This window comes from Nymphaea colorata, chromosome 8 (genome assembly GCF_008831285.2).
Source record: "Nymphaea colorata isolate Beijing-Zhang1983 chromosome 8, ASM883128v2, whole genome shotgun sequence".
NCBI classification, from domain to species: Eukaryota; Viridiplantae; Streptophyta; class Magnoliopsida; order Nymphaeales; family Nymphaeaceae; genus Nymphaea; species Nymphaea colorata.
This window is the reverse complement of record NC_045145.1, coordinates 20,222,086-20,498,113: the sequence shown is the minus strand read 5'-3', so window position 1 is coordinate 20,498,113 and position 276,028 is coordinate 20,222,086. Positions and strand designations below refer to the sequence as shown.

General features: G+C 39.8%; 35 protein-coding genes across 58 annotated transcripts in view; 14 read left to right on the top strand and 21 right to left on the bottom strand.

Moving 5' to 3' along the window:
• Positions 1–3,055, bottom strand: part of LOC116259659 (transmembrane ascorbate ferrireductase 2) — a 4,871-nt gene extending 1,816 nt beyond the window's left edge. The window contains exons 1-2 of the mRNA XM_031637520.2: positions 2,659–3,055; positions 490–538 (exon numbers count right to left, since the gene is read on the bottom strand). Coding sequence (XP_031493380.1) covers positions 490–538; positions 2,659–2,805 — 196 coding nt within the window. The 5' untranslated portion in view covers positions 2,806–3,055. The remainder of the gene's footprint in view (positions 1–489; positions 539–2,658) is intronic.
• A 2,088-nt stretch (positions 3,056–5,143) lies between these two features.
• On the bottom strand, positions 5,144–9,550 carry LOC116258649 (uncharacterized). The gene is made up of 7 exons (XM_031635924.2): positions 9,315–9,550; positions 9,149–9,232; positions 8,939–9,036; positions 8,545–8,843; positions 6,730–6,958; positions 5,529–5,736; positions 5,144–5,357 (listed from the first exon to the last, which is right to left on the bottom strand). Exons 1-7 carry the CDS (start codon positions 9,405–9,407, stop codon positions 5,232–5,234), a joined length of 1,137 nt encoding a protein of 378 aa, XP_031491784.1. The 5' UTR covers positions 9,408–9,550; the 3' UTR covers positions 5,144–5,231.
• A 91-nt stretch (positions 9,551–9,641) lies between these two features.
• On the top strand, positions 9,642–15,131 carry LOC116259600 (uncharacterized). Its single transcript, XM_031637456.2, has 3 exons — positions 9,642–9,839; positions 13,846–13,916; positions 14,685–15,131. The coding sequence occupies exons 1-3, from the start codon at positions 9,653–9,655 to the stop codon at positions 14,976–14,978; spliced, it is 552 nt and encodes a 183-aa protein (XP_031493316.1). The 5' UTR covers positions 9,642–9,652; the 3' UTR covers positions 14,979–15,131.
• Positions 15,132–20,694: 5,563 nt separating this feature from the next.
• Positions 20,695–21,921, top strand: LOC116259599 (luminal-binding protein 8-like). Its single transcript, XM_050079364.1, is given in 8 exon segments — positions 20,695–20,854; positions 20,914–21,041; positions 21,043–21,096; positions 21,181–21,246; positions 21,324–21,456; positions 21,459–21,650; positions 21,653–21,721; positions 21,724–21,921. Coding segments are annotated over 8 exon segments (909 nt in total). The 3' UTR covers positions 21,831–21,921.
• Positions 21,922–22,026: 105 nt separating this feature from the next.
• Positions 22,027–25,529, bottom strand: LOC116258648 (formin-like protein 11). Of its 3 annotated transcripts, none has more exons than XM_031635922.2 (5): positions 25,106–25,529; positions 23,659–25,011; positions 23,364–23,554; positions 23,016–23,251; positions 22,027–22,931 (listed from the first exon to the last, which is right to left on the bottom strand). In XM_031635922.2, the coding sequence occupies exons 2-5, from the start codon at positions 24,873–24,875 to the stop codon at positions 22,182–22,184; spliced, it is 2,394 nt and encodes a 797-aa protein (XP_031491782.1). In that variant the 5' UTR covers positions 24,876–25,011; positions 25,106–25,529; the 3' UTR covers positions 22,027–22,181. The 3 variants fall into 3 exon arrangements, with proteins under 3 accessions (XP_031491782.1, XP_031491781.1, XP_031491779.1); XM_031635921.2 differs by having other exon boundaries at positions 25,193–25,529; XM_031635919.2 differs by having other exon boundaries at positions 22,052–22,931; positions 23,659–25,186.
• Positions 25,530–34,603: 9,074 nt separating this feature from the next.
• Positions 34,604–35,639, bottom strand: LOC116259468 (uncharacterized). The gene is made up of 2 exons (XM_031637300.2): positions 35,034–35,639; positions 34,604–34,777 (listed from the first exon to the last, which is right to left on the bottom strand). The coding sequence occupies exons 1-2, from the start codon at positions 35,208–35,210 to the stop codon at positions 34,649–34,651; spliced, it is 306 nt and encodes a 101-aa protein (XP_031493160.1). The 5' UTR covers positions 35,211–35,639; the 3' UTR covers positions 34,604–34,648.
• Positions 35,640–37,111: 1,472 nt separating this feature from the next.
• Positions 37,112–39,217, bottom strand: LOC116259297 (heavy metal-associated isoprenylated plant protein 29). 5 transcript variants are annotated; one of them, XR_007574045.1, is made up of 4 exons: positions 38,179–39,217; positions 37,842–37,923; positions 37,388–37,691; positions 37,112–37,126 (listed from the first exon to the last, which is right to left on the bottom strand). XR_007574045.1 is itself a non-coding variant. In XM_031637036.2 (4 exons), the coding sequence occupies exons 2-4, from the start codon at positions 38,188–38,190 to the stop codon at positions 37,531–37,533; spliced, it is 255 nt and encodes an 84-aa protein (XP_031492896.1). In that variant the 5' UTR covers positions 38,191–38,309; positions 38,397–39,217; the 3' UTR covers positions 37,297–37,530. The 5 variants fall into 5 exon arrangements, 4 of the variants coding, with proteins under 4 accessions (XP_031492896.1, XP_031492898.1, XP_049934948.1 ...); XM_031637036.2 differs by lacking the exon at positions 37,112–37,126 and having other exon boundaries at positions 37,297–37,691; positions 38,179–38,309; positions 38,397–39,217; XM_031637038.2 differs by lacking the exon at positions 37,112–37,126 and having other exon boundaries at positions 37,297–37,691; positions 38,211–38,309; positions 38,397–38,886.
• An 810-nt stretch (positions 39,218–40,027) lies between these two features.
• LOC116259192 (uncharacterized) lies at positions 40,028–41,242 on the bottom strand. The gene is made up of 3 exons (XM_031636878.2): positions 40,821–41,242; positions 40,434–40,515; positions 40,028–40,280 (listed from the first exon to the last, which is right to left on the bottom strand). The coding sequence occupies exons 1-3, from the start codon at positions 40,938–40,940 to the stop codon at positions 40,138–40,140; spliced, it is 345 nt and encodes a 114-aa protein (XP_031492738.1). The 5' UTR covers positions 40,941–41,242; the 3' UTR covers positions 40,028–40,137.
• Positions 41,243–45,237: 3,995 nt separating this feature from the next.
• Positions 45,238–51,121, bottom strand: LOC116258923 (uncharacterized). Of its 2 annotated transcripts, none has more exons than XM_031636403.2 (6): positions 49,894–51,121; positions 47,720–47,802; positions 47,491–47,613; positions 46,528–47,355; positions 46,186–46,399; positions 45,238–46,095 (listed from the first exon to the last, which is right to left on the bottom strand). In XM_031636403.2, the coding sequence occupies exons 1-6, from the start codon at positions 50,153–50,155 to the stop codon at positions 45,464–45,466; spliced, it is 2,142 nt and encodes a 713-aa protein (XP_031492263.1). In that variant the 5' UTR covers positions 50,156–51,121; the 3' UTR covers positions 45,238–45,463. The 2 variants fall into 2 exon arrangements, with proteins under 2 accessions (XP_031492263.1, XP_031492264.1); XM_031636404.2 differs by having other exon boundaries at positions 47,491–47,590; positions 49,894–50,106.
• An 8,111-nt stretch (positions 51,122–59,232) lies between these two features.
• On the bottom strand, positions 59,233–65,267 carry LOC116258924 (uncharacterized). The gene is made up of 2 exons (XM_031636405.2): positions 64,764–65,267; positions 59,233–59,689 (listed from the first exon to the last, which is right to left on the bottom strand). The coding sequence occupies exons 1-2, from the start codon at positions 65,178–65,180 to the stop codon at positions 59,516–59,518; spliced, it is 591 nt and encodes a 196-aa protein (XP_031492265.1). The 5' UTR covers positions 65,181–65,267; the 3' UTR covers positions 59,233–59,515.
• Positions 65,268–66,907: 1,640 nt separating this feature from the next.
• On the top strand, positions 66,908–84,289 carry LOC116258922 (uncharacterized). Of its 9 annotated transcripts, none has more exons than XR_007574049.1 (16): positions 66,909–67,161; positions 67,260–67,595; positions 67,871–69,594; positions 69,685–69,836; positions 69,954–70,228; positions 70,663–70,731; positions 71,555–71,627; positions 72,253–72,409; positions 72,502–72,793; positions 73,007–73,121; positions 73,310–73,473; positions 73,572–73,646; positions 75,712–76,125; positions 76,588–76,653; positions 77,165–77,190; positions 83,531–84,289. XR_007574049.1 is itself a non-coding variant. In XM_050078994.1 (12 exons), the coding sequence occupies exons 1-12, from the start codon at positions 67,251–67,253 to the stop codon at positions 75,898–75,900; spliced, it is 3,630 nt and encodes a 1,209-aa protein (XP_049934951.1). In that variant the 5' UTR covers positions 66,909–67,250; the 3' UTR covers positions 75,901–76,312. The 9 variants fall into 9 exon arrangements, 1 of the variants encoding a protein (XP_049934951.1); XR_007574048.1 differs by having other exon boundaries at positions 66,909–67,595; positions 83,531–83,737; positions 83,845–84,289; XR_007574046.1 differs by having other exon boundaries at positions 66,909–67,595; positions 83,574–84,289.
• A 4,652-nt stretch (positions 84,290–88,941) lies between these two features.
• On the top strand, positions 88,942–90,990 carry LOC116259352 (homologous-pairing protein 2 homolog). Of its 2 annotated transcripts, none has more exons than XM_031637125.2 (6): positions 88,942–89,083; positions 89,217–89,242; positions 89,839–90,106; positions 90,213–90,283; positions 90,363–90,561; positions 90,636–90,990. In XM_031637125.2, coding segments are annotated over exons 1-6 (594 nt in total). In that variant the 5' UTR covers positions 88,942–89,055; the 3' UTR covers positions 90,638–90,990. The 2 variants fall into 2 exon arrangements, with proteins under 2 accessions (XP_031492985.1, XP_031492984.1); XM_031637124.2 differs by having other exon boundaries at positions 88,944–89,083; positions 90,363–90,551.
• On the bottom strand, positions 90,861–93,304 carry LOC116259351 (uncharacterized). The gene is made up of 5 exons (XM_031637123.2): positions 92,889–93,304; positions 92,687–92,790; positions 92,308–92,479; positions 92,097–92,216; positions 90,861–92,016 (listed from the first exon to the last, which is right to left on the bottom strand). The coding sequence occupies exons 1-5, from the start codon at positions 93,126–93,128 to the stop codon at positions 91,165–91,167; spliced, it is 1,488 nt and encodes a 495-aa protein (XP_031492983.1). The 5' UTR covers positions 93,129–93,304; the 3' UTR covers positions 90,861–91,164.
• A 2,893-nt stretch (positions 93,305–96,197) lies between these two features.
• On the bottom strand, positions 96,198–100,325 carry LOC116259488 (dihydrolipoyllysine-residue acetyltransferase component 4 of pyruvate dehydrogenase complex, chloroplastic). The gene is made up of 6 exons (XM_031637341.2): positions 99,220–100,325; positions 98,752–98,943; positions 97,662–97,749; positions 97,501–97,571; positions 97,330–97,413; positions 96,198–96,535 (listed from the first exon to the last, which is right to left on the bottom strand). The coding sequence occupies exons 1-6, from the start codon at positions 100,132–100,134 to the stop codon at positions 96,431–96,433; spliced, it is 1,455 nt and encodes a 484-aa protein (XP_031493201.1). The 5' UTR covers positions 100,135–100,325; the 3' UTR covers positions 96,198–96,430.
• A 1,192-nt stretch (positions 100,326–101,517) lies between these two features.
• LOC116258563 (uncharacterized) lies at positions 101,518–105,432 on the bottom strand. The gene is made up of 3 exons (XM_031635751.2): positions 105,166–105,432; positions 103,093–103,240; positions 101,518–101,781 (listed from the first exon to the last, which is right to left on the bottom strand). Exons 1-3 carry the CDS (start codon positions 105,221–105,223, stop codon positions 101,709–101,711), a joined length of 279 nt encoding a protein of 92 aa, XP_031491611.1. The 5' UTR covers positions 105,224–105,432; the 3' UTR covers positions 101,518–101,708.
• A 4,238-nt stretch (positions 105,433–109,670) lies between these two features.
• Positions 109,671–117,543, top strand: LOC116258954 (aluminum-activated malate transporter 4-like). 5 transcript variants are annotated; one of them, XM_031636482.2, is made up of 7 exons: positions 109,671–109,845; positions 110,715–111,078; positions 111,984–112,121; positions 112,214–112,483; positions 112,615–112,751; positions 112,839–112,985; positions 115,006–117,543. In XM_031636482.2, exons 2-7 carry the CDS (start codon positions 110,715–110,717, stop codon positions 115,663–115,665), a joined length of 1,716 nt encoding a protein of 571 aa, XP_031492342.1. In that variant the 5' UTR covers positions 109,671–109,845; the 3' UTR covers positions 115,666–117,543. The 5 variants fall into 5 exon arrangements, with proteins under 5 accessions (XP_031492342.1, XP_031492341.1, XP_031492337.1 ...); XM_031636481.2 differs by having other exon boundaries at positions 109,680–109,964; XM_031636477.2 differs by having other exon boundaries at positions 109,680–109,964; positions 110,630–111,078.
• LOC116258955 (probable carboxylesterase 17) lies at positions 117,520–118,797 on the top strand. Its single transcript, XM_031636483.2, has one exon. It carries the CDS (start codon positions 117,526–117,528, stop codon positions 118,561–118,563), a length of 1,038 nt encoding a protein of 345 aa, XP_031492343.1. The 5' UTR covers positions 117,520–117,525; the 3' UTR covers positions 118,564–118,797.
• Positions 118,798–122,297: 3,500 nt separating this feature from the next.
• Positions 122,298–123,158, bottom strand: LOC116259143 (uncharacterized). The gene is made up of 2 exons (XM_031636797.2): positions 122,852–123,158; positions 122,298–122,741 (listed from the first exon to the last, which is right to left on the bottom strand). The coding sequence occupies exons 1-2, from the start codon at positions 123,003–123,005 to the stop codon at positions 122,584–122,586; spliced, it is 312 nt and encodes a 103-aa protein (XP_031492657.1). The 5' UTR covers positions 123,006–123,158; the 3' UTR covers positions 122,298–122,583.
• Positions 123,159–125,905: 2,747 nt separating this feature from the next.
• On the bottom strand, positions 125,906–133,398 carry LOC116258904 (transcription factor TGA2.2-like). Its single transcript, XM_031636353.2, has 11 exons — positions 133,060–133,398; positions 132,657–132,757; positions 132,448–132,503; positions 132,133–132,339; positions 131,905–131,982; positions 131,755–131,814; positions 130,106–130,183; positions 129,955–130,012; positions 126,847–127,118; positions 126,451–126,699; positions 125,906–126,346 (listed from the first exon to the last, which is right to left on the bottom strand). Exons 1-11 carry the CDS (start codon positions 133,095–133,097, stop codon positions 126,200–126,202), a joined length of 1,344 nt encoding a protein of 447 aa, XP_031492213.1. The 5' UTR covers positions 133,098–133,398; the 3' UTR covers positions 125,906–126,199.
• A 7,989-nt stretch (positions 133,399–141,387) lies between these two features.
• LOC116259597 (protein PLANT CADMIUM RESISTANCE 6-like) lies at positions 141,388–146,343 on the bottom strand. Its single transcript, XM_031637455.2, has 5 exons — positions 146,335–146,343; positions 144,097–144,598; positions 143,256–143,327; positions 141,968–142,180; positions 141,388–141,482 (listed from the first exon to the last, which is right to left on the bottom strand). Exons 1-5 carry the CDS (start codon positions 146,341–146,343, stop codon positions 141,397–141,399), a joined length of 882 nt encoding a protein of 293 aa, XP_031493315.1. The 3' UTR covers positions 141,388–141,396.
• A 3,237-nt stretch (positions 146,344–149,580) lies between these two features.
• On the bottom strand, positions 149,581–151,888 carry LOC116259596 (protein PLANT CADMIUM RESISTANCE 6-like). Its single transcript, XM_050079363.1, has 4 exons — positions 151,135–151,888; positions 150,863–150,934; positions 150,553–150,765; positions 149,581–149,713 (listed from the first exon to the last, which is right to left on the bottom strand). Exons 1-4 carry the CDS (start codon positions 151,886–151,888, stop codon positions 149,634–149,636), a joined length of 1,119 nt encoding a protein of 372 aa, XP_049935320.1. The 3' UTR covers positions 149,581–149,633.
• A 2,330-nt stretch (positions 151,889–154,218) lies between these two features.
• LOC116259595 (cell number regulator 2-like) lies at positions 154,219–156,119 on the top strand. Its single transcript, XM_050079362.1, has 4 exons — positions 154,219–154,333; positions 154,838–154,909; positions 155,260–155,469; positions 156,043–156,119. The coding sequence occupies exons 1-4, from the start codon at positions 154,219–154,221 to the stop codon at positions 156,117–156,119; spliced, it is 474 nt and encodes a 157-aa protein (XP_049935319.1).
• A 12,472-nt stretch (positions 156,120–168,591) lies between these two features.
• On the top strand, positions 168,592–172,767 carry LOC116258468 (protein PLANT CADMIUM RESISTANCE 6-like). Of its 3 annotated transcripts, XM_031635636.2 has the most exons (5): positions 168,592–168,707; positions 168,843–168,989; positions 171,219–171,290; positions 171,653–171,850; positions 172,475–172,767. In XM_031635636.2, exons 2-5 carry the CDS (start codon positions 168,947–168,949, stop codon positions 172,549–172,551), a joined length of 390 nt encoding a protein of 129 aa, XP_031491496.1. In that variant the 5' UTR covers positions 168,592–168,707; positions 168,843–168,946; the 3' UTR covers positions 172,552–172,767. The 3 variants fall into 3 exon arrangements, with proteins under 3 accessions (XP_031491496.1, XP_049934952.1, XP_049934953.1); XM_050078995.1 differs by having other exon boundaries at positions 168,592–168,989; XM_050078996.1 differs by lacking the exons at positions 168,592–168,707; positions 168,843–168,989 and adding an exon at positions 170,106–170,158.
• A 4,400-nt stretch (positions 172,768–177,167) lies between these two features.
• Positions 177,168–181,988, bottom strand: LOC116259594 (protein PLANT CADMIUM RESISTANCE 6-like). Its single transcript, XM_031637452.1, has 4 exons — positions 181,469–181,988; positions 181,139–181,210; positions 180,830–181,042; positions 177,168–177,250 (listed from the first exon to the last, which is right to left on the bottom strand). The coding sequence occupies exons 1-4, from the start codon at positions 181,986–181,988 to the stop codon at positions 177,168–177,170; spliced, it is 888 nt and encodes a 295-aa protein (XP_031493312.1).
• A 4,291-nt stretch (positions 181,989–186,279) lies between these two features.
• On the bottom strand, positions 186,280–189,010 carry LOC116259441 (cell number regulator 10-like). Its single transcript, XM_031637266.1, has 4 exons — positions 188,581–189,010; positions 188,268–188,339; positions 187,959–188,171; positions 186,280–186,541 (listed from the first exon to the last, which is right to left on the bottom strand). Exons 1-4 carry the CDS (start codon positions 188,999–189,001, stop codon positions 186,399–186,401), a joined length of 849 nt encoding a protein of 282 aa, XP_031493126.1. The 5' UTR covers positions 189,002–189,010; the 3' UTR covers positions 186,280–186,398.
• A 10,224-nt stretch (positions 189,011–199,234) lies between these two features.
• On the top strand, positions 199,235–200,605 carry LOC116258294 (protein PLANT CADMIUM RESISTANCE 3-like). Its single transcript, XM_031635374.2, has 4 exons — positions 199,235–199,528; positions 199,730–199,801; positions 199,924–200,136; positions 200,228–200,605. The coding sequence occupies exons 1-4, from the start codon at positions 199,339–199,341 to the stop codon at positions 200,302–200,304; spliced, it is 552 nt and encodes a 183-aa protein (XP_031491234.1). The 5' UTR covers positions 199,235–199,338; the 3' UTR covers positions 200,305–200,605.
• A 3,174-nt stretch (positions 200,606–203,779) lies between these two features.
• On the top strand, positions 203,780–205,512 carry LOC116258292 (protein PLANT CADMIUM RESISTANCE 3-like). The gene is made up of 4 exons (XM_031635373.2): positions 203,780–204,444; positions 204,555–204,626; positions 204,753–204,965; positions 205,185–205,512. The coding sequence occupies exons 1-4, from the start codon at positions 204,225–204,227 to the stop codon at positions 205,313–205,315; spliced, it is 636 nt and encodes a 211-aa protein (XP_031491233.1). The 5' UTR covers positions 203,780–204,224; the 3' UTR covers positions 205,316–205,512.
• Positions 205,513–210,915: 5,403 nt separating this feature from the next.
• LOC116259593 (protein PLANT CADMIUM RESISTANCE 2-like) lies at positions 210,916–212,172 on the top strand. The gene is made up of 4 exons (XM_031637451.1): positions 210,916–211,117; positions 211,211–211,282; positions 211,401–211,613; positions 212,093–212,172. The coding sequence occupies exons 1-4, from the start codon at positions 210,916–210,918 to the stop codon at positions 212,170–212,172; spliced, it is 567 nt and encodes a 188-aa protein (XP_031493311.1).
• An 11,316-nt stretch (positions 212,173–223,488) lies between these two features.
• Positions 223,489–225,099, top strand: LOC116259408 (protein PLANT CADMIUM RESISTANCE 3-like). Its single transcript, XM_031637205.2, has 4 exons — positions 223,489–224,089; positions 224,187–224,258; positions 224,379–224,591; positions 224,821–225,099. The coding sequence occupies exons 1-4, from the start codon at positions 223,876–223,878 to the stop codon at positions 224,895–224,897; spliced, it is 576 nt and encodes a 191-aa protein (XP_031493065.1). The 5' UTR covers positions 223,489–223,875; the 3' UTR covers positions 224,898–225,099.
• Positions 225,100–234,076: 8,977 nt separating this feature from the next.
• On the top strand, positions 234,077–234,855 carry LOC116259592 (cell number regulator 2-like). The gene is made up of 4 exons (XM_031637450.1): positions 234,077–234,212; positions 234,295–234,366; positions 234,471–234,683; positions 234,770–234,855. Exons 1-4 carry the CDS (start codon positions 234,077–234,079, stop codon positions 234,853–234,855), a joined length of 507 nt encoding a protein of 168 aa, XP_031493310.1.
• Positions 234,856–238,607: 3,752 nt separating this feature from the next.
• Positions 238,608–246,348, top strand: LOC116259137 (cell number regulator 2-like). 2 transcript variants are annotated; one of them, XM_050078993.1, is made up of 6 exons: positions 238,608–238,996; positions 239,092–239,212; positions 244,814–245,121; positions 245,213–245,284; positions 245,488–245,700; positions 246,076–246,348. In XM_050078993.1, exons 3-6 carry the CDS (start codon positions 244,896–244,898, stop codon positions 246,150–246,152), a joined length of 588 nt encoding a protein of 195 aa, XP_049934950.1. In that variant the 5' UTR covers positions 238,608–238,996; positions 239,092–239,212; positions 244,814–244,895; the 3' UTR covers positions 246,153–246,348. The 2 variants fall into 2 exon arrangements, with proteins under 2 accessions (XP_049934950.1, XP_031492651.1); XM_031636791.2 differs by having other exon boundaries at positions 238,608–239,212.
• On the bottom strand, positions 239,415–240,363 carry LOC116259591 (uncharacterized). Its single transcript, XM_031637449.1, has 2 exons — positions 239,755–240,363; positions 239,415–239,660 (listed from the first exon to the last, which is right to left on the bottom strand). The coding sequence occupies exons 1-2, from the start codon at positions 240,361–240,363 to the stop codon at positions 239,415–239,417; spliced, it is 855 nt and encodes a 284-aa protein (XP_031493309.1).
• A 2,243-nt stretch (positions 246,349–248,591) lies between the features above and the next one.
• On the bottom strand, positions 248,592–249,987 carry LOC116259590 (gibberellin 20-oxidase-like protein). Its single transcript, XM_031637446.2, has 2 exons — positions 249,559–249,987; positions 248,592–249,228 (listed from the first exon to the last, which is right to left on the bottom strand). Exons 1-2 carry the CDS (start codon positions 249,915–249,917, stop codon positions 248,592–248,594), a joined length of 996 nt encoding a protein of 331 aa, XP_031493306.1. The 5' UTR covers positions 249,918–249,987.
• A 4,694-nt stretch (positions 249,988–254,681) lies between these two features.
• LOC116258342 (NADPH-dependent diflavin oxidoreductase 1) lies at positions 254,682–263,385 on the bottom strand. Its single transcript, XM_031635446.2, has 12 exons — positions 262,778–263,385; positions 262,590–262,667; positions 262,399–262,503; positions 261,891–261,982; positions 261,075–261,259; positions 259,556–259,641; positions 258,965–259,039; positions 258,608–258,718; positions 257,543–257,674; positions 256,747–256,866; positions 255,496–255,706; positions 254,682–255,364 (listed from the first exon to the last, which is right to left on the bottom strand). Exons 1-12 carry the CDS (start codon positions 262,928–262,930, stop codon positions 254,835–254,837), a joined length of 1,878 nt encoding a protein of 625 aa, XP_031491306.1. The 5' UTR covers positions 262,931–263,385; the 3' UTR covers positions 254,682–254,834.
• A 1,770-nt stretch (positions 263,386–265,155) lies between these two features.
• LOC116259189 (aspartyl protease APCB1) lies at positions 265,156–270,678 on the bottom strand. Its single transcript, XM_031636869.2, has 9 exons — positions 269,893–270,678; positions 268,925–269,042; positions 268,227–268,456; positions 267,877–268,116; positions 267,069–267,219; positions 266,902–266,987; positions 265,871–265,985; positions 265,655–265,727; positions 265,156–265,494 (listed from the first exon to the last, which is right to left on the bottom strand). The coding sequence occupies exons 1-9, from the start codon at positions 270,390–270,392 to the stop codon at positions 265,382–265,384; spliced, it is 1,626 nt and encodes a 541-aa protein (XP_031492729.1). The 5' UTR covers positions 270,393–270,678; the 3' UTR covers positions 265,156–265,381.
• Positions 270,679–276,028: the final 5,350 nt, after the last annotated feature.

Here is a 276,028-nt window from a genome sequence, read left to right as displayed (position 1 = left end):
ATGAAGGAAATCATTGCATTTCATTGACATATGGCCATTTGATGTACGCATTAGGCAGTGCTACGAAGTGAAGAATATCTATGAAGCAAGATATCTAGTTCTATTAGCCACATTGTTGGGCCTGGCATATGGCTGACATAGACAAAAATTATTACAGTACACAAAATGCTACTTCAACATAGTAACCTTTAGTTATCATGATATGATAATCATAAACAAATGAAAAAATATGATAAAGCACAGAGAATACAATAACATTCTCTTCACTGATCAGCCTTCTTCTCTGACTTAGAGGATTTGCAGACGCAAAGAAGCTACTGCCATTTATTAGCTGCAGGTCCAAATATGACTAAAATTAAAGGATTTATTGTGGTCTCACTACTAATCCATAGTGACTCAGGTTTCCTCGTTTAGATTAAAAATAATAGAAAAATATACTTCATCTGGCAAGCAATTTATGCTGCTCATGTGAAAGGAGAAACTATATACCTTCACCACCAATAAGTATGAGGCCAATAACCATGAGTACAGGATGTACCTAGATTGACAATGCATACAACCATCAGCAAATATGTAGACAATGATTGGAATAAGAAACTTTCACCAGATTGCAATGTCAGGGAAAAAGGAAACCACCATACATGAATTTCTCCACTCTCATAAACATAAATACTTCCAAGTTTTATGCAGAAAATTAATGTCTGAACCATGTCAAAACTTCCACAAGAAATCCTTGTAAACTTGATTAGAGGGACTTGCACATTTGCAAGAACAGAAGTCCACAGATGAATAACTACATGGCAGAAGTTATTCAGATAGATAAAAAAAGACTCAAGGCCAAATAGAGTTAGGACTCCGAACATGATAATTTAAACGACAACAATATCTCAGAAAATTTGAAGTGCAAGGATTTACAGATTGCTGGATTACCTAAGCAGATGTGCTATATACTCCTAGATTTACATAATTAGCTTTTAAAATCTTGACTATATTAAAATATATGGACAATGAAACAATAAAAGATAGATCATTACAACCATCAACCGTTGTCCAATTACATGGGGTTAGCATTGGAGGCTGCTTTCCTTCTCAGTCTCCAAGAAGACACATTGCCTCTCGTTGCAGCTTCCTCGAGACCTTGGTCCCTCCCTTCTCACATGTTCAGTTTCATAGCACAAGTTCATAGACAATGTTGCATTTGTATGTTCAACTTTCATAACATAACCAAACCATCTCCACTAAAGTTCCTGAATTTTCCCCTTCACTAAAATTTCTGTTATAGCTTTAGTTGATAACAACTGCTCTTTATTTTGCTGCAACTTAAGCATATGTGGATCAGCTTATACTTTTTTGTCTTAGAGTACCTTATCTCAGAGCCATGGGTGAATGTGCTGGTTGGTGCTAGAAATCATGCACTTCATCTCAAATTGAAAGAGGATAAAAGACTGAGAAGAGCACAAGACAATATAAAGGAGGGGCATGTTGAAATTTTCTTTGTTTCAGGTTTTATCCTTCCTCACCTGTTAAATTTGACCATACTATCTCCATCGATATACTTTCTTCGCTCTTCCTTCTTGTGGTGGAAAAACTAAAAGGGAAGAAAATTGATCCTAGTGTATGCAGTTCTCCGTCTGGAAACTTAAGCAATCAATAATCTGGTTGTAGCCTCTGTAAAAAACGTCACTTTTCTTGATGTTGATGACGATGATGACAGTAGCCATGGCACTATTAGTGGTATTGCATTTCGCAGAGTAGTACTTTTGACAGAGGCCTGCTTCAATTTTTCCTTTCTATCAAGATAGCACAAAATGATACTCACCGTCCATTGAAGAAAAGAAAGAGTTTGTTTGCCAATGACAGGTCTTCGGCACCAATATCCCACAAAAACTTGTCATGATGATGATGATAGTCTCGATGAATTTAATACCAGTAGTTCTAATAGTACATTTTACAGAATCATCTTCCTTGGAAATCCATATCCTCAAATTTTCTCGTCCTTGCAAGCCGCAAGCATATATATACAATAAAAATTTGAGAGATACCCTACTCAAAGGTTTTACGTGGTATCATGACACTGAGAAGCACTTCGCTTTCTACTTGTCACAAAGAGTTGAATACTGTAACTAATGCTGGTAATCATATAATTATGCGATGCTCAAGCGCCTAGCTTTCGTTCTTTTGCACGATTTCTTGTTAACCATATCAAGAACAGATGTAAAAAATAACAACGAAAAAAAAAAATGTCATGTCCGCTTGAAATACCAGATCCAGATTTCCTCATAACTTCACCATTCTACTGCCAGCGCCCATGGAGGAAATCATCAACCAGCAACCAAACACTTATAAAAACAAAATAATACAAATCCAAATTCGATGTACTCATTCTCCACTGACGAAGCTCACTGGTTCAAGAACCAGTACTAAGCTCAACATCCGAGAAGATCGGGTACAATAAACACATCAGAAAGAATAAGCTGGATCGGAAGGAGGAAGAAGCAAAACGCGATTCAGTTTCCGGCCTGCTTACTGTCTATCACGCGATACTTCGCACGATCGAGAAACAAAAACAAGCTCAAAGTTCAAGAAAGGAAAATTTTTACAAGGATCTCCTAAAGAAGCAACCAGGATTCGAGAGCACGCCAACAGAGAGGTACTTACGTTGAAGATGAGGGACTTGTCCTGGGAGACGAGCGACATCCCTCCACGAAAATGCATAACCCACACTAGAACCAGCGCTGCGACCAGAACGCCCATGGCCCGAACAAGGAAGAGGAGCAGCGGAAAGCGGACGACCGGGGCCGCCATGGCAGAGAGAAAGGGGGAGAGACAGCGAACTCCTTCACCTCCGGATGCGTTAGGGTTCGTAGGTTCCTTCCTGGTTTTAATCTTCTTTATTCGTTTCGGTTGACGCTGGCGAGAAGAGTAAATCGCAGTCAAGACTCAAACTTGAGTAACTGAGAGGGAATTTAAGAGCAGCGGAAGAAGAAGAGGAAGAAGAAGAAGAGGAGGATCAGCGAGATCGGACCATGGGAAAAATGAAGTGCCACATCAACCGATTCTGTCCACGTCGGATGAGCATCCCACGCCTTGAAAAAAAAACCATAAACCTTTTTTTTTTTTTTACTTTACGAAAATTACGTAAGAAAACCCAACAAATGGCTTTTTCCTTTTTGCCGGTCGATTTCTTGAAAACTATGTTAAGAAAAGTATCACGGTTTTCCATTTTCAAACTAAGGTTGTTAGCTTAAACAAGTACTCAAATGTCTTATGCAGAATTATTTTTTTTTAATATAAGTAAAAATGGTTGAAAAACAGTTCATTATATTTGAAGCATCAAGTTCCAAATGATGGGCTGAAAAATAATTCATTGTGTCACAATGGTAGTCATTAAGCTTCAAGAGATTTGGTGCACTACGTTTAGCTTTTACTTTGTAGCATGGAGATGGGCTTGAGCAATATAAGTTCCTCCGACGTGAAGCATATTAAGTGAAAGTGCATGGATGATCTTCACTTGTGAGATCGATCGATCTATCTTAGATCTAAAAGTAAGATTTCGTGATGTAGAAAATTTTTGAAGTTGCTACCAGTTATGTTTTGTTTCGATGAAATCTTGTTTATAGATCAAAACTAACTAAAAAAATATATTCTACTTTCTTTCACTGGAATCATTTATTTATACTGTCAGCGAAATGTGTCTAAACTGTCCATCGATCAAAGCATAGAACCTTATCTTAACATATTGTTCATATAAAACAAACCTTGGACGAAAAAACATAACGAACAAACGAAAAAAGTGCTACTTTCATATGGTAGAAAATGTCCTGAACAGTGTTTCAGACAGTACAGCACTATGATTCATCGGCTTTATCACTCTATTGACATCTACTCCATACTGTTATTAAAAGGGGATTTGTAAATTGCACTTAGGAAAACCTACCTCAAGACAAGGGACTTTATCGCTGAGGCTGCACAATGAGTCGAGTCGGCTCGAGCTCAACTTGAACTCTTTCGTTAAAACTAGTCTCGAACTCAACTTGTTTATAAACAAGACGATCTTGAGTTCAAATGTATGCTCGAAATGTTAAAAATGTCAAGTTCGAATTGTAAGAACTCGACTCGTTTAAACTCGATTTGGCTCAACTACATAATTAATAAGTAAATGAGTAGCAACTAAACGAGTTAATCAAGTTAAACGAGTAAAAGGAGACAAGACATAACATTAATGAGTTAAACGAGTTGAGTTCGAGCTCCACATTGTATCGTCGAGTTGGGCTCAAGCAGATCGAGATCGTGTCTTCTAAGTCAAGTCAAGCTCGAGCTGGCTCAACTGAAACTCACTCTGGCTCAACTGAAACTCACTCGGCTCATGTGCAGCCCTATTTATTGTTCAGGAGGTATAAATTCTCAATATCATTCTGTTTGCCTCCAAAGTGCTGACATGTATTGGGGCCTAGGTGTAGAAACGATACGATGCACCATTAACTTGGTGCCACTACCTATCCATATGGCTTAGGGACCATGCTTATGAGAATTGTATCGAATATGCATGCCCAACCAGTTATGTCAGGTCAAAAAAAAAATTACCAATCTTATAAATTATATCCATCAAGATCGAATAAAGTGTTGCTATTTTATGAAATGACAAGACTACTCTCAAAAACAGAAAGAGGGTGTCACATTTACTGGAGTGACCTGTAAAAATAAAGTAAATCCATCTTTATGATAACCATGGTAAGCTGCACTTAGAAATACGAATATCTGGCTCCCACATATCAATCACACTTACTCGGGGATGAGATTATATCTCACCCTTTTGGGCAGCTTCGTATTCGTATGGTCATGAAACATCTGGGACTTCCATCCATCTCTTAATGAGTACAAGGTGGCAACCTTGTAAGCGGGCAAACCAATTCAGTTGCAATACTTGTTTGTGCTACATCTTTAGCTCACTGGATCCAGCTGAACCAGGCATAACGGGAGAATTTCTCATTTTAGATGATCAGATGAACTTCAAGCACTGATTAGATGAATAATCCTTCTTATCTCTTCTCCCACTCTCATGACAATAACATACACATGTCAACGATTATTAGCATTTTCCCAGGGTTAATTATCTTGGTTTCTTCTCGAAATGCATATGGTATCCCTTGGAAAAAATTTCTTATAAAAAATTAAGTCATTAGAATTATGATCACAAATTTATACAAATAAGCTCTCTGCCTCACACATTCTTACGTAAGGCCAACCAATCGAGCAGAACCCTGTAATGAGCCTTCATACTGTATCAACGTAGCCTCCTCCACCACAATCCACTGTTCATCTTCATGGTCTACCAGATGAGCATGCTGGAAGCAACTCTGCAGAAATAAACAAGGTTTCCCATCATTGAATGCGCTAAGCTATGTGAGTCATGGCATTTGTGGCCAAGGCATAGCCAAAAATTCAAAAGAAGAGCAGGTGGACATAACTGTGGAATCCAGCATGGCCTTTACCTAATTCTTACACATGATGAACGCATGTCAACATACCTTTGAACACGTATAGACGATTACAGTCATCCAGTTCCAGTATTCTGTTGGGCACACAGCCCCAGAAGCCTCACTGCCTTCTTTCAGAAAATACAGAAGAGGTGGCATTAGCTGCATTTCATAATGCCGAGACCCACCACAAAGAGAACAACAGCCAGGTTCTTGCAATTGATCTGAAGCCAATAGAGGCTTTCCACCACAAGAGTACCTGGACAAGCAGCTATCAGATTTTCAATTATGCAAAGTGAAAAGTCTGGAGCTAGATCTTGCGACTGTATGGAGAAAATAGAATCGAGTTGGTTCCAAGTGGAAGGGACATAAAGTAGTTTAAGAATAAAGACCCTTGCATTGTAACAGAAAAGGAATGGTTGATCCTCTTCCTCTTAAATGCACTGATCCCAAGGTCCACAATTACAACATTAATATTTAAGCATCTAATGTGCTTTTCCCATAAAAACTAATCATAGAAGTCGTTCATGTTTGTCTGTCATGGAAAATACATGTTGTCACCATTGGATCCTAATAGCAGAAAGGGGAAGCAAGCATCAGCATCACACATTATTGAAGAAACTTTCACTTATCAGCATTAACCAAAGTGCAATATAGGCAGGCCTACTCTAGCTCCAAGAACAATGATCCTCAAAGCTTTTGGATTGTAAATATACCTCCTGAAGTTCTTCCACACACCGACAACTAATGCCAAATTTCAACAGCAACATATTGAGATCTATTACGCATTAGTTTATTCTATATGGCATACAACTTTTCAAATTTGCAAGCTAAAAGCAAACAAGGTAAGAAAACATTTCACGTAATTTGCACACAGAATAACTTTACTGAGACAAAAAAAATTACTTTATCACCTTAAAGTGTAAGTGCTCCTTCTCTCTCACACATCAAGAACAAGTTACTCACTACTGCAGGTTAGGAGCATACACGAGTTAGCTGCTTGGTCATTGATGCCAAAGCTGCAGAATATATGTCCTACACAACTAAGAATAAATTAAACACACTTGTACATGCCAGAAGCACATGCAAATTAAATGCGGTGCTCATTAATACTGACACCAGAAAAAGAAAACAGAAATGCATGATCAGACAGTCGAGAATTAAATAGGGAGGAGAACAAAATACATCATTTATTTTTGACATCTCTTATAACCATCTAACAGACTATTAAAAGATTGGGAACAATGTGTACCTCAAGCATTGCTCTGGATAGAGATCCAACCGCTTCTTGAATTTCATATATGTCCTATCAACATCCAAGGCTCTATCATATTCATAATCCTCTGCCTCCCATGAATCCTTGTCTTCAGCAGAATCAAAATGCCCACTTCCCTTCGTAGAAATGGAACATGCAGCAGAAATACAACTGACATTCTGCAAGGTTGACTCTTTCTCAATATAGATATAGAAGCAAGGCATCACTGCACCAACGGTCAGAATTAATCGGACAGAAAATCTAAATCTTGACAATGGGAATATTTTAACAAAAATTAATGGAAAATGCAGCATCCACTTTGATGGTAAGCAGGCCATAATTTCAATGCAAGATAAATCATTAGAAAGAAAATGGTGCAAGCATAGACCTCAATAGTGTATGGCAACAAGAATTGACAGGTAATGCATCACAACTTCTACATTCACATGAGTACAAGTCAGTTTGACAATTGAAGGATCTTTGATTGAGGAAATTCAAAGAAAGATGGACTTTTACTTGATTCTTTCCATTATATCAAATCAATGAACAAGTCAACAAAAAAAATATTACTCTAAGAAAAAAGTACTTGATTTGATGTGTCTACTAACATACTCAGTTTATCCTCAACCTCCCTTAGTTCTGCGCTTCAGCCAAATGCCTTTTCTGTTAGCAAAATTTTTCCATAAAAAGGCTTTGTCAAATAAGCAGAAGTGTAGCTTCCAATCATTTCTTCATAATCGACATTTTTCCTACCAGCCATAAGGGCTCTCCACTCGCCTCATAAGGAAGACTTACAATCAACAAGTCAAAGGAACATTATGAGCTTGAAATTCCCATGTACTTCTCCCCTTTTCTTGGGGTCAAAATTAGGCATACTCCCTCGTTGGCAAGGAGGATTATGACTTTGTCCAAAGAGCTCATGGGTGAGTGAGGTGGTTATCTTGATTATCGAGACAAAAGGGTATCAAAATTTCCTCTTCAAAGAAAGATGGTGTGCTATATAGTGAAATATTTATTACATCTTCTTCCGTGTAAAGCAGAAAAAGTTCATAAATGATAGATGTCTCAATACTGTTTATAAATAGAGACAACAACAAAAGAAAATGAGTGGGATGGCAGGATGCTCATTCCATTTATGATAATTTTTCAAAATTACTTTTCTCTAAAGTCTAAACCACACTTGAATATGTCCATGTTATATATTCATAAACTGAATGTCAAATAAAAATGTCATATGTGTGATGAACAACTAATGTGCATGCCTCATGGCTGGTACCAAACAATAGCATTTAGTCAGTTTAACAAGTTACTTGCAGAAAGCATCAGAGAGGAGAGGATCTAGATAGTCTCATCCCACCTAGACGAAACTCAGTCACGATGGGGGCACTACTGTACTTGAGCCTATACTAGATCCTCTCTCATTAGACAGAATCAAATCCCTGAAATCAGGCACAACCAACATGGTGTGTGTATTTAGTTTTTCTTTTATGCAAGGGATCCCTACTGTTCTCCACTTCCCCAATTCCATTAATTAGGAGACAAGAGAATGTTAAATTTCCTATACCTAATCCAATTTTGATAGATTCTATGGTACGATCAGCTTTGAGACACCAAAATGAAGGGCACGCCATCAGTACAAACTGGAATTTATAGTCATAGTCATCAGTAACAAAGAAACAAATGCATTTCACTGGAACATAACATTCTACAGAAAAACATAATGCCCGTTAAAAAAAAAATCTACGTGAGAGAGATGCACTTAAAAATGAAACTTGAATAGAAAAATTTCGCAAGATCGTATAGACCAAGTACCCCGAAGGCAGGGATCAGTCACTCTCTTTCCCGGCTTCTCATGGAGTTCGTCACGATCCTTGGCATCTCTCCTTCTCTCCCCACGAGAAGCTACAGCGGCCGCTTCTGCTAGCGCCTTGCCTAACTCAGCCATACTCAAATTCAAACCATCACATCCATCATCATCATCATCACCATCAAAGCTCCATGTATCCTCCCCTAGCTGGTCACTGTTGGTCGATGCTGAGGCTCGACTGTTGCTGACCGTCTTTGTAGTCCCAGTCTCAGAGTTGGTCTTTTGAACACGAAGAGTTCGCCAACTATGAAATTCACCCAATTCCACAAAAACTCACAATAAATTTCCATGCAAAAATCACCAACCGAGCTAATAGGAAACAATTTTTGCAGTGCTTACCTCAGTGGGTTGCTCCCGCAATTTGGCGATGAACAGGCCAACACAAAGAGTACACGCTCATCAAAATTCAGATCGCTGCTTCCAATTGGCGCGTACACCTACACAGCTAATGCTAGCTCTAGCAATATGTAACTCAAACATGACTGACCAAGACTGCATATTTTGATAAATTAAAAACAAAGAACACGAGTGACGGATTGATGGTGAAACCTGAGCAACAAGTGAAAGATGGCCACTGCATACGCTACATTTTAGAAGCTCATCCCTTATGCTTTGTCTTGGAAGAGGCCAATCCTGATAAGTAGAAAAAGACCAACAACGGTTAATCCTCAAAACAAACACGAGAGAGAGAGGAAGGGAGGGAGGGAGAACGTACGGGTAGTCCACCGATTTTCGTGGTGCAGTGACCGGAAGATTCATGGTTGTCGTCAGCCCATGGTCCCGGCATGCCCAAAATCACTCCTTCCATGGCTCTTTTTGATGATTCGAGCCCAAGGGATCGGTCTTTAAAGCGCAAACTAAAGGGAGGGAAAGGGGTTTTGCGCACCGCCCAGATGCGACATAAAACCCTAAGGTGCCGTTTGTTTCGCGAATTTTCCCGCGAAAATTTATCATTTTACTTGGGAAAGTGCATTTGTTCTTCTCGCACGAATCTTAACAGACAAGGGACGATTTTCTGTGGGCCCAGTTTCTCAGGCAAGACATTTGAGTTGTATGTTATATTTTTTTAAACTGCATGGCTTCAACCTCGTAAAATCTCCTTCTCTCCCTCTATTTTTCCAACTCTCTCCTTTTCGTCTGCAGAGAGCCCCTTTTCCCCGCCTGCAATTCTCGGCGAATCTCCCTGGCGCTCCATCGCTTACGTCTCCCTCTCTAAACGAGGGCCGCCAGCCCTGCAACGGTCAGCTGGCAGCCCTCGCCTCTCCCTCTCTGTCTGTTTTCTTCTTAGCGCATCTGTCCCATATTTTTGGTTGGCATATTTTTGTTTTGTTTACCTTTTTCTCATGGCTGCAGCATGGTATAATTTAGCTAATGTTAGATGAAATCGGTGAATGTTGGATTTATTTGACGATCCTGGATGAAACAGTGGAATTTAGTAAATGTTGGCTAAAATCGTTGAATGTAGTGAATTTATTGAACTAGTAAAAATTGGATGAAATAGGTGCTCTCAAACGTTTGTTGTTTTAATAAAAGAAAAGAATGCTTTTCTTCTCATCTGCAATACTTATAAACTATTAAATATTTCAAAATCTTTGATATAATGCTGTCGGAAAGGCAGTTTTAAGTAAAAACCACCAGCATATTCAAGCGGAAAAAAAGATTTATGCTGGAGCAGATGCAAGAGGTATGTGCTTAAAGTTATACTTGAACTCGTGATTGATCTGAGAGAATGTGTTATCGTAATCTGATGTCTTAAACTTACTTGCCAAGCTAAATGGTTTACATTCATATTGAATATGAATCTAAAGTATTAACTAATCAGATAGATGAGGAAAGCTACTATTGGATCTCAACATTGCATATTCGCTAGTTTAATCACCTAGTTTAATGTTGGTTATTTGAGCTTCCGCAGAAGGGTAAACTTTAGGTGACCGGATCACGCGAGACTTCATTCATGGATATGAACAATTCATGTTTTTATTTAGTTCTTTTTCAATTTTCTCATTATTTTTATAGATATCATGTATTTCACAATTTTGTTCGTGAAACCTACACTTCAATGCCTCAGGGCCTATGCCTCGTCTTAGGAGACACACCACACCTTGCCTCGCTTCATCATATAACAACGTTGCTCTTTCCTTTCGTGCAGGCCTCTCTCTCTCTCTCTCTCTCTTTCTATATATATATATATATATTGGTCTCTCTTTTCCCCTAATGGCTCACATCTCTTTCACACTCTCTCTCCACCACCTACTTGGTCACTGCCTTGGGTGGAGATCGGCATGGCACGTCTTTGACGGATGCCTGTTCATTGTCTTGGGAAGTCTTTTATTTCTCGCTGCATGGAATCTGGGGCATTTATTGTGGCACATAAATTGTTTGTTGAAATGACTCAGAAGCATGTGGTGACATGGGCCATGTGAAGGCACTATGAACGTAAGGGATTGTTTTTGACGAAGGAACTTGTTAGCATTTTTCTCAGTCAAGTGTCTGGATTCAGCGGTCATCATTTTACTGGTGGGCCATCACTTTATGCTTCTATCTAGCTCCAGCTGTAGGCTGCTTTGAAGTGCAAATATAAACTTTAAAAGTGAGAAACCTGATTATGCTTTCCTCTTGTTTATGTCCTGTCGTGGTTTTAAGGTTTTGTGCCTGAGCAAACTAACTTTGAGTCCAATACCTTCGACGGTTGAAATTATGTGCTACAATAAATAACTGAATAGCTTGTAGCTTTCTTATCTCTTTACACTTGTATCTTAAAGAGTTTGGAGGAAGCTTTACCTACAATTTGCACAATAGTTGATCATTCGACAGTCCATCTTCACAGTAATGAATAGCATAGTTTGCATTGAGGCATGGGACGACTATTATTGGATACTTGGGAGGACGTACAGCTCTATTCTAGTTTTCCTTTTTTTTTTTCAAATGTTCATAGAATGTCTGCAATTATCTTATCAACAATTAGGAACTAAAAGATGTTTAACCTAGCTAGCCTTGTGGTAAAACGTTCTGAAATCAAGTTCCAGTCAGCCACTGTTTACCATGGGATGTCTGATCAAGTAATATGCATATATAATTGTTTATTTCCTTTAAATGAAAAAGCATTTAAAATGGAGCAATGAGGACTGTGTGACTTGTAAAACTGTAATTGAGCGACAATATGCATGGTTAAGAGGCATATGAAGATTGAGAAGTGTAATTTAATAGGAAAAATTATTACTCCTAGTGAATAGGTGGAGACATAAATGTCGAGTGTTCTATGGTTTCAAGTTAAAAAGATTGTGGGTGGTGATAATGATGATTTTAGTGTTGAAGATTTCAGGGAGGAAACATTGAGAATGACCAAAGTTTGATGTAAAGGAATATATCCAAGAATATGGTCGTTATAGTACCTAGTAAGAACGAATTTTAGGTAAATATTATGGATGTTCACTAACACAGTTACTGAACCTGCCATCAAAAACCTCTCAATGTTCAAGATTATTCAGATGAGCAATGACATCTTACAGACGCATATACCTGAATGTGAATAATGAATGAAAAGAACCATATTACTCATAAAGCAACTTCTTTCTCCAATACATAATATTTTTATCAGTTATCATGGTTGGGTACAGTGTGTGACATGCAAATGGACATTCAAATATTTACTTGTGAGGATTATTGTCGCCTTCATTCAAAGCATCTCTCTCTCTCTCTTCTCTTTCTCTCATCTATCGGCCTTTAGTTTATATTGACATCTCAATCTTGGTTTTTCCAGTTTTGGTTGTTCATTTGTGAATGTTACTTTTGTGCAATAATGGAGGTTTTAGTAAAACAGTTTTCATGGGAAACAATTTATCATGAGATGAGATGACCTTCACAATGTTATTATGCTTCTGAGATGCTTGCGCAACTGAACTTTGTTAAGGAAAGTGATTTTAGGAAAATAGGTTATTATCTTACTTTTTAGAAGGTTTTGCTAGGATAGGTCAATTGGAGGATGATCCCACATGTGTGTGTGTATATATATGCTCTTGTAAATTTTTTTGTAAGTTCTTGTAGTTGTTCTTCAGATTTCAGACTATTGCTAGTCACTGTGTCAGCAATGCATTTTATTTCCTCTATGCAACTAACTAATAAAAATCACGTGTTGAATAGTTAATAGTAGACACTTTGAACGTTGATCATGGACTATACAACTTGTAACCATAGTTCTTTTTTTATTTTTCATTATTTTTATTGATATTATATTTTTCACTGTTTGTTCTTAGAGCGTACACTGTTTAGTCAGGTAGGATCAGTGATATGTACGTGAACCAAACATCAAGAAAGCTGATAGATAACATGGACAACAAGGAAGAAAAGAAGTCCTTCAAAAAGCTATTAAAGGATGTTGAGCTCTTAAATAAGCACCTTGTCTGTGTTTTGTTTCTTACAGGAACAGTTACTTCCTTCTTTGGTTGACCATGCTTTTTCAGCGTCATGACAATAAACACCAACTTTCACATTGTATTTGTCCTCTCTTCATTAATTTGTAAATGTATTATGAAGCATTTTCTGTTAGTTTTCAGTATGCTACTGAAACTTTTCAACCGACATGTGGCTAAAATTTACTGGTAAATATGTTGGAAATTGTTCTTGGTCATCTTTAACGGCAACTAGCTGAAAAGCCTACCGGTCCAGCAACATCTATATGCTGTTGAGTGGAAATATACTGCATTCTTAACTTTGCAGAAGTTCACGAGAGTGACAAACCAAATTTCACTATCAGCTTGATGGCCAACTTTTTCCTTTTTGAGATCTTAAGCATCTTCATTCTGACCACAAAAATTTTGTCCGGTATATGTAAGGAGACTTCTTGCATGCTGCCTGAAGTAAATCAATAAATTATTGATGAAGTTAATTTGATCACACCAAGAAATGAAAATAACTTATGAGCCTTTTCCAAGTTAACACGAGTCTGTGCACTCAAAACTGAAATGCAGAAACTAAGGATGTTGGTTTGCAAAACTGATGGTTCATCTTGCAGTGCAAGCAATGCTTCGTGAATCAAATGAAACCACATTGATACCATTGTCATGACTTCACATCAATACTGTTATCTACTTTTTCTAGCAAATGATAGTAAGTAGACATTATTGTGTATTTTTCCTTTTGTGTGTGTGATTTTGTTGTGTGTATCTGCACAAATTACTACTGTTCTATGTCTTATCAAGTGTAATTTCAAATATCTCCTGTGCCTAACATATGTGAGGTTCTTTTAGGATCTTCACAAATGAATTGGAAAGAAAGGAAGAAGATAGAAGACCAAAATGTGGTTTCCTTAGGTGGAAAGGTGAATAGTCATCCCTTTGTAGGTTAAATCATGCGATCATGTTTATGGAGGTCTGACATTATTATATACTGATGTTTGCTTATTCATGACAGGCTAAAAAGAACTGCAAGATGCCTATCATTTGGGGGGGAGGGACATCATGAAAAAAAGGCAGGAAAAAGAGCAAAAATTATTTCAGGAGGTATTTATACACCAAAGATATATATGTGCACATGCACACACACACACAAAACTTGGCTAGTGTGCAACAGATTTACGTGGCCTTTCATGCCCATATTGGGCTGCTTATCAAATGATTTGATTGTTAAAAAGTAAGAGTTGTGTCTGTGTCTGTGTGATCCTCATGGGGTCTGTTTAGCAGAAAATCTTAGGATACTGTGAGTAGGATGTGTGAAAAGGCTTGTCAAATTATAAGTACCTTGGATCTTAGATCCTGTCGTGATAAATACAGTTAGAATGATCGCTATCTGTCAAAATAACTGGATGCAGGAACATTGCTACACACACACACACACACACACACACACATATATATATATATATGTAGACAAAAATTAAGCAAACAACAATTTATTCATTTCTCATTTTTATAAATATAAGATAACAAAACTCCAATACATAAAAGTAACAAAAAGAGTAGCAGCTACCAATTTGCTATGTCCCACACCGGACACTTTTGTCCAGCCTTGTTGACACGGGTACATCACCCTTCCAAGTGCGACGTGTATATGGTGCCTATTGAGTTGAGAATGAGGTCATTGACTTGGGTGTGGGCTCTCTCTCTCTCTCTCTAAATTTTACCTTCCTCCATGCTTCTTCCTGGGTGTTGTTGATCAGATTCCTTGGAAATATACTAGCAAAAGCCAGAAAAACAGGCCAGAAGATCAAGTGCTTAAAATTAGCCAAGGTAATTTCAGAAATGGCGTGTTAAATGTGAAGCATATTTTGAGGAAGGATGAAGCTGCTTCCCGGGTGGAAGTCCATAACCATGGAGCTGGTAAAGAGAAGAAGAGAGGCAAAAAGAAGCAGCAGAAGGGCAGAAAGAGAAGGTGCAGGAGCTAACTTGGACAGGAAATTACTGAGCTTGTTAGTTAGAGACATGAATGAGCATTGGTAATACAGTTTATGTATATCATGATTTTTTGTAGCTTTCATACAAAAGACTGATAAATGTATCATGTGAATCTGATTATATATGTGATAAATTACTGACTATAAATCTGATCATATTTATGGAAGGGAGCCATCTCCCTGCACTCGTAGTTGCTGTTATAGATGGGTTGAAAAGTTCAGAAGAGAATCCTGGCCTTGAACCCTGTAGTAGAAGTAAGATCCCATGGCGTATCTCCCTGGGTCTACTGCGTTGGATGATGCAATGATGCAAGGAGTAACGCTCATAGGAATCAAGACATGATGGTGATCTCTGCCGGGATGGCCTAGAGCTAATTTTGGAAAATGTTTTTATAGTGCTGCTTGGTGGAGCAGGTTATTTGTTAGGACATTCCACGGAATCAAAGAAATTGATGCATAGTGCCATGTGGTTGGAGCTAAGGCTGGGCATCGGGCTGGCCCGGCCCGTAAAAATTGACAAAAGTTAAGCCCGTTAACGTTATCGAGCCGGCCCGAGACCCGGCCCGTTTATAACCGGGCCGGGCCGATGAAGTATCGGGCCTCGGGCTTGAGATTGTGCCCAAGGCCCGGCCCGGCACGTTTATAACCGGGCCGGGCTGGGCCGATGAAGTATCGGGCCTCGGGCTTGAGATTGTGCCAGAGGCCCAGCGCTGCCAGGCCCGATTATCCTCCCGGGTTTGGCCTCCTGCAGGCTGTAGGGTCTCCACTTTTCAAGTTTTCCCTTTTTTTTCAGTTGTTGTAGAGCCGTGGGTGATGGGCAACGAGCAGGACTGGAGGAGGTGTTCAACCGCAGTGAGCGAGGTCATGGCGTCGGCTACGGGGTAGAAGAATGAAAGGAAAGTATGAAAAACACATTCAAAAGAAGTGGAAATCGGAAACCCTAACATAAGTAAAAGTGCAAAAAAAGAAGTTTTTTTTTTAAATTACGGGCTTGTCGGACCGTCGTCGAACGTTGGATCAAGCCCAGGCCCGACCCGTTAAGTATCGGGCCGGGTCGGGCCCGATAAAATCTGGCCCGTTAATGATTTTTCAAGGCCCAGGCTCAGGCCCGTTAAGTGGAATGCCTTCTCACTTGCGATCTTCATAAAATCTCGGTGTCTCGGTTCTGACTTCTGAGACGTTGGATTTTAAAGAAAAGAAACTTTAAATAACTGCTCAAGTTTTGATGTATTTGTAGGTAACTGCCTAACACTTGAAAATTATAAATAACCACTTGAACTTATAAAATAAATCACAGAAATATACCTAAAAGACGTTTTTCCCTCAAGATGGATAGTTTCTTCAAAAAAATGCAAATCACATTGTTTAACTTGGTTTTTTCACAATTTTACATCTCTCTCTCTCTCTCTCTCTCTCACACACACACACACACACACACATTTTGTCTTTACAATACATTTAAAAGAAAAACGAGATAGACCAAAAAATATAGATTTGGAAAACTTTTCATTTAAAAGTTCTTTTTTGGTATTAAGGGTATGCTTTTTAATCTTCCGCCCATGAAACCCGTTTCCTTAATTATTTTATAAACTTGTGCAGTTATTTGTAATCTGTTAAATGTGAAGAAATTCTCAAATTACTACTGTAAGGCTGCTATAAGCAATTTTAGAATATAAGAATCTACAAAAGTAAATAGCTCCGTGGTTGGCGGCAGGCCCACTTGTTCGGTATTATTAATGCTAACCAAAAACGCTTTTTCAATATATCCAAGCCAGCCCAAAAGCTACTCTACTCAACGGAAGAGCAAGTCTCTTTGTCTGAAAATTGATCTCAATAAAGCCTAAGATAGAGTGTCATAGGAGTTCTTGAAAAATGTCATGCATGATTTGGGGTTTGATCCTAACTGGATACAAATAGTGTTGATGTTGGTTATAACTATAAGTATGGCAGTTGTGCTAAACGGCAATGGGGGAGATTGGTTTCTTTCTCAAAAAGGATTAAGAAAGGGTGACCCTTTGTCTCCTTACTTATTCCTCATTCTTGTTGAGATGTTTGCGAGGAGCTTGAAGTTTGCAATTTAGAATAAACAAGTCAAACTACCCACAATAAGTTAAAGACAGATCAAGCATCGACTGTTTGTTTTATGTTGACGACTTGATCATGTTTTATACCTTTCACATGAAGTCCTTAAAGACAATTAAGAGGATCCTTCAAGAATTGGAAAAATACACAAGCCTCAAAGTAAACAAAGACAAAAGTACAATTGTCAAGATCAACACCAGTACAAATGACCTTGGCAAAGCTGCTCGAATTATGGAATGGCAAGGTGAGCAACTCCCCATCAAATATTTTGGGGTTCCTCTTTAATACTCTGGGATGTTACTTAAAATTGAATAGAAATTGGGAAACTTGAAGCAAAAATTGGTGTCTTTAGCACTTTAGACTTTATTTAATCACGCATGTCTTGGCTACTATTTCATCTTATACAAGCATGATATATCAACTTCCCCTTAAATTTATGCAAAAAGGGTAAAGATTGTGTGTCAACTTTCTTTGGAGTAGAAATGCTAAGGTAAACAAGGCTCACTTGATTAAATGGGACCAGCTTTGGCTCCCTAAGAGTGAAGGAGGAGTTGGCATGAGGAGGATCAAGGACACTAACAAGGCCAATCTTGCTTACATAGCTTGTAGAACAATAAGTACCAATAAAATTTGGGCAGCTTATGTCAAAAGGAAATATCTCAAAGGACATGGTTTTTAGCATTCTAATTTTTTCATTAAAAGCTATGTTCTTTGTCGATATATATTAAATGAAGGATGCAAATCAAAATCAAGTCTCTTGAAAAACTAAAGATGACAGAAGGGCTAAATTTTGTATTGACAACTGGGTAGGTAGGCCTCTAGCAGAGTTGATTGATGTAAATATTTTAAGGAAATCAATTTTAGAATCATTGTTAGAGAGTTTATTGTCGGAACTGATCAGGAGCTGTGTGTTAAAGTGAGCATATGGAGGCTTGATAGTGCCACGTTGACCTTGGTCGATGCCCAAGAAGATGCGGTCATCTGGGCTATTAAGCACATTCACTCCATCTCCGGCAAATGGATTTGTGAGGCTATAAGGCTGCACAAGAAAACTAAAGAGTGGCTACAATACATATGGTTCAAAAATGGATTTCCTAGGGCGATGTGAACAATTTACATTAGATGTAACGCAGAACCATGACTGAAATCAGACTGCAGCTGGCATCAAGGTGTGTCATGTGCCACAAACATGAAGAGGATGAAAGCCACCTCTTCTTTGTTTGCAAGACTTTTAAAATATTATGACAGTTCATTGCAATCAAATTCAAGCAAAAGATTTCGAGAGATCACACCATTAAAAAATGTCTCTTTTGGTGGTGTAAAAGGAAATTTAGAAGAAAATTGTGGGGGAACATATGGAAAACAAGTTTCCACATGGCTATCTGGTTCTTATGGCAATTGAGGAACAAGGTGAAACATGATGATGAACAAGCTACTAGTGTTTTGGGAATCTTGCAAAGAACAATACAAAAAAAATAAACAGGAACAGAATGGACAAACAAAGAGTGGAAATTTAGCTGCGCCAAGGCATCATGACAGCAAATTGAAGCTTTTAGGAAGGAGTTTGATATAACATTCACATTTGCATCTTGGCTTGTGTCGTGTTGTAGGATGGATTAGAAGCTATAATGAAGGATACCTGTTCTGAGTTTGCTACTAGTCGAAAGAAGGGAGGTTGTTTTTCGAGAGCTGGATTTTGAACAAATTTCTAGAGAAGATCAATACTAATGAGCAGTCAACAGTCATACAATCTAACATAGGCTTGAAAAGATGTACTAGACAAAGCTATCAAATGTGAAATAGAAAGTTCTGGGCCATTTGTGCATGTGGAGAGTCATCTTAAAGGTTACATCTGTTAAACCAACAAATGTCCGTTGAAGTTTGCAGCATCCTGCTTTTCTGCTCCGGTGAAATAGAATATAATGTATGTGTTATGGATCAAATTGGCTGGGATCCCTGTAAACTATCTTTTTGGTAATGTAATCATCTTGTGAAGAATCTGATTTTTTGTTGTAAACATCTAGTTTTTTGCTAATAAAAAGGGAGAAGGCCTATCCCTCGGCAGGTTTTCACCGGAACTGCCTCTGTGGTGACGGGTTATTGCCTAGCATGCCAAAAAAGTGTCCATCCTTGACTTGGCGAGAGATCGACGAGGTTCGTCCCACCAGTACAGGGTCTCTCCTTAGTCAACAACGTGGTGAAAGGCATAAGAGAACAGCAGAGAAATCCTACATGCCGAATTTCTATTTGCAATTACACTTCATCGATCTCAAAACGAGCACCACTAGCGTTCCTATGAATGAGTTATGGATTGCCGAAATGAGACTCAAGTAGGAGTGATCGAGAAGAGAAGATCCATAGGATAGTTACAGAAACAAGAGACAGAATTGCTGTTTAGGTCCAGGAAGTAGAAGAAAGAGCGACTAGTTCGATTGGCCGATCCCTGGTTCAAACCAAACGGAAGTTCAACATGGTCACTGGTCTTACATCTGCCGTCGTTTTACTACTAGGCGAGCTTCTCTCTCTCACTCTTTCTGCTTCTTTATTCCTTTTCTCTGATGTACAGAACGAATGATGGCCACCCTATTTGAAGTGCTTGGGGTTCTTACTTGGGTGGTGATTTGTGTTTTTCGGGATTCTTATGGGTGTGGAGTCACAGCGGAGGAGGCTGCAAAGCTTGGGACAGTCATCGGAATCGATCCAGGGACGACGTATTCATGTGCGAGTTCACAAGAATGGCCCTGTGAAGATCATAGCCAACGACGAGCGGAACAGGATCGCACCATCATGGGTGGCGTTCACGGACACCAAGAGGTTGACCGGGGAGGCTGCCAAGAATTGGGCCGGATTGAATCCGTAAAGGACCATCTTCGACGTCAAGCAGCTGACTGGGAGGAAGTGAGTAGCAACGAGCTTTAAGATTTCAGATTTTTTGTGGAAATTTGCACCAATGTTAGGCAAGGACTTATTTAGGAACTTGATGGAAAAGAATATCAGGACCAGTAATGAAGCGTGAAGCTAAAACATATGTGTTTTCCGCCTTACATGATTCAGGTTTGATGACAAGTACTGAGGGATATCAAATTCTTACCTTACAAGTTAGTGAACAAGGATGGAAAACCTTATATTCAAGTAAAAACAAGGGATGGAGAGGTGAAGGTGTTCAGTCCTGAGGAATTAAGCGCAATGGTGCTGTCAAAGAATAAAGAAACGGCTGAGGATCTACGTTCACGTCCAGGATCTCATTTACTACTGTTGACTGTCATCGAGTGGACTATATGTTGCCAAGAATACCTGTGATTTGCAGAGAGGACTTTCACCAGAGAGTGATGGATTATTTCAGCAAGTTGATAAAAGAAATAATACGGCAAAGATATAAGCAAAGGATAGAAAGGCTCTTGGGAAGCTTCCCAGGTAATGTGAACGGGCCAAAGAGCTTTGGGCAGCCCACACCAAGTCTGCGCTGAGATAGGATCAATTTTTGATGGACTTTACTTTTCAGATCCATTGACAAGGGCCAGAGTTGAGGAACTAAACATGGACCTGTTCAAGAAAACAATGGGACCAGTAAACCAAGCTTTGAGGCATGCTGGTTTGCAGAAGACAGAAATCCATGAAATCGTCAATGGTTAGGAGCACTCGCATCGTGAAGGTCCAGCAACTGTTGAAAGACATCTTTAATGGAAAAGAACCAAACAAGGGGGTCAATCCCAATGAGGCAGTAGCTTACGGCGCTGCAGCTCAACCTGGAATCCTTAGTGCAGATAGCGGGGAAGAGACAAAAGGTATCTGGAAATCATTTGGCCTGTGATATATGCATATGAAGATCTTTAACATCAGCTATGACTGACATGTTCCTGTACCCAGATTCTCCTACTGGATATAGCACCTCTAAGTTTGGGGATAGAGACAGTTGGTGGTGTCATGACCAAATTGATACCTAGGATAGGAACATTGTCATTTCCAACAAATTAAGTCCCAAGTCTTCACAACTTATAAAGATCAGCAAACAACTGTGTTGATTAAGGTAAGAGAGAGGCTCAAAAACCTGCTAACGTGAGAACTTTTACTGGCTGTTATGTGCTCAATAGAATTTGTGTTCAATTTGCAGGTTTATAAGAGTGAGAGGAGTTTAACAAAGGATTGTCGTGAATTCTGCTATAGCACCATCTCCTAGGTAAGCTTAATCTAACATCTTTCACCGGCTTGCTCTTTCACTTCAGTAATCTGATCTAGATTTCCAGTTACTGTTAGCAATTTTCTTGATGCATGTTTTCAGTGCCTCAGATCGAGGTTAACTTTGAGGTGGATGCCAATGGAATATTGAGTGTGAAAGCAGAAGAATACGCTGCAAAGAGGGCAGAGTCAATCACCATCACCAATGACAAAAAGGCAAGGAGGGGATTGAAACGATGGTGAAGGAAGCAGAGGAATTTGCAGAAGAGAATAGGAAAGTAAAGGAACGGGTTGATGCCAGGAACAGCCTGGAAACCTACATATACAATATGAAGACTACAATCAATGACAAGGACGGGCTTGAGGACAAAATAGAGTCACATGATAAGGAGACGATGGATACCGTTTTAAGGAAGCCCTGGAATGGTTAGATGACAATCATGGTGGAGAAAAGGAAGATCTTGAGAACAAGCTTAAGTCGAGTCCGTGTGCAATCAAATGATTAGGCAAGTATACGATAAGAGCGGAGGCAGTTCGGGATCCTCCAGTAATGGAGATGACAGCAACATAGATGTTGAATTATAGGCAAAAAACAAAATACTGCAGGAGTTCTGGTCAATTTTTTACATTCCAACAGAAATTTTCCTTTCCGATAAACATTTAGATTAAGTTTTTTGTTCACACTGGAAATGGAATCTCTGGGGAGCTCTTCTTTCTTTCTACACGCCATCAATATCAAGATAAGTTAATCCACAACAATGTATTAGCATGCATACACGAATGAGGGGCACAGATAAATCCTTAGATGGCAACAGAAAAAAGGCAAATTTTCTTTTACTACATATGGACATTTCCTGTGACAACTAACGACAAGCACAAAATTCTCCAACCAAGAGGTTTTACCTTGGAATGAACATTGACCTTAGGAGCCAGGTTTTAGCCCACAGACACGGAAAAGTTAGCCGGCCTAGGAATTTGCAGTGTGTTACTTGGCTTCATACTTCTGATCTCTTTACATACATGATCTAACATTCCAAGGAAATCACTCACTATCACGAAAATCCGAATCAGGTCCCCATCATCCTTGCTCATATCCCCATGGAAGTACTCGGTGATGCGCCTAACCATATGCAAAACTCGTTCCTTATCTTGCTGTAATTTCTCAATCTCATCTTCCGCATGGTAAAGAAATAATCTCATTGTTTTCACGAATTCATCTCCTTTGCCATGTATCAACAGATGCTCATCATCAATGAGCTCCTTTAGCCTCATACTACCTTCTAAGAGCTTGGAAACAGAGCTGGACAAAGCATCCAAATCTATACAAGCCGTTTTCCTCACATTGGCTAACTCTGTGCTTAGACGGGAAACGATCTCAAGGCCAGTTCTTCTATACCGCTCCTCTCTTTCCTCATAGAGTTCATTCCTCGACTCATCATCAGTACTCTCGTCTAGAGCTTCGGATGTCCTGACACCTTCTGATCGGATCATCTCTTGAACTACAAAATGCAGTAATGTGGTCTTTCCGTCCGTTCCTTTTACATCTGCAAGCTTAAGCAATGCATCAAGCTTGAAAGCTTTTGCACCTCCTCGGCTCGTTCCGTCGTTCATCCGGTTTCCAGTTTTCAACACAGCTTCAAGTAACTTCAGAAAAAGCCGACTTGACTTCAATTCCTTGCAGGCATCCTACAGAGAGAGAGAGAGTGAAAGAATCAATAAAAAATGCTTGCGACTTTGTGATGTGCTACAAGTCACATGGTTACTGCTCACCTCTAGTGTTACAAAGGATTTTTTGAGATGAAGCACTTCATCTTCAAAGGTTTCTTTGTATAGCATTGCTTCAATTCTTAGAAACGCTAGTGGCAGATTCAGCATCTCTTTGACAAACCTCTCCCCAAGTCCGAGTTCATTAACATCTCCGTCGTAGTTCAACAGCTTTTCTTCTTCTTCTTTCGTGGGCACCATTCTCGCCAGTGCTTCTAATTGTTCTATAGTCAGACCATCCCCTGTTGCCAAAATACCGCATGGTTAGAACCAGTAAATTGTGGATTTCTAAAAGGATTTCTCATACGAACGGTTAGAAACTTAATATTCAAGTTGTTTTCTTAAATACTTTACCTTGCATCAAGGCATAACATACTTGCTCTGGTGAAGCATTCAGTGCTTTGGAGAGTATGGTTATGTTCTGCAACCTCTTAGGATCCAAAACATGCTTGCTGGGAGGAGAGCTTCTGTTTCTGGCCTCTTCATTTCTTGCGGAATTTTTCAGATTATACCCAAAAAGAGTCTCTATCATTTCTTCGTCGAATCTGCACTTGGATTGAGTTTTACTTTATGAGCACCACCAGAAACAAGAACGAAATGAAGAAAAAAAAGTGGGAACAACATTAGCAGTAAAGATCGAATTTCATACTCAAATGAGCCCGCTCTGAGCTTGTCCCACACCATAGATCGATCAGACGCCGCTCGAACTTTGTCCCAGTGCAGAGGCTTCAGCTTTGGCAGGCGATTCCCGTGATTAGATTGCTCTGCCTGCGTAACGAGGGGTGGAGCTGATCCCTTCGGCACTAGTGGTGGAGGTGGAGCGCGGGGTGGCAACGGCGGACCAGGTGGTGCTGGAGGAGGAGGTGGCATTGCATTCTGGAAACGCACTGGTGAGGCAGCCCTTGAAGAACGCCTACTTGGCAACTCATTTTGCAGATTACAAGGACGAGGTGAAGTTGCATGTTCGCTCGGTATTGCGCTAACATGTGACAGAGATGAGGCCAACTTCCACTGAGAAACTAGAGTGTCTTTTGGTGTAGATGGTCTAAACGGTGATGACAGAGGACGCCTTCTTGGTGAATGCTGCCTTGGTAAGGAAGCAGGGGAGGAAGGCAAAGATGGCCGACCGTCCGAGGCATCAGAAACCCGTCTGTTAGAAGACAAAGATCTGCAGATGGAGTGGAACATTTCTTCTTCTGCAGACTTCGATCTGCGAAGGATCTCATTCCGATCAAAGGAAAGGCGATGCCGGTTAGCAGATTTGTTTATCCGACCTTGGCCTGGGGAACCATGTGGCTTTGGCTTAGGAGGCGCATTGACGTTATCAGCCTGGTTTTTGACATCAGAAGGTGTCTTTGCAGACGGAACCAAAGTATTCAAGTAGAAATGCTCCGGTCCCTGATCAAAAGCAACCTTGGTGACGAAGTTTGAAGGGTTGCTCACCTCTACCTTTTCTGTCCCTCCAGTGCAGAACCCAGGAAGCAGCATGGTTCTCACTGCTCTCTGTTTCTTCTTCTTCCTCCCTCTGAATCTCACAAACCCAAAGAAGACCATGACGGAAAGAGCAAAGACTCCACCTGTGGACGCAAAGAGTGATATCACTCTTGCACTAAGTTTACAACCTCTCTTCTGACTCTTTTCACTGGCGTTGTTCACCTGGTGAGGCAACGCAAAAGTAGGGTCCAATGCTGAGTGGTGGGGGCTTTCATGGGTGAAGAATGGCAAAGCAGGAGGTGGAGATTCAGCTACGCCTCCACCGACCATTGGTGCAGGTGCTGATGATGAACCAATCTCCTCATGGCCTGACATTTCCTTCCCATGGTTCTTGAAACCAAGAAAAGCCCTAACTTTCTGCAGAACCCACATCCTCCTACCACCATGGTCCTCCCCTGAAACCTTCGGTATGGGCTGGCCTTCATGGACTTCTCCACCCTCCTCAACCCAAGACAACCTCAAACCCCTATTTGGGTGCTGAACCACTTCTTGTCTCAAGCCTTCTACTCTGTTGTTCACAGCATGGAAGCAAGGTAAGTAGAAGAAGACGGCAATGATGTACAGAAGCAAGCAAACGGGCTGAAACCAAAATGCCATCCTACCATCCAAAACTCTTACAGAAGAAAGATCAACTACAAAACAAATATTCCAAAAGCCAAACTGCTCATCGCATTCCTCTATCTTTTTACCATATCGGCATCTTGTGTTCTTTAGCAGGTGTAAGCTTTATTGCTACTCTCCAAGAGATCCCTGAACATGGCAGTTGTAGTTGTACCTTGCTCCACTCTGGCTCTGGCTGCACAGCCACACAGTTTCACGTTTTTTCCCCTCACAGGAACCCTCTGCACAAATCACCATCTGTTTTTTTTTCTCCTTTTCGGCTGCTAAGTTTAGAGGGGAAGGAATCCAGGGCAGTAAAAAGGAAACAAAATCACCTAAATGGTAAATTTGCCAATGTTACCTCCATCCTAATATAACAATGATGGGAAGCGACAGCATCCATAATCAAATTCGAAGTTCTAAACCTCCATTGACACATATTTGTTGGTCTCCATCAAAGCTTTATGTAGTTCTATTCTGCATGGCTGCTGGTGTCGGCCAAGATGATTATGGCCCTTTACCTTGACTACCAAAAGGTAATGCTCTTTCTCAATCTTTAAGCCCTACCAAGCAAGGCGTGCATCTCTATAATTGAAAGATGGATGCATGGGGCTCCGCTGCACATCGATTTCAAGGGTCAACTCGAACTTTTCTCAGACTCGGATAAAAAGTTCTCTTTTATTGTTTTATTTTACAGTGTTGATTCATCTAACATATAAAAATACAGGATTTCAGGTCTCCGGCTTATTCAAAATTCTGCGCTCAAGAACCAAGAGGAGTAAAATATTGCTCAAAGTGGATATATTGGTAGACATAAGTCCGAAAATAGCGTGCCCCTAAAATCTGGTCACATGGACCTTAAAAGTGAAAAGCTTTGCTAGCTACCGGCACAAAATTAAAAGCATTGTCGGCACTGTGAACTTCTTCTCTCATGTTCAAATGATACGCCTTAAAAAATACTAGCTTTCATGGTAAGGTATTTTTATAACTGACAAGAATTTCAAGTTGTTGAATGTAGTATGCGAGTGCTAAATATTTTATATCAGCTTACCATTCCTTGTGTGTTATTTTTAAGGGGCCAGTCTCTCTGTCTTTTCCTAAAGCCCTCGAACTTTAGACTGCAGAGTGTCCACAAAAGCTTCCATAACCAATGACTTCTCTCTTCGTTTGGTGCTAGCATTAGTGAGAAATGAGCTCAAGGCAGGTGTGGGCTATGTGTGGGCTGTTGTGTTGTCCACAAAATCACACAAAAAAAATTTGTTTATTTCTGTTATTTTCACATTGCCTGTCTTTAAAAGTCTAAAACTTCAGTACTTTTGCCCCTAAATCTGAGCTTAAGGAACCACAGAGTTGGGGATGGAGCTTGCTGGGGTTGCCCTACAAACTGGGTGAGCTCAGCTCGTCGCTGGTGTTGGCCCGGACTCAGGCTGAGCAGAGCCTGAGTTTGGCACTTGTAAGAGAGCCGCTGGCTCATGTGGGTCTTTCTACTTTTATTGGACCGAATCTTACCATACACGTGAATACCATATTATGTTCCGTAGTACGCGTTTATAAGAAATCGACGTGAAACGAAAATTCAGATTTTGAATCCTTTCGAGAGGAGCGCTCAAATCTCTTTATTCACGAGAATCAGATCGGCCAAAACGCATGCAAATATGATTTTGGTATATTTGTTCTTGTTAGAAGAAAATGAGGTCTTGACAAGACCAAGAGGGTAGGGAAGTAGATTGTTTAAGGTATATGATTTTGATATTTGCTTCATCTAAATGGTATTAAATTCAGATGCGTCTAGATTATGAATACCAATGAATGCATCTTACTACGAAAGAGCCAAAAGAAACCAGCTGTTTTATATATGTTGTCCCATTTACCAGCCTCGGGTTGATGCCAGCAAAGAAAGAAGCCACGGATTTTAGGTGTTGAAACTGCTTTCTCTCCCCTCAACTTATTACTCCTCACATGGTATGATTGGTTATTCCGGCGTGAGCTTACTTCCCCCCTCTGCTTTCTTCAGCAGAATCACATAGAGCCGGCCGGAGAAGGCAGCTCATGGAATGCATGACAGATTCGAGGGCGTGTAGGGCGGCAAGACATGGGCTTGGCAACGATGATAAGCATTTGTGTTTCCTTTAAGAATGTTTGGTAAAGTATTTTAGGGTTTGTTTGGTAACAAAATCGTATGTAAATGTTTATGACCAATAGATTGGGGTAAAATAGATTGAAGTAAATTCATGTAAGGTGTTTAATGAATTTGCCTCAATTCAATTATAAATTATAAACTGTTTCATTTGTTAAATGGGTCATTCAAATCAGACATCCAAATCCCCAAAATTTTTGATCAAATTTTTTAAAAAAAAATGTTAAATATTTATGAAATAATAAAAACATGTTTTAAGTTATGGATTTCTTTCACTTTCGGGGTGAGCAGAATTTCCTACCGTCCCGCATAAGGCCTGAAGCCTCCACCTAACATTTTATCTATTATGGATTTCTTTCGTTTAACTAGTTAAATTACATAGGAAACATGTTGTTTGACAAAGAAAACCAAAACTAACCCTGTTTCTGTCATATGAGCACAATTTGAACCTGTTTTTCTCATACAAGATTAATTTGATTGATTTTTTTATTTTTAAATACTAAGGCCTTGTCAATGCCCAAAGCCACCTCCACGGCTCCACTTTCACGGAAAAAGATAAAGAGGCAAAAAGTCAAGTAATTTCATGATGCGGATGACCAAAGACCCATTCAATTCTTAAATTGGAAATGCTTCTTGGAGGTTAGGTTGGGCATGTGGCTCGATCTCCTTTTGTTGTAATCAACACAAAATATGTTGTTGATGCTGTAAGAGTACACCAAATACACATTGATGAAAATGTTAAAAACATTAAAATAGTAAACAGCATAATAATGGTAATAATATCTAATGACTAAGGTGAAAACAGGCCAAATAACAAAATCCAAAAACCATATCTAAACAAACCATATACATGCATTGGACATCGATGGCAGCCTACAAATAAACATCTACCAAAGAAATCTTCCATCTATGGGATCCTGGAATCTTACATCTTAGTTTACCCTTTTCCTCTAGCAAATATTGGAACATGTAAAATCTGAGTGCGCCAGATTTAAGTAAAATCTAAGTAAAACCTTTTTATTAGTTTAGTTTTTGTTGGTGTTTCTTTAAGCAAAGGGTGGGATTGTGACACTTTAAGTTGAAAGGTATATCACACTCCATTCAACACGGAACACAACTTAATACCCTAGAAGCCAAACAAATAAAGGACCTTCGAGTCTCTTCTAAGCAGTGGGTTGTTAACTTTCTGCGTACTAGTTGTGTTTGTTTCATTGCAAATCTAAAATCCGTGGTGAAATCTTAAAATGTTAGATTCATTATTTTAAGGTCAAACCTCCTTCTCATTTGACTTTAAATTCATAATATTTGACATGTAAAATATACGCTAATGAGATCCTGAAGATGCACAACTTTTTATGTAGATTAAGAGCTAAAATCTGATGCCATCGAACGCACTTAAAAGTAAGTTAGATGCAAAAGGTGGCAAACCCATGAATTTAAACTTGAGGATTTAATGCGGCACTGATTAAGTTGATGCGGCAGGGTATCACTCCATGCCGAAGTTTAAGCTTCGTGAGACTATAAAAGTGTCGCTTAAGATACGCAGAATTTTTATCAGATGGGGAGAGGCTCTCGAGGAGATCAGAGACGACCGAGATGATTTTCATGGCATCCAAAGCACAGTCGGTAAAGATTATCCCACTCAGTAATGATGATATAAGTTCAATAATTGCACGGCTTTGAACGGAAGAGAAGAAAAAAAGGGAAAGCTAGCTAATTGGAGGGCCATCGATCCATCGCTATGGTCGTGGCGTCCAATTTTCTAAGACACATTATGGGCTGCCACTGAGATGGAAACTCCAGCGAAAGAGACGCGGTTTTCCTGTGCAGTTGTTTCCCTGAGATGGCCACACACGCTCACGTGGCCGCGCGTGGAATCCAATGAAAATCTCTGCTGCATTCTCGGGAAGTCGGCCTGTAGACCAAGTGCCGAAATGTCTCAGATACACAGGCGTTCCACCAACATCATCTCCACCGTCCATTCAACAAGATCAACGGTCGAAACATCACACTAGATATACAAGACCAATCATGCAGTTGGTCTAGAAGTAGGAGCCTCTCTCTCTCTGTCTCTGTCTCTGTCTTTTTACGTATTAATGTTTTGGAGAAACAAAAATGTCAGAAACTTTACTGTTCCCAACCAGAGAGATGGCAAGGAGGTCGCCTCAGACGGTGGAGAATGCAGCCATGAATGATGCATTGAAGTTTGACAGGGCTTTTCACGGTGAGGATGGCTTCTTTTTCCCACGCAGTCACCAAGATGGAACTGGAGTTTGGCTTGAGTTCAGAAGAGAGTTTCATTAGATCAGCATGGAAAATTAAGTGGTTATATTTATATTTGATAGTTGAAATGCTTTCTGATGTAGATTCATAAAATTTTATTAGTTTAAAACACTAAAACTAAGCGTTCATGAAACAAATTCATTGCAAACTCCCAAAACTTGGAAGATTCCCGGGCTGCTCTGGTTCAGGACCAGCTGCGTCGGCAGGCTCGAAAATGGACTGGTTACCGTGTGGTGGTCCTTGCTATTTTGGTGCTGGAATTTGCCCTTGATTTGGATCCGACTGCCCATCTGTTTGGTTGGGTTTTGTTTTCATGTTCCATCTTGTTTGCTTTGTACTTAGTGGGACCCCAGGTAGACTGAGAGATTCCTGATCTCCTCCTGAACATACATGGTCCAGTACAGTATGTGCCAACCTGCATAGTAAAATGATCAAGGTGAGATTTGTCTTAGTTCTTTTTCATTTTTCAGTTTTTTTTTTTCTGTACCTCAAAAAGTGCTCTAATTTTTTTATTGATTTTCTGGTATGTAACGATATATCATTCTCAAACAGAGTGTGTTTCATTCCATATAATCTAGATTAGGGGGTTGAGATGCACCAAACATGGTGAAGTTTCTTCTCTTTTCTATGACTGTTTCGGAAACTGGATGGGGAGTGGGACACTTATAAACTAGAGTGTCGCGTATCCAATACCATTAGCAGTGTAAAAGAGTAGCACCCATGAAAATCAAATTGATGATGATCGGACTGACGTGTCAGTTCCATCAGTTAAGTTATGCAACTCTAAACATTTAGATGAGTGGGTTGAAGATTTTTTGGCCGATTCATAAGTAGATTCCTACTAAATTATGCTGGTGCTATATATACGACAATGCATCTAGGTTTTGAAACTCTTTCAAACTTTATGAAGTTTTGAAACCCAATTCTTTAATCACACTGGGCGGCTTAAGTTTTCTTACTTATTATTACATATTAGAAGTAAAATCTTCTTGCTTTTTAGCTTTTTTGACATGAATCACAAGAATCTTGCATGTCTTTTTATTAACGTACGTGTCAACCATCCAAGAAAACTCTCTCTTCCTAATTCTACCATTGCCTTCCAAAGTATATTTCAAAACCAAATCTAAATTCTACTAGCATATGTTTCAACATTATATGTGAGCGAGTCGGATCTTAATTTGTCATATGTAGCACTAGATTTTAAAGAGATCTTTGTGGGATCTTGGACTTGGATTCAGGCTCTGTTGTAAATTTATATGAATCAAAATTTGATTAATATACGCATAAACCTCCTTTCTATCCAGCGCTTATTGCGTAAATCCAAGTTAGTGCCAGTACTTGAATTGTAAGTACGATCCGTTGACCTAAATGGGAGGATAGATCTCTATTTGGCAGCAACCAAGAAAATTGTAACCCATTATAATTTTGAACCCCAAGTGTGTTCTTATCAAAAGGGTGGCAAGTTCTAGGTACAAAGTTAAAATACATTAAGATCTCAAGGGGGGCGCCTAGGCCATGGCCCCACCCTAGTCAATGATATATCTTTTAATTGCATCATGTATTTTTTGGATTTGAATTCAATTTGGTTCTACCCAGATTCAGAAGTTGGACTGTCGGCCCGCCCTTGAAGAAAACCATGGCTCCGCCCCTGCTTAAGAGTGAGGGGAAGGGTCTTCTGCTTTCGCTCGAGCAATGAGATAATTATTCCTCCTGCACCTAGAAATCAAGGGGCAAAATGTCTAGATGTAGAGGAGATTTGTCCTAATTATTTAACTAAAGTTGGGAGGCCTGAAATTAATAAATCAATGCAAGATCAAACTGCTGGCAATTTGTTGGACCTTGAGAGGACTCACTAGATCCAGCCAGAATGGTTAGATAGATAAAGAAATGATCTCTAGAACCAATATTTTTTTGGCATAGATTGGCAGACTGGCTTTACATTATAGAGAAGAAAATATGCACTGACAATTTTTTATTGTTTCAGTTTAGCGCCAGAATTCTGACCCACTTTTAGGGACAGCTTGATTTTACTTTTGGGAACCTTCAAAAAGCAGAGATGAACTCTTTCCAGGATTGTACTTGGCTAGCCTTTTCAGGGGCCGGGGAATCGAGTTCAGTAGCACCTCTGATCCAGATCTTCTCGGACGTGGACTTTTAATAGTTACTATCATTTGCAGATTGGTTTCAGATTTTTACAGTCAGACTACTTTATGAGCTTAGATTTGGATATCTCCTACCTTGGTTCTTGATCAAATCTGGCAGCTCGAAACAACTTGCAGAAATCTCAAGGAAATATCTGTTTGTACTAAAAACACATAATGTTTTGAATTAGTGCACATGAATATGCAGTAAAAGCTAGCGATTCAAATGATAAAAAGTAAATAAATAAAAGACAAACCAAGTGCATCTTTATTATGTTCGTAACCTGATTGCACAATACCTTCAAACTAATCAAGATTCTCAAATCAGTAATTTCTCTTCAAGATTTTACCGCAAAATTTGATATTTTTAGACTATATTTGAAAATCGTTCAAAATTTTACCATAAGATGTCCTCATCGGAAGTTCCTTAACCAAATCGGAACATGAAGAGTGGATTCAGGATGGTCGGCAGATGAGAATCTACAGATGGATTGTGGATCTTGCTTTTCAATATATCAATCATTTAGTTGGTGAAAGATTAGAGCCCTATTTTGAAATTCATGGCACATGGGTGCTCCATCTCAGGTGACCGTACCGGCGTCGGTACGGAACTTAGGGACACTATCTAATACTTAATTATGCATCAGTTTACAGAATTATTTTGCCTGACTTTTTTTCATAATTTATTCTGCTTCTCTCTCTCTCTCTCTCTCTCTCTCTCTCTCTCGTTATATATATATAACCTGACTTGTTTGAATAGTTGTAAATGATTAATTATGATTTTATTTAGCTTTTGACTGTCGCTCTCTCTCCCTCTTTCCCCCTTCCAATCTTCTATGGTCATGTGTAAGGGGTCCGAGCATTTGAATAGCATATATATATATATAAATATATATATATATATACCAATCATACCACTTAGGCAAGAGATAAAAAAAAAGTCCTATTAAAATTGTGTCAAAAAGAGTTTCAAACAAAATGTGAACTTCCTAAATGTGTAACCATTTTTCAAGGTTCAATTGAAAAGAGAAAAAAAACGAACAATAATGTGAAGAACATTGTGGAAAATGGGCGTGGAAGTAAGTGATGAGAGCATTTATGTGCACTCAACATGTTATGGGTTGGGCTGCAGCAGCGTGCTTGCTAGTAATAGCGGTAAGTCCAGCCATTTTTTCACCACCTTAACAACTTTTCCACCTAACTCTACCACTACTATTTGTTGCATCGGTGATGATATCTGAAGTTTCTAGAAGAAGGAGTGTTAGGTTTGGAATCTGCCCCTCCTTCCCTTTCTTTTAATCAGTTGAATTGAACAGACGGGTGCAGTTGGAACACCAACCAATTTTCTCAAGACTTTCTTCCCCTCGGTGCAGCCACTGCACAATCTTACAGGGACGTATTCAAAAAAGGCTTCAGAGGACAGATCGAGTTCTGTGATTGACTCGGAAGCCAAATTGGCACAAAACTGGGTCTATGTCGAATCAGTGGGTGAACTCGATAGACAATAATGTCCTGAGGTGGACGCCAGAAATGATGCACATATAACCAAGGACAACTCCGCACTTACTTTTTGCATGGGATAATATTGCGCTTCATGTCACCCATCCAAGAGTCTACATTAGATACTTCTTGTACCTATGGGTTGGGTTGATAGATTCGATGCATTATAAAAAGGTGATACTTCTTGCACCCATGGGTTGGGTTGATAGATTCGATGTATTATAAAAAGGTGTGTTTTAGAAGATCACTTAGGATCTCAATATCTTTACTTTTAAATCTACGCCACAAGTTAAAAACTATGAATTTTAGGTCGGATTGTAAGAAGAGTTCGACCTTAAATCCATGGAGATCACCACAAATCTCAAATGCATGTAAAGCAAACACAACCTAAATCTGAAGCAGAGGTGGTCTTCTTGATCGGTTACATATGAACAGGACAATATTATTTGTTGTCCACATGGCTACCTTAATGAGGTGTTTGCATGGAATCAATAACAATTTGTTAATGGAAGCAGATTTAGGAAAATGGTGTTCCAATAATCTGTCCCAGTCAATACCAAATCATTCTCATTACTGAACGGCCGCTAAACTTCATATCAAGCTATAAAGATCCGTGAATAAAATGATTCCGAAGGTTTCCTTGTTCTTCTTTCCTTGTCATCTTGATTAAGAATTTGATTATTATTAAACCAATGAAGAAGGGTTTGCATCTCTACGTACACTTGTCATTCCCATCCATTTTTTTATGTGCAAGCAGGTTTTTTACTCGTGACCGTCATAAAAACGGGAGCCCTTTGCGGTCGTCGACCAAATACTCTACTCCTGTTTACGTTCACCGCAGGCAGACTCCTACCATTTTATGCAAAGGATCAGATCTACAGGGTTGCTGTAATTCTTTTTCAGGCTTTCAGCCAGAGAGCCTTAATTCCCGAGCTTCCGTGATTAATTCGGAGGATGCAACGGTAAAAAGACTAGAGCTAGCGGCTTTAATTTACTGCGAGTTGAGTGAACAGAAGCATCTGCTCTGGAATAGCAGAAGAGCTAACAGATTCCAGCTGCCAAATTTTAATTAAATTTCTTGCAGCAGTCGGTGGTGAAAAGATTCATCATATCATTCATTGCATAGTTGTCCATTACAAGGAAAAGTTTGGTTGGATGCTCGGGAAGAATATTTCATCCTCCTCCTAACAAGATAGCCCAAACCTCAGAAGCCCCCCACCCTCCTGCCTTTAGGCCAGGTGGCCTCCTGAGTCCTGTCCATATCCCTGGTTTTGAGTTTTTTTAGAAAGAAGAGAGAGAGAGTTGTAGCCATATATATATATATATATATATATATATATATATATATATATATATATATATATATATATATATATATATATATATATATATATATATATATATATATATATATATATATATATATATATATAGAGAGAGAGAGAGAGAGAGAGAGAGAGAGAGAGAGAGAGAGAGAGCACATTTCAACCATGATCATCCCAAGGTACGTACTCGGACAAGCCAAACGGGTCAGTCTGATCATGCGGCCCTAGTATCATACTATATAATTCACCAGCCTCCTCCAGCCACTGTTCTTCAACGTGCCCCGGCACCTATATGGACGTCAAAAATACACAGGACGTTAGATACTATCACCCAAAAAGTCGTGAAAAGATTGAAAAAGTTCATTTTGACTGCATGGCTTTACCAAAATGCAAACTCATTTTAGGAAAATCAAAACATTGGAGAGGAGATTTTAGCTTAAAAGTAGTACTCCAGATAATCTTGAACAGGAACTCGTCAAATTAATTAAAATTTTTTACAACAAAACAATTACTTGCCGATCGCCAAACAAAGATCTGGAAGCACCTGTGCGTTGCGGAAAATGACCAGGACGGCTGCTGTCGAGAGCAGGAGAGGGAGAAAGAAGGTGAAAAGCTTCATTAAGAGCGCGGCCATGGTCATGAAGGCTTTAAAGGAAACCGCGACAGCAATGACGGCCATCAGAATTGCAATGCAGCGACTCTTTCTTTGAGCACTGCCCATGTCGAATGTCGTCGGTCAATCGTCTTCTTCTGCTCAGTTTGTTTCAGTAAAACTTGGCATAGCATGTAAACCCATAAGTGAAGCTCATATATGGTTTGGTAAAAAAGAGAGTGTTGGGCATCCTGTGGATTCTCACTCTCTCCCCCAAGTATTTCGTGAAGCGTTGTGTGCTTTGCATGATCTTTCTTTTCCGTCAATTTTATCCTTTCCCACTTCACGGGAAGGAGAATTCACAGAATTGTAAAGTTCTTTGAAGAAAAAAGGGCTCGAGATCCATGTGAAGTCTTCATTGAGTGAAAAACATTTTGGGTACAAAAGCGAGCTCATTAAGAGAAGCAAAAGATCGTAGTGTATTGTCAAACCATGCTTGTAAATCATGTAAACTGCCTCAAAGGTTGAGGCCTGAGGGTTCTATTATGGCTAGTTTGTCATTAAGATCTAAAGGCCATGGTTTTCAGCTAGTGCAAATAGATAGTTTATCGATACAAGCCTTAAATTAAACTGGGTGTACTCCGTAACAGGGAGAAGTAACTCCAAAGTCGATTGAGAAGGCCTAAATGGGTGGTGCAGTTGTGACTTGATTTCAGTGGCAAAGAAATATATAATCCAAGCACGGAGAGAGAGACGAGAAACTTTTTTGAGTGGTTTGATTGGGTAAATAGGAGGAGTTTTTTTAATCCTATCATATAACAATGGAGCTGAAACCCTTGTTCTTCTCCCTTATCAGTATCAGGTTTGCTTTCTATGCATTGAGATTACGCTTCTTTTTGTATATAGATGTCCTCCTTTTGCACTACAAAAAGTTGATGTCCTAAAAGTTGGAAACAAAAACTGACCCGTTACCAACACCTGCTCGTTTATTGCACCAATCACCTGAAGGATTTGCATAGTTTCACTTGCAGGACCTACGTCCACCATGAAGAAACAGATAAACACAGACAAGGGAAAGCAGGTTTGTCAAATTTGATAACACAAACAATATAAAAACTACGACGAAAGTTCTTCCACCATGGCAACCACTTGAGAATTTTTGACAGTTTATGTCCTCTCTTAACTGCAAAATTACATATTTGTGTCCTTTCTAACTCCATCAGAGTTAGATTATGACAAGGAAACCTGCTTCATTTCTAGAAGTTAAATATGAGTATGCCTGCCTTAAAACGACAGGATTTTCAAGAAAAAAGAAAGGGAGAGAATTGAACTGGGGTACTGACTGGTGGGTAGGAGGGCCCGACGTAAGGGCAGACAGAATTTTTTTTCATGAGATACTAAATATATGGTCAATAAATTTTCAATTGACCATAGAGCAGTGACTCAAATCTTGTGGAGCTACCCATATAACTGGGCCCAAGTTCTTCAAGTTTGATCACTATACTAAGGTTTCAAAGAAAGAGTCTCTAGAGCATAGACTTCACGGAGACCCCACCTGGCTCTACCCCTAGCCTGACCATGACTTGTCATGAGGCATGGTGGGGCGTGGTTGGTAACTCATAAAGGGCATAATTAAGTACTACAAGATCAAAAATTGTTTACCTGCCAAGGGTTTTTACTAGTCATAGGCCTGGCAAAAGAATATTCCAACTTTGACGGGAAGAAAAATGGAACAAGCTACAAAATTTAGGGTTTGGGGCCACAAGTACCAAAACGTAAGCTAAACCCAATTGCTAGTTCTGGTCTCAGTCCATTTCATTCAGCATGTAATAATACATCACTGGTTATCTTCAATCCTTGTACTTTTTACTTTTTGTTGTTGGTAAAAGTGAAAAGGAAAAGCGGGCTCTTAAGTCTCTTCAAGGCAGTGACAAAACCCTAGAACGCCCCAATTAATTTCCTTACTCACATGACAAGCATGAGGGTAAGATGTACCCGTATTGTCAACGTCGGTCTCCTGTTAGCCGTATTCTGTCAGCCGGAAACTGAAAATACAGGCTTCCGATATTAAGCATTTCTTTTGTTTCATTAATTATTGTTTTTCCAAATAGGAAGAAAATGCGGTATTAAATTAACATATATATAATCTGGAAGCTGAAATTGATAACACTACATGCGCACTTGAATCGAGGCGTGCCGTGTGTGAATCTTAAACTTCAATGGTCAATCAATCTTATAATATGTCTACCAATAAATTACATGTTCATTTACATTTGCAGCTTAAGAGTCGAGAAAAATGAGCATACTTTTTATCCATGTTTGGTAAGCAGAGATTAGTTTCTGAATTCAGGCACACCCTGACCATGAAACTGCAGTCTTGTTACTGATAGCAGATCAGCTAGATTGTAGATGTCCTTGCGAGAAGAAGCCATGCCCTCTTCTAGGAACATCAGGCTGCATACATGGCGGTAACATCAGCCTCTTGGATTTCAAGAATTTCGATCCGACGGTTTATGCGCTTCCTTAGGCCAATGGCAACCTCAGGTGGCTTGAACGTCCCACACACCTTGATTCTGCCCTGCTTCCTGTCGATCACATGGCTGTGGATCGCTTCATTGAAAATCAAATCATTCAACAATTGTGATGATGATCCAAAGAAAAGACACCTTCATAAAAATCTGAACTAAACAGTATCGGAATCAAGCTCCTTTCAGGAGCCCTGTGAATCTAAGAACAGAGAGAAAGGAAAAGGGACCTAACCAGGCATCTTGAGGAGAGCCCTCCGGACCTTCTTGTAGCAGCCGTTGCAATCAATGGGCACCCTCATCAGCATGCAGTAAGCCTGCGTGAAACATAAACAAAACAATTTGGTGATCTTTCTTCAGTTCCCTCTGTTCTCCCATTGATGAACTGAACTCATAAACTACTGAGAACCGATACTCAAACTAATGGAATGACAAGTTAAGGAAAAGGGGTGAGCTTTGAAATTCCATTTTCCCAATGTATCCGTCTTTTTTGGGGAAAATGGTTCCCTTCAAACACCGACGGAATGAAACGTAACGAGGAAGAAGGGCGAGTATTGCTGCTTTGGACTTGCCTTTTCCGACATATATCGGGCGATGTTTTTACCTGCGCTTTCTCATGGTGGTGAGGACGAGCGCGACCTTTTGCATATATAAGGGAAGTTCCCAACTTCGTGAGTTTTGCTTCAGAGATTTCTGTTGCTTCCTGCGGAGAACGAGAATGGATTGGGAGGAAGGCATTTTACCATATCGGAATTGGAATATCATGGTGGTTTGAGATTGTGGAGATTACGTGAGACGAATGGAAAACCAATCGAGTTTTTCTTTTGTTTCGTTTTCGCCTTTCCCTTTCAAAGCGTGCGAATCTGATCCGTTTTCTTGCCGAAGGCGGAAGAGACTCATCTCATTCGCTTCGGTTCTCCTTCCTTCCTCTTCCAGAAAAAGACGAGGACGTTGGAGCAAGCCAAGTCATGTTCGATTCTCTCTCTGTTTATTAAAAGGGGACAAGAGCACCACTCACACCAGCAGTGGACAGGAAGATGAAGACTATGGTAGTGTTTGGGTAACATCGTAAACCAGATTTTCACAAAATTAAGTTTTCAAAAACCCTGGTTTTAGAAGATTGAAGAACCTGATCCCCCTAGGTTATTCACAAAAAATTGTGTTTTAGATGTAATCCAGACACACAAACCAGTTTTCTGAAAATGCTTAAAAGCCCATTTTGTGTGAAAATGTGTTTTGGACATCATCCAAACGAGCAAACCATTTTTTGGAAATGATTATAAAACTATTTACAAAATTGATTTTTTCAGAACAACTTTTTGTTAGGGTGTCATCCAAACACATTATATTGTTTTTGCTGCCGTTCATTAGGCTAATTAATTACCACTTTTACATGAGCTCTAAATTCGCCATGCAGGTGGTTTGATTTGATTCGTGTTGAAAAATGAATAGAAATGAAGATTGGTTACACTGACTGCGACTTTGTGGAGACACGTTCCACTACCCAAGTTGAGTTTGCAGATAGGAAAATTTCCTGATCCTTGTGAAACACCAAGGAGGCATTTGATGGCTTCTTGTGATCTAGTTTGACTTCAGATGTTTAAGCCATGAAACCATCCATTTTCAGATCAGAATTTCCCTCTTTCTGATTTGAGACGAGTCCTTATCTAAATAAGTAAAAGAGAATCCCAATTGTGAATGTTAAGCCTAAGTAAGCTTTCATTTTTTAGATTGATGATAGAGGGGCATACATGAACCCTGATTGATCCTAATGACAGTTAAAGTAAATCTAATCCTAGTCTAAGCATGATTAAACATAGATTATCATATACTAAGTATGGATTATCATAAATTAAGCATGATAGTGAGAAAAAAGAGGCAAAGGAGGCCTACTTAGGCCACATGATTATGATAGACAATTAGATAGGCTATGACAGGTTTGGAGGATAGCTGCAACCACTTGTTGACGAGTGAGTTGAGTAAAAGTTTCAGCAAGTGAGCTCCCGAGCACACGTTTGTATTGCTTAAGGAGTAGAATCCTCTGGTAACTCCACCACCTGTCATGGTAGATCTCAACTCGTCCAATAACAACTTTGGGATGAGAGTTAAAAATGACTAAACTTTTGGAGTGTTACACCACCTTAGCAGCATGTTCCACTTGAGAGATCCTTGTCTTCTATTTGCTTCCTGAAATTAATGTGTTTCTGGAGGAGATTAATGCTGGTGACTACTCATCTGGGTACTCAGCCCGGACACTGATCCTGCTTCCCCCAGCAGAACAGACCAGTTCCTCCATGACTGGTAGGTATGATCAAGAAAATTTTGGAGTTTTTTTTTTCTTCTATGGCAGTAGATCCTCATTCACATTCCTTATTGTATTTAACAAGCACAGAAAACCCGCTGTACAGATAATTCAGGAAGTACTACAGGAAACTGAGGATTTACTGGCCCAAGAAATGGGGGACGCCATTAATTCATTGTACATCAGCCTTCGAAAGACTGGTCCTACCAACTTTTACAGTTCTTCAGTATTACAGACTGCGCGACCTGGTTATATGCCATACTGGTGCATATAACCAGCTACTGACGCTCTTCTTCCTTGCGTTGCCGCCGAATCTGCAACTCAGGATGACCGTCTTTTCCCTCGAGTCCACCAAAACCGACCCTATGTCATCTGCGTGTGCATGATAACTAAGAAGCAATGTATATGTAAAGCGGATGGAATAAAGAAGAGCAGGGTGGCAGTTCTCTGGTCCAAATTGGCAAATTGTTTGATGTGGAAAGAGAAACTAAAACAGACAGATATGTTCGTGTCTAGAAGGATTACCACCCATTCTTGATAGAACTTCAGATACTCTTCGCCTTCCATCCGGGCACTTCAGATCCGCCGTCATAACGATCACCTGCTCCTGCTCCCCAGAGTCCAAACGCATTGCAGTTACTTTAATTGACAATCGCGCATGCCCAAGTTAGGAATCTCACAACCATGGAGAATCCCACCAAGAAATTAAAATCTTGTGTTATCTTTTCCCCTCCAGAAAAATTGTTGAGGAAATGTTTCAGCATAAACACGAAGTACGTATAGATTGAAACAAGATTTTGAAGAATTACTAGCTTTATTGCATTGTTTAGCCTTCTATAATTCGATAAGAACATCAATATGTTCCTTGTCCACATAACACAGACATACAGTGAAAGTGAGAGGCTGAGATACCTGTGGCACAGTGAGGGACTCCACTGATGCAAGACTTGAAGAAGGGAGCTGCACCGTTTCTCCATTCTTGAACCTAAAGTGGGGAAGCCTGCGCCTGCTTTTTGTCCAAGAAATCCACATTAGGAATCGACGGCCATGTCTTCCCTCCCCACACTGTGATGGTGAGCAGAGAAGGAAAATCCAAGAGGGAGGAAGGGGATTAATAAGAAAAGGCTTAACGCCAAGACAAAGACTGGGCTTTCATGGCCCAACTGTAAAACAATGACAGCTCTAACCAGTACTCCCCTTTTCTTCTTTGGCTCCATTCAGACCATGAACCAGCAAAAGTTGCAGAACCCATGCTCCTGGATTCTTTTTCTTCAGAGATGAAGAAGTGGGCCAATCTTTGGGTTTGAGAGGGATGAGAAGATATGTTTTTCTGATAATCCACCAACCCACTAAATGCGTTATCTGTTCATATGCCATGACTCTATGGATTATTCCCCACTAAAATGTGGAGCCATTGGATGCCCCTCTCTTTCTTGTCTAATGTGTCAATGCTTGTTCGATTTCGATCCAGAGCCCCAACAATAGAAGAGACACAGACGAGGGGGGCGCTTCAACCAGTTGAAAATTGAGTAGAACCGCATCTCATACTGCCAAGAATAACCCAAGTTTCCTGTCTAGATCCGACCCACTTGCAAACTGGCCAGAGTGATTCCGAACGATTCTTTTGTGTTCCTATGTCATTAAAAAGTTTTGTAGCCTTTGCTACTCAGATGAGAAATTTTTTGTGCATATTATTAAGACATTGAAAATTGAGTTCATTCATTGCTTAAAAGTAATGATGTAGTTGGTATAGCTAGGGCTTATAAAAAGGCAGGTAGTGTAATGTCTGTGTGTTTTAAGTGGTCGAGCTCAGTATTTAAGTTAAATATTACCTCGCTGATGCTGATGCAGCCCAAGTTCTATAGGCTGAAGAGATGAAAATTACCCCCATTAGTCTAATTCAAAGCTATCAAGAAAATTAGGAATGTCAATGGAATGGATACGAATAAGATATTCAATCAAACTATAAGAAACCGGGTCACATTCAGATTCAAGAAATGACATCAAATTAGATTCCGATTTGGTTTTAGATAAATATTTATACATTTATAACGTGGTTCTGATTCAATTGTTTATTTAAAAGTTAAATTCAGATTTGAATGAGAAAAATAAAAGGTAGACACGGATTTGAAACTAAATTCAAAAATTTTCATTCATACTCAATTCCAAACTATCATACATTAATAAAAGTTGCATCCAATTTGAATTCAATCCATCGACCTACCAGTCGACATTTGGTTCTTGTTTTTTCATGAGGAACAAGACTTTCAATTCCGGAACAAAAAGAACAAATGCAGCTCCCAGAGCATGGATGCTCCACACGTCCTGCCTGGCGTGTTCCACCAATCAAACACCCCCTTAGACGAATTGGGTCGCCTGAGTTTTAGAGCCCTTCTTGGGTCCACTTCTGCCACTAGAGGCGGAGCCACATATGGGCTCCCTTCAATGTTTCTTTTGGTGTTAATATTTTCAAATATTTGTTAAATGTTATATGCATAATGTTCCTCTAGAAACTATTTCCCTATTTGAATATAAAAATATGTGAATGAGTGCCCTTCCAAAGCCTTTTTCTCACTTAGCCACTGCCTGCCACATGCTTTTCTAACCATCAATCAAATCATTAGATGCTTCATTTTTTATACCCCATCATATTCTTGCCCCCCACTAAAAAGTGCGAATCCTTTTTGCCTTTTCCCTCACCACCATACCCTTGTTTGATATCGATCTGATGTTCCACTAGAGGCTAGATCATAAGTGACTGTGCAACTAGAGTATTAATCCCCAACAAAAACCCTGTTAATTGCTTGAAAAAATATCTGTCATTTCTTACTATTTTCTTAAATGAATTCATTTTATTTTTAGATGGTACTTTCATAGTGGTGGAATTCTGTATTAAAATCGAGGAAAGCAAACTTGTTTGAAGGAAATCATTCTCAAGTCCTTCCTCACATATGCTTGGAGTAATGCAATATACCCTTCTTTAAGCACACATGTAGGAATATTTGGGCCCAAAGTCGAATTACTGTACCTAAGTGTATACATACTATACAATACCAACCCTAACGATATAAGGGGGGCATTTAGATGACACTTCAAAACCGGGTTTTTCGATTATCTGGATGTCATCAAAACTAGGTTTGAGGACAACTCAATTTTGACAAAACCTGATTTTGTATTTGTAAAAGGGAGTGAAAGCCCTGACATTCCTTAGGTTATTCCTAGAAAACCTGGTTTTAGATGTCACCCAAACAAGTAATCTAAGTTTCGAAAAACTCTTTAAAAAAACTTGGTTTTCATAAAACAAAATTTTCATACATTTGGTTAGATGATGAGGGGTGGCATCCAAATTTTCCCATAGTCTAGAACCAACCTGGACGTCTGATATGATAAATATCCCTTAGCCTCATAATCGGCTTCAATTCTTGCATAAGGAGATTTCCAACCTATACAATTGATAATATGGCATATACATATATAAACTCTTACCGATCTTTGAACTGTATCTCAAGTTTTGCTCCGGCACTTCGAGTTGATCCATGTAGACATGTATATACATTGAAGTGCCAGAACTTTACCTTGATGAAGAAAAACAAATCCAAGTGAGGTGAAACCTGACCACGACCTGTTTCCAGATCTGTCTTTGGATTCAAACAAAAAGTAGTTCATGTGTTTAGGAGACCTATCCAACACCGAAACTGATTATCTGGATCTGATCCAGCTGCTCGGATACAATTCAAAAATGGGTAGGAGCGGCGACCCAGATTCCCATCTAAGGATGAATATCGAGGGCTTATCTCGTGGGCTTGGCTCATACTCGTCTCTTTTATTAAACAAGTCGAATTTGAGTTGCAAGAACTCCACTTAGCCCGGCCATATAACCAGTTCACTGAACTATCAAGTTTAGGAAAATTAGAATAAAGTGTCACAAATTTTCACTCCACTTCCAGCTGCTGGGGTGAGTCACTCAGTCTTTGGAGCTTAAACAAGTTGTGCTTGAGCTTCGACTTGGTTTATCAAGTCGGGCTAGTCTTCAAGTAGTCAAGCTCAACTCGAGCTTGAGCGATCCAGGACTCGAGCTTCAACGATCCAGGAGTCGAGCTCGACTCCGGCTCATGTTCAACCCTATTCCCACTCCCAAGCATATAGGTAACTAGCCTGAACTCAACCCTAAAGATGTTGCAAGTCAGTTCTTAATCATTTAGTGCTCGGGTCGGCGACAATGTACTGAAGGTGGAAAAATATGGATTCACATTTAGCGCAGTGAACTATGTCTGCGACTTGCAGCAGCTGCCATGCCTGGACAGATCAGGCCTGATCTGCCTCTTGAATTGGCCTAAAACAAACCAAACATCAACCCAAATAAAGCCACTTTGATTGGCTGTTCGTAGTGCTCTTTGTGGTGACCTTTTTCCTTTCTTCCTTGTCTGGAGTTGGGAGATTAAATGGGAGGACCGAATATTTCATGAATAACAGATGCTGCTAATGAATCAGGTCACGTAGCAGAGAAACGCCGGAGACGAAATGGGGTAGGAACTTTTTTTTTCTCAACCGTCTCCATACCTATCGACGAGGTGCAAGGAGTGAAACAATATTCGACTTGACCGCGCAGATTGTCAATCGGCGGCCGCTGCAATAACCCCGGCAATGCTTTTTTCTGGTCGTGCCAAGTTTCAGTCGAATCGGACTCTTAATTGGTAAACTTGAGGCTTGTTGGGTGCTTTGTGTATGCATTTGCTCCGCCGCAGCAGGTTAAAGCCGGTAGCCTCCGTCACCATCTCCACCCACCAAGTATCTTTATCATTGAAACCCGAGGGCCCCCAAGAAAGTTTATTCAAATCTTTCGCCGATATAGGCCAAAACCTCTTTGAATCGCCTATATAGGCCAAAATCCTCTTTGAAGTTTGAATACTCTTTATGTTGGGAATGACAGAAAAGAGTCGTTTGCAAATTAAACTCCCTTAGTCAAGTGGCCTTAGTAAATATTAAGTAGGATTTCGGCCACGATCGGCACAAAGACAAAACCGTCCATCGCCTGATACTGAGAAGTCCGACCTCTATTGAGCACTTGCGCACGGTTCTTGACCAGGCTGAACAAAGTGACCATGCAACCCAAAATAAGCCAACATTCTCAGATTCTAGGTCACAAGCTGTGACGACTATGGGCTGCTCTTTATTACAAATTAATGCCCTATAGATGCTAGCCGACCACTTAAAGCCGTAAAAAAAAGGCCGACAGATAGGGGTGGCCCTCCTCCTCTGCTAATAAATGGGCACAGGAGACCAGACCCTCCTTGTGAGCGACAGCTAGTAGGAAATCCCCGTCCCACAGTTCTTAGAAAAGCTAGCTAGCTAGATTTAGATAAAGAAAAATACAAAACAAAAAGAGGAAGAGCCAACAGCTTCCATGCGAACCCACTTGACTCATTCACAAAAAAAAGAGAGGCTATCTACTGAAATACCTGAAGCCCCCCTTGTTGGTAAGCCATTACACATAGGTACACAGCATGATACATGTCATCCATCTGACGATGACGACGAAGGCGGTGGCGGGGAAGTCACCTAGACATCACCAAGCTCGAGAGAGGTGGCATGTTGGCAATGACAAGAGGCGTCGCCCCCCCATACTTGCAGTTCTCTACGTCCACTTTCATGTCGCTCGGGATCAAGAAGCTCGTGCCAGGAGAGGAGGCATCGACATCGTCTTCTTCCCTACTGCTGCTGCTGCTGCCATCGCTGTGCCTTCTGGAACCCGTTTTGTGAGACAAGCTCCCTCTGCGCCGCTTCTTTGAAGGGTTCCATTTCAAGCCAGCGAGCAGGTTGTCTTTCTCCAGATTCACTGGCCATGCTTCTTCTCTCTCGCGCTTCCTATCGACCGCCACGGGCGGCTCTGAACTCGGACTGCGTCTGGTCTCAGTCTCAGAGAGCACGCCAACCCTTGGCTTTAAGATTTTGGTGTCATCCGATGGTGCAGAGGTTTCTTGCTGCCGGGTGCCGAGCGGCCTCGCCTCACCTGAACCCCGTTCATGAAGATCGGAAGGTTCTGGCTTATCTAGGGCACGGCCCTCATCCTTGGAGTTCACCGAACGGGCAACGTCTGGCCTTTCCTTGAGAAAACTCCACTTGCTCGAAAACCATTCTTGCGAGTGCCTGAGGCTGTTGGTTTCAAATACTTCGGTTTTCCGCTCACCTGCAGCATCGTTCGAGACATGTTGAGTATACGGCCATGTCATGTAGGAAATATTAAACAGAACAGAAGAACCAGATTACGAATTTATACCAGGAAAGTAGACGTGCACTTTGTCCTCCGTTTCCCTGAAAACCACAATACCTTCCCACCATCCGTCGTGCCATCGCGCATCCACTATGGTTCCCACGTCGAAACCCTTGGTGAGCCTGCATTTGGTCGGGGGACAGGGTCTCACAGTCGTCCTGCCACAAACTCGGACGCCAAGGTCATTAACTGTTGCTGCCCGTGAAAGCAGAACCCATTCCTGCACCAACACAAAAGAGAAATGGAGGTCAGATAAAAGACGACTCGAAGGAATCTGCTTGTCTCTAGCTCCACTAAAGACGGCCTTTAAGGTAGAAGGTAGAGATTACGAGGAAAAAGGATGCTCACCTCAAGTTTCCCAGTTTCGTCCGCATCAAGGAGATCCTGATACTGAACCTTCACCTTCTCTCCATGCCTCTTGAGGATAACGGCCCTAAACCAACAACCCCTAATACCGCTATCCTGGGAAAGCACTTCGATTTGGCAGCCTGTAGAGAACTGCTGCTGAGGCTTCTGCTTGTTTGTGATTTTTCTCGTCGCAGCAGATCCGCCGTTACCACCAACACCCATTTCAGTTCTGTTGGCGACGGCAGTCCGGCCAAGGTCTTCAATCTCCAGAGCTGTGACGCTGCCATTCCCCTTGCGACTCAAATTAGGAGCTTGACTTTTCCATTCAAGGGAAATACCATCCTTCACTTTAGATTTGCTTTTGTTAGTGTTAGTAGCTTCTTCTCCCTGATTAAAGTAACTGGGTGACAGGGGCTTCAAAAAGCTTCTAGCGGGAGATGAGTACATGTGCCTGAGGATCTTTTGATTCCAATAACCCTGAAGCTGGGTCATGTCAAAAGGCTTGATGTCGGCTCCATCGACCAACCTGCGGCACAAGAATGGTTCGCATCGTGTCTCCCTGGCCTCGTTCAAGTATTTCTCAAAATGCTGAGAGCTGAGTACCGTTGCCAGTCCATCAACGCATTCAACACTCAGATCTTGAAGACAAAGGGAAAAGAAGATCTCCCTGTCACTAAATCGAGGCGGCGAAACGATACCAACCTCGTCGACATTGTTAAACCATCGGACCACAACCATCTTGTTACCTCTAGAATCCTCATACATATCTTCCAAATAGGCTACAAGCCTCCGATTCTCTTCTGACATGACATATACGAAATCATGGACCTGATTCACGAGAAAACACAAATATTAGACCAAAGTGGTACAATGAACATAGCTGCTCGGACAAGAAAAAGAAGCCCGAGAATTCATGGTGAAGCAAAAAGGGAGTAAGCAGTGCGATAGAATTCGATAACTTACCGTTATCTTAATCCCATTACGGTTGAAAGCACGGTAATGCTTACGCCTTTTCCTGCACTTCCAAGATGAACCTAACCACGTAAACTCTTTCGAGTGAAACCTGGATTTTTTTGAAGAAAGACCCTGAGAAGAATTAAAACAAGGAAAACAACTCAGAAAGATGACAATTGGAACCCCAAAACTATTTGCAAAATAAAAAGAGATCAAGGTCATGCAGTTTTATTCTCACCTTCCAAACGAGAGGATCTTCCAAAGGATCTTCTTCGTCACTAGATAAATGAACCGCCGGGGAGGCTTGATACGAAGCATAATCTAGAAAAGCACCAAAAGAAAATTTAGAAAACCATAATTTCATCTCAAAAGGCATGAATTGAAAATAAAGAAACGAGCAAAAAAAGATGATGCAAGATAACCAATATCAAATAAAATGGACGAATGAGGAAAACCCGAATTACCCACAGTAGATTGTGAATGTTATACCGCTCACAGTGAAACGCGCAAAAACACAAGCACAGAAAATCAAGCCCGTCCAAGTCAAATTCAAAAGGACGTGAGTGAAGAATCACGCGCTCGCACCACAAACACACAACAACCTCCGAGCGACTGACTGATGGTCATAAAACAGTACGCAGTCCTAACTTGATAACTTGAACAACAGACGCAGGCAGAGGCAAAATCTCCCACCAGAGACTGACGCACCTACCTAAGTAAGTGGACCCTTGGAAATTTGTTAACCGCAAGCCCCCAACTATAGTGATGGCCCACATCCGAGACAAAGAAACAGATTGCACAGAAAATAACACAGCGCCGTAAAAAGCGTTCTGCAGATGGAATAGCCATATAACATGACTCGAGGTTATGTCCACAAAAAATGAAACCAAAATTTCGAAGAAATCAAGAGAACCTGTTTCTCAAAAGGAAATTTTGAAGTAAATCGTAGAATACAGGCAGGATCAAGAACACCATTCCCCTGATCGGTGCAATTTCTGGAGTTCACGAACATGCAGAAACACGCATCTAGTTTTATAAGCAAAGCATGGTGGAGAAGGGCACAAAACGAGAAGCTCATAAAGAACTTTAAGATACAGCATAGAAGATTCCGGGAGAAGGAAGCACGTAAAGCCAGAGAAAGGACAAGAGATTACAGCAAACATCAGGAAAAGGAATACAAAGATTTCCAACAATCGGTAATGAACTCCGATAAGATAAAGAGGGGAAATAGAATGGAAGATCTAACATAACCGAAAGATCTAAAATTTTACCTGGTTCCACATGTTCAATCCTCCATATATAGCTTATAAGTCTCACAGATTACAGAGGTTAAAAAGGACACAGGGTCAAGGATTCGCTGATATAGAGGAAGGTAACTTGGAGGATAGTTAAGAGATAAAAAAATGCACCGGAACAAACAAACAAATTTTCAAGAAAAAATTTGAAGTAAAATTTAGAATAAACAAAAACAAAGTAATAAAATAAGAAATTGTAGGTACATAATCCAAACCCCTACAAAGAGAAGTATTTATCAGACCGAGCTATTCTAACAACAGCTGGCCAGAAATGAAAAACTATGCAACATCAGCAAAACTGATTAAACCCTTCCACCTAGCATCACATATACCAACTAACATTCTCACCAACAAAACGTATCTTAAAGAGCAAGTAATGGACCGCCATAACATGGTGATTGACTCAACAAAATGACAAGAAACAGAAAAAACTTAATTTCGTTCTCCCAAAAAGAAGGGAGAAGCATGAATTTTATTCGTGAACATATAAGTCCTTCCAGGGTTTGCAAAGGTTTGATCCACTAGGGCTGCTTGAGAAACCAGATGCTCAGCGGATAAGAACAACAATCGCCTCGATTAAATCCCGTAGATGACAGGTGACATGATACTGATTTTAGAATTCCTTTCCCAACATCAATCGATGGGGATAATATCAAGGAACAGCTACATAATCCTCCCGTTAGACTGAAACAAAATGATCCCCTTCTCCATTTTTACAACCTTGCAGCGAAGTAACGTAAAGAGAAAAAACCACGCACAAACGAAAAGGCCGAGCAGTGGTCCTTCGTTTATTTTTAACAGGAAAAAGGAAAACGAAGATGAAGCCTTCCTCTGGCGCATTTCCTACGGCAACCTACTAAAAGCATCCTCATTTTCTCACCTGCCGAATGAAATCTGCAACACATCCCACATTCTGATGTAAAAATGAATACCTACCAAAGCTCGGAACAAAGGGACCCTATAAAAGCCAACTACGGAATGAACTCTGTGCAACGGAGGAACAAGAAAAAAAACCCTCAAACCAAGTATAGAAGTCACGCTTGAAGGATGTCGATTAGAGGAAAACAAAGCGGTCTTTCAAGGGAAAAAGAATCAGAAGTCTCAGATCTATATGCACCTGCGATGAGAGAGGAAAGCCAGTCCACGACCTCTCGCTTCGACCTCCATTTGAGCGACGACGATGGCTGGAACCCATGGACGTCGGCTAGGCGAAGGAACTGGCTCGGCACGGTATAGACCATGTGCCTCAAGCTCTTCTCTCGCCCGACGACGGCCAGATCGGAGTTCCCATGCGAGTCCTTCAGGTAGTAATGAACGACCCGGCTTCCTTTGTCGTTAGAGACGAAGATTTCCTCCCAATCCACGAACACCTTCGCCATCGCATGAACCCCGCAACCTCCCCGGTGTCACAAAACGAGCAACAGGACAAGTCGAAGAATCACAAGCGGCGAAGGCGAAACCAACCGACCTCCAAACACTGATGTGGGTCAAAGAGACGCTCAGCAGCAGAGGATTGAGGCCTCAACACAGAGCACGAGAGAAAGGAAGAAAAGGGCACAACTTCCGCCCAACTCTCCGGCGCAAGCGGCGATTTAGGCCTCCCAAAACCTAATAGTCCGCCCGCGGCAAAAGCTTCACAGGAAAATCCCGGATCTTCAAGCCCGAATCCCAGCTAAATGAAGCTCGCCCGCAGACAAATCACCAAAAAACACACAGCCGAATCACAGGGAAGAAACAACGAAAAACAAAAAGTTCAACCGAGCGCTCGGCGGCAGCAGTCGATTAGGCAGAACCCAGATAGTATCGGGACCCAATCACGGAGAACCACCCTCAAAAAGCCCCGCTTCCCGCCCCAAAGGTAGATCAACGACGACCACCTCTTCTCCCTCCGGTTGGGCGGTTGAACCAGAACAGAGAACGGTGATCCACCTATTGGTTCTCCCCTTCACGAAAGCACCCGGCGACCGGTTTCCGTCCACTGAAGGCCGCCCTCGTAATTTGCCGAAGGGTCCGGTCCGCGAAACCGGGAAATGATTGCAGAAAATCTTCAAGAAGGCGAGAAAGGAGAGACCTTTAACCCTAGAATCGCCCGCAACAGAAAAGAGCCTATTGAAGAAGACGAATGAGATGAGTAACAGGGCGCTCAGAACCCTGTGGCAGCAACAAGGAAGAAGGAGGAGAGAGATACGCAATCCTTCGACCTACAAGCTTGATAAAGGAAGGACGAGAAGATAGGAAATTTGAGGACCAGAAAGAATTGCCAATGGCGGAAAAGAGAGAGAGAGAGAGAGAGAGAGAGGAGGACGACGACGACGACGAAGCTGCGGCTTTTTTTTTTTTGGTTTTTGAAGAGCAGCCTTCGCTTTTGAACTCTCTCTCTCTCTCAAAATTTTCTTCTGTCATTTCTCTCTCTAGGGTTTACGGCGTTACGTAGAGAAACGGCGTTGCTGACGGCGTCCCCAACGCGCTTTCTCGAAATTGCTTGCGCCTTTTTCGGAAATGCCTGATATGCCTCAACCCATCCCCCCTTTGTTTTTTCGCCACCCTCGTCCACCGGAAAAGCATCGATTCCACGTCCCGAAATTCAGTTTCCCGCGAAATCTTTTTATTTATTTCTAGAGACACTGCTGGTATCCATATACATTATACTTACAGCTTCTTCAAAAAACAAAAAAACTCTCCTTCTTCCGCTCCTTTTCAAGATCTAATCTAAAGGCAAAGATGAATAGGAACTGCAAATATATATGTATATAAATATAAAACTCATTGTAGTGTAGTAAAAATCCTGACACAATATATATAAGAGATATGCTGTGGGAGTTGGTGGCCCGAACTCTTTCAAATCTTCCTTTCATAACGAGAAAAAAAAGAACGTGGCAGATTGAGTTATGATATAAGAGATAAAATGAGTCGTTTGGCATCAGGAACACATAAATATGCTTCGAATTTACGGTACGTTCAAGTGGCTAAATTTGAGGGTCATGTGAATTCATCATAAATTTATGAACAGATTCCACATATTGTTTTTAATGTCAAACGACTCCAAAATGATTTAATATTAATGAAAATGAATCAAAGCACTTTCTTCGTGGACATAAGATCTCCAAATATGCACCATAGAGGGCAACCAAAGTCATGTCGTTTCTCATGCAAATTTAAAAATTTTATGCCTTTTTTCCATTTTTTGCAAAACCGTAAAAGAAAATAAAAACAAAACAAAAAAAAAGAAGGCAGTAAACTGTAAATTAAGCAAAACTGGAAATGCTCAGTCAATCTCGGTTACCAAACGCTTGGATTTTTTTTATCAGTTTAGATAAGAACACATCTAATTATAGAAAACCATAGTCCACTTATAGTTCCCATTGAGAACACACAACTAGGCGTTTGATGGAATTGGCCAGAATTGAGATCCAACAAATTTAAGATCCGGTACTCGGGCCTTCCCCTTCACCCCCGATCCGATCTTCAATTAATTAAGTTACTCTCAACTCTCCATGGACAATCTCTCTCTCTCTCTCTTAAAAAATTTACTTTTATTACGAAAGCGTTACGTGCTGAAAGAAAAAAGTCTTGACATCCTTCGCATTTATTTTTTTATTAAATTTGATGTTACCAACTTTCCATTTGAGTCAATTTCTTCATGTAACTCAAACTCGACTCGTTTATAAACCTGACTTTTCAGCTAAGCTCCAGCGCTGCAATCGAGGTTCACCTAGTATGTTTGAGTCAAGCTTGAGTTGGCTCGGATCATTGTAAACGCCTACAGGCATGCTACTTAAACCAACAACTAGCCACCGGCTCGATTCACTTTTGAACACTATAGATTGGAAAAGGAGGATGGTAAGTAAGCATGCGACTTAAGAAAACGATGACTATTGACTTGAATTGCTGCATAGCCACCAGAAGATCACCAAAAGATTTGGAGTGGAATGCTGGTATAAATATAATGGTTTCCTTTTATAATCCCTGTCATTTTCAGTCGCCATAGTTAGGCCCTACAACCCCCATTGCCTGGAAGCCATTGTTGTCTCACTTGGGCCAGCCTCTCTGCACTCTACAGCCAGCGGAGAGGCCATTGTCCAAAACCAATGATTAAGTTGGAGGATTCATTTGTGGGGCATCATGTCGGCCCAAAAAAATTATATCGCTCCTCCATGGGACTTGCTTTTCAAGTGGCAAAATAATGCACCAACTTTATGGTCAGAAGTTTCAAACTTTTACTTTTCACATGAACCTGAAAATAGAGTAGGGTTAAAACAAAGAGGAAAGATTCTATATTTTTTAACGCCTTGGTTGAGTATAACTGTTCGGAAGACATAGCCGAACTTTCCACCCAATCACTTACTCCCTCAGGGTATGTCCTGAGGTGTTTCGGGGTGGCGTCACACCAGCTGCTTCAACTTGCATGTCGATTGCTGCACAAAAAAGTTAGTGCCCTCAACCGACCTCGCCCCAATCGTATCGTTATGACAACCCTTCCAGGACTCCACTTTTTTTAAAAGGACCTTCCATAGCAGAGTTTAACAACCAACTATAAGAAAAGTGGGTTCGGTTCTTTACATCTGCGGCGCCATAATTTGGATCTATGAAACAATAGAAGGGGAAAAAATAAAAAGGATTTGAAGGAGGCTAATTTTGAGCAAATAACAAATTACTAACACTGAACTTTTACGATAAATTTTGATATACCGAGCGGCCTAAAGAGAAGAACAATAAATTTTGATATAAAGTGCCATAAATATCTTTATTAACGATCATAAAAGTGTTTGAGTGGTTCGTTGTGGGGAAGGAACTTTTGTCATTTCATATGAACATGTTTCCGGCGGACAAGGACTCTTTCAGAATTTTTCTCAAAAGTTAGGCGCTTGTTATTTGTTCAGCTGACTCTTATGACTTAGCCAAGTGATACACACTTTACAATTAATTGACTTTTGGGAAGCGGATTGTTTCTGATTTGTAATTCATGGATCTCAGCAGACCTAAAATCTATACTTTAAATTCTTTATTTACTTTGAAAGCGTTTGACTAGCAAGGGGTTAGTCAGGAGTTCGAGCCTCGTTGTAGCCTCTTGTGTTGCTCGGCTTTGCGCTTGTGAAGGTAAACGTTTTCGAGGCTGACAAATAGATTCAATATATGGCCAAGTCAATAAGGTCGGAACCAGTAACCAACACCTTAGTGGAACACATGTTTCGAATGTGATCCATCACTATTCCAAAGTGAAGGAATATGTGATTCTTTTATATATATATATATACAAGTAAAAATATTTCAAATAATATGGTTTGAACAACTTTCTTTATATTTAATTTGGAAAACATTTTAAATAATATATATGTGTATATATAGTCAGTTATTTCTACTTCTCTTTGTCTTTAAGGATGTCCAAGCGGCAGTTGGTAAGGGCTATTTTCGTAATTGACTCTTCATCTCGGATATGGCCTCCACGATGTCTTGCGTGATTTCAGTTTTTAGGGTGGCCCGCTTTTTGAATTCAAAAGCGGAGGACGGCTGTCACGGGAAAGGGAAACCACGTCCGCAACCAGGACACGACCGGAATAACTGTGGATCTTGGGGGCTTAACAGACCTTGCACATCGAAAATTAAACAGGCACTTCTTTTTTTTATAATATTTTTAAATTTAGCACTCACCTGTCGTTTTGCGAAAGGCGTCCCCGATATCGAGAGCAAAGAATTCCTCTTCGGGCCCCTGTCTTTTCCAAGAATGTCGTTATTCTCCCTATGGTATCAAAAGATTCGCACCTCCGGGGTCCGAAGTCAGCGACTGCGGGTCGGGTCTGGGCTTGCCATTAGCCCGAAAAGCGATGAACGGCCAGCGGTCGTAGTTGGTGCCTCGTCTTGCTCTCAACCGTTGATTCTAAATGCTCCAGTTGGATCGGATCCAAAACAACTATTCGGGTAATTTGTATTATGGAACCCAAAGACTGACGATATCAACTACGAGATAAAATTGCGTTGAGCAAATCAAGGTGAAAAAATAACACATTAAATCAAATCAATAAGGCTGCTGACCACATGAATTAGCCAATCCGGTCACTAAAAAAAAAGTACAAAACTGTGCAAAAACATTGTATAAATAAGAAAAATTCCAAAAATATTTGAAATGATGCATGGTGTCGGAAAAATGGCAGCCTTATATTGGGTTATGGATCAAATACTTTTGCCACTGACTAATTTGATTCAAATAGAAGATTTTAGTTCAGCTAAGGCATATATATATATATATATATTACAATGCAACTTTTGACTAGTTTGTTCCATAAGCATATGACAGACCCCGCCTGTGCCTATACACAAATCATTACAACTTTAAAAGAACACCCCAACACCAATTATTGGAAGTAGAAAAATGTTTTCCTTCCAAAACACTATTTCAGGCCCATTTGGATGATAAAAAAAAAAAGTTTTGCCAAAACTTATTTTTGACAAAACCCGTTTTTCAAAAGGGTCCCCACTAAGGAAAAAAGTGTTTTGTTCTTAGTGCTTAAACATACAAACCAGTTCTAAAGTATTTGAAAACCCATTTTTCGGAAAATAGTTTTCATAAAACCAGTATAAGTGTGTCATCCAAAAGCTACCTAAACAATTAGAAGCTAGTTTTGGGATTGTACAAAGCTGTTAAAATAAACCTCTTTATATCTTTTGCCTTATTTCTACCTTTCAGCACATTGACTATACATCATCACTTCAATTATTTGCCAATGGTAGAGTCAGAATTTTTTTTTGAAAGGGCACCGATTCACAGGTTTTTTATACTTGGAGGGGCACCTAAATGTATAACAAAGTAAATATTAAATAATCTTAGTATAAAAAAGAAAGAAAAATGAGAAGTTGGTGTAAGTAGTTGCCTACACTAGCCTATATGTGGTTGCGCCACTGTTCTTTGAGTGTTATTTTTCTAGACTGAAAATGATAGTATGTGCGACCCTTAAGTTGAAATGTATACTATATGACTACATAGGCTTATAAAACGTGGATTTAATATTAAGTGTCTGAAATCAGAAACCATCAAGCATATCGGTTACTTCTACCAACCTACTTTTTGCATAAGCTTCAAAGATTGATAGCACAATGTGCCCCTTCATATAGTTACATTAAACAATAAGACATAACAGTTGAATGAACATTAGGAATGCTTGAATGAACCACAAAGAGCAAGCCATTTCTTGGTTATTTAAATATTTCTATCGTTGTCTATAAAATATTGCTATGCACTTTTTTTTTTTTTGTTTAAATAATCGAGAAACCGCTGCATGGTGGACAGTTAAACCACGTTGGTCCAAATGACAGTCGGCTCTACATGTGTCCGTCTCACAAGAAGAAAACCCTGTGAAGACACCAAAGATGTAAGAAGCATCACATGGCAAGCCATGCACCCCTGGCCCTTCTGACTTTTTAATTTGTATCAACGGAATTATTTTGATTTTCAGAATAGTACCTTTTTCTGATTTTTTTTTTTCATTTTTGCAAGTTATAAGCTTTCAGACTCATAATGCGATCCGACCTGAAAAAAAGAACCAAAGATTCTTCCTTGTCACGATTTTAAAAAAGTGCTTTCTTTTGGTATTTTTCCAGGGCTTAAAGATCCAACTCCCTCGGACCTAAACCTTGGATTTGGGGATAATGAGAAGCGGATCCGGATCTCGATCGGGTACCATGACTTTGAAGGGGTAACACGGTCATTTAGGGCGAGCAGTCATCTCGAAGGTGCGACTTAATTAATGTGCTTTTCTTAAAATTTTTCTTTTTCAAATCCCGCATTTTAGTGATGTCCGTTTCTGCCCCTGCGTCCTTGACCTGGGGTTTAATTACAGCCACAGGAGAAGGGATCGAGCGGTCAGAGAGGACGTCAGATATGACGTCAGCCCTAAGGATCGAACTCGCGATGACAGCTGGAGCCTCCATTGGACGCTACCGCAGCCTCCCTCCTACACGAAGGTATTCGTTTTCTTGGGCATGCGTTTGCCGTGAGCATGGAAAATGTTTCCCAAGGAAAACATTCTCCAACATAATAAATCAGCCCAACAAGCATCGTTTATATCAAGTTTTATTTAAAAAATAGTTTAAAGTGTTTAAAATTGAATTAAAAAAAATAAAAGGCCGGTAGGCTCTGATCTTGTGTTCCCGGTGCCCATGTGCAGTAAAGCGAAGAAGGATGCCGGGTTCTTCCTTTTGACCAGAAATTAGACAACAATATCCAATATGGTATGACCATATTCGGATTTGATCCAATATGATCCCCAACTCAAATCCGAACAGATCCTGACCGGACAGCCCCAAACCCGGAACCCTATCTGGATCTGGACGTATACACCGGATCCAATAATACCTTATCGATCGACATGGGGGGGCACTCTCGCGACCGGTTCTATCGGTAGCCATCCGGTTAGGTGACGTCGTCTTCGACCTTTATCCGGTACCGGACGACCGGCTCTGTCTGGCGATCACGTGGTCACGTTGCTTCCAGTCAATTCGCGTTTTAAAGGAGTCACGTGACGCGCGGGTCCCGCTCGGACCGGTGGAACGGTGGACTGCCCACGTTACCCCTTCGAATTAAATACCCCGAAATCTTTAAAAAACTACGGGAACGCAAAAGGACAAAGGCCGATCGAAGAAGGGAGAAAATACGGGAGGGCAATTTCGGACTTGGGACAGTGATTGCTCGAACTTAAATTACCCAAATGTACCTACGACCAGAAGGAAGGACGAAAAAGGGCCTCAGGCGGACTTTTGGATCGGTTCAGTCAGAAGCCAAGTTCGGGTCTGGCTCAAATCTGGATAAGTCTGATTCGGATATGGATATCCGGAGCATGACCTTTTTCCTGCACGGATTCGAACGATGATTTGTGTCGGCCTACACTCTACACCACGTCACCCCGGCGACTTTCGCACTTTTATATTAAATTTTTGATTGGAAAAGTTAAAAAAGGGGAAGGCAAGGGAAATGGAACAGGCTTTTACCCAATGATTTGTTTCATCTTGTTGGAGTGGACTTGTGTGGGGCTTCATGGAGATTTGCATTTGAATTTAATTTGATATCACCTGTCAAAGCCTAACATTTCATACCAAATGAACATACATTTCTGATACGACCGACCTTACAATTTGATGCAAACCTTACATATATAATGTGTTTTATAGGATGTCATGCTTGCGACATACGGAACAAAATCATGTCCGGCTGCCGGATGGCTAAGAAACTAAAAAACTTGAGTATTTAGCTATAGATGCACTAGTGACAGTTTATAGCTTTAATGCAATAATTTGTGATGAGTTTAGAGACAGATTTTGATTTTTTAGCCATGCAGCAACATCTAGCAGCCAACTGATGTGAAGTCTCCCTCAAATAGGTGCTTTATGCATGAACTAAACAATTTCGAGTATTAAAATTGTGTGTAGTTACCAAAATATGAAATGGATGTAGGAAGCAGATGCGGGGAAACCAGACCATAAAAATTGCTAGGAGGTGGCAGCCTAGATATGCATGTAGAACAGTCATGAAGGCAAAAATTTGTGAGCAGTAGCCCAAAAAAAATAAATTAGCTATAGAACATGACAACAAGTAAAAGGAAGGATAAAAGTAAATGAAAATTTAGTTGTACGTTTATAACCATTTACGTACTGATACGAAAGAACAAAATGCATTGAGAAAAGTGACGATAGAACAGTGAGAAAACGAAAAGAATAGACATGAAAGTTAAAAATAGCTTATTTGGAAAACAAGTGATTTAATCCAAATGAAACAAGCTTCCAGCAAACGAGAACTGAGGGCGTGTTTGGTTCCCTCATATCTTATATCCAAGGCGATTTCAAATCTAAGATATAAAATTTTCAAATCAGAGGCAAAATTTCGAAGTACCCCATCTGAGACGGAAGTTAGATTGCAATGGCTTGATGAGAGACGGAGAGAGATGGAGACATTTAAATCTGCAACCAGGTAAACGACAGTAAAACCTGAAAAGTTGTTAAGAAAGTAATAGAATTTAAGGGTTTGCCTGGCCAAGCGAGGTCCACCTCATCCGAGATGCCAACGCAGCTCATGCACGAGTTGTTTAGAAATGATGAAGCACACTTGTTACCAGAAACAGACGGTTTCGACTAAACAAGGTGATAATGTCAAGAGTTGTTAATATAATGTGACAAATCGCTCCAAGAAAACATAATGAACAGAAGCAAGGCTCTAGATGCAGAATTTTTGTAGTAAACATATACTTGGCCGTGTAATGGTCAGTTTGATTTGTTTAACAGAAGCAGATCAGCAGTCAGGTAAAAAAACCTCATCTTTTAGTACTACATGAAGGCATTTAAGTGCACTTGGATGAAGTAGGCAGTTGAATGTGACGAGGCGAAAGCCAGGCGCTTCGCATCAATAACTGATAAGATGGCCACTCTGCTAATCACTCTAGATTGCAAGATAGGAATGTAGGACACTTACATCTAATATTAAAATAACCTTTATCCCTATAAAATGAGATCTAACAAAGAATCTTAATGAATTACACAGCTTATGACTACATATAGACGTTCAGCCAAATTGAGTGCCACTCATCACTATAGCTGACTCTCAGGCTTAACTCCAAACAGGACAGGCTATAAGAGACACCTCTGCACCAGCAAATAGGAGTAAGGATTCTATTGATTTCGTCAAATATTCAATGAGACACAATGACGGAGGAACTGCAGAGCAAGCAACCCAAATGGTGGCCGTGGCACAGACTGGGCTATTCAAGAGATGGGGCCTCCTCTGTTGGGTTGGACTCAAACACATCAGAACCTGATGCATCAGGCTCTTCAAGCAACTCCCTGGATTTTATTGACTCCTTGTATACGGGCGTGTCTTTGAAATCAGTCGCACCTTCATTGTATGTGGCTACAGCAATGACACATGCGATTAGCTGCAAAAATGTTCAGAAGATTGACAATTAGCACTTCACAAAATACAAACGCAGCTGCAAAAATGTTCAGAAGATTAATCATCAGAGCTTCACAAAATAGGCTGCAAGCAGGCATGAGCATGCATTTATGGCTCACAATCACAAAGGAAGTGCAAAAACTGCTGAGTTGCTTAACTGTGCTCAATGAACTCTCTCTCTCTCTCACACACACACATATACAAGTCATATATATGTGCCATGAACCTGCTACAAAAAACAAGGTTTACAAACAAGATCAGCAGCAAGTACATCATCATGATTCAACTTGTCATCAGATTCCTAGTTCCTCTCTTCCTCTCAAAACCCCTGGGGTACGGAAGCAGATTGTAGATGACTTGCAGCAACTCACTGTGAGTAGTTGTTTTTGGTGTCCCTACTCCAGCATGAAATGATTAATTTTGCAAAGTAGTATTAATTTTCGATCATTAGGAGAAGAAAAGAGCTTTTTCAATTTTTACTAAATGTGAAGGTTTGACCATCTCTCTCATCCTTCAATATTGACAAGCAGTTTGCATAGGATTTACAGCTACCCAGCTGTAAATAAATTATGGTTATCTGCATCTCCCATGCAGTATGAACCAGTAGCAGAGCCAGAAAATTTAGATAAGAAGGCTACCATTGCTTTATCAAGATTCTGATTAAGGATGCAGAAAGTATACCTTGGTATATATTAAGGCCTTGAGTGGGACATGGTGTAGAATCTAGATTGTCATGATACATGAGTATCATTGAGAAGATAAAAATCAACTAGGTCATTTTATAATGATGACTAAATACGCCATAATACAAGACCAAACTTCTATAACATACATTCAAAAAACGATACGGCAGCAAGTGCTTAACCTCCTTCTCTAGGCTGCTAATATGGAAAAAGGAAAGAAGGCGTTCACATTTAGTACTAGAAAGTAGAAACTGGACAGCTATTGTCCAACTTATATGAAGTAACAGAAATAATTTTACATTTTTCAAGCAAGAAATAACAATATTATGCATCAACTAAGAAAAACTGGTCTATTATTTTCTTTTCTCACAGTGATGATATGATTGGTGGATCCTACATATTTATCATTCCAACCAATGGAGCAGAAGAAAGTGTAACCATGCTGCATGCCTCTCAAAAAATTTTTTAATGATTACACAATACAGAATAAAAAAAATTAGGAATGATGGATAAAAAGTTGGAGAGAACATGCTATATAAATAGGGTCTTAGGTGCATTTTCGACTTGACTTAAAAGTTCAAACAACATGGTTACATTACATATGCTACAATGGAATAGTAACTAGGAGGAACAATCACTGAAAATTGTGCAATACAGTATCCAAATAGCCCAAAAGAGTGTAATACTTAGCAAGTCATCAAGGGCCAATAAGTTGACTACGCCTCCATTTAACTTCAAAAAACTTGTTAACTCACAAGGCATCAAATGCTCTTAACAGATTTGGGGACAAATGTAACCACTCAGCCAAACTGTCTAGCTCAGCAGAAATGTCATCGGCTTCATTTATCTTCAACAAGCCTGAATAGTAATTACTAGACAGGCTAACAAGTAAAAAGAGTATTTCAAACATATATATCCCCTCAAATTTTCTGTCAAATGCATGTCTTTTTTAATAACAGTCCATGCAATCTGTTGAATTGACAACTTGGAAGTTCTTGACTAAAGTCTCAAAATCATCATTCCTGTCCACCTTTTAGTGTCCGTTATGTTATTCAAGTTTCAAAATCAGCAATGTATATTGTCATTTATATTTTTGAAGTAGAAAAAAACACTTCTGAAACAGCACATGCTCATGGATAATTGATGCAAGTATCAAGACTAATGAAATAAAAGCAACAAGCTGTAGATGTCATTTTTATATGGACTGTTGTGCAACGGGAGAAGAAGTTGGATATAATTCACCTAAGAACTGGAAAAAAAAAAGGATAATTCATTTGATGTGGAAGCAGATAACTACTAGAGAAAGAAGAGAAAACATTGAGTTTTGAATATAGTCGTCAATGCAACAGGTTTTTCAAGCATCAAGCACTCAGCAGGTACTATAGGACAACCATGCTCCTAGCCAGCTAGAGTCAACAGCTTCAGAAGGACGAACCCTAGCACTGCTTGGACTCCTAATTGGCGAACGTAGGGGCCATGTTTTTAGTAAAATATTCCTAGCAAAAAAAATTTATGGGAAATAACTACGTTCATGCTACACATTCAAGTCACTGTTGCATCCTATTCTGTTGTGAACTAAAACTCTTATTAGGCAGCTTCTACAAGTTCTACAATAGCTCAAGAAAAAAACATATCAGACTTTTACTTGTACCAGGGCATGGATGTAGACAGTAGCGGAGCTACTTGTTGGCTAGGGTGGGCCACTGCCCACACCAGACCATTAAAAATCACATTATAATGTCTCAAAATTACATTGTTATGACTCCAAAATTATATGCAGTGCCCACACTAAATTTGTGTCACCAATGCAAGTGCCCCATGACTAAAAAATCCTGGCTCCGCCATTGGATCTAGACTGGACGTCCTTGAAAAGATCAGTAGCAAGAAGCACGCGGATAAATGAAACTGTATTGAATCAGACAAAATAAGAAAAAAAATAGTAAACATTAAAAGAAAAGGATAAGATAAGCACATTAAAGAGACAGATAATAGAACTTGCTGCATCAGTGACCAAGGTGATGAAATATTTGAGCAATTCCTAAAGAAATATCAGCTCATTTCTGGTTGATGTCAACAAGTTAACTTGGATCACGAAACAAGGTGAATATCACCTGGAAGTTACAACACAGGAAGTACTTAAGTTACTTCAGAATTAAATAACGCGTTCAGAAAGCTCCATAGAGGAAACTAAGGGGCATTTGATTGCATGGAATTATTGGTATTTTAGAATCAAAATTCATGTTTTTAAGAAAATAAGAATCACTGAAAAAATCGGGGAATGTTCACTCCAGAATCAAGGACTTCTGACCATGGGGTTGGATTTTGAATCTTTGATTCTGGAATCAAAATTATGCAGCCCGGTTTGTGTGAAGGAGGAGCCGACTCCTGCCTGCTGCCCAAAGGATAAGCCATTTCCTACCTGCTGTCTGTGAAGGAGAAGCACCAGTTGCACATGAGAGCTAAGGCATCCTCACTGCTCTCTATCTCTCTCAGTACAAGTGCTATAAAGCTAGTTTTTTGAATGCTAAAACCGGTTTTTTACTCATCGAAAAGGCTGCTAATCTTCTCATGTGAAAACTTGAAAATGAATCCATGCTTAGTTCAAGAGTGGAGTGAAGAGATTTAAGAGAGTTTGTGTCTCTTGCGGGAGCAGTTCAGGGAACAGAAGAGTCTTTAGTTGTGCTGCTCTTGGTTGGGGGAATGAATTGGTTAGCATCTCCACCGTTATTTATTCTGTGAGTTGTGTCAGTGTTTGAAGGCCAGTGAATGCAAATTTGAACAGGAGGTTTTGATTTGGTTGCTTCGTGATTCTTGTTAAGGAAAGTTGAAAGAATGAATGAGTGTTCTGCTGGGGTTTTTAGGTGAGAAATGTCCAGATTTCAAGATACAGTTACATATCTGCTGTTGAACATTATCTGCTCTTTTGGTAGGACGGAAGGGTGCCAAGTTTGGAGCTTTCATTCGTGGTAGCAATGTCAGGTTAGTCTAGAAGTATTTAAGCTGCTATTGCTATGTAATTTTGTGCAGGTCCATGATCATACCTGACATAGTAAAAAATGCACCAATGTTCAAGCCACTTCAAGCATCTTGACACAGGAACCAGAGTATGCATTTGACTGCTTGCTTTGCATCATGTACTGTGATTGTCCATTGATTTGGTCCTACCCTTTTCAATACTTTTTACCTATTTTAGTTTGTCTTTTTTGTGTGAAGAGAAAAATATATTTGATTTATGGTGGAGGAAGTGCAGGATAAAGAAGGCAACACAATGCTTGCCATTGTGTGGAGAAGGCATGATAAATTTGGTTTAAAAATTGTCAGCTAGGAAAGATTGGATACACAAGTTTTTAGCCCCTCAAATTTAGCATGTAATAATTTGTTGGGTTTTCTAATTGCTCGGTGGAATTTCTGGGTTTGTGCAATAAGGCTGCAGTTATGAGTTTCAAAAGAATCCAATGCTAATTTTTTTTTAATTCCAGAATTCTAATTCTTGTTTCATCAAACAGGTCATTATTAATTTTGGAATCAAGATTCCACACCATGAAACAGGGCAGGAAACTGAAACCTGGTTATTCCATTCCAGTTAGAGGAGGAATTGTGATTCTGGAATTTGATTCCAAAATTAAAATTCCAAGCTGTCAAATGCCTCCTAAGAGTGTATTTGAATTTTGAAATAACGACTATGATCTGAAATCCACTTTGTGGGATTCCAAACAGAGATACTTGAGCACCACCTTTGCCTTTTGAAGTGTGAGAAACTATATGGATCCTATCCATCCCATTTGCTTGCACCTACATTTGTTTTACCACGATCTAGTTTTATTCCTGGATACAAAATGAGTGTGGCAGCTACCCATGTGAAAGTTCTGGAATCCGAAGTGCTTCATGATTTCTGTTTTCGGCATTTGTTCTCAATCACTTCTATTTCTCTCTTGTTAAATAGCCATAATCAAACACTATCTCTAGGCCACCATAACAATCAATCCGTACCGCACCATACATAACAGACGCACCAAAATCAATAACGAATTCCTAATTAGATTCTGAACACATGTAAGGAACACCCATGAAATTTTCCTCGTGTTCACCAAATTAGGCAACAAGAATTCTATTTTGCATGTTCGAATGGAAATATAATGTTATGTAGAGTCCAATCATCAGAATTAGGTTCGGCGGTTTCAGCGCCAGTGCGAAACGCACTGCCCAAGGGCCCGCACAAACGCCAGATTCAGTAAAAGGGGAAAGGAATTCGTTACAACCAAACGCCAGAATTGCCATGACGTGGAAACAAATCCCCTGTACTTGTTTCCCAAACACCGGAAAAAAGAGCCGAACTGCGAAAGTAGTGCAGACATATGCGAGAAAATAATTTACCGCAAAGACGATTCCAAACGCCCACATGTACTGAGCGAAGAATCCGAGCCCGTCCCACTTCTCCCCTTCCCAGAAATCCTGCTTCTCGCCTGGCAAAACTGGCATGTCGATTACGCTATCCACGTTGGCCACCTCGTCCCCCGGCAACACCGCTCCCTCCGGCAGTTGCTTCCCCTCTCCTTCCTCTTCTGTAGTGGTGGTGGTCGTCGTCGTTAAGTTCTTTGCCTTCTCGAACTTCCCGGTGCGAGAAGAGACCCTTTTGGCGCGAGTAACGTAGACCGGCGGGGTCGTTCTCTTGTTGGGAGAGCAAGAGGCAAATAGCAAGGAGGAACTCAAAAAGGTTTCATGGCGGACGTGGGGAAAGGAACGAGGAGGTGTCACAGAGAGACGAGCTACGCAACCCGTCAGCTGAGCCATGGCCGGCGAAGAAGAGAGGGGGGAGACAGACAGAGAGTGGAGGTGAAGTCTGGACTGCAGATCGCCACTTATCTTTCTAGTGATTATTTTACTCAGAAAATTGGAGGGCGTAAGTTTAAGCAAGTGGGGGCCAAGTACAAGCACGCACTATCATGCTTTTTTCCTTGATCGTTGGCTTTTAACCTCGTTTTTTTTTTTTTTTTTTGCTGTTATTGAGCTTTAGATCCTTTTGGTCAAGTGAGGAAGTGTTAAAAAAGTTTTCGACTTACCATACTTTTTCGTGCGAAGAATTATCTTCAACAACCTGTTTTGGTTCTTAAAATTGGCGATGTCACCTTGTAGGGCGATGCCAGTATGCTGTTTTAACGTTCTATTTATGTCGCGGCTTTTAATTTTAATTTTAACCTTTTAAGATAGCTGCACGCTTTTTTTTTTTCATCAAAAAGGATGACAGACAGGTGTGGAAAAACAGACCTTAAAATATTTTTTTTTATTTTTATATTATTATTTTAGAATAATTTTTTTCTTTTACATAATAATGCCCCTTAAAAAATTAAGAAGGCGTTTGGCTTCCTCTAACCCAATTTTGTAAAAACTATGTTTTATTAAAACCATGTTTTTTAATGAGTTATATAAACTTTTTTTTTTAATGATAAGTCCAAAACCTGCCTTTTTAATCATTTAAAGGAGACCCTTTTTTTCATTTCCTTCCAAGTTTTGTTTAGGTTTGAAGAAAACCCAATTTTGATGGCACCCAAACACTTCAAAATCTGGTTTTCAAGTGTCATCCAAACAACCTCTAAAATTTTGTACATGATGCCCCTTGGTCAGAATTTTCTGGCTCCTAGTTGTATGTTTTCCTTTTAAATGATTACTTAAGGAAAACCTTTAGTTGGATAAAACTCTTGGAGCTGATACTCTTAGGTTCTGATTTGCTTTTAAAAGTAGCTAAAATAAAGTACATCTTTGCTAAATAGTTGAATGTTGTTTTTGTGGATTCATCTGTATGTAAGAGTTTTTTGATTGCCCCTTCAAATCCAACAAAAAGGCCACAATAATCTTTTAATGCATGAGTTCAACCTGGAGATGCTAATGCTATGCAATATTTTATTGTACATTAACAAAGTATTACAATTACCAAACAATCCCTTAAAATAGTTGTTACTATACTCATTTATATGCCTTTAGTGTATTATGCAAGAGATGAATACAATAATTGAACATATAAAAACAATGATTTTTTTTTTTGTCCAAAACTACTGGCATCAACTCTTTGCCCTACAGAATGTAACATTGATATGCAAGTTAAAACATAAAAATGCAATTCATTCCTGACTGGATGTGACTGTGCCTTGACTCGTTTTGACTTGCTCGATTAAAACTTGATCAAATCGACGAGTCAACTGACTGACCCAGTAACCCAGTCATCTACTGATTCGAATACGAGCTCGAGTAAGAGGTTTGCCTACTCTAAGTCTATCCATGCCAAGCTCTAAGGCACGGGTTCTGCTTCAAACAAACACGACAAAGGGTTTTGGTCTATGTTCTATCTTGCAGATGCCGGGAACAGGGACGTTCAGTTTGTAACGTTCTACAAACACGGGAAAACGTCTTCCCCCGCAGGGCTGTATCATCAAAACCGGACCACCAATCAACGGCCACGCGTAGGGTCAAGAACGCGGGAGGGTTTGCACGTGCCCGACGAGTTATATCGCGCGCGAGGGAGGCGGGACGCCCGGGGCTTCAGCCGATCCCTCGCTTTTTAGAGAAGCCGTGAGGAAAAAGGATTTCTCTCTGCACGGGGTTAGCGAAGAGCTGCAGCCTACAGAGAGGAAGAAGAGAACCCCCGATCTCCACCCAACCGCAACCCCAACCCTAAACCCGAAACTAACCCTACCCGTTGTGGCGCGCGGAAGAAGAGCGAAGGGGAGAAGAGGAAGAAACCCTAGAAAAGTCCCTGATTCTAGGGTTTCCTCCATCGGTAGAAACCCTAATTCGAAGTTCTTATCGTTGTTGTTTTGATTTTATTCGTTTTTTAAATCGTTCGAGTTATTTATCCCGATTCGCGACATGGCGAAGGGGGAGGAGCATTCTCGCAGGAAGCACCGGCGATCAGGTGATGGCGGCGAGGATAGTGAAAGTGATTCTAAGCGGCGGAAGCACCACAGTCGGAGCAGCCGACATCACCATCACCGCCACCGGAGCAAGCACAGGTCCGACGAGCAAGAAGAGACGGGCGATCGAAACGTCGATCGCCCGGTCGCGGTTGCTCGCGTGGACGACGAGATGGAGGAGGGTGAGATACTTGAAGATGAGGATGTTGTAGAGGTGAAGGGGAATTCAGAGGCGGAGTCCGGGGAGATCAAGCTGCAGGAAGCCGTGGAAGATGCCTCTAGCCTGAAGTCTTCTGCCGAGGTAACTTCTCTGGCTATTATTTTTTCTTTTACTTCGTAATTTTATGTTTTCGGTAGTTCGGGGACTATGCTGTTTACTACGCTCGACCTTTGTGGGCGTTAATTTTACTTTTCAGTTATACCTTTTTATACCGAATCGAAGAGGGGAGGGGCTTAAATTTGCTTCTTACGCTCTTTTCTTGTTCTTTCTTTTGTTCCTTTATTACTACTACTCCCATAGAGATGCCCAGTATTGCATTTCCATTTGTCGATGACTGTGGAATTGCATATTTGCAGGAGATGCTTCTTTATGGGGAGAGGAATGCATCTGCCGGACAGGACATGCATGTTAGCAAGGAAAACAATCCACTTGTTGAAGGAGCTAAGGGGATTTTAATGCATCTTCCTACAGCTGATTTACTGATCATATCTCAAGGAGACAATAATGTTTTAGAGGATAGTTGTCTTGACAGAGGGAGCTTAGATGAAAATACGGCAGGTAGAAATAAAGAGAGAAACAAAAGTGACATTGCACACAAAAAATCCGGTTCCAATGGGATTTCTGCAAATGGAAGTTCTGCTGTTACAAATAAAATCGCTCCATCTTCACTACACAGGGCCTTGCCAGGGGAGTCAAGTCCTCATTTTATTTTTGGACATGAAGATGCTTCTTCAGGCAAATATGACAAAGGAAGAAGACAGGAACCCTTGAATAATTCGCCAAGTGCTCATGCTAGTTCTGGTGGAGACTGTGAGTCTAACAAGAGTTGTCTGCAAGGAAATGGTTCCAGGCGTGCTGGCTTGGATGTTGAAGTCGCAGTGCACGAAATGGATGTTGACGAATCCCTCTCTCCAATTCCCAGAGATACAGTTTCAGCAAAGCACAAAAGTAGAGATCATTATTTCAGCAAAAGTGAGCATTCCGGCTATCCGACAAGCAGCACAGAAGGTAGTGACGTAAAGATTAGTTCTGGCTCCAAAGAACTTAAAGCGAATGGTTCAGAAAGTAAGAAGAGATCATTATCACCAGAATCTCCAACTGACAAATATGGGAGAAGGATCCGATCTCCATCTGATGTTGCACATGGCAGAAATAAGTCACCATCTTACAGTCTTAGAAGGGAAAAGGCGTCCCAGTCCATGGATAATTTGCGTGACAAACATTCTACGCAGGTCTCAGAGATAAACATATCTAAAGACAAGGATCGAGCAAGACACTCTCATTATAGGGAAGAGAAAACAAATTTAATGGACCTTGGCAAGTCTTCTTGTCGCCAAAAGCTTAGAGAGGATTATCTTGACAGCAAGAATCATTATGTAGATTTAGACAAAGAGCATGGACACAATAGAGGTACCAGCAAGGATAGATCTCGAAATAGTGTTTCCAGCAGACATGGAGAAAGGGATGAGAGACGTGACACGTGGGATAAAGACCTGGAAAAGGATAGGGACAGAGAAAGGAATAGGCACAGTTCTCGAGATAGAGGCCGGGAAAGAGACACTGAGAGGGCAAGTCACAGGGATAGGGATAGGGAAAGTGATAGGGTAACTGTAAGGGACAGGGATAGGGAGAGCAACAGGCACCATTTTCGCAGTAGGGATAGGGAAGAGGACGGAGTTAAGGAAAGTGACAGGCATGGTTCTCAAGATAGGCAAAGAGACCGAGACAAGGGAAGGAACAGGCACGATTCCAGGGAAAGGTCCAGGGAGTTGGATTTAGCAAGGGAACGAGATAAAGAGAAGAGCCGATACAGTTCTCGCAGTAGGGACGGAGGGAGGCAAATGGACAGAAATGGGGATAGGGACTGGGAGAAGGATCAACACGTGGTTAAGGATAGAGAACGAGATGGGGATGCTCCATCTAAAAAATACAGGTTTGATAGCTCAGAAGATCGCCATGGTAGGCGAGACAGGCATTCAAAATATGATGATATGGAACATGGTAAGTACGGTTCAAGAACGAGGGAGTCAGCCAAAGATCATAGTGACGTGAATGAACATGGCAAAGATGTTACAACCAGGTAATATAGTTAAATTTGCACCATCTGGTTCCAATTCAATTTTATCTTTATCTTTTTGGTTCTTATCTCTTTTTTGCTCGTTCTCTACAGGGAAGAAGATGAAGAGGAAGGTTTTCAAGAAAGAATAGCTTTACAGCTGGAGGAACAAGAAGAAGAAGATATCGAAAAGATCAAAGAGGAAAGCAGGAAAAGGAGACAAGCAATTCTTGAAAAATACAAGCAGCGACAACCTCAACAAGATGGTGAGGATGCCTGTTGTTTCTTACCATCACTATACCTTTTTGGTATTTTTCTTTGCATCTGTGTTCATTTTCATCTCTTGTGTCTGACATTAAATTTTTAATGTTTTGGATTTGCAGAGAAGCCAACAAATGCTATTGAGAACCACAGCGATAACTTGTCACATGCAGAAGATGATGCGGCCTTGTCACATGCAGAAGATGATGCGGCCTTGTCACATGCAGAAGATGATGCGGCTGCTGTTCGTGAAGTATCTTCTGGTGATGGACATGATTCCTCCAGCCTTCCTGTTGCTGTTCCAGCGTTTTCTGTTGACAAACTGCCAGTGCAGAATGGAAATTTGAATTCAGATGGGCCATCTGGTGAGAAAGGATTGGGTGATGGATCTCCAAAGGTATGCTGTCCATGACATATTGGTGTCACACTTTTCATTTAAAAGTTAAATTCATCAAGAGTAAATGTTCACTTGTATGCACGTTTTTTTTTAAAATCCTAGGTGCATTATGTTCTCTCTTCTCACCGTTCTTGATCTGAGAACCATATCTCATGATCTCATCATTTCATGTTCTAATTTAATATTTTTCCTATGATGTGACATTATCATAACTTATCCAAATGCCATTTATGCTGGATGACACTCATTTGGAAGAACATATGCGCATGAAGGATGGTGTGTGTTAGTAAACATGGATGAGTGCTTAGATGGCTGGACATCCATGGTTTTAGGCTGGTTGCCAATGGATACATGCCTGGTGTTCTTTATTTTATGCTATATTTTTTATAACCAGACCTTGTGCTGAATGCTTTTCTTATTTGGATACTTTTCAGAGTGAGAAGTTAGAGGATATGTTCTGCGACGACATCTTTGGAGAGTCTCCTGCTGGTTTCCGGAAACTGGTAATCCTTGTTTCTAAAAATCTATCTCATTTCTTGTAATTTTTTGTTATCAAATCTTGGGCTGAAAATTGACCTATTTATTCCTGGGGTATTATTGTCCTATTTGTTCTTGGGGTATCACCAGAGAACATGTTTGCTTGGTGTAAATTTTTGCATGAACTACAAATTACATATAAATTCTGTTTCTGTGTGTGTATGTGTGGATCCATTTGGAATCCGTGATGTTCTTGAGGATCTGTGTTGGAAGTTCTGTCTTGTCAGTTGCATTGAGAATTTTATTTCTAAATGTACTAAGACCTTATCTTCATACAACTAAAAAATGGGAATAAGACATACCTGTTTTGTGTTTAAGTGAATGGAATATTGTTAAACCAATGGACAAGTTCCAGGATTTTGAATGTTCTTCTTACGTTCTATGCAGTAGAAAATTTGCCTAGGCATTCCTAGACTGCTATAATACATAGGCACCCGATTTTAGAAGGTTTTAACCTTTAAAACCTTTGTCTCCTTTTTTCTTTTCTTGTTCTTATTTATCTTTTTCCTTTCCTTTCTTCTTCTTTCTTTCCCTTCTTCTTCTCCACCTTTTTCTTGCTTTCTTTCATTTGTACTGTTTCTGGCCTCCGGAGTCTCTGCCTAGCCTTTTTTTTTGAGGGTCTGCTGCCTAGAGCTGCTTAGTGCTTTTGACTATGGGGGTTAATGTTTTGGTTGTCAAGTGATCTGTTTTGTGAAATTGGGTTCTTTACTTCTTTAATAAGTGGGAAGGCATTATTTGTTTGATGTCACATGCTCCCTTTTGTTCATTTACATAAGACATTGTTTACAGGGAAGGGGTGATGGTCTGCAAGTTGATAAAAGTGGGCTTCATGACAATTGGGACGATCCAGAGGGCTATTACAGTAAGTTTTCTTCTGCTCTTGCAATTTGTTCCTTTCCTCTTCTGGGTACTTCTTGTTACATGGACATTATTGTGCTTGGTAGAGGATTGAGTGCTTGGTAGAGGATTGAGGACGACATGGGAATAATTTATCTGTTATTATTTTAATTTTTTTGTACATCTTTGTCGTTTCACTTGCTTAAGGTGGGGATATATACTTGTCTGAATGAATTGTCGATGACCTGTTACAGTTGCTGGCGGGGATCCTTTTTTGGCTGTAATTTCCATAAAAGTTGAATTTTGTACAATGGAACATGGGATAGGGTGACAAACAAATTTAACTTTTTTCAGTATGTTTGTTTAAGTCAGATAACCTTGTGACAGCTGTGCCTGCTAAATGTATTTTCTGGGATTTACTGGAGCTGGTGACACGTGCAATACTTATCTGACTTCGCAAGTTCTCATTGTGCTTCAAAGGCTTTTATATATTTATCCTAATATATGGTTAATCTTATAAATTATAATAAATTATTTCCAGATTTTCCTTTTTTTTGCATATATTATTGGTGTGTCAGTCAATTTTATGATTTTTCTTGCATTTTCTTCACTTGTATTAACAGAGATGATTTTTAATCTCTGTCTGTTAGATTACCGAATAGGAGAAGTGCTTGATGGCCGATATGAAATTACCGCTGGGCATGGAAAAGGTGTTTTTTCAACTGTGGTTCGTGCTAAGGATCTCAAAGCTGGGAAAGGAGATCTTGAGGAAATCGCTGTAAAAATTATACGTAACAATGAGACAATGTAAGTATTGTTTCATTATCTGGTTGATACTTTTTCTATAAGCATTTCTGTTTTCTGAATCTGTTGTTTTACCGCTGTGTTTTTCGTTAAAGGTACAAGGCTGGTATGGAAGAGGTCAACATCTTGAATAAGCTTGTTGGTGCTGATCCTGAAGATAGACGACACTGTGTTAGGTTTTTATCAAGTTTCAAATATCGTAACCATCTTTGTTTGGTTTTTGAATCTCTTCATATGAATCTTCGTGAGGTTCTGAAGAAGTTTGGTCGCAATATTGGCCTTAAACTAACAGCTGTGAGGGCATACGCGAAGCAGCTTTTCATTGCATTGAAGCATCTTAAGAATTGTGGCGTTTTACACTGTGATATAAAACCTGACAATATGTTGGTATGCCTTCTTCGCTTAATCTTTATTCTTTTTAATTTGTTAAAATAAGAGTTTGGTAGCCTGGAATCTGGATTTTTAGAAAATTGCTTGTCCCATTCTTCATGAGAATTTCTTAGCTACGTGATGCGTTGTTTTCCTTAAGTCTAAGAAAAAAGGAAAATCAACCATATATTTTCTGTCCTCAGTTGTTCAGTGCTTCTGTTTCTTTTGCAGGTGAATGAGGCCAAAAATGTGCTGAAACTTTGCGATTTTGGTAATGCTATGTTTGCTGGGAAGAATGAGATTACACCATATCTAGTTAGCCGCTTTTATCGAGCCCCCGAAATCAGTAAGTCCTCCATTTGGTTCTATTCCAGTATAGTTGTATCTCTATTCATTAGTTGTTTTTACTGCAAATGGTAGTTTGAAAATCTGTTGTGTGTGCAAATTAAGGTACTTCTTTGTGTGATGCGTATGCTTCTGAATCGTGATGTGAGGCCGTGAGGGTTGTTATTGACTGGTTTCTTGAAACTGCAGTTCTTGGCTTGCCGTATGACCATGCTTTGGACATATGGTCAATTGGCTGCTGTTTGTACGAGCTATATACAGGAAAGGTCCTCTTCCCTGGACCATCAAACAATGACATGCTTCGGCTTCATATGGAATTAAAAGGTCCATTTCCTAAAAAGATGCTCAGGAAGGTATGCTATTTTTTGGCACGGAAAGTATACTTACTTTGGATGCCTGATTTTGTTTATCTTGTAATTGATATCCTTTTTTACTCTGTCTTCTATTTTAGGGAGCCTTTACAGATCATCATTTTGATCAGGATCTGAATTTCCATGCCACTGAAGAAGACCCTGTGACAAAGAAGGTGATCATTTCTTCATTATCATGTACTTCAGGTTAATTTATCTATGGCATGGTGAAAGTACATCTTGTTTGTGTTATATATATCATTCTTCAGTAACAAGTGGCTGGGTAGGGCCATTATGACCTTTATACCTGCATCTTAATTGACTCCCCAAGGACGATGCAGGGAGTTCTTTCCTTGGTCCGCATTACCATAATTAAGCAAGCCAAGTAGAGATGTGCACCGAAAGGATGTAAGTGACAATGCTAGTCAGCTAGTTTATAACAAATGTACCTAAATAAGCTATGTAAAGTAACTAATTAGCTAGTTACAAAGTGACTATAGCTGGTGAAAGGGCACTCTTATGGGCTTAAGATAGAAACATCGATTCAAGATCTGAGTGTGGGAGATTGACTTGCGGTTGAAGAAAGAGGGATTCCTGATTTCTTTCACAAAATGTATAAAATCTATCATTTTTACTGTAAATTTCTGTTGTTCTGTAAACATTACTGTAGATTTAGTGTTTTGTGAAGATATGACATCAAATTTCAAACAATCCTGCATGACAATGGTCACAAAGGTGAGGAAAATGATTGGTAGAAAATCATGTGCAAGTGTTATAATTAGATGATGAACAATAAATAGATGATATTTGATTGTTTTCATTTTTTATTTGCTTAAATAATTTCGTCTTGTGTTGCATAAAACTTTAAATTTATTTCTTAATGTGTTAATACTTGTAACATTATGAGTATGTTATGTTAATGGATCTTTATTCCCCTAAGACTATATTTATTTGGAATATGTTTTTAGTGGAAAACATTTTTTTTCTTTATCTTTTTTTTTAATATTTTTTTATTTTGAATTTTTGACATTAAATTGACTTTCCGGTACATTTTTGATACTGTTGTCATACGTTATGGTATGGCGTATTTGTTGGTCCCACCAATACAGTTTCATTGGTTTTAGTCATTCAAATTGAATTCACTTGGACCAGCTAGTCGTTTCGTGGTCTTAAACAAAACGTACTTGACTTCTAAATTGACAAATAAAGACCGAAAAAATGGTTAATTGGTGTGATTGGTGATGACTGCTCAACATAGTCGGTCAAGTGGTACATAAATTATGGTCCAGCCAACTTGATAGTCATGGACCTGTCAACTGATCATTGGCCAGAATGATAAGCGTCTATTTGTCCAATTAGTTGCTAGGTTCCCGATGACCCAACAATTTATATGTGCTATTAGGTCTAGTTATGTTACGGAAATGTGGTGTCCTACGATGTGAGAGTTTCTTAACTTTTTTCTTAAGAAATTGCTCCCAACAATGTTAAAATGTGTCTTATCTCTAAAATAAAATGTTGCATCTGCATGAGGTAAAGAAAGTGCTGAGTGTTATCCATATCGCATGATACATATCGTATAGGTTTGAGTAACCTATGCGATACGCATAAATACACGATATGCTTGTGGATCATAGGTCTATTGTCCATCGTCCACATCATACGACACGAAGGCCGTATTGTACGATGTGGCCGATACACCCCCTGTATCTTATGATATGGGGACAAGACGGAAAAAAAACATTGTTTTTTGTGCTTCTTTTTAAAATAGCTCCTCCCTTCCACTTTCTAAACATCTCTAAGAGCTGTGGGAGGGGAGGTTTTACTAGTTTTCTAAAAAAATCAACATATGTTGGTGAAGAAATTCCATTTGAAGGCATTGAAAATAAAAATTTTAAAAAATTAACAAAGAAAATGAGGATGGATATGAAGATGATGATGATTATCGTTGATGGATGATAATCATGATATTTTCTGCCATCAATGTTAAGTATATCTCAATGTTTCATTAGCATAAGGTTATTAAAAATTTTCTGGTAGTTCTATTCATATTTTTTTAATCCTCAACATATTCTGAGCTGTTGAGACCTGGAAAATCAACTTTTTGTCTTCTCTTAAAATTTCTCGTTGGCTATTGCGATAATGATGAAATATGATATGGATTTATTTATCTACATCCATGCAACATATTTGCATGCCCACACTGGGAAAACAAAAGTGCTTACAATTTCATTGTTAGTGCAGGCTGTGAAGCGACTGCTTGTCAACATTAAGGCAAAGGATTTTAGTAGTCTTATTTCAAGCTATCCTGGTGAGGATCCCAAGATGCTGGCCAATTTCAAAGATCTGCTTGATAGAATTTTTGTGCTCGATCCGGAGAAAAGATTGACAGTATCTCAAGCACTGAGTCATCCATTCATTACGGGCAAGTGAATAAAGATGCTGATATTTCTGATCCAGAACTGCTGTTGAGTTAGCTATGCATTTGAATCTTTTATTCAGCCATCTGATCATTGGGCATTTGCTTGTCTCTATCTGTGTCACTTGGACCAAGTGCAAGCAGTGCAGACTTCTTGCTGATCGTGAGCTTAACACAGCCACTCTGGAGAGCTCTCTTACTTGGCGAGTCTTTTCAGTCGAATATATTCTGTTTCTATTGTAAGATAACTCGTCAAAGGCGTTTCATCTCTTGTAAATCATTTTTGATGATGAGCTCTATGAATATGTGTACACTTCTTTTCACCCCATTCTTTGAAATCCTCTTAAGCCTCAGCTTCTTATTACTAAAAGACGAGTTTTAAACGTGCTATGTATATATCATGATAATTCATATTCGAATTCAGAAGTCGGACCTGGATAGTCTAATTGCTCCTTAGAAAAGTATATTTATCAGCCTTTTTGTTTTGTGGCATTTCATACGGATCACAGTTCTGACAAAAAGATACAAGAGTAAAATTGTTAGCTGCTTATGCGCTTGATTTTGGCTGGTATTTTTCTGTGTTGGCGTGTCTATGTATTAAATGGAAGATTACTTTATTTCTCATTCCCTAGATAGAACTCTTTTTTTTTTTAAGTAGTTCTTTGGTAGTCCTGGAGGTGCTAATTCTGTCTTTCATTCAGGGCTTATGGCAGTTCTCTGAGGCAAATATAACAATGGTTTTGATGGTTGAAGACAGCAGAAAGAAGGTACCCTGGTTTGTTTGCTGGGTAGCTCAATAGTCAAAACTTTTAGTCATATGCCCTAGCCAGATGATTGTAGTGTCTTTCCAAGTGGTTGGTCTATCATTTGTAATGGAGCACTTTTGGGCTGTTAGAAAATGTGCATCTTAGAAGCATAGCTTCAGAGTATTCATTGGTCCCATGTATGTGTCTCTGGAAGGTGTCAACATCTGCTGATTAATGCGTGATCTTGTGCGATGAATAGGAGATAATTAACTTTCTCTCCATAATATCTGCCTTTCTATAATACTGCTCCCTAAGCTGACATTCTTTTGGTGGTCCTGGAGGCTATGTGGCTTGAAGCACCAATTATTTGGTGAATAGTTAACCACTCTGTTCTTTTATTCTGCTAATGATGTTCCATAGCTTTTCCAATACGAGTTAAATGTAATTTCAGTAAGAAGATATCATAGAGGTCTGTTTATTTTTTTGCAAAATTTCTTCTAACATGATTCACTGCCTTTTTATGGTAGGGCAGATGATTTCTGGTGTCTTTTATGCACGGTAAGTATTCAAACTTTGGCTTGCTAGTTAAATATTCTTTTCCTTTGTGAGAATATCCTTATGCTGATTCATTCCTTTTTGCTGCATTACATTGAGTTCTCTGTTTATTCAACACTTTACATTTGTATACTGCTGACTATAAATCATGTTAATACCTTTTATTATTTGACCTTATAGTTTCTTTTAGTGTTACTTCTTGGTTTCTTTCATTTCTTGCTTTCTTGTTACATTTTCTTGGTAGTTTATCAAAATTTATAATGACTTTTCAAATCAAGGTAGATATTGGGCTTTGCCTTGTGATGACGTTTAAATGTACTATCTTTTTCGTATTTGCCTATTACCTGTTGTTGATGTGTTTCGGTCTATTTGAATTGCTACTTATATGGGTTATAATTCCAAGTTCATCTTTGGTTAATCTGTTTTATTACTTAGAGATCTGCATGTGTGAGAATTGCTCTCCATCTGCAGCCAATGAACATTGCACTAATCTAGGTGTTGTGCTTTAGTAATTTGTCCATGATTTTTTGGATGGGTTTCTCAGTGTGCACAGCTGCTCACTTATATTGCTGTCAGATGAAGCATGCCTATCTTTAGTGCTGTTGTTTATTAATAATTCTATGCATCGGATTCTGTAGAGTCCCATGCTACATTGTGGTTCTATCATCATTCTAAAGACTTAGTGCAGCACAAAAGTAGCAATTTCATAGACTATGATAAATGTTTACTGCAATAAATGATGCCAATGCAAGGTTCATCACTCCAAGGCATCTCTCACCATTTAACTGTACAGATGGCTTAGCAGGGCATGCTTTAAGAAATTAAGAGGGAACCTTTTTTTTTTCTTTTCAAATTTTGATGCTTTGAGAGTCAGTCAGTTCCACCTCCAAAAACATGATGCACGGGGATCCTCAACCAACAATCCAGCCAAAATTCGACGAGCTTGACACTGCCGATTTTCCATAGGCTTTTCGTCAATCTGATTTATTGAATCTGTACTTTGCCCCCTTTCCAACTATAGGAATTCTTGTGTCCTTTTGAAAGTAACCATATGCCGTTTCTATCGTATATCTGTTATATCAATAATGATTTCCTTGATGCCCAAATTCTGTTCAGTAGGGCCTAATAGGGCCGCATAATGTTCCTAATGCCCTAACCTCCTTCAACATTGGGAGTGAAAACGTTAGACCCTGAAAGGTGTTTCTTTTTTATGATCATTGGAAGACCCTATAGGAAAGAATTAACAAGTCATTCAAGCTCATCCCCACTTTATTCGGAGGATTGAAACTCACGTACTAATAGCATGGATTTGATCTGTCCAATCCTGCTCTGTTGTCAATGACACTGATTCAATTACCCATGAATCAACACTTCACACTTTGCTGAAAAGAGAGTTACATACCGAGGAGGCGAGGATTAGAGATTGCTGAAAAGATGCTATGTCACATGGGTGCATGGGTGCAGCGATGTTGTCTGCATATATATAATACAAAGTCACATTATATATTTCAAAATCTGTAGTACTCTATTTCTTCCGTGTAATATACATACTTTGGAGTTTGATTATAAGATTTTACAATTATAACCTAAGTAGGCATAAATAAGTAGCTGTCATATATATATAATATTGTAAATTTACAACTGTATAAATATACAACATATATTACACTTTATATATAACATATATAAAACAAAGCTGGTAATATATGTATCAGAACTGATTAACAAAACTTATGCACATTATACGTATAAAGACCATATGGCATGTGTGGTATATAAAGTTATAAGCTGCATATAATATCCAGTATTGGACTGCAAAATGTGGTGAAATACTAAGAACAGTATAAAAGATACAGAAAAAATTGGAAAGCAGAAGAATCATTTCTAAACAAAAAAACTGAAAAGCAGACAAAAATGACCTCTACATTGTTTGACTGCGCCGGATTTGTGGTGCTTGACCCAGTGAGATGGGTGTCAAAGCCGGAACTGCAGTCCTGCACCCGATTCATGTCAACTTGGGTGTGGCTGCTGTTTTGGTGAGTCCGTGTGACGTAGAAAAATGGGAACTTCCAAATATTTAAATTTCTTTTCATCATGGGGAGCACAATTTTTTTTGTAATGTGATCATGCTCGATTTTTGCTTACCCTTAATCCTAAATACTCTTCAAAATTAGACAGGTTATGTGCAAACTTGATACTGGTTCCTCATTTATGGCAACCATTGAGCTTCAAGTTAGTATCCGGTTCATAATTCAACTAATCCACCAATCGTTGAACCCAAAAAAGTATAAGTCGCTTTCAGAAAGCTCCAGTCCACTTGTTGGCCTTTACCTGGTTGGTCTTGAACAAAATATGTTCGTGTGTGCTTTTGTTTGGAGAATCCATCTCATGGCCTATCAAAAAACTCTCCTGTATCAATCTTCCTTCGAGGAAGGTTCTTTGTTTTGAAGAAATAGTTCTTTGCAATGCTTACCTCGTCCTATTGACTGTTACCCTCACAGTGATTTTATATACGGCATTACAAAAGTCTGTTCGTCTGAAACCATTCATCATGACTGCAGCAACAACCTTAGGAATAAAAACAATATTAGTTGTGTCATTCCGCTTTAGCAACCTCCTACTGTTGGAAAAATTTAAAGCTGTAGCACTCATGTCTGTCCCCACTATGTCCCATGACCACTGAAACGACAATCTGAACCTCTCTGTGCTTGGGGCTCCTCCTGCTTTTTAGTGAAAAGTGTTCGTTTAACTTCTTCCTGCACAGGAGTACAAGGAAAACATTGTCCTCAGAGAGATGCCTGGGAGAGCATGGCCACCAAGACTATCTTCAGTGTTGAGTCTGTTGACCGACTTGGAATGATTTGCTATAAAAATTCACTGCCTCCTGAGGGCATCCTGTCTTGAACACACCTTGCCATCATTATTTAGGATCTTATCCATGAAATTTATATTAATACTGTTTCACCTTCATGTTTTCCTCTTTCTCTCTCGTACACATACATTATGTCTACCACCTTCTTCGTTATTGTTGTCACTCATGTTATGTGTGTAGTCTGCACGTGTCACTGTTACACAATCACTATGAGCTTTGTTTGAAATGTCCAGTGGAAGAAAGCTCGTTTCTCATGGCTAAAATCAAACCCAAAATCGACACAAACAGCAAAATCAGAAATAGACCAGTTCAAAGCAGAAAGCTGAAATGAAAAAACTCAATAACTACGAAAGTTAGCAAAGATTGGTGAAACTTTAGAAATGTCAAACTCATAAACATCAAACTCAAAAATCCTAGCTTAATTAAAACAAGGAAAAAAAGGTGGAAACCACAACTTACCTCGCCACCGCAGGCCACTGCTGTGCATCGCTGGTTGTCACCAGCAGCCGAACATTTTCACTATCTGTCATCGGGTTGCACTGAAGGGTCTGGGAAGGAGCTGAAGGTGGAGATGAGAATGCTGGGTCCATGTTTTGCTAAAATTATAGAGTTGTTTTGGATCAAGTCTGACCCAGCCACAATGCAAAATATGCTACAATGTGTCCAAGAACCCACACCTTCAATTTGAAGTACCAACGTCAACACAGGGTGCTTATCTGTATAACCATGCTACTTATTATGGGTGATGTGCAGATAGACTCTTTGACGTTCACCTGAGACTCTTATTAAGCTATTGGTTAAACCCTGTATTTACTGCAAAGATGGTTTCATGCTATGGCTGACATCATCACTGAAATTTATGAACCACCGAGCAGTGGTTCTGGTTTCATATTGCACAATCAGATGCTCACAAAGCAACGATTCCAGAACCTGGTAAAACAATGCAGCGCCGGATATTGACTAGAAATCAAATTGGTCAGATATTTATTAATGCTTAACCAATCATTTAGTTTCACTCTCCATTTCCCAGATTGGAGATGTACAACTTAAGAATCAACCATCTTGAGTTTGAGAAGCAGCCTATTTGTGCATAGGAGCATATCGATTATCACTTATGTCTTATGGTGCAATTTATTTGTAACATATCTAGCTATTGCTGGTGCATACCCATTTTGATGCATATTGTGGTCGTCTCTTACTTGGAACCACTTGACTGGCTTTGTGATTATCTCACTGTCACAAAAAACGCATCTTATTGAAAAAAGACACATATAATATGGCAAAACATAGTCAGCCGTATAATACCCATATAAAATGCGTCTTTTTTAAAAAAACATAAAAAAGTGAAAAAAACGCATATTATACACGTTTTTTTGTTTTTCTCATATTTTTTATGATTTTTTTATAATTTTAGGATTTATTAAATGTTTTAAATTTTTTTAAAATTTGCCGAGATTTTCATGTTTTATTCTCGAGATATACAATTTTGTCGTATTATACCCCTTTTTTTCTTCGTCGTATAATACCCGTACACGTTTTTTGTAACAATGGATTATCTATCTAAGGGATGATTTTGTGATCTTCTGTGCATCACTTGGCCCTGTGCTTTTCCATCTTTTTCTCCAGCACTATTTAAATATAAAGCCACTTGTTATTTAACTGGAGTATTACTGTGGGAGCTCAACTGATGTAGTTAAGTTACAGTTTGATGATGATCTTAGTTGAGTGGTTGAGAAGCTCAAGATTCTTTTGTTGTACAATGCCGTTTAGGTTTTGGTTGAGAAGCTAGATAACGAACCATGCCAGGAGCTTTGTCACATGGGGTGAATAAATATATGTATATATATATATATAATTATAATTTCATGATACCTGACTCAGTATTTATGAGGATTATGTGCATTGATGATTGGTTGTATGATAAACTTAATTAATGGTTCGCAACTTGTCACACCAAAAGTATTAAAAAATAAATAAGTAGTACTTTGAAAGAGTAACTTTACACATAACATCTTGTGAGCTATTAATCAAATTGGATGGTTCAGAATCAGTTCAAAGAGGCTAAACCATTCATGTGTGCCAACTTTTCTGTGCCCTTTGTGTTCCCTGATAGTTGGCAAATGATAGTGATTTGTGTGCTCCGAGTTTTTTGTATCCTTGTTTTCCCTGCCCTAATATCATACAATGATCAAATAGCGAAAATGTTTGATAGATGTATTCTATTTAGCTTATTTAACAAAATAAGAACCTTTGATGGATATGCATGAAAATTTGTTGGGATAAGAAATCATGATTTTATTCCCCAAACCATGAATTAAAACATGATTTGTGGAAAAGCTATGTCAAATTTGTTTATGTCATCAGCTCGAGTAAGAGAATGTCATTTAGCCTGGGGGAGTGGGACACCAAAACTTTGGGGTGCACCGTTCATTTATCGTCTCTCTGTGTGTCTATAATATATATGTATATCTCTGTGTGTCTATAATATATGTGTATATATATATCCGTGTTTTATAAAAAATGGTGCGCACCTGCATCTGGAGCTTGCATGCAATCGAATGTGACTGTTAAGAGTGGATAGCTGAGGATGGTATAGCTGAGGCAATGTTATCTGTTCTTGGTTTTCTGCAGATAAATGTTTGTCTCGTTCTTGACAACCTATAAATGTCAATATATGTGATTGGATGGCTCAAGGCCTCTGCCTTTTTAGATTGGTTAATCGTATCCCCATTGATGACGTTTAGTTTTTTAAGCTTCAAATAAAATCATGAACTTAGTCATAGTATAAGGAAAGTATAGGAAGGTTACTGTTAGCAACTGTTCCTGTTGTCACTTGAGAAGAAGGTTTTTTATGTTCAGTTAGCACTCAGACAGGTCAAAATTGGTGTGTGATACACACACACACACATATTAAATAAGGAAAGTAGATAATGGCACCTAATGCCTGTGGCTACTGAAACAAGTCATTGATCTCTTGTTGATGTTCACTGTCATGCATTTAGTGAGACATAGAGATGGTTGCTGCACTTGTTCTATCTGTTGTACCCATTTGACTTAGAGAGGGAGAGAAAAATGGAGAGAGAGTAGGTTTGGGTGCTGTCTGTCTCTTACTCCATACCTAGGTTTAGTGTTTCATTTTAAGCAACTTGCCTTGTTAAAAGCATTTACCATCGCATTCAACCTCTTTTTCTCCTGGCTAACATATGTTTGTGCTGTGATTTGTTGCTTCGGTTGCAACCTCTTAAGCATGAAGCAATAAGAATGTTGGCATGCTGCCAGCTGTTTTATTTTCTATATACTCTTTCACTATGGATTATAATTTCTTATGTCATAATCTGTTGTTACAACTTCGATCTTTCAATTGTTATTTGATCTCTTCTTGGAAATTAGAGAATGAAAACTAATGTTGTGACCCCGTCAAATCTCACTTATCTCTCATTGGTTGTTCTTATTTGTTGAATGATGAGTCAGTTGTCTGGACAGTTTTCTTGTCTTCATGCATATATTTACACAGAAAAAGGAGGGGTTGGGGGTGCTCAAAGTCCACCCCAGCCATCCTGAAAGCCAGTAGGATCTCACATTCAGCCATTATCTCTCAACACCGAGCGTGTTGACCGAAGTGTAATGCCCACGGAAATTGAACCTGAGATGCAGTCCACGTGTTGGACCTACACGCAGGTTGGTGTGAGAGAGGAGAGAGCTGGTGCAGCCAAAACTTAGAAATACTCCGACTGGATCTACCATTTTGCGCACTTAGTTTTAATACTTTTTCATGTCATGGAAAGATGTTGCCGTGGACCAGGGGAGGCATTTTAATCAACGCTTGACCTGTCACAACAGAAGCTTTCGCTGCTTGTGGAACCTTGTGGTCGCTTGGCTAAGATATGTTAATGTAACTGCCATTTGATGTCACCTATTCTCTTGAGGGCCACACAAGAACTTCCAAGCTACCATGTTTTTATATACTTTTACCGTGTAATCTTAAAACGGCTGAAGTTCGTTTACTTCGCAATTGTTGACTTCGAAATGTTTTCCAATTTGTTGGTCTTGTGTGCAACAAATTTATCGACCAGGGCATCAATCTAGTTTGTTGATTTTTTTTGTACGTTCACCTGTGTTTGAGCAGCGTTTCTACGGCTTGTATGTGCTTGAACCTGAATAAGTTTGTGAACTTTGGGTTTCTATGTGCCTCATATCATGTAATGGACAAGTAAATTTCTCAGTTCTTTTTGTTGGTGTGCATTTCGAGCTTCATGTGCTTTGTATCCAACCGCCGCTTAGGATAACGTTACACTCCTTCCGTTTGATTACACGCAAGCTCTTTCCAATTGTAGTGCTCCTCAATCCTGTTTTCTCGCCGAGGCTCTATGCGTGCGCAAGTTCCTCAAGAGGGAAGGGTGTAATGTGGAATGCTGTTTTTATGTGATCTCAATTTAATTCACATTAATTCTTATAAGTGGAAAACATTGTAATGGTGCGGATGCGGTTTGCCCTACTTTAAAAACTAAGACCTACTTAACATCGTGTTTTGGATGTTTGGAGAGGGTTTATTGATGATTCAAGATTCAAGGGTGTCGAGATCTTCTGTGATCGCCAGTTAAAACTGATTCAGGAGTTCATTGCACGGTTCTCTTAACCTGGTCACTTAGTTGGAACTTTAGAGAACGCACACACACACGCATCAATTTCGCCTATGTAATAACGTCTTGGGTAAATATAAGGTGCAGGTGGATGGTAGACGATGTTAGGAATCGTTATAGTGCGAATGTTTAATAAGCTTGTGCGTTATAATGGTTAGTTGTGGTTGTATAGGTTGTATATGAAATTCAGAAACGATCCCTTGTAGAAATTACGCTTCGTTGGTCGTTCGTTCCGCTGTTACTGTCGTGCCTACTTTGTGTTCTTGGATCTTGGGCAAATATTATTGTGCTTGTTTTCATGTTTTCGGACCTTTGGGAGTTTCATTTCCCAAGTCAACGCGCGATTGAAACCGGGCTCAAACATTTCAAGTTCGAGGCCTGAGTTTTGTGTGTTTCCATTCAGACAGATCGAGTTTGGGTACTGTTGTTGCCACATGCAATACTAGGTATGACGTAAAACCGGTAATTTTAGATAACAAGTATTTAGATTAATGATAATGTGGAGAAGCAATACTCAAAATGTTAAGCACGTCGAACAAATATTCAAATAATATGATTTGGATTAATACAGTCAAATATTAATGAGTTTTCAACATAAGTAGCTCAGGTGACGTTGCTGGCTATAGATTGGAAACCATACCTGATGGAAAAGGGCGACATGGTTTTAACGGCTCCGGCGATGGAAGAGACTAGCTAGAGCAGCAAAATAACCCCTTGAAATTAGTCTGAGATTATATATATATATATATATATATAGGATTCCGGCCCATATCAAATAAAATTATCTAAAATTAGAAAAAAACAACCCCTCACCTTTTGCGTCGGAAGGCGAGGGCATCCATCCGTCGTCCATCGAGGGTGGAAATCACTTGATGGCCCTTCATCTTCGGTAAAACCTCCCCACGCTACAGATTCTCCGATAAGAGCAGCGAGCCGCACTGTTTCGTTCCACATGTCACTATGCCCAAGACAAAGAAGAGCGGCGAGCCCATCGCACAATGCGGCTTCCACCAGAGTATTCTTGTCAGTGAGCTCCGTCAGCATTTGTTGATCCGATGTACCCATTGCTTACTTCTTAGTGCTCAATGTAATGGAGATAAAATTGATGGGGTGCAGTCGGGAAAAGATGAACGGATTTAGTTGGCCTCAAGCTTCCAACATCAAGAAAGACGATCGAAATGTCATTTGCTTCCAGCTCCATGCCGGACCATGTTAAGTTCACCGGAAATCCGCTCATCAAGCCCAAAGAAGACCCACTAAAATCCTCAACATCCAGCCATGAGCTGCTAAACCACGCAACATTTCGTATCAACTGCTTGGCGAGCTCCATCATGTTCATGATCGATCCTTCCATAATTGTGGTTCATGCTAAAACATAGTCCATTACTAAATATGTTTGAAGGAGTTACCGTCGCCTTTTGGCTGCTGGATGTGAAGACTTTTGATAGGGTCTTCCTTAAGGTTGGGAAGCGGTTTCCGGTGAACTTGAAATTCTCCGGCATGGAACTGGATACAGACGACGTTCCAATCATCTTTCCATGAGACGCGTAATTTGAGGCGAACAAGGCCCGATCATCTTTGCCGACTTGTACCCCATGAATTTGATTTCCATCCCATGTGCCCATCAAGGAGTTATTTCAACAGAAGGGCCATTTCAACATGGTTCCCGCCTTCCTTCACCTTGCAAAGCATCGGGGAAGCTGAGGAAGGAAGAAAAACAATCGCTCGAACAACTGCTCCTGGAGCTCATTCACGATCATACGGTGGTTGAAGCCCGATTGCGCAGTGGACTCTCTCGCAAGGTTTCTTCCTTCTTCTGTATTTTCCATGAGGCACTACATGAATTTATACAAAGAGCGATCGGTTTTACAACCGCCATTGAGAAGATCTCCTCTATCTTTGACTAATATTGGCATTCAGCGTTATCTTCTGCTGTACAAATCTGCCCAGCGCGATTCATGTTGACTTTGTCAGCCAAGCTGGAGATTGGCTTTATCAGATCGGTCAACCCTGGAGGAGCCGTTACTCGAGAAGCAGTTCTGATCCGATAAGCAACAGACTGCAATGTGGAGATTATGCATGATGGACCATCAAGTGATTTCGACCTTCGTTGTCGGTGAAGGTTTTAGATAAATTCGTTTGATAGAGGCATTTTTTACAAATTATTTTTCTCCGTCAACCTCCGTTTTTTCTGGAGGAAGCAATGGGAGATTTTGAGGAAGCGGCTATTTGTTTGCCATTAGCTAAAGATAAAGGTTACATGACATGATCTACATCAGCGATCGATGATTCGGAGTCGTGAAGCAAAATTTATTTACACCAAACCTGACGGAGGTAAACAAGTGCATGTCCCCGTAACTAAATCCCAACACAACCAGCGAGACAGTCGGGTTCAAAAGTTGCAATGTGCCGGCAGTAATGTTAAACGGTTTACATTCAATAAATAAATAAAATATATATATATATATATATCTATATATATGTATAGATTGAGTGTTATGGCTATCTAAAGTCACACATTCTTTTTTACCAAAGTCATTTATCTAAAGCATAGAAAAATAAAAAGAAAAATGTATAAATTAATATTACACCTTTTTTTCTTTGTTTTTCTCGTAAATACTTATAATGTTTAATATGACAACTATGGTTAGATGGCTCTGAAAAGCTAGGGTAACCATTCAACTTTTTTATATGTAGTGAAAAAGTCACTCGGACAGTTGAAATAAGAAAGTAGAAGAAACCTATATGAACTAATATTATATGATGAAAATGTCAATCGTTTTTGCATTATTTTTCTGTCAACTTTCTATTATGATAGATTGGATGACCCTTATGAGTGAAACGGGTGGCACTGGAGAACCAAAATTACCATTCAGTTCTCTCTCTCTCTCTCTCTCACACACACACACACACATATATATATATATACATATATATATAGGTTTGGGGTAAAAGCTAAACTGCTTCAATGCGATGATTGTGTTTTTTGGCATTGTAACTTATATGATCTCATGAATAGGTTGATTGAAACATAAATTGAGTTCATATTTTTTCGGAGTTTAATAGTGTTTTTATAATAAGTTAAAACAAATGGCTCTTATAACTAAACATTTGGATGATAAAAAAAATCCATATTTCTTCATAAAAGCAATTTGAAATTAAACATGTTTTATATCACATTAGTCTTTATAAATGTATTAAGATGTCTATATTTTGTTTAGAAGAAAACAAGTAGTTACCAGATTGACCCTTAGCTAGACTTAATGTATCATGTGCACCATAGACTCCAAGGAAATCAAACAGTAGAAATTAAGTTTAAAACATAAGAACCAATCTATTTTTTCAAGAGCTCTTCAAAATACCATTCAAAAGAAAAGATAGAAAAAAAAAGATAGAAACGTATTCAAACTTTTGGTTTGACTTCATCACAGGGGTCACCATCTTCTTTACATCTTGAGCAATCTGAATAGAAAATGCTATATTGCATGTATATCTTGTCTCGATGCATCATGAATAAATTTTCCTTGGTAGCAGCTGAAGGCCTTCAAGTTGGAGGTTCCATAAAATGCAAAATCATATGTTCAGCCTTAATCGATCTAAGATCATTTTCTCTCTTTCCTTCATTTTGCATCTTCTATGTTTTCTTTGAATCTTCAGAATCTTAGTGTCTTGCTTTATCTTCTGTCTGTATCTAGAATTGACATTTTGGTGAATGGTATCACTAAAGTATAGGTTGAAATTAGACTGAGATTCATCTGAGGCGATCTACCGAAGAAATAAATATGAACGATATTATGAGGTTGTCTAGTAAAAAGGGTACGTGCCATGAACCAAAATATCGTGGCAGATTAGTCCATGTGCCAACTTGTTGCGATCTTCTAATGATTTATTTTGTTGTGGCCTAGTGAATTTGTATTCATCTATTTCTTCTTACAAGTACATATTTCTCGTTTTGTCTTTATTTTTTTTTTCAGAAAAAATGAGAATATTGAATTTTTCATGAAAATCCAGGATTAATTGGCTTTCGGAAGATCGAGGTGACGAGAAGATAAAAGTTCGGTGGGTTTTCAGTTCGATTTTCATAAACGCTACTTTACTTCCACGAAAGGAAAAGAGTAACTTATGATCAATGACATTTTTGGAGTGTTTGGTTTTCAAGGTGAATCCCATCGGATTGTAATCCACTTGCCCTGTATTAAAGTTATTTCTTGAGGAAGTAGGGGTAAATAGATATTGCCAACTTAAAGAGGGAGAACTAAGAAACCGGGGACAAAAAGAAGAGGGAAATCGCTAGATAAATAACGCCGTTCTTCTTCTTCGTTCTCTCCGCTACCTTCCTGAACACTCAAACAGAGGATGGCGCCAAAATCTGATGACGCAGAAGGTGATCGCTCTCTCTCTCTTGTAGTAACGGAGGCTGGCTTGTTCTTTCTTTTCGTTTTTTCTCCCTTTTGTTTAGTTTTTGTTTTGTATTTTGCGTATAACTTTCGGTGATCTTCTTTTTCGTACATTTTCAGGCCTGGTGCTGAGTTTCGTCAATGATGTAAGTTGGAATCTGACCTTTTGTTTCTTTTATATTATGCAACGCTTGCGGTTTCCCGTTCATTTCACGCGACCGATGTTGATTTGGTCATTCTGGTTTTCTGATGATCAGTTTGGCCTAATTTGTGGAAGGTAGCTCCCAAGATATGAAGAGTTATCGTAATTGTAGTTATTTCGCCCTGATTTTATTGTTTGCTGAATATTAGTTTTCTCTACTGAAAATTGGTTAGCTATAGCAGCAGGCTTCACCTTCTTTCGGAAGTTAAAATTAGCATAGGTTTTCACCTATACCCTTCTTGAGGAATTCTGAAAGAATTTGGATTGATGTTTGTTAGATTAATACTACAGACTTATATTGTCTACAGATTCTTTTCACTGTTGAACGGCTGCCGTGGATCGCTACTGTCATAATCTGTAGTGATCTGCTTAATCCCATCATGTATATCAAAATGAAAAAGGAAGTAAAAATGAAGAAACTTTGTTTTGATGTCTGCATTGAGAAATGTTTGATGATCAAAATTGATGGGCAGGCTTAGGGTCGACCCTGACAACGTTGGAGATTTTCAATTTGACGATGATCGACATATTCTTTTGCAGCAAAATAGGCCACTGAACTCCCAGAATGTTGCTGATGCCTTGCAAAAGCATGGGCTGAAGAAGACCGCTGTTCAAAAAGCACTTGATTCACTTGCTGACAGTGGACAGATTTCTTTTAAAGAATATGGAAAACAGAAGATATACCTTGCCAGGCAGGACCGGTTTGACATTCTAAATAATGAGGAGCTTGATCGTATGAAGAAGGAGAATGGCAAACTGCAAGAAGAGTTGGAGCAACAAAAGAAAGCAGAAACCGAGATTGAGGCAGGTGAAGGATAACTTTTGACCTTTCGTCTCTACTTTGCCGAATTTGAGATATGTAGGTTAAATGACAAATTATATGATTTTGAAGCGATCTGGCTGCCTAATTGCAGAAATTCGAGTTCTGCAGTCGAACTTAACTTTAGAAGAGATTTACGCCAAAGAAGCCAAACTTAAAGCAGAGGTGAGCTTGATGTTGCTTGAAAACTCATAGTTGCCTGAAACATCCTCACCTGCAATAGTGGACTCCCTATCTGTGTCAGGTTGGACAAATGGAGGCAAAACTGAGTAAGTTGCGAGAGGGGACATCTTTAGTAAACCCAGAGGACAAAAAGAAAGTGGAGGCAACCTACGTTGAGTCAATTAACTTGTGGAGAAAGCGTAAACGTATTTTCAAAGACCTATGGAATATGTTAACTGAGAACATGCCCAAGGACCTCAAAGAATTCAAGGTTTCTTCTTGTAGGTTTATTTTATTCACTTGTTTAATGGGCTTATCGACAAAGCCTTTCTAATGAACCATGGACGTTTGGCAGGAGGAGCTTGGAATTGAATATGATGAAGATGTCGGAGTAGATTTTCAGTCTTTGAGTTCTTTACTGATGCAGAATAAAAAGCAAAAGAGGTGCAGATGAATGTTCTTCATGTCTTGTTAAGGCTTTGTTTTCAAGAGACGCTGTTAGCATCAAGTGCTTTTATGTTAGTGTACATCTGATGGAGAAGCTGTGCGAGTGAGTTCCTCCTCCGAAACATCGATCCTGTATTAAAACCAACACAGTCATAGATGAGATGATGCTTGGAATATTTTGCTGTACATTAAATCGTCACCACGGTGGCAGTGTGACCAACGCTCAATTTCAATGGAAAGCAAAACCTTGTATTAGACAGCCATACCCTCTATACTTAAAACTCACAAGCACTCTTTACATAAACTCACAAGCACAACACCACTCTCTGCCAGCATTGTAGATAAGCCAGGCCAACAGGAAAACGGGAAAACGAAGAGAATAACACCACTTTCTGTCTCATCCACGCAAAATCATTTGGCATCTCGTTTCTTTTGGTTTATTGCCTAGTACTTGGCCTCGTCCTTACAGAGACAAAATAGGACCCTTTTTGAGGTAACCTGTTGGGCTCTTCTTGAATCGGCCCTTTCTTCACGTCTGAGTTCTGCCATCGCAGCTTAGATGTGGAGTGCCGATATGGATTTTCCGTTCTAGAGTTTCGTCCGTAATCATAAGACTCAACTGGTGACTGGTCGTCATCAAGGGAGCCCTCGGATCCTGCCTTTCCTCCGTATTTAACTTGGTGGTCATGTCGTTCTTCTCTGATCACCGACGGTCCATCAACCCTAGGCGACTTTTCTACGGAGAAATTTTCCTCTTCTTGACTAGCTTCAAAGGAATCTGTGCTCGAGGATGATGGAGTTCTCTCTTGACGCGACTTCAGTTTTTCGGCATATTTTCGTTTCTCTGGACTCTGTCCGATTACATGATGGTCTTTTGGTTGATAACTAAAATCCTCATCATGTTGGAGGTTATTTATTTCTGACGATTCCATTGCATACTTCGATCTGGTTGTTCTGTAACCTTCACTTTCATCTGAATCGGATACATTTTTCCCTTCAGAACTAGAATCATCAGGATCGTCAAAGCCTTTACCTTGGGATTCTTTCTTTGAAAGTTCTACAGCAATTTTTGCAGCAGCTGCGGCATAAGCAGCTGACTCAAAGGCAGCTCGTGCTGCTTCTTCCACATCCGAGTAGTTTTTCACGTTCACGGATCCTGCAATCAACTGATCCTTCTCAAATTTAACTGAATCATCGACATCCGTGGAAGTTTCTTTTTTGAATCGACCCTCTTTTTGGTTTGCATCTGCTGAACCTCTCGATTGCTTCGGGTTCAATCCCAAGCCCTCCTGCAAAAGCATGACAAAAGCTTATATATTGTTGAAAATAGTAAACTAAGCCCGGAATGCTCAACGTTCCACATGCATACCACAGTAAGATCAGACAATTCTTCTAGGTTCAGTTGGAGATCCCCTTCCTTAGCAATTTCCTTGAGCACTTGAAGTCTGGCTTCTAAACTTGGTTGTTTTGTTGACATTTTCTGAATCAACTAATGGAGAGAGGGAGAGATAGAGAGTTAGATACTTCAGATGAACATTATTTATCATCTAGGAGAGATCAAGTTGAGAATTTCTACATACCGTCACACTCACTTCACAACCACCACGTAATTCGAGTGCAGAGGCAGTGAATTCTTTTCCATACCTCGATGTGAAGATAGAACGAACCTCTTTCAGCTCAGGTAGCTCCCCACATCTTGAACTAACGAAGATCAAACTTGATATTGCCTCTCTCAGTTCATCTGGACATGTTCTGAAACACCAACAAATTCATCCTTCAGTGTTGTGAGAAAATATCTAGAGCTTGATTATCCAGGAAAAAAACTAAAAGCATGATTGTCGTAGCAACAAGCGGAAGTTCAAGAGATCGCAGATCGAAGAAACCAACTTCTTTTCATGATAGGGATTCCGATTGAAATTCTGTAATACATCAGAAATCAATATATAGATCGAGACTCACTTTTGGTTTTCTATGAGGGAGACTCTCTCTATCAGGAGATGGCAGAAACCTTCTATCAGAATGAAAGCATCCAACATATTCTGTTCCTTGATCACATGTTCCACCTAAAATTAAAATCACAAGAGCAGCCAAACAAAATTCATAAGAACGGGATTTCACCTCTGAGGTCCAAATTTTAGAGCAATCAATCAATAAGAAGTACCCGAAGAAGAGCGCTCTCTTGCTGTTCCCTCTTGAGGAGTTCCAGGACATCCTTTCTCGATTGAGAGAAACGGGCACGACGTTGGTTCTTGAGAACACCGATTCTAGTTATCGCAAGACCAATAAGGCTCTTGAATTTTGACGTCTTGAAGTTTCTTCTGAGCAGCGCATCGAGCTTCTCCCTCATTCTTCTGCTCTTGCCGCCAATAGATGGCAGAACTTCAGAACCAAATGAAACCATACCAGAATTGGCTTAGAATATCAGACAACTCAAGCCAAGGGAGAGAACTCTTTGAAATGGGGCTTTTAAATGGAATGAGGGCAGTGGCGATGGGCTTGACTTGTAGCGCTTGCTTTAGAGCTAAGGATTCACCAAGCTGTTGAAATCCGCGGCCATGGCCACCTGGATGAGTCTTGCCAGCTTGATATTTATTATGAAGCGTTCAGATACATCTCTTCTCTTTCTACAAAGAAGTATGTCTCTTTCTTCTACAAAGCAAGTATAACGAGACGGATTTGTCCTTTCACTTTTTCCCTTTCTCCACCTTTTGAGGGCTAGAAAATTACGGGATTTAGGTTAGTTCTTACATAAAAAAAAAGCTGAGAATCACCAATACCTCATGGTTTTTCTACATTATTTAGTAACAGCAAAAGGTAGTTCTCATCCTTTGGTATTTGTCGTTCACTAACCAAGAAAGAATTGGTATTCTGTTTGGACCAGCAGTTGGTTGCCGTCGTAATTGTCATCGAGCAGTTGGCATCGAATCTTTTTTGCACCGTGTTGCTGTTTCTTCAATAATTTAAACGTAAATTAATCTACGCGTTCCTTTCGCGTGCCCACAGCCACTGACCTGCTGATACATGGCCCCGCTAGAAAATGGACGTCCCGACCTTTACATTATTTCATGTGGACAGAAGCCAGAAGGCGGGGTTGATACTGAATTGTCTATGAAGCTTCCTGGATAAGGACCAAGTCCACCCTATTCTTGTGTTTCACTTGACTTCAGCTAGAGATTTCTGAGAAAAGAAGATATTAATGTCAAATTTTTTAAGTTGAAAAAGTATGTGTACCTTCTCCACCCCCCCCCCCCACACACGTATATATATATATATATATATATATATATATATATATATATATATATATATATATATACATGTGCCTCTTTTGCCAGAGTAGAAATAGGTTAGGTGGGCAATTACTCACACATTCATTAAAAAGCTTCTTATTTCTATGTTGTTATTTTTGAACAATTTATGGTGGTCCTTAAAAATTTAAAATTTTATACCCATTGCCTCTTATACAGAATTTTCTGACTCAACCGTCTCCTACTGCCCTCTTTTAAGCTCTCGTTAAACACTTTCTAGTGTAGAAGCTTGTCTCTGCTCTGCTCTTAAAGATATCATCAACCTTTCTTCTACCCAATTTAGTTACCTCATAGTCTCAACATAAATTTTAATTTGGGGTTTGTTTTTGATAATCTATGGTCCCATTTAGATAATATCAGTGGAGTTAATATGTCATTGGTATTTTCTTATTTCTGTAAATAGTTAACTTTTCAAATAGTATAGCCAGGACATTGACATTTTTGGCACTAATGCTTTTTAAAACCTTGCACGCAGTTCGTTCACGGACCAAAATTGATACGTACAGAGCAATTAACGGATCATCTGTCATTATTTTAAGTGATACAAATCTAATGAACGATAATATTTTTTTGTTCCTTTCTTTTTATAAAAGAAACAACACACAACAATGATATTTTGCTGCTGCTTAAGGATAGGATACTATGCTCCCAATGGCATAGGATAGAGATATGCATCCTCAATGCGATTCCTATAGGATTGTACTCCTCTGAACTACACAACGGTAGCAACGCGTGACACTTAAGTTGAAGAATATGCGGCAAGGCCTCTTAGGTCTTGAAGCAACTTTGGATCCTAGGATGGGTGGAACATACAATAGCTTTTACCCCTTTGCATACACCAAAAGCTGGGGTACTACCTTTTTTTTTTGGTATTAGAGAGCCTCTTCTAATCAAATGAATTTAAAGACTTACACAAGTTACATCCAAAAGTTTTAACAATAATTGGCGTGTGGTGAAGTTTCTTGTCATCGTTGAAATTTGAGACCAGCTTTCGCACTGCTAATTGAAAAAAGTTGGACTCATCTTACCCGATTATCATTGGCCCATGTTGAATTAGTGAGTTAACTAATCAAAGCACCATTAAAATAAGCATTTATATAGTCATTATTTTTCATGAACCTCTTCGACTGTGCCTAGCATGGTAGTGTCTATAGCTTTAACTCAGCCATCTTTAAGCTGTTCCTGATTTGCGAAACGAACAAAAAATATGTTTTTTCTTAGATAACAAGATAATTTTTGCTGATTCAAGATCGATCTTGGGGAAGGATAATTCATGAACCTTTCAGCTAATCATGGGAATAGTTGTATGCATGTTACCGCAGTTGTCCAAAGTTTAGATGCGTTTTTTTAATCGAAGCATATTTGGGATCGCCCCACCTAGATTGCTTGTCACAGGGCCGAAGAAAATGTACCATGCAAACGCCAACGAGCAAAGTTGCCCATAACGTCATTAGGATGAGACGTTGAATGGAATCATTACTGAAAAAACGGTCGGAACTTAGATGGGATCAAATTGGATCAAGTCCATATAGGTTCGACCAATTACCATCAACTTGCGGACTTTAAGTGCAATCCGTGGCACTCGAAAGTCATTTTCTGCGCTCCAACGTACTGTTCTTTCCGCGTACTTTTTAGCGTCTTGGTAACGAAGAGCTGTTAAAAACCACAATGAATCTTCACAAAGGAAAACTTCGGATTGTATTGTAGACCGAGTCTTCTAAGAAAAATCTGGTCGAGAGGCAAAACTCGGTGCATGCTTTGCCGTGGCGGGAACGCAGGGGCTTCCTGCCTTCACCAAAGTCCAACTCATCGACCACAACGATTCAATTCGTCCAGTCGGCCACATTTGTATTTTGTACCACAGATACTACTTTCTCAAGGGAAATTCCAAAAGAGTGAGTCGCTTTTGGAGGAGAAACTAAATCACGTTAAATCAAATGACTTCACACAAAGTCACCGGCAAGTTCACACATCAATTCTCTCTCTAAGTTGTTTTTGTTTGCGCGTCCATTTCTTTTTAGACGCGTCTCGTTTAATGAACTTCTTTTCAGTTCTTCCCCCCTTCTCTCTCTCTCTGTCTCTCTCTCTTTCTCTCACGCGGGCGTCACACGTACACCACAGGCAGACATATACGGGAAAAGGGGACCGTTGCACGCTTGAGATAATCAGAAAAAAAATTCAGTCTTCTTCAAAAGCAGCAAAAGTTGATCAGTAAAAAGCTGGAAGTTTACTTCACCGCAGGAAAAACTGAAGTTCCTCTTCTTACAATGCAAAACAAAAAATGTTAACTCAAAAAAAGCTCCGATCTGATGGCATTCAAGAATAGAATACCGGCCCTCCTATTCTTCGGTGTAATAAGTGGATGAGAAGTGCGTAGATCAAAGCCTGCTTACCACTACAAAGTTAGACTGTCGGGGTTCTCGATGATCTTTGCGAAGGTCTGGAGAAAAGCAGCTAAGTCAGCACCATAAACAATCCGATGGTCGGCCGTCACATTCACCTACACAAATGACGAATCAATAAGTTAGCCTCAAATGAACCCCTCCCAAAGTGTCCTAAAGCAACCTCCACATTTCAGTTGCGCAACTACAAGGCATCAACAACATGCGAAGAACGATGTTGGCAGGACGCCCGTCAATTCAGGATTCAGGCTGTACCGAGGATGTAGCCATGTTATGAGCATTTTCTCAGGAACAATATCATGACAAAGAAAAGATGTACCTTAACTAGTTTCCTCTGGAAGATGTTAAGATGGTATTCGTGCATAAATAAATGTGAAATACATATCAAATATCCAAAGAAGTACATAACAGAAAACCTCCATGAGGAATGTTCAAGATACTGGTAAAACGTCTAGCCTTTCCTTCAACATAAATACCCCAAAATTCAATACATTTAGGAAAAGTTTCCAGATTTTATTCAGAACGAGGAGGTCAAGTGCAATTAAGCAAGTGGACCAAAGTGCATGCTCATACAAGTCTGAACTTGCTGGCGATACAGCTTTCAAAAGTTCTAGTAACACAGGAAAAGGAATTTACTGAAATTTGTAACATAAGTCAGCAAGTTGTTGTGGCAAACCAGAGGATCACCATCATTCAGCAGAATGAGATGCAAATGCAAGAAAGATGGTCTAAACAAAGGCAGAAAAGGCTTCCTCAGTTCAAGCTACGTGGTCAAGCTAAGTGAAGGTAAAAACAGGGGTAAATGAAGGTTAAAACAGAGGAAACTACACCAGTTTGTATGTGAAAAAGTTTCCATTTCATGTTTGAATGGCATAAAGGACTCGAGATTTACCAGCATCTCGTTCTTCACACTAAAGAATCCATCACCTCTTGCCACAACAGTGGGTTTTGATGCACCAACAGCCATGATTGCCCCCTGCAGGGGATCCAAAATATTTTCACTAGGAAGGATGAAAGTAGAAAGAAAAGAAACTCACATATACAAAGGAATGCAAATACTCACTTGGCCAGGTGGAAGGATGGCATCGAATCTATCAACTCCAAACATTCCTAAATTTGACAAAGTGAATGTCCCTGAAATAGGAAACAGGTTAAATCTACCAACCACAAACGCATTACAGAATCAGGTCAAATGCCTCTGTTACACAGAAGTCAGAAACCAACCAGAATTATATTCATGAGGCTGAAGTTGCTTAGCTCGAGCTTTCTCTACCAAGTCTTTCCATTGTTGTGATAACAAATAAAGATCTACCTGCAACAGGATACAAGATACCCAGAATATAAGAGTTCCGACGCATGAATTTAGAGATACATTAAAGAATATGGACACATAATATTTTAATGTTTGTTTGTTGCTTTTTTCCCCTTTTATGATGAGAGGAAACCATTGAGCATCTTGGAATATGTCAGTCTGTGGACTTACAAAGTGTATGTTTACCATTCCCTAGTTTAGTTGTCATCTACAAAACTCCTGGATACCATCTCTTGTAGATTGCTAAAATCTCTCCACTATTCTGACCTTAAGCAAGGGACCCACACCATGGACCTTGAATTCTAGACTTCTTTCAACATGGAGGCTTTAGGCCAATTCGTGAAGCAAGATTTTGCAAACCCATATCAGGATTTTCATTCTATATGTTCATATGCAAATGAAAAACTGATGCCAATGGATGCCTGCGACCAACTCTTATGCCACCAATTTGCTGAAACCTATTCAGACAACTTGTACAACTTCTGAACTCTAACAACAAGTGTCGCAGTTCTTTTAGCGTGAAAGTTTAAGCTTCACTATAGAAACTCCAATGAAAACTTCGGCCTATAAACTTGGAACTATCGAATTAACACACATTTGTCGCCGTAAAATTTGGACAAGTTATGCTGATGAACTTCAATATTTCCTGAAAAAAGGAAGTCCATGAAAGATAATTTCAGCATGACTAAATGGCTATTGTTCATATAGGTGGGTCGGAATCTTTCTTGTTTGGCTAACTTTCTCTTGCCTAAAAAAATTCTGATACTATAGTTATGGTACATCTTTGTGAACCGTAGCTTTTAACAGAAAAACAAAAATACGCTTTACCAGTATGATTTTCTTAATGTTACCTTAGTTCTCACAAAGTAATAGTAACAGAAGATTGTGGGAACTAAAGGCTGAAAGAGGTAACCAAGTATTTCTAGGTAACAATGAAGTGACCGTTTCATGGATAAAGTTCAAGGAGCAAAAGCACAGGGTATCTTAAAACCGAAGCAGAACCTTATCGACATTCTGCAGAACAGGGGTTATGAGACCACCATCCATCGCCACAGCCACTGCAATATTTATGTTGCTATTATATGTGAAACTCTTCCCGTCCTTGCAGCTTGCGTTCACAACTGGGTGCTGGGCAAGTGCCATGGCAGCTGCTTTTGCCAATAGAACAGTCATGGTTACTCCCTTCGGTTTCACCTGAAACAGAATAACAGTTTATTGATAAACTTACATCTTCTGAACAAATAATGACATGACATCCACCTAGGCAACAGAACGTGCCCATCAGCACAATGCAGCGTTATTGCAGCTACGTCATTCCATCCTACTTTTCAAAAGTAGGAAAAGTAACCAGTGGTTGAGATTATGCAAAAGATAAGTGTACTAAACAGTTGTTCGGAGACCCGAATTTGATGTAACAGAATAAAATTAAAATGTTCAGCGGAGAAAGCGAAGAAAAACATAGCTTTCTACCTTTGTGTACAGAGCATCAAGAGCGTCCGTGATCACAGGATACCCAACACGGAATGTGGGCACGGAGAGGCTTTCAACCATGTTTCTGGAGACAGCAGCTTGCATCGAGGTGAAAGGAACCACCGTGGATCCGGGAATCTGGGGCAGCGAAGCAGAGGCCGTAGCAGGTGGAGGAGGCGATGGCGATGGCGATGGCGTCACAGAAGGAGCAGCAACCGGTGCTACAGAGGCAGGTTTGCTATCAGAAGGCAAAATTCCCGCAGCCTTCTCTATATCAGCGGAAGTGATCCGGCCATACGGTCCGGTTCCCGCTACAGATCCCAGATCCACCTTATGCTGCTTAGCAAGCTTCTTCGCGTGCGGCGTCGCAACGATCTTCCGCGGCCCGTCGGCCGCAATTGGAGGTGGCGGAGCCCTAGCTGCGGGGACGGAGTTATCCGAGGAAGGTGGAGGCGGCAGCGGAGGAGGAGGAGAAGCAGCAGCAGCGGAAGACGACGACTTGGCTGCAGCCTGGGCCTTAGCTTCAGCAATCTCCTCTTCGGTCTCGGCGAGCAGGCCGATTGGAGCTCCCACGGGAGCCGTCTCGCCGTCGCCGACGACGATGGCCGCGAGGATGCCGTCGTAGAAAGTCTCGACGTCCATGTCGGCCTTGTCGGACTCGACGACGACGACGCTCTCCCCCTTGGAGAGGACGTCACCCTCGGACTTCACCCAGGAGACGATCTTCCCTTCCGTCATAGTGGAGCTGAGCGCTGGCATGAAGATCTCCCGGATCTTGGCGGTGACTGCGGGGTTCTTCCGCCTGAGGTAGCGCGGAATGGGGGCAGCGGAGGGAGAGCGGAGGCCATTGCGGAAGGAGGAAGAGAAGGAAAGGGTGGAGGGTGGAGGGGGCCTAGCTAATAGCTGCGACGCCATTCTCTTCCTCGCTCTGATTCAAGAGAGTGAGAGAGGAAGATTGTGTGTTTAGAGAGACTGAGAGAGAGGGCGGAGATGTCGAGGGCTTCACTCTGTTCAGAGTTCGTTGTTTACATCGCCCCCATCGCTCCTGGAGTGGGTAGTAGTAGGCCACCACATCGGCAACCCAAAGGCCATAACAGATGATGATGACGATGGTAGTCTCCTTCGTGTGCCTTCCACACGTGCCATTGTTGATTGGGACACTCGAGCTGGATATCTCTGTTCATCTACAAGTGAGTTCAGTTCACCACAGAGTACCCGAGCTGGGCTCCAACAAAATTTCTGTCCGCTGGTTCAATTTTCATTAAAATTCGATGATCGATGAACTAAAGCACAAGATTCTCGTTATGCCCAAATACTGATTGATTCAGCACCATTCCCTACAAATCTGATAATATAAATCACTTTTTAAGTTCCTATTAAACATGTAATTTTACTATACAGAGTGATGTTAATAGTTTAGACTTGAAGCAGACATCTTTTATCATATCCAGTTTATCGATATTGACATATCGGACTAGAATGCAAGTGAAAATGTCATATCATATTCATATTCGAAGTTTAAGCACACAATCCAAGTTGAATTTGGAACCGACTTTTACATACACAATCAAATCCAAACTGCTTATGATATGTTAAAACCGGCTTTTGAAATGTATGGATATCAGATATAAAATATTTATTTGAAATTGCATCCAATCATGTATTTGGGTAACATCAATAAGACTAGATGTCATTTTTTAATTGGATCCAATCCAATTTCCTCAACCGAATGTTGTACTTTTGTTTTTCTATCTCCCACTTTTATTAAAACTATTTCAGATTGGATATCCAATCTATCGACATTCCTAACCATGCATGCAAGATTTGCTCTGTCACATGTGTATCAGCTCATATCGCAATATTTTTTATTTTTAATTAAAAATAATTTAAAATAACTCACATTAATTTGAAAATATAAAAATGAAAAAAACGTAAACTTGTATGCCTTGCATCGTATCCAGCAAAAGAGTCAAAGTAATGTATACCGACTGATAATTTTAAGATTTAGGAGCTGTGGAACAATCTATGCTTATAAGGATATTATTCATTATAAATGAGAGACTCAAAACAACTTGTTCCTTAGTCGGTTCTACGTATGAAATAAAACTATATGAATATATTGGGGGTTGACCTTGTATAAGAACCGAGAACGAATTCATTCTTGAAAAAATTTGACCAGGTATGGATATTGATGGTGTCTCCCAAGTAGAACAGAAAAAAGGTAACGATACAGGTATCGATTTCATCCTTTGGCGTCAAACCTTAAGCTGATGAGGACACCAAGCATGGATTGCCGGGTAAACAAGATGATGTTCAAATCTTTTGATGGCAAGCAAGGAAGCCAAATGATCTCAGAAACCAGTAACATGAATATAAAGTTCTGTTCAATTTTGAAACTAATCGTTCTAGTCTTTTCCTTCACGTGAGACCCGTGTTTTCCATGTGATTGATTAGTGAATTCTTCATTCGCTAGCAAATTCGTGAATTGTTCAGTTTGTAGCCTTGGCCTCCTCTTCGAGAATGTAGTTCCGCTTCATTTCTTCCAGTACAGAGTCGTTGGTGCTGTCAGCAAACCAAGCGAGAAAGTTAAAGATTCTGTAATATGCAAAAAAGATCACATATAATGTTAAAATGACAGAACCCGGCTGGATCATCGAGGGCCCATAAAAACATGAATACCAATAGTAACCGGGACATCTTTGAGCAGCAAATCAAGCAGAACAGTTAATCAGCCAGCAGCCAGGAATATAAAACATTATATGCATCATAATTGCCACTATGCGTTGTGCCATTTTTGTGAAAACCCAGAACAACAGTTATGCTGCAAACAGAGAGCTAGGAAATGAAATAAATCAGTAACTATCAAATTATGAAATTGGTACTGATACGTGCCACAAAGAAATTCAGCTAGTGCGCGTACGATCTGATCACTAAGAAAGACAGTAGAAGAATGCAAACTACTTATAACTCATTGGCGATCTTGAGATCTGAAACTTCGATGTAATTCTTGATATCGTGTGATGACTACAAAGATACCAAAACTGTTCCAATGTACATATATGAGAAACATTGATGATAATAAATGGGCAAATCTGAAGATGCAGTAACATGGTCTGGTTACTTTGTAAACCCCAGGGAAGGGTGCAGAACAAGTCGGAAAATTACGATACATAATGCCCATGGCTTCCGAAATACCAACCCTATCACTTCCATTAATCCCATCAGCCACCCTGGAAAAAGTAGTCATTGAAAAAGACAAATTTCCGTAAGAAAGTAAACCTTTTCTAAAGATAACATATTTTAAACAGTTGAAAATTTTTCCTCTCCATCATACGCAAGAATTATGAGGTTTTCCTTATGCAATCAGGATTCCAAGGTTGTCCCTCTATGACAGTTGAGCCACTGGTTGCAGGATAGACCGCAAAAGGAGCTCAGATTTCAGACCTCAATGAATTTATTGGTAAATATTTGGAAACATTAACCAAAAAGTGAAAAAGATCAGCAGAAATCAATTAACTTTCTCTTTTGATGTTTAACAAGGAGAAGACTTCGTTTGGGGGGGCGATCAACTAGTTTCAGCCTAACTAGTAAAACAAAAAAACAAAAGGAAAAAAGATACTCTTTGCACAAGGATGAGTTCGGATGTTGTATTCACAACAAAGTCCACAAATAACAACCGAATTACATGAAAAAATGCTATGTCATACGTTGTCTGGAATACCAACTTCATAAAAAGAACATGTAAAAAGGATTTATTGTCAGCAGCACTTTAGTTTTGAGGGCACAAAGACAATGTTGGTGAAGATGATCACTGGGGACAGGAAAAAAATGCTGCAGGAGAAAGTTGAATAAAGAACAGTAAAGAGCACTGACTATTGATGAAGACATTCATTCAACTCGTTTGCTTGCTGCCGGCACCGCCAAGCAACAGAAATCGTCCTTCCTTTAGCACATTCAGCATACTTTGCTACATAACCGTTGCATTCTTTAAGAGCCTTTTCTTTCATTTTGCTGCGTAAAGCTGGAATGTCATCATCAGTTATATGCTCCATGCAAAGGAAGAAAAAACTGCTAAGAAATAACAGTAGTCTTGCTGATATGTAAAAACAGCCTTATAGGTGGATAATTTAGCCAAACAATGACATTCCAGGAATGAAGAAAAAGAGAACATAGACAAAGGGTAGAAAAACAAACTAAATAAAGCAAGTAATGGAGCATCTACATTGCACTATGCCATTTGTTGATGCAGACAGCAGAGGGCCTGAGCACATAAACACATTTCCATCTGTTTGTCTACATCTTAACTGAAATTAAATCCAGTGCTTCACTATGCTCAGCTATAAATCATGTCTTGCGGTTTAGGGTTTCCTTGGCAAGAAAAGGTACTGCACTACATTGAATTGCTAAGGCTCACTTCTTGGTGCAGCATTATGTTCAAGGGTGGCTAACATGGAAGAGAGCATGCAGGTTTGAATCAGGGAGCTGTGGACTTCTTATGCAAAATCAAGAGATTAGAACGGAACCTGTATAACCCTCCCAGGCACCTCGGAGGATCACCTTTGGGAAAAAAGTTCAAATAATCTTGAAACTTCATATAAAAAAGTTATGATTCAAAACATGTTAAGGATAGCTGGTCATAAGAACAATTTCTGAGGCACCAAAAAACTTGCAAAGGTCGGGAGATTTTCACCAATTTATTTAGGCTTCTTTATAGTTCTACCAATTACTACTTCTTGCCACATTGTAAAGCTAAATTCCTTTTCTTTCATCGCTGTGTAGCCAAAACTGGGTTTAGGCAGTTGGCACATCATCATCATCATCATTATTATCATTCTCATTATCATTATAATTACTTTTCTCCATGCCAACTAGGATCAACCCATGCCCAATTATGCTTTCTTAAGATTTTATTTTCAAGGTAATGAAAGTAGAGTACAATGTTGAAAGTTACTGTACTAATGTTGAGGTAAATAACATACAGGGGATATTTCTAAAACAAGTGATAGAAATAAAATCATTTGCTCATTTCACTATTGTGACACGTTCATATGCAGTCGCTTCCAATACATCACATCATTCGATGGCAAAGAAACATCGACGCTTTGGATGCAGAGAAATTCTCAAGGATGGTGAGTCATATTTGGGGATTGAAATCTCCATTGATTCGTTCCGTTTCCAACATAACTGGCAACCAAATCACCATCTTCATGTAAATAGCAACTTGAGTTATCATCTGTTCTTACTGCTAATTTCTCTTCCAATTGTTCCTGTGAATCCTTTTGTATCCTCCTTATCTCTATCAAAAGTTTCTGATTCCCCAAATTCAGTTGCAACATAAAACAAGTTCCTCCATAGTTCCTCAAACAAGAGGACCAACGATTCATCATGTCAAAATGCAATTTCTCTCGGCTCTCGCTGAGGAGGTCTCTGGGCACATTCGCTTATCCAGAGCAGCAGAACATGCTGAGGAACTGAAGAATAACTTCTGAGTAAGCATACTCCTAAATTATGAAAGATCGAACTGCAGAACTGAGCTTATGGTCCTGGAATTGAGTCGAATTCTCATGCTGCATTTCACCTATTCCCTAGGCCTAGGGTGAGCATGAAATTTTATGTTCATCTCCAGCTCTGATCATTATATTGATCACCCTTTCCTGTTGATTCTATGCATGAGAATATGAAATCAACGAAGGTGTTGAATCCGTCAACGATCAAAATCTAAATAGGAGAACCAATAACGAAGAAAGGAAGGAGAAACAAACTACACAGGATGAAAAAAAAATGAAACACCCAACATACCAAGAAAAAGAAAAAGAAGCAAATCGCTCGACTTACGAATGTATAATCACAGGCAGCATCACATTCATAGGGGAAAACGAAAACAAGGAAAACACCAACGGAAGGGAGATGGGAAATGGGTGTAACTAGTCACGCAGAAGCACATACCTTCCTCTACCTTCTTCTTCACTTGATTCTCCCTGGCTCGTTCTTGGAGGTTCGCCATGGATGAGGCTCGCTGGTTCTCAGTTCGTAAGTGAGGAAGGAGAGTCTTTGGGTTCTGACCTTGGGATAAGGGAATGGCCTGGTTCTGATCTTTGAGCGCACACAGAGAATGAGGGTCGGAAATCGAGAGACCGCAACAGGTTCAGGAGTCAGGAGGAAGAGAGAGAGAGAGAGAGAGAGAGAGAGAGGTGTAAACGGGTCGAACCCCTATCATATTTGAGACCTGAGAGTTATCATGCCCAAAGAACTTGGAACTAAGTTACTTAGTTTTGGAGTTTGATGGGTGAGCTTAGACCCAAGTTGCTTAGTTTTGGAGTTTGATGGGTCTAAACTTGAAGCTCATCAAGTTCAAAACCCGATTTGTTCGTGGGCTTCGATTTGGACTGAGGTCGTTTTCCCCTGCTTAAGATTGAACCAACCATGTCGATTCGAATCCTTTAAGAACCATATCCAAATACTAGTCGGAATCGTCCCTTGAAATTATAATTTGAATGGGATCATAGATTCATATGAAGCCCATGTCTTTTCATTTTCTGTAGCTCTAACTTTGTAAGCAAATTTGTAGATAAAAAAGAAAAAGGACAACCGTTGTGTTTGTGTGAAGATTTTGTGCGTGGTGCAACTAGAGCATTCGAAATAGACGTGGATAACCGGATCATACGATTCTAGCAGCACCAACTTCAATTAAATAATGTCTGGAAAAGGATCACTGCTTATCAAATATGTGAAAGGCGGAGAATTTTGTATAAGTTTACTACTTGGATGTAATTATGTTTACCTTTCTACAAAATGCTATTACACCCAAGTAGTTTGCTTCGGATTTCGATGATGCAAAAGCCATGACGGAGACCTGATTTTAGCATGAAAACTAGTCACAAAAGCTGAATTTTGATGTCAAAACCATGTTCCAAACACAGTTTTAATTTCATTCATGTGGGCCGGAAGTTTTGTTTTGTGTTTTTTAATCTTACTTTTTCAAAAAGACACGTAAACAATCGATGATGATGAACAAATACACCTAGTTTTTTTGACATTGTTGGAGATAATCCTAAGCACATGCCGTCAGATCTTTCAATGTTCTCGGGACTTATTAGCCAAAGTTGGTTATATGCACGAACCTATCATAATGTATAGATCCATGTGCATGACACATACCTATAAGAGTAGACCAATGAAACACATGTCATGGACAAACACGCTGCATGGTGCACCTCGAAACATATGACCCCCTCTCCTCACTAGCACCCGCTGATTGGATCAGGAGCATGTGTGTCGATAAATAAGATCCTTGTGCCGCTAAAGTAAAGCAACCTTTTATCAGCAAACCTAACAGCCGATTCTTGAACTGCCATCTTATTTGGATAACAAGAATTAATACAACACATGACAATGACGTTGGATACGTAGAATGATTATTTTATCTTACTGCTCAACAAAAGAGCTGAAGTTTTCATCTTTCCATCCACCATTATGCTTCTTCAACTTGTATGTCAATGTCATTTTTTTTTAAATCACAAGAAATTAATGCGTCAGTAACTCAAAACAATAAACCTCAACCCCATCCATTGTAGCAACTCCTTTCAGAATCAACACATAATAATGGTGAGGGGAACAAACATAATGAGGGGATAAATTTTCTCACATGAGGTCGTATGTAGGGGTCTGGAGAGGATAAGATTTGACAGAGACTAAAAATGACTGGAATGCCATTTATGACAAAAATTTAAAAACTGAGAAAATTTTAAAAGAACAAAGCACCTTAACCAGGGTTCGATCATTAGAGCCTGTGTTCTAGGGGTGTTCTGAGGGGCAAAACCAAGATTTTCTTTAGGAGCGGGCCGACAGTCCAACCTCTGAATTTGGGTAGGACCAACTTAATTCAAATCCAAAAAATACATGAAGCAATTAAAAAAATTTACTTTTTTCAATGTAATTTTTTTTTCATTGGCCGGGGTGGGGCCATGGCCTAGGAGGCCCCTCCCTCCCACTGCCCTTACGTGTTCTGGCCTCATAATTTTTTTCTTGCAAGGATATGTGGCCTAGATTTGAAGTAAATGACTACGGTCATTACTTGTAACCTAGGGGCAGCCTAGGGATGCATGCATTGCCCATGTAAGCACATGTTCAAGTATTGTATAAGGCTGCACAATGAGCCGAGCTAACTCGAGATCGACTTTAACTCGCTAAAAAAAACTCTGCTCATGCTCGACTCACTTATAAACGAGTTGTGTTTGAGCTTACAATGATACTCTAAACGATAAATGAGTCAAGTTTGAGTTTCAGGAACTCGACTCGCAAACTAGTACTCTATATGATATTGTCAAAACCGATTCACAAGTTATACGAGTTACACGAGTCGAACGAGTTAATGCTTACACGAGTTAACACCTAAACGAGTTAAATGAGCTAATGAGTCGAGTTCGAGCTCAATTTTGTGTATTCGAGTCGAGTTCGAGCTTGCTATAAGGAGCTCGAGCTCGAGTTTTCTGAGCCGAGTCGAGCTCGAGCTGGCCAAGTTTGGGTTCGACTCGGCTCGTGTGCAGCCCTACTATTGTATGGCCTCAAATTTTAGCTTAATTAAGGGTAGACCACATTCCATTTACAACCATAGCGCACATAAAAGCATGTGCACCAAAGGGATTTGAGGGCATTTTAGTAATTTCTAAAAAAAATATTTTGAGGATATTTTGTTGTTTTTTTCCCTTTCCAATACCAAGAGTATTCTGGTAACTTTGTATGCCAACGCTCAAACAATCTTCCAATGGAAGGGGACAAAGAGAGATAAGAAGAATGTTGAGTTAGACTTAGAAAATTTAGCCATAAGAGCACTTACATGTAATTTTTATTTGAGGAGGGACCATGCAAAGAAACATACACTTATTCTAGGCATCGGGCTGGGCCGCCGTCAGGCTGAGAAAAACCTGGCTTGGGCCCGATAGGTCGGGCTGGGAAAAACCTGGCCTAGGCCGGATAGGCCGGCCCGGCTCGATTCGACTCGTTTAAAACTAAAAAATATTTTTGTCTTAATAATATTTATTTGTTATTAACAAATATATTTTATATTTAAAAAAATTTATTTTATAATTAAAAAATTATTTTTTATTTTTAAACGGGCCGGGGCGGGTTGACCCCGTGCTGAGACCCGAGCTATCGGGCCAAGCTGACCGGCTCGACGGGCCCGATTGGGCCATGCTTGGGCGGGGCTGACCCCCCTATACCCACCCTTAATTCAGATTAGTTTTTGGCAAATAGGAGCCAGCTTTACCCCCAGCTGACAAAGACTGCCGACACCCATTCAATCCTTATATCTACTTCCTTATATCTACTTGCTAGCGTCACCACCCAAGTGAAGCCGGACTTGCTACTAGCTCTACATAAATCAAGTATTTTATTGTGTAGTTTTGGAAAAGAGCTAGGCCCATCGGCTGATTCCAAAGTTCAAGAAACCACTGGTTCGCTCGGCAAGTTCAATCTTGATAGGTCACTAATATAAGTTGTTGTATACTATAAGCAGAAGAAGGTAACCAAACCGACCAATTTTGTCTTTTGCATGCTTCACGGGGCAGCTGCGTCCGAAAGAAAAGATGGTGGCTGGAGTGATCTCTAAGGTCACAATCCTAGAGCCGTAGAAACAAACTCAAAGTACAAATAAAAATAAAGAAATAAGAACAGCAACGCCCACTTCTTCTTGCGCTCCTTCTCGATCAGTTATGCTATAAAGAAAGAAGAAAATAATACATTTAATGTCGTTTTCTTCCATGAAAACGAAAGAGATAAGAGGTCCGCAATTAATGTGCCAAATGGTTTTGGCCAGCAACTAGTTCAGATATGTCACTTTCAATGTTAATATTTTTTGTTTCACTGATTGCTTTGCAGGTATTGAAATGCATTAGCGATATCAGCCATGCAGTTGGCAACCCCGAATGGATTAAGAATTAAACTAAGTCTAACCTATAACCTTTAATTTGAAAAGTTCAGCATCTACCACCTGAGATCTAAATTGAGCAAAATCATTTTTTATGATAAATATGTGAAGATCTCTTCAAAATCATGCTCTTAACAGTATGAAACCTTTGTGGGTAGTCTTCTAGACCATAATTTGTTCAATTTTTGTGATAGATTCATGAGATAATAACAATGTATCCTTCCAAAAACATCATCAGATAAATTAAAATATTGATGAAAGTGTGTCAAGGTTGCCAAACTACAAGAAATTGATGGGACTTTTAAAATCTCAACTAACTGGATCAAGCGTATTGGCGTGCGTCCATATGTGGATCAGGTGGGTCGTCGTCAAACCCAGACTCGAACCTGCTGGTTGGTCAGAGGCAGGGCAGGACACAAGATCCACAAAATACGAAAGTTTCGGTGGGTCTACTTTGAGCACGTGGCGTTGCCTAATTGGGTCACCGTCACAGCAGCAACGTCGGGCCGAGGTCCCCAAAGCCTCCTTTTGCACACGACATTCTTCTTCCCGCCCCTTCGCCTCCCTGGAAGTTCCCGGCGCACGAGTTCCGATCACATCTCCCGGTTTCCTACCACCATTGCCGGAATCCGACGACCCGGAGTTGCCGGATCCTCCCGTCGCTTTGCCCTTTCTCGTCGGAGTTCTGGGAAGAATCGGTGAGTTTCTCAGAGTTCGCGTTGGCCTACGCGCTAGCCCTCTCTCTCTCCCTCGCGCGCGCTCCGTCCTTCGATTTCACGTCCTTCAATTTCGGAATTAGGTTTCTCATTCGTTGAAGGTATTGCCCATCTTTTTCTCTTTTTTTTGGACACGCTTGCAATGCTGTTTGTTTCCTGGTAGGGCTCTTGCTTCTAATCCAATTATCCGCTTCGAACACCACATCGATCCTCCGGATCGTTTTCCTTAAATTCACGTCTACTTTATTCTAAATGTCCTGCAGGCTATTCGGTTAAGTAGTTTGTGATCAAATCGAGAAATTTAAGGCTCGTACACGTTGGTTTGAGCTCTCGTTAAAGATCTTAGGAAGTTTTCTTGGTTGTTTAAGTTTGCGGACATTATGAATGGGTGTGTCACTTGAAGTAAAAAATCTGCAGCTTGAATTCGTTTTTCTTCGCTTTTTATGTACACATCCTGCTGTAGTGATTTGTTATGGTTCACTGTTATTTAAAGTGTTGGTGGATCGAAATTCTAGTATTTGAAGTATTTACATGTCGGTTTGTTCTTCATGTGTTTTCCTTTTGGTGTGGAATTAAGAGCACAACTGCTTCCACTTTTGGATAATGTACATCCAACTATCAGTTGACAGTTAAAATTAGGCTGGTGAAATCGGATGTTTCGTTGTGGATAAGATGCAAAATTTATACGGATAAATAGATGCGACCAATAACCATCTTTATCTTCGTAATTTTAGCTTTGGTAACATTTGAAAGAACTTTACTGCAGAAACAGATTGACGCTGAGATACCTTATCAAGTTCCGACGTTTCTGAGCTTTTCTGATGCGTCTGTGTTGTTTGGTGAATTGGCAGATGGTGCCAAAAGTAGGATCGCTTCGATATAGTATGCAGAATAGTTACAGGGAAAAACTCCTTTTCCAAGAGGGAAGTGAAGCAGAACTGGGCTTTTTGGCAGAGAGCGATGGAGGGGGACGTAAATGTTTTTGGCCGTGCCGCTATCTGTTTGGGAATATTTGGACTAGTATGAAAGAAAATGCTGTGTTTGCATGGGAATTCGGCCGGTCAGATCCACGGAAAGTTATGTTTGCGGCAAAGATGGGCCTGGCATTGATGCTTATATCGCTGCTTATATTTCTGAAGGAGCCCTTGAAAGATCTTGGCAAGAACTCCGTTTGGGCCATCCTCACTGTGGTCGTGGTGTTCGAGTTCAGTATAGGTATGCTTTAGATTTGTGCCAGAGATGCCACCATGTTACCGTCTGTCTCATACACCTCACTTATCATCTTATGTTGCTCCTATGGTCTTGTCACCCATCACATTCGTGTAGGTAATTGTCTGCTTAAAATTTATTGACTATAGTTTCTAATCCCCCCAGAACAACATTCTCTTTCAGACCTTTCAACCAATCAATACGACCCCGGAGAGCGGCTTTTGCTAAAATTCGAGCGGTTTCCTGAAAACGCTTTGTTTGGTTGGAGGGAAAGGAAGGGATGGAAAGGGAGGGAACGGGAAGGGAAGGGAAGGGAAAGGGAAGGGAAAAGGAAGGGAAATGAATGGAATTGAAAGGAATGGAAAAAGTTGATTAAAAAGTTTGTTTGGATAGAAAGGGAAGGAAAATGAATGGAATGGACAAAAAGACTAAATAGAACATGGATTTAGAAAGGAGGGAAAGAAAAGGAGGGGTAGTGTGGGAATAAAAAACTATTCCACTTACTTTTCTTTCCTTTCCTTCCCAATCCGTCCGATTTGGGAGGGAAGAGATTTACACTAAACAATCCCTCCCTTTCCTTTCTTTTCCTTTCCCTCCCCTTGCAGCCAAACACCTTTTGCCCATTTCTCTCCTTTCTAATTAGCCAACCAAACAAAAGAGGGATTGCTCAATCCCTCCCTTTCCCTCCTACCAAACAGGCCCTAAGAGGTGCATTACTTTTTCTGCCAAGAATCATGCATCTTCTGGAGTTGTGCACGCCATAAGTTGGGAACCAACTCCGCGACTGGCCATGAAAGAAGCATAGTTACAGATATTCTCTGAAAAGGAGAACTGATGCATGAATGATGTAATAATGTATTTTGTTTCACATTTGGATTAATTACATGTATTGTTGCATTATTTTCTGCTAGGAGCAACACTCAGTAAGGGTTTGAACCGTGGCTTGGGGACATTATCAGCAGGAGGTTTGGCACTTGGAGTTGCTGAGCTATGTGTGCTCTCTGGGTCACTGGAGGAAGTTTTTATAGTCATTAGCATATTCTTTGCAGGTGCTTCCTCAGTGTTGTGCACATGAAGGACTTCTAGGTGCGACCTCTACAGCCAAAATATCAAAATTGACATTTTATTTTCATGTTTGCAGGTTTCTGTTCGAGCTATGTAAAGTTATACCCAACAATGAAAGAATATGAATATGGATTTCGTGTATTCCTGCTGACATATTGTACTGTTATGGTATCGGGCAATAGGACACGTGAGTTTGTTGAAACGGCTATATCCCGCTTTCTACTCATTGTTCTTGGCGCTGCTGTGTGCTTGGTTATCAACATATTTATATACCCAATTTGGGCTGGAGAAGACTTGCATAAACTAGTTGTTAAGAATTTCATTGGTGTTTCTAAGTCTCTTGAAGGTATGCTGAAAACTTGTCAATCAAGAAAAATTTCTTTTCTTTATCTGTGAGAAATCTAAAAATGTAATGCACGAATCACTCTTCATGCTTATTGTAAAGTGGCTGCTGACTTCTGAAAGCCATTTTTATAGGCTGTGTTGATGCTTACCTTGACTGCGTAGCATATAACAGAATTCCATCAAAAATTCTTACATACCAGGCCTCTGATGATCCCCTGTATAGTGGGTACAGATCTGCCGTAGAATCTACAAGCCAAGAACAGACTTTGGTATGGCTTTATCTTGGCCTTTTATGTAGTCTTGCTTTACTTCACATTCTTTTGCCTTGATTTTATGCTTTCATCTTATCACTGCAGGCAGGTTTTGCTCGGTGGGAGCCTTCTCATGGCCGTTTTCGGGGAAAAAATTATCCTTGGAAAAACTACCTGGAGCTGAGTGGTGCTCTTAGACATTGTGCTTTCATGGTCATGGCACTGCATGGGTGTATTCTTTCAGAGATACAGGTAGTTATATTGGTCATTGATTTTCACTTTTTTGTAGCACAGTTGTTGAAGCTGATTTAAACTTGCACATATAATTCCATTGAGGCAGATTTTAGCTGGTCGAATTTGTAGACCATGTTCTTTTTGTTTCTGTGTCTACCCAATTTCTCCTCCATCATCAGCTAATTTTTCAAATTTAAGGGGGCAAAGTTCATTGTGAGTCATTTTGACCTTGAATCATGGTGAGATGTCACACTTGGTTCTACTAAACTTCTCCATCTATGCTTGTCTTTTTACATCCCCGAAAGAAGGAAGGAAATGCCTATAATTGCATTTTAACATATAACCTGAACATTTCTGCAAACATGGTTCCTAAATCTTGTGGAGGGCATTAACCACCCGATCTGTGTTTTAAACTGATTTCTAAGTAGGAAGACATATTTCTGATTTGCGTACAAGCTGCTTTTAAGAACAACAAAAATTTTCTTCAATTCTAGGTTTCCTTCTAGATAAATTCACACTTACAATCTGCTTTGATTTCTGAATTGAGTTCAAAATTCATACATTTGTCAGTTGGTTGTCTACTGATAATAAGTAAATGGCTGCTTGTTTTCAATGTGAAGTTTCATCTTGGGATTAGACAAGTACAACACCTTACAGGTGGTTATTATGTCCGGCTTTATTATCATATCCTGTATCTTTTCTGTGTTCAAAGTTATGGCCATTTCCAATGAAGCATCTGCTGGGGGTTTGGCTCCCTACCTTTATTGACAAAAGTTCTTAATTTAAAATTCTGGCCTTTATTGCCATTGAGTATCTAGTTCTAAATTTTATCTGATGCCAGCATTTGTAACCATATATAGGTTTAACCATATATAGGTGATAGAACCTTCTTAATTTCCAGACAAGCAGGTTCTTAGGACTTCAGAAACTAACTTGCAACCGAATGTACTAATCGGGCAAGTTGGTTTATTCTACATAGAAATGGTGACACAACTTTTTTCTTATTAAGGGGGTAAAATACCAGGAGGGGACATTGGCATGAAAGAGTAAGTTCATTAAACATACCCAACTCATTGTGACCTAAAGCTTCTTTAAAATTTGTATCTGATTGTTGTGTGACAATCAGCTTATTGTTCCTAATGGTGAGACCTTAAGGCCATGAAGCCTTCTTGCTATAGTAGGCATACTCAGATAGTCATCTAACAACGTGGCATTCAGTTCGTATGTTGAGTCAGTGCTCACACTGATAGAGGATGAGCCTTCACTTATGCTGGTCAAGTTCATTGTCTGCTCCAATAAGAGGAGACGAAGTGTAAAATATGGATGCGGCTGAAGACAAAGTGTCCTTATCTTATTTTCCACTTCCAGCAGTTCTAATGCAAAGAGACAGGTTAAATTTCATCAGTGCCCCATAAAGGCTCCAAACATAAAAAAAGACAAGAAGGTTACTTTTAGTGGCTGAATTTGAATATGGTCAATAATGAAAGCAGTCCCTATTCGATATGGAGTGAAAGGATCATCTATTGATTAGGCTCAAGGACCGACTGACGATCTAGAAGAGTTTTAAACCATCATTATGATAATTGCTAGTAAGCGTATACAAGCATGTTGAGACGCATGCTCAAGTAGCAGAGAACATGGTGGGGACTTACAATTCTGAAATGTGATTAGTCAGCATGTCCTTTCGAAATGAAATTTTCTCAAGGGATGTGCATAGCAGCTTGTCACCTCAAAAAAAAAAAAAGTAAAGAAAATACACATTATGTATACCTGATATTGCTCCTGCTTTGGGCAGATTGTCATTGTCTTAATTAATCATTTATCCTCGAAACCTTCTTTCCTATTGGTATTGTAAGAAGTCTGGTCTCTTAAATAAATGGTGCACATATTTAAAATAAGTGCCAATCACTTGAAGCAATCCCAGAACTACAAAGGCAACCACAGTAATTGTTGTGTCACAATCACATACTGCACATAGTAAGCGTGTCTAAAACTTGCTGGAAAAACTCTAACTTTTCATTTGTATTCTGCATTGCAGGCTCCACCAGAGAAGAGAGAAGTTTTTAGCGAGGAACTGCGGAGAGTTGGTTGCGAAGGTGCTAAAGTTTTATACTTGTTGGCAGATAAGTTAAAGCTGATGGTCAAGCTAAGCCCAGGCAATATTCTTTCCAAAGTTCATGATGCAGCTGAGGAGCTGCAGAAAAAGATAGATAAGCGGTCATATCTTCTTGTAGATTCAGAAAGTTGGGAGATAGGCACCCGACCTGTAGCTGCAAAGTTCAGTACTGAGGGTAATGATGCAATAGACAGTTACCAGTGGTCAAAGTCACTCAGTGAAGCTGTGCTCCACTTTGGAACTGTGGATCTCTCAAAAAGTTGGGATGTGCATAACAAACTTGATGCACAAATAAATAAGCCCCAAAACGTCAAGTTTGTGAAGCATAGCTCTTGGCCTTCAAGATTATCATTCGATTCTGATGGTATTCCTATGGAAGAGTCAAAAACGTATCAAAGTGCAAGTGCCCTTTCTTTAGCCACTTTTGTGTCACTCCTGATAGAATTTGTTGCCAGACTTCAAAATGTGGTAAATTCATTTGAAGAACTAAGCGTAAAAGCCAATTTCAAGGAGCCGGTTGATGAACCCATTGTCAGGTCTGTGGGACTGTGGACAAGATTGGCGAACTGTCTGAATTTATGAGGAAAGAAAACTTGAGTTCTTCATGGAGAAGATGTATTGAATATCTAAATCTTCATTTCTGCAACAGTCGTTACTGTTGGAAGATGCGCACCTCCACTGATTACTGTTAGAAGATGCGCATGGAAGATGTGAATGAATATTTGGAACCTCCCTTTTGCTACTTCAGCTAAATTACCATAAGAACAACAATTTGAAGGGGTGACAATATAGACACATTATTTAAAACTCCAGCTGACGGTTGTATTACATTAATTCTGTAACTGCGGTAACATACCATGCTGTGAGATTAGTTAAGTATGACAATAAGGTGCTTGGTAGCGCGAGTCAATGTACATGCTTCTGCTGTTGGGCATTCATGAACTATCTGGTTCATAGTATCTTAAGAGGCATTGAGTAAGAGCAGGCCTATTCTGCATTTTGCGTTTCAGGAAGGCCTGAACCCTGAAGGCAATTTGAAGTTCTCTTCAAAATGAATCATGAGGATACAAGAAACAGAAATTTTAGATTGAGTTTTGGAGCTTGACGTTCCTCAGGGGTAGAAATGACGATTTTGATGATCTTTCTCTTGTACAACTGTATCCCCTGTATCTCATTTTTTTTTAGAAATTAGATGATAGACTATTTGCAACAACTGCTTCATTTGTCCTGGTTGTGTGCTGTGTCTGCAAGAAAGATGAAGTTCTTGTTTCCTTCTATGATTACTGATATACACTACAAAATTCTACTAATATGTTTTTTTCCTCTATTGAAGGAACCTAGTGGGATTGGATATCCAGAAAAATCCTGTCGTGGAAAAATGGTACCAGATTGATTTTCCACCTTCGTGTCTTGGCCATTTTCTGAAGTGCACCAATGTCTTTTTCAGTGCGAGAAGTACTTTTATCGTCTTTTCCAGGAGATGTGCTACTTTGTCACTCTCCCTTCTCATGAAAGGTGTCAACGGGAATCCGAATGAATTCCCATTGTGAAGATCCTGAGATGGCCAATCTTCAACCCAACGGAAAAGAAAACCACAATGGGCAGAAAAAACAACGGAAGTACAGCATTGAAAACGTGGACATCTCTACTTTGTCTAAGCTTCAACTACATCGATTCCTTTGGTGATAATTGACAGCAACATCAGCCAGCTAGCAAAGAAGGTACTCTCGCAAATGGGTTTCATGCCATAAGCACTAATGTTTCTTGTGGTCCTTACGTATATAAATTTTGAAGTCAACCCTGTTTCTCTCAAGCGTCCCTTTAGATGCTGCACAAATTTGTCCTCTTCCCATATGTCAACCCTTCAACTTAAGTCAAAAAGCAAATGAACTCCATTGAAGGAACCTCTTAGACGACTCGCCCATGGCCCCAATATCTTGAACCCCTCTGTTCCCCCAAACTATGCACCACTGTTGACCAGCGCATATTGGGCTCTCATGGGTCATCAGATTTTGCACGTCACTGTGATGATACCTTCGTGATCTCAGATCTTGGATAAGATATGGTTCCACGGTAGGATTCAAAGCAAGATGAAAGATCCAAATGGGTAGGGGAAGGAGATATGATGCCCTGGCATCCTATGCTCTGCTCACTATCTTTTTCCCCTAAAATGAATCTTGGCTGGTGGCAAGAAAGTCAATCAAGAGGCCACGCGCTTTGAAACCAAGAAGTTCTAGTCAAACAATGAGGAGCCAACAGGTGGGAAACACACTCACGCGAGAACATGTGTTGTGGACCCACAGCCCACAGCTGGGAAATGGGGATACCCTTATCCTCGCTTGCCAATATAAACGCTGAACACAGTTAGGAGGGTGGCACATCTGATAGAGTGGGAAAGAAAATATTACAAAGAGTACCTAGGAGAGCCTAAGGAGAAGACTCATGGGGACTCTTTCCCTGGCTGAGCCTGCACTCAACAAACCAGGTAATAAGGATCAAAGCAGGAAGTTGGCCGCCGAAATTACGGGTCTGATCAAGGTCTACACGGATGGCCATGTGGATCGGTTCCCTGTTATCAGTGAAGTACCTTGGAGCTACGCACCAGAGGCTGGCACGATCTCAAGAGATGTAATGATCAACAAATTAACTGGTCTGTGGGCTCGAATATATGCACCGAGACAGGCTGCTCACCATGCCAAGCTGCCACTGGTGATTTACTTTCATGGTGGTGGCTTCTGTCTTGGCTCGCCTGCATGGAAATGCTACCATGAGTTCTTGGTCAAGCTTGCTTCTAAAGCCAACTGCGTGATCATCTCAGTGAACTATCGTCTTGCACCTGAGAATCGTTTACCAGCAGCTTATGAGGATGGCCTAAGTACCGTAGAATGGGCGAGGAGGCAGGCCCTGGGGGAGACTTCGAGCGAGAACTCATGGTGGAGCACCCTGTGCGACTTCTCGAGGGTGTTCCTTGCGGGAGATAGTGCAGGAGCAAACATTGCATACAATGTAGTGGCCACACTTTCCGGCAGAGCAGTGAAGCCACTGTCACTGAGAGGCCTCATTCTGATACAGCCATTCTTTGGTGGAGAAGCCCGGTTGGCATCGGAGAGAATCAACGCTGAGCGAGCTAATACAGCACTGAGCTTGGCAGCTTCAGACACGTTTTGGCAGCTAGCTTTGCCAGTTGTTGGTGGTACTGCTGCTAACCGCAACCACCCTTGGTGTAACCCCTTGGCCAACAGCTCACAATCTTTGCATGAACTGCACCTACCTCAAAGTCTTGTTTGCATATCAGAAATGGATGTTCTCAGGGACAGGAATCTAGAGTTCTGTGCCGCCATGAGAAGGGCAGGAAAGAAGGTGGACCATGTTATTTACAAAGGAGTCGGTCATGCATTCCAAGTACTTCAGGATTCTCCCTTCTCTAACAGTAGAGCCATCGAGATGATAACCCACGTTGCGGCCTTCGTCAAGAAATAAATTAATCCTTTCAGGTCCATAATAGTATTGTTATCAGAGTTTGTTTACGTAGTAATCAAAGTTTTGTTCTGTAAAGACAAAAGGGTCATCCTGCCTCGTGGATACAACTTAGAGTCAATGCAGTTTCCGGACCAGTTATCAACCCAATTCGAAGAAAAGGTGTTTTGTGCTCACTCTACCATAGAATCTTTTGTTGGGATTGGATGTAAGTCAGCCCAATAAGAATGACAAAGTGCTGTTGTAACATCACACCCCAATTGGAAAAAAAACCGACTCCTCAGAGACATCCGATAAGAATGGAACTTGCAAAAACTATTTCTTCAACAATTCAAGACTTTTGTACATCAAATTCTACAGATCTAAACCGCACGTATAAAAGCAACCAAATAGGTTAGATCATGTGCATGTAGATCTATAGAGGTCTTCCCAAGTACTGAAACCCTCAGGTCAAAAATCATTGTCTTGTGTTCGTAAGGCTTGATCCCGATTAACATGCAAGTCTCACGGCCCATGTCTGGAGTGGTGCAAAACTTCGGAAGAAATTGCTACACTAAAAACGTTCACAGCCAGGACATGTTTCTTCCCAAACCAAATGATGACAGAAGTCGCAGAACGGCCAACTCCTCAAACCGCCTGACCGCCTGACAAGGGAGAAAGACTTATGTCCAACCAAAGGCACGCAATCAAAACTCATAACAAGAATTCAACACACTGACCTAAAGGCATAATCTTGTAGTGGATCTGCCTTGCCTCAGTTTGTCTAGAAAAGAAATGGAAAAAAAAGAAGTATGATGAACACGTCCACATGGTATAATAGACTGAATAATAGCAACAACCATCCATCATCCCAAAGAAATCCTATACCACCAAAAAAGGACCACCCGAACACGGATAAATGCACCCTCTTATATATGCATTCACGTGCGCGAATCTATAATGAGCGCCGCGTTGCCATGTGTATGTATGCAAAGAAAGATGTGCGTGTGCCTTACCTATTGATTCTTGAAAATAATTAACCAAGTAACAAGTTCAAAGAGAATTACTGAAGTGGCTCGCTGTCAGGACATTACAGTTCTAGGTACAAAAGTAGCTTGCTGCAAATGCAGTTTTTCTCTTCCAGCCTTCGCATCCGTACAAATAAGTAACTTCTAAACGATGACAGGTATCAGTAAAGAAAATGAACACAAGGTGAAATAATTCAACGCAGCAGATTATTTACATATTGGTAATTCCATTTTCCTACATTGTTTTCCTGAGAAAATAGAAGAAAAGAGGTCCTATCCTGAAAGAGAGTTTTCCGGTAAAAGCAGGTTCAAATTGTGAAGGGGCATATTGCACCGAATGAAAGAACGACAATGAGAATAAAGTTGAGAATCCTGGAAGTTAACAAAAGATAAACAGTATTCAAGCATTCTTTTCATAAAAAAAGAAACTTAGATTAAGCAAGTGACCAAAACTTCATTAGACACGCACTGGATTATTTTCAAAAGTTTCAAAAAGAAAGAATAAAGTTGACCCAAGAAAAGATGCAAGTAAAGGTTTCAGTGGCGGTACACCAAGTCCGGGAGCTTCGGCAAGACATGGAAATTCTGGCAGCTTAGGCCAAAACATGGAAATCATCTATCACATTAGGAGTGTTTAATACATGACTCGTACAATTGCATAATCAGGATACGGTGTCAACATGCATATGGTGAAATGGTTGGCCCAGTACTATGCATACTCAACCATACCACCTATCAACATAAACACATTCCCTTCCCTAACAGGTGCACAACCTTCTTAAACCTGCAAGCTCTTCTTCCTGATGCTACAGCATTACCGAAGGAAGCAGAAATTGGGAAATGATGCTTGATGGCATTCACATCATCATGTTTTCCTGTAGCCTTGCTTGAAGACTGCACATGACTATTTGTTTTTTTTTTGCTTTCTCTCTTTTTTTTGTTTTTCTGAACACAATAGGCAGTTCATATGGAAATATGAAATCAACATAAACCATAATGGGTCGGACTCCAACAACAGGTAATTTAACAACCGAGACTTTTGGCTAAGCTAATATCAGCAAATAGTAAAAAACCACATTGACAATCTTGGCCACAGGAATACTCCATGTGAACTTGAAGACAGAGTAAAATATCCCACTGAATCTCAACATTCCCACCACAGAAGTTCCCTTTGCTTGGCTGCCTCCAAGAATCATTCTCACAAGCCCAATTTTTATATCTTTTAAAAAGGAAAATATAACAGTGAACAGATTGTGATTAATTTTCTCAAATTTTTGGGTACTGGAGATACAGGGTATGACGGGTGAATAATTATCATGAGAAGATTTGCTGACGATCCTTCCAAATATAAACTAAGATTCTAACCCTGCGAATATGATATTTAGAAATTAAAGAATGTGCAAGAATTTGTTAACAGTGCAAGTAAAGTCAATAGGATCGTGTCATCTGCTCAACCAAGTCGACAACACAACGAAATGAGTTCTTTCCACCCCATAACGACCAAAGGAAGCAGCAGCACAAAGTGACCTACCTGATGATTCTTACTCACAGTATAGACATGATTCACAGTTTGTCATTCTAATAAAATACTTGCAGGGAACCACCAACTTAAGCACCTCCCACTGTTTAAGGTTGACAAATTAACCCTACAAGAGAGCGAAGTAGGTCTCCTAGAGAGTACCCATCTTACGATTCGTGTAGGGCTGGACATGGAAAAGTATGTGAGTTTTTCAATATATTAAGGAATTACTGATATACTAGTGTTTATTAAACTCAGGGGCATGGTTTAGTAAAAGTAGTAGACCATAGATTCACAACAAAAATAGGCTACACTATGCAATAACAGTGGGTTTGATGCACAATCACAGATATCCCTACCATTTCAAATTGTCAGATTTATATAACTTCTTTCTTATGATATTGAAGGCAAGTATCAGGGGATATTCAGAAAAACTTTTTAGCAGGATCCTCACCTCCTTAGCAATTAACATCGTGATGGTCTAAGTTGTTACAATCAGAAGTCGTTCACAGGCCATTCAATACCCTAAAAAGGACTAGCGAAGACTAGTCAATCTGGCTCGGCCCATGTTGATAGTCATACGTGTGTGTGTGTGTGTGTATATATATATATATAATGAATGTATATGTTTATAGGTCAAGGACTCAAGAATTAATAAGCTAACTAATGACTAATTTGATGAGCTAGTCGCTGGTTTGAAACAGAAATACATACTGGTCAATAACAAACTTAACCGACTAAGTTACACTACTCAGCCCTAGTCAGGATGTTAACAACTAAGATGATGGTATGGTAACAGTTTCAGTTATTCCTGCTTCTTTCCTTCTCTTATATATTTCTGGTTATAACATCGGACAACAACAATGGAAAGGTTTTATAAGGGTATATGGTACAACGAACTATGGCTTTTAGAAAGGATATTACGAGTAGGATTTCTGCTGGTTGGACTAACTGACGAAAAATTACACAGAAAAGATTGTTCTACCCACCAAGTAAAACGTTTATACTCGAGAGTGGTAGAACAAAGACTGGTATTATGCCACTAAATAGAAAAGCAGAGAAACCGTTTGTAAGAATCGAGCTGCATAACAAGCTTACGAGTTATGACACTAATATGGTAGATACAAGGTCAAATTTCAATTAGGAAACATAGTCACAATAAATCTAGCTTTAGGTCAGAGAGATTGCCAAACAGAAAGGAAGACAGCACATCTCATAATCAAATCTATATATTACTCCAAGAGAACGACTCACATTACCCCATCGCATACTTTTCAATTTATTACAGTACAACTTCAAAATCGCTTGACAAAACATCAGCATTATTAAATAAGGGTCCAAGCCCTTGTTGAGTTCAGGATACAGTATGAAATGCATTTACCAACAAAATGAGAGACGACGGAAACTAATCGAACTGATAACTAATAGAAGGCATACAATTGATTCATGGCCAAAGCATCAGAAGGGTCCAATGAAAGCCCTCGACACAAACAAATCCTACTTATTATATTTCTTGTACCGAGCTACCTCCTCGTCGTTGGGGAAGAAACCCATCAGCCGTCCCGCAGAGTTCTGATAGGCGTACATGAACCCACCCATCAGACCGATTAAGCCGCCAGTGAACATCGATGGGCCCCTGATATTAGGCTTGATCCCTATATTTCAAAACCCCAAAGGAATTAAAACCCAACAATCCAAAGACCAAAAAAAGAAAAGACCGGCAAAGCAAAAACCCCAAATTTGTAAGACGGTGTTAAAGAATCACCGGAAAGGTATCCGACTGTGACGGAGACGCCGGTGATTGAGAGAAGGCGGAGATAGTCGAGGGTGTTGAAATTTGCCACGGTTTTCGTGAAAGGAGGGTTGCGATCCACCACCGGATACTCCGGCTTGGCCAACGCGGTGATGTCCGTGTTCATCCTTCCTTCCTCCCTCTTGCCTTACTGTCTTCTCCTGTTCCGGCTGCACCGTCGACTCTCAGCAGTGCCGGATTTTTGGGTGAAAGTCACTTTGCCTCCAGAAAGTGGATTAAGTAGTGTCGCTTATGTATGACAGGAGCCCTTCCTTCTGGGCGACGAGGGCGCCAAACCAGGTCTAGACAAAACCGGATCAAGTTATCCAAGCAATGAGTCCGTAATTGGATTTTGAGTTGCTTTTAAATATAGCATAGCTGGTTCAACCATTTAGCTGGTAAAAGTTTAATTTGTTCATCAAATTGATTATGGTGAATATCACTTTTCTAAACTGCACGTGGTTGATGTACAACATTGTAGTTGATAAAATGTATTGCTTTTCTCTCACGTTTGAAAGCAACCTTAAACCTATAACAAAAAAAAAAAAAAGGCAGAACTTAAGCTTCTTCAAGGTTTCTCTCATTCGTACTTTGAGTTAAATTTGAATGCACGTACGGAATTCCAATTTTTTTTACATATAATCAGATTCAGGAATGTCAGATCTGGATTTTTTCCTACTAAATTGGAGCACTCATGCAAAGCTTAAGTGGATCTAGCCTAATGATATCCGAATCTTGAGGTCACGACCCATCATCAAATATTCAAATTGATATTCTGAGACGCACCGCACTGGCCTTATTCTCGACCAATAAACAGACCATGCACACGCCTCAGATTGCCTAGTTATGATTTTGAGGTATGGTTTCAAGGAAGGTGAAACCAGAAAATTCATATATTGGGTAATATTTTTGTAAGTGTTATGAGAAGAAAATCAATGTATGGTTGTGATTTTTCGAAGTTTCAGGGAGCTCATCAAGCTTAACACATTAACCAAACAGTATTAGATAAGTATGTGACTCCCTAACTCAAGCTTAGGCTCGCTTAATCAAGTGAACAAAAAAGAAGAAACTGAAGGTTCAAAGTATCATTTATCTTTGGGAGGTTGGTGCAAGAACTGTGATGGGGGCTGGTAGGTGGTTAGTCTTCATTTCAAATTCCCGCAACGTTAATTCTTTATGCTACAAAAGGGGCAGCATCAATATGCAAATAGTGCATAACGGAGCACCTATCCCGAGGCACCATAAAGCAGCCCTAAACGCTAAAGGGATGAAGGGGAGGGGCTTCGGCCTTCTATTTGGCTGTGGGATTGATCTTTTGCTCACCTGAAGGTTCAAAAGGCTCATATTATGTTTTTATTCATGATCTCTTTCAAAAGTCGAAAGGAAAAAAAAAAAATCAGTTCCAGGAAAAGCATTGGAGTCTTAAAGGTTCTCTGTAGACCCAAGAAGCAAGATTTAGATCAAGGGGGAAGAAGCCTACATTGTTTCAGTGTCTTCATTGTGAACTGGAGGAAGCATCACTTACTGTGTCTGTGCTCTAGTTCTGGGGTACCCACTCCAATATCAACCAATTTTGTATCCCAAAAGAATGTGATATGGCCGCCAGAACATGCAGCTTCAACTGCATTGAACAAGATCACAAATTTAATGCTTCAGGATACCGTTGCAATAATTTGGTAAATATATGCCTACAAGTATATACAGCTTGCCCATTCAACTCTCAAAGAGATAAAGTTTCAAGTAGCAGTGAAAAATAGTTCATTCTACTGTGTAGCAAGAGGACTGAAGCCATCAACTCTTTTCTCTCATCCTTTTAAGATCCTAGGTCGGTTTTTGGTGTTTTAAGATGACACCTTCATTATGCTTCAACTTGTATGTCAGTGTCTCTCTTTTACATGAAAATGTTGTCATAAGAATTCAAAATGAAGGCTGACCGTCTACCAGCCCCATCTTATCTATTACGCTAATGCTCTTGAGAGTTCAAAGTAGCAGTTGGATGATAAACCCCACAAAACAAAACAAATGATGCAGCCAAGCAGCCAACCAACCAAAAACCACAAAAATAAACTTGTCATGTGACCTGTAGTCCTATCATGCTTGGGGTGAACCAACCAAATCCACAAATTAAACTTGTCTTGTAACATTTCTGCCCTATCATGATTTTTTGGCAAAGACCCCCAAAATTCAACTTTGCTTTTACTATGGCGTTTTAGATTGATGGAAAAGATGATTTCTCTGATGGGAGACTACTGATGGTAAAAAGTTAAATCAGTATGCCCATTAGTGGCCTCTGTTACACAAAAAAGAAAAAATGTTTAGCCGTAAAGAATGTTTAGCAGTTTTAATAGCCCACCATGCCATTCGACACCCCAGCTGCCAACCACAGCGGAAGGGCTGGGTTCCCCCTTCCTCTTCAGTTAATAGCTGCTCAATAGAAGAGAGGGTCAGATCCCTTATTGTGTGTGTGTGAGAGAGAGAGAGAGAGAGAGAGAGAGAGAGAAGAGAAAGAAGGACAAGAACCAGCTTCCACACTTTTCTTCAGTACCATCAAAATAAAACCATCCAAGGAGGTATTGTTAGATAGCAATTTGCAACACAATGGTATTGTTAGAGAGTAATTTTGCTAAGAAAACTTTTCTTTTCCTTCACAATCTCATCAAGAAATCTTTATGCTTTTTTTCTCTTTCCCTTCCTTTGCATCCAAAACCAATTTTTAATTGCCTTTTACGTTTCCTCCTATTTAATTGACCATCCAAACAGAGAATTACATATCTTTTCTATTCCACTCCCACCCTCTCCCATATCATCCAAACAGGGTGTTAGTTCCACAAAGACACTGATCAATGTATCAACGGAATAAAAAAGTCAATAAGAATGGCATTCAGAAGAAACAACTGAAACTGACCAAGCAAAATTTCAAGTACCTCACGAGTGAAGGCAAGGACCCCCTTTTTATCAATACCAAAACATAGATCATATTTGACATGTTCGGTTAAGTATATGAGGTAAGTTGCAGGCAACTAGAAGAATGGCAATAAACAAGACATTAATAATAACTAAACGACCCAATTACATTCTGGTGTTCCCAGGGAAGCTTGAGCATACAATTTGACCTATTACTGTACAGGGTTACAGGACCTTGTTGGACTAGCAGATTATCATCCCATCCCTTACAACCTCATGGTTATGGCGGCTGCTAAGCCCGACAAATATTTTCATTTTCTCATTCTCAACATTGCTCTCGGACCTTGGGACCGGATTGGAGACGTGACTACACTGCTGCTTCCTCTGCATAACAAGATCTACCATATAACAGGCAATTTATTCCCTTGGACGTGCCAGCCACAGTGAACTAAGTGCACGCAGGCGAGAGAAATAGTCACTTATAGAAAGCAGAGCCCTTGCCGCTTGACGAGTTGTTAGTATGCGGTGCATCTGCTGCAAAGTCTGCAACCGGAGATGGTCGGCCTGGTATCATAACAGAAATTTCAACATCACTCCAAAAGATGGTTGGGCACTTGTGTGTGTTTCTGTTTGAAGAGACGCAGAAAATTGAATAAGGGGTTTCCTACCTGGCGAAGAAAGCTCTCAAGTGTACCAAGCTTCCCCATAGCCGTTGCCATTTGACCCATGTAATTGGCAACATTGTCGGATGAACCGGAAGGTCCCAGAGTGCCAGATGCTAGCGTCTCGGAAAGAGATTGCTGCAATGCTTCCATCCCTTGGGACAATGCATCTTCAGCCTGCTGGGAAGACTGTTGAAGATTACATATGCCGACTAACTGCTGCTCAGTCAAAGGCTCAAGATGTTGTGCTAGGATCTGCAACACAGACAGAGCAACCACACTATCAGTACCATGTCCTATATCCATTTTTAAACGTCAATACAAAAACCAATTTTTATTTTGTACTCTTTATCTACAGAGAATCTCTGAACTCCAGATGAAAAAGCTGTGGTGAGGTTTAACCTTCAAAAGCTCTGAAGATCGGAAACCTCCCAACCACATGAAGCACCTCTCAGCTGGGGTCTTCCACATACCTGAAAGCATGTGGAAAACATCAGCTTTTGCACCAACGCCTTTGATCCTGAACAGATCATCGTACTGTGCCATAACTGCATCCACGAGAAGCCGCAGCTCATTATCACCAACATGAGCGTTCACAGCTGCTCTCAGGTCATTTATCTGCCGTTGATTTTCATCAAGCCATCTAGCATACTCCAAATCAAACGCCAGGGCACCTGCACAAGGGGTGACCGCTATTAATTATGTAGTTGTCAATTATCATTCTAAATCCAATTACGGTGCCAGCCTGAAGCCTCTTGTTACTCATTACTGTTGACGGGTAGAAAGCCCCACTGAAATGCACACACAAATGGAGAAACCCTAGCAATGCTTTGATTATGCAAATACTGGGAACCAAAATATATACCATAGATGAAACTGGAAGTTATCACAACCTACAATTGAAAGCCATTAGTGCACATCCACATCATCAAAGTTCATCAACATCAATTTCAATGTTTGGCACAGATGCACAATATGCCAAACATTGAACATGTTTGCAGGGCTACAACAAACAAATTGATGTTCTTTTGCACTACCGTATATACCACTATTGTCACTACTCACTAGCAATACTCAGTGACATGTAGAACACATGAGGTGGATGATAAATGACATGAATGTGCATGCAAGACCATTAGCTTACACAGTCATCTATGCTACAACAAAAGTTCCCAAATGATGACAAAAGTGTGTAATAAATGACAATAATGTTATCACGTGGTGCCTCAGTTGTCAAGGCTAAGCCAGCTGGTTACCAAGAGCTTCAGCATACAGTTTCAGCATCCTGCTTTCCAGGATCCAAACCCAATATACAGCAGTGGTTAGGAGAAACAATGGAGCCAAACGATGCGTTATTGACAATTAGAAGATTATAACAAACCAAAATCAGAAGAGAAAACCACATCTTCAGCGAGAACCAGCAAGAGAGAGATGACAATGGTCAATTGATCTTTGACAAGCTCTCCTGCTGTACATGAGCACAACTGCATTTGAATTGTTTACAGTAGTGTAACTTAAAATAAGAATGCATAAATTTGAAGGATATCAACGTAACACACCCTTCATAAGAAGGCATCAGGAGAGGCCTAAACAAGCACCACAAGAGTGGTTTGACTCTTAAAATTATGCTCTCTTGAATAAATGATGCTACCAAGATGGCCATAACCTCTTTCCTAGTGCTCATATTAGCTAATAGAAAAGATTAAAAGAGAAAAGAAAGATTTTTTCATGAAGGATGCCCAGAACTAATGATTAAAAGACAAAAGGGGAATGCTTTAAGAAGGATGCCTGGAACTAAGTTACCACTAATAGTGTATCGTGCTCTTTTTTCTTCTAAACCATATATAATTAACATGAGCTGCATGGTCATTATCAGAGCACTCCACGAGTCCACAGTGACGTTCAACACATCCCTTTATCATCAGACCCTATAGGTACAGAAACTTTTACATCAAAAAGTAGCCTGATATAATCAAATGGCCAAGAATAAGATATAAGTAGACCATAACAGTTGTTATTTAAGTTATCTACAGCACCTAAACTAATGATTGTTGAATTCAGACATTCCCGATCTTAAGAGCCTACATGGTGAGCATACATACTGTTGAACTCAATGTCCACAGGGATAACATTGCACAAGCAAAATTTCCTTTTGCAGATCAAAGACTCACCCAACATGACATAAGATGTTGTCCAGCTTTCGACCATATAAAAGTCTCCAATAGAGAAAATGGACCTTTATGATTAAATTATTTTTTGTGATTTAAGACAATTAGCAAGCAAAGATATAAACCATCAGAACACCAAAAGAAAGGTTATTCAGAACTAAAAGTTGATGCATTTATAGCAAAAGCTAGTCAATGGTTGTCCAAAATCGGCCAAAACAAGCTTGAATCAGCTGATTCATTGCAAAACAGAGATGCAATCTTCTGGTCCCTCATGGGGCTTCGGGCCTCGTCAGTCACCCAACAACTTATAGGCACAATGTCAATTGCCATCGTGCACACAGCGATTTACCATCTCATGGCAGCATAACAGCAAAACATTGGCTGCAGCTGGATCAGGCTCCATCTATTGCCTTGCTGGTTTGGAACCCAGTGTGAAAGAAAAGAATCCTACAGGTTTCCATCCTTCATTCATCTAACGGCAGGGTGTCGTTAGAACACCTATTGTAGCAGAAGCCATTCCAAGCAGAGTCCGCCTGAACCTGGAGGAGGAGAAGGCCACAGAGAGGATGGATCCCGGTTGAGATGTGTAGGACAAACCTGCATCCCTAACGTGGTGAAGAGCACATTGATATTGGGACAAGCGCACAGGAAATTTCTTTTTCCTTTCTGAGGAGACTGGGGGAAACAAAGAAAGTGAAACTAGGCATATGCTCAACCTGCCCCCTTTCTCACTGTGGCTTTTGTACCCTGGTTAATTACTGTTTATTTTTTTTTTCTTTTTACTTTATATAAATAGTTTCTTCAACAACTTTTTTTGGAAAAACAATTGATTGTTGAATATAAGAAAAAAAAACTTTCCAGCAAGAAACTGGGGAGCTAGGGAGCGATTTTCTAAGTCTTAAATTTTTATTTGAACGTTTCTATTAAACACATTTTTTAATTGGATCAATTCACAAACAATTCTGATTCCGATTCATCGATTCTCTGAATCATCATGCTTTCCAATTCAATTCACAAGCTGATTTTGAGGACAGTGCTACAATTCAATGTCCACAGGGTTGACATTTCAGAAGCAAAATTTCCTTTTTCAGGCTGAAAATGGACATTTATGATTGAATTACTTTCTGAGATCTAAGTATCAAATATCAACCCTTAAACGGCTAGCTAGCATATGAGAAATTTGCATGGATACAATGAAGTACACACAAATTTGCAACTTACTCAAGAATGAAGACGTGTTAAGGACCCAAATTGGAATATATTCAACAAAAATAATTAATGAGAATATTTCAAGCAACATGTGAAGGCAACAAATATACCAAATTAAGTACATAATACCTACCATTCCCACCCACTGAATGACTTTGGTCTCCTGCACAACCACCTGCAATGAAGATTCCCTGCATGCAAGAATTTCTTAATAAAAAAAGCAAGAAAAGATAATATTATCCACAAAGTTTAAAGTAGAATTTTACTTAAAGTAACCAATAAACCTGCTGACGTGCCCTCTGAAGCTCCTGCTCAAGCTGACTCAGCTTCAGCCGGCTACTTTCCAACTGCTGAACGTAAGCCTATTTATGCCACAAAATAGACAACAGATTAAGATGGTGCATAACTTCCCAATACCACCAAAAAAGCACAAAAGGAAGGGGAAATACATGTCCATATAGATAAATGCAGGAAATAATGGAACATCAAACAGGTTGGGCAGAAGGCTATGAAATTCAACCATGGACCAGAACTACTTTAGAGTAAGGGAAGATAAATTTTCGCAAATTAGTCTGCACACTTCTGACATTCTCCAAAATTCCAAAAAAAAAAAAATCATAGTTAAAAGTGGCATGTACCACCAGAGGTTTCAAGTATGAGAAACAGATTGGTCCCAGGTAACAATAGCCCATGATAAGCTGGGCTCAGATCCTCCATGAACCAGAATTCATACTTTAAAATATGAATATTATAACATGAAACCTTGTTCATTATTTTTTAAAGTTATTTTTCACATAAATCATTCATAGCTAGGATCAGGCTATTTTTCATGTAATATAAAAGTATTAATCATGTTCAGCACTGGACATGCCTAAGAGGTCTCATGAGCATTTGAAAAATGCTCATTGCAAAGCACATCTCCAAATCACCACTAGGAAGAATTGTTTTGTATATCACTCTCGCCAGAAAAGATTTGTTTGCAATGCAAGATTTCATAACCGTCCCATGAACCCATAACTCTTTTTCTTCCTTGCGAACTGCTTTAAGAGTAATTAAGACCATTCTAACATCTACATGAAACAAATAAATGTAAGTATTTTCAGTGCTCACAGGACTGAAGGTATCTGGACCACAACGTTTAATTAATTAAGTGGGATCCATAGGCCCAACTGGGTTTAGTATGCCACCACAAAAGCAGCACACATTGTGCAATTAGTGTCACAGAACAAGAATTTCCTAGTGCTTAGTGCAGAACCTCATCTGAGTTTTCACATCCAATCATGAACCTAAAACATGGTTCATGACCTAAAATATTCGCCGAGTTTTCACATCCAATCAACGACCTAGGCTTAGAAGTTTCCAGCGCTTAATGCAGAATGTCATTTATAAGGTGTGAATAGATCAGACGAGGTCCTCTGCCAACAGTTCCACTTACACTGCAAAATAACAGCAAAAATTCCTCGGTGAATACGGCTCAAAACAGGCTAAATGTGGATATGTGATCATAACCTTTACGCTCAAGGAAAAGGTCCAAGGTGAAGTATATAGTCTACATCTATATAAGAGAATTGTAACTCAGCGAATATAAATTCATATCTCCAACTATTTCCCAGTAAGGTAGCTTCAAATTCATCAAACAGGAAAAAAAAGAAAAAAGAAAGCGCTGAATTTTTTTGTTGGAATTACTGAGGAGTGACCAATTGTGGACAGATCATCAGGCGTCACAAAGAATTCAAAAGTTCAACTGCAGATAGCTGAATCGATTCTTAAAACTACAAGAACATCTACGGCCATCATTCTGCCAACAAATTTGTGCCTACTTGAACCTAAGCACAACATAAAATAAAAATAAAAAATAAAAAGAATAAAGAAGCCATAAAAATGAGCTCGAACCTGACTGAAGAAGTACATGCAAATGAAAAAACCATCTAACCTTTTTCCTCAAGCGGCTCTTTCTTGCAGCCTCACGATTTTGAGCAAGCCGACGCAGCGTCTGCATGGAAAAAGAAAAAAAAAAACGAAAAAAACAAAAAGGTTACTTAGACATATTAACAGATTAGTTAAGGGGTAACTTTTGTCTAACCTTTTGATCAGCTGTTTTCTCCTTTGATCTGTCAGATGAGTCCACGGTTACCACCGCTCGATTTTGACCACCTTCAGACTATGAAAAAGGTACCATCATAACGCACAATTACAAGTAGCACAATGGGCTCACTATAAACATGATCATCAATATCTCGCGCTCGCGCTGATAGCATGCTAATAGAGCCATCAAAGTTGCAGTAAAAATGGAAATAGCCGAGCAATTTACCGATTGATTTTTGTCATCGGTATCGACATCCGTTGAAGTATCCGTCGGCGGACTTGCAGACGCCACACCAGACTCCCCCCAATTCTCTAAAGAACCATTCACCAGAGCTAGAGCAGAAGAGTTCGTCTGCAGACCCTTCTGGGAAGAAGAGTGCTGCCCACTGGGTACCCTTTTCTCCGCAGAGCCCGTATCCAATGGATTGGTTATCTGATCACCACGGAAAAAAGGAAGAAAAAAAAAACCAATGATCATTCATAAATGAGATCACTACGAATTTGAGAGGCGAAAGCCAGTCACATTTTTGGAAGCTCTAACCTGCAACGCGCCGGGATTAACTGCCTGTCCGCGGGATTTAGCAGTAAATATGGGACCTTCATGAATAACAAGTTGAAATAAATGAATCAAAATTCCCGGTGACCGTATAACCCGAGAAGTGGCCTAAATTAAGCGCAAGAATGAACGAAAAAGGCAGAGGAGAGGCGGAGAAATGAAATGGGGAAGGGGAAGAAGTGAGATGGATATACTTCGAGCAAGGTTCATGGCGTCCTGGAGGCAGAATCCGGTGGCCTGCTGAATGTCTCCAAGATCGGAAACCCTAGAGTGCATACGGCTGGTTTGCGCATCCCTACACCACGAACCAGTAGCATAGAAAAATTCAAGTAAGAAGATAAAAAAATGCTTAATTTTCAAGCAGGGAACACACACACACACACACACACACACACACACACACACACACAGAGTCCAATCACACTTTGCACAAAGCCTAACCCTACAGAGATTTACTCTAAACATGTTCACTCCTTCCAGTATGAATCCGACCAAACCCAGGCAGACCAAACCGTCGGCCGCAAAAACACCAACCAAGAAGAAGAATCCACCAAAATCATTAGAGAGAGAGAGAGAGAGACGAAGAGATTCAAGTACATTGCCAGGGAGCCCGGAGAAGACGCAAAGCTCTGCATGACTAAGCAGTGTCCACCATCATCGTCGTCGTCACGGCTACCACCATCATCACATCATCATCAAATCCACCATCTTTGTTTTCCTCTCCCGCTCTTCGAAGTCCGCGAACAAAGTAGAGCAGCTACAGAAAATAGATGAGCGAGACAGACAGAGAGGTAGACCCAGAGCCAGAGAGCGAGGAAGAAAAAGACAAGAGAGCCGTGGCCTGCAATAAAATGTCCCCAGCTTCACGACTCGATCCCGCGATCCCCTCTCCCTCGTCGACGCGAGTCTCCTTCTCCCCCCCCCCCAGAAATTTAGCTTCCCGAAGCTGCTCCCTCCCTCCCACTCTCTCTGCGGCGTCGCGCGGTAAAACCCCCTCCCCTTTATCACCCACCTCCCGTCTTTTACTGCGGTAGAAAACAGAGAGAGAAAGCGCTTGGTTCGAAGCAAAGCACCAAAGATCGCGCCACTCGCAAAGGGAGACGAAGAAAAAAAAAAAAAACGTTCGATCTCGATCGTTTGCTACTTTTGGAAACTGAGCATCCATGTAGTGATGGCGTTCCCATGCACGTCTACTCTGCAACTTCCAGATCCAAATCTAAGATCCAAAAACAACCGGTCCAAGAAACCAGGATCAGAGCCCATGTTCGGGTCCCATCTATTATGAGACACGTGTCGGGCATACGGTTCCATCAGCATCCAAGTCCTTTCGGGTATTGGATCGCGATGTATTAAAATACAGACCCGGATCCACCACGTGTCAAGTCCGATGGAACGTGACGCTGCAAGGCGCTCGTTTAGCACGCGAGCTGCGAGCGACTGGCAAGCTGTCAGTCACGTCCCAGTGATCCTCTCGCCCCTTCGGGTCGGATCGGCTGAGAGAGGAATCCGGCCTCCTCCCCAGCCAGTTGCAGCTGCCTGCCAGTCTGCCACCCTCCAGGCGGATAATAATAAAAAATAAATAAATATTCATTCCATCATTAAGAATGGAATCGGAGGGGCAGCTGGAGCCGCCTGGAATGATGGCAAAAGGATCGTGCCGCAGGGTACGGCCTCTGAGCGGATCTGCCGGCTCAGACCCGATGTGATGGGCGGCCCAGTGGCTCCCCTCCCCAGCCCAGCCCGACTCGGCTAAGACGCGGCGCGTCCGGGCTCCACAGCCCGACTCTACTAAAATTAAATTTTGGCACGTTGCCAAGCTTAATTATAGTAAATGTAATTAAATGCCGTCTAAATTTGACATGAATGTGAAGAATGGAATTCTCTTGAAATTGAAGTGACTTGTGCGTGAGTCATAAGCCAAATCCCCCACGAACGTTAATTAATGGCGAAGAAGCCTAGAAAAGCGACATTGTAGATGAATTTCCCATAAGTTCAGAACCAATATAAAGTATGGCGTTTAAGAAGAGAGAAGCATAGGTTTAATTGCCTCTTCAAGATGCAGATCGCCTGGTCAGTGTATGTGTCTTGGCCAATATTAAATGCTGTTGAATGTCATTTGAGAATAACCGGTTTCTTGCTGCTTAAATAAAGATGGAATGGCATTTAAAAGATTGTTAATTAAGATTACATTATTCATATGGGAACACCCAATAAGTGAAAAGGCCAGAAAAGTTAGTGCTCGTTTATTCCTACGCTTTTCCATCTGCCAAAGAACTTTCTCTTTTTAAAAGAAATGTGCATGAAATTGGATCTGATTTGCAGTTTTATCTGGAATATGAAATCCAACTTGAATATTGTAATGAATTAGATTGGAGAGTATAAAAGGTGGGACAGAACTGAATCCGAAACTTGGTGGATCCAAAATCTGCGTTTCCGGAGAAAGGTTAAAATTTTCCTCGTCCTGCTCGCCTCAGTACGCGACAGGAGTGTCAATCTCATGCAATTTTTCTTGTTTTGTAGAAGAGACAAAGTCTTCAAAGTCTGGTGGCTGAACATGCAGTGGCCATTAATGCCGGTCCGTCTGGTACGGCCTGTTGGTGTTGGGTCCGGTTGCAGGTCAAGTCTGGGTCCTAATCAGTCCTCTGTGATGATAAAGGGCCGGGAAGCGAGCCCACCGGCGAAGCTCGGTCCGTACCAAGGTTGAGCTCAGCCGATCGACTGAAATAATTGATCGTCCTTGGTCGGCGGGGAGGCTCGGCCGGCGAAGAAACCATGGCCATGGCCGAGGGTAGCAGCTGGTACGGTGCTTCTCCTCTTGGGAGACCGATCTGTTTGTATCCAAGTTTCACAAAACAGAGCGTCTCCATGTCACGCCAAAGGAACCGTAAACTGAAAACAAAACTTATTATCGAAGTAGATGAAAATAGGATACACGCACAAAAAGGTCCGTCCACTTCTCAATCTTTGTTTATATCTAATGCGGATGTAGACCTAAATTACAAAAGAAGTAGATGAGCACCAATCAAAATGAGGGCCACTATTCATAGCACTTCTATTTCTATATGCCCATCCATGTCCCACATATATATATATATATATATATATATATATATATATATATATATATATATATATATATATATATATATATATCAATGACTATTTATTTATCTAAGATGAAGTAACAACTTGTGTCTTTGTTTTTTGTTCAACCAACTGCATTAAGAAGATTAATGAGTAAGATGTTATATGTAGGTTGAACAATGAGTCGAACTCGACTTGTTAAAGCTTGGCTCGTGAACGGGTTCGAGTCGAATCATTTGCTTAACGAGTCGACTTGTTAAAGCTTGGCTCGTGAATGGGTTCGAGTCGAATCATTTGCTTAACGAGTCGACTTCTAGTTCATGAGTCGACTTGTTCAAATAATCGAGTTGAGTTTGAGTTCAACAAGTAATTATTGAGTCGAACTTGAGTCTTAATCGAGCTTGTCGAGCCTTAATCAAGTCGATATATTCAAACGAGTTTACGAGTTTGTCGAGCCTTAATTGAGTCGAGCTCAAGCTTAACATGTAACTACAGAGTCAAACTCGAGTTGCTTCCGTCGAGTTATTCTCAAGGTCGAAGTTTCATTAGTCGAGTCAAACTTGAGCTGACTGAACTCGGGTTCAACTTGGCTTGTGTTCACCCCTACTTATGTCTTGCACCTAAGAACTTAGTACGTATTCTTACTCTCTATGTCTCATATATATATATATATATATAGGTGCAAGACATGTAAAGAATAATGTCAGCGTTGATCCGAAAAAAAAAAAGAAAAAGAAAAGAAGAGGGATATGTCCAACCAAAATCTTTTGATTTGGTAGACCACTGATCGGTAAATCAAAACATCAACTAGTTAGACCATTGATTGGTAGAAAGGTAATGCTTGATTCAGGTGCAAGACTGCTGGCAGAGTGGGCTCCCATAAGCGAATATGTGTTGCTAGGAGCCACTACAATATGTCAACAAACCTTAGGAAGAAGTATAACAATTCCCCTCTACAATTGTATTGGCCTTGCGTTACTGAAGGAGAAGATTTACAGCTTAAAAAGCATGATTCCCTTCTATCAAAATGACTTTGTGTGGAGTACAGATTTTGTTTCACAAACCGAAGCCCAGTGCTTTAGGTCCTTTAACAGCTCCATCCTCTACTGAATATATACTAAACAAAATCTATCTGCATCCCATTTGCGATTTTCTGTAATTTTGACACTGCTCTCATGAGATTGGAGATTGGATGTCTTGCCATATAGACGATTTTCTATGTTCCCTTGTAATATATGCAGATCGACTAGACAGTAAGCATCTCATCCCAGTATGCATCCACAGAATTATGTCTTTGCTGAACTTTTCAGACCAACAAGCATGATATGGCAGTTCTTTTAGATCTTCCCAAGCCCTTCCATATATCACGAGTGTACTAAAGGCGACTTTATTTTCTGAAGCGGATTATATATGTGACCGATGTGCATGAAATTTTCGTGCACCAATATAGTAACGATAAAAAATGTCTTTTGGTTAATAGAAAGAGAGAGCTTTCTCTAAGAAAAAAAAAAAACTGAAAAAGTAAGGTTTTGAGATTCGATAAAGCTCAGGATATATTCTTCCAAACCGAATAGAAGCCTTTTAGTTTTTGTTTTGTTCTCCTCATGTAGTTATCTTATATCCATGTTATCTCATACATCCATCATTCTCTCAAACTTTATCATTATTTACTCATGTCGTTATCTCATACCCTAGTAATTATTATTTCATACCCACCCCTATCATTATTTCAAACACTACGGGTATGAGATAAGGATAAGAGTATGAGATAACACGACAAAATTATGAATGTTCATTGTGCACATATAACGGTAAGATATTAAAGTAAATATGTATATTGGTAGTAGGATCCATCCCACTTTTTCATATGACCCATGAGCTGCTAGAGCTAAGGAGATCATGACTGGCAGCTCTCAAATGGGGTTAATTGATCTGCATTCAAGAAAGAAGCTGTTGATAGTTTCAATTTCTTCTTCACAGGAAACACACCTGTTAACAAGATGAAGGCCAAAATGAATAATGAATGAGCCTGTCTTGTATTAAGTTGTTAACAAGTCTTCGAACCCTCGCAAGAAAACGAACCCATTTTGCCTAAGCTATGGCATCACTGAGCCAAGTCTCTTTTCGCTAGGCTACTACTGGGTTTGCGGTTCTAATATCGTTGTATATCTCTAATCTTATCATCAGATTTGCTTCCTTGCTGCCCTTGCATATGGTGGTGGTCGATGCTTGGCGGTGGTTGGAGGGCACAGTGTGTGGCTGTGGATGAAGAGAAGATGAGAAAGAGAAAGAGAGAGAGAGAGGAAGATGAAGACAAAGCCCTAATGGCTGGCATTTCTAATCTGCAGATAAATATTGGACCGATGTTTTTCCACGGACAAACATCCATGGGCACTCATTGTAGAGAATGAACGAACCATTCTCGTGCGATGGTGCGCATATTAAGCCGTGGAGCGAGAACTGTGATCCTTGCTCTACAGTAAAATCCATGCAATTCAAACGCACCCTTAGAGAGTAGGAAGAAAAATGGCATGCATGCTGTTTAGGAGAGAAGGGATGATTTGGATATGCAAACAACATTTATTGCGGAGCAAATATTTCCATTTCAGATCATCTCTATGTTGGATCCGGCCATGTGGTTTGCTTTTGAAGCACAAGTTCAGAGATAGATTAAGAGACTCGCAGAGGAAGACGAAAAGCTGATGATAGGAACTTTCACTTGGCAATAGGGCCCTCTAAAAAAGGGTGCTTCACAATACCTTTGGGCACTTCAATCGCCTTCAGCTTGCTTCTTTTGTCCTATCCACTGCAACACGAGTTGAAAATTGTCTGCAGAAATAAGAAGCATTTTCTTCAAAAGATAAATAAACTTTGCCTAAGCGTTACTGTGAGTGCATCTGATTGCGCAACTTCGTTTGCTCAGTTGCAAGGCTAAAAGCACTCATGCGGCAAAGTTAACCTTTAGATCAACCAAAGGTTGTTCGGACGGAAAAATTATAAGGAAATATAGGCCTTGTATTGTAATTAATACTTAGATGCGTTCCTGACCGGTCCCACAGTTACAGTACCATTGTTCACCGTTGAACCTGATTCTGATTTCATCCTTGTCTCTTTAGATATTTATGCAAGAGAAAGGCATGCAATGCTGCAATGGTGTGAAATGAGTTAAATTGAATCGATTTTCAGACTCCTCTAAGCAGTCCTCCCATTTTCTTATAATTGGGAGAACACTTGTGAAAAAAAGAAACACAGGTAAGAAAACTAATTAAGAAAGAGAAAAGGAGGAATAGTCCTCTAATGAACTTACTATATATATCTTTCACTTAATAAGATTCACTAACCTTATGGTGAAGAGAATAATTTTGAGAATGGAAACTAGAAAAAAGAGAGAAACAAAGTGCTGGCAAAAAGGTTGAAAAAAATGATCCAAGTCTTATATTTCTAGACTTGTTTTTTCATGACCCTTTTTTTTCCTACTCCTTTGCTGTTTCATTTTCTTATTCTTTTTCCTTCTTACAATCATTCTCTTTAACTTTCAGGTGAGCAGGGATAACCCAAGCCGAAACTCTCATCCAACCTTATGAACTCTCAAGGCAGAAGACCTACATATATGATGCTACCAATGGTGTGTTTCAACTTTTATATATATATATATATATATATATAAAGTGAATCTCGAAGTGCTTACACTCCTGATACTAAAAATGGCAACTAGCTGCTGTAGCAGCTTCATCCAAAGCCGTTGTTCCAACAGCCTCACGGACATCATTCTCTCTAACTTAAAGAATTGTAAATTTTGAAAAGGATGAAAAAAGATTCTTCAAATGGAACCCCCATTTTAGGATGCGTTTGGGTTTATAGATAACTACATGCGTGTGCATAACTTGTTTTTTGGGGACGGCTCTCAAAACCAGTGTTATTAAAGTCGTGCTGAAGCAGAATACAGCGAAATTACAGCCGCACTTTCTGAAGATCGAGTACTTTTCTCGCTGAAGAGAAGAGGTGTTTTGTTCTGTTTGGGTGGGGACGGAGGAGGAGAGTTTTGTTTGTATAGTTAGAAAGGGAAAGAGTGGTATTTGTCTGGAATTTCAGAACTAATGAAGACGGTCATCATGGTACCTTGTAGATCTTTCGCGAATCGGGAGGCTTTGCTGAAAGTGTGCGTGCATGGAGTTCTTGCAGGTCCTCTGGTAATAGAAAAAGGACTTTTAATGCATACTTTGTCAAGACTCGAGAGGAAAAAATCGATAGCAACACTCGCAATTTAGTCTCCCTATTTAGGCAACAACGACTAGTATAGTATATATGGAGATGGTAAACATTCTGGAGGAGGCAGTGCTAACCAATCGCTATATACATCTCATTGGTGGTCGCCCTGCAGGGTTCTTGAAATTTTCACTGTTTAAATGCTCCCAAAAAGTCTCTTGTTTTTGGTCATCAAAAAATTAGTAATTATAGATACATAAATTTGTTTCACTTTTCCTTTCGAATGAGAAGAAACCCTTGAGACATGCTTAATGGATCTACCCCTTGATAATTAAAGCCCCACGCACTGCCCTATATGAGAAGACACCTAGGTCAAGAGATCAAGCTGAGAAACGGCCGTGAGCATGACTTGTGTCTGGTAAGAAGTTGGAGTTCTCTAGCTAGCTTCTGTAAGAATCATTTGGTGGGCCGACATATGTCTATGAGGAATTTCAGATATTATGGCTGTCTTAATGTAAATATCCGCTTAAGTGATTGCATTTTGAGATATTACGTCATTTTATATGGTATGAGTAACTTTGTAATGTATAAATACCTATACTCAGTTACAGACTCTTTGATGGGTTAAATCTGTAATTACCCATAATATAAAATAGTAGTGGTCCCTGGGGTCGTGCAATGGTTGCCAAAAACGTTGGTTTCTAGGGTTGTCTCTTTCCCATCTGAGAGCGACCGCACATGCGCCGCAAAGACCATGGAAGATCCTACTGCAATCCGATTGTTCATTTGTTCAGATGGATTCAGGTATACTTTCGCTACAGTTAAGATTTTGTTTCAATGATTTAGCATGAACATGATCTTGTTTAGGGCATATTGTTTTTGTATATGCATGAGGGAAATCTCCCATCAACCTCTTGGTCCAAAAGTTCTAGTTGTTCGTCTCCCTAGTACTCCTAACAAGTTCACTAGTTTAATAGATGGAAGAGGGAAAGCAATCTACATTTTTTCTTGTCTCAGTCTATTTTTGTTTTAAATCTTTGGGGCATCAACCCCTTGTAAAATATTACTGAAACGTAGGTTGAAACATGATAAGGGCGGCAACCCAATACACCAAAAGCTAGCTCTATACCTTGACAGTAGAGGGGGTGGGAGGGTTTGGAGGTAAAAACAAAGTGTTTGGCGGGAGCTCTAGCTCTTTCTAATTGGTCGGATCTACTCACCAAGAAGCCATATCCTTCTTCCTTAGAATCGAGAACCAGCATTGCTATGATCATTGTTTCCATATGTCGCTTAAATTTGCAACTGTTGATCCTTGTTCTCATGAGCTAGCTCCGACTCGCCATTCATTGCATCCCATCAAAATATAAAAAACTAATACATTACCACACCTTGATAAATAAATAAATAAATAAGGTTCACATTCAGAGATTTGGTTTCAATCAAAAGCAAGCATAAAGCACAAGCAAGGAAAAACCATATAAAAACTGATGCACCGAGACACAAGACAGATGAAGCTACAGCCCGATACTGCAAATTAAATTGGCTTTAAGGCAAATAAACCCAGGCTTCAGCCAGGACGGCAACTCCCTTGCAACCAAAGAGCAAGAAAAGAGTAGTCGAAGAGTTCAGGGGAGGGTCGCAAGCTCAAACACTCATGGTTTGATTTACAGGAGGAGCCATTGTCGCCATCTGTTGCTGTTGAACTTTCCGCGCCATATTAGAATGCCAACCTGCATCCATGGCGACCAAGTCAACCGTTCAAATGTGAAATATTGGCAGTGGAAAAAGAAACCGTGAGGTATACGTAAGCATGATGGATTGATTTTTTGCATAATAATTTTGGACATCAGGAAAATTAGCTTATGTTCAGCTCATTAACTTAGCCAAATAGATTAATTTGGACGACGTAAGAAGAAGCAGTTCGACGTGCATAGGAAATACTTGGTTCAATTACAAGCCCACATTTCCTTCCAAATTCTGGTTTTCTCCACTTCCTTGCACATGCAATGCGTCCAGGGACAGACTAGAAACAGATGTAGCCGCTAGAATCTCAGTTACAAACTTAAGAGAATGCCATTTTTATATAAGTTTGTAACATTTTGGTTGTGAGCATATTATTTGATTTTATAAAAAAATGAACAAAATGGTTGGACTGTCGACCAATAAAAAAATGCTAACCGGCTTCTTTTAAAGTATAAAGATGAGAATAGCTTACCAATACTAGGATCGAGGCCTCTGTTCTTGAGTTCCCTGTACGCTTGGCAGATAGCACAATAATCGCAAAGACAGTGAACAATATAGTCAGGAGCAGGAGACGCCGGGAGACCATACTTGCCTCGCAGCTTTGTTCTGTAAGTGCAGGACAGTATGCATGGGACGCCACAGCAACAGGCAATGAGAATGTACAACATTGCGCTGGTAGCACATGCTGCAACGATGTGAAGAAGAGTTATTCAACCCATGCAAATTAGGAAACATTATATGGGTGGATATGTGTGTGTGTTAAGAGAATTAAAATTGCTTGAATGTCTAAAAAATTTAAAAATTTTAGTTAAAAAAATCATAAACTATTGAACCTACTATCATTATAATACCTCCGTCGTGACTCTGTTTTTATATATCTAACTGTGGATTCCTCCAACCATATCGACCTCGAGCCAAATGTGTGGCATCAGGCTATATACATGAGAGGATATATATATATATATATATATATATATATATATATATATATATATATATATATATATATATATATATATATATATATATGAGAGAGAGATTAGTTTATATGTTAGACGGACTCAACTCTTGACTTTTTGGGTTGAAAAAAGAAATAAAGAGAACACGCGTGATAGGGCACTTTCCCCATCTAATATTAGATAATACCATTTTCTCATTGCTTTTTGGTGAAATCTGACGACCATAATTTTTTGCTTATTTGGTTTTCAACTTCAGCCTTAAACGATTTGAAGATTTGAACACGTCTAAGGATTAAAACATTTCACACGTGAGGAGCACAAGTAACCATAACTAAAGTAATAGTCTATGAACGTAATACTATTGGTCATTCCAACATGCTGTAACAAATGAACCACATACATAACAAATGAACCACATACATCAGTGTGAATCAACTCTAAAACATCCAAAGCTCAATAGTTACATGTTTTTCTTAGTGTTTGTCTATTTTATATACATATATATATATATATATATATAGAACGAGAGAAAGAGATTAGTAGGTGCTAAACACTTACATGTTAAACAGATAAGGTACAATCTTAGTTCTTGATGAGCAAAAAAAAAAACAAGTGATGGACTCTTTCGCCATCTAATATTAGTTAATACCATTTTCACATTGCCATTTTTCTTAACCACCAATAAAAGATTAAAGTATGATACTATTCCTTGTTCGTCTAGTGCTTAGCACTTATCAACACACACACATATATATATATATATACTCACAATAATTATATGTCAGTGAAAATGAAACTTACAAGTTTGTCCATTGTCTAATATCTCTGCTACTTGTCCAAACGGCAGGCAAGGGAAGCAAATGGTCATTAAAGCTGCAGAAAATGTTGTGAAGCAAGTCACAATCAAACGGTAAGGAGAAAAAATAACTTTAGAAGAAATGATAGAAAGGACATATGTCCATTCGTTATTTCATTTTTTTATAAATTTTTTGTTATCTCATAAACATTATCTCATATTTATTTGTTACTTCATACCTATTTATTATCTCATGCATATACAATGTTGGACATAAATGGATATATGTATGAGACAACGCCAAACATAAGTATAAGATAATGTTTATGAGATAACAAAAAATTTAAGACATAATAAGATAACAAATGTATGAGATAATACTAAACATAAATATAAGATCATGTTTATGATATAATGAAATAATAAACGGATGTATGAGATAACGCTAAACATAAACATGAGATAATATTTATGAGATAACATTATAAGCGAAACAAAAGAAGAAAACACTTTTTAATGTTTAAAAATGTATATGGGTTGCAATGATATTCATTTGCAAACGTTTTTATCACTACAAAAAGTTTTTTTTATTAGTCACGAGTTTTTTTTGTCATATTTAAGTACAGAAGGCGGGCTATATAACCAGCTTAGCTGCATCCCTTCCCCCAAACAAGTACATGACAATGGCTGTTCAAGCTTAGGAAACGGGCCGGAATAAGTTTTTTCAAATTTTTTCTTCTTTGACAACGGCCAAAGGACGGATGAGAACACAGAAATCGGGGCATGATTAATTATGTGTGCGTCAATGAATTTTTCATAAGCCATTTTAACGAGGAAGAAGTGTACCGTTGGCAGGATCTTCGAAGCAACCGAAGAGACCCGTCGTCCACCTACCATACCGAGCTGGTGGTGCCTGCACATATGGTGCCCCTTGCAGCGGTGTCCCTTGCACCGGCGAAGAGTGCTGGTTGAACTGTTGCTGAGCGGAGGGAGGGTAGGCTGCCGGAGTATATTGGTAAGATTGAGGAGGCTGTGGCGGGAAGCTGGGGTAGCTTGGTGGTTGCAGCGGTGGGAAAGGAATAGCTTGGAACTGGGCATGGCTGGGCTGGGGTAGAGGATGAGACTGGGCCTGTGGGTGAAAGGCCGGAGCCTGAAGGTGCTGCTGCAGAGGCGGAGCGGATGGGTATGGGTATGGGCTTATCTGGTCTGCCGCATAAGGGCCGGCCGCTGGTGGGCATTGCTGAGGCGCTCCCTTCTGGGGGTGCTGTGGAGGGGCTTCGGCGGCAGCACCGGTTGGTGGTGGTCTGTTGCTTGGGACGTCCCATTTCCTCAAACCCGCTTTGGGTCTCTAATCTCCAAGCAAGCATTTTATAGATGCATCCCTTGATGGGCAGACACATCCATTCCACACCACACCGCCGTGTCATTTACATTATGTTATTGACTTGACTTGCTAAATCTTTCCTCAATAATTTGAATGACTTAAAAAATAAAGTTCGATCATAATTATAGACTAATAGTGAAAATATGCACATGCAATATTATTTATATACATAGGCTTACGTGTAATTATTCGTAGATTATTTCATCAAAATATAAATTACAAGCTCACTCATCTATATTTATGGTCATCGTTTATCGCTTTATCCATCCCCTCATGTCCAAGTTTTTAGTTTGTGGTTCTTGTTTTATTAAGTCTTCATTCGCCTTTGCTTTCATCATAGCCTGATTTCTTATCCATGAAAACTTTCATTGAAAGGCTTTTTTAATTTTCTCCACAGTTTTAAAAGACTCACATTTTTTTTCTACTTTCTAATATTTGCCTAGGCATTGTTAAGTACCTTTTGCAAAGAAAAAGAGAGAATTGTGTTGATTTTTGGCTCAAGAAAACAGGCTTAAGTGTAATTATTAGTAGATTATTTCATCAAAGTATAAATAACAGGCTCACTCATCTATATTTATGGTCATTTTAAATTTTCAAGAATATAATTAAATGAGGTGATCTTAACCCATTTATATTGATCGTTATTTGTAATTTTAAAGAACATAATTAATTAGGTCATCTTAACTACTTAATTAGATTAGCACATTGCTGCAGTTACCCAAAACCCCATAGCAATCGGATCCTAATATCGAATAAATCTGAAAAAATTCTAAACTTTGAATAAATTTGAAACCTCTTAAGACATATACTACTAAATAACACTGGAGTTCCAAGGGGTAAGTAAAAGATGGTTCCACGTAAAAACAGGTCGAGAAGTAGTTGATAAATGACAAGGGCATTAAATTTGGGAGACATATACATTAATTAGGAGGGAGGACGTACGTACGTTATAAGTTTTGTATTTTTCACTCACAAAAGTTACCATATCTGTATTTGATAGTTTTCTTACATAGGTATAATTCTCTTAATTGGTCCCGGTTCGTTTTGATGGTGCTTTTTTTTTACCTAACAATATTAAAAATGACATTTCGAAACTTAAATAGAGCTCAAACCGGCCAAAGGTTCGGCCACTTTCTATAATTTTCTTTTGTTACAAGTAGTCACACAAAACCAGTTTTTTTCGAAAAAAACTGCGATAAATTAAATGGCCTTTTAAAACTTTTTAAAAAAACATTTTTTTTAAAACGTTAAAAACAAAAAAATGCGTTTTAACCCATTTTTAACGCATTTTTTTTTTTCATTTTTTTACTTTTTCATTTTTTTCAGTTTTTTTAATGCCAAATAGTTTTTTTCTTTCATTTTTTATTTGTTGTAAATCTATTTATCTTTTGATGTTTATGTTATTAGTTTCTCGCTTATACTTTTTTCTCATTTTTAGTTTTTTAAATTTTTTTAAAATTTATCTTATTTTTTTCAATTTTTTCAAGTTTACCGTATTATACTCGAGAAAAACCTCACCATTTAAAACTCCGAGATGTTTTTTGTAACTATTTACAACATTCTCTGATGCTAACACTTTGTAGGTAACTTTTCTCCTTTTTTTTTTTTATATCGCTGGATCCTTCTTGACCATGATCAATTGATCATCACCGTTAACGTAACACACAATGTCGCCTTCTCGAGTCTTGTCATCATCTCACCTTGGTCATTGACCCAGACCAGACCATGTTATAGGGGTCACCTTGTCTTTATCGTCAGCCCAAACCATAGTGTGCGCGACACGTTCATTGTCGATCCAGATAGGCAGGGGCAGAGCCAGGATTTTGTTTAGGGACAGACCAAATAATCCAACCTCAAATTTGAGTAGGGCCAAACTGAATATAAGTAAAAAAAAATGCATTGAACAATTAAAATTTTTTTATTTTTCTAATGTAATTTTTTTTTCCAACTAGTTCGAGGCGGGCCACAGCCTACCCCTCCTCCACCCCTGCAGATCGGCCCTCTTTGCCCACCCAAAGTGCCTCTAACAAATATAGTCATGACCTTCAACCAAGTGGTAGAGAAACATAAATTGATTATATTATATTTATGTCAATACCTTATATTCTTTTATATATTTTGGTGTGTCTGCTGCTATTAATGGGTTATTTGACAACAATAATACACTGTTATAGACACCGAACTAACTTCAAAGCATTGCTTTTGGTGATTGGATCCTAGTAGATTTGGGTTTAACTTATATGGATTTGAAAGTCAATTGAAAATTTGTTACCCATATATTTAGTGTCTTATACATAAAAGAAATTTTTGGCTGCACCCTAACTCTGTCACAACATCACTACAGTTGATCCAGATTTCATTTATTAGACATTGAGTTTACAAATAATGTTGGTGAATCTTCACAAATGTTCTTCACCTGCTCGGTCTTCCGTTGACTCAGGTGGAGCAGCGGCCTTTGTCCATGAAATGGGCGACTTCGTGGCTCATCACCCTGACCTCTCTCTCTCTCTTTAAATAATAAGTGTCAATAAGTATCGTAGAAGACTTCTTCTAGTCATATCTTGGGCGTTGGGGCCAGCCCGGTTGGACCCGGGTCCGGACTGAGAAAACCCTAGTCCGGGCAGGGTCCGGGCCCGGGCCCGATAGGCCAGCCCGGCCGCGGCCCGACTCCCACCCTCCGTCCCCCGCTCCCCCTCCTCTTCCCTCTCCGTCTCCCTCTCCCTCCTCCTCCGCTCCCCCTCTCCCTCTCCCTCTCTGCTCCTGCTCCCCCTCTCCCTAACCAGCCCCTGCGGGCCCTTGTGGGCTGTCGGCGGGGACACAACGCCCGTGTGGGCCGTCAGCGGGGACCCAACGCCGGAGGGTGACGGAAGGGTGGTCGAGAGGGGAAAGGGGGTCGGGAGGGTCGGGGGAAACCGGGAAAGGGGGTCGGGGTGGGCAGGGCTGCGTTCGGGTCGGGCTGAGTGGCCCGACGGGCCGGGCCGGGCCCGATGCCCACCCCTAATCCTAATGTCAGACCATATGTGCAACATAAAAACCAGACAAGTTAATTTTGTATTCATAATCATAAATGCAATTTACATAATTTTCAATTTAAGTTTTTTTTTTGTAAAATAAACTGACTTTTCTATTACCAAAGTTTTGATGATATAAGAACTGTTTATTGTTTATTATTAAAAATACGAATAAAATTAAAAAAATGCTAATTTAATATATGTTACCCATTATCTCACTCTTAAGATCATATCCATAAGGTTAGAACATTCTCTCTCTTAATTAAGAGTTGATAAAATGAAAAAACAGAAATCTATAAGAAGATTCAGGATCAGGGCTCTTTAATGAATCTCCAGCTACAATCTGGACTACTGGAGCTATCCGTGAGGCTCGACTTGACAATACAACATCAAGCTCAAGTTTTGACTCATTTAACTAGTATATGTTAAGTTTGTTCCATTTATTTTAACTTGTTAGCTCGTTTAACTCATTTGGTGACTACTTGTTTAAACAAGTCGCGTTCTTACAACTCAAACTCAACTCATTTAACATTTAAAGCATATCTCTGAACTCAAGCTTGAATTTTTTATAAACGAGTTGAATTTGAGTTTGTTTTAAGTCCATAGTCACAAAAAATGCATTTTTTTTTCACAAAAAAACATGAAAAATGTGATAAATTAAATGGCCGTTTAAACTTTAAAAAGCGCATTTTCTTTGAAAAAACATTAAAAACGAAAGAACACATTTTTTCGCCTCTTCTTTCACGTTTTTCATTTTTTTCAGTTTTTTCAATGCCAAACCGTTTTTTTTTTCATTTTTCATTTTTTATTTGTTGCAAATTATCTTTTGATGTTTATGTTAGTAGTTTCTCACTTATTTTATTTTCCCCTCATTTTTAGTTTTTTAAAATTTTTTAAAATTTACCGTATTTTTTCTATTTTTTTCAAGCTCGCCGTATTATACCCGAGAAAAACTTCACCGTTTAAAACTCTGAGACGTTATTTGTGACTATTAACAAGCAAGTTCGAGTCGAGCTCGAGTTTAACCTCCCAGACTTTTAAGGCTCAGGTGGGCAAAAAGTAGTTTAAGAATCTATTCTAGCCACTTTTTCCAATGAAATAATGCGAAAGCAGTCTGGAAGCATTTGGGCGGTAAGACCCTAGGATTTAAGGTCCGTTCCTGGATATATCAAACGCAACCTAAGGTCATTTTGAAGAGGCATGAGATCTAATTGCAAAGGTATACTAAAAGTATAATGTTATAAGACCATGAAAATGGATGAGGAGTTAATTCCTCATCACATAGATCTGATATCAAACCAGCCACATAAAAAGAATTGGATATGGGAAAAAATTGATATCCAATTAAGAATGCTGATTGGATCCGGATACAGGAGATTCATACTCAAATTCAGACTTATGTAAATAATTGACCAGACTTGGATTCACATCAGATATAGTTTTCAATAAATATCCTATATTGTATAAATATAATGTGATTTGAACTCAGTTTAGAAGTCTGATTCAGATCCAGAGGTTAACCTAAAGGTCCGATCAGTTCAAATTCATAAAAAGCAACACAACATAAAACATAGAGCCATTTCCTTGCGCCCATGGAAGGCCAATCGATAAAGTGGTCGTCTGCTTCTTATATCACAATAATAGCACAATAATTTCTTGATCTGTGCATTATCTTTAACCACTAATCTCTTAGATCCATCATGAACTTCATTGCCACGATCTTTGCCATGAATCACAATCTCAAATCTTATTAGCATTGCGATCAATATTATCTCCATTTAGCAATAGCGCTATATTGATCACACGTTTATTTTTTTCACTGTTATTAAAAAAAAAAAAAAAAAAACTTAGAATACGATGACGCCGTAGATAGGAAGACTAATATTTCAATACCATTGGCTTAAAGGCAAAACCAAAGCTTCCCGGAGGCACGCCAATTTCCACACTGCCAAACACCAAGAAAAGAGTCGAAGAACTAAAGGGAAGGGTTACATATTCATTGTTTGATACACCGGGGGAGCCATGGCCTGTTGCGGTTGAGATTGCAGCATCATATTGCCCTGCCATCCTGCATCCATATGACCAAATTAATTACGTTTGAAATGTTCAATATTGTTATTGAAATTAAAACATTTGTGAGTATAAAAGGATCTTGAATTTTTTGAGATAAAAATTTATAACTCCGAATATTAAAAAATTGTGAAAAAAAAAGCTTGAGCCGGTTAATTATACATCATCAATATCCGGCGATGCATTTACGTCAGTTTCCTCCGGACAAGTTGCGAAGATCACCGGCGTGCTCCGGTGATGCGGTAAGTGTGGATACTACCAGAATTGTGCGTGGTCAGATCATCACGTCGATCGGATCCCTAATTATTTTTGGCAAGTTATTGTCAAGGTAAATAGGCATGCAATCCCATTACACTGTTTTCCTGATTAAAAAAAACTAATTAACTAGCTTAAAATATCAAACCGTATCCAATTTTGAGATAAGCTTCAAAAGGCAAGGTGTTCTACATTAGATCAAAGTATTCACCGGACAAATCAACTCGCTCAACTTTTCCAATTAATGCTGTGAACTGATAAATTATAAAGTTGTTTCTCTAAATAAAATTATCTACAAAAAGCTTAACAGAAACAAAGAACGCGGCTCAATTTCTGGCTCGCCTTCTACCCATGCTGCTTCATTTTAGATCTTTTTTTTTCTAAAAAGACATATAATTATGACAAATACTTTCTGTTTCACGTCGAAGTTTTCTATAGACCAAAGGTGGCGGCTTGAGAATGAAATGAAAAGGTACATTTGACAAGTTTTGGGCAGTTATTAATTCCCCTAATATAGGGCCGTTCCTTGTAATCTTTTCCATACTCTTTCTTTGAAAACATGACAGATTGAGTAATACTTACCAAGAGCAGGATCGAGGCCTCTGTTGCGGAGTTCCCTATACTCTTGGCAGAGAGCACACGTTTCACAAAGGCAGTGAACAATGAAGTCGGGAGCGGGAGACTCCGGGAGACCGTACTTAGTTCGAAGCTTCGTTCTGTAGGTGCAGGACAGTATCCATGGGGCGGTAAAGGCGAAGGTGATTAGACTATACATCATTGCGCTGGTAGCACATGCTGAAGCCATTTAGAAGCAAACTTTGTTCAGAACCATGCAAGCTAGAAAACATAATTTGTCAAGCGATCTTAATTAATTGAAGATGAGATGACCTACAGGTCTGTCCGCCGTCCAATATCTCCGCCACTTGTCCGAACGTCAGGCAAGGCAAGCAGAAAGTAATTAAAGCTGCGGAAAACGATCGGGAACATGTAAATCTTACGTAAGAAGAAAATTCAAAAATTTGGTAGCTGGAATGATTGTTAAGATGCTGTCTCCAACATGTCAGAGTTAAGGAACCGTTTTAAGTCTCTGATCACAGTTTTCCAGCTAACTCAGGATGAGTAAATTTGTAGCATCAATAAAATGAGGAGAAGACGAAAGTATACCGCTGTTAGGATCTTCCAAGCAATCGAAGAGACCGGTCGTCCAGTCCGCAGAATATTGTGGACCAGGACCATAGCGACCTGCCGGCGTGGGTGCCTGATTGGGCTGTTGGGGACAGGACGGCGGGTAGGTTACCGGCTTCGGCCCATATGGGTTCACACAAGCAAACCCTGGCACCGGCGTGGGTGCCTGATTGGGCTGTTGGGGATCGGACGGCGGGTAGGATATCGGCTTCGGCCCATATGGGTTCTCATAAGCAAACCCTGGCACCGGCGTGGGTGCCTGATTGGGCTGTTGGGGACCGGACGGCGGGTAGGTTACCGGCTTCGGCCCATATGGGTTCCCACTAGCAAACCCTCGCACCGGCGTGGGTGCCTGATTGGGCTGTTGGGGACCGGACGGCGGGTAGGTTACCGGCTTCGGCCCATATGGGTTCTCACAAGCAAACCCTTGCACCGGCGTGGGTGCCTGATTGGGCTGTTGGGGACCGGACGGCGGGCAGGTTGCTGGAGCAGGGTAACGTGGCTGATGCTGTGCTGGTGCTGGGAAAGGGACTGTAGGTTGAGGCGGAGGGTGGAAGGCTGCTGCCTGGGGAGGGAAAGGGCATGGGTTGCTGGGCTCTGCCGCATCAGGGGCACTTGCTGGTGGGTATTGTTGGGGCGCTTCATCCGGTGGGTGCTGAAGAGGAGGGGCTTGGCCAGCGTGCGTTGGCGCTGGAGGGCCTACATTCGGGTCATTCTTCTTCGAAAGTCCCATTTCCTCCCTCCCCCGCTTTTAAGTCTGACCATTTTAGCTGCTTCCAGTGCCCATATACGTATATATATCTACACTCTTCACCGACGTGGACTTTTGCGAGTCAAATAGATATTGAACCCACGATTCTGCGATGTGCGACCATATACATACAAAATCGGCCCCTCCTGTATGGAGGACTACGCATGGTAGAGTTTAAAAGAAAAGAAAATACATAAACTTTAAAAAGTATTTTACTGATTCATTTCCTTCTCGTTTTAAAAGGATTGTTTTGATAATCCTTTTCGATTAATCTTACATATTAATGAGAAAAAAAAAATACAATGACCATATTGTCTATACTATACGCCTTTTTTTGATTGGTCTTTGACTATACCAATGATCAAAATATAAATGACTAACGCGGATGTACTTATGGGTTTAATTTCTCAAGAATACAATTAAATGAAATAAACTTCCATACTTCGATTATCCTAAACTACAGTTACCCACAACCGTGTTGTGATAATTTGATTCTAATATTGAATAACTTCAAAAGTTCAGAAATTTCTAATATTGAATAACGTTAGAAACCCTTGAGTCTTATAATCTTAAATAACTCAAAACTTTCTAAAGAACATATATACAAAGAATCATTGACATTTTAACGTATATCATGGCTTAAATATAAGTCAGGTGTTAATTGGAAATTGAAGAAAGCATTGAATTTAAGAGAGAGAGGGAAGCCTATCTCCCAAGCAATTTCCATTGGAAGTACACTTCCCTTATATTTGTGCTTGCTTTTCATAGATCTAACCATGTATATAATGAACGCAAGATATATTAAAATATAATATATAGAACATAAGAATTCTATGTCAAATCAAATTCTACGACACGAGAAATCTGATTTATAGTTCTGATGCTTTGTGAATTCGCTATCATGATTGACTTTATATATATATATATATATATATATATATATGTATTAATTTTCTAGCAAAACAAAGCGATAGGCTTTGACATACACACACGGACGTTGAGTGTTACGATTTTTAAAAGCAAGAAATTAAAAAGAATATCTTGCGAATTTCTTCAGTTGCGATGGGAGCCGTCTTTCTTCACTTGGCAATCGAGAATAGGGAAAATTAATAGACGACAAACAAGTTTTATCCGCAAGCAAGCAACCGGCCGACTCTTTGTTTCACCTCAGTATCTTAGCCAAGTTTCATTAATTTTCTGTATCTTCTCCGTCTCTTCATTTCTTAATTCAAAACGTACAAATTTCGTGAAAATTAAGCAAAATTAAGTCCTCCTTGAGTTATCATATTTGGTTATTCTCACGTTCACGTCAATCCACACGAGATCCGCGAGGGACGTTATCCTCCTCACCTGACTCTGAAGCACAAGCTGCCCAATTATTTTTTAATTATTCCTGTCCGTGATGTGGGTTGCTTTATTTATTATGAACAAAATCCCTAGCAAATTAGGAAGATTTTTTTGAACTCCAGATGGGCTCAAGTGTTTTCCACATGAAAAGAATGGAAGAAAACTAAATTTTTGCATGATGATGATTTCCTTCAAGATCAAATTGGAAGTAAATTCAGGGGTCAATGATATAATTAAATATCTGGTAGATGCAAAGAGACTCTCTCTCCGACGTGATAATGTTTGATTCGATACCATGCCCCATCTGTTTCTGGTTCAAACTCGTTCGATGCGTTTATTAATGTTGAATTTTATATATATGCGATGATTCTGGCCAAGTTGTTATGAAATAAAAAAAAAGGAATATGAGAAATGACAATCAAGCTCCGGGTTGGAGTTGAATGGGCTTGTCTCCCCACGCCAACTCAATGAGACGTAAGCTTTGCACGTAATAATTAATAAATAGTTAGAAAGAATAAGAGTATGACAAATTTTCTAAAGGAATTGAGAAGAACGCATATCATGGAAACATCGTGCGTTCAACTGCCAAAAAGTCAAGAGAGAAATCGATATGCAACTATAATAGGGGAAACATCAGTGATTATGCAATTACCATATATAAAAATCAACATATGAACAAAGAATCTCCATTACAGCAACTTATTTGCGATTATATGTACTTGGATTCAGCAAAAGATGTGCCGAATTTTGAAGGGCATTGAAATGGGGATAGTGACTGGCTACTTGTTTATGAATGAGGACGACATATTGCTGAGCACGTTTTGCAAGCCAACTAAGCATGAGCTATCGACAGACCCATCTCCATCATAGACTAGGCCCTTTCTTATTTCCTTTCACTAGTATAAATTTACACAATCTCCTTCTGCAACTGCAAGCCTGGTTCTTCATCATCTTCGTCATTTATCATGAACTCCAACGTCCCTCCTCAGCCTGGTTATGCCCCTTCCCAGCCCGTATTTCCCATCAATGTCCAGCCGTGGACAACCGGCCTTTGCGACTGTTTTGAAGAGCCAACCAATTGTAATTGTCTTTCCATTCCCTCCAATCTCTCTGTGTGCGTGCGTGTTAATATATCTACATGCTTGTGTCAAGAGATGCTTGCATTAGACTTGACTGTTGCCATGAAATTCCATCAGAAGAACATTGTTTTTTAGACCACAAGTTCTCAATGGAGTATTCGGTCATGGAAACACGAGCACAGTGTTCCATGAATGATAACACTGCATTTAGTGTGTTATGAATCTGCTTCAATCTTTATGATTGATTCTTGAAATACTGTGTTTGTGTTTCTCTTGTCCAATACCTCCTGAAGGACACATATTAAGAGCACCGAGTTCTTGTTTTGGGCAACACGATGGGATTATGTCTTGCATTTAATTGTTGAATCTGGAAACGATATCCATAATTACGTTATGTTTCTCGAGACATGAACATGGCATTCTTTGAGCATGTGTATATAAAAACATAATATTTCTCAAGTGTTTTTCTTCCGAAGCAACTAGTGGTGATTGTTTAATGGTGTAGGCATTATTACGTGCTGCTTGCCTTGCATCACCTTCGGGCGGAATGCAGAGATAATCGACCGCGGAAGCACGTGTAAGCTCCCTTTCATTCCCAGCTTAATTACTTTCTCACAGTTAGCATGCTCTAGTTCGCCAAGCGCGGCCCATATCTGTAGGCCATTTGAAAATTGAACAATCTCAACTGAAAGTTAAAAAATCAGCCAGCTTCATAAGTTCATGTTGTTCTTGTTTTAGACTGCATGTTGTATGAAATTTGGTAAACTAATCGGATAGCTTATATCTGGACAACTTAATTCTACTTCTTTTGTTCAAGCCAACAATTAGCTGAATGCCTCCAAAGTTTCTATCAACTCGTCGAGATAGGATTTTCTATGTGTACTGAAGTTATATGTGTTTCTTGTAAATTTATATTTGTGGGTGCAGCATGTGCCTCCAATGCCTTTATCTATTGTGTGATCGGGTGTACCGGCTGCAGTTGCTTCTACTCCTATCCATACAGGACAAGACTCAGAGGCCAATTCCAGCTTGCAGAGGCACCTATAGGAGATTGCCTCCTCCATTGCTGTTGCACCAGTTGCGCGCTGTGCCAAGAACACCGAGAGCTGAAGAATCGTGGCTTTGACCCCACTATAGGTTTACAACAGAACGCCCCTCTTGAGATTATGATCGAGGGCCTTAATTTGCTAGCTGCTTGCATAAACTTCCATCCCTTCTCCTTCTTCTTTTATTACACTCTCTATCCCCACCCTCCACACAGACACATTGGTAAAAACCAGACACTTAGATCACTAATAAAAACCAGACCCTTTCATTTTTTGCTAACATTATTTTAATATATTTATCAAAAAGTTTTGATATAAAACATGCTTTGAATCAAGTTGTCTTTATGAAAAATATTGGTTTTTCTATTATCAAAATGTTGACGTTGTGAGAGCCATTCATTTTTGTTTATTACAAGAACACTATTGAAACCCAAGAAATGATCAACTTAATATATCTTTGGCATCAAGCTATCCTTGAGATCATCTTGGTAAAGTTAGATTTCAAACAAACCACTTTAAATATCATATTTAAAGGGTATGGTTTTTTATTCTTGACATAAGTGTTTAATTTTTACCAATCACTCTCTCTTTAAATATATATATACATGTCGTTTCTAAGTAACTATGACATGTAGATTACATATTGTACGTTGTACGTGTGTAGGTTGGCAAGGTAAACAAGGAAGAAGCAACTATGGAGCCAATGAGCCCCCGCCCGTCCAACCTGATATGAAAAAGTAGATCCTCTAACTGTCTGTGTCGAAAGAGCATGCTCTCAAGTATCTCCGTCATAGGCAAGTCTTGTCGTGGCGGTTTTTCGTTTCTCTTCTTCTCTTTGTTGCAATATTTGTTTTGCTTTACTTTTCCACTTCATTCTACTTTGGATTCATTGTACATGTGACGATCCCATGAAAAAACGTGGTCGGATGGGTTTGTAACTTGTAAGAAAGTCCCTATGCACATTGTGTTCATAATTGATTAGAGCTAAGGTTGCTTGCCTAATCGAAGACTTTACATATCCTTGCATTGTCTTCTTTTATATTGAAATGTTCCTAGATCATTGGATCTCTCTCTCTCTCTTTCTCTCTCTCTCTCTCTTATATATATATGTATAAAGAAAAACATGAAGAAAAAGGTGAGAAATGATATTAGATAATCAAAATACCCATCACATTTTTTTTCTCTTAACCATCCATTATTTGGACGGTTCTGATTAGATGATTGGGTGATTATGACATATATATGTGCAAACTCCGAAACATTTACACCTCTTCCTAAAATGCCATATTGGAATACTAAGGGGCCGTTCAGTTACTTCATATTTGAAACCTGTGGATCGGATGTCACATGTTTTTGTTGATGTGGTAAAAATATCCCTGCAAAATTTATGGTTCATCAAAATATAATACTGACGCATTATCATATGATGCTTGATAAATTCTTAAGGTTTACACTTAGAGATTTGGCTTCGATCAAAAGCATAACACACCAGAAAGGAAAAGTATTGTAATTGACTTATGCTAAACAACAAGATGATGGAGACCTAGACGGGAGTATTTTCATTACAAGCTACTCACTATGTTGACGCTTGACTTAAAAGGCAAACCGAAGCTTATTGCACGCCAAATTAACACCACCAAACAGATAACAAAGTCAAAAAATTGAACCGAAGGGTTGCACATATAGCTTTAGATCCTTAGTAAGTGGAGGCAAGCTCAAGCTCTCATGGTCTGATTTACAGGGGGAGCCATGGTCGTCTGTTGCTGTCGAGCTTGCAGCATCATATTGGCATGCCATCCTGCATCCGTAAGACCAAATTATCAACGTTCCAAATGTTAAATATTGGTACAGGTAATAAAATTCCGGATTCGAACATATATAAATATCCGAGAAAATGCATATGGTAAAATATATAAATGATTCGAATTCAATCCGTTGGTTAGGCAAGGTATCCACAGTTGACGCAATATACTACTGCGTGCATAAGTTTTCCAAATTTTCCGGGAACATAACGTGCATAAATGTGTGCACAGTTGACGCAATATATGTGTTTCTTGTAAATTTATATTTGGAGGTGAAAACAAAGTGTTGGGTGGGAGCTCTGGCTCTTTCTAGTTGGTAGGATCTACTCACCGAGAAACCATATCCTTCTGTGAAGGAGAACCAGCATTGCCGTGATCATTGTTTCCTTGTGTCGCTTAAATTTGCAACTGTTGATCACAAACTTGTTCTCACGAGCTAGCTCCGACTCGCCCTTCATTGCATCCCATCAGAATATAAAAACTAATACATTTCCACACATTGATGAATAAATAAATATGATTCACAATCAGAAATTTTGTATCAATCAAAAGCATAAAGCACAAGAAAGGAAAAACCATATAAAAACTTGTGCACCGAGAAACAAGACGAGGAAGCTACAATCCGATACTGCAAATTGAATTATGGCCCTGGATTGACTAAGAAACAGATAAATTTAGCGGCTAGAATCTCAGTTACAAACTTAAAAGAATGCCATTTTTATATAACTTTGTAACATTTTGGTTGTGACCATAATATTTGATTTTATAAAAAATGAACAAAATAATATAATAGAAAAAGCTGCGGTTGGACTGTCGAGCAATAAAAAAAATGCTAACCGGCTTCTTTTAAAGTGTAAAGATGAGAATAGTTTACCAAGACTAGGATCCAGGCCTCTGTTCTGGAGTTCCCATTACGCTTGGCAGATAGCACAATAATCACAAAGACAGTGAACAATCCAGTGAGACGCCGGGAGACCATACTTGCCTCGCAGCTTTGTTCTGCAAGTGCAGGACAGTATGCATGGGACGCCAAAGCAACACGCAATGAGAATGTACATCATTGCGCTGGTTGCACATGCTGCAACGATGTGAAGAAAATTTTGTTCAACCCATGCAAGTTAGGAAACATTATGTGCGTAGATGTGTGTGTGTGTGCAAAAGAATTAAAATTGCTTGAATGGCTAAAAAAATTAAAAAATTAAGTTTAAAAATCATAAACTATTGAACCTACCGTAAGCTATCACTATAATACCTCCGTCGTGACTGCTTTTATATATCTAAATGTGGATTCCTCCAACCATATGGAGAGAATTCCGACCTCGAGCCAAATGTGTGGCATGACGATGAGAGGCCTAATAGCCATTCAGTGTATATATATATATATATATATAGAGAGAGAGAGAGAGAGAGAGAGAGAGAGAGAGAGAGATTATTAGGTGCAAAACAACACTTATATATTAAACCGACAAGTTTACAATCTTAGCTCTTGATTTTTTTTAGATAAGAGATTAAACAAAAGAAAAAAAAAGAGACACAAGGGATGGACAATTTTCCAATTTTTTATATTATTTAATACCATTTCTCATTGTTTTTTTCCTAACTACCAATTTGTAAAATATGGTATGATATTATTTAACACCTACCAGTACACACATATAGGCACACACACAAAAACACATCTTGTCCACCACACCATTATCATGCCCCAGTAGGCAGAGATGTTCTTTGTTTATTATTTCATGAACTTACAAACAATATACAGTGTTCTTTTCGCAGCAGTTGTTCTACACAGTAGATTGAGCAGGAGGCTTTGTCCTACTTTGCAAGATCGGCTTCTTACAATGGGCCTTCCGTCTTAAATAATTTAGGTGAGGTTATAATGATGTCATTTAAGGCATGTCAAAATTATGGGACCGTTTCCACAGATTTGGAAAATCAAACCGTATCAGATTGATATCGACCTCCCAAGCACGTGGGACCTTTCCCTAATAATTTTATATCATTTTCTTCCCTCTTAAATAATTTAGGCGAGGTTATGTAACCTATATGAATGCAACTCATTTAATAGATATGGGATTATGACCGTGTAGGACATGGCTAAAATGCTGATGGTTTGACGCACAGGGGGACTCATTGTCGCCTTCTGTGGCTTGGTTTGATGCACAGGGGGAGCCATTGTCGCCATCTGTTGCATGGTTTGATGCACAGGGGGAGCCATGGTTGCCATCTGTTGCTGTTGAGCTTGCCGCGCCATATTAGAATGCCATCCTGCATGCACGGCGACCAAGTTAACCTTTCAATGTCAAATATTGGTAGTGGAAAAACAAGCCGTGAGGTATACATAAGCATGATGGATTAATTTTTGCATAATAATTGGACATTAGGAAAATTAACTTATATTCAGCTCATTAACTTAGCCAAATAGCTTAATTTGGACGACGTCAGAAGAAGCAGTTCGACGTGCATAGGAAATACTTGGTTCAATTACAAGCCCACATTTCCTTCCAAATTCTTGTTTTCTCCACTTCCTTGCACATGCAATGGGTCCAGGGACAGACTAGAAGCAGATAAAAAAAATGCTAACCGGCTTCTTTTAAAGTATAAAGAGGAGAATTGCTTACCAATACTAGGATCGAGGCCTCTGTTCTCGAGTTCCCTGTACGCTTGGCAGATAGCACAATAATCACAAAGACAGTGAACAATACAGTCAGGAGCAGGAGACTCTGGGAGACCATACTTGCCTCGCAGCTTTGTTCTGTAACTGCAGGACAGTATGCATGGGCAGCAGGCAATGCAAAGGTACAACGTTGCGCTGGTAGAGCATGCTGCAACGATGTGAAGAAGAGTTGTTCAATCCATGCAAGTTAGGAAACATTATATGTGTGGATATGTGTGTGTGTATAAAAGAATTAAAATTGCTTGAATGGCTAAAAAACTTAAATGTTTTGGTTAAAAAAATCTTAAACTATTGAACCTACTACCATTATAATGCCTCCGTCGTGTCTGTTTTTATATATCTAACTGTGGATTCCTCCAACCATATGGAGAATTCCGACCTCGAGCCAAATGTGTGGCATCAGGCAATATACATGAGAGGCCTAATAGCCATTCAGCATATATATATATATATATATAGCGAGAGAGAGAGAGAGAGAGAGAGAGAGGTTTTATAGGTGCTAAACACTTCTATGTTAAACAGACAAGGTGCCATCTTTGCTCTTGATTTTTTTTAGATTAGCGGTTAAGCAAAAGGAAAAAAAAAGAGACACAAGTGATGGAATATTTCACCATTTAATATTATTTAATATCATTTTTCATTGTCTTTTTCTCAATCACCAATCTGCAAAAGATTAAGTCTGATGTTATTCCTTGTTTGTCTAGTATTTAACACTTACCATACACACACACACACATATATATATATATATATATATATATATATATATATATATATATATATATATATATATATATATATATATATATATATATATATATATAGAGAGAGAGAGAGAGAGAGAGAGAGAGAGAGAGAGAGAGAGAGAGGAAAACTGAATGGTTGCTTTGTTTTTTCTTTTTTAAACATTTAGAGACATCAAATCAAGGCAGTCCAATTGTAGATCGAACGTCCCAGATCTCTGCCCTCCCTCTCCTTTCCTCTCACTACTTGTGAACTCTCTCTCATTTTTTTTTGTTCAACACTGTCTCTCTCACATCTTCTACCTACTGCTCATGATGCGTAACACGAAGATGAGAAGGGGACAAGAAGAGAGGAGGGGGGAGACAGAGAGGGGGCCTGACCGTCTGCGCAATTTGATGTCCCCAAATGTGCAAGTAAACTTACAGTTATCCTTCTCGGTGTACATATATACTCACAATGATGATTTTGGTGAAGCGTCAGTGAAGAGGAAACTTACAAGTTTGTCCATTGTCTAGTATCTCTGCTACTTGTCCGAACGTAAACCAAGGGCAGGCAAGGGTCAATAAAGCTGCAGAAAATGTTGAGAAGCAAGTCACAAGCAAACGTTGAGAAAAAATAACTTTAGAAGAAAGGATGCAGTCTTGATCAGCATATCAAAAGTGTATTACTTTGGTCAGTTGTGGTTATGGATGTAAAAATCGTTCATCCCAAAACGAATTAGGTCATGATTCACTGTTGACTTGTATATAAACCCGATTTTCAAAAGAATCAGGATCTCTTTTATTTTTTTTTGCGGTTTTCATTTTTATGACTACAAAAAGTTTCTTTTTTATTAATCATAAGTTTGTTGTGTCATATTTAAAATAGCATATGAAATTAAATATATAAAGAAGACGTATGTAACCAGCTTAGTCGGATCCCGCACCTTAGAAAACAAGTACATGATGATGGCTGCCGGGTCAACACTTTGTTAAAGGATTTTTCTTTTCTTTCTTTCTTTTTTTTTTTTAATCTTGACAAACGGCCCAAATCATGAATAAATATGTGTGCGTGAATGAATTTTTTAAACGCCATCTTAACGAGGAAGAAGCGTACCGTTGATAGGTTTTCGAAGCAACCGAAGAGACCCGTCGTCCATCTACCATACTGAGCTGATGGTGCCTGCACATATGGTGCCCCTTGCACCGGTGTCCCTTGCACCGGCGTAGAGTGCTGGTTGAACTGTTGCTGCTCGGAGGGAGGGTAGTCTGCCGGATCGCTTGGTTGCTGCTCCGGTGGTAGAGGCTGAGGCGGGGGCTGTGCCGTAGGCTGAAAGTGCTACTGCTGCAGCGGGGGAGTGGATGGGTGTCGGTACGGGCTTCGCTGGTGGGCGGCCGCTGGTGGCCTTTGCTGAGGCTCTTCCTTCTGGGGTTCCTGTGGAGTGGCTTCAGCGGCAGCGTGGGTTGGTGGTGGCTCTTCCTCTTCATCGGAACTGTCCATTTCCTCAACCCGGTTTGGGTCTCTAATCTCTAAGGCATTTTATAGATGCATCCCTTGATGTAGGGAGACATGGACGGAGGCAAAGACTGCCGGACTTGTATATATTTTTTTAATTTATATGTAAATTTTATAAAATTTTGTTTGTCTTATATAAAAAAAATTTAGAAAATGATATTTGGGTTTATGTTAAAATTTAAAAACTTTAATTCAGCTTTCTCATAAAAAATTTCTGGTTCTGCTCCTCCTGTGCAGATACCCCACACCCCCATGTCATTTACATTATGTTATTGACTTGACTTGATATGGCTTTTCCTTAAAAAAAAAACTTTCCTCAATAATTGGAATGGCTTAAAAAATAAATTTCGATCATAATTATAGACTAATCTTATTGCTGAAATGCACTTGCTATGTTATTTATATACATAGGCTTACGTGTAATTATTCATATTATTTCATCAAAATATAAATTACAAGCTCGCTCATCTATATTTATGGTCATTTTAAATTTTCAAAAAAATATAATTAAATGAGGTATTCTTAACTCATTTATAATTTTAAAGAACATAATTAATTAGGTCATCTTAACTACTTAATTAGATTAGCATATTGCTGCAGTTACCCAAAACCCCATAGCAATCGGATCCTAATATCAAATAAATCTGAAAAATTTTAAATCTTTGAATAAATTTGAAACCTCTTTAAGACATATACTACCAAATAACACTGGAGTTCCAAGGGGTAAGTAAAAGATGGTTCCACGTAAAAACAGGTCGAGAAGTAGTTGATAAATGACAAGGGCATTAAATTTCGGAGACATATACATTAATTAGGAGGGAGGGAGGACGTACATTACAAGTTTTGAATTTTTCACTGACAAAAGTTACAAAAGTACCATATTTATTTTTGATAGTTTGCTTACATAATTCTCTTAATAGATCGACTTCTTGCTCTGTCCAAGGGTTTAACTTATATGTCATCGACCCTACTAGACCGAATCGTTGCTTTCAAGTCAATGGAAAATTTGTCATATCCACAAATTGGTCCGGATTTCCTTTATTAGACATTGAGTTTACAACTAAAGCTGGTGAATCTCCACAAATGTTCTTCGCTTGCTGGGTCTTTTGAAACCTCAGTGCTGATGAATCTCCAAAACCGAAATAATCGTTGGCAAATTTCTACCATTATTGACGTTTCTCACAAACGTCAGTCAAGGAAACCTCAGCTTGCACATCAGTAAAGGAGTGTTCTCTTTTCACCAAACGATATTTGAATCTAAAGAAATTTAGTAACATTGAGCCAAAATTTGAAATTAGAGACGAACGTATGACCTCTTGCACAACTTTCGGAATAAATTAAAATTACCATTCAAGAGAAAATTATCAACTGATTAGAAATCGTGTTGGCCAGCATGGTAAATGAAAATCTCCCAAGACTATTATATGCCCTGATCATGGACACGCTTGCTTGTCCCTTACCGTGATTTCAGACAGCTTAATGGATTACAACAACAAAGTTGAAGTGGAAACAAGCATCGGCATGATGAAAGTGTAGAATCAAAATCGAAAGATGAATGTTAAAAAATCAATGGCCTGAATAAGTTTTCTGATTACAGATATCTGCATGTCTGAAGAACATCATTTGGATTTTAAGTTACAAAACAGAGAACAGCATACGTCAATTTATCCTTATATGCGGTTACTTACATATAGTAAAAAACACAACAACTTTACTATAAGAATGCCATTGTTGGAGGATTTTTTTTTTTTTAAACTACAAAAGCTTATCAGCGAGGAAAGGGAAGAAGAGGTAGAAACAGCAAAGGGACAGAGCAGGGCTAGTTGTGCATCATTGTAGTCCCCCTTTGAAGCTAGTTGTGTATGTTATATTGGTGCATGAAATTTTCGGGTATGGTTAATGAGGATACCTTCAGTTAATAGAAAAAACTATTTTAAGAACAAACAAGAAAATAACAAAGGTGAAGAAGTTAAAAAAAATATTTTAAAATAATTACTAAAATGTCACGCTCGCTCGGCACACTTGACGTCATCCTCTTCCATTGACTCAGTCTGCGCAGCTGCCTTTAGGCGACTCATCACCCTGACCCCCTTTCCGTTAGGGGCTAACAACGAGCGAGCTAGGCTCGTTAAAGCTCGGTTTGTGAACGAGTTTGAGCCAATCATTTTCATAAACGAGCTCGAGCTGATTTTTCAACTCATTTGTTTCAGTCAAAGTCAAGGTTGAGTCTAAGCTCGAATTTTTAAGCTTGACTTGACTTGGTTCAATAAAAATGAGTAGTAACTTCAATGACTATTTATTTCTTTTATTCGAGTTCACTTCTCATTCCATCATGCCTGTTCTCTCTCCTCACTTTCTTCGTCTTCAATATCATCCAAATGGGAGGCGTCGTCCTTTGCTGCTTTCTCCATTGCTGCCGAGCCAAGGTCTCTCTCTCTCTCTCTCGCTCTCTCTCTCTCTCTGAAACTCTAAGAAAACTTGCTCGCTCGCTCAAGCAAGAGTTCTGAAACCAAGTGAGGGTTTCATCCATCGCTCGCTCCATCATTCATTCCCTCTCTCTCTCTCTCTCTCTCTCTCTCTCTCTCTCTCTCTCTCTCTAAGTTGGACGGAGAAGGCCGGAATCCAGCAGAACAGAAAATTCCATGCCAGATTGGTATCTACCTCCCAAGTACATGGGTCGTTTATCTAATAGTTTTATATTAAAAAAACTGAGGCGTCTGTATTAAATAATTTTGGAGAGGTTATAATGATCCCATTTAAAGCAAGACAAAGTTAATGGGACCATTCCCACTGATTTGGAAAATCAGATTGATATCGACCTCCCAAGCACATGGGTCCTTTCTCTAATAGTTTTATTATATCATAAAACGAGCCTTCCGTCTTAAATAATTTAGGTGAGCTTATAATGATGTCATTTAAAGCAAGTCAAAGTCAGATTCAAATCGACCTCCCAAGCACATGGGTCCTTTCTCTAATAGTTTTATATCATAAAATGAATGCAACTCATTTAATAGATATCGAATTGTGAGTGTGTAGGACATGACCGCAAACTATGTGAATGCAAATCATTTACTGATTTATTTACATCCCCAGTTATGTAACATAGCTGCAGTACATTGGTGTCAAGTATCAAATCATTGCAGGTGACTACAGTTTGTCCTATCCAAAAGAATCTAAAATCATGAAATTATGCAAGTATGGCCTCCGATTACAGGTTTTTGTCATTTCAATTAAAAAATATCACTCAAAAAACATTATTGAACGAACAAAGCACAAAAATTTCGTTTATCACCATTCAGACAATTATAACCTAGATCGAGTTCAGTGCACTTACCATAGCACACACTGAACCACTTGATATCTAAATTGATTAATAGTGCTGCATCTTTGATGGCATGACATGCATGCAATTGATATATATATGCATCGTTGTAAAAAAAAAAACAAGTTCTTTTGAAGAAAAGCGCATATAAAATACAAGAAATACGCCAGCCGTTTAGAACTTTAAGAATGCTATTTTTTAAGAAAAACACCAAAAATGAAAGTAAACAAAAAAACATTTTGTTTTCGCATTTTTTAGCCGTTTTTTTTTTTTTTTAAATTCCAAACTACTTGTTTCATTTCCTAACTTTTATTTGTTGCATATCTACTTATTTCTTTTATGTTTGAGTTATTACTTTTTTCATTTATTTTACATGTCCCCCAATTTTAGTATTTTTTAAAAACTTTCAAAAATTTAACTTATTTTTCCTTTTGTTGCCATTTTTTCAAGCTCTTTGTATTATACTCGAGAAAAATTTTGTTGTTTAAAAGGCAAAAACATGTTTTTCACTTTGATATGTATTTAAGCCATAGGGTTCTTATAAGCAAAAGTTCGCAGCAATTTGTACATGCACGAGTAACCAGTCTAGAATATAATGAACTGGCCGTTTGAATTTAAACTATGTCCGAAGGTGGCAGTTCTATGGTATATTCCTCGATGAGAACCCCGGTTTCCATGGAATCATAATTATCTCGCGCATTGTTGCACAATGGAACCCTTCCACATAAACTTACCGGAGATTGATAAAATTTAGAATAAGAAGTACCTGATAAAATGTATTCGTAAATGAAGATCATATTTTCTGCCTCATCACAGTATCCAATCAACGATACCAGATTTTTGTGGTGAATCCTTGAAAGAAGAATCACCTAGAAGAGAAAATATGCAGATGTTAATTTCTCTATTTAAAATGAACAAAGATACATGTCCTAAAAAGTTAAAACATCCTTCATCCATCTCAGTTTGAAATTCTTGAGATCCTTGTGTTGACTTACTAGGAAGTATCTTCACACCACATTCTCTCCACTCTCTAAATGCCCATGGAACGCAGGACCATAACCTCCTTCACCAATTTTTCTACTGAAATTATCGGTAGCCTTTATCACTTCCTCATGAGCAAATGCATGCAACCATTTGGTAGCTTATCTAGCGTAATTAAAAGCAACTAAGCATTAACACACACATCTTAGGGATAAATTACATGACGCTCTTTCGAGAAACTTAAAACTATACAATAAAAAATTGCTCAAAAGGAAGAACCATATTGTATTACTCAAGAATACACAATAATTACTTGCAGGTTTTCTTCTCTTCGTCACCATAATAGCAGCTAGCCAGAACGCAAGCACTACAAGCACCACAGCAACAACTGCTATTCCAACAATTACTCCAACCTTGCCTTTTCTTAGCTGTTTGATAAGGAAAGCTTCTCATTTCCAGAAATGCTGCAATCAAAGAACAAAAATCCCATTAACTTATTTTTGAGAGCTTGGACAATGGTTTGGCTTTGGCATAATTGCACTTATTGAACTTTTTATTTGTCCCTAACAATATGAAAATTGGCATTTTAACTCGAAAAAGCTTAACTTTTCTTTAAAAGATAGTTCAATATATCAAATTGGTTGTTCAAGTACACTTCCCTTGGTGTACTCCAAGACTAATTAAATATGGTTCTTGACGCTGGGCGTCCCCATTTTTTTGGTGTACATATTATCTCTTCAAATAAAGATGTTATCCTATCTCCCAAGGAAAGTACACTTCCCTTATACTTTAGCTTGCTTTTCATAAATCTAACCATGTAATAACGAACGCAAAACATTTTAAAATATAATATACAAAACATAATAATTCTATGTCAAATCAAATTCTATGACCCGATAAATCTGATTTACAGTTCCGATGCTTTGTGAATTCGATACCATGATTAATTTCATGTAACTTATATATATATATATATATATATATATAACTCATAACATTTTATGAGTTTTTTTTTTCAATTTTCGTGTGAATTATAACAAAATTGTAAAAGCAAGAAATTAAAAGGAGTATCTTGCGAATTTCTTCCTCGTGATGAGAGCTGTCTTTCTTGACTTACGAATCTAGAATCAAACAAGTTTTATAGGCAAGCATGCAACCGGCCGACTCTTTGTTTCACCTCAATATCTTAACCATGTCTCTTTAATTTTCTGCATCTTCTCCATGCCTTCATTTCTTAATTCGGTACGTACAATTTACAAATTTCATGAAAACTACGGAAAAACTAAATACTCCTTGAGTTAACATATTTGGTTATTCTCACGTTCACGTCAATCCGCACAAGATCGCGAGGGACATTATCCTCCTCACCAAACTCTGAAGCACAAGCTGCCCAACTATTTAATAATTGGTAGTGGCAAAGCGACACACTGCGAAGTGATAAGGTTCTATTCAATGCCATACCCCATCTGTCCCTTGTTCAAACTCGTCCGATCGTGTATTAATGTTGAACTTTTTATATATACGATGAGTCTGGCCAAGTTATTGTGAAATTAAAAAAAAGAAAAAGAAAAGAGAAATGACACTCAAGCTCTGGGCTGGAGTTGAATGGGCTCGTCTCCCCCACGCCAGCTCAATGAGACGTAACACGTAAGAATTAATAAATAGTTAGAAAGAATAGGAGTATGACTAATTCTCTAGAAGAACACATATCACGGAAACATCGTGCATTCAACTGCCAAAAAGTCGAGAGAAATCGATATGCAACTATAATAGGGGAAGCATCAATAGTTATGCAATTACCATATATAAAAATCAACAGATGTACAAAGAATCTCTGTTAGAGCAACTTATTTGGGATTGTAGATACTTCTGAAAAAGATGTGCCGAATTTTGAGGGGCTTTCAAAGTGGAATAGTGACTAGCTACTTGTTTATGAATGATGACGAGCTGTTTAGCTAGCCAACTGAGCATGAGCTATCAACAAATGACTGGTAGCGGGGTCATTGTCAGCCCATTAAAAATTTCATTATAATATGTTAACTTCACATGTTTTAAATTTATATGCAGTGCCCACATCAAAGTTGTCTCACCTACACAACTGCCCCACAGATTAAAAGTCTTGACTCCGCCACCTGACAGACCCATCTCTTATAAATACTAGCTACGTACCAGTCTGGTCGGGGTGGACTAGTCCGTTTCTTATTTCCTTTCACTAGTATAAATTTACACCATCTCCTTCTGCAACTGCTAGCCTGGTTCTTCATCATCTTCGTCATTTATCATGAACTCCGACGTCCCTCCTCAGCCTGGTTATGCCCCTTCCCAGCCCGTATTTCCCATCAATGTCCAGCCATGGACGACCGGCCTTTATGACTGTTTTGAAGATCCTACCAATTGTGATTGTCTTTCCATTCCCGCTAATTTCTCTCTATCTCTCTGTGTAGTAGCGGAGCCACCGTGGGGCAGGCGTGGGCGCCTGCCCACGCCAGCCAAATAAACTCCACGAGTTTAGTGGAGTGTCGGTCTGCCTCATGCCCATCTACACGCTATGCTGCCCACGTCTTCTGGGAGACAAGCTAAGCCTTCCTGTGGTGAGAGTCTGCTTCTTCTTCTTCTTCTTGAATCATGAACGAATTGTTATTATCGTTTCTTCTTGAATGGTGTTGGGTTTTCACTTTTCATTTGTTTTCCCCTTTTCAACGGTTTTGCCTCAACGCTTTTTTCCTTACATATTTATTTATCATGTTTTGCATTACTTGCTAGTCTTGCTTCTGTTTTCGTTCAATTGTCAACCTAAATCACCAAACATTGGGTCTGAGTTGCATATTCTTGTCCCAAAGTGTGATGGTTCCCTGTTTGACTGTTCTGAAAAAACTGTTCACTCGCACTTTCTCTTCCCTCATCCTCTTCAACGTTCCTCTTGCTTGTGTCTTCCTGTTCCACTGTGTCCTGGTTCCATGTTTGACTATTCTGAGAAAATTCTTCACTGACAATTTCTCTCACATCATCCTCTTCCCCATTCGCATTCTCTGCATCTTCCTGTTCCACCTTGTCATTAATGATTCACCTTATTTGGAATGTCAATCACATCAGTCATCCACTTCTCATTCTCTCCTTCCAATGAGAGTATTACTGTGTTGTTTTGCTGCTCAAATTGGCCAAGATTTTCTTCAGTTCCCTGGGCGCCATGGCCCACAGTCTCATTCTCTATAGCTTCCTCTTTATCCTTAAGATCCTTGGCATCTTCATGAGTGACCTCAGGTGTTTCAATACTGCTTTTCTGCTCAAATTGTCCAAGATCTTCTTCAGTTCCCTGATCGCCATGGCCCACAGTCTCATTCTCTAAAGCTTCCTTTTTATCCTTAAGATCTTTGGCATCTTCATGAGTGACCTCATGTGTTTCAACATTGCTTTGCTGCTCAAATTGGCCAAGAATTTCTTCAGTTCCCTGATCGCCATGGCCCACAGTCTCATTCTCTATAGCTTCCTCTTTATCCTTAAGATCTTTGGCATCCTCATCAGTTACCTCAGGTGTTTCAATATTGCTTTGCTGCTCAAATTGGACTTCTTCAATTCCCTGATCACCACTGCCTGAGAATTGATTTTCCATGATCGCCCATTTGCGTTTAAGAGCCTTGGCATCACCATTTCCAGCCTCTTCCCTGTCCGGAATAATTTCAACATCGCCACCAGTTCTGATGATGAGGGGAAGATTGATCAGAGACCGATCTTCATCTATATGCGTTAATGCCAATGGCTGGTAGGTTGGGTCTAAGTAGGATGATCATATTTTCCCAATTGTTTGTGTACTATCTGTATATATATATATACACTAATTGATAAAAGAAGAGGGACATACTGGTGGCAGCCTTGTGAGTTGTGACTATGGCCTATCTCTCTTCCCTCCAAGTTAATATATGCAAGTTTTCTTGAATTTTTTTAGAATAGTGTTTGTGTCTAGGACAGATGTCGGATCTGTTCCTATTGAGTTTTAATTAAATTAGGATCTTATTTACTCATTTTATTTCTAATTTGTTTTTGCTTTAGTTCCAACATGTGTAATTGTTGGCTGGAGGTAATGTGCTTTGAATTAAGACTTGTTTTATTTTAGTGTTTATAAACATTGCAGAATATTTATATTTTTAACAAGTACTTAAGAGGTCTGGTTTTCAACCTTAATCAAAGTGGGCTCCATAGATAGGAAGCTTAAGAGGTCTGGTTTTTATCCTCAATCAAAGAGGTCATGTCTTCACATGTTCAATAGCTATGTACTATATACTACTGCCCCATAGCCAAAAATTTCTGGCTCCGCCACTGTCTGCATGTGTGCGTGCGTGTTAATATATCTACATGCTTATGCCATGAGATGCTTGCATTAGACTTGACTGTTGCCATGAAATTCCATAAGAAGAACATTGTTTTTTAGACCACAAGTTCTCAATGGAGTATTCGGTCATGGAAACACGAACACTGTTCCATGAATGATAATGGAACACTGAGTTTAGTGTGTTATGAATCTGCTTCAATGCTTTATGATTGATTCTTGAAATACTGTGTTTGTGTTTCTCTTGTCCAATTCCTTCTGAAGGACACATATTAAGAGCACCGTGTTCTTGTTTTGGGCAACACGATGGGATTATGTCTTGCATTTATTTGTTGAATCTGGAAACGTTATCCATAATTACATTATGTTTCTCGAGACATCAACATGGTCCTCCTTGAGCATGTGTATAAAAAAGCATAATATTCATTTATCAGATGTAATATTTCTCAAGTGTTTTTCTTCCAAAGCAACTAGTTGTGTTTGTGAAATGGTGTAGGCATGCTTACGTGCAGCTTTCCTGGCATCACTTTTGGGCAGAATGCAGAGATAATCGACCACGGAAGCTCGTGTAAGCTCCCTTTCATTCTCAACTTAATTACATTCTCGCAGTTAGCATGTTCTTGTTTGCCAAGCGCGGCCCACATCTGTACGCCATTTGAAAATTTAACAATCCCAACTGAAAGCTAAGAAATCAGCCAGCTTCATAAGTTCAGGTTGTTCTTGTTTTAGACTGCATTTTGTATGAAATTTGGTGGACTAATCAGATAGCTTTATGTCTGGACAACTTAATTCTACTTCTTTTGTTCAAGCCAACAATTAGCTGAATGCCTCCAAAGTTTCTATGAACTCTTCGGCACGACAAATAGATCGAGTTTTTCCTGCGTACTGAAGTTATATGTGTTTCTTGTGAATTTATTTTTGTGGGTGCAGCATCTGCTTCCAATGCCTTTACCTATGGTATCATAGGTGGGAGCGGCTACGGCTATCACTACAGGACAAAGCTCAGAGGCCAATTCCAGCTTCCAGAGGAACCTATGACAGATTACCTCGTCCATTACTATTGCAGCACTTGCGCGCTGTGCCAAGAACACCGAGAGCTGAAGAATCGTGGCTTTGACCCCACTCTAGGTTTACAACAGAACGCCACTCTTTTGATTATGATCGAGGGCCTTAATTTGCTAGCTGCTTGGCTGCTTGCATAAACTTCCATCTCTCCCCCTTCTATCACACCCTGTATCTCCCCCTCCCCCCCTCTTCCACACTCACACATACGGGTTCATAAACACCATACACTTAGGTGATGAATAAAAACCAGACCCTTCAATTTTTTGCTAATCTTATTTTAATATATTTATCAAAGCTCTTTTGATATAAACCATGCTTTGAATAAAGTTGTCTTTAAAAAAAATATTGATTTTTCAATCATCAAAATGTTGATGTTGTGAGAGCCATTCGTTTTTGCTTATTAAGAAAACACTACTAAAACCCAATAAACAATAATTTAATATGTATTTTGCATCAAGCTATCTTTCAAATCATATTGGTAGAGTTATATTTCAAAAAAACCACTTTAAATATCATATTTATAGGGTATGATTTCTTATTTTTGACATAAGCCAGACACACACACACACTTTCTCTCTCTCTCTATCTCTCTCTATATATATATATATATATATATATATATATATAAAAGACGTTTCTAAGTAACTATGACATGTACATTACATATTGTACGTTATATGTGTGCAGGTTGGCAAGGTACACAAGAAAGGAGCAACAATGGAGCCAATGGGCCCCCGCCCGTCCGACCTGCTATGACAAAGTAGATCCTCTAACTGTCTGTGTCGAAAGAGCATGCTCTCAAGTATCTCCGTCATACGCAAGTCATGTCGTGGCAATATTTGTTTCCTTTTACTTTTCCACTTCATTCTGCTTTGGATTCATTGTATATGTGACGATTGCATTAAAAACGTGGTTGGATGGGTTAGTAACTTGTAAGAACGTTTCTGTTGATAATTGATTAGAGCTAACTGCTTGCCTAATCGAAGACTTTGCATATCCTTGCATTATTGTTTTCTTTTACTTTGAAATGTTTCTAGATCATTATGGATCTCTCTCTCATATATATATATATATATATATATATATATATATATATATATATATATATATATATATATATATATAGGGGCGAAACCAAAAATTTTTCATGAGGGGACCGAATTAAAGTTTTTAAATTTTGATAGCGATTGATATCATTATCAAAATTTTTATATAGGACAAGTAAAATTTTTTAAAAATTACTAAGCTATCACTTCCATTAGTTAGAGAGAAACTGAGAAACAACTGAAATGGTATTCTTCAAAAAATTTAAAGGATAAATAGATTATATTAACAAGATTTGTCTAGTTCAAAGCAGGATTCTTCCCTCCATGGCTCCTTTAAAAAGTTTCTCTTCCTTTCTCCAACTTGAAATCCCTTGACTTGAAATCTGCAATTTCTAAGACAAGCTTTTCATAGATTTTGAATCTCAGATAAAATCTTGGTCATATCCGACATCTTGAGGCTATTAAATGCCCACTCAAAAGAATGCTTTAAGTGGTGTTTGATTGACGTGGATCTCAAATCTATAGATTTAAGGTCGAACCTTTTCTCCTCTTCACATTCGATTATAAGTTCATATTTTTTAACATATCCGCATAGATTTAAAATTCCTGTTAATAAAGAAGGAGACGACATAAATTTCCCACTTATCTTATTTCTCTTATTCATTAGATCTATTGTGGGCCACAAAGGCGTGGTAATTTCTCTTCCCACCATGTTTTTACCAGCCATAACATTCACTGGCGCGCATGCTTGCGCTTGATGGGTGGATAGCCTTCCGCTTGAGCGACTAAAAATCTCGAAAAGCTTTTTCCCGAAACGAAGCTACAGTAGAAAAGATTTCGCCGCAGAATATTCACGGTTAAAATAAATTTCGGTGGATTCGGTGACGGGAACTGAAATGCCGAGAACGGACTGGACCTGACCCTGACCGGGTCCGGAATCACTTGCCCACGACGAGTCCGTGACTCGTTCAACGCACTTGGTCCTGGTCAAGTCCACTTTCAGTCCACACCAAACCGAAACAGACCCGATCCGATCCATGCCTCACTCCTTTTCCTCAACGATATTAAACCGTTAAAAAACAAAAAAACAGATGGAAAAAGGAAAAGGAGGGGAGTTCATCCTCTTTATCTCCAACCTACAGTCCCAATGAAAAAGACCAAAATAACCCTTTCGCGGGTCCAGCGAGCACCAGCCCACGCCTGAATAGGAAAGATCTGGATCTGAATCGGATCCGATCAGGAATCTGTTTTTTTTTTTTTGTACTTCCAGCGGCCATGTCCTGCTGGTTCGGGATCCAGAATAGAAAGTGGGATTCTGATCCAGATTCAAGTTTATCAGGTCGGATCTGCGTGGGATCCGGATTCGTGTTCCGAGGTGGAAATTCCAAATTTCCTTACTTTGGTCCGGCACTTAAGGGCCCGTTTGATTGTCGGGTGAAATTTAACATGGTAAATTTACCATGGTAAATTTTTCTGGAAAAATTTACAGGATGAAATTTCTCCTTGTTCCAATGTGAGGCTTTGTTTGATGCACACGAAAAATTTAACGTGGTAAATTTAACCCTGTTTGATGCACAGGAAAAATTTTAACCTGATAAAAAGCAAGAAAACTTGATGAAAATTTTCAATCTTTGTGTACCCTCCAATGAAAGTATCCATGAAACGACTGATCTTTCTAATTGAATAGGAGGTGAGCACAATCTACAAGCCCAAGCTCAATGTACATTTTCATAATGAAATTACATAATACTGAATCCAACTCATGCCCAACGATAACTCATGCCCAAGCTTCATCCTGTGGCAATGAATCAACCTGCCAATGTCAAGAAACCCACACTGACCAGCTGTAATGCTCACTAAGCTGCTCAAATTGGGCTTCAAATCACCCATCAACAGACTATTAAAAATCCCAAGCAACGCATTGAACTCACCAACTTTGCAGTAACCATCAATCATGGCATTCCCTGAGACGATGCTTCTTTTGGGCATTTTATCGAACACCTTGCGAGCAAGCTGTTTGTTACCAGTTATCCCGTGCAGATGGTGGAGTATTGAATCACCCACATCGCATTCTGTGGACAATAACAAATGGTGGAGTATCTGGGGACAATAATCGCATTTCATCAAATCACCCAAGAGGGGTGTGATCGAAATCATTGGAACACTTTTCTGCCTGTTAGAGCTCCCTTCGTCTTCCTCTTGTCATCTTCATCCTCTGCTGGCTCCCTTCGTTTTCCCCTTCTCATTTTCATCCTCTGTTGGCTCCCTTCATCTTCCCCTTCTCATTTTCATTCTCTGCTGCTTCACCCCACCGCTGCCTCGTCCCACCGCCACTGCCCTTGCCCCACTGCTGCTTCTTCGTTGCACAGCGTGTTCTAATCTTTTGATATGAAGGTCTCGAATTCTCGCCCCACCACTGTGTCCTCTAGGGGGATTTTGCATGGATCCTCCACATCAAGTGAAGCCAGGAGCATTCAATCCACCATAGATTTTGGGGGTTTTCTGAGTCGGCTGCATAGAGTCGAGCTTTTTCCAGCAGTCTTTGCAGTTTTTATTTGAGGGTGATTAGGGTTTTTGGATTAGGAGAAATTTGAGAAGCCTTGATTATGGTAGGCCATCGGCAGTGTCAATGGGAAGAATCCAGCGCCACGGAGAAGAGTAAAGCCCCGATTTCTGAGATTGATATGAAATCGGCGTCACTTCCTTCGTGCTCTGCCCGCACCACCTGCTTCACCCTCCATTCCTTCGTGCTCTTCCCGCACCACCTGCTCTTCACCCTCCATTCCTTCGTGCTATTCCCGCACCACCTGCTTCACCCTCCATTTCTTTGTGCTTTGCTGCAGAAACCCCTCCCCAGTCTCGGCCACATGCTCAGGACGTGAGAGTGAAAAATCGAAAGCGGTCGAACGGGTGAAATTTCACCCGCTCAAAAGTCCGAGCTGCGAGCTCGGACTTTCGAGCGGGTGAAATTTCACCCGCTCGCTTATATGTTAAACGGGGTGAAATTCACCCCGTTTGATGCATTTTACGTCGGGCGGGTGAAATTTCACCCACCCGTACAGTTTTTTCCCTCCCTTTTCATTTTACCCCGGCTATCAAACGGGGCCTAAGCGACCACGTGGTTGCTGCCGGAGAGAGTGAGGGACAGCCCGGCTCGGCTGCATGAAGGAGGAAGGAGTGCCTCCGCCGCCGCCACCACCACACAACAGCCAATGTCAGAGGCAATGCACGCCAATCTCTCATTTCTCCCAAGAACACAAAGGGAGAGGTCATACCCCAGAATCCGGACTTCATCTAGTGCAGCAGGATCGTTTTCTCTCTCCTCCGTTTGCCGAAGAAGAAAAAGAAGAGGAGGGAGGGTGGAAACTATCAACAAGAAGAAGGAAGAAGCATCAACGTTGCACATGATGATGACTTTGGTGGTATCAGGGGCAGAGTGAGGATTTTATCAACGTTGGAAGATTGTTGCGGATGATGATGGTGGTGGTATCATGGTCAAGTGAGGATTTTTTGATTTTAAAACAAAATTAAACTCAAATTTAAAATTATATTAGGTAATTAAAATTTTTTAATTTTTTTAATGTTTTTTTTTTCAATTAGCAGCCTAAGTGGGCCTCCTCCCTTTGCCCTTATATATATATATATATATATATATATATATATATATATATATATATATATATATATATATATATATATATATATATATATATGAGTAAGTGAATTATGACTTTAGTTACCCATCATATTTTTTTTTCTTGTTTTTCTCTTAATCATTTATTATACCAAATCCAAGGATTTTGATTATGTGGTTGAGTGACTTCAAATATATATATAAACTTCAAAACGTTTACACGTCTTCCTAAAATGCCATATTGGAATATTAAGGGGCGGATCAGTTACTTCCTATTTGAAACCTGTCGGATCTGATGTAACATGTTAAAATCTATCGTTCATCAATATATATATATATACATATATATATATATATATATATATATATGAACTTGAAAACGTTTACACCGGCATCTGATGTAACATGTTAAAAATATAATACTGACGTATTATCATATGGTGCTGGATAAATTGTTAAGGTTTACATTTAGAGATTTGGCTTCGATCAAAAGCACAACACACTGGAAAGGAAAAGTCTTGTCAATAAATTGTGCTAAAAACAAGATGCTGGAGACCTCGACGGGAGTCTTTCATTACCAGCTACTCACTATGCTGACGCTTGACTTAAAAGGCAAACCGAAGCTTATTGCACGCCAAATTAACACCACCAAACATATAACAAAGTCGAAAAAATTGGTGTTTAGTAAGTGGAGGCAAGCTCAAGCTCTCATGGTCTGATTTACAGGGGGAGCCATGGTCGTCTGTTGCTGTCGAGCTTGCAGCATCATATTGGCATGCCATCCTGCATCCGTAAGACCAAATTATCAACGTTCCAAATGTTAAATATTGGTACAGGTAATAAAATTCCGGATTCGAATTTATATAAATATATATCCGAAAAAATGTATATGGAAAAATATAACCGTGGCTTGAATAAGCCGTCACATGCATCAACCAACATCTAAACTAGCCTAAATCGGGCATACAAAAGCGCCTGGTCCATGAGGACAGTCATACAATATGAAAAAAAAAAAGTCTACGATGGACAAAATTTCATCCTTTGATAAAAGAAAAAGTACCATGCACGTAAAGGAAAAATGCCGCCAAGAACCCGGTCCAACCTCTCCTGTATGACTTTGAGTTGTTATATATATATATACAGAGAGAGAGAGAGAGAGAGAGAGAGAATTAGATATTGGTAGGCGCCAGTTATTCATGATGATCTTCTTAAGATTGGGTGGGTTGATGAAAACAAAAAAAAGGGAGTTAAGATACTTTAGTTGTCTCACAATAATTATCAACTTGTTTTGTCCTTGTTTTTCTCTGAATTCTTATTCATTAATAGCCAAGATGATTTTATTGGTCTGCCACTGACGGGTAGTGTATATATATATATACATCAAACCTGCTGGAGGGTCCCTCCTCAAAAATTGATAAAGCCTTAGACACAAAAACACTATTTACATGGAAACAAAACTGCAGCGAAGAAGAAACATGAACAGCTGCAGATCACATTAGAGGCAACAGTGAAAGTGTGTCCAGATCAGGGTTAGAAAAAAAGATGTGGAAACGGGTCAAAAGCGACTGCACCATGAGAGCAAGTCGCCCAAAATTAGCTCTTCCTTCCAAATGTTCCTTCTGTTAGGAGGTTTGCCTAGAAAGTTTAGAATAAACAGCTGTAATATAGTTGTCTACAGCTGTATCCCATTGACAATGGGTCTCATACATGTATATACATCTGAGTTACACTGTATATATATATATAATAAATAAGAATACGGGATTTAGATCCCTCGCATAACATTGGCCCTTTCTCCCTGTTTCTCTGTTACCTTACGTCTCCAGTCGGTCCTTCTCTCTCAACTACGATCTTCCCCAACTTCAAGATGGTATCAGAGCAAACGTGTAAGTTCAGCAATGTCACCTTCACGTCTGAGTCCAGCATTACGAACTTGTCCTCTCCCTCTGTTTGGATGGCCATTCAGGTTCCAACAACGTTCCCTACTGTGGCCTTGTTTTTTACAGTAAGTACAGAACAGAGAATTTCGTCCTCGACCGAACCTGGTATCTACTGTGAAGTTGTTCTTGTCTCTTGGAGCAATATGAGATGTTTCTGTCTTAGCGACAAATGCAGCCTTGTCAGCAGGCGCATATTCTTTTTTGAAGTCGTCTTCAGTCTTCATGACTTTTCGCCTGGTTTCTTCTCGTTGTATGATAGAACAAACATTGTTGAAGGACGGGAGAGGGGAAGACATGAGAATCTGACTTTTTAGATAGTCAAACTCTACCCCTAACCCAGCGAGAAGCTTGAACACTTTATCTTCGTCAGCTCTCTGTTTCAGTACTTCCATATCAGGAACGAGGGGACGATATTGGGATAATTCATCCCACATCGCTTTAAGGGAGCTTAGATATACGTGAAATGGCTTCTCTCCTTTGGTGACTCGTGCGATATCCTGTTGCAGAAGATAGACCCTGGCCAGGTTTTGGCCTTCACCATAGATCTCCGCTAAGGTGTCCCAGATCTCTTTGGCCGAATCCAAGAATAGGAAGCTCTCGGCGATGGTGGGCTCCATTGAATTTAGCAACCAAGACATTACAACTCGATCGTTAGCTTCCCATTCTTCATAACTCAGATCATCTTTCTCAGGAGCTGTAATCTTGCCATTGATATAGCCTATTCTTGACTTTCCACAGAGGTATAAGCTTGCTGATTTCGCCCAAACCACATAGTTTCCACCGTTGAGAGGTGCTGTGGTGATCTTGAGAGCCGGATCTGATTCCTTCATGACTGCTTTTACAGTAGAGATTTGGGGGTTTTGGTTTTCTGATTCTGCCATCGCTGCTGAGAATCCCTTGATCTGCAGAATCCACGCTCACCGCACTAGTTGGGAAGCTGAGACCAGAAAGCCGAGCCCTAGCCTGTCGGTTCCTTCCTCTTTTTGTGCAGGAACAAAAAAACCCTAAACTTTCCCTAAACTTTGGGAATCCGTCGACGTCTACAGAAACCTCGACATGGAGGACCTGTAGCTTGATCAGCTGTAGGTGTTCACGCCTGTCCTTGAGTTTCAGCCTGCTGTCTCTGAGTTTTATTGAAAAAACCAAGAAAGTTTTGAGGAAATGCTTTGAGATCAAAGATCTAGGAGTATTACACTATTTCCTTGGCATGGAAATAATACATAAACCAAAAGGCATATTCGTGTGTCAAAAAAGATATGTTGCAGACCTGCTACATGAAACAGGAATGACAGATTGCATAGAAGCCGATACTCCAATGAAAACAAACTTGAAGTTGATGCATGATGGCGGAGAGCTAATAGATGAAGCAAGAAGTTTTCAGAAGTTAGTTGGTAAATTGCTATACTTGACAGCTACTAGACCAGATATCACTTACGCAGTAAATTTGCTAAGTCAGTTTATGCACAGCCCCAGAAAACCTCATGTAGAAGCTGCCCATCATGTGCTCAGGTATCTTAAGAAGACAAGTAACAAGGGCATCACGTTTAGAAGAAACAATCATCTTCAAATATATGGATATGCAGATGCTGACTGGGCAGGAAATCAAGACGACAGGAGATCAACCACTGGTTACTGTTGTTTCGTTGGTGATAATTTAGTCTCTTGGACGAGTAAGAAACAAACGGTCGTGGCCAGATCAAGCGCAGAAAGTGAATATCGAGCAATGGCTCTCACTGTGTGTGAATTGCTATGGATAAAATACTTGCTACAGGATATGAAGATGAATGTAGAACAGCCAATAAGCCTCTTCTGTGACAGCAAGGCTGCAATTTACATTGGAAATAATCCTGTGTTTCATGAACGAACGAAACACATTGAAGTAGACTGTCACTTTCTTAGAGAGAAAATTCAATCAGGAATCATAAAAACAGAACATGTTGCCTCAAGGAACCAATTTGCAGATATTCTAACCAAAGCTGTGTGTAAAGATACATTTCACAAGTTATGCTGCAAGTTAGGTCTTCAGAATTTGGAAGATCTAACTTGAGGGGGAGAATGTTAGGAGGTTTGCCTAGAAAGTTTAGAATAAACAGCTGTAATATAGTTGTCTACAGCTGTATCCCATTGACAATGGGTCTCATACATGTATATACATCTGAGTTACACTGTATATATATATATAATAAATAAGAATACGGGATTTAGATCCCTCGCATAACATTGGCCCTTTCTCCCTGTTTCTCTGTTACCTTACGTCTCCAGTCGGTCCTTCTCTCTCAACTACGATCTTCCCCAACTTCAAGACCTTCAGCCACGTTAACCAATACTTGTTGTCAGAGCAGATCAAAATTGTGGAACGACTTGAAAATTCAATTTCTTGACATGTAGACAGCAGGAAATCAGTGTCATGAATACAGCTTACCAATGCCAGGATCGAGGCCTCTGTTGCTCAGTTCCCTGTACTCTTGGCAGATAGCACACCAATCGCAGAAGCAGTGAGTAATCCAGTCCGGAGCAGGAGACTCCATGAGACCGTACTTAGCTCGCAGCTTGGTTCTGTAGGTGCACGACAGTATCCATGGCATGCCAAAGCAACAGGCGATTAGAGTATACATCATTGCGCTGGTAGTACATGCTGCAACCATTTGAAGCAACACCAATTTCGTCCATGCAATCAAGGCACGCAGCCTAAAATTATTGAGGTGATCAATAGTTGGAGAGAAAAACCTACTGGTCTGTCCATTGTCCAATATCTCTGCCACTTGTCCGAACGTCACGCACGGGAAGAAAAGAGTAATTAAAGCTGAGGAAGACGGTCAGAAAGAAGTAAGTTGTAAATTAATGTTACGAAAATTAGAATAAAAATTTTGATAGAAGGATCGGAAGGATGTCATCTACAACATGTCCAGGAAATGTATTACGTTCATTGTCTATTGTACCATTTAAGACTATGATCAGATTTCCGACTAACTTAGGATGAGCGCTTAAAATCAGGGAGCTGAAACAAATTAATCCGCTTAGAACGAAGAGCAAAAGTAATGATCAGAAGAAGAAAGTGCACCGTTGGTGGGATCATCGAAGCAGTCGAAGAGGCCCGTCGTCCAGAGCGCAGACTGCGCCCCAGGTCCAAACCGAGCAGCCGGTGTCGGTACATATGGTTTCTGATAAGGAACGCCTTCTGCTGGCGTGTTGACCTGGTTGAACTGTTGGGGACCGGAGGCGGGGTAGGTTGCCGGAGGCTGGTAACATTGCACAGGCCCTGGTGAGAAAGGGACTGCTGGTTGAACTGGTTCTGGCTGCGGGAAAGGCGTAGATTGGAACTGGGCTAGGCCGGGTTGCGGCGGCGCATGCGGAGGAGGAGGAGGGTGTGGGTGGTAGGGTGGAGTCTGGGGCTGGGTCTGCTGCTGGGGAGGGAAAGGGCATGGGCTCCTCGGCGCTGCCGCATAAGGGGCAGCCGCTGGTGGGTATTGGTGGACCTCTTCTTCCTGGGGGTACAGAGGAGGGGCTTGGTCCGTGTGGGACGCCGGCGCTGGAGGTGTTAGCGTTACATTCGGGTCATTGTGCTGCTGGAGACGTCCCATTTTCTCGCTCGCTTTGGGACTCTGAGTTTAGGCAATTGAATTGCATATTGTGCTGCCAATATATACATGCATACTACAATCTTATGTTCTCCATCGTTGGATTTTTGCGCCTGACTTGACTTGGTGTAAGGCTTCTGCTTCTTCTTCTTCTTTTTTTTTTCAAATAATAAGCGCGCGTAGGAGAGTTTTTTCATGTCAAACGTATATTAGAATGCACGACTGTGCGAGGTCGCGGGTACATCATACATATATAAGCACAGTTGAGAAGGCTGGCCCGTCTCTACGTGGTACAATTATAAAGAAAAGAAAACATATAATTCAAATGAAGTGTTTTGAAAATTTACTGGTCATTCATAATCTTTTCATAAGACACTTATATACTAGAGAGAGATTTTGGAACACATGCTACGTTAGTTGTGTAGACAAACTTTTATATGATTAACATTGCATCACACAATCTGAATATAAATAACAAATACACTTGCATTAAAGAAACATGGACAATCATATTGCAATACTTATCCGAATGGGGGCATTTGATCGGAGACCACTTAAGATCTCAGGTCTAATTGATCGGACAGCATTTAGGATCTCAGGTCTAAGGATTCGAGGTGAGACTCTCCTCCCATTAAACCCCTCAAATATGAGGTTTTAGGCAGATACTGAGGATATCAAATTCTTATTTTCCATAGATCAAGAATCCATTGCTGTAGGCCTCGCATAAAACGGATTTGAGATCAGCCTTGGATATGAGATCTGAAAATATCATAAAAGCACATGCTATATAATAATCCTAATGTTGAATAACTATAAAAACTTCTGAAATTTTTAGGAAGAATGATGTTAAAAGCAGTTGACACTTGTAAATTAAATAACTTGAAAAATCTAAAAAACATATGTAGAAAAATAGACAATGGCTACGTAGAAAGTGGTTCCATACAAAAACAAGTCGAGTATTAATTAAGAAATGAAGAAAGGGTCAAATTTTAATTTCAAAAGCTACTTAAAATGTGGTTCCATTCAAAAACAAGTCGAGGGTTATCTTTCTCTTCATTGGGAGGTACAAAATGTGCGTGCAGCCCTTTTGTGTAGTCACTTCTTATTATTCCTATCGGCGATGAGGATAGCCCTATTAATTAGGGAAAATTTCGTAAAAGCTAGGTAATTTTGAAAATTTTGAACAATATATAACCAAAATTTTTACCAACAGTTTTATGTAAATCAAATGTGAAGAAACATTCTCGAAGGACAAACAACAATTATAGAGGAACATGATTAAAATAAATGTCCGTTGTGCATATATAATGTTCAGGCACTAAAGTAAATATGTATATTAGTAATAGAGTTCACATTAACATACACTCATGCTGTATTCAAAGCAGCAGCATTCAAAACTTCATCCCTCCTTCCTGCCCCTGCTATCCTGTACAGATTATCAGGGGCGGCAGAACTGCCTTAAGGGTACCAAGGAGTAGTTGCAACTTGCAAGAGATATATTATGAGTGTCAATAGCATAATAATTTGTTTAATTTCTTTTACAGTTCTCTTACATCCATCGTGATCTTCATTGCTGGACTGCGACGATCTTCTCCATGCATCATTATCTCAAACCTTATGACCATCCTTATGATCAATGCCTCTTCTAACTTCGATATTATATTGATCATGGGTTTGTTGTTTTCACTGTGATGACATCAAACAGAGGATATTATATTAATGGCGGTGCCTCGAGGTTAGCGAAAATTTGGTAAACACAGAGGCCTTGTTTTTCTTCAACATTGGGTGGAATCAACATAACCGCGCGAAGGTTTGGCATCATGCAGCATGCAAGATGTCGTCGTTGAGTTTGAGCCAAAGGGCAGCCGGAAATTGCAACCATTGCTGCCGTTCCGACGGCTAGTCTTTATTTTTGCTCCTTCATTGCGCTCCATTCCAATTGGTAAGCGACGCAGGACACAAAGGTCTAATCATATATTACCCAGTTTCATGCTTCACCTCTGCCATATTAAACAACCTGAGTTTTTAACCTCAAGATCTGTGCTGATGAACTGCTAACCATGGCTAGAGAAACGAGATCTGACTGATCTGTCTTGAGGTGCAGTTGTCAACTGCAGTGACTTTCATTTGCCGCATTACAGCATTAGCCACGCCATTGAAGGCGCCCCAACCTGTCACTCTTATTTAAAATTCGTCACTGGTCACCAACTCTCCCAAGGGTCAGATATTTACTTGGACTTGCAAGCTATATCGTGACTTCGGACCTTATAAATATGTTATGGTTCTGGCTATATATATATATATATATATATATATATATATATATATATATATATATATATATATATATAAAGTGGAACTCAATGTGGTCTAGAATTGATTAGTAGGTTACTACAACCCTACTTCAGTTGAATTTATAAAGTCAATGAGATACTTAATTTGTGCGGAAGAATCAATAAGTAATTACAATACAGGGAAAAAAAAAAGAAATGAGAAAAGCATATATCACGAGAAATATCAGGTGATCAACTGTTAAAAATTCAAGAGAGCTGGCTACATACTAGGGGGAACATTTTGAAGTCAATGGTCATGCAATTGCCGGAGAAAGTAACTACTAAGCAAAAGAGTATATAGAATACAGAGTCTCCCATTAACGCAAAGCATGATGAGCTCCGGAATGCGCATAGTATTTTTTATTATAGGTATTTGGATTCAGAAGAAGATGTGTCTTGAAAGCCACTGAATCAACTTACTGACTTTTTGTTTATTTTAGATAATGAGGCGTTGCTGAGCATGTTTAGCTTGCCAAATAAGGATCAGCTAGAAATGAAGGAATCTCCACCATGAAGACTGGGTCACGAGTCTTCCTTTCTTCCTGTGGGCGGTAGCCCTGCGATTCTCTGCTCTTTCAACAATACAAATAACACGCAGGGACGGGCTAGAAATTTTCGTTCGTACAAGTGGCTACTAGTTAATAGTTTCTCCTTCCTCAAACTTCCAGCCTCATTCTTGATCATCTTTCCTTGTGCTGACGCATGGCTCCTGTTTACTTTTCCATTTTCTACTTGCTGTTCATTGTGTAAACGGTGAACATTATGCTTGCTGACTAGCTATGGTTTTTCGCAATGATTGTATCTTTTCATTGTCTTCTATTAATTTTCTGCGGTTGAAATGCTCATTAAGTATTTGTCCAGTTGAAAAAGTCCGGTGCCATTCTGAAACTGTTCTTAAATTTAGAGATGAACTTGGCTTAAATGACAAAAAAACAAAGGGAACCGTTAATCAACAATGTGGTCCACTACCCATATCACTTTCTATATCCACGTCCAAATCCAGAAACAGTTCCTCTGCTCCTGCCAACATGAACACCTCAGGCCTGTAGTGGCTTCTCAGGACTGCTGTCAAGTCAGATCTAAATTTGATGGTATGAGGAAATATTGTTCAATTTTTTTTTTTTAAAATTTAACTGTTTGTTTCCTAGGGTAGGTCATGTGTTCGAAAAATACATGTGACGAGCCTGCTTCTGGTGAGAGGCGTCCCTTGACCCACTACCAGAGGCTCGTGCAATTTAGGGCGCTCGTAATGATAACTTGGGGTCATTTGATTACTCCAGATTTGAAATTCAATGGATCTAACATATATACAACGTGACATGCTTTTATTGATGTTGCAAAACACTCATGGTGAAATTTATGGTCCATCAAACTACTAAAATGCTTATTTTGGTTCTTTGCATTGAGAAAAGTCAGATTTAAAATGGGATTGACGAGGATGAATATAAAGGTTAATGCTTCATGCCAAATGATCAAAAACACTGCTGCAAGAAAAGGGCGGGAAAAATAAAAAGTTTCCAACAACTTATAATTCACGGAGGTTGAAGAGGAGGTACCTTTCCCGATCGAAAGACAACATGCCGCTGGAAAAATTGGAAATACTGGTGAAAAGACAATGTGGTGGTCCTATCCACGTCCTAACAAGTTCACAATTGGTTTAATAAAGCATACGTACGACAGTAACCTGCTGATCCTTGCTTGGAAATTAACTGACTATGATTAACACTCCGTCATTCTCGATTTCTTTCTGTGACTCTTTATTCCATGCACGTCATAAAAGTATATGTAAAACTAATACATTATCACAGCTTGATCGATAAACATACAAGGTAATTCACATTTAGGGGCTTTGGCTTCAACGGCAATCATAAGCCACCAGAAAGGGGAAATCATGTTGAAGACTTATATACAAAGAACAAGAGGATGAAGCCCGAGAGAGCAGGCTTATTTCGTGACCAGCTACCAACTTGGTTGACGATTGGCTTAAAGGCAAAACCAAGGCTTATCGGACGCCAAATTCCACACTGCAAAACAGCAAGAAAGGAGTCGAAGAACTAAAGGGAACGTTGCATATTGAGCTCTAGGCCCTCCGGTGACTGGTATTGCAGAGGCTCAAGCTCTCATGGTTTGATTCACAGGGGGAGCCATGGCCGTTTGTTGCTGTTGCGTTTGCATCATCATATTGGCATACCATCTTGCACCCATCATCCCACCAAATCAACGCTTCAAATGTTAAGTATGAGTACCAATCACAGAAAAGTCTTGGGATAAAACAATTCTTGGAACTCTTTGTGTTAAAAATTAACTAATGAATAATAAAAAGATTATAAACAAAACATTTTGGGTGAATAGAAGGTTAACAACCCACTACATAAAAAAGAGTCATGTAGCCCTTTCCTCCCCAATTTCTCATGCCCCAAGGTTCTGGGTTGTTTTGAGACCTAAGTGAAATATGGTACACCTATCAATTAAGGTGTCATGATCCTACTGTTTATAATCTAAAATAGTAGTACCCATGAAAATTGAAACAACCAAGTGTATTATACGTGAGTGCCTACCTAACCAACTATGCCATAACCTTTCTGACCCAAGAGAGCACGAAGTTGGTTATGTCTGCCATATTGGTGCAGCAAAATTTAGTGACAAAAATGCTCCTATTTAATAAAAAAAACTTTTTGTAAACACAAAACTGAAAATAAAAAAAGAAAAACTCAAAAAAACATTTTTTCAATAATTTAAACAATGTTTCTTTTTTTCTTTTGGCGTATGTATGCGTGTTGCATGCACTGAGCGGCACACACAAATCACTGTCAAGAGAGCAGGGTGTTAGGATAAGAACGGAAAGGGGTAAAATTTGTTAAGGTACTCCTCAATCACTTGAAGGCATGTAAGGGGTCCATCCATGTAATAGGTGTTTGACTCCAACCACCTACGCTCGTGATCAGATCATCATGCTGGGTCACAAATTATTTATAGGAAGAGATAGTCAATTACATATGCAAGCTTAACATGGTATTTCTGTTTTATAAAAGGAAGAATAAGTGAAAAAAAAAAAAAACAAATTTCAAAAGTCCACCTAACGTTTTCACAAATAAGAAAATCATTGGTCAACTTAATGTTAAAAGGAATCGAATAGGTGTTCAATTTTTTGGTTAAGAAATTCTAAAAAAAAAAGCCGAAAACAAATTAGATTTTAATGTGGAACAGCAAAAGCATCCCTTCTAGCCATGGGAGGAATGATTTCTATGATGAGTACAATTTCGTTATTTAATATTATAGAATTTCTCTCCAGCGTTTACTGCTTAAAATTGAGCAATGGTTTGTTATATATCTTGTCAAACATTGTCTTTTCCTAACTTTGTTAGAAAGGAAACCTTATCGAATTTGAGATGGCTTTGAGAAGAAGATCTGGACCGATCTATCACAGGTCAAGTCTTTTATGGACTCCAATAGATCTAACTTCCAGTCACGAGAATTTGGCAGAACCTCTAGCTCAAGGGACAAAATTGCAAACTCTTTAGTTCATGAATAATCGTTAGAGCTGCTCAACCTCTCGTAATTACTCGAACTCGAGTAATTAGCACATATATGTTGCTTTTTCGAGACACGCAGTGCGTTTTAAAGTATAAAAGACGAGTACCAATGCTAGGATCGAAGCCTCTGTTGCGTAGTTCCCTGTATTCTTGGCAGATAGCACACGGCTCAAAAAGGCAGTGAACAAGCCAGTCGGGAGCAGGAGACTCAAGGAGACCGTACTTAGCTCGCAGCTTCGTCCTATAGGTGCACGACAGTATCCATGGGAGGGCAGAAACCGAGAGAATTGCAGCATACATCGTTGCGCTGGTGGCACAGGCTGCAACCGTTTCAAGCAACAACAATTCAGCACAATGCAATCAAAGCACGCAGCATAAAATTATTAAGGTGATGAATAGTTGGAGAGGAAACCTACTGGTCTGTCCATTGTCCAATATCTCTGCTACTTGTCCGAACGTCACGCAAGGCAAGAAAAGAGTAACTAATGCTGTGGAAGACAATCAAAGAAGTAAGATGCAAATGCTATGAAAAGTAAACAAAAAAAAACTTCAGGTGGGGAGCCTACTTCCCAGCCGTGTTGATTAAAAAAAAAAAAAAACTTGGTGCAAATTGGAACAATCGGAAGGATGTTATCAACGACATGTCAAAGATATATATGCGTTCATTGGTTATGGAAATGTTGATTTTAGAACCATTAGTAAAAATTAATGAGAAGAAGGAAGTTTCACAGCTGTTTGGGCCTTCGAAGCAATCGAAGAGGCCCGTAGTCCATTGACCATGCCGAGGCGGCGGTTTTGGACAAACAATGAAGCCTGTCACCGGCGGTTGCTGAGGGAACGGCTGAGGTGGTGGAGAAGGTGGAATGTGAGGCTTAGCAGCTGGTTGTTCCGGCGGGAAAGGCGTAGGTTGGAAGTGGGCTTGGCCGAGTTGGGGAGAAGGGTGTGGGTGGGGCTGCTGCTGGTAGAGCGGGTCCTGCTGCGGCGGAGGGAAGGGGCATGGGCTCCTCGGCGCTGCCGCATAAGGGGCAGCCGCCGGTGGGTATTGGTGGGGCGCTTCTTCCTGGGGGTACAGAGGAGGGGCTTGGGCAGCGTGGGACGTTGGCGCTGGAGGCTTTACATTTGGGTCATCTTGCTGCTGGGGACGTCCCATTGCCTCTCCCGCTTTGGCACCCTAGTTTGAGCACTTCAGTTCCTCCCAATGGTGTTGATATATACGTACAAGCTTACAGTCTCTCATGATTTGGATGGTTCGGTTGACTTGACATTGTTTTATGGAGTTCTTTATAATTAATTAGGTAAGGATCAAAAGTATGCATATATTTCTCTAACAAGCATGGTGTAGCTGGATTGATGGCGGTTTGGTAAAAATTCTTTGTCATGAGCATCTGAAATCTAAATAATGAATGCATTGCTTACTAGTTCACACAAGTCTTGCTTCTTACCTAGATCACGGCCAGTCCTAAAGCCCAATGGCTAGAGAGGGTGGGGAGACATGGGTCCCTTTGAGGTATCTCTCTCTCTTTATATATATACATATATATACCCTTTAACCAGTTATTCATTAAGTTTTAGTATCTTCTTCATATTTTCATTTCTTAACTCACAATCGCCCGTATCGTAGTATTTAAGATTTGAAAATTTCGCAAAATCCTCCTTGAGTTATTATATTTAGTTATTGCCATGTTCATGTTAAACATAAGAGTATCTTCCTCACTTGATTGTGAAAGTACAAGATGCCCCACCTTTTTTTTGGGTATATTACTTGTTAATCCTGTTGGTGACGAGGGTTGCTTTATTTAGATTATTGGGGCGCATGGAGAGGGGCGAAAGAGATAGCCTAGAGACCGAAGGCTGACATCTTAACAAATGAAAAAAAAAATAGGTTTTTTTTTTAATTGTATTTTAAAGTAACCAAGTTTCTGGCCGATGCCTTCCATCAAGGTTTAGTTAGCAGTACATTCATGGTCAATGATATAACAATTGGTAGATGTGACAATTTTTGACTCGGTCAGCCTGTTAAATGAGATCAAAGGGGATCCCACCAGCTCTTGGTCTCGTCTGTGTCTCTATGAGTGGTAGAAGGGCCATCATATGTGTAGCATAACTGGTCGGATCTGTAGGATGTGAAACAGCGTGCCTTAAGTTTGATTCCCATGGGTCTTACCCTTCGGCCAAGTGTTGGAGGTTGATGACTGAGTGTGGGCTTTCAAGACAAGAGTTGTGGTTTCAAAACACTTGGTTTTCAAAAGGAAAGTAAATAGCTTGGTCTCCTCCAGGCTATTCACAAAAGATTGTGTTTTGGGTGTGTCATCCAAACGGAAAAACTATTTTTTTTCAAAGATCTTATAAAAAACTTGGTTTTAACAAGTTGGGTTTTGAGTGTGTCATCAAAATGCTTCCTTAAGATCGTATTAAGTTGTATCAAAATTAAGTTTTATGATGACTTGGTTTTTTTAAGTAGATCTCGAACATGGTTCGTATGTTTGAGTGACAACACAAAAATGATGTTTTCTATAAATAATTTGGGGAAGCTATTGTTCATCCCTTTTGAAACAGTGGTTTCTCAAAACTAGGTTTTTTATAAACCTAATTTCGATAATCATCCGAACATGCAGACGAAATTGTATGCTATCTAAGCAACATTTTTATGTCGTTTGTTTAAGGTGCTTAGATCGTCTCATTGATTGGGAACACAGTTTTCACTAATCAGCTGAACGTTAGAGGGTCACTTGAAATGTTTAAAAAATTTAAGGGTTGTATCGATAAGGTAAGGATGAATATGCCAAAGGCCAAATTATTCTGATCAGTATCACGCCGCAATGAAAAATAAGTGTTACGAGGTACATGGATTCAACGAAAGATGTCCTTTGAATGCCACTCAAATCAGTGACTAATTGTTTAGTGTCGATGATGACATATTGTAGAGCCAACTAAAAATGAGGTGTAGATGAATGCGAATGTATCTTGTTGATATATAAAGAGCTATCGTAGGCAGTGGCGTAGCCCCATGGTACTTGCACACACCAGTCTTTTAAAAGTTTTTTATTTTTAAAGGGACATCTTAAATATTTATCTTGATATATATATATATATATATAAGTGCCCCACTAGATTTAAGTATTTTTAAACAAGTGCTCTTTCAACCAATTTTTTTTACTCTGCCACTGATAGTAGGTCCACTAGGAGGTCGCTTTCGCCCCTCTAAAGGCTAGGCTATGAATCTCCCTCCCTCTCTATGGCCACTGCCTTGTGTTTCTTTGGCCTTTCACCAATACAAATAACGTGTTCCTGTTCGTATGCCTAGCGAGCTAGTAGTAAATAATTTCTCCTGCAAGTTTCGGCCTCATTCATGAACCCTGGAATCCTTCCTATTGTAGTGTGGAGCCTGATTCATCATAGCTTCCCTAATTTTTGCAGGTTTACCCTAATTCTCTTGTAAAGAAACTGCTGTAAGGCGGCCGTGCACATAGGAGAACTCTATTTCTGAACCATGTAAACCTTTGTGTGTCTTTTCACTTTCACTTATTCTGTTTTGTATTCTATTGGTGTGTTAAGAAAGAGTGTGAAAGAACCACGTTCCTAACACCTCCCCAGCCAATGTCTTCGGCCATGCCCCTTCCCATACATTTTCCCACCACAATCTCCCACCAATCTCAATCCATGGACGATCGTCTTTATTGACTGTCTTGAAGACTAGCAATTGGTAATTTATTGTTCCATTTCATCCACTCTACGTTTGTGTTATAACTGTGCATGTATCTGCCCATGCTTGTACAGACAGATGCTTGTTGATTTTACTGATACCGTGGCGTTTGACAGAAAGAACAACGTGGTATTCTTTTGTTAAAAACAAGAATGACTACTGTTTAATTGTTCTATGTATGACAAAATTCATAACCAAACCATGTCTCCTAAAATATGAACATATATACTGTTTTTGCAACATGAGTTCTTCAAAAAAGTAAATGTTCTTTCTCATGATTATAAATTAGTAGGAATTTGATTATCTGAGATGTTATATTCTGAGTTCGATTATGATAAGGCCCACCTTAAATCATGATTTTGACAAACTGGGAACTTCAGAGCATTGTATTAAGAATTTTCTTTCCAAACCATGGCTATCAAGTCGGATTGAAAATTGAAGGCCGGGTGATTGATTACTTGTGGCTGTTGAATTTTACGAAAAAATGTTTACAAATTTATGGTACAATATTTATATTTTTCAAACAAAGAATTGCAAATTCTTCTTGCAAATTAAAGATCCAAGATCCTAGAATCTAAAATTCCAAAGCCCTATATCACCTTAAATCCGAAGGTCCTCGTTAAGGAAAGTATCAGTTCAGTTTCCAGATCACGAGATTCATTGGGGAGTAATTGTGAGTTGGATACTTCACCTAAAATAAGCCCACATGGAAACAGAAGTTCGCACTTTGAAGGCTTCACGTGGTTCACAGTAATCGTATTGCCTATCTCAATACCTCCTTCCTCAATTGGACTGCATAACATTTTCCAACTTATGGCACGAACCTTTATGGTCTTCCTCATCTCCCCGTAAGAATCTGTCATGCAGGCTCTTTCAATTAACATGAAAATCTGACTGAGAAGCATAAAAACCAGAGACCAGATGTTAACTGCTTGATTTACTACATGTTTAGTTAAACATAACTTACCTGAACAAGACAACCAACCTGCTGTCCCCTTTGGAACATAAGTCTGTACAAAGATCCACGATCAGTTTGCCCGTGAACATTGGAAGCTGATCAAACAGTTTCCACCTGTTTATCTGCCTGCATGTTAAAAGAGAATGAAAGAAGATTTATCACTATTCATTTTCGTCCCCGCTTATCTTTCAAATCCCTTGAGTGCTCCCACTGAAGGGGTCAAGAGGTCTCTGGTCTGCTGCATTGAAAACAACCATATGATCAGCTGCAAAATGTAGCCCTGGAGAAAGAAGATTGTAACATCTGAGTCCCGGAATTCTGATATTTCCCATTTGAGCTTCAAACTTTGGTCTTCTTGACAATAATTTCCACCACCATAAGAAAGAGGAAAGGTGAAATAGGATCATGTTGATGTAATCCTCTGACAGAAAGAGCGTTCAAAGCCATTGATCACAATAGCGAAAGTAGAATGGTTACACGCTTCGTAACTTTTTGTACCCATGGTTATCGCAAAATCCAAGATCAACAAGTGACTTGGCTAAAACAAGGCTACCTCAGATGATCTTATGCCTTAGAAGTACAAGTTCAGACAAAACTAGCTGTCCATTATGCTTCTCAAGGCTATTAATTACTTCATCTACAACAATGCACCTTGTTCGCGGCCCATAAGCTTTACCAAAATAATATTTCATACGATTAGTCTGTCGCGTTATTACTTTTTGCGCATCATGAAGTTTATCTATAATTGTGGAAGATCGCCAAAAATCATTTTTGAAGTGTGTGTGCCACTATCTTTTAGAACTGCACAAGGAGCCGAGCCAGCTCAGGCTCTCGTTCGAAAAAATTCTACTCGCGTTTATAAATGAGCAGAGTTTGAGACATAGTCCAAAAAAGATAAACGAGTCACGTTCGAGTTTTAAAAACTCGATCATTTATACTTCATTCTACTTACAAACTGGTGTTCTATGTAATATAATACTATCAAACTTGTTCACCAAATCATTGGTTTTAATTTTTAAGATAAAAACTTATGTCACCTGAGTGCGTGGTGCGAGTGCCAGCATAACACATTTTAAAATATTTAGGTAGGTGAAAATATTTTATTATTATTATTATTATTATTATTTATTAATTTATTATAATAATAATATATATGACAACTTCAATTATGTCTTCCAAAAAGACTCAGGCATTGACAGAAAGGAAGACGGTGCGAATCAATCAGCCAAACGATTCACAAGTGCACCTTGTTCATCGGAACCCCTCTTCTTCCTGTTCATCGGAGGCCCGGTCTCTTCCCGTCTTACGGAGGAGTTTTCTGGCGAGAACCGGTAGACCAACTTTGTATCCGAAACCAGTCGGACTCCATTTCCCTCTTCCACCCACCGTGCTGGGCAGTGAGCCCCACATCCACATTGACATTTCCCGCTCTGAACGCCACCGGAAAGAGAAAGGGGAATCATCCCACTCCCACTCTGAACTCCACCCGAAAGAGAAAGGGGAATCACCAAGAAGAGGTATGGGGACTACCAGCCAACCATGATCAGTACTTAACACCTTCAATACCTCTACCAAAATGAGGGACCTCGATTTTGTGATGATAATGGCTTACTCAATTTTTCTTGAAAATTTTTCAAGAATCACCAAGAAGAGGTACGGCGACAGAGAGTCCCCTTGACCAAAAGGGGTTTTATGAAGAATGCAGGAAAACGGTGGGAAAACACAGGGAAAGAGGAAGCTGCCGGCCGGAGATGATGCCACGGACGCCGGTCGCCGATTGGAGACTGGAGAGGAAGAAGCTGCCGGTGGAAGAGAAGATCGCAGGCGAGAGAAACAGCGGCAAAGGGGAGAGGAGACGCGGGATGGACTTTGTTAAAAAAAAAAAAAACCTAAAACTTGGATAATATTAGACCCACTCTCGTTCTCTTGTTTGATTGGGTGCGCATCCGGAACGCACTCGCACCCGCATCACAAGGAGACGCATTCAGGTAACAAATTTTTACAAGTTAGACGAGTTAAAAGAGTTGCACATATTAACGCTTACACGAGTTAACGCTTACAAGAGTAATACAAATTAATGATACTTAACGCTTAAACCATTAAATTAAATGAGTTAAACTAGTCAAGTTCGAGCTCGAGTTTATAGTCAAGTGGAGCTTGAGCTTGTTATAAGGAGCTCAACTCGAGTTTCAGCCAAGCTCAAGCTCGAGTTTTTTGAGCCGAGTTGAGCTCGAGCTGGTCAAGCTTGCACTTGACTCGGCTCGGCTTGTACGCAGCCCTACTACTGTCGCTTTTACCATGAATTTAAAATATTTAAAATTTTGATAAAATTCTTTCTAATAATTACACTTATTGTAAAACATTACATATAAAGTCATGAAAAGCACGTAGTTGGAGGCAATTAGTTGCATTGGCCCACCTCAGAAGGACCGCCAACCCCTCTGCTACCATATTCAAAAGGAAGGGTGGGTAGAAAATTTTGATATTATTTTTGATGATTTTGGTCCCGAACATGCAATCCCATGTTAGGGGCCCAACATATAATCAGCTGTGACCATTACTGTCTTTCAAAGAAAAATAGAATACAACAATCTCAAAGTAAAAACAGGTTTAGAGAAAGAGAGAAGTTGCCACAATGAAGAACAAACTGCAGCTACTGGATCTCTCTCTCTCTCTTATATATATATATATATATATATACTCTTTCAAATAACAGACAAAATGGAAATACATTAAATACAAAATTGGATGACTAAAACTACAAGAAAGAAGGCGCAGGAAGGGTGGGGTGAAGAGCTAATCGGCACCGGTGCAGAGAGCTGGCAGCAATTAATGTGGATGCGAAACGTGAGGTGGAGATCAACCTTCCCAAATTGGGAAGGAGGCAAGAAGATGAGCGTCTCCCATCATTCTTCCACTCCCTGATCCTCCACCTGCAAAAGAGCTAGGACCGTCATGTGTTGCACCAAACGTTGGTGATGAAGACACAGGGGCTGACTCAGAGGCTAACAGCGTCAGGAAGGAAGGCCAATCGTCAGATAGAAAGGGATAGAAATAGAAGGAGAATGAGGTCAGAGGTGATGTCAAGACTGGGTGGAACGAAGATGAAAGGAAATATTGCCTGGGTTTTGAGCCGGCCGGGACACCTGAAACTTGAGCCTGAGTTTGGCCTTGTTAAAATAAAAAATATTTTTTAAAATATAAAATAAAAATTATTAATATAAAATAAATTTTAAATAATAAAATATATATTGTGAATCGCAAATAGTACATACTTGAACCAGGAAAAGTGAAGAAAAGAACCCCATGGCTCCCAGCGGAACGAGGACGCACGACGACCTTCGACTGTGGGGAGGGAGTGAATTGTTGTGGAAGAGGAAACTGTATGAAGCCAAGTCTCATATTATTTAAGCAGATTAGGTGACCACTAACAAAGTCGAATAGGAAACACACCTACCTTTTCGTATTGTTAAAAGAACATAGTTTTTATACTATTGAGAGAGAAACAACTTGCATAAATTTGAACTTAAGCAATCACAAACTTAAACATTTTATATTGATTAAAGCGTAATTGTTAGCTAGATTCAATAAGTAATGTTAATACAATTGCTTGTTTTAACTGTATCTAAATTAATTATCCTTTCTTCGATCATTTATTAGTTGAACATCTTTTGTTTTATGAGTTTTGAAATGTCAGGGCGATTGGCGAGAAATATAGATGTATTTTAACTGAGTTGATCAATCATTCAAAGAATTAGGTGTACTTCACCAAGTATCAAACGACCAATTTTACCATTCAACAAATCTCGAGATTAGTTGGACATCTTTTCCCATTCTCAATGGCCAGGAAGAGATCAAAATTGATATATGTTCGCAAAGGTACAGAGATATATTCATGAATCTTTGAATAGTCATGAAAAAAATTTTGGTGCATTTTTAGCAATATCAACAAAATGAATGTTTTTCTGTATTGCTTCCGACTTGATCTCTCCGGCGTATTAATCCGGCGTATTAATTTCTTGAACATTTTTCCATTGTTCAGTATGTAGGAAAGAGACGCATCGATTGAACGGGAAGTGGTATTAATTTTCAAAGTTTGACTGACAAATTTTATCGGGCCCAAATTAAAATACATGGCTCCAAATTGTCGACGGATGTCGACAGCGAGTGCTACCTTGTCCACACTCCCCCCTCAAAAAAATCGGCTGATTGTCACAAACGGCTTGAAAGGAACTCCTATCAAGCAGCAGTGCTGGAGTTAAAGAATTTTACACGGAGAGATACTACTTAAAGAAAAGAAGAAGCCGCAGATCTTAAAGGGCACCTATACAAATGGATGAGTAAATTTTATACAACACAAATAAAGACTTTTTGTGAGGCTTGTGCAAGCAACTGCTTGCCATGGTTGGCTGAATTACTGGTGTCAGCTTGGATCGCTAAAAAACCTGGTCACGAGTCAAGGTTGGCGAGTCTGACTCCGCCATAACTCTGCTCAACTCGTCTTGATTCGTCCGATTCATGTTATCTTAAAACTCGAGCGAGTCAATAAGTCAATTTGCTGACCCGGTGGCCTAGTCTTTTGTTGATCTGAATCCGAATCCCTAATTTACTAACTTAATTTACCAACTATGCTAACCGCAGTTGCTTATAAGTGGCTCATCCTGTTAAGATGAGCATGAGAAAAACATTGCCTGCAATTTTTTTTAATAGCTACTCTCAACTGGTAAGTCATATTCTTATCGTGTAGTCTTATTTTACATGTCCCTCTTATTAAAAATTACTAAAAAAATCTTGCTTTATTACATGGTAAATAAAACGTACACTTGAGAAAGAAAATTTTCCAATATTTTATTAATTGTGCGATGACGTGGACGGTTGATCTCAGGAGTGAAGCAATGGGGACGAATAAGAGCACATGGCCGCCTCCCTAGATTTTGAAAATTTAAAATTTATATGTTCAAATTTTTGGAAATTTTACTTTGACCCTAGAAAATTTTCATAAATACATTGGCCCCTCTGAAAGTCAGTCTTTCAGTATTTCGCACCATAACAAAAAAATCTTCTCCCGCCCAATCGATTGCCGATCATGACGGTACACGATGCTTGCATCATGTGTGTAGTGGAACGGGAAGCATACGTCATGCTTTTAACTTAATTTGGAATCTTTATATGAAAATTTTACTACTGACCAACCGTTATGACTAATTGAAAAAAAAAAACACTAAAAATAAGTACACCTAACTTCAGCATGTTAAAGAACAATCACTTTTTTACAATGGAATGTACTTTTTTCGGATGATTTTCAACTACACAAAAAAATAATAATAATCAACTGACCCTAGAGATAGTTGACTTCAAATAAACATATATATATATATATATATATATATATATATATATATATATATATATATATATATATATATATATATATATGAGTGATAGCTCAACTTGTAAATTTATAGTTGCAGCAATGACAACAGCAATTTGTGGAAAAGTAAGCAGCATAGTAAGGACATGTGTAGCCGCATAAGATGAGAAGGGAGACGACAAATGAAAAGGTAATATGTGATTTTATGCTGATTTATATAATTTCAAAAATTGTGTTCATAATTGTAGTGAAGTTGATGCTCTAATCCACAATCAAACACCTAACAAATCTTGGAATAGATGAAAAGAGATGCAATTAGGGTTTTCATTCACTCAAAAAACTGATTACAAACGAAGGTTAAACGCCCTTAAATAAAACCTAAAAATATATATATAAATAAACCCAAATAAAATAAACTAACAAATACACCCAAATTGCGATGGAATTTTTCTTTTCATGCTATGCTCTTAGTTGTTCTTGAAAGTCATGTGAGAGGGGCTTTAGATTTCTCCTTATCTTAAATGGGCCAAACAACTTTCAGCCAGACAACCGGAAAAGGACATCTAATCTTTATATTGTTTTGAAATCCAGGTGGCCGGCGGTGAAGTAAATTGCAAATTGTTTTTCTTTTGGGCGTTTAAAAGTAAAACTTTGGATACAGTTGACGAAGACCGGAGTCCAAGTTTCAGGCTTTATCACTTTGCAACGAGGGAAAGAGACAAAGCTCAATAATGTCTCCGTCGTCTATGCAAGGAAAAAAATAACAGTAATACTGACAAAGCTGGCCAAGCCGTAGCTGTTGGTCACCTGGTTGAGATTTAAGGCGTTTTTAAAGGGCTGGATGGTAAATTTTGGAACATTCCGTCTTGACCGTTACCTATAGTTAGCTGACTGTCGAGTTGGCTTTGGAATTGTCCAGTGATGCTGAGAAAAACCTATAACCTGGTCTGGTCCGGAGTTGAGGTTGGCCTGTCGGCCCGATTCACCTCCTACGTGGTCCGACTTGGTTCGACTCAACTTGATTTGATTCGGTCTTGACTCGTTTGATTTATGTTATTTTTAAACTCGATCGAGTCGATGAATCAATTTATTGAATCGACGAGTCAACTCGCTAATCCAATCATCTTCCAAGTCCAAATCCAAACCACAAGACTTTGAAACAACAGTTGCCAATCATCAATGGCACTTTTCCTTTCGTTCCAGTGGGTCAAACATCCATGGCACTTTTCCTTTCGTTTTGAGAGCGAGGGGGACGACTCGTCCCGGGTTCACAAACACGACCAAGTACCGCTGCGGTCACTTCCGCATTACGGAGGTGACGAGGGAAATACACTAAACTCATATCATTTGTGTACGCTCTTATCGTAATCTTCGGGAGGAGAACCAGAAGAAGACCCACAAACGAAAGAGGAAGGAGATCGAAGTCGAGTCAGGGGAAATTTCCGAGCTCCCCTCATGTATCCCACCATCCCGGAGTCCTATGTCAAGCCACAGACCCCGCAACCGGGGCCGTTCCCGCAGCACCCGGCCGGATTGATACCGGTGGTTGTCGGCCCTCCTCCTGTGCAGCCGATGCCCATCCGCTCCCAGACGCCGATTCCATGGACGACTGGCCTCTGCGATTGCTGCGACGACTGCAACAATTGTGAGTCTTCCTCTTCTTCCTTTTTGTTTCTTTCTTCTTCCGTTTTCCGGCAAAAGGAACACGATCTCCTCACCCTGTCTGGGGACGTGGGTAGGCGGAGTTTGCGCTTGTATTTAGTTTCAGAACCAGTAGTTGATGGGCGGAGTTGAGCTTGTGACATCTTTCTCTGTCTCTGAATTAACGTTTGTTGTGCAATTGTAGGTTGTTTGGGGTGCATCTGCCCCTGCGTGGTCTTCGGGCAGATAGCAGAGATTGTGGATAAAGGGTCAAGCTGTGAGTCTCTGTCTTTCTTCCTCTCTTTCTTTCACTCTATTCTGTGTCGATTGATTTCTGGATTCAATTTCATCTTTTTCTTTGTTGGGATGTCATAATTGATCTGGGTGATGAGAGAGCAGCGTGTGCCACAAGTGGGGCTCTGTACTCGCTGATCAACTGCTTTATGGGGATGGGGTGCCTCTACTCCTGCTTCTACCGATCCAAGATGAGGGCTCATTTCAACCTGGAGGAGTCGCCATGCCCCGACTGGATCGTCCACTGCTGCTGCGAGTCATGCGCCCTCTGCCAAGAATACAGAGAGCTCAAGAACAGAGGCTTCGACCTGGAGATAGGTAACTCCTCCACAACCTCTCCCCAGATCTCCTGCTCTTTCTCTCTCTCTCTCTGTCTCATCTTCCAACCTGTGCGTTTTATCTGCGGAAGGTTGGCAAGGGAATCTGGAGAAGCAAAATAGCGGAATCACCATGCCTCCATCCATGGCCGTGCCGATGCATCGCTAGAGTGCTTTTTTCTCGCCGTCGTGTCCAGATTCTTCACCGGCCGCCATCTTTGATTTTTCTTTTGTTTTTTTTTGGGTTGGTTGAACGTTTTTGCTTGTTCTTTTACTCATCCTGTCAGTCTCATCATTTCTGTATGATAACAAGTTGCCATTCGTGACCAAATTGGCGCGGAGGCAGAAGTGCGTTCAGAGTCCTTTACCCACCAATCTCCCCGCCGCTTCTGTAAAAACCGGGAAGATGTTATGCCCATCCGTTTGCTCTAATTAAAAGTTGGAATCTGAATGTTTGAATATTGAATCAACCAGAGGTACATCCAATTCAAATCTGATCTGTTGGCATCTCTATCCATACACCATGTTCATGTTTATTAAAATGTGGACTGACTTCATTGTTGATGCTAAATATAAGGCCATCCGTGTTAATCGACCATCTTCTTCATTTCTGCAATGCATTGACCTGGTAGGACTTAAGCATTTTCCATCTTTTCTCTTTGTTCATCAGCCCATGTGGAAGCTGGTCCCCTCAATACCAGTTTGGTGCACGGCTATTTAACTTGAGTAGGTGCTTAGCACCATAATATTTAAACATGAACTACAAATCAAATCTGAATAAGATTTTTAAGGATCTAAAACTCAGAAACATCAAATTTTTAGTCATAAGCTTTAGTTTAAACATCTGAAAACAGAATTTTTAATGTATAGTTTTAAACATTATGAATATATATATATATATCTTATTAACTAATTTTTAGAAAGTTCAAAAAAAAAAAAAGATTGTGGGGACTCGCAATTCTACAGGCCTAATGGGGCCTGAGGCCCCAACCAGTGAAAGGGGAGACCTTGCAAGGAAGCAGAAAGGATCGGCTGGATTTGGTGAAAAGATGACAATATTCAGTCAACGCCGGCAATTTATCATCGCCCTTAATTATACGACCTGCAATGCAAATCAAATGGGAGGGAAAGAGGATCGACGCTTGTTGTTGAAAGCGGTGAGGTGAAAGAAACAAGTGTTATGTCTACGCAATAGCCACGCCACTCGAGAGCGTTGTCGTCAGTAAAGGAAGTCTCAAATATCTCATTTAGAGAGTGTTTAGAGAGTGAGAGAGAGAACCGGCAAAATGAAAAATGCAATAGCAAAAAGTTGTGAAAAGAAGTAAAAAAAAATTAAAAACAAAAGAAATAGAACCCATAAAATGCTAAAAACAAACAAATAAAGAGTGATAAAATAATTGGGTAGGGGCAACTAGTCAAGAGTCGGCGAATGTAAAAAGCTAAGTGCACATCAGCTCAAACCGCATAACCTACAAACACGACAGAAAAAGTTGGGTCCCCGCTCATTTTATATTTTCCACCAATAACTGATAAGCCAGGAATGTCTAGTGAACTTTCAAGAACGACTGACAAAGTGTGATGGAATGACGAGCGGAGTCCAGAAGGGGTCCGCATGGACCCTGGCTCCACCTCAAAAAAAAATTACATGTAAATTTTAAAAAATTTCACTTATTTTATATAAAAATTTTAAAAAATAATATTTCAGTCAATGTCAAAATTGAAAAACATAATTTGAAGAGAGGCAATAGTTGCATTACTTGAGAAGTTAAATTATGTTGCTAATAATGAGTAGGCAAGTGAACAGGGTTGTAACCCGAGTAAACTTGCAACCAAGATAGCCCTTTACGAAGAAAAATAATACCTATCTTATAGTAGAAGGACTAATCGGTTATTTCTTTCATGGCCCTAAGTATGTCAATATTAGCACCGATGGTGCGTAAATGTAACTCGCCGTTTAAACACTTATTCAAAGTTCCTAGAGCCCTTGTGAGGCTTGTTGGAAAACTCGTTGTTGGACCTGATTAATCGCTCTTTGTTGTTCGAAATAAATGCTTTCATTTTTGTAATTTTCTAATTGTTCCAAATTTTGATAAGCGGCATTAATCAAATTTACTAAGAGGTGGTTTTGGGACAAAACAAAGATTTTTTTTTGTCGTAAGAGCCAAACTATAGTTTCAAAATTTTAACATCAACTGAAATAAAAAATACCTTTCTACCATCTACAACTCCGGCCAAATCAACCTCCGGAATTCTCCAAGCCTCCGCCATCATCCTCCAAACAGGCACATCTAGTGTCCATCAGACTCTCTTTCTAGTCCGGGCTGCGACGATAGTGTCCACCTACACAGATGGCGACTTTCTCATGAGTAAACTTCAAACCTTTACGGATGACATCATGTCGTCAGTACATTCCAAACTTTTATTACTTTATGTGGTAAAAATCTGCTCTATACTGACGAGTCCCTTCCGTCAGTAACTCTGGCCTTTTACTAACGTGCCCCTTCTCCGTAAAGTTCATTTATACATATTACGTAGAACCCAAATAATGGGAATACAAAAGATTACCCTGCAATTAACATATGACAAACTAAAGCTGATAGACTGTCGGTAATAATCTTTTCAATAAAACCGTAAGTACATATCTAGTCTTTATTCATGTCTACATACAGTAAACATGACGCTCTTGCGACGATGTTCTCATGCTATCGATAAACACAGGTCTTCACTGTCCCCATGGTTATTTCTTCGGTGAAATTGACTTTTTACTGACTGGTTTTCTTCTGCCCGTAGTAAAACGCGGGATTCTCGTGGTGGGAGACTTGTGGTTTTGTTTCTTTCAAGTTTTCTAGGTGCTCCTTAAAAATCAATGGTCGATCTTTTTTGTAAAAAAAAAATTATTTATTCGCTGAAAAAATATAATATTATGCATTTTTTAAATCTCTCTTTGAGAAAGCAATTCGCATGGTAAGGATCAAAAACTCTTAACTTGGAGGTAACCTTTATGGCCTTCTGTTCTATATACCAACTAGCTAGTGTTGACCTTTAATCTTGCCTAACATATCATGTTTGGACGGAAAGTATACTGTTGCCAAACGTTTGAAGAAAAAAAATTAATTCAGCAACGTTTGAATCATTATCTTGATTTTATTGAAGAAACGACAACTTAATCCATCTGCAATATTGTTGTTGCCCATTAATTCCCTTATTCAGACAAGAAGAAGTTGTAGACGAAAACCTTGGTCACTTATACCATGTTAATTCTACCTTTGATGCAAAAATTCTCCAACCCCTTCGTGGTTGTGGCTTTCCACTTTTATCAAAAAATTAAATAACCTTCTCTTTTTCTTTTTATGCATTTAAATCATATGACAATCAGCAGTGTTTTCGCATGCATCCCCATGTTACAATATTTCATGAAAAAAAAATGCTTGTTTCTTCAACTTTACTTAATAGAGGCTAGAATAATTTAATTTATTTTGAGGGTACATAGTTTTGGAGCACATTTTTTTTTTTTTTTTATCCAAATGGTATTTCAAAAACACAATTTTCTTCTTATCCAAATGTCGTCTAAACAAAAAACGCGATGGCTAAGCTAAGAGTCGTAAATTTTCCTCCGCTAACTTCTTGGCGGTTTTTAGTTTTTGCGGAGCAAGGAGGTGGTTCATATAAAATCAGAAATCTGCTCGTTCCCCTGCTGGTTCAACCTGATCGTAGCGGAAATTCCGGCGAGCTGACCGTGGATCCGGCTGGTCCTTCGGGGATACGAGCTTACACCTTTAATGGTATGAGCTTGTGCCATATTCTTGGGCTGCTGCTGATGTGACATTGGTTGTCCCCGGGCTGCCCCGAAGTCGAACACCCGTTTTTAAATTGGTCATAGTTGGGATCGTGAAAGCTAAAGCGGCGTCTTTTGTACACGATCTGAGGAGGAAGTAGCGACATTCAACTTTTGGGCTTTCTCCTTCTTCTTCCTTCTGATTTACAGAGTATAATCGGTAGGCGGCACCGCTGGATGTGCCGCCTACCGTAATTCCACAAAGCTCGCTTTCTCCATCTGCTTTTCTAGCGGAGGTTCAGCACGATCACGACATGTATCCGCAGGGCGGGATGAAACAGGCAGCTGCCGCCGCATCGTCTTCCTCTTCTGAGAAAAGCCCCTATTATGGGGAGCCGGCCCTTGGCAACCCCACCGCCTGGCAGATGCAGTACGAATATGATTACCGTTCTGACGGCGACCTCCAACCTCGCATGGTATTCCCCACCCGGTGGTCGACAACCCTCTTCCAGTGCTGCATCGATCCCTCTAACTGTATCTCTCTCTCTCTCTCTCTCTTTCTCGATTTAACTATCTATCTATTTCTATCGATCCGTCCTTTTAACTTGGCTGGATTTGCTCTTGTGTCTGCCTTTTGGTTGTAGGCTTCTTAGCATGCTTATGCCCCTGTGTTACATTCGGCCGGATTGCGGAGATAGTCGACAGGGGAAGCACTTGTAACCCTCTCTTTCTTTCTCTCTCTCTCTCTCTATAGAACATAAGTAGATCAACATCTTCTTCTGCTTCTTCCAATTTGGGGTTGTCCCATTAATTTCTGCACTTGGGCAATGGTGGTTGTGCAGCGTGCATTGCGGGCGCGTGCCTGTATGAGGCGATGAAGATCCTGACATGTTGCGGCTGCCTCTACTCTGCCTTCTTCAGGGCGAAGCTGAGGGCCCAATACCGCCTGCCGGAGAACCCCGCTCCCGATTGGGCCGTCCACTGCGTCTGCGAGCCCTGCGCCCTCACCCAGGAGTACAGAGAGCTCCAGCGTCGGGGTTTCGACCCCTCCATAGGTCCTCCCTCTCTCTCAATCTCTCTCCACCATGTGCGGTCTCCTAGAAAACTAAACCAGGGAGGAACTTGTCCTGCCTCTTGCTGATCAATGTGGCTCAACCAACAAAACTTGTCCTGTCTCTTGCTGCATATATGTTCTTCGTGTAGCTGAACTATGAACCTTTTCTTTCATGTCGGACTCTCTCTTGCCCTGATTGATTTTATTTCTGAATGTGAAGGTTGGGAGGAAAACTTGGAGAGGCAGAAGCTTAAGCCCACCCTGCCCCCTGTTGTGGCACCGGACATGATGAGACAGCAGCTTCAAAATGGGCAAGCTATATATACGCAGGTGGAACCAATGACAATATAGTTCTGAACTTGGACCCGTCAGGCGTCAAGTTGTAGAATGAGAATCAATATAAAGAAAGTGTGCTATGGAGAAAAGAAAGAGTGAAGCTTACCTGATTGTATTCTTGTCTCTACTATTTCCAGCTTGTCCACTGTGCGTGTTAATTCAAGCTTGTGTACAAGACCAACCTTGAATATGAATCCTCCATGCTGTTTTCACCGAAGTTGTCCATTGAGGCTTGTCTTGTGCGATTGGTTTTATATTAATTATCTCTTGAACTGGCAGAATCATGAAAAAAGAAGGAAAGAACAAGCAATGCTCACATATTGAAGTGATTCGGCATAACTAGCCTGCCACTACGGGAGACTCATACGGATTGCATTCAATAAAATTGACCACATATGCACTGCTCCTCCCATATTCCTCGCTATGGGATAAAGATATAAATAGAGGGACGAGGCAACATAATATATATCTCATGGATCCTTTGGGGTTCTTTGGTAGTAGAGAGATTCTGTGGGTGTGTTATCATGAAAAATTGATGCAGATTCATACGACACTACAAACACTACAACTAGTATGTCATGAATCTGCCCAAATTTATGGGATAAATTTGTCAGATACTAACATAGTGCTGCTACTGCCAAATCCCTTGAAACAACAAAGGACCATGGACAGCCAAAATTTCCTCTTTGTTGATTTGAATTTTTGTATGGAACTGTTTCCTTTTTCAATCAGATTCATATGACAATAAGTTTAGTACGTCGTGAATCTGCCCAAGTCTTTGGGGTAGTATTCCAACTGCCAATGCCTTGAGACAATAAATTATCAAAGAATTTGCTGTTGATAACTGTGGATTTCTGTAAGGAAATGTTTCCTTTTTTATTGTAAAATGAGTTCTTTTGATTGTACATTTATGTGAGTTAATTTGCTTGTTGTTTGTTTGCCTAAATTATCCTATTCATTTGAGTTCATACCATAGTTAGTGCTTATTTTGTACAATTACAGAAACTGGATTTAGGGTCATTGCATACTTGTAGTCTCTCCCTCTGAATGCTAATTCTAGAAGTAAACTATGTTGTGCAAAAGGTAATCGATACTTGTGAAGACCAACAACGTGAATTCATTCTGTCACGGATCAAGGTGCACTTGAATGCTCTGAAGTGATATACTTATGGAAAGCACATTGTTGCGCGTGTGGAGAAGCTCATAGCTAATGGAGGTAGAAAAAGTTGCAAAACACCCTTAGCAGTTATGCTCTTGTAATCCCTTAACTGTAATTCAAGTAAATGACGGTGGTGATGCCGATTTTTAGGATTAGTAATTGCAGATATTGATGCTCATGTCATCTTGAGGTACATGTAAAAATTTTACAGTCTGTAGAGATGAGTATATCGTAGCCAAACTGTAAAGAAAATGTTGAGCAAATGACATCTCTTGAAAGGTCGGGAATTTTCTGGCTTTGTTACCTTTATACTTTTACCAAATTATAAATAAAATGTTGGTTCCCCTGTACATATAATGAGTGTTTTATTGCATGGTTCAAGGTTGAAGTTGTCAAACCTTCTCGAGTCCGAATGATGCACCACAGTGGTGGTTACGGTTGAATAAAATGAGTAGATTGTCGATCATTATAGGCCTCTTTTAAAAAGAATGACAGATGGTCCTTATGGTTCTCATGGAGAACTCCATGATGTTAATCCTGCTGTTATATCTTCTTGAATAGACCTAGAAACCAAAGTGGGTAGCCGCAAGAAGCCAAAGAATGAGCTAATTCGGAAGCAAAAATGAATTCACAGTGCAGGCAGCAGTGATGAATTTAAAAAAAAAAAAAGCTAGGAAGATGACACCAGGTGAGGCATGAGCTGCTTCAACAAGTTAGCTATGACCTTGGAAATGATCTTTTTGGGACCCAGATGATTGGTGAAGGCCGAAAATTTGATACATCACAAGAGTCGGCCTTCTTTTGGAGAAGAAATCATACTTTGATGAAGAGGCAAGGGCAGAGGCAGCTAAATTTGGAGAAGAGACACAAAAAAAACAACATTTACCACGTTAAATTCTTCCTACGCATCAAACAGGGTTAAATTTATCATGTTTAATTCTTCATGTGCATCAAACATGGTTAAATTTACCACGATAAATTCTTCCTGTGCATCAAACAGGGCTTCAGATTGGAAGAGGGAGAAATTTCATCCTGTAAATTTTTCCAGAAAAATTTACCATGGTAAATTTACCGCGTTAAATTTCACCCGCCCATCAAACGGGCCCTAAAGCGACGTTTACAGCAATACAATGTAAATGGCTGGTTTGGCGATCTGCTTGAATATTCATCTCTTTCAACAATAATCAAGCCCATATAAGTTCGTTGGTGGAGGATGTCTTCCTTAATTGCTCTCGATTTTGCCTTGTGTGCGCTTGATTGAGTGATGGCACTGTTTCTTGCTCTAGGTTTCTGCCTACAGCGATATATTTTTCCCTCCCATATATATATATATATATATATATATATATATAGTGCTTTTGAACTGACAAGAACCGGGACACTATAAGAGGCATTTGAATGCTGTTCTTAAAACAATGAGAACAGTAAATCCAAATCAGCATAGTTTTGTTTGTGCGTTCTGCTGTTTATTTCATTTCTGTTTCAAGATCCATGATTATACCTATTCTGGTGTACAAGGTGTTCCAAAGCGTTCTCGACAGAGTGCACAATTTAAATCTTGCAGAAATGGACCCTTCTTGGAGCTACGTCCATGTAACCGGATCAAAGAGCCCTTATGAGCACATTTAAAAGGTTTGTCTATATAAAAACACCTACTATATCCGCAATAGGACAACCAGTCATTTATTTTCGCACCAATTTTTATGAAAAGAATATAAAAGAAAAAAGATAATGTCTAGTACCTCTCTGGTTCCTGGACTTACGCACATAGAACAATCAATAAGCTCTGATGTGTCACCTTGAGGATTGACAAGTTCGATTTGATCCTCATCATTCAGTTCGAATTCTGCACAAACACTTGCAAATGCAAGATTAAATCTAACTCATCATACCACTGTTAGGCAACGCCAACCTGCAAATGTGAAACATGGCACATAACATTGACAAACAGAAGGCATTGTAACTATATTCTGACCTTTGCAGCATTAACGTCTGCTTCTTCTCTCAAAACAACAGTAGCGGAACATCTTGGTTGACACCAAAAGCAACCACTTTGTAGAAGAGATGCAAGCTTGGTCATACAAGGCTGGATTTTATGTCACACTTTCCTGTGCAAAGGATAAACACAATCTTGTAACCTTCATGTTGTTTAAAACTTCAGAAAAATTCAGCAAAATTTGTCTAACTTGAGAGTTGAGACAGAAGTGCTGGGAGCAATGAATTCAGTTCAGATTGCACGTGAAGAATCCAGTGAAAACCAAAAAGCCAACTATGTAAATATGCTATGAATTTGTTCACACCCAATTTATTCTTTATTATGAAAAATATATTTTTGTTTGGACGTCGGCTATTACATATAACGCACAGTAAAAGGTCTATTAGTAAATGCAACTATACCACAAGAAAAAGAAGAATTAACTTCAACATTGGGCTGCTAAAAAGGAATGTCATTTATACATCACAACATATCTTTCGTCATCTCCAGGAAACTCTTTGATTTGATGAAGTGATAGAGAGAAGGTTTGTTGAAGATCATTCGAAGTAAAACACTAATTAGAATGTTATGAATCTTTCCAAGCCTGGAGCAAGTCCTTTTGCACATCATTGCTTTTTCCATCACATGCAGGAAATCAGACTCTATTTTCCATGTCCATCAAAGGCATTTGCCCCTTAGCTTGACTACCCTCCTACCTGAGATAGGAACATTATGCGTAACAACATCAAGTTTCATGCCATATTCTGTGATCATCTCATGCAGTCTAAGAGCGTCATAAGCGCCAATAATAGCGATCAATGGCGCCGTTCCTTGATGACCATTTACGCGTTCAATGAACAAGCCGCCATTGGAAGAACTACTAGCGCCTGTGGCGCTCAAGTCTTGCGCTATTTAGTGCCAGTGCTCCCGCATTTTGCCTTACATTAATTAGGAATATAAGACGGTCGGTATTATGTTCCGATACATAACCTAGATTTGACAGTCCGGCCGGTTTGTCCAGCCACTAATCCATGAATTTAGCAGGAAAACGGCAAATTTTAAATTCATCCCTCTGAATGCATGTCGTTGGAATGCTCTAAGATCGCTATGCATCAAATCTGGGTGAGATTTTTAAATCGACGAAAAAATCGACCGTCTCAAACTTTTGGCCATTAAAGTTGATGTAAAAATTTCCAAACTTTTGGCCATAAGTTGCATTATCGATTGAAATCTGACGGCCATGAATCGGGATTCAGATTCTACCCTTTGCCACAGCAAGTGCGCTCCAAATTTTATACTTCATATCAAATTTTGGAGTTCTAGAACCAACAACTTGACGGAACTTCTCAGCTACCAAGCCTTAACTGGATGCCATACCTGATGAGCAATTTTGTGGTGTATGTTGCCGATTGCCCTAACAGTTCGATTTTCATGCACGTTATTCCTCTTAACAGCAAACAATGGATGCGCTACGTTAATTTGATGGGTGTCCTGCTTTCCACCCAGGCTCGAAAGCATTTTTGAACCCCCAAAGCACGGGACGGGAACATGATTAAGTGGAAAGTTCAAATTGTTATAGCAACCAGCCGGCCGTTTTCTCGTTTACATCCAAGTATGTGGTAAATATTGGCTTCCCATTCGTCTTGGAATCCTTAAAATTAATTTCTTGAGTGACGCGATTGTATCGCATGTATGTGCGATTTTTCCAAAAGCTAAGATATTTCATTAAACGAAAGATGCTTTCTTCTTCAACCTACTACACTTCAAATTACATAGCAGGTTACTGGTTCGATGGGTTGAAAACAGAAATAACATGGTTAACATGTAATGTAGTTTAAATGGCAGGTCTACTTTTAAAACAAAATCATATAATTGTTTCAAAAACACAAAAAACGCAAGAGCTATAAAAGACCCCTTCTATCATCTAGCGTATAGCACAGAATTTGGCCGATCAAATGCCCAGCTCATCTAAGTCGTTCAAGGCGATTTTTAGATCTTCAGAAAGAGTGATGTGCTTAATATAAAAATAAGAAGTTTTCTCGTTTCCCTTGTGTTTCAACCTAGCGAATCGTAACAAGAAGTAAGGCGAGCGTGACCGTGGATCCAGTGGTTCTTCTCGGATACAAGCTTGCACCTTTTATCCGATGACCTTTCCGCCAAATTTGGACTGCTGCCGATCTGACCCTGGTTGGACACGAGCTGGCCGAACGTCGAACACCCACCTTTTAAATGGGCCATCGTTGGGATCGTCAAAGGTAAACCACAGTCGCTCTGCTCTGTACACGAACGATCGAGGTGGATGTACTGGCATTCAGCTTTCACGCCTTCCTCTTCTTCCTTCTCCTCCTCCTCGTGATTCCCAGAACATAGTCGGCAGGCGGCTTCGGAAGATCGGCCGTGTGCCGTAATTCACAGAGCCCGCTTTCTCCGTCAGCTCTTGTAGCGGAGTCTTGAACGATCCCGATGTATCAGCAAGGCGGGATGAAACAGGCAGCGGCGGCGGCGGCATCGTCTTCCCCTAATGAGCGAGGCGGCTATTATGGGGAGCCGACCCTTGGCATCCCCACCACCCTACGGGTCCAGCGCGAATTATATGGTTACCCTAGCGACGTCCAATTTCGCAAGCAATTCCCCACCCGGTGGTCGACAACCCTCTTCCAATGCTGCACTGATCCCTCTACCTGTATGCTTTTCTCGAGATATATATGTATATATATCTATCATTCTGTCCTCAAAGCTTGAAATGGATTTGTTCTCGTCTTCGTTCTGGTTGCAGGCCTCTTAACATGCTGCTGCCCTTGTGTCGCATTCGGCCAGATTGCGGAGATAGTCGACAGGGGTGAAACGTGTAAGTCTCTCTCTCTCTCTCTCTCTCTAAAGTATAGTTAGATCAGCATCTGCTTCTCCTTCTTTCAATTTAGGGTTGTCTGATAAATTTTTGCACTTGGGCAATGGTGGTTGTGCAGCCTGCATCATAGGCACGGGCCTGTATGAGGTGATCAGGTGCTTGACAGGGTGCGCCTGCCTCTACTCTGCCTTCTTCAGGGCGAAGATGAGGGCCCAGTATCGCCTGCCGGAGAGCCCCGCTCCCGATTGGGCCGTCCACTTACTGTGCGAGCCCTGCGCCCTCGCCCAGGAGTACAGAGAGCTCAAGCGTCGGGGTTACGACATGACCATAGGTCCTCTCTCATATCTATCTGGTTTGGATCGCTCTTTCAACATATTTAAAAGAAGGATTCTAATCACAGTCATTTCTTTTTTCAACAACTTATATCGTACTAAGAAACTCTACCATATGAAATGACCATTAAATTCTTTATGTTTGTTTTGAAACAAAAATAGTTCCATCTCGTCCTGAATAGCCTTTTCAAAATGGCTTGCAGTGATTGACCAAACCAGCCCACAAAATTCACTTCATTGATGTTTATTGACTTTTTATAAAAAATAGTGCTTTAAAGTTTGAAATTTGTTATAGTAATGCTTTTTATCTATAAATTTCTAGCTCCACCACTGCCGGCATTGCTGCATCATGATTTCCTCCTCAGCTTCTTGTTAAATTGATCGATAAGGCTTGAACAGGGAAACTATGAAACTTTTCTTTCATGTCCGACTGTCTTCTGGTGACGCCTCCTAATTGATTTTGTTTCTGAATGTGAAGGTTGGAAGGGGAACTTGGCAACGCAGAGGGTTCCGCCCACCATGCCTCCTGTTGTGTTACCACCAATGACCAGAAAGTAGTTCCAAAATGGGCAACCTACATAGATGCATGTGGAACCAATGGCAACATAGTTCTGGATTTAGATCCCTCAAGTTCTACTAGAACGAGTTGATCAATCCGAAGAATTGTACAATGGAGAAAGAACGAGTCTATTGTAGTTCATCTGACTGTACTTCTATTACACTATTATTTCCTGCTTGTCCACTATATAGATTAAAACATTGGTACAAGCTTGTGCACGAGACCCAATACTCTTGGAACATGAGTGCTTTATGCTGTTTTCGCCAAAGTTGGACATGTAGACGCTATTATCCCTCGAACAGGCAAAATCTGATTGGAAATGAGAAGGAGAGGAAGGAAGAAGCAATGCTTTACAAAGTTAAGGGGTTTCGGCATTACTTGTCTGCATCTACGCGAGAAACCACGTTCATATTTCATTCAGTACAATTCAGCATAGATACACCCTCACTGGGTATTTTTTGCAATATGATAAAGATATAAATGGAGGAATAAAGCAACAAAATATATTATAAATGGATCCTTCTCGGACAAGGAAGGATGGGGGCAGCCATAATTTCTTCTTTCCGAATGATAGTTTCTGGTTTCTGAAAGGTGTTGAACTCATTCCTTTGCCACACTCTCCCTCAAGTGTGCGATGGATTATTTCACACCCAACTCGCTGAGGTTTCTTGAAAAATTATCTCTCTGGGTGGCTTTTGTTAATACATCGGCTGCTTGCTATTGGCCTTTTACGTGTAGTGTGCTCATGAGTAAGGATTGAGTTTTTTCACGCATAAAATTGCAGGACGCTTTTTTTTTCTTTTTTCTTTCATCCTCTTGTGGAAGACGGGTTCTATAGCAATTAATGTAAAGTGGCCGCTTGGTGATTACATTTGTGTGATTATTCATCTCTTTCAACGAGGATCAAACCCATATTAGTTTGTTGATGGATGCCATTGCACAGTATTTTTACGTCTCCGCCGGTAGGAGATTGTATTTTTCTATTCTAGGCAACCGGGTTTCCCCCTACAAATAGGGGTAGAGTCAGAAATTTTTCATCAGGGGAAGAATTAAAGTTTTTATAATTTTGACACGAACCGAAATATCATTTTTTAAAATTTTTACATACGACAAATAAAATTTTCCAAAATTTATATATAAATTTTTCAATTTGAGACCGTGTTTGATTGCAGGGAAGTGCAGGGTAAAATTAACTGTGTTGGTGCACATGGTAAGTTTTTACAATGTAAAATTAATTGTGTTTAGTGCACAGGGCAAAAAATAATTGAGACTTTTTTCCTGACTGTTAGAAGTTTTTTTTGTTCTCTTCCAATTTCACATGGATACAAATTGGAAGATGATCTAAAACAATAAATTGATTAAACAACAATCCAACTTCATGTGGGTACAACACCTCTTCGAATAAAACATGAAAGGAGAAGCATTCCAATCCCTGGCATGGCATGAGTTGCACCAAGGCTGATCCCTATCCATAACAAGAACTAAATGAATAAAAAATTGCAGACTATCTATAAAAATTTGCATGCATGCATTCACCCAAACTGTTTCAACATATCCACAATATTTTGTTACCATTCCAAGATCTCATAACAAGACATATAGGTTGTAAATCATAGAAGCACACATACACAGAAAACTACATACAACTGAACTATATACCAAGGTATCCTCAAGATTGTGTTACCTTCCCCAAAATCTCAACATCTATAATTAAAGTATTAACACCGTAATACACGGTGTTGAGTTGCTAGAAAGAAAGATGTGCACCGTAATTCAAAACCAGTTCATTTAACTAAGTAGTGCAAGACAACCAAGAGACTGCAGCATATGCAGAAAGAGAAGCTTCAATGAACACATAAAGCACAAAGGGGTTTTTAACAGACCTGATTAGGTGATATAAGCTTGTCTTTTCACCGGTGGCTTTCAAGATCCAATTGACAATGTATTCCAGTCCTTGCTATGTCGCTTTCTAGCTGATTTGCCTGCATTTACAAAAAAACAACAAGTTCTATGAATCAAACTCAAAAAACAGCAATTCACAATGTATTCCAGGCATTGGCAGTGTTAATGTATTTAATATATTATGTTTAATCGTGTGGAAGTAGAAATGTTTGAATGAATACCAGTTGCTGTGCTCACAAACATTTGAACAGGCACTACATGAATTAAAGCTGAAGACAGAACCTACATACTGGGCAAATTATTGGAGTGATTGGTTTTATAATATGGTAATTGAGCGGAATCAAGTAAGGACAAAAATATACAAGTTGTAACTTCAAAACAAAAGCATAGCAGACACCCACCAAACAGAGCATGATAGAAGTGAAAAAAGAGGAATCGTGAGAGGCATACCTGAGTAAAGGAGCAGCCAAGAGGGATAAATCCAAATTTCCTGTTGAAGATGGTGCCAAGACATTGGGGAAAGAGGAGAGGAACGAGAAAGCGAGAGTGGAGAGGAACAAGAGAGCGAGAAAGGACAGGCAGCGAGAGAGGAGAGGAAGGAGTGAGCGAGATAGGAGAGACAGCGAGAGAGGAGAGGAAGGAGAGAGCGACAGAGGAGAGGCAGTGAGAGAAGAGAGCCAGCGAGAGAGCCCTAACGGCTCTCAAAAAAATAAAAAGTCTGACCTCCAGAGGTCGAACTTTTTTGCGGGTTAAATTCTCCACGTTCGTATGACTTTTGTGGGTGAAATATTTCAGTGCTTGATGCACAGGAAACACGACACGTTAAACTTTCCTTCCCCATATGAATTTCAACTAATGCACAGTATTTTTCTTGTGCATCCTAAAGACAAAGCTGTTTAAGAGGAGCATGTTGGAGCTTTGCTAGAAATCTAGATAGCGCACAAACGAAAATGCAGAAATCGAAAAACAAACATTTATGATTAATGTGGTTTCATATAGGGCGGAAGTAGAACCTGTAGAGGCGATCGCCGACTGAATGTCGGCGGCTGTGGGAAGAACGGCTACAGTCCCCATAGAGTCGTTCCCCTACGGAGGTAGCGGCGGCGGCGGCAATGGGTTTCTCTCCTCAGCCATAGCAGCCCAGTGATGGGGACAGGCAATTCACGTATGACTAAGGGGACCGATTACCCAGATGGTTAAAACTTGATGTGTCTCACACCATCACAAGACACAAGTATTTATACTTAAGGGTCCGAAACGGATATGGACCCGTATCGACGCAGGACTATCCAGATGGAGAAATCCCAACAATCTCCCACTAGTCCAAGTCGATATCAAGGGTAAACAAAATGAATGGATTAGCCTTAAAATCCATTCCAAGGTCCCACCTTGTTGTCTTACAAAACTTCTCAACAAACAAATGAGAATACAAAATAAATAGACAACAAACTTAATGAGAATCAACAAACTGTATGTGATCACATTTATAAATGTTTGCATAATAGTGTGTTTACATTGAACTACACAAACCCATCCTCTTAACATGTTCAAAGAACATACCAGATGCTAGCGCTTTAGTAAGAGGATCTGCAACCATATTTGTAGTCTCAATGTGTTGAATACACACTAGTTGATTCTCTGTCATTTCCTTAACAACAAAATACTTAAGTTCCATATGCCTACAAGAAGTAGTACTTTTGTTGTTGTTGGAAAAGGACACTGCAGCTTCATTATCACAGTGAACCTTAAGTGGTATATCAATAGATTCCACTATCTTGAGCTGTGAAATGAAGTTCTTTATCCAAATTGCCTGTGATGTAGTCTCATATAATGCAATGAATTCTGCTTCCATGGTGTGAGCAGTAGTCACAGTCTGCTTTTTGCTCCCTCATGAGATGGCACCTCCTGATAGAAGGAAAACAAAACCAGTAGTAGACTTTCTACTATCGGTACATCCTCCAAGATCGGCATCAGAATAGCCAATCACTTCTAAATGGTCCACCTTGCGATATGTCAACATGTAATCTTTTGTCCCTTGCAAGTACCGCATGACTCTCTTTACGGCCTTCCAATGTGTCATGCCTGGATTAGATTGAAATCTACCAAGCATGCCAACAGCAAAGGAAATGTCAGGCCTAGTACAAATCTACGCATACTGCAAGCTGCCAACCGCAGATGCATATGGAATGTTGATCATTTGTGCCTTTTCAAATTCGTCCTTTGGACAATCATTTAGGCTCAATTTATCCCCTTTAGCTATGGGTGCTGAAATAGGAGAACAATTCTTCATCCCATATCTCTTAAGAACTTTATTGATATATACTGATTGGGAGAGACTTAAAACACATTTAGATCTGTCTCGACGAATCTCAATGCCGAGAACAAATGAAGCCTCACCCATGTCCTTCATCTCAAAATGAGATGCGAGAAAATGTTTGGTTTCTGTTAGCAATTGAAGATCATTTGAAGCAAGCAAAATGTCATCCACATATAAAGTCAAAATTATGAACTTACTCCCACATGTCTTAAGATACACACATCGATCAATGATGTTTTCTGTAAACCCAAAAGTCGTAATGACTTCGGAAAACTTAATGTACCATTGACGTGAGGCCTGTTTAAGTCCATAAATTGCTTTATTAAGTTTGCAAACCAAATGATCTTTACCACTCTCAGAAAACCCTTGAGGTTGATCCATATATACCTCTTCATCCAAATCACCATTTAAGAAAGCTGTTTTCACATCCATCTGATGTAGCTCTAAGTCAAAATGAGCTACAAGTGCAAGGACAATCCTCATTGACTCTTTAGCAGAGACAGGTGAATATGTCTCATTATAGTCAATGCCCTCCATTTGTGTGAATTCTTTAGCAACCAATCTTGCCTTGTATCTCTCTATGTTGCCTTTAGAGTCCCTCTTGGTCTTATAAACTCATTTACATCTTACGGGTTTTACTCCTTCAAGCAACGACATAAGGCTCCACGTCTGTTTTTTAGCCGTAGAGTCAAGCTCTTCTTTCATGGCATTAATCCAGTGCCTATATTCTTTGCTTTCAACGGCTTCAATGAATGTGAAAGGATCATCATCAACATCTATGAAATCACTAGGCTCTTGTAGGTATACCACATAGTCTGATGATATGGCAGATCTCCTGGCCCTTGTAGATCTACGAACAGGTAATTGATCATTTTCAATTTGTATGTCCACATTCTGTTCGTGTTCATCAGTATGATCTACACTTAATTCATCTGGATCTGATGCATTGCCAGTATGATTTGCATTCATGTCATCCTGGGAGACAACATAATCATACACATTTATATTTTCTTTATCAGGTCTACTTTCAGTATCCTGTATTTTCTCAAAATTGAGGTTTTGTAATGCATCTAACCCAAATGAGCCATCTTCCAGGAACTTAGCCTTATCTGTTTCCACAATATGTGGTGTATGAGATGGACAATAAAACCTATAGTCTTTCGATCTTTCTGGATAACCAATAAAGAAACCACTGGTTGTTCTAGGATCAAAGGCTTTTATGTAGGGGTTATACAATTTAGCTTCAGCAGGACATCCCCATATGTGCATATGAGAAAGAGAAGGTTTCCTACCTGTCCATAACTCGTAAGGAGTTGTGGGAACAGCCTTAGTAGGAACCCTATTCTGTATATGCACTGCTGTCCTGAGAGCTTCACCCCACAAGGTTAGAGGGAGAGTAGAGTAATTTAACATAGCTCGAACCATTTCTTTAAGCGTACGATTTCTTTTTTCAGCAACACCATTTTGGTAGGCGCTGCCTAGCATAGTGTATTGAGGCACAATGCCTTCTTCCTTTAAAAATCGCGCTAATGGTCCTTCCCTTTGTCCCATCTCAGTGAACCTACCATAATATTCACCACCTCTATCTGATCTGACTATCTTGATAACCTCACCGGTTTGTTTCTCTATTTCTTTCTTATAGTCTTTGAAAACTTGACACACATCAGATTTTTCAAAGATTAAGTAGAGATACAAATACCGAGAATAGTCATCTATAAAGGTGACAAAATACTTTTCGCCTGTGTAACAATGAGAGAAAGGTCCACAAACATCTGTGTGAACAATTCCTAACTTTTCAATACATAGCTCGACACCTTCTTTATATATGTTAGTTTGCTTTGCCTTTATGCAATCTACACATATGTCGTTATCTGTAAAATCAAGAGATCGTAAGATCCCTTCATTTAGGAGTCTCCTTATTCTCTTTTCAGAGATATGACCCAAACGGCGGTGCCATAGCATGTATGAATCATCCTTTATGGTACTACGCTTATTGTCAATTATATTATGACTAGAAACCAACGATTCAGGAGATTGGATCTTCACATTCAACTTGTATAAACCATCACACAAAATAGCAGAACCAATTTCAACAATATCTTTATAAATCAACATCTTTGAGTTTTCAAACTTTAAACAGAAATCAAATTTGTCCAGTCTTGATACAGAAATTAAGTTTCTACTATATGATGGAACAAAGAAAACATCATGAAGATCCAAAACAAAGCCAGTATCAAGCCTAATCTGGCATTCTCCTACAGCCTTCATATGTGAGCGCATTTTGTTTCCTGAGAAAATGCTCCTCTCATGTAGTGTTGGTTCCATTTTGCTCAGAAAGTCCTGTAAATTATTGGCAATATGCACAGTAGCACCAGAGTCAATCCACCAGCTATTAATAGGAACATGTAACATATTACTTTTAAGTGAAACAAATGACATGTTACCTTTCTTCTCTAACCAATTCTTGTACTTGATGCAGTCTGACTTCTTATGCCCCTTTTTCTTGCAAAAGAAACACTTTATAGGTGCTAAGTTAGTCTGCGCAGTTTGAGAAGCAGTTTGTCCTGTTGACTTCTTCTTGGCACTCCTTTTCATTGAACTTTTCTTTATGCCAACTTTACCAGCCCCAGAGTGAGAAACCATATGTGCACTTTGCAACTTCTCACCCTTCATTCTTTCCTCCTCTTCAACACACTTGGACATCAATTCATTGAATGTTCATTCAGTATTATGTGTGTTGTAACTGATCTTGAAAGGAGTATATTCAGCTGGTAAAGAGGTCAAAGTAAAGAATACCAAGAATGATTCAAAAATAGTCAACTTCATGTCATTCAATTGAGAAGCAATGTTCCTCATCTCTAACATATGCTGGCGAATGTTACCCCCTCCTTGATATTTCATAGATATTAACTTTGACATTAGGGTACTGGCTCTAGCTTTATGAGAACTAACAAACTGAGCCTCAACTGCATCCAAAAACTCTCTCACCAATCTACAAGGTGGGATAGCACCACGTATGTTCTTAGCGACCCTTGATTGCAAAAGCAACAAGCTTAGTCGGTTAGAACGCTCCCACTTGTCAAAATACACTATTTCATTATGTGTACTTTCTGGTGTAAGAGGTGGTGGCTCAGGTCGCCTCAAAGCCATATCCAGATCCATATACCCCAATGTAAACACAACATTTTCTTTCCATTCAGCATAATTCGAATCATCAAGTAAAGGGATAGAATTTGAGCCATTAAAATAAATAGATCCAGGCACTGCAGACGACAAAAGACATCCATAAGTTGACATGCATTATATGAGAGAAACCATATGGAACAGTAAACCAAATAAAGGGCTCTTTATGTTTACTATTTCCAAGACAAATACTCGGGGTCATTAGGATACTACTTTGGTAATATACCTAATACGCACATGTATTCTGTCTTAACTTTATCTAGTAAAACTAGGAAATGTAAATCCAAACTATAGTTAAGCATAACACCTTTGGGTGTAAAATGACATAACTATGTAAGAATCTATTTTCCTATTTTACTCTACTTATTCTCCTGAACATAACACACTACCTTTGGGTAATTATGCCACTTCAAATGAGAATAAGCACAACATGAAACACTAATGTGTCTTTAAATCATGCGTAGTCACTTTGGTGAGGTATAACATGATTTAACTAATCATAGGCTTCTTACATTAGCGTTATCGCACAATTTTATGATCATGCAATAAAATTTAACCTTAGCATAATCCTAAACAAAAAACATGATACAAAAATATAACATGTCACAATAACACATTTAAAATGAAATACACGAATCACATGAATCATTTCTACATAATCAACTTAATGCTATCTAAATTATTCATTAAAGCTCCATAAAACATAATGAATCGGTCCTGTATCGATCTAAAATGATCAAACCAATCCATTAAACACCTTAAATGGGCATACAAACACATGTACCAGCTTCCTCTAGCTTAGAACCGGTCCCATATCAGTCCTAAATGGACCGAACCGGTGGAAAACTAGATGAACCGGTCCGAAAAGGGAAAGAACCGGTCTCAAACAACTCTGAATCGGTTCAAAAGGGCCCAAACCGGTTCTAAAACCGAAGGAACCGGTCTGAAAAATAACTAAACCGGTCCAGAAAAGATTTGAATCGGTCCTAAAATGCCCGAACCGGTTCTGAAACGGCCCGAATCGGTCTCTAAAAGCCTGAAACGAACCGTGTCGGTTCAGAAACGGACCGAATCGGTTCAGTTTATAAAATCAACCGAATGGATACGGATCGGGTCCAACCGGACCCGACCCGATCCAAAAATTTTGAAACCAAAGCGGGCGGGCGGAGGTCCGACCCACCCCCACCTTCCGCCCGACCGGCTCCCACTCGACCTAGCGAGCGGTTTCAGGGAAACTGAAACCGCCGCTCGTCTGCCATACGCCGAACGACAGGGAACAGCGGAAACCTCCTCCGACAGGCTATGGGTGCGTGCCGACAGGTCTCACGGCGCCGTCCGGCGATGGGGAAGAGCCCGGCGGTGGAGATTTGGAGATGGGTGCCGGAAACGGGCGAAGCCCTTTCTCCCGCTCCTCTGCCCTCCTATGTTGGTTCCTTTTAGAAATTGAAAAAGAAAAACGGGTAGACAGAGATGGATGGGCGCCGGCCGTCGCCCAAAACGGCGGTCGCTGCCCGCCATGCCGCCATAACCGCCGGCCCCATGCTTCTCCATCGCCCAACTCCCTACCGTCCCCTTTCCCTCCAAACAGAACTCACGGCTTCCATCACCCACGCGATGGAGGCCGTCGCCCTCTTTCCACATTTCTGCCCTATTCTCTTTGCGTGAAAATAGAATGCAAAGGGAAACGCGCAGCGGAAGCGTGGTGGGCCCATAACCCATTGTTGGAGCTTTGCTAGAAATCTAGATAGCGCACAAACGAAAATGCAGAAATCGAAAAACAAACATTCATAATTCATGTGGTTTCATATATGGCGGAAGTAGAACCTGTAGAGGCGACCGCCGACTGAATGTCAGCGGCTGTGGGAAGAACGGCTACAGTCCCCATAGAGTCGTTCCCCTGCGGAGGTAGCGGCGGCGGCAATGGGTTTCTCTCCTCAGCCATAGCAGCCCAGTGATGGGGACAAGCAATTCACGTATGGCTAAGGGGACCGATTACCCAGACGGTAAAAACTTGATGTGTCTCACACCATCACAAGACACAAGTATTTATACTTAAGGGTCCGAAACGGATATGGACCCGTATCAACGCAGGACTATCCAGATGAAGAAATCCCAACAGAGCATGCCTCCTATGCCCAATGCTTGTTTTAGGGAAGCATGTTTCCTCTCTCCAGCCAAATAGAGGCAATGGTCATGGCAAGAAAAATATCTCTAAGTGGCAGGCCAGTTATGCTTATCAAGCATGTGCTATCGACAATATATATGTTAACGTCTCTTGTGCCGAAGCCCATCAATAGTTCAAAAATCATTAGCAAGTACTTGAAAAAAACTATTGTGGGATGATCTGCTTTTTTCTACATCCAAAAGATCACATCGTGTTACTTGGGATATCATTTGTTTACCAAGAAGAAGGGAAGGTTTAGACATTCCTAATTTGGGAGCTGAATTGGTTCTCAAAAGATATCATGAGATTCTCTTTAATGAAAGGGTGGGAAACAAGCTTATTTTCAAAAATATAATATCCCTATAGATCTATTAGTTGCCATCATACCACCTCCTCAATCATGAGCAGTATTGGGCAGAAGATGGACAATTCTCCTACTCTACATCCCTAGTCTACCCTTCACTTCTACAACCCCTCTTCCATTCAAGCTCTTCTGGGACAATGGTCCGTTGCATGCTTGCTTCATCATTTTAAACAAGGTCCAAACCCAAGTCATGGGCTTCTAAATCCATATCCATCCCTACTCTCAATCCAAGAATTAACATCGATGCTAGAAGCCCAACAGTAGAATCTACATATAGCAGTGCAACTCAACGGCAAATGGCAGCCCAATGGTAGAGCCTAATAGCAACAGCAAAACCGGCGACAACGCCATAACTTTTAGCATATGTCAATGGTAGCAGCATAAGAGGGCAACGGTAGAACCAATCGCAGTGGTAGAACCTGCAGTGGCAACAATGAGGAAACCCTTCAAGGACAGTGCAGACCCAAACAATGGCAGTGATGAAAGGTTGCAACAGAAGGCAACAGAGAGAGAGTTATCGCTTTCCAATTGCTACAACAGCCAGCCATTTTCTCATGCACATCCATAGTTTTGTAAATATTTCAATTAAAATATTATGCATGGTAGCATGTCAATGGATCACCCATCGGAAAACTTATTCCACGTTATATGGCGATCCTCTAGCCATGAATTGGAACCAGCAGGATAAGGAGATGGTGTGTAAGTGGCTTAGGACTGAACAAATGTGTAAGAGGAACCAATTGACACCGCCCCTATGCCACAACTATACATTGTGGACAGCAAGCGAAAGGGGAACCATGTGGTCTCATGGTCCTCAGAAATGGTGATGTATCCCTGTTTTTTTTTTTTTGTTTGTTTTATATACATAAATCTCTTTTTGATACGATGTATCCCTTGGGGACTGCTTCTAGAACCTAGTATAGCTAACTCCATTTAGCTTGAGCAATAATAAAGGGGCGTTTATATAAACTGGTTTTTTTATTTTTCCTCCAAAACACCATTTCATATGACATTAAAAATTAGGTTTTGCCAAATCCCATTCTGAAAACTTGCCACACTCATCAGGTAAAACTGATTTGTGCTCCCACCCTAGGTTTTTATCTTGTCATTCAAGCATCAAAAATGTCTTTTAAAATTTTGGGTCTTTAATAGTGCTTGATTCTTTGACCTTAGAAATAATGTTTTCAATTATATATTTCAACAACGTGTTTGAGAAACACTATTTTGCGAGCCTGTCAACCAAAAAAGCAAGAACGATACCCTCTGGTATACAGCACCCAGCACTGTGTTTCACTCACCTTGTAAGCACGAGACAGAAATGGGAACCGTCTGAAAGGCATAGGCTAAGAGAACTGAATTTTCCTCGCATAACTTCATGGCGGTTTTTAGTTTTCCCGGAACAGAGTGGTGCTTAATATAAAATCAGAAATCCTCTCATTTCCCAGCTGGTTTAACCAAATCGCAACAGAAATTCAGGCGAACTGACCGTGGATCCGGCTGTGTGACCTTGGTTGGAGACGAGCTGGCCCAAGCTGCACAGCCCTTTTTTAGAAAGGTCTAGTTGGGATCCCCAAAGCTAAACCAGAGTCTCTCTGTACACGATGGAGGAGGAGTTGGGAACGTCCACCTTTTATGCCTTCTTCTTCTTCTTCTTCTTAGCTATTTGCAAAGTGAAACTGGTAGGCGGCTTGGGTAGATCGGCCGGCTGCCATCATTCACACAGCTCGCTTTCTCCGTCAGCGCTTGTACCGGAGGTCTAGAGCGATCACGATATGTATCCGCAAGGCGGCATGAAACAGGCAGCGGCGGCAGCATCGTCTTCATCCAATCAAGAGTTTGGCTATTATACGGAGCCGGTGCTTGGCATCCCTAGCACCCTGCAGGCAAGCGAATATGGTTACCGTTCTGACGGCGATCTCCAATCTCACATATTCCCCAGACGATGGACGACAACCCTCTTCCAATGCTGCACCGATCCCTCTAACTGTACCTCTCTCTCTCTCGATGTAACTCTCTATCTATTTCTATCGTTCTGTCGTTTTAACTAGGCTGGATTTGCTCGTGTCTTGCTTTTTGGTTGTAGGCGTATTAACATGCTTCTGCCCCTGTGTTACGTTCGGCCGGATTGCGGAGATAGTCGACAGGGGAAAAACTTGTAACCTTCTCTTTCTTTTTCTTTCTCTATAGAACATAAGTAGATCAACATCATCTTCTGCTTCTTCCAATTTGGGGTTGTCCCATTAATTTCTGCACTTGGGCATTGGTGGTTGCGCAGCGTGCATTGTGGGCGCTTGCCTGTATGAAGCGATGAAGTTGCTGACATGTTGCGGCTGCCTCTACGCTGCCTTCTTCAGGGCGAAGCTGAGGGCCCAATATCGCCTGCCGGAGAAGCCCGCTGCTGATTGGCTTGTCCACTGCATCTGCGAGCCCTGCGCCCTCACCCAGGAGTACAGAGAGCTCCAGCGTCGGGGTTTCGACCCCTCCATAGGTCCTCTCTCTCTCCTTCTCCCAGAATACTAAGCCAGGGAGGAACTTACGCTATCAGACCAGGTCCACCTGGAGTACCATTATCTTAATGTGGCTCTCCACCAACTAAACTTGTCCTACCTCTTGCTGTATATATAAGTTCTTCGTGTAGCTAAACCATGAACATTTTCTTTCATGTCGGACTCTCTTCTGGCGAGGTGTCCTAATTGATTTTATTTCTAAATGTGAAGGTTGGCAGGCAAACTTGGAAAGAGAGAGGCTTCCGCCCACCATGCCTCCTGTTGTGGTACCAGAGATGATGAGATAGCAGCTTCAAAGTGGGCAAGCTACATGTACGCATGTGGAACCAATAACAATATAGTTCTGGACTTCGACCCCTGAAGTTGTGGAATGAGAATCAATACAAAGAAATTGTGCTATGGAGAATGAAAGGGTTTAGCTTACTTGATTGTATTTCAGTTTCACTACTATTTCCTGCTTGACCACTGTATTAGTTCAATCCTTATACAGGCTTGTGCAAAAGACCAAATAATCTTGGAATATAATTTTTTTTTTCTTGTAATTTTCTAAATTTGATATAAAACCGGTTGAACCCTAGTTTTTTCTTCATTTCTCACCCAATTTTCTCTCTCTTCTTGGGTGCTCCTTCCTCGTCTTATGGTTTTGCCCGACGGTGGCTTCCACCGATTCTTCAGCAACCCAACACCAGCACGAGGGAGATCTCTCCGTCTCGCACGAGAAACAATTGGGGATAATTCTTTTGCATGTCCTCTTTTGTCTCCCACGTGCATTCCTTGATGCCATGGTGTTGCCATTCTACTTGAACTAGTGGGATGGTCTTCTTTTGCAATACATGTTACTTCGGGTCTATGATCCGAAGCGGCTTTTCTTCTGTTGTCATTATCTTCTTACAACTCAACTTCTTCATAGTCTATCACATGCGAAGGATCAAATACATATTTCCTTAGCATCGACACGTGAAATACTGGATAAACGTGGCTATATTGTGGTAGAAGTGCAATTCGATAAGCAACCTCTCCAACTTTCTCCAAAATCTTGAATGGACCAATGTATCTTGGGCTCAATTTTCCCTTATTTTCGAATCAGAAAACACTTTTGGTAGGTGATATCTTGACAAATACGTGATCTCTTGCATCAAAAGCTAGCTCTCTTCGTCGTTGGTCTGCATAACTCTTTTGTCGACTCTGAGCAGCCAAAAGTTTCTTTCTAATCATGTTGACTAGGTCAATATAGTGTTGGATTACTAAAGGATCCTCAATCTTGTTGCCTCCTATTTCAGTCCAACATGATGGTGATCTGCAAGGTCAGCTATAGAGAGCTTCAAACAGAGCCATTCTAACGCTTGAATGATAGCTGTTGTTGTAGGCAAATTCGACCAACGTCACATGTTTATCTCATTCACCCTTCCATTGCAAAACACAAGCTCTTAACATATCCTCAAGAGTCTGAATGGTTCGCTCGGATTGCCCATCTGTTTGCAGATAAAATGTTGTACTCAGTTTCAATTTTGTTCCCAACGCTTCCTGTAACCAATGTTGTAAAACGCGTATCGTAAGCCGTATCGGTAGGGCTTTAAGGTACGCCGTATCGTAACGTATCGTAACCGTATCGTAAATTTTTTAAAAAAATTATTAATAAATCAGAAAAAATTTAAAAAAAATCGAAAAATTCATAAAAAATCAGAAAAAATTAAAAATAATAAATTGTTCATAGAAAACATGTTTGAGATAATGATAGACTTATTATTGCTATAAACTTACGCGTTCATCATTCATAAACATCAAAATTCATAACAATAATACAGTATCATTCAACAAAGCATAAGGCCATAAGCCATAAAGTAATAAAGTCATAAAACATTTAATCAAGTGTTCAACAACCATAGATTCATAACTCTTAAGTTTTTGATACATATAAAATGAAAGCACTCTTGACTTGACTCTCATTCATGATTCATCATTCATAATCTTCATCATCTTCATCTTCATCGTCAAGAATTGGAAGATCTTCACCAACATATTCAGCATTAGCACCAGCATTAGCAGACTCTCCTTCATCAACAAAGCCTTCTGTTGCTTCAACTTCAAGGTTGAAGCATTCAAGATCTTCATCATCAAATATTGTAGCTGGTTCTTCTTCAATCCATGGCTCTAGATCGTCAAAATTTTCCAAGCTGATAGGATCGAACTGAGATGTGTGCTTCCTTGCTAATGATTTTTCTAATTCTCTACATTAAATAAGAGAAAATTTGTTAGTATATAATTTCATATAAATATATTGTACAAAAAATGTAAAGTGTAAACATTAATTAAGCTATATGCCTATATTACCTTTGTTTCAACCTCATATTATATCGAACAAAGACAAGGTCATTCAACCTTTTATGTTCGAGCCTATTCCTTTTTTTGCTATAGATATGTTGGAACACACTCCAATTCCTTTCGCATCCACTAGCACTGCATGTCTGGCTGAGGACTTTGAATGCAAAACGTGCTAGGTTTGGACAATCAAACCCATACCTATTCCACCACAAATCTAAACAAAAATATAACAATTCAATGTGAAAGATTTAAAAGAATCAAATGTAACAAATGCAAAGTAAATTAAAAATTTCTATGTATTTACCTGGACGCATCGTTGTCCTGGCTCGAACGGAGGCAGGTAGTCCCATGTTCCGAAAACAACTATCATATAGATCCAACTCATTGTGCACAACATCTTGTTCTGTAGAATCTTCCACTAACACATTAATACAATCTAACAAACCATGCATGACTTCTTTGTCCTTCTTAAATGTAGGAGAAAATCTAATTGCAGGATTTAGATAATAAGCTGCTACATGAAGAGGTTGATGAAGCTGTCCAGTCCACCTTTTATCTATAATCTTTCATATGGGCAAATATAACTTTTTCTTTTCCTTTAAGTTGTCTCGAATTGCCTCTTTTGCTTTGTCCATAGCCTCATATAAGTACCCTATGGAAGGTCTGTCCTCGCTGTCACCAACCTGAGAAACTTAACTAATGAAACACAAACCTTCAATAGCTTCACACATGATTCCCAAAATACGTTATTGAATATAATATCCACAACTAAAGAAGCATTTCTTTTATGAGCATGTGGATATGCAACCCATTCTTCACTAGCAAACATCTGTCTCAAAGGAGCTCTTTGTTTCACCACACTCTGCACAATCAATACATTTGTGGCAAATCTAGTTTGTGCAGGTCGTATTAATTCAACTCATTTTGTAAATTTTCTCATCAAACTCAATACATATGCATGATTATAGATAAATTTTGTTACCTCTTGACATTGGTCAATGGCTGATTTCATATCATGCCACAATGAGTGGCACATGGACTCCAATAAAATGTTCTATACTTTTGAAATAACAAATCTCCTGCAGCTCTATAATTTGCAGCATTATCTGTAATAAACTGTACAATGTTTGCAGGTCCAATTTCTTGTACGACATTATCAAAAACATTGAATAAAATCTCAACAGTCTTAGGAACATCAGACAAGTCAAGAGATTTCAAGAACATTGTACCTATAGGGCGATAAACAAGAAAATTTACAAGTGTTCTTGACCTTGTATCAGTCTAACCATCTGACATAATGAAGCAACCTGTTTCCTTCTAACATAATTTCAACTCATCGCAATGCTCAGACACTTCTTTGACTGTATCCTGAAGAATTTTGCCCCTCAACTGATGATATGATGACATTTTGAATCCGGGGCCTATAGAAGAAATTGCATTTGCCATAGCTTGGAATTGAAAAGAATTAGCTGCATTAAATGGAATACATGCATCATAAAACCATTTCCCTACCTGCTTTTGTGCATGATATAGGATATCTTTAGATGTCATAGCAGCACGAATATGCGGCTGACCACCTAGGCTCGTATATGAAGGAAAAAAACTCTTAATAGAGCCAACACTAGACCTACCAATAGGAACTCTACCACTAGGTGGTCGCATACAATGCCTGGCCCTAACATCTCTTGTGCCTCTCCTCTTCCTTCCCGTTATGCCAGATCGACCTCCTTCATACATAATCCCTTTTCCTCTACGATCTCTACCTCTTAAGGTCTCCAAATCTGTTCTTAGACTGCTATCGTCTTCATCATCACATTCATAAGCTTCTTCCTCTTCTTCTTCATCTTCCAAAGACACATTATAGCCTACATCTGCATCTTCAATTTCTTTTTGTATTCTCTTTTGACGTAAAACATGAAGCATATCTAAACATTGTTGACGCACAAATGGAGGCAAAAGTTTGTTTGGTCCTCCAACACAAGGAGACGCATCTTTGGAGGTCCCTGCCAAATGGTGTTTCATTCTAATAATCCCTCCTGAAAATGTATTCCCACATAAGCCACATTTGAGTTTCAAACTGTTATTCTCCTTCACCCTTTCACACCATTGCCATGTATGATCCATATCTTCAAAAAAAAAAAAAACGAAATCCTATGGTAAACTTAATGAAAAACACTCAAAGTCTTCCAATCTACGATTATACGATAAAAAATTAAGAATACATGATAAGAACATGAGATTTCATACCTTACGAAGAAGAAATGTCTGAAATGAAGAAAACCCCTTTCCTTCCCACGAAAATCAAGCACCCACGCACAAATCGACCACTTAATCTTCGATTTGACGATGAAAATCAAGTTTTTCATGGTGAAAATGAACGATCGCCCTCCCTCACGGCACTATCCAAGCGTTAGAAATGAAGAACGGAAGAAAAATTTGAAAAAGAAGCCGAATAAGTAGGTCTCGACCCCCTTTTTCGTTTTTAGGCCGCATCGTACGATACGGGGTATATCACCCCGTATCGTACGATACAGGCCCTGTATCGTATGATACGTGCGATACAGGGCCGATACACCCCCTTTTTACGATACGGGGGGTGTATCGTACCGTTTTTTTCAAACGAGACGATATGTATCGTACGATACGGGGTCGTATCGTACGATACGTACAACATTGCCTGTAACCTTCGCCAGAACTTGGATGTAAATCTTGGATCTCTGTCGGAAATGATTGATTTAGGGATTTCATGAAGTCTCACAATTTCATCAACATACAAATCAACCAGACTTTCAAGTTATTGTGAAATCTTGATAGGAAGGAAATGTGCATATTTAGTTAGGCGGTCCACTATTACCCAAATAGCATCGTGTTGTCGTCGAGTACATAGTAACCCCACTATGAAATCCATTGTGATGTATTCCCATTTCCATTGAGGAATCTCTATTCGTTGCATCAAGCTACCCGGTTTCTGATGTTCCACTTTAACCTGTTGACTCACCAAGCATCGTGAGACGAACTCAACGATCTCTTTCTTCATTTCTGACCACCAAAAGTTTATTCTTAAATTTTGATACATCTTGGTGCTTTCTAAATGTATGGTGTATCTTGTTTTGTGTGCCTCTTCAAGCAGCTTGTTTTTCACCTCTGGATCATTTAGAACCCACAATCTATCGTTGAACCATACAGATCCATCGTCATCTTCAGAATAAGGAGTTTCCTCTATGTTATACTCATGTATCAACTTCACGTATTCAGGGCTATGCTTTTGTATCTCAATAATTTCCTCAAGGAATCTATCTCTAATTATTCCAGCACACTTCACCTTTCCATGATCATCTCGCAATGGATGTCATTGTTTTAAGTCTTTCACCAAATTTCATGTTTGCATTAACAGTCCACCAGCTTTAGCAGACGTCTTTCTGCTGAGTGCATCAGCTACCACATTAGCCTTTCCTGGATGATACTTTATCTCAAAGTCGTTATCTTTGAGATATTCCTGCCACCTCATCTATCTTAAATTCAATTTCTTCTGCGAGAACAAATATTTGAGAGATTTATGGTCGAAAAATACTTCAAATTCCACACCATAGAGGTAACGCATCCATATTTTTAGTTCAAATACCACGACTCCTAATTTCAGATCATACATTAAACCCACAATCGCATGCAAGGCATTCATAATGAACTATTGTTGTTGTTAGATGTTTCCAACTGGTGTTATAAATCCAATAGGATGAGTCTCAACATGGCGACTTCTGGTGTTGCGAGGGCATCTGCCTCTTCCTCTAGTACTTCCACCTCTAGTGAGTGCCATTTGAACTACACCATACGGAGGAAACAAAACATAACTATTGTATTTTATAAGTAACACAACCCTTTAGGACTACTATAAAACTTTAAAACTCAATATTCACAATAAATAAAAAACTCTTCTTTAACACGCCTTCAATGACTTTTCCTCTCTGCTTGTGATCGACATTGGCATTGGACATGGACTCTAAACACTGTGCTCTGATACCAAAGTTGTCACGACCCAAGTTTTTGACACCAATTTTTTTTATATAATAGATAATAGCGGAAGTAACATTGAGTCATGACCAAAACTAAATCAAATTAAACACACTGTATTAAAGAGTCACATTGGTTTATTTCATAAATAAAACACTTGGACCCAATCAACTAAAGTGACCACAAATCCCAAAACCGATCCAGTGTTTAAATTGCCAATGCCTGTCCATCACAAGCCTTTTTTTGAAAAATATTTTAGCAAAAAAGGTGTTGGATTAATTTCTGTAAATTATAACTGCTTTCCTGAGAATTTCGCTAATAAGGTGGACCATTCTTGTAATTTTTTAAATTTGATATAAAACCAGTCGAACCCTAGTTTTTTCTTCATTTCTTGCCCGATTTTCTCTCTCTTCTCGAGTGCTCCTTCCTCGTCTTCTGGTTTCGCCCAATGGTGGCTTCCACCAATTCTTCAGCAACCCAACACCAGCACGAGGGAGATCTCTCCGTCTCGCGCGAGATCTAGCATTAGGCTTCCTGCTGCTGCGCCTACCGGCCGTCCGACAGCTTCCGCCACCGCCACTCTTGTTCTTCCAGCATAGCCATCGTGAGGTAGACGATTTCCCAGCTTCAATGGCGCACTTCTCAGTCTACATCTCGCTGCGTCAGGGAGGCACCGATAGAGAAAAAGGAAACGACAGGGGGAACTCTATTCATGTTGTGTTCCCCGCTTTCCACAAATCGCTTCAGCTACCCAACGAAGGAGACGACTGGTTTCCAGTCGATCGGCGACAGGTCCCGCTTGTTGCTAGAGCAGAAGGTATTTCCTTCCCTCTTTTTTTTTTTTGTTTGCTGTGTGACGAGCAGAGCAAGCCCTACCCACTATCGACGACGTTCGGGACTGCTCCTCTTATTATTATGATACATGTTTTCATTTTTCTGGTTCCTCACAGTATTCCTCTCTCCTGGAACTTTCTGGCAACAGGAAGATTGAAGAAAAGGGTAGACGTTGTTGTCGATGCCCATGACAGAAGCAGAAACAGAGAAGTCGAGGGCTTCGCTCTTCACGGAAGGGGATGACCAAACAGGAGTTCCAACTACCCTGAGAATTCGGAAACATGGCCGAATCTCACGGTATTAATCATACCCCTTCCTCATTATTTTCGTGCTATGTCATTCTTATCCGTGCATGCAAATGTTTATATCTTTTTTTAAAAAAAACTCAACTAGGATTAACATGCTTTACACTTCATATCTGTATCTAGCATGCTTTATCAGAGGGAACTAACATGTATTTCCATTCCAGCGTACAACAAATCATGCGTAGCTTCATATTTAGGCATGTATACACATAGATCTACATGTATATGTATCTATACAAAATCAAAATACATGGCTTAATGCTATAATCATAATTGAATATCCCATACCTTTTCAAATTCGAGATAAATTCCCACCAGCAACTTCTATGCTTCTTGTTTTTTTCCAGCAGCCAACAACTTCTATCTCAGCCAAAAAGAGAGCAAAGATGAGGACGTCCCTCACTCCCTCTCTCCCTTTCTCTCTCTCTCTAATTTCTTGTTGCTGGACTCTCTGGTTTAGGGCTGTAGCAAAAAAGGAGTGATTAATTGCTGTAAATAGGGTTAAATAGACCCTCTACCAGGCCTCCCTCCTTGCCATACGAATCTTGTTTTCAGTTTCTCTCGAGAATGGAATGATTTTTCAATTTCCCCTCTTGCCAGTTAATCTTTCCAGTTACTCTCAGTCAGGTTTATTCTAGGCAACACATTTGTTTCTTTCCAACACTTTTTCCTTGACAGTTTCAATCATTTAATCTACCATTTTTAATAGTTTCTAAATAAATAAGGAAAGAGGAATCATGGGTTTTACAACTGAGATATGGCAGCTTTCTTACGAGCTTTTGGAAGCGTTTGATGTCTTCAACTAAATTTTTCGTGGTCTTTTGTTACTTTCGTGTTGATTTCCATCGAAGTGTCACTATTTTGGATCCCATCATTTCCTTGAAGTTAAGAATATAGTTTCTTGGGAACAGAGCTACAGTCTTTCTGGACAATGCAACTCGGATCAATGACTGGGGAAGGAAGTATTTCATCTTCCCAAGTCATTGGTCTCGAATTCCTTGTGAAGTTAAGGTGTTACTGCTCTTATTGTGTCTTCTTCCTCTACTGTGACAAACTTCATCGATAATGATAGTTTATCATTTATATGTAGTGCCCAACCGTTTCCTCTTTCAATAAAATGCTTAGTAGAGGTGGGGCTTATTTGCCCACATCATGTTCACAGTGAGCGATCAACCCTGTATGCCACATCTACATGGTCAGATTTTATATTTGATCAAAACAGCAAAATGGATAAATCAAAATGGCAATCGAAGACGATCTTAGACATAATTATGTTATCATGAAGAATCAAGCTCGGATCAGAAAGGCACGACTTTACGGTAAATGGCCTGGAAACAGTGCGGCGAACAGTGGATTGAAATGTAATATCTACAGTAAAATGCGAATTCATTTGATCAATTGTGCCTGATTGAAGCGTTAGATAAAGATCAACAACATGGAAGGTTAAGATTTTAGATCTCTTTCGACATCTGATTTAAGTTGCAGAGGGGCTGATTCAAGTACCCGAAGTAATACGAGGGATGATAACTGTGCTCGCGAGGGGCTGATTCAAGTACCCGAAGTAATACGAGGGATGATAACTGTGCTCGCTAAAGGGCGCGACGTATGGGAAAGCACCTGGAAGCGTCTCCTGCGTCAGACACTCCGTTTCAGCATATGACGCAAATCGCTATATATCAAACAAAAGCTGGACAGTTCAGCAAAACCGGAACCACCAATGGGCGTCTATTCTTTGTCGATCGGTCCCGTTGGTTCACTAACACGAAGCGATCGATGCACAGTAGACGTGCTGAACTCCAAACTTGTTGAGATTCAAAAGAAACGGTTTTCTTGAAACCCCGTGGATCTTTTATCTGCCATGCATGTCAACAGTCAGTCTGGTGTAAACCAAAAGAGAGAGTGGGAGAGAAAGAGGGGATCAAGCACCAACCACTGTGAAATTTAGGGGTTGCGAGAAGTTGCAGATGGGAGAAGCAGGAAGAGAGTCGCGGCGGAAGATGGGGACATCGACGAGTGGGGGATCTGTAACCCATCCAACTGCACCACCCTTGCAGATCATGCAACCTCCTTATCAGTTGCAGCCCCTCCCATGGACGACTGGCCTCTGCAATTGCTTCGATGATTGTTCCAACTGTGAATCATCTTTCTCTTTCTCTTTCTCTTTCCCATGCCGAGTAGTGCTTGATTGATGAATGTTGATGATGAATGGTGGCAGGTTGTATCACATGCTGCTGCCCGTGCATTACATTCGGCCGCATTGCTGAGATTGTGGATCGTGGATCGACTTGTAATTCTCTCTCCCTCCATCTCTTCTCTCTGTGAGTGGTTACTGCGATACCGTATAGATGGTCTAATCGTCTATCTGTGTTTGCGGTGGGAGAGGGGTTGCAGCTTGCGCTATGAGTGGGGCGTTGTACTGCCTGATACAGATGGCGATGGGGTGCGCCTGCATCTTCTCTTGCTTCTATCGCTCCAAACTGAGGGCGCAGTACTACCTGGACGAGTCTCCGTGCGCCGACTGCTTGGTCCACTGCTGCTGCGAGCCATGCGCCCTCTGCCAGGAGTACAGAGAACTCAACAACCGCGGATACGATATGACTCTTGGTACGTGTATATACATCCGAGTTCTTCCTACCAACGTAGTCATCCTCTCTCTCTCTCTCTCAGGATTATCTTTATTTTTTCTTAAGGTTGGCAACGAAATCTTGAGAAGCAAGGTCGCGGAAACACTACAACCAACCATGGAAAGGGGATGAGCCCAACGGAAGTTTTGTAAAGAGAGGAGCTGCGGATGCGTTTTAAATTAAGTGCAGAAATTTCTGCCACTACTCTGCTTTCTATCCGTCGGAGCATAAAGCAACGTTATATGAGTCGTGTTGGTCGCATCTTGAGCCAATAAAAAAGATTAAATTCCACCTTTTTATTGCACTCGAGTCTCTCTTACTTTGAATTTAAGAGCTTCTGCCTTCTTGCCAACACGGAATTTGCATAATTACACCGGATCCGCTTTAAATGATAAACGCAAGTTTCCTCCCGTTGACCTCCACGCTTGCTTAATGTGGTTGAAAATATTCAGGAAAATGAAACTCAACTCAATTCTTGAACTGGGGAAAAGACAAAGCAATAGAGAACTGGCAGGCTCTAGAGCAACGGTTTTTTATATTAAGAACTTGATCCCTCAAAATTGAAAAGCATAACTACTGCAATTTTGTCGTCGTAATAATCAATAATTAGTACAGCACCAAGTGGCCGACGTGATCTCCCCCACAGGAAGCATCTCTAACTTGGCTGCTCCATGTCTTAAATCAACCTGCTCTACTCTGCAACTCACAGATATGTGAAAACAGAAACAGGAAGATAGAAAGCAGAAAGAGGAAAATAAGATGGGGAGCAAGAAATTGCAAGATTCACTTTATTACCCTTTCACTTGTGTATTTATGCACTATTTATGTACAGATATAAATACCGTTGTACTTACAACTATGTCAGTTGTCATCCACTCCATGCGATTTATGTAAAGATGATTCTAGAGAACTTCATAACACTTCCCCTCAAGTTGGTTCTTCTATATCAACATAGACTCAACTTCTGTTTACAATCTCATAAAACTCATCTATGCTTAGAGCCTTTGTTAATACGTCAGTCCTGCTTGCTGCATAAATGGTTGGTACATACTGAATTTTTTCACAAATGAAGTGACAATCTACTTTAATGTGCTTGGCTTTCTCGTGGGACACAAGGTTGTTCCTTATATGTATGGTTGTTTTGATGTAATCCACCTCTTTTCACAAATTGTTGCTGCCATAGATCTGCATTTGGATTTTGCACTAGACCGACCCACTACACTTTGTTTCTTACTTTTCCATCATACTAAGTTGCCGCCAACAAAGCAACAGTACCCTATGTTGATTTCCGATCGTTTGGGTTAGCTGCCCAATCAGTGTCGAAACATCCTTTTACTTCTGGATTATCGTTTCTACTAAGTAGTAAACCTATATTGACGTTTTCTTTAGGTACCTTAAATCTTGTGTGCAGCCTAGAGGATGGTGCATAAGTTGACATGGGAGGTTCATTGATTAAGCAATGTTAGGCTAGTGGTTGACCCTCATCACAATGCAGTTCTAAATTCTGTTCCAAGGGTGTATTTGCACGCTTTGCATCCAACATACTAGTATCACTCAATAAATCTAGTATATATGTACTTTTGTTGGCATATGAATACTCCTTTCTTTGAATTTGCCACCTCTATGCCTAGAGAGTAGTGTAGTGGTCCTAGGCTTTTAATCTCAAAGTGTTTCCTTAGCACTTGTTTAATCTTGGGAATATAACCAGAGTTGTCACCTGGTATTATTATGTCGCAACCACTGTGGTACCCTGATTAGTTATATAAATGAAGAACAATTGCACTCATTTTGAAGCCACCTTCAATCAGTTTAGTAGTCGGATTTGGGTGCCAGGCCCTGGAAAATTGTTTTAGCCCATATGACGGCTTCATCAACCACGCAAGTGAAACATTTGACGTAATTTCAAACCTGGGTGTGTTTTTCATATATATTTCTTCATCTAAATCACAATGAAGAAATGCAATCTTTACGTCAAGTTGATAGAGAGAGCAATGCTTTATACCTACGACTGACAGTACTACTCAAATTGAATTCATCTTCTCTACAAGTGAGAAGGTTTAATGATAGTCAATCCCTTGAATCTGAGTATATGTTTTTTGCTGTTAGGCATTCCGCTTTTCCCTTGTTATTGTACTTTATTCTCTCTGTCCATTTGCACCTAATGGTTTCTTGCCTTCTGGTGGCTTCACTAATGTCCAATTTCTGTTCTTTTTCAGTGCAAATAATTCCTCTTTCATGGCCTCACACCACTCTAGTTTAACTTTGGCTTCTTCTTAACATTGTGGCTCTCTTTTGGCATACAACTTGGTCAAATAAGCTCTGCAATTTTCCTTCTTTCCATGCACCTGAATGGAATCTGTAATTGGATATGTAGCAGATTTATTTACATAGCAAGTATAGAAGTCTTCTAACGGGCTTTTGTAATTGAATTTTTTGCTGATAGTTCTATTCATTAACTAGCATGCACAGGCAATTGCATCTAACCAAAAAGTCCCAGGCACATCCGTATTGAACATAATTGCTCTGGCAATGTTTAGAAATTTGTTTGCTTTTTCTTTCAACTACACCATTTCGTTGTGGCGTACTAGAATAGGTAATTTGATGTGCAATTCGTCTTTATTTGGTAAATCTGTCAAACTCTTCATGCACAAATTCACCTCCATTTTCGGATCTAAGAATCTGTATCTTCTTGTTATATCGAGTTTCAACAAAATAATAGAATTCTTTGAACGATTGAAAAGCATCACTCTTTTTATTCGAGTAGCATACCCAGGTTGCTCTCTGGATTTGTCATCAACAAAGATCACAAAGTATTTGTACTTATTATATGTTGTAATAGGTGTAACACTTGGGGCGGAGGGAAGGGGGGCCGGCAGGGACCTTGGCCCCCCTTAGATTTTAAAAACTTCAAAAATTTTAGTTTAATGTACATCTATAATTGAAAATTTCTATTTCAGCCCCTATTAAAATTTTGAAACTATAGTTGGGCCCTACAATAAAAAATTCTTGGCTCTACCCCTGTGCAAGACCCCACCCATCAGTGTGTCCATGCTGAAAAGAAAAGTCTGAGAAATTTTCAGAATTCTCAAAAGGCAACCTAGTCATTTTTGCAAGAGTATAAACTTCACATTCAAACTTCACGATCATCTACATCTGATTTTAGACTGGGTGCATGATCCTTGGGATCTTATTTGATGGATGGCCTGCAGAGCAATGCCAATTCCTGGCTTCCTCTATGTACTTTGCCATGGTCAATGTTGTTGTGTTATGCAGATTTACTGTGTACAATCCATTCTGCATTTCCCATTCACCAATCATCGTCTGATGACTACTGTCCAGCAGGATCACTCTCTTTGTGTCAAATGTTGCATAGCAGTTTAGTTCTTTCGTTAGTCTTTCAATGGATAGTAAAATAGCAAAGCATTTACGCACGTAAAGTTTGTTTCTAGCATGCAATTTTTAGTAAAACTTAAAAAACCGTATCCTTCTACTGCCACAATAGAACCATATGCTATCTGTGTCAGACATTTTCTCCATGATCTAAAGTAAACTGACTGCTCATATTCCCCGTAATGTGTTCGATTGTGCCACTGTCTAGTCTCCACTTTACTCAAATCAGAATGTACAATAAAAGTTTGAGAATCACTTGTTTGTATTCATCACCAGATTTGACCTAGTAACTTGCTTAGTAACTTTGTTAATTCTGCAATACTGTCCTTTTTGGAATTGCTTTGCATTACTTGTATATGTAAAACCCACGATATTTCTCTTTCCATTTTCTTTTGAAACTGTCAAGTTTATCATAAAGAAAATATTTATAGAAAAGATAAGGATGAGGTTGTAACTGCAAAGGTGAAACTCAACCCTCGTATGGCAAGGAGGGAGGTCTTGTAGACAGTAGCGGAGCCAACGTGGGGCAGGCGTGGGCGCCTGCCCACGCCAGCCAAATAAACTCCACGAGTTTAGTGGAGTGTCGGTCTGCCTCATGCCCATCTACACGCTATGCTGCCCACGCCAAACATGGATCGGGTCCAGCAATTGATCCAGCTCCAGCCTCCAGAAAACATAAGGCGCCCAAATTCACCCGAAAGTTCGCCCAAATTCGGCCTATTGATTCTGTCTGCCTGCAGCCCGCCCAAATTCACCCGAAAGTTCGAAACCGAAAGACAAAAGTAAAACTGCCAAAGGGTGAAGCCGCGAAGGCGAAGGGGCGAACCGGCGAGTGAAGGGCAAGGCTGCAGGCCCACAACCGCGCAGCGGCGCAGGCTCGCAGCGGAGCAGCAGCCAGCAAGGGTTTCAGCTTCAGCTCTGACTCCTTTTTCTTTTTTCCCCTTCTCCTCCTCTCTCTCTGTAAGGAAAAATATAATTCCTTTTCCCACTTGTTGCAGTTGCAGCCTTTCACCCAGATTTCGTTGGGAATTTGAGAGGGAAACAGAGGAATAAGGTGTTGCCGTGTTGGGTGGGGATTTTGGGGAACGTCTTCTGGGAGACAAGCTAAGCCTTCCTGTGGTGAGAGTCTGCTTCTTCTTCTTCTTCTTGAATCATGAACGAATTGTTATTATCGTTTCTTCTTGAATGGTGTTGGGTTTTCACTTTTCATTTGTTTTCCCCTTTTCAACGGTTTTGCCTCAACGCTTTTTTCCTTACATATTTATTTATCATGTTTTGCATTACTTGCTAGTCTTGCTTCTGTTTTCGTTCAATTGTCAACCTAAATCACCAAACATTGGGTCTGAGTTGCATATTCTTGTCCCAAAGTGTGATGGTTCCCTGTTTGACTGTTCTGAAAAAACTGTTCACTCGCACTTTCTCTTCCATCATCCTCTTCAACGTTCCTCTTGCTTGTGTCTTCCTGTTCCACTGTGTCCTGGTTCCATGTTTGACTATTCTGAGAAAATTCTTCACTGACAATTTCTCTCACATCATCCTCTTCCCCATTCGCATTCTCTGCATCTTCCTGTTCCACCTTGTCATTAATGATTCACCTTATTTGGAATGTCAATCACATCAGTCATCCACTTCTCATTCTCTCCTTCCAATGAGAGTATTACTGTGTTGTTTTGCTGCTCAAATTGGCCAAGATTTTCTTCAGTTCCCTGGGCGCCATGGCCCACAGTCTCATTCTCTATAGCTTCCTCTTTATCCTTAAGATCCTTGGCATCTTCATGAGTGACCTCAGGTGTTTCAATACTGCTTTGCTGCTCAAATTGTCCAAGATCTTCTTCAGTTCCCTGATCGCCATGGCCCACAGTCTCATTCTCTAAAGCTTCCTTTTTATCCTTAAGATCTTTGGCATCTTCATGAGTGACCTCATGTGTTTCAACATTGCTTTGCTGCTCAAATTGGCCAAGAATTTCTTCAGTTCCCTGATCGCCATGGCCCACAGTCTCATTCTCTATAGCTTCCTCTTTATCCTTAAGATCTTTGGCATCCTCATCAGTTACCTCAGGTGTTTCAATATTGCTTTGCTGCTCAAATTGGACTTCTTCAATTCCCTGATCACCACTGCCTGAGAATTGATTTTCCATGATCGCCCATTTGCGTTTAAGAGCCTTGGCATCACCATTTCCAGCCTCTTCCCTGTCCGGAATAATTTCAACATCGCCACCAGTTCTGATGATGAGGGAAGATTGATCAGCTTGTGCCAGACCGATCTTCATCTATATGCGTTAATGCCAATGGCTGGTAGGTTGGGTCTAAGTAGGATGATCATATTTTCCCAATTGTTTGTGTACTATCTGTATATATATATATACACTAATTGATAAAAGAAGAGGGACATACTGGTGGCAGCCTTGTGAGTTGTGACTATGGCCTATCTCTCTTCCCTCCAAGTTAATATATGCAAGTTTTCTTGAATTTTTTTAGAATAGTGTTTGTGTCTAGGACAGATGTCGGATCTGTTCCTATTGAGTTTTAATTAAATTAGGATCTTATTTACTCATTTTATTTCTAATTTGTTTTTGCTTTAGTTCCAACATGTGTAATTGTTGGCTGGAGGTAATGTGCTTTGAATTAAGACTTGTTTTATTTTAGTGTTTATAAACATTGCAGAATATTTATATTTTTAACAAGTACTTAAGAGGTCTGGTTTTCAACCTTAATCAAAGTGGGCTCCATAGATAGGAAGCTTAAGAGGTCTGGTTTTTATCCTCAATCAAAGAGGTCATGTCTTCACATGTTCAATAGCTATGTACTATATACTACTGCCCCATAGCCAAAAATTTCTGGCTCCGCCACTGCTTGTAGAGGGTGTATTTAACCCTATCTTACAACAATTAATCACTTATTTTGCTGTGGCCTTAAACGAGAGAGTCCAGCAAAAGAGAAATTGAGAGAGAGAGAGAGAGAACGTGAGAGAAACGTCCTCATTCTTGCTCTCTTGTTGGGATTGAGATTGGTGGCTGCTGAAAATAAACTAGAGGCAAAGTGGCTGACGAGAAGCCATCTTAGATTTTCACAGGTATGGGGATTTTCAGTCATTCATGCATGAAGTCTTTGTATTTTGAGTTCTTATAGATACATATGCATGTGGTATTTCTGTTTGATTTCTGATATAGTTTTATGCATGTTATAATAGGGAATCTATAAATTCATATGCCTAGATTAAGTGTTTCCCTTTGTTTTTCTCTTTATCATTCCATCTTTGTTTTTCTCTTATCATTTCATCTGTGAGTAACCGAGTTGAGAATCAACCTATGTCACAGTGGTACGCTACACCGGTACGGCAGTACCAATACGCTGCCGGTATGGCATGGTACGTTTGGATCTGGTTTTGAATCGAAACCATATTCAAATTGTATTATAACTAAAATAAAGTTTTTTTTTGTTTTTTTTACTTGCAGCCTCTTTTTGTTGGCATTTTCACGTTCTGAAACCAGATCCGAACTATATTATAACTAAAATAAAGCTTTTTTTTGTTTTTTTTTACTTGCAACCTCTTTTTGTTGGCATTTTCATGATTTGAAACCAGATCCAAACGATATTATAACTAAAATAAAGTTTTTTTTTTGTTTTTTTACTTGTAACCTCTTTTTGTTGGCATTTTCATTGTTTGAAGCTTTTTATCATAACGAAAATGAACATTTTTGTCATCACTTGTGAATTAATTATATATAATAGTCACCGTACCAAGATTTACAAAAACGCCGTACCAGTAGCCATACTCCGTATCCGTACCGTTTCCATACCATTGTGACATAGGAATCAACATTAAAACCGAGCAGACATGTATGAGATAGCTGCCGTTGGAAATTTTAGAACAGAAAAATTACATCAAAAAAAAAAAAAAAAAAAGGGAAGAGCCATCCGGTAAAACATCGACAAAGGGCAAAGCCTGCCCTGCTCGACATATATCAAGTGTAAAATCAACACAGAAATATGAGGGAAGGAAGGAAATACATTAGGCTTTACCGACGAGCAGGACCAGTCGCTTGACCGATTGAAAGAAAGAGTCGCCTCGTTCGGGATGGTGGCAAAGGCGATTTGGGGAAAAAGGAGAACACAACATCATCCTCTTGTCGTTCCTCTTTCTATGTCGGTTCCTCCTCGTCACAACGGCTGAAAAACGAGAGGGGAGAAGAAAGCGACAACGGTTGAGGGCGTCTCGGACGGTGGGCAGCTGTGGAAACCCAATGCCGGAGCTCGCGGGAGAAGGAGAAATCTCTCTTTGGTATTTGTTATGGAAGAACGGTCGAAATGAAAAAGATTAGGGTTCGGCCGATTCATAATTGGTCCACCTTATTAGCAAAATTCTCGAATAAGCTGTTATAATTTTAAGCAATTCATGCTGCAACGTTTTTACTAAAAACATCTTCAAAAAGTGGCTTGCGAAAGTTATTTACAGCAATAATTAGATATTTTATTTGAAATTATGAATTAATACCCTCAAGTTCTTAAAAATTTCAAAGAGAGGGTTTTTATAGATTTGTTAGCAAAAACGGGCGAAGAAATGAAAAAGATTAGGGTTCCACCGAAACGTTTTTGCTAAAAACATCTTCAAAAAGTGGTTTGCGAAAGTTATTTACAGCAATAATCAGATATTTTATTTGAAGTTATGAATTAATACCCTGAAGTTCTTAAAAATTTCAAAGAGAGGGATTTTATAGATTTGTTTGTAATTTCAAAAGAAAACCGTAATGTTATGTATTATTACTCCTTGGTACCCTGAGTTGCTTCAAAATATTAGAAAAAAGGTTCTGAAATTAAATACACAATAATAACAACGTTCTGGAAATTTAAATGTAAATTTCTTGTTTCTAAATGATGATTATAATCTTATTATTTGAGGTTTCTTAAATATGATATACTTTGTATTGATGTATGTTAATTCGACTTTGCTTTGTTGCCGTTAAATTAAGTTAAAAAATTGCTTATTGATTATGTTTAGGAAACCGAGCCTGATTTCCGTTTTGTGAGAGGCACTAGGCGATGTCTAGTGATGATAAACTCTCACATTCAAATTTTGTAGGCGAAACATGGATTGTGTATGCTTTGGTGTATGCGAGTGCGAGCTTGTATTTTGCCCAGTGTTTGGTTTCGTCTCAGGAGGTAGTGGTGCGCTTGAACTCACTGTTGACGCACACTCTTCTGTCTGCATTGTAGGACCCACAGGGTATTGAGGCACAAGGGCCTGGAATTTTGCTGTTTTTGTTGGAGAGCAAAGCGTGTCCTGGTCCCTCATCCCGGGTTCCTAAAGGAACCCTACTGCTGCAGCGACGATCTTAGATATCTTAGGAGGCTTCAATGCAGGTTACCCTCGATCTGTTGGATCGCTTGGTGAAGATATGTTTTGTTCTGCCCGTGAGTGCCCACAGAGATTTCTGTTGTTGTTCGGCACAATGACCATACTCATTGTAATGATAGGTCATGGTTGGAAGTCTACGAATATTTGGAGGTTATGCACACCTCGTTTTTTATAATGAAACGTAATTCTAATATGTGTAAAGATTTGGAGACTTATGGTTGTGAATCATCAGGTTCTTAGAGAAATTTGTTTTACAAAATCAAATATTATTTTGTTGGATCATATTCCATTCATGACTGGATTTTTTCAGAAGAATTCTGACATTTTTTTTTATCTCTACAGGTAGTTCTTGATAGATTTTGTCTCTTGGAGTGATGACCTCAGTCTTGTGATAGACGAGCATTGACAATCTAGACACTGTGTCGATTTTTAGCTTATGTTTATTTTAGTTGTTTAGGTACAAGTGTTTTTATTGATGAAATCAATAAATGTTTGATTTGATTTAGTTTTGATCGACTCAATGTTACTTTTCTTATTATTTATATTAAAAAAAAATTGAGTCTTCACCGTACGTTTATATGAGCCTGCTTGAAACAGTGTTTTCAGAGTTCTCTGGCCATCAATTTCTTTCTTGTTTCCTCCCTCTAATGATCGAGCAGACATTGTTGAATGACGGTAACGGACACATCATCAAAATTTGACTTCTATCATGTTCCAACTCCTATCCCAAACCCACGAGTAGTCTGAAAACCTTATCTTCCTCTGGTGTTTGCTTCAGGGTGTCGTTAGTTAGCAGATGGTGTTGAGCTAACTCGTCCCACATACAAGGCTGGATCGGGTTCCTTCTTCACTTTTTGGACATTCTGGAAAGGATTTCTCATGGAGGATCGATCCAGTTTCCAATTGTTTTTGTAACGCCAATTTGAATCTAGACTTACGGATTGAGTTCTCCATGCTTCGATCCTCCTCTGGTGGACTTTCAAAGCTCCGATAGCATGTTAAATCCACCTGCTATACTCCAACTTGCTATACTCTGCAACTCACAAATCAGTTAAAACAGAGAGCGGAAGATAGAGAGCAGAAAGGGGCAAGCTTCGCTTTATTTCTCTTTCAGTTGTGCATTTATACACTCTTTGTATGGAGTTATAAATACTTTTCTACTTACAGTCGTGTACAGGTATCATCCACTCCGTGCGATGCATGTGCAGATGATTCTAACGCCGATGGTATCTTGCTACAGATGCAAACAAAAATAGAAAATAAAAAAGCGTGCTGTAGTTTTGAAATTTGGACCAAGACTTTGTATATTGCGTTAGTTTCAAGGTTTGAGAAAATATGTACTTATACAATACTTTGTTGCTAAGCCACCGCCTGCTTCTGGCTTCCTTCATTAAAAACGAGAAGGGGAGGATCGCTTGGTCTCTCTGTCCATCTCCGGCGAACAGAATGTATCCCCAACAGAGCGGCGAGAAATGGCCACCGGTACCCTCAGCACCTCCTAACCCATCGGTCATTTGCCATCCTAATCCAGTCACCGGCTTCCCCACCGCCTGCCCTTCTCAGCAATATGGCCACCGACTTCCTGGCCCCATCCTCCCTGCTCCGCCTCACCCAAGCGCCAGCGGACCATGGTCGACGGGCTTATGCCACTGCTTTGACGATCCCTCCAACTGTAAGAAATCTTTCTCTCTCTCTCTCTCTTTGCCCGTCTGTATGTCTCTCCCTCTGAGTTTCTTCTTTCGTTGTTTCCCTATTTTTCAAAGGTTTGATAACCTGCTGCTGCCCGTGCATTACATTCGGTCAGATTGCAGAGATCGTCGACAGAGGCTCAACACGTATGTCGCTTAATAAAATTCTTCTCTCCCTCCCTCTTCCGTTTCTTTTATTTCTTCTGTGGATTTAGAGTTCGACAGGATGATTGATTTCGGCGTCTGTTGTTTCTGCATTAATAATAATTAGACAGTTTGTTGCTTCTTTCTGTTGCTTCCTCTTTCATGTTCCTATTGGCTGCTTCTGTACATGACAATACTGAGTGCAGCGTGCGGAGCGGCTGGGTCGCTGTATGGGCTGATAATGTTGTCGACGGGGCTGGCGTGCCTCTACTCCTGCGTCTACCGATCGAAGCTGAGGGCTCAATACGGTCTGGTGGAGTCGCCTCTTGCTGACTGCCTCGCCCACTTCCTCTGCGAGCCCTGCGCCCTCTGCCAGGAGTACAGGGAGCTCAAGAATCGCGGTTTCGACTTGCCTATAGGTACCAACTTCCCTTTCCCTCTCTTTCTCTTTCCCTGAACTTCGAGTTATGTCCCTGCGCTGCGAGTCAAATGACTCTGGTTCAGCTTCTGGACGGCGCCCACGTGAAGATGGCGCGACTGTCAAGGGGACTGTCCCATGTTGTCACATTCCCGAAGAAGCCTTATTCCCTTTCATTTAGATTTTTTTAGTGGTTGCTCTCCAATTTCTGCAGTTCGAATTCCTTTTTAGTTTGGGTTGCGAATTATGAAACGTATTTTTAACTTTTCATGACTAACCCATACCGAACGGCTTGGGCAACTGGCTCCATTATCACCACATCGTCCGCTATAATGATCCCACTGAGGTATTGATCTTTTGTTTCTGAATTTTGAAGGATGGCAAGCAAATGTGGAGAGGCAGAACCGTGCGATCACCACGCCACCAGTAATGGGACAAGGAATGATTCGATAAAGGTTCTTGAACAATTCAAATGTAGATTGAAAGCGAGAAAAGTATGATTGCCCATTTGTTCTACAAAGGAACGAGACTGCTACTACATTATGAGTTGGCTTCTGTAAAGGATTTGGTTTTTAGTTTGGACAAATTCTTCTTAGTGGCTTTTCCCTTTTTGATTGATGTCCATGTATTAATATAGTGAGTGACTGGTAGGGGCAGTTTGGAGGAAGAACGCTCGCAAAATTTTCTTGATGCCTATTGTCTCATCTCATAAATGTGCTCCTCGGAACAAGTTCATTGAACATTCGTGAAGTGTTCCTCATATCCCAGGGCGACCTTTCTCAGTTAGCTAGTAGCGTTCAACCACTTGCAACGAAAAGTGGTCGAATCTGACATTAGAGAACGAAAATCCTTCCATCCTCCAATATTATTAATATTATCAGCCTTCTCGGTTGGTGCAGCGGGCTTTGACTGATAATAATGTTACGGTGAAGAGGTAAAATTCTTGGTAATTCCTCTCCGCGCCAATGTGATTATGATCGTGAGGGCTGCAGAGGTCACCCAAGCATTCGGGCTCAAAATCCAATTCGCTTGAAAATCTTAATGAGCCGAGCTTGAGACTAAATTTATATTCGAAATGTTGAATGAGTCGAGTTGTAAGAACTCGACCGCTTGGCTCCGCTGCGTAAAACTGGTTCGTTATAGTTGAACTAGTCGATGAGTTAAACGCTAGAAAGAGAACAAGTCACATGTTAACATAAATTAGTTACGCGAGTCCAATTCGAGCAGTGTATGGTCGACCCGACCTTGAGCTTATTCTTTGGAACTCTGAAACTTGTTTGAGTCCGAGCTGGATCGGTGTGACTTGGTTTGTGTGCGGCTCTAATTATCATGTCTCCCAAATTTGTTTTGATTATTTTCTTTTTTATTAAAAATAGTTAAAACAATGCTGTTTTAAAATAATAAAAAATCAAAAGTAATTTAACTTTAAAATTGTGTCGGTTCAATATCGTTTAATTGGCTTGCCAATATAATGTACATATAGAAAGTTCTTAGGATGTGACCAACTATGACATTGACAACTCTGGGTCTATGCATGGTTGTTTACTTGTTTACTTATATATGCATGGTGGAGCCAGGGGCCATAGCTCTACCTGAGTTTTCAAAAAAAATAAATTTTGCCATATAAAATTTACAAAAATTAATATCGTATGGTTTACATAGTTTGATTTTAAGCTTATGCTTGGTCAACTCTTGAGTTTACATCTAGCCTAGCATTAGCCTAGCATCAGTAGCAGATCAGCTCCCACAGATCTAACTGCGGCCAAATGCACTTGTGTCAAGAGATGGTATCATAAGTTATATGTTCCGCTCTAGTGCATGCTCGATGAACAAAATTGATCGGAGTTCCAGTGTATATAAACAAATGCCTCCTCTTATAAAAGCAAAAAAAGCATATTACAAACCAACAAGGTAAGAAGCATCAATATTACAAACCAACAAGGTAAGAAGCATCAATAATCAGTGTACATGGAAAGTTTGATTCCAAGAGGGCGAAAGCCTTTACCCTTCCTGCATCTTCCAAGATACTTAGCGGGTAGGCCTGGGCATGGCTGGGCCAGGCTGAGCGGCCCAACGAGCCTGGCCCGGGCCAGGCCCGATAGCTTGGGTCTCGGCCCCGGCCCAATAGCCAGGGTCTCGGCCTGGGCCTGACCCGTCGAGCCGCTCAGCCTTACCCGGCCCGGCCTGCCCCACCGACCCCCTTTCCAGCTTTCCCCCTCCTCGACCCCCTTTCCCCCCGGCCCTCCCTCCCCCCTTCGGTCGCCAGGTAGAAATCGATGAACGATGGCGGAGAGGGGGATGGATGAGGAGGGGGAGCGGCGAGGGAGACGGAGGAGGAGGGAGAGGGAAAGGGAGAGGGGGAGCGAAGAGGGAGAGGGCGAGGGGGGAGAGAGAGAGAGGGGGGGAGCGAAGAGGGAGCGGGAGCAGAGAGGGAGACAGAGGAGGGGGCTGGAGTCGGGCCGAGCCGGGCTGTTGCCGGGTCAGCCTATCGGCACGAGCCAGGTTTTTCCTGGCCCAAACCCAGGTCCGACTGGGTCGGGCCGGCCAGATGCCTAGCCGGCCATCTGAATTGGTAAAACTGGATTCGGGTCCAGTCTGACACAATTTGGTATGCTAGTCACGTGGAGGAACGGTTGATTTTATATGAAAATCCGTTTGACTCTAAAAGTCCACTGTTTGAGTTGAATTCTAGTTACATAAAAGCACCACTTTCTAAGGAAATAACTTAACCCTTCGCGTTCTTGAACGTCCTGAGGTAACGATTCTTCACAGCCTACAACCGGAAGAGCAAGACAGGAACTTAGTGCACAACCATGGCAGACATCACAGAGAAATTAATAAAGTTTTTTTTATTGTAATTTAATTTCCCAAAGTACATAGCCAGCATTCATACTACAGTTGTATCTTCTCTGTCTGTGAATTACTATATTCCTGATCTCTGATCCTTGCGAAGTCGTCGACAGTAATTCCAACTCTGTCAAAATCTTCACAGTCACCACCTTCCTCTCGGAATTTTACGTAATCCAAACAGAGAAATGGTTTATAAACCCTCGGGAAACCTTTCCCTACCATTTCCTCAGGTGCCCAAATGACCTTCTCATCCTCAAAGGACCAGAAGAAAGCCATGGACAGCCTACCTGTGGAAGCTTTCAAGACCACCTTATGTTCTGATGCTCTGAGTTTCCCATTGGACCAAGCTCGAAGCATGTCCCCGATGTTCACCGCTAATACACCTTCTCGTGGCTCTATGTCGACCCATTCACCGGAATTTGCTCTAGCTTTTAGGCCACCGATTTGATCCTGGTAAACAATGGTGATGCAGCTCATGTCAGTGTGCATTCCAAGCCCTTCAAATTCCACACAATCACCATCGGGTGGGATGTAATTGTTGATCCTGAGATACCCATGACATCTAGCAAATTCAGATTCGTGGGCCTTCTTCATTCCATCTCCCAGGCTTGCAAGCAACATGGAGACGATTCTCTTTGCTAGTTCCTGCAGCTTCGCTCCATACTCTCCCAATGCTTCGCTGCCAAGTGAAAATTAAGCGTTCATTCTTCATGATCCTAAGAAACAATTAAATATACCAAAAGTGCATATAAAGAATCATAACTGCCTATAAATGGAATTTATCTTGTGCAAAGAAATTCAAAAATGAAACGTTAAAATCGTTTTCTTAGATACTGATCACATGAATGTAACCTACATGATCTCTAAAGACATGGACATGTATATATGCATCTTTAATTTGAGACCAAAATGAACAGGTCTTTAGGTCGCAGACCCAATCTTACGACAGAAAAAATTGAAAAGAACAAAAGAAAATGAGAAATAGCCATTGCCATCGTGATGATACTACCATAACTCCAGTTGAGGTTCACCGACGAGAGCAGATGACCAGTTGGTAGCAGAGGCACCAAAGTCGGGGCCATTAACGCGAATGCTTTCGAAAAAGGGAGAGACGACGAAGGGGGGCGTGTAGCTTCTGAAAGTGGAGCCAGGTCCAATCTTCCTCTTTGCTTGGAAAGGAAAGTTAAATAGGGGCTTAGAGAGGGAGTACACCTTGTCTGGGACCTCCATTGGTATGCCATGATTGGCTACCAGGAAGATACCCCATTCTTGGCATGTATAATAGAGGCTGGCCAGGTCTGTCTCCTCTAAGGGCTTCGACATGTCCATTATCAGAGGGAATTCAGGTTGAGCTTCAGGTGCGGTCATCCGCGAATCGAAGAGGGAGGATTCACACAGAGAGAGAAAGAGGGAGAGAAGAGAAAGAGAGGTGTTTACAGGTTAATTAGTGCCACTATCATTCGGAGATTGTACAGCCGAGGGGTCTTTAAACTCGAGCAGTTCTTAGAGGTGAAGCAACATCCTCCATTGTCAGTCAACTGAGAATTCTCCCCCTCAGCACTACACGCACACGGATACACACAAAAAGGTGGGGAAGTATAATGGTCGCTTGCTTGGAGTTGGGGTGCACGTTAAGTATGAGGGGAAAAGTCAGACTGTTAATTAATCTACAGGAAAAATTACAAAATTCCTCCAAAAAAGGCTTTTCGTCTCTGTTTTGGCAAAATGGGACTTAAGAGTCCTGATTGCCCTCTTGATCGCCTGAGCATACGGAAGTTGAAAAGGAAAGAGGAAAAAAGAAAACCCTTAGTTGAAAACCTTAGATCAAGCCTCAATTTTGTGTTCTTGAGTTTCCTTGTAAGCCATGATGGTTGTGGCTTATGTCATTGAAAGATGCAAACCTCATCCCCTACAAACGAACTTTAATTCGCCTTCACAGTTAGTCTAATAGACCTGATTTTATTCAGGTCGGCCGGCCTCAGGGAAAGCCTGTTTCTTCAAATTCCGGCCAGTACCTCATAGGTGAGAAAATACTATCTCTGAAGACTATTACATGAAAACGCATAGAAAACCGTGTTTCCCATACGTAGAGATAGCTCATTCTCTGATGTTCATCACAGAGATCTATGAAAGAAAACCACTTGCATGCTTACCGGGGTTCGCGTCATGCCCGTGACATATATAATATACTATTCCCAAGTCAATCAATTCCGCACTTGATATATTGCTACATGGCCTGTACTTTGAGTTCAATACTTTAGCACTGCACCATGTTTCCTGTTCATTCCAGACATTACAAAGAAATACATCTGGATATTGCTAGGAACAATCCATATTCTCACCGACTCATATGTGCATGTGATTCTAGCCATCGAGATGCATTGGTAGGACGCACGGCTGAGATCAAACGCCATCTTGCACATAGTATATCTTCCTTTTTTCGTGATCTGCGTGAATCTTTTGGCCTGCTAAATGGAAATTCCATTTGGACGAAGAAAAGACGTCGGGATCATGTTTCTTTTTATTCTACAGCAACTGAAACTTTAGTATTGAAGCAGAAATACATAAAACATTTGAAATGATTGTCATATGCTTTAGTGCCCATAGAATTCTAACTTATAGAATGGCTCGAACCAAGTAATTCTATGGTACCTCACCAATCACAGTACAGTAATGATCAGTTCATGGGTCCCATTAATTATTGTGGAGCCCACACAATGGATACTACTTCGTTTGATAGATCCCGTGCTCCTCACCATCATACGCATGTTCTTTCTTTCAGCATCTATATCTGTATATAACCACGATCAGATTCTTAAGTTTGTGGTCACACGTTGTGACGAGAATAAAAGAATATATTCAGAACATATCGAGCGGTTCACATGCACAATATATACCTTTAACATGGCTTAGAACAAATCGAAAGGAAGTTTCTCAGCTTCTGTAACTTGTCGGATCCACACCAAAAACTAATCCACTATGAGTTAATCAGCAAATACTACTTCTCATTTGGTTTGGTAACAAAATAATGCCGTCACCAAGTCATTCATTGTTGATTATAACCGAAGATTTGTACATCAACGGAAGAATACGAAAACCAATTAGAAAGAGCAGACTATTGATGAAGCGATCGACAGACGAGACCCACCAAGTGGAAAAGAGAGCGTCGGTCAGGTGCCACACAATCGCATATATAAATTGCGTTCTCTTATGTTCCAAAAGTTTAATTTTTAAGGTTACTCCTAGATGGAAAAAATTGTAGCAATACGTTTATCGATTTTCGGTCCAAATTCATGAGAAAAGTAACTCGCTTTGTTGCATCTCGCGTAAAACCTGCTTCCTCCTACGTAGTCGGTGCAACTCAACATTAATATATTTCCCATAGCTATCTATAGAGAGGTTGAAAGCTTCAAGGAGGTTGGTGCAATGAACTGAGATTTCAGGAAAACACCTGCAGGGTAGGTTCTTGAAGATTTTATTAGCAAAAAGTTAAGTACACACACACAAATTAGTCTCTAGTGAGACCAGACGCCTTAAAAGAAGAAGGCAGACCAAAAACTGATTACAGAAAGCTTTTCTCACACAGGGTTTCCCAATGTCCCATGGGGAAGCTCCCATTCTCTGTATTCTTCAGAGCCAACAAAAACAGTGAGTAAGGGACACGCTTCAATGGCTGGAGGCTCACTTTTGCATCATTAGCTTCACACCCCGCCTGCATAAATTCCTATTTCTCTCGCTCTGTTGACCGCTTGCTGAATGGATTGGGCTTTGGCCATAAAAAAGTAGTCGAAGTTGAAAACGATTCATGGTGTCCCACCTTTTACGCAAGCCTAAACAGGTGTAGGCCTTAAATTAAAGCAAGTTGTTGACCACGAGGTTTGATCATGCACCTGAGGATGCAATTAAATTGCACATCTTGGTTTAATTTCTGGTGTTAGAAAATGACATAAGTTGTTCATTAATTTCCATTATATAGTGTATGCATGGGGGAGTCGTATCCCCAGAACTGTCCACTTCCCTAGGCACCACATCGAACTTCTTAACACGCTGCATTTTTGTAAAAATGAAGCAAAACATTCCTCATAGTAATCGCGACAATATTAACTTGGTTGCAAGAAATTGATAGCGTGGGAGACGCACAACATACAGCCCGTTTTGGTTGTTAACAAAGGGAACGGCTTCACTTGGAATGACAGCAGCCTTTCGTGGCTTAATAATTACTCAAATGTTGCAAGTGCCACCTGCAAACACCGCGTGAGCAAGTCGAGCGATGACCGAAGCTTTCTCCTCTCTCTTCCTCCATCCGCTCAAGGGTCCAAGACTGGTTTTTGATGCACCAGCAAGCACCTTATGATATCCTCTGGTTCCATGGACGGCGCAGATCAGGCCGTGCCGACATCTGTTAAAGGGTCTCTTCATTTGGAATGCAGCTGATCATCCAACTATGATGCTTCGTGATGCCGTTTATCCCATAAGCGAAAGGGCGTCCTAGGAAAGGAAGTGGTAGGCGACTTAACTCAGGATATGATCAAAATTTCAACAATTTAATTAAGTAATTTCTCTTTTAACATAAGAAAAATATTTTTTTCTATGGAGAAAAAGTAACTAATAATTTGAGATTTTATTGACTTACGTGAGACGAGTCCAGAGCTAACAAAGACCATGGCCAGTATCACACGTTATCTAATAATTTTACAAACTTATTCTAGCCAATCTTCCTTACCTGACTTGTGGCTTGTGAAACAAAACTATCTAGCCAGACCGAACTTTTGATTGGCCAACAGTTTCCCTCGTTCCTTACCTGCATGGAAAGGCGTCTCCCGTGCTTGGAAACATATCCGACTTAATATCAAATGGCAATGGAGATAAGGTTCGCTTATGGCAGGACTGGTGGCCTGATGAGCCTCTAAATAAGAAGGTCCCAAGTGAAATGCTTAATCTCGTCGTACCAACCCTCCGGATCTCGATTAGAGAAGCAGTGTTGGAGGATGGGAAGTTACCGCAGAATTTTTTGTCTGACTACGTGGGTAATGTCCAAACTCCCTTTGCTCACATATGGGCAGTCAGATCAACTCAGTTGGATGATGAACCCTGGTAAATGAAATCAGCAGGCGTACCATTTGAAACTTCGTAAGGCTTAAGGGTCCCGATTGACACCACCTCATTTGGAAGACCTTTGGAATCCCCCGCGCGAGGTGGATTGTGAAGGTCTGCTTCTGTTGGAGTCCAGATTAATGAAGTAGAGATTCCACATTGTGTTCAGGTGTGAACTTTGCAAGAACCAACACAGGATGAAATGGGAGGAAATTTGAAAACAAGCCCCTCCTTGCTACAAGCCCCTCCTTGCTTGCCTGAAAGTTTGTTAAGGAGCATATACTACAGCTAAGATGGAAGAATGACCAGAGAGAAGCGGTCCAGATCTGGCTTGACACTGGGATTCCCTTAGGCGTGCTGGAATGGACAGATTTACGGTGTTGCTCCTTAGTTACTGCTGCTGGAGGGGCTCAGATTTACGGTGTCTAAATGGAGACAGCTCCCTGATAATCAGATATGTGTGGACAGACTTAATTAGGAAGGGCTTTTCGCCGATGCAACAAGCTGCTAGTGGACAGAGGCATCCTTTTTTTATTCCGTCAGAATTTTGCTTCAATGCAGCAACAGAAGGCTGAAAAACGGCTATTGCCAGGATGATTCAGAATCGATCTCCATTCCATTCCTCAATTTTGGTGAATTTCCCTGGTTCTAACTATGTTTCAGTTTAGTGAGGAACTGCCAATTGATGTTTCTAAAATGCATCTCCATACTCTTACTGTAGTTCTGTTTAAGGAATGATGAGGATTGGGCTGAGGGCTAGCCCTTCCTTTTGTGTATCTCTTTGTTGCTTCAAGGTTATCTGTTAGCCTGCATTTTTTCTAACTGTATATATATTTTTTGTCAATAAAGGTTGGGGGACCTATTCCCCCACCCCCCCCCCGCAGCTGTTATCTTCTCCGTTACACTGTAGCTAAATTCAAACAAGTACCGAAAATCTCTCAGAACAGGTGCAGCTTGTTACTTAGCTTCCATGGGTAGTTACAGAATCACTTGCCACAAAGTACAGAGTAGAGACTTACGTTTCACTTAATAACAGGCTAAAACGAAGCAAACACTGCTCATTAGAAATTACATTGATCATTCAAACTGAGGCTGGCACAGCGTTCAAAGACCCGTCTTATTATCTCTTGAGCCTCATGGTAGCGTTCTAAATGCCCACGCATAAATAAAGAATCAATGTTGAAGATGAACTCAAGACCACGACTCGATGTTGAACCTACCAACTTTTTCCAATTGCCTAAGTAACCGAACAGCAGATTCTCGAGGAACACCAGCCTCTTTTGATATGATGTCCTCTAAGCATGAAGTAACATCAGCTGGCATCTTGGATGCAGAGCCAGCAATATATACAGCAGCACCATCACTCAACAGGTTCCAAATGCGTTGGCTCTCTTCCTGCATCTTGTGCTGTACATAGACCTTACGTGGTTGATCCCTGGAAAAAGCAACAAAGAATCCTCCTCCTTTCTCTTCTGAAAGAACCCCACAACCATGTGCATGTGAAAGCCAAAAGTCCTTGTACAGAAAGTCTTTCTCCTTATTTCTGCAACCAAAGAAGAAAAGGGTAGGAGCAGTAGGACCAGCAGCACTTTGTACTTCTCTTTCCTGTATAAAACCTCGAAATGGAGCGCAACCAGTCCCTGGTCCAACTAGAATGAGAGGCAGAGGTGGTGATGGGTATGGAAGTGAGCCATGACGGAACCATGCAGGAATTTGTGTTCCTGCAAACAGATTTTCAGGGGAAAAAGAACCAGATAGGCAGATACCATATCATTACTTATTAGAAGCACAAATTCTGATTAGCCAACTTTCAACAAAGGAAAAAAAAATGTTAAATGAGGTGAACCTTTACCTGGGTTTAAACCTGCAAGCCAAGAAGAGCAAAGGCCATGTCTTTTCCGTTTTAGTGGAGTTGACCATGACACAACAGCCACCGTCAAATGAACTTGGTTCGGATGAAGTGAAGGGGAAGAGGCAATGGAAAATAACCGTGTTTTTAATGGAGGAACCAACTGCACTAGCCAATCAAAAGGCATCTGAACAGAAGGGAAATCCTCCAATACCTGCAGTATGAATTTGCTGTCAGTTTTCTTGTATGATGACCTCATATTCTCATCCGATTGCATATCAAAGAAAGGGAGGGTACTTATATATTGTCATAGACATCATGTCACAGGATTCAAAACAATAGAAAGCTGCAGAAAGTGAACAAAAGCTGCAGCAAAAAATCAGATTTGCAGGTTAACGGAAAGACATGATTTCCAAATTCTTAAAAAAAGCTGAATTCTACAAAAACCACACAATCTGCACGTGCATGGATGGTCAAAAGCTAAAGCAGGTGTAATGATGCAGGGAACACCTCCCTGCTGCTGGACCAATTCCAAGCTAATGTCCACTTTCTGTCGATTCCTAGTCCAGATGCATTCCCAAACTACACACCTTTATTTTGTCAACCATTACTCGCAAGAGATTTCTCAAGTACCAAGCTCCAATGCAAGGTTGAAACATACAGGCAAGAGAAAGGCAAGCAATTTGGTGTTTATAAGAATCAAGCATCCATAACTATTAATAGCTGACAAAGTATGGCAAATAAAAGAAGAAGAATTAACACAAAAGATTATGAAGTACCCATAGAGCTACACTGACGTGGATTTGGGGGAAAGGTCACAATTTTTGACTTGACACAGAGAAAATAAAGTGGTTTACTTGATTGGGAACAACAAAACCAAGACCCACATCCTGCAACACTGCATGGTTCTCAGAATAGCCATCTTTTAACGGAAAAAGAAAAGTTGTGAAGAAGAATAAAAATCTAAGTTCTCCATATTATATATTCCATACTAAAGAAACTAGTAATACGAACAACCTTACTAAATTGAACTCTGGAAAGTTCATAAAGCAAGCAGTGTCATGTGATACACAAGAAAACACTACAGCTTACACACTGAAGTATGGACTGCTAATTTATAAAGAGAATGCAACAGGATAACACGATAGGTGTGCAAATGCTTATACAGGAAATGAAGTTGTGGAAACTTATTTTGCTTTTACACTAATAAATTATTATGCCACAAAAGAATTTCACAATTTGAGACACAATCACCTCCAGGACTGTTCTTCTTTCTTTTTGGTTGTATTGGTACAGGTCATCTCTACCTTCTGGGGAAGCGAAATATTGAAGCTTTTCCTTTTCATGCTCAGCAGTCGCAAAAAAACTCATCACCTGCAGCAAACAGTATATATAAATAAAGTGACAATTTCATCTTTAATGCTAACTACTCTGCTAATGGATGTAACCTCCAATATCAATGCATTGACTTTATTTTTGGCATAACATAGTGCACCAAAATTTTAGAATGTCAAAACATAATCTTTTTCCAATAATCAGAACGAAGCTGCAGGTAAGTTGCAATGATAAGCACCCTAAGTAGTAAGAGTCTGGTTCATAAAGTTTGATTTTTTTCAATTCTATCCACTTCCTATGCCTTAAAATTTCATTTCTCTAGGATTCCTAAACTTTCTGGGTTCCTGCTTCAATTTGTTACAGATTTTACTCACCTATACATTTGCTGCTTCTGGTTTTTGAGTCTAATAATAAGTCGAATACAATTAATAATCTCGTTTTGACGAATTATAAAAGGAACATACAAGTACCATCATGTTCCCATGCTAAGTAACAATGCCCCCTTTCTTTTTCACTTAAATGAAGATAAAGGTAAGCTGACATGAATGCTTAAGATGTGTCTCCCCTCTGTTTAAACATCTTAAGAATCACATAGATGTACATCTGTTTGACTTAGAGATGAAAAAGGATGATTCGAATCATACTGAGTAGCCAGCCAACTTCCATACTTTTCCAAATACGGTATAAGGTCAAAACTTTGATGAAGGTATCTTACCTCAAAAAAGTAACGTCTAGGTGAAGCTGAAGCAATGTCCATTGTTAGGTCCACAAATTTTCTCAGTTTAACAGGCTTCTTGAAGTTCTCCAAATGAGCCAGATTTCCCCTTCCTGGATCAGCATTGTGCACCTAAAAGAATTAACATTAAAATTTTACTAATTTTCAGAGTAATCTGTCAAAAACAGATGGAGCCATTAGAATGAAGAATTTCATGGCAGAGAAAATACAGTAAGTTGTCAAAACAAAAATGAACAATCCCAAAACAACTAGCATAAAAGAAAAAAATATACTGGTGTTCCAAAGTTTTATGCCAAGAAAGTTAATTTGATTCCGATTGAAAATAACTCATCTAATCATTGCAGGAAAGAAAGATTCATATTAGTCTTAAGTCTTTTATCAAGAGGATACCAAAAGATCATTATCACGGTCAAGCCTAACAGAAACAGAACCACCAACATTCATTTATTACATGCAAGCTCCAATTTCAAATAAAAATGGAAGAGATAAACCACTTTCTGTAGCTCAGGAAATTTAAAAACCAAAAACATTTTGAATGCTTCGTATCACTTATAGCCAAGCTTTAGCCAAAATACTCTTAAATAAGAATCATTATCACCTCTATCAATGTTGGGCATTTTGTGAGGTTTCCATCACGATATTTCAGAAAAGCACTTTTCTCAGACATCTTAAAAGATTGTGTATAATGGAAAATTTCCATGTTTTTCTGAAGTAACAATTGCTCATAAATTTTTCTATACATGGACAGTGTCCCAAATTACATTAACAGATAGCATCAAACCACAGGATTGAGCACTTCACAGCCTATGTGATTACTTGGCAACAAGATTGACATAACAATTTGTTGTTAAAAGGACATGAAGTAACAGTCTTCGAGCAAAACATTTCTTACCAGACTTTGTCCATAAAAGGTAAAACATCTGAGTAGCATGACAAACCTAGAAAAGATATATTATTGGGAAAAGGGAAAAAAGGGCTATATAATTTAACCCATTTTCTGTCAACCATCCCAAAAAAGAAAATAGTGAATGAGCTCATAATTACCGTTATATAAGCATCAGCATCCAGATTACACCGACATATAAAGGCATCCACAGCATCTGGATTTTGACTTGGGAGAACCTCAAGAATATCACCTACTTCATATTTTATATCCTACCAAGAAACCATCGTAAGATCAACATCATTAAATTGAATATCATAGTGACTGGACAATCTGAAAAATGGGTGCAAGAGAGGATTAAGAGAAGCTGAACAGATGGAAAACAAGAAAAAAAAAAACTTAGAGCCAAAGACAGTTTATTTGAACCCCTAGTTTAGAACCAAGAGAAACAAGAAGCTTGATATTAAAGCTCAAACCACAATCTAGCCATAATCATGCATAAGATAGGTTGGACTTACAGATGAAAGAATTTCAAATTCAAAATGTCGCACGTCCCTGTCACTTTCTGCATTTGTGAGGCGGCTATTTGTTGTCTTCACATGTAGAAACAAGACAAACAATCCATAAAAAGATATTAGCTATCATGCACAATAAATGATAAAACAAGGATGCACATAAGAGAGAAACAATGTTTGCATTTACATCGATCCTCGATGTGCTTACAAGGACAGAACTGAGAGATCCAGCATCTGACCTTTTGGTTCAAGGCTGTTCATCATGCCTTGCAGGGAAGGGCATAAATTGGTAGGACTAATTTTCAATATATGCTATGCAGCATGAGTTTAATCAGATTTCGATTTGTGTCTACAAGTCAGACATGAAACTCAACCAAGCAAGAAAAGAGTCCAGATAAGAAGGTTAAAGCAAAGTTCTAATAGAAGTCAAACAAATGAAAGTGAAGCCAAAAGTCTGCAATCAACAATGATGGAATGTATGCCAATCTTTTCTGACAGCACTATTGGAATAAAACATGGCTAAAATTATCGGAGAATGATGTCTTGTATTTATTGTTGAAATAATCAAATAGATAATAGTGCACGTAATCATACCATTTCTATATAACTGTGTGGTGTGCTGTTAGCAGGATGAAACTTTCCATGAACTAATGAGCGTGCTTCTCTCAAGTGCTCGAATTCTGAAACAATCACATCAATTTTAAATAATTAAACTATTTGATCATTCGATTACTATAAGAACCAACCCCATACATGACATGAAGTCACACAATTTATATTCAAGTACAGTCATAAACAACACATCAGGAAACATTGGCATCCGTAATCACACTAATTCAATCCAGAGAAATAGATTCCTTGCATGATTTGGTGACCCATATTAAATGTAGTGCCCCCACAGGTGCAGTAAATGGTTTCCAATATCAGCAAGTTGCAAGTGCACCCAACACACAGCGACAATGCATAGATGCACTGTGTGCTTGCTTGTTTATATATATATATATACATATATATATATATATAATCTTTGGGGGCACTCCACTTATAACCGTTCAGGCAGTTTGGCCAAACTCCAGCTGGTTTTCTGAAATCTGATTTCGTGGATTATGGGGTCCAAAAAAAATTTTGAAATTTGATGCACTGATTGGTTTTTGCTTTCTATGAGCAGTAAAAATCAATGGTTTTAAATCATTTTAAGCCATCAAAAATTGAGTGGTCATAAAAATCAACATTGGATCTGTAACAACCCGACCTACTCATGGGCTCGGGTCCCTGGTTCGGCGGATCCCAACCCGTCCCCTACCATTTTGTTGTTTCAACCCCAGAAAGACTAGGAACCAGGACAACTATCTATTCAATAATCCCTTTCATTAGCCATTGAAGATCCTCCACAATCTTCAATACGGGACCAATCCACCCTCTTTTAGGCACACATGTGGGACACTAAGTCCAAGTGTTGAACCGGCTCTTTGAGCCCACTGTAACAACCTGACCCACTCTTGAGCTCGGACCCCTGGTTCAGCGGATCCCAACCCACCCGCTAGCAGTTTCGACTCTAGCCCCAAAAGGCTAGGAACCAGTATGTAGTGACCCCCTTTATAAGCCCTTGAGATCTCTCACAATCTTCAATATGAGACTAAATTTTTTTAGTGTTACAATCCACCCCCCTTAAGGCACACGCGTCCGCACGTGTGGGACCCTAGGTCCGAGTGTTGAACCGGCTCTAATACCACTGTAACAACCCGACCCACTCCTGGGCTTGAATCCCCGGTTCGGCGGATCCCAACCCGCCCCCTAGTAGTTTTTGGTTCTAACCCCAAAAAGGCTAGGAACTAGGACAACCAACTATTCAATAACCCCCTTCATAAGCCCTTGAAAATCTCCCACAATCTACAATACGAGACTAAATTTTTAGGGTGTTACAGGATCACAATCATTTTTTCTTTTTCAAACTTATATTTTGAGCCTTTCAAGTTCATTAATGGAGTCAGATTTAGTGGAGTATTGAATCAACTTGTCACACACACACACTCATATATATGTATATACATTATACACACACAGTGAGAGAGAGAGAGAGGAATGTCGTGTAGAAGAAGCATAAGAGATATACCTGAGTTTTTTGAAATGGATTTCTCCACTTTATCATCATTGTGGTAGAAAATCTTATATTTAGGAGGATCTAACACTCTGACATTGGGATCAAAAATCTGTACACTACTGTCAAACAACATAGGAAATCTATGTTCCATTGATGCCCATAATGATGCCAACCATTGGTCGAGAGCAGCTTCGTAACTGCCACATAAATCCAGAAAATGTCTTGTTTCATGTTTACTCTCACTCCATTTTGGTGAAAACAGCAAAATGGTTAAGGAAAAGAAATGTGAATATTGACACAAACTATGCATAGGGAAACTAGAAAAGGTATATAATTTAAATACGTGCAAGGAATTAACACATCATACACACGTGGCACAGATGGAAGTTCTGAAACGCAAGAAAGCCAAGTGCTTCAGTGTACAGTGTATGATCTGGTAGGCCCATTACATGGTACGTGTATCACATGAAACTTCCTTCACTAGAATATGAATGTGTGCATTTTCATGTGCCTATGTATAAGACAGGAGCTAAGGAATACGAGCGTAACAAGCATGATAGTATCTTTCACGGTTTCACAAGTCAATTAGGCTCATGCCAAATAATTGACATTCAGTTAGATGATTAGCAGTCGGACACTTCCATGTTCTTACAAAGTTATTCTTAGGTGTCACTGTTTCATTGCAACAAGTAGAAAATAAGATCAAGGTATCAATCTCCTGCTACGAGCGTATGAAGTGGAATAGTTTGACGAGCAGGTGGCTGACTAAACGAAGGAGTAAATCGCTTCTAAACATCAACAAGGTCCTTGAGTAAAATACATTCATACCCGGAACGGTGTTGATCATCTCCAAGACCCTTTTCAATAATTCGCTGGGCGCCAAGGTCTGCAAGCCTTCTGTCAAGCTTCTTTGCGACCATCTACAACGAAGGAAGAAATCGTAAAACAACACCAGAAGCCCCTAAAAGGATGTTTACTTTAGAAAAACAGAAATTGGATCAAGATTGACGTAACTCCAATGATGACAATAGTGCAATTGACAAAATCTGTGTAACAGATGTTCGACCATAACGATTTCGACTATTTCATTGACAGGCGATGTAATTAAATCCTAACAAAACTTGACGCTGGCTTTGTCAATAAAATGCAGCTAGCGATCCATTGAATATTCCAGTAGTCGCTATCAATGTGGCAACAATGAGAATGCGTTTATAGATACCAACAAGATAGCATACTGTCCACCATATCTACTTACAAACATCAGCAGAAACAACTATTAAAGTGACTATCAAGAAGAAAGTGCCATTAACTATTGCAAATGAAAGAGGAAACTTACGTTATACTTCTGGTATCCAGAGTCGCCCAACCCGAAGACTGCATAACAGACACCTTCTAGCCATTGCGTGCTTAGATTTCTTTGCAGAAGGTACTTCCAGAACTCCTGAAAATTACAGAAACCATAACCATTCAAGAGATAAAATTTCCAGGAAAAATCGAAACTTTTAGACATTGGTCAACAAGCCCAACCTTCATTGAATCCGGCGTGTCACCCTGACCAGTAGTGGAAACAACAAAGAATACCGCCTTCTCGTCTGATAGGCGTTTCTGGAAAAAAGAGACACAATGGGACATCAGTCAGGTGGGTAAGCAAGAAAACAGAAAAATCTTCCATGCAGATGCAATTACAATAAAATTTAAAGGAGACAGCCGCTCACCGCCTCAAATTCGTCGAGAGAAAGAACAGCAGCACGGCACGACCTGCGACGGGCCTCGCGCTCGACGCGTTCGGCGGCGTCCTGCGCGTTCCCCGTCTGCGTGGCAAAGAGAATCAGCAACCTCTGTTCGTTCTCCATGCCCGTCTCAGTCATCGCCAGCGGTACCCTCTATTGGACAATGGACGACCAAATAACATAAGAAGCTAGAAACACGTTATATATAGGAGGTCGGCTAAGATGCAATCCGCCTCTCTGACGCATTTCGTCAAACACGTTGAGGATGGTGACGACGGTTGCGGTTGCCGACAAACCTCGAATGAAGCTCTTACTGCACTTCAAACCTTCGGAGCCGGGTAGGTACATAAACGAAAGTACACGTGGGGCCATGGAATCAAGCTCAACGCCACACTGGATCTGAGTTTCGGATCGTATAATTTCTCTCTTGGATCCACTTACGAGTTAAAATTGAAATTCACCCCGCGACAACGTTGACTAATAATTTACTGAAAAAAAAAAAATCTTAAAGGTGACATTTGGTTGCTCCAACTTGAGATTTTTATAATTTTTTCGTTTCAAAAATGCATGAATTACATTATAAATTTGTAAACTTTTGTATCTCAAAATGCATAAAATTCAAGTATGACTTTCTGCATTTAATTTAGGATTTATAAGCATAAAAGGGACCTTAAATTCGTAAATCAGCAGTCAGCTAAAATTATAAATTTCTACCACCAATGAGAGCTTTGAAAGCAAACCCCGGGTTCAAAGAAAGAATACTGTAGGGACACCTACCCCTATTCTAAACCAGTTGACTTAGATTTAAAGAACAGATTTAGTAAGAAAAATGGCATACAAAAATCATTCCACCGGCGTGACGAAGTAAAATATTTGGAGAGACCCTCGCAAGCGTAGGCGATTGCGTCAGGGGATTCAATGGCCTTCCCGTTTCCGTCGATCACATGCCTACCTGTATAGGTGGCGCACGGCCCTATGGACCACTCTGGGCTTTTCTTTTTGATTGACTTGGCTGTATTTTCAATATCCTGATGCAATCTTTGGATCGAGGGAAAGGAAATGGTGTGAAAGGATGAAAAGAAGAAGAAAAGAGAGAGAACGATTGAAGAAGAAGGGAAATAAATAAATAAACTGTTTGCATAAGAAGGAAAGAAAAAGAAAAATAATTGATGAAAATATATTTGTTTAGCCGTACATATCCAATAGAAAGGAACGGGAAAAAACTTTATAAAGTTTCCTGTGGGAGCTGGTAGCCTGGTAAGAACAAATCAAACTTCACCATCTAGCTTCTAACACAAAATGAAGACGCAAAGGAAAGACGAAGAGGACTGAAATTTTAAAGCGAGAAATCTTTGACATATGCAGTGACGATAGCAAGAATTAACAAATGTCGTGATTTTTCTGCGTCTAGAAATCAGTGAACAAAAGTTCACGATATTGACGTGGTTTTCTTTGTTCTCGTACTGAAGTTAGGGGCCGTTTGATGGCCTGGAAATATATTTCTGGAAATATATTTCTGAAAATATAGGAAATGGAAAAATGGAATGGAAAAATTTTTTCCAATTCCAATTTTGGTGTGTGTGTGATGACTCAGAAACCAGCATGCCCATTTTCATTTCAATTTTTTCCAATTCCAATTTTGTGTGTGTTGATGCTCTCACGTCTCAGTTTCTGAGTTAGGGAGGGAGAGGGAGTGTGTCGATGCTTCCCATTATTCAAAACCAGCATGCCCATTTTCATTTTTTCCGACACTGAAGCCCGTTGGACAAAATTCTGCAGAACTTATTGTACCCTTGGTAGCAAGAAAAAACTGTGGCTACTTCTTCCGTGAAATGAATTAGGAACCAACTTTTGGTAGTGAAAATTCGGAACAATGCCCATACGGATCAATTTAGTGAGACTGGGTGTACATAAACTGAACAGATCTCAGTTCCAGGGGGTCAGTGTCACGGTTATGGGGGAAATAATCTCCTCGCAAAGAGTTTTAGACGCGTGGAAACACGAGGGAATGAATATTAACTGGGATTGTTTTTTCCGTCCAGAATCTTGTCGTGACGGTCATTCTAGATAACAAAAATCTCAATTTTCCCAATCTAAAAACTGAACATATTAACAATGATGATGCCATTTTAATATCAGGATAAACTGACGCCCCATCAGACGGCTCAAAACCCCGCTTATATATTGCTTAACGCAAGGCCCTCATTTTCTCATGAAAGTTGGAAAAAATTGCATACTACAATGCATTCGCTACGCTGTCATTACTTGCCGCAGAATAATAACCTTGTGTAATTCACTCATCAAGGATGACGCAACAATCAAAACCACACGTTCGAGACAAAACCCACTGGAACACAAAATGATTTAAGGAAATATTCATGTAATTTATGAAAAGAGCTCCACAGGCGATTTAATATTTGCCATCTTAATTACCTAGTGATTTCGTATAAGACTCTGCAGAAGCTCCAACAAATGGAGCCTCATGAGACAAAGCACAACATCAGTCAGTGGGAATGATAGAACAAGTCATACTGAACTTGCATATAATCTTATGACTAATTCATCAGCTATCTTCACCACCATCAAGACTCAGATAAAAGGGAAGCTCTTAAACTTTGGGGGCTTGGAGCAATCAGAGTCAACCCATCCGATCCTTTTCTTCACATTGTCATAGACGACAAGTTTTCCTCGCAATGATATATCTGCACCATTCAGTTAAGTGAACAGAAGTCAATTGGTAAGATATTTCTAAATGCCAATTGTTGCAATGGAAGAGACAACAGCAATAGACAGGACATAAAAATCAAGCAAGGAATTCAAAAGCAATGATGTCATGAATGATTTAAACAAGGAAGAGGATACCTCCAAGAATAAATGTTTTTCCATCGTGTACTTTGCTCCCGTCTAGAATTCCCAGACAAACATTGCCTTTCCCCTGCATTCAGACGGTGAAGCCTCAAGTGCAGTCAGAAATTGAAAGTGGACAGTAATTTCAACTTTCAACGCATCAGCAGTGAATGATCAATGAAGGAACCAACAATTCAATAGATAAAGAATAGCTATTCATAGAATCCTTACATTTATGACCAAGTAACTCTCAGGAGGAATCTCGAACTCTTTAGATCCAAACAACCATTTCTTGCTAAGCTGAAGGGTCAAGGGTTTGAAGAACTGTTTCACGTCATCAACAGACCTGCAAGACCATCATGTTATCATGCATCGGCTCCTTAAGCACCTGAAACACATGAATGGCAAGGGTTGCCACCACTTATTGGGACCATTCAACCAACCATCAGGTAAATGAACTTTTAGAAATTTCAGTTCCCAAAGATTAGACGTGGTTCTGCACCATTTGCAAGTGCAGTTAGGCAAGTAAGACAACTCAACAATAACAATAAAGTGACAGAGTGTGATGCGACCCACCTAACCTTTTCAGATATTTTTTCTTTCAGCCGAACTGGTTTGGATGCAATAATAAAGGCTTGACAACAAGCGGCTACAGCATCCTGATTTCAAACTTGACCAACCATCAAAACCAGCCAAAAACCAAAACACCAATATAAGGTCACCCGTAAGGACCCATCATCTTTCATATTATGACAATTGGTAGGATCAGAGTTTAATTCCAAAGTCGTTATGTTCAAATTCAAGAACCTGGATATTTAAAGGCTAATGGACTGACTAGGATGCCCCATATCACAACCACAGTCAATTGATGCAGTGGGAGTGACTGCCATGTACTGGTTGAACAGCACCTTGATCCACAGCATGGTGGCAAGCCCAGGATTTATTATCACCAGTTGTGTAGGTAAGGTGGATTTCATGTTTCATGGTAAACTAGAAGCAATTCTCAACATGGCAAAAGAGATCATGTGAAGTGCAAGATAAGATGGTTTAGTTAAAATTAGACAACGTCACAACAAATGCCTGACTCAAAGCCAATCTGAGAAGCAGGTCAAATTTGATTGATGAAGCCAATTCTGACCCAACTAATTCACATCCTTGTAGTAAAAATATGTTAGTCATAGTATAAAAATATGTTAGCATATAGTATCAAAATATGTTATCATACTTTATGCCTGTAATAGTTTTGTATGAGAAAAAGATACCTGACAGGGGCCTTAGCTTGCCAACACACTGGCAAAGTAGTGTCTGATTCATCCAGAACAAATCCATTACTTGTAATGTACTTCAGCTGCCAAAGTATCAATGCTTATTAAAACAATATGGAAGCATTTCATAGTTGCTTTTGTTTCAAGAAGAAGAAAATTCTTACAGAAGCAATCAGACTTTTATAAGCTTCATTTGTGAAATATGTATACGAGCTACCGCTGTCAAAAACCACTGAGGTGAACTTGTCTCCCAACTTAAAATCAAGCTGTTGGCCACCGATGCTTATTTTCAAGATCTCCGAATGATAAAATTTGCTACATAAAAGAAAAACAAGTTAGAAAATAGACACAGATAAGGAATCCAAACCTTTTCGGCAACAATGCTAGAAAGTAACTTAGAAATCCATTAACAATGAAATCAGATGCTTACGCCTTACAGATCAGATATCTTTCATGAAAATTCATGTCTGCAATGGTCTGCTCCAAAACCATGAAAATTCGAATCACACAAATTTCTATGATGATTTAGACCCATTCCAGAAACTATAAGATCACCCTAGGTGAACTTTTATAATACTTGTCACTGAGTGTCTGCTTGTTTCTCTCTCTCTCTCTCTCTCTCTCTCTCTCCCCCCATACATGCATATACCATCCTGCTAGATATCAGATGTTGCCAAATGGATAAAATTTAAAAAATTGTCCCCAAAAAGAAGTCACCACATTGGCATTAGTTATGGTTTATGCCTTATGGTGCTGCGAGGTTATGGTTGTCTTAGTGATGACTTACAGTCCTTTTAGCGACCAACTTTTAAATTTTAGGCCTCCAGCATCTGGCAGAAATTCACTGTGACTAAAACCTGTGTCAACCAATGCCTGTATGTATCACCACATCCCATGATTGTAACCACAATTCTTTCAGTCAGTGGAAAGGATAAACAGCTGCTTAAACTAGTTAACATGAAAATAACTTACAGTGAAGGATTGCTTAGCATTGGAACCCAATTCATTCCCCATGAAGGTACACTGTCATCGCCAAAGAACATGTATCCTCCAGCTTTTATGTCACTTGATATACAATGGCCCACCACATTCTTGACAATTCCTTGACTAGCCAGCTGTGAAGGAAGACTAATTTTAGCATTACTGAGCCCAAGGATTCCATCAGTTTTTGCAGGAGACACTAAGAGTGGACCTTGTTGATCATATGCACACCTGTTCATTTCAAAATCCAAGCATAACATCTTAATTTTGTTCATGTTGCAAGTCAAAGTATTGCTGGAAATATTAGCATCAATCAGCAGGACAAGTTACTAAGCCAATACCCAAAAACAAAAGTAGTTCTAGTGAGGGTCCCATTTGCAATCATAAGCAGCAAAGAATCTCTTGTTAGAACCCCCATAGATGACCCTTGATCTGCATATGTCATCTCATAGTCACACTGATGGCATGCATCACAGTACTTGTGGTTCTGGTCCACCTGTAGCTCAATGCAGAGAGAGTCCTTAGGAGGTACTATCTTTCCTTTTGAAGGTCTGTATAAAGGATGTGGTCCCTGTAATAAACATACCAATCAGTAAGACTAGTAATTTATGTTCTGATACTTCTACATCATTTTCTACTCAGGCACAAAGGGCAGTTTTGCAAAGATAGCAAGATTCCTTAATTTTTAAAATCTGAATAAATATCTGTTGACATAAAATCTAGACATTTTTAGAAGTTTTTCTCATATAAGCAAAAGGATATATATGTATATATTTGTGCATTAATAAGTTGAAGTATTGAAGACCAAAGTTACCAATAATTCGTGAAATTTGCATGTCTTTTCCTAGGCAATAAAACGGAGGCAAACGGCACAAGAAGCAGTTGTCTAAGGCCATTTCCTGTATCTAGCGGTGACACTGCAGACCAGAATTTTCCTTTTACTGACTTGTTTTGTAGCTAAAAGGTTCAGATTCTATAAAATAATAAAGTACTTCCTCCACTCCTTAAGAAGTAACATCATCCATAAAGAAGCATGTACCTTGGCGCAGCTGGTGCATGGGGCATCACACTGAATCCATGTTAAGTCACTTCCAGTATCCATGTCAAGGTAATAGGGTTTTGGAGGGTTCCCGACAAGTATAGATATGTAGTACAGTCTGCACAAGTTCAAGAGAATTATGCTATAAATGGCCGGAGTGAATGTCTGTTTCTGTAATGTTTTAAAAGGAGTTTAATTGTTAATGGGGTTCATTGCCTGGCCAAATGAAATCAAAATTCATGTGCTTCAGCGAATGAATATAGATATTTAGAGATATAACTTGGCTGTGCAGGTGTACAAGCACCGGACTGACACACATAGACACACTCACACACACGGAAAAGATGTAATTTAGTTTACATAAGTTACTTTATTTTGTTGCACTATTCTCCTGAACAAAGACTAACCCATTTCCTTCGTGCTGCCAACTAGAGACAAGTATAGGCCTTCGGTACAGAGATTCAATATGCAAACAGCTTTTGCATGCAAAGACCGTAGAAAGAACTAGCAGAGAACCATGCAACTTTCTCAAAGATCAATTACTACAGGCTTCTATCTTTCTAGGTTTATTTAGTTACAGTGGATGGAAATCGATAAGCCACTCGACAAACGCGCACCAGCTCTTCTTCTGTTGTCAACACACAACTGGTTGTGCAAATAGGCTATTGCCATAAGTTTGTAATGCAGACATTGAGGCGGGATGGAAGCTGATACTAGCCTCTCTTGGGCTTATACTTCCTGGAAACCATGCAGAAACAAGAAAATTTAACAATTCTAGCTCCGCATCACAGGCCGGACATAAGATGAGGCCCTCATCCAAGATTAGCTGGTGACTAAAGCGTTGTTTTCACGCTTACACCACCAGGGCCTGGCTCGGCCTCAACCACAGACGCCTACATTTTTTACCATAACGCATAATTTCATCTGATTATAGTATAAAACACGACTCTTCTAATGAGAGAGCATACCCATCTGGATAAACATTTCCCTTTACAGGAAAGATGGTGGAAGAGTTTGTAGAAGGAACACCAGCGAAGTTGTCCGCAATTATTCTGTTTCTCACTTCATCCCTCCTGATGGCCCTCCCCAACCTCAAAGCAACGTCCTGCTCAACCCCTCGACCATACTTTGGATACAGGGTGTAAACAAATGAATTGTCATCCTTCTTCTCCTCTGAACCATCGTCTTCAAAATGGGAAGCGATTTCAGAAAGACCATTCTGCCACAGAAAAAACATCAAAACTGCAACACCCAACAGAGACATAACTCTCTTGACTTTGAAAACTTTTCTGGGAGGAAAGCCCATCTGTCGTTCTTGAATGGGTGGATTTCTATCACTCTGATTCTGATGAGTTGGGGCTGAAGATGTCTCTGCAAGGGTGAATGCAGCAGTGATGGTCTTCCCCTTAGACGGGTCGTCCTCCGGGGGCAAAGAGATGACCACAACGCCTTTAATCCGAGGTTCCATCCGTAAAACGTTTCCTCTTCCTTCCCCGTATACCTTAAATCTCTTACAGTCGCGAACGGATCAGGCGACAGATCAGAGAAGAGAGTTTCGCAGTCCCCGCAACTCTCCAAGTCATCCCCCTTTCCCAGTAAATGGATTGGGGACAAGAAAGAAGGGGGAGGCTGGACTTTTGTTCCATTTCACAGTGCAGTTTCCGGGAAGCACATATGCATTTGGGGTCCACAGAGAAATAAATTCTTGCATTGACTCTGCGGTTCATCTTTGAATTTGTTCCCCTTCAGCGAACTAGCGATTGAATGTAAAAGAGCTGAGACCGAAAACAGGGCTAGAATGGAAGTAATTCGCCTTTGGGTGTGCGCACTTCCGCATAAAAGGAGAGGAAGACTTGCAGAGTCAGCGACGTAAAATATTTAGGCAGAAGAGAGAAAGAATAAAGGAATTTTTGGGATACATATATGTATATAATAAAATAAAAATATATTTAATAAAAAAAGGAGTATCAACTATCAAGGCATCACCAGGTTTACAAAAACAGTAAGCAACCGAGAAAACACATGTAGGAAGAAGATAACGACGACCGCAGAAAAGCTGGCTACCTCCGTCCAATGCGGAGTGCGACGTGGAGGGCGCGCTACACAGAGTAGGCTATGAAGCTGCACTCCTTTCAAGTGTGTCATCAGGAACAAACGACCCACGATCGCAAAACGAAGAGCTAAGCTATACAGAGACGGAGGACAATTTGGTATGGAGGAGCAACTTATTTAATTTGTATGTAAAAACAAATATAATTTTTATGTTGACTTTGTTATTTTACACATGAATTGAAAGGCACATCTACATAGTTAACCTCTTTTAAATGTAAAAATGTGTGATTCAGCTTGTCAACAAACCGGCCTTATGCACTTCTTGTATATATGATATTAAATTTACATAATTCAAAACATTAATATTGTTAACTTCTCCTGCTCATGGGATTTTAATTAGGCATTAATTGTTTCAGTACAGTTTGTATTTAATTAAATCTATAAAACTTCTTAAAGTATATTCGAGAGACATAATACTCTTCCTCCCATCCAATTGGACAAGAAAGTCAAGCGCTTCGTCATCCAATACCGCCTGATTCAACCGTTACGATTGGACTCACCTTCACACAAAAACGATGGTGCCTTACGTCAACCAAGTGGAGTTCGAGAACAGGGGAGTGCACAACCTCCAAATTCCAAATCCACTAGCGTGGATTTGAACGGATAGAAGGTGAATAGGTACCCAGATGCCAAGACTCAAGGTGTGAGGAACTATGTTCTCAATAACACCATGTTGAAGAACCATATGATGTGATGCATACCAAACAAAACAGCAGATAAAAGACCACAAGGAACTTCAAATACACTTTAATATTTGGCGTTCCATCCCGAGCTCAAAAACAAAAACTTGACACCCACAGAAATCGATCGAATTAGTACTGTCCTTTTGCCGGGTACCTCAAACCCCTTGCGGCGACCACCTTTTTCAGTTTCTTGCCTACAGAAACATTAAGTGCCTCATATTTGATATCTTCTTTTTCTATTTTGCTGCAGCACATGTGATACCAACAATCTTATATATGGTGTAAAGGTATTCAAAGGTTTAACTTACTAGCAGTGACATCAGAGTTTTAAATTTTATTGGTTACAGCTTTGGCACGATGCACATATATTGTATATGAGCAGTAGGTTTACAGTCCAGCTAGATATTACGTTTAGCCATGAGAAGATTGCAAAGGAGCTACTTCATGTTCGGCACGTGTAGGTGGTGTTGACCACCAGGGCTTGCCTTGAGAATGGAGCTAAGCTTGGACGCCTTCTGTAATACTTGTGCTGCATTTAAGCAGCCATTACTCTCTAACTCTGTTACGCCCAGAGTTCTCACCTGTGTGTACATATAAAGTGAATAACGCAACGCATGATTGACAGTTATTAGTCATGGGCATTGATCACGCTGTCCAACTCTCTCTCGACTCGACGGATCCTCTTTGGTCTTTTCTCTCCCCCTCTCTCGGCTCACGCTCTCTCTCTCTTTCTCTCTGGGCGCTGCAAAATGTCATGAAGTGTTAGGGTCTCACAGGGTTTTTTCTATCTGATGAAGACACGACGCAGCACTGACCGCTTTTGGGGTGTTTACGCTTCTTGCTCTCCTTCCACCAACAAGGATGCATTGCGGAGTTGATTTGAATGCCTGGGGCCTGGCATCAACATTGAGGGCATGGGGGTGTCAGATGGTTTTTTTAATCAGTCTTGAGGGGTTTCTGGGTCGACGACTTTGGAGGGAAGCTTTAAATTAAGCAGAAGTTCATGTATTTGTTGTGAAATTCATCACGAGGTGTTGTCTTTTAATGGTGTGATCGCTTCCTTAAACCCCTCTTTATTTCTTTCTTCATCCGAGAGGATGGGTGTCACCCTCGCCGCCATGGCAATCATCCTTTCATTCTATATTGAAGCGTGGTTTCATTAAAGCTGCTAGACCTGGAGATTGGTGGTGCTCGGCATGCGCCACCATAAACTCGAGGAGATTAAATTGCTTTCATTGTGCTCAGCATGCATCCTCTCTTCATCCTCTCGTATCTTTCATTTCATGTCGTTATGGAAAGAAGCAGAAGAATAAGAAGAAGAGGGTACCATTCAGTCAGGTTCATTTTCTCTGCATGCCTGGATCTCAGCAAAAGTCTACACCAGCCTTTCATGTGGAGACATTTGGGTCCCCATCAGCTGCTCTTCTAGCCCGTTGCCCATGTCTTCGGTGGATGATTATAGGTCGGCATCTTAGGCTGCTAATGTTAAGAATTATTGATTGAGAAAAAATCAGAGTAAAGAGACAGACAGAGGCACAAGATGCACAAGATTACGTGGTTCAGCATTACTGCCTACATCCACGAAGAAAGGGAATGAACTTCATTAAGCTGCTCTGGTCTGTGTTACATCGATGCTTTGCTACATGCTCTTCTTTATAAAGGCAGGGGATACACATGGGATAAGGATAACAATTGCTTAGCCATCGAGAGAAACTTGAGATGGAAACTTATCTTAATCGAGAGAAACTTGAGATTGCAATCTATGCCATTAATCTCATATTCAATCTGTTACCTATTTTATTTCAGCTAATAGATTTACCAAGTAGAGATCTTTGCTTGTTCTGCCTCCTTGCTTAATAAGAGAACAATCTCCGCTCAAGTTGGTGCACAGATGTCTATCTTTCCCAACTTATGAAGTATAGTTTGATGTTTTTCCTTTGCCAAACTTCTAGTAAATATGTCGGTCAATTGCTTGTCGCTTTTGACATGAAGTGTTTGAATGGTGTTATCTTGGATCTTCTCCCATATGAAATGGCAATCGACTTGTATATGTTTGATTCGTTCGTGAAACACTGGATTAGCTCCAATGTAGATAGCGGTCATGTTGTCACACATCAAGTTCATGGGTCCATTAATTTCAATGTTCATATCCTTTAGTAAGACTTTAATCTATATCAGTTCACATGTGCATGCTGCCATGACTCTGTATTCGGTTTTTGCGCTTGATCTAGCAACCACTTATTGTTTTTTACTCTTCCATGTGACAAAATTACCTCCAACAAGGGTGCAGTATCCATAGGTTCATCTCCTATCATTTGGGTCGTCTGCCCAATCAGCATCATAATATCCAATGACATCTAATGTCTGACCTCGCTTATTAAAACTCCTTTCTCGGGAGTTCTTTTAAGATGCCGAAGGATTCTATGAGCAACGTCAACGTGTGAAGACATGGGCTTGTGCATGAATTGGCTTATGAGACTAACAACATACATGATATCGAGTTTGGTGAAAGTAAGATATATGAGTTTTCCAACAAGTTTTTGAAAACTTTGTACATTCTTGACAAGGTCACCCTCATTAGATTTCAATTTGCAATTCATTTCAAGAGGTGTGTCGGCGGCTTTTGCTCCAATATTACCTATCTCTTTAAGTAGATATAGAGTATATTTTCTTTGACATATGAAAATACATTTATCTGAGTGTGCAACTTCAAACCCTAAGAAGTATCGCAAGACTCCTAGATTCTTTATCTCAAACTACTTATTAAGAAATGTCTTCATGCGAAGCATGAAGATGTCATCATCACCTGTCAATATAATGTCATCAACATAGACCAGTAGGATAGTAATTTTAGATTCACGAATACAAGTTAAAATGGTGTAATATGCCGAACTTCGTTTAAAACCACATTGAACAAGAGCACTACAAAGGTGGACAAACCATGCTTGAGGAGATTGTTTGAGACCATGAAGAGCTTTTTTTAGCTTCCATGCGTAGCCACTTTTACTGCTAACACTGAGAAAGATTTCCATGTATACTTCCTCAGTAAGCTCCCCATTAAGGAAGGCAACTTTTACATTGAGTTGTAGCAAGTTCCAGTTTTTATTTGCAGCAATAGACAACAAGGTCCTGACAATATTCATTTTAGCAACTAGAGCACAAGTATCTAAGTAGTCAATCCCTTCAGTTTGAGTGAACCCCTTTGCAACAAGTCGTCCCTTGAACCGTTCAATAGTTACATCACTTTTGTATTTGATCTTGTATATCTAGTTGTAGCCAACTAATTTTTTTTCCCTTGGGAAGAGGCACCAAATCCCAAGTCTGATTCTTCTCTAAAGCATTTAATTCTTCTTTCATAGCTTCCTTCCACTAAACATGTTTGATGGCCTCTTCAAAGTTTTTTAGTTCAGTGTGAAGATAGGTATTGAAAACATAATTTCTGTAGGTTTGTGAGAGGTGTTTAAGGGTTAAGTATTGGTCAATGGAATGGATTTGGTTTGTAGAGAGATAGGTGTAATAATCACTGAGTTTTGTAGGTGGTTTGGTAAGACGTGATGATCAACGAACTTGTTGGTCTTCAAGGGTTATGTCTTGAAATAAAGTGATAGGTTCTTCAAGGACAGGGTGAGTATTAAATTGAGGAGCTTCAATAAGTGAGTTGGATGAGCTAGGGCTACAGGATGAGTGGATATTGTCATTAGTGGTAGGTATTTGTGGTTTGAGGAAAGGGTCCATGATGGGTCGAACAGGTTTGGTGGTAAAATTTGAGGAGTTCACAGAACTATTATTGGTTTTTTCCCCCTGATTTGGTGCCTCAAAGAATAGTTCTTGCTCAAAAAAATTAACATCACGAGAGGCAAAAAATTTTCCAAACATAGTATCATAGCATTTATAACCCCTTTTTTTGCTAAAATATCCCAAAAAAACACTTAACAGCACGTTTCTCAAACTTGTTTATAAGATGATTTTGAATATGAACATAACATTTGCAACCAAACACTTTTAAATGTTTAATAGAGCACTTTCTATCAAGAAAAAGTTGAATAGGGATTTAATAGTTTGTACTAGAATTTGGTATTCTGTTAGATAGATAACATGCAGTGGCAATAACATCAGTCCAGAAATAAGCACAAACATTCATATGCATCATAAGAGCACAAACAATATTAAGCAATTGACGATTTTTCCTTTCAACGACACCATTTTGCTGAAGCATCCCGGAGCAGGTGTATTGAAGTTTGATACCTTTGTTTGCCAAAAATAACTTTAGAGTGTCATTTACATACTCCCCACCATTGTCAGACCGAAG

What these genes read in the sequence shown, in the direction of transcription:
- LOC116259592 (XM_031637450.1), top strand. Translation starts at nt 234,077, where the DNA reads ATGGGGACATCGACGAGTGGGGGATCTGTAACCCATCCAACTGCACCA. An exon ending in CTTCGATGATTGTTCCAACT is followed by an intron (nt 234,213 to 234,294) that starts GTGAATCATCTT and finishes GAATGGTGGCAG; the next exon opens with GTTGTATCACATGCTGCTGC. An exon ending in TGTGGATCGTGGATCGACTT is followed by an intron (nt 234,367 to 234,470) that starts GTAATTCTCTCT and finishes GAGGGGTTGCAG; the next exon opens with CTTGCGCTATGAGTGGGGCG.
- LOC116258648 (XM_031635919.2), bottom strand. Translation starts at nt 25,100, where the DNA reads ATGGCATTTTGGTTTCAGCCCGTTTGCTTGCTTCTGTACATCATTGCC. An exon ending in ATGTTATGCCTTGATGCAAG is followed by an intron (nt 23,252 to 23,363) that starts GTAAAGTATTTA and finishes TTTTGGCAACAG; the next exon opens with GGGATGGTCTGACTATAGAA. An exon ending in AATCCTTTGTAACACTAGAG is followed by an intron (nt 22,932 to 23,015) that starts GTGAGCAGTAAC and finishes CTCTCTCTGTAG; the next exon opens with GATGCCTGCAAGGAATTGAA.
- LOC116259595 (XM_050079362.1), top strand. Translation starts at nt 154,219, where the DNA reads ATGAACTCCAACGTCCCTCCTCAGCCTGGTTATGCCCCTTCCCAGCCC. An exon ending in AATCGACCGCGGAAGCACGT is followed by an intron (nt 154,910 to 155,259) that starts GTAAGCTCCCTT and finishes TTGTGGGTGCAG; the next exon opens with CATGTGCCTCCAATGCCTTT. An exon ending in TGGCTTTGACCCCACTATAG is followed by an intron (nt 155,470 to 156,042) that starts GTTTACAACAGA and finishes GTACGTGTGTAG; the next exon opens with GTTGGCAAGGTAAACAAGGA.
- LOC116259594 (XM_031637452.1), bottom strand. Translation starts at nt 181,988, where the DNA reads ATGGGACGTCTCCAGCAGCACAATGACCCGAATGTAACGCTAACACCT. An exon ending in CTTCGATGATCCCACCAACG is followed by an intron (nt 181,211 to 181,468) that starts GTGCACTTTCTT and finishes CGTCTTCCTCAG; the next exon opens with CTTTAATTACTCTTTTCTTC. An exon ending in AGGCCTCGATCCTGGCATTG is followed by an intron (nt 177,251 to 180,829) that starts GTAAGCTGTATT and finishes TTACGGATGCAG; the next exon opens with GATGGCATGCCAATATGATG.
- LOC116258955 (XM_031636483.2), top strand. Translation starts at nt 117,526, where the DNA reads ATGGGGACTCTTTCCCTGGCTGAGCCTGCACTCAACAAACCAGGTAAT.
- LOC116258954 (XM_031636477.2), top strand. Translation starts at nt 110,685, where the DNA reads ATGCGTCTGTGTTGTTTGGTGAATTGGCAGATGGTGCCAAAAGTAGGA. An exon ending in CATTAGCATATTCTTTGCAG is followed by an intron (nt 112,122 to 112,213) that starts GTGCTTCCTCAG and finishes TCATGTTTGCAG; the next exon opens with GTTTCTGTTCGAGCTATGTA. An exon ending in GTATTCTTTCAGAGATACAG is followed by an intron (nt 112,986 to 115,005) that starts GTAGTTATATTG and finishes TCTGCATTGCAG; the next exon opens with GCTCCACCAGAGAAGAGAGA.
- LOC116259192 (XM_031636878.2), bottom strand. Translation starts at nt 40,940, where the DNA reads ATGTGGATTTCTTGGACAAAAAGCAGGCGCAGGCTTCCCCACTTTAGG. An exon ending in AGTCCCTCACTGTGCCACAG is followed by an intron (nt 40,516 to 40,820) that starts GTATCTCAGCCT and finishes TCTGGGGAGCAG; the next exon opens with GAGCAGGTGATCGTTATGAC. An exon ending in AGTTCTATCAAGAATGGGTG is followed by an intron (nt 40,281 to 40,433) that starts GTAATCCTTCTA and finishes ATGCACACGCAG; the next exon opens with ATGACATAGGGTCGGTTTTG.
- LOC116258904 (XM_031636353.2), bottom strand. Translation starts at nt 133,097, where the DNA reads ATGCAGAGCTTTGCGTCTTCTCCGGGCTCCCTGGCAAT. An exon ending in CGCCATGAACCTTGCTCGAA is followed by an intron (nt 132,504 to 132,656) that starts GTATATCCATCT and finishes TTATTCATGAAG; the next exon opens with GTCCCATATTTACTGCTAAA. An exon ending in TTCAGAGGGCACGTCAGCAG is followed by an intron (nt 130,013 to 130,105) that starts GTTTATTGGTTA and finishes TCTTGCATGCAG; the next exon opens with GGAATCTTCATTGCAGGTGG.
- LOC116258923 (XM_031636403.2), bottom strand. Translation starts at nt 50,155, where the DNA reads ATGGCGAAGGTGTTCGTGGATTGGGAGGAAATCTTCGTCTCTAACGAC. An exon ending in GTAATGGGATTAAGATAACG is followed by an intron (nt 47,356 to 47,490) that starts GTAAGTTATCGA and finishes CTCGTGAATCAG; the next exon opens with GTCCATGATTTCGTATATGT. An exon ending in ACGAAACTGGGAAACTTGAG is followed by an intron (nt 46,400 to 46,527) that starts GTGAGCATCCTT and finishes GTGTTGGTGCAG; the next exon opens with GAATGGGTTCTGCTTTCACG.
- LOC116258924 (XM_031636405.2), bottom strand. Translation starts at nt 65,180, where the DNA reads ATGGCTCAGCTGACGGGTTGCGTAGCTCGTCTCTCTGTGACACCTCCT. An exon ending in CGTTTGGAATCGTCTTTGCG is followed by an intron (nt 59,690 to 64,763) that starts GTAAATTATTTT and finishes ACATTTTTGCAG; the next exon opens with CTAATCGCATGTGTCATTGC.
- LOC116259137 (XM_050078993.1), top strand. Translation starts at nt 244,896, where the DNA reads ATGTATCCCCAACAGAGCGGCGAGAAATGGCCACCGGTACCCTCAGCA. An exon ending in CTTTGACGATCCCTCCAACT is followed by an intron (nt 245,122 to 245,212) that starts GTAAGAAATCTT and finishes TATTTTTCAAAG; the next exon opens with GTTTGATAACCTGCTGCTGC. An exon ending in CGGTTTCGACTTGCCTATAG is followed by an intron (nt 245,701 to 246,075) that starts GTACCAACTTCC and finishes TGAATTTTGAAG; the next exon opens with GATGGCAAGCAAATGTGGAG.
- LOC116259189 (XM_031636869.2), bottom strand. Translation starts at nt 270,392, where the DNA reads ATGGAACCTCGGATTAAAGGCGTTGTGGTCATCTCTTTGCCCCCGGAG. An exon ending in CATGCACCAGCTGCGCCAAG is followed by an intron (nt 268,457 to 268,924) that starts GTACATGCTTCT and finishes TGTTTATTACAG; the next exon opens with GGACCACATCCTTTATACAG. An exon ending in ATGCTAAGCAATCCTTCACT is followed by an intron (nt 267,220 to 267,876) that starts GTAAGTTATTTT and finishes TCTTTTATGTAG; the next exon opens with CAAATTTTATCATTCGGAGA.
- LOC116258649 (XM_031635924.2), bottom strand. Translation starts at nt 9,407, where the DNA reads ATGGAAGGAGTGATTTTGGGCATGCCGGGACCATGGGCTGACGACAAC. An exon ending in CGAAAATCGGTGGACTACCC is followed by an intron (nt 9,233 to 9,314) that starts GTACGTTCTCCC and finishes TCTACTTATCAG; the next exon opens with GATTGGCCTCTTCCAAGACA. An exon ending in ATCTTTCACTTGTTGCTCAG is followed by an intron (nt 9,037 to 9,148) that starts GTTTCACCATCA and finishes TTAGCTGTGTAG; the next exon opens with GTGTACGCGCCAATTGGAAG.
- LOC116259590 (XM_031637446.2), bottom strand. Translation starts at nt 249,917, where the DNA reads ATGACCGCACCTGAAGCTCAACCTGAATTCCCTCTGATAATGGACATG. An exon ending in GAACCTCAACTGGAGTTATG is followed by an intron (nt 249,229 to 249,558) that starts GTAGTATCATCA and finishes TTCACTTGGCAG; the next exon opens with CGAAGCATTGGGAGAGTATG.
- LOC116258468 (XM_031635636.2), top strand. Translation starts at nt 168,947, where the DNA reads ATGCTGCCCACGTCTTCTGGGAGACAAGCTAAGCCTTCCTGTG. An exon ending in AATCGACCACGGAAGCTCGT is followed by an intron (nt 171,291 to 171,652) that starts GTAAGCTCCCTT and finishes TTGTGGGTGCAG; the next exon opens with CATCTGCTTCCAATGCCTTT. An exon ending in TGGCTTTGACCCCACTCTAG is followed by an intron (nt 171,851 to 172,474) that starts GTTTACAACAGA and finishes ATATGTGTGCAG; the next exon opens with GTTGGCAAGGTACACAAGAA.
- LOC116259441 (XM_031637266.1), bottom strand. Translation starts at nt 189,001, where the DNA reads ATGGGACGTCCCCAGCAGCAAGATGACCCAAATGTAAAGCCTCCAGCG. An exon ending in CTTCGAAGGCCCAAACAGCT is followed by an intron (nt 188,340 to 188,580) that starts GTGAAACTTCCT and finishes TGTCTTCCACAG; the next exon opens with CATTAGTTACTCTTTTCTTG. An exon ending in ATTGGACAATGGACAGACCA is followed by an intron (nt 188,172 to 188,267) that starts GTAGGTTTCCTC and finishes AAACGGTTGCAG; the next exon opens with CCTGTGCCACCAGCGCAACG.
- LOC116259408 (XM_031637205.2), top strand. Translation starts at nt 223,876, where the DNA reads ATGTATCCGCAAGGCGGCATGAAACAGGCAGCGGCGGCAGCATCGTCT. An exon ending in AGTCGACAGGGGAAAAACTT is followed by an intron (nt 224,259 to 224,378) that starts GTAACCTTCTCT and finishes GTGGTTGCGCAG; the next exon opens with CGTGCATTGTGGGCGCTTGC. An exon ending in GGGTTTCGACCCCTCCATAG is followed by an intron (nt 224,592 to 224,820) that starts GTCCTCTCTCTC and finishes CTAAATGTGAAG; the next exon opens with GTTGGCAGGCAAACTTGGAA.
- LOC116258563 (XM_031635751.2), bottom strand. Translation starts at nt 105,223, where the DNA reads ATGGCGAACCTCCAAGAACGAGCCAGGGAGAATCAAGTGAAGAAGAAG. An exon ending in GAAGAAGAAGGTAGAGGAAG is followed by an intron (nt 103,241 to 105,165) that starts GTATGTGCTTCT and finishes ATGACATTCCAG; the next exon opens with CTTTACGCAGCAAAATGAAA. An exon ending in AATGAATGTCTTCATCAATA is followed by an intron (nt 101,782 to 103,092) that starts GTCAGTGCTCTT and finishes GTTTGCTGACAG; the next exon opens with CACCAACGACTCTGTACTGG.
- LOC116258342 (XM_031635446.2), bottom strand. Translation starts at nt 262,930, where the DNA reads ATGACTGAGACGGGCATGGAGAACGAACAGAGGTTGCTGATTCTCTTT. An exon ending in CACACAGTTATATAGAAATG is followed by an intron (nt 259,040 to 259,555) that starts GTATGATTACGT and finishes CTACATGTGAAG; the next exon opens with ACAACAAATAGCCGCCTCAC. An exon ending in AAAGAAGAACAGTCCTGGAG is followed by an intron (nt 255,707 to 256,746) that starts GTGATTGTGTCT and finishes TTCATACTGCAG; the next exon opens with GTATTGGAGGATTTCCCTTC.
- LOC116259297 (XM_050078991.1), bottom strand. An exon ending in GGCTCTCCTCAAGATGCCTG is followed by an intron (nt 37,692 to 37,841) that starts GTTAGGTCCCTT and finishes TTTTCAATGAAG; the next exon opens with CGATCCACAGCCATGTGATC.
- LOC116258294 (XM_031635374.2), top strand. Translation starts at nt 199,339, where the DNA reads ATGTATCCCACCATCCCGGAGTCCTATGTCAAGCCACAGACCCCGCAA. An exon ending in TGTGGATAAAGGGTCAAGCT is followed by an intron (nt 199,802 to 199,923) that starts GTGAGTCTCTGT and finishes ATGAGAGAGCAG; the next exon opens with CGTGTGCCACAAGTGGGGCT. An exon ending in AGGCTTCGACCTGGAGATAG is followed by an intron (nt 200,137 to 200,227) that starts GTAACTCCTCCA and finishes TATCTGCGGAAG; the next exon opens with GTTGGCAAGGGAATCTGGAG.
- LOC116259597 (XM_031637455.2), bottom strand. An exon ending in ATTAGACAATGGACAAACTT is followed by an intron (nt 142,181 to 143,255) that starts GTAAGTTTCATT and finishes ACATCGTTGCAG; the next exon opens with CATGTGCTACCAGCGCAATG. An exon ending in AGGCCTCGATCCTAGTATTG is followed by an intron (nt 141,483 to 141,967) that starts GTAAGCTATTCT and finishes CCATGGATGCAG; the next exon opens with GTTGGCATTCTAATATGGCG.
- LOC116259593 (XM_031637451.1), top strand. Translation starts at nt 210,916, where the DNA reads ATGAAACAGGCAGCGGCGGCGGCGGCATCGTCTTCCCCTAATGAGCGA. An exon ending in CTGCACTGATCCCTCTACCT is followed by an intron (nt 211,118 to 211,210) that starts GTATGCTTTTCT and finishes TTCTGGTTGCAG; the next exon opens with GCCTCTTAACATGCTGCTGC. An exon ending in GGGTTACGACATGACCATAG is followed by an intron (nt 211,614 to 212,092) that starts GTCCTCTCTCAT and finishes CTGAATGTGAAG; the next exon opens with GTTGGAAGGGGAACTTGGCA.
- LOC116259596 (XM_050079363.1), bottom strand. Translation starts at nt 151,888, where the DNA reads ATGGGACTTTCGAAGAAGAATGACCCGAATGTAGGCCCTCCAGCGCCA. An exon ending in CTTGGAAGATCCTAACAGCG is followed by an intron (nt 150,935 to 151,134) that starts GTATACTTTCGT and finishes CGTTTTCCGCAG; the next exon opens with CTTTAATTACTTTCTGCTTG. An exon ending in AGGCCTCGATCCTGCTCTTG is followed by an intron (nt 149,714 to 150,552) that starts GTAAGTATTACT and finishes ATATGGATGCAG; the next exon opens with GATGGCAGGGCAATATGATG.
- LOC116259488 (XM_031637341.2), bottom strand. Translation starts at nt 100,134, where the DNA reads ATGGCGTCGCAGCTATTAGCTAGGCCCCCTCCACCCTCCACCCTTTCC. An exon ending in TTGATGCTCTGTACACAAAG is followed by an intron (nt 98,944 to 99,219) that starts GTAGAAAGCTAT and finishes ATTCTGTTTCAG; the next exon opens with GTGAAACCGAAGGGAGTAAC. An exon ending in GCCTCATGAATATAATTCTG is followed by an intron (nt 97,572 to 97,661) that starts GTTGGTTTCTGA and finishes TTCCTATTTCAG; the next exon opens with GGACATTCACTTTGTCAAAT.
- LOC116258292 (XM_031635373.2), top strand. Translation starts at nt 204,225, where the DNA reads ATGTATCCGCAGGGCGGGATGAAACAGGCAGCTGCCGCCGCATCGTCT. An exon ending in CTGCATCGATCCCTCTAACT is followed by an intron (nt 204,445 to 204,554) that starts GTATCTCTCTCT and finishes TTTTGGTTGTAG; the next exon opens with GCTTCTTAGCATGCTTATGC. An exon ending in AGTCGACAGGGGAAGCACTT is followed by an intron (nt 204,627 to 204,752) that starts GTAACCCTCTCT and finishes GTGGTTGTGCAG; the next exon opens with CGTGCATTGCGGGCGCGTGC.
- LOC116259468 (XM_031637300.2), bottom strand. Translation starts at nt 35,210, where the DNA reads ATGGGCAGTGCTCAAAGAAAGAGTCGCTGCATTGCAATTCTGATGGCC. An exon ending in TCATTTTCCGCAACGCACAG is followed by an intron (nt 34,778 to 35,033) that starts GTGCTTCCAGAT and finishes ACGTCCATATAG; the next exon opens with GTGCCGGGGCACGTTGAAGA.
- LOC116259600 (XM_031637456.2), top strand. Translation starts at nt 9,653, where the DNA reads ATGTTATATTTTTTTAAACTGCATGGCTTCAACCTCGTAAAATCTCCT. An exon ending in GGGCCGCCAGCCCTGCAACG is followed by an intron (nt 9,840 to 13,845) that starts GTCAGCTGGCAG and finishes AGGTTCTTTTAG; the next exon opens with GATCTTCACAAATGAATTGG. An exon ending in TGGTTTCCTTAGGTGGAAAG is followed by an intron (nt 13,917 to 14,684) that starts GTGAATAGTCAT and finishes CATTGACTTGGG; the next exon opens with TGTGGGCTCTCTCTCTCTCT.
- LOC116259352 (XM_031637124.2), top strand. Translation starts at nt 89,056, where the DNA reads ATGGCGCCAAAATCTGATGACGCAGAAG. An exon ending in AGAAACCGAGATTGAGGCAG is followed by an intron (nt 90,107 to 90,212) that starts GTGAAGGATAAC and finishes GCCTAATTGCAG; the next exon opens with AAATTCGAGTTCTGCAGTCG. An exon ending in AAGCCAAACTTAAAGCAGAG is followed by an intron (nt 90,284 to 90,362) that starts GTGAGCTTGATG and finishes TATCTGTGTCAG; the next exon opens with GTTGGACAAATGGAGGCAAA.
- LOC116259143 (XM_031636797.2), bottom strand. Translation starts at nt 123,005, where the DNA reads ATGAACACGGACATCACCGCGTTGGCCAAGCCGGAGTATCCGGTGGTG. An exon ending in CACAGTCGGATACCTTTCCG is followed by an intron (nt 122,742 to 122,851) that starts GTGATTCTTTAA and finishes TTTGAAATATAG; the next exon opens with GGATCAAGCCTAATATCAGG.
- LOC116258922 (XM_050078994.1), top strand. Translation starts at nt 67,251, where the DNA reads ATGGCGAAGGGGGAGGAGCATTCTCGCAGGAAGCACCGGCGATCAGGT. An exon ending in GCCTGAAGTCTTCTGCCGAG is followed by an intron (nt 67,596 to 67,870) that starts GTAACTTCTCTG and finishes GCATATTTGCAG; the next exon opens with GAGATGCTTCTTTATGGGGA. An exon ending in TAAAACCTGACAATATGTTG is followed by an intron (nt 72,794 to 73,006) that starts GTATGCCTTCTT and finishes TTTCTTTTGCAG; the next exon opens with GTGAATGAGGCCAAAAATGT.
- LOC116259591 (XM_031637449.1), bottom strand. Translation starts at nt 240,363, where the DNA reads ATGAAGATCGGTCTGGCACAAGCTGATCAATCTTCCCTCATCATCAGA. An exon ending in TTGAGCAGCAAAACAACACA is followed by an intron (nt 239,661 to 239,754) that starts GTAATACTCTCA and finishes AAGGTGGAACAG; the next exon opens with GAAGATGCAGAGAATGCGAA.
- LOC116259351 (XM_031637123.2), bottom strand. Translation starts at nt 93,128, where the DNA reads ATGGTTTCATTTGGTTCTGAAGTTCTGCCATCTATTGGCGGCAAGAGC. An exon ending in GTTGTGAAGTGAGTGTGACG is followed by an intron (nt 92,217 to 92,307) that starts GTATGTAGAAAT and finishes TCTCTCCATTAG; the next exon opens with TTGATTCAGAAAATGTCAAC. An exon ending in AATTGTCTGATCTTACTGTG is followed by an intron (nt 92,017 to 92,096) that starts GTATGCATGTGG and finishes ATGCTTTTGCAG; the next exon opens with GAGGGCTTGGGATTGAACCC.